The following is a 288,358-nucleotide window of genomic DNA, read 5'->3' as shown; positions in this document are numbered from 1 at the left end:
TAAGAAAAATCGCATACGTCGATCAGACCACCTTGATTTCGCTCCGAATATGAACGTTCTACTTTCCGAAGATGTTTTATGCAGTACACGGGTATTCCCAACGTAATTCCCGTCAAACATAAATATTCAATTAGTAAACTTTAAATAAAAATATGTTTTGTTTTTGACAAATGACTTTACAATATTTGGTGTCACGCGCCAACCTCTACGACCTTGGTAACAAAAGAAACATGACAGTCATAAATCCGTACAGTGAGCTGTTTTATACAAAAAGGCTAAACTTAATTTGTCCCTCATTTGTCATTCGTACACATCTCGTTGAGTTTAGTACAAATTTTGTGCCATAAAACAGAATTATTAAATTTTATAAATGTTAGATTCTAATAAATTACTTTCACTAGTTTAAATAGGTATGTGGTAACATAACATAATAGACGTAATATTCTTTTACATTTTGGTACTATAACTAAATAATAAATGTCTGTGAAAACTGTCTCGAAAATAAGCCCTTTTACGACCGTCCTTTAGATTTGGTGCTTGCATAAGTAAAGAACCGTTTTCAAAATTTGAAAGCATTTTTTCTGTTTAAATAAACATAAAAAAGGCAAGGGGATTTATTTTTGCCTTCTATTATATGATGTAAGCAATCGTTTTAACAATATATTATGTATCATCTATATTTCGGAGATATCCCAGATATGAGATTATAGATAGATTCTTACACACATACCACGATTCTAATTTTAGAAGGAAACAATGACTATCGTTCTCGTATATTTGGTCCCCGCCCTACAGTATAAGGTCACGTTAAATTCGATGAAGGAAATAAACCTTGGGCTCCCGAGTTTGTTATCAGCAAAGTGGATTGAAAACCGGGAAATGTCATCGCAAATTCTGTATCGATTGCGACTTTCCTTAATGGAGTTGGATTTTGCTGAACTTCTCTACCACCTTTGTTTGTTGTGTTTATTCCTACTTATCCGAAATTAGTACCTAAAACCGTTACGTTTCACAATTATTTGGCTGTATGCCCATATAATTATAATCCTAAGTCTAGGCGATCGAGCTTCTCTATGCATGTTCAATTGTTCATCTTGTCAAGTTGTCATCTTGATATGATGTAATAATCTTATGTTGTGACAGAAATTCCTAACATATAAGATGGCGTTCGCGTAGCAGCATTATACTATTATTTTATTCATCTTTAGCTTATAACAGCGGTGTAAGCTATAATGTTCGGGTTTAAACACTATAGCCTAAGGTAAGGTAAATACACTCGTCCAATCCTATCTATGAGATTAGAGATATCCATCAGCGGCGGTAGCCCGTGTCCACACATCATCTTCAGCATTCGAACTGATTTTGTTTAATTATTTTTTTTTATAATATAGGAGTAGCAAACGAGCATGCAGGCCGTCTGATGGTAAGTGACTACTTCCCGCAGTCAAATATTCCTATCTGAGGTCGGCCACAGATGCACCGCTACCCCTGAAAACTAAGCTGGAACGCCTCGGAAAAGTATGTCTCCCTTACCATACCCTCCAAACCAGAAAACAGCAGCGTTTAACACTGCCGTTATTACCCAGAAATAGGTGTGGCGGTGTTGCCGCCGGTGTCGAACCACAAAGGCTTCTACCACCTTGAACTTCAATACTTGTATTCCAATTGTATAATTGTAAAAAGTCGTCTGTAATTTGTGAACCTTGTTCTTATTTGGTTTTGTTGTGTTCACAATTCGTTATATCAGTGTGAGTCAATTACTCAACATGCATTCCGATATAACAGAGCATGACGTTTCTGTGTCATCAATCGCGTCTGGTATGTACGTTCAATCTTAACAGCATTATAATAAGGACTCTAGAATACATAAATGAACCGATTTCAGCGCGAGAAAAGAACTTGTGACAATGAGAACTTTTAAAAAACAAAGGCGGAGGATTGCGTCCAAGAAAAATAAACAACAATAAGATATACTAGAAAGCAGTGCAGTGTTAACGACATGCACAGGTTAAGACTAACCGTAAGTGCTTCTGGCCTCATTATAAAACAGGCCACTGGCCCGTTTCACAAAGTACCTTCCAAAGTAGGCAAAGTGTTTAAAATACGGCGACGTGCTCCAAAAAAGAGGTGACTTTAAAAAATAAAATTTAATAATTTTGCTTGACTTAAGTAGAATCCGTTAGAGCCTGTGCTAATTTTCATTAAGATTAACGATTCATTCCGTTCACAATTCGTTATATCAGTGTGTGTACCAGTCAATTACAACATGCATTCCGATATAACAGAGCATGTCGTTTCTGTGTCATCACTCGCGGCTGGTATTTACCGACGTACGCATCGCTGCACACGCTTGATACACTTGTATTAGATTAACAGAAACGTACACGTTCGCTTTTTAATCATGAATTAGCTTTGCTTTTTCTCTGTCTCTTAACACAACCGGACAAAATGTATAATTCCTTATGGGAGCAGAAGTCAGAGAAAGGGAGTAGAAGTAGGAGTTAGAAGCTAATGCTAACGTAGAGGTTAAAATATCAATATTCAATCGCACTAAGATACTGAAAAACAATTTTTACACAAATAGATTTGTTCGTAACAGCTTTACGGAAATGGCAAGTCGGTAATAACTGCTATTTTCTATATACCAGTGATTTTAAAATCGTATTCGTATTTATTTGTATCAAAAAATTGGTGCGTGGGTTTACCTAACGAATCTTGTGTTATGTTTAACGGAGTTGTTGAATGAGAATGTTAGTAAAAATAATTATCATACAAGCATTAATTAAAGCATCTATAGACATGATGATTTCCGGTTTCAAATAAATGGTAATGAGTTTTGTAATCTTACGTTGTTGTCTTATTTAGGGTCAGCGTATCAATCCAAACATGAGTGATTAGTTTAACATTGATTTTTAGTTTAGCCTTGTTCTTACTTGCTGAATTAATTTTACTAGAAATTTACCTTACATAAATGCAATTGTTTGTGTATCTGTTAATGTGCATTCAAGCACTGAACGACTTGAGCAATTAATTTACAGATTTATCGAGACGAAAGTAAAGACATGCTTGTAACCTGTAGGGTGCTGTCATCGAATTATTCCTTTGTAGTATAAACTCTGTCGTATAGGATTCGTCATGATGTTTTCCTTCACTATTTGAGCTAATTATAATAAATTTCTAATACTCGTATAATTTTGTAATATCAGAGGTGTTATTTGAACCGCGGGCCTCGATTGAGAGACAATTCAAGTCAATATGCTATGGCCGCTTATTGTGAGACTAATTAAGCATAATAACTATAATTTAATAAAATAGAAATCAAAATAAACACGGATATTAGCCAACTAAACATAACTAGACCATTCTACGCACATTGGCTTCACAGGCCGTAATAAAACCTGCATATCTCAACCTATTATTAGATCATATCGAGGTATGACGATATGAAATACGATTTTAACGCAATATTACCGCGCGTGTCCATCGCAATAGCTTCCGCCAATAACTTATGAAATCAAATAAATACACGCCTCCGGAATGTAAGTCATACCTAATTGTACCTTTGTGTAAGGCGTCAATAAAATGCAACTGATATTAATCTTTACAAAAGAGTTTACGTTCAATTGTAACACTTGCCGATGTAAAAGATATGAAATGTTAAATTATGACTTTTGGGAATTTAGGCTAATACCAGCACTGGTAACGCAATTCGGTAAGATAGGTAATTTTTATAAAATATATTTTAAGTTGTATTGAGTACAGATAGCATGACTTCAGGCTTCCTGAGATAAACATCTTAAATTAAAATAATAAGTACGTATCTTTGATTTTTCAAAATGTGGGTATTCACATTAATTATCACTTCCTTTAATAGTGAAAGAAAACGTTAGAAAATGTAAAGTTATTCATAGTGTATACACTTCTCCAATCTAATTTCCAACTCACAAACTGAATGTAGAGAACTGTGAACATCTTCGAAATCTGAGTAGAATGCTGTTGATAACTTAAAATTGCTCATTTAACCGTTAAATGTATAACTTTTCTACTGTTATATAACTGTATATTATTTATAGATATTGCTAGATCTTATCCCTTAAAGAAGGATAATGAATAATAAAAGTAAAGGGAATACAGCTCGGCAGCAACAAGGTGGGCTAATGACCTTCATCTAATACTTCTTAATTACAACAACGGAACCGTTAATCTAAACGGTATCATAAAGAAAAGCAGAGACCAACAATCTTTATATATATATTTCTTATGTGCGTGTGTACGTCACTGAACTCCTCCTAAACGACTGGACTGATTTTGATGAAATTTGTTGTGTGTGTTCAAGGGGACTTGAGAATGGATTAGATTCACAATTTAGTTCGTGGGAAAAGGTTTTTTGAATTAATTTTTAATTCGTAGTCGGAAACTATGCATTTGATCAAGTGATGATCTTTAGCAAAGTTGTTGTCCAAGAGCCCACGAGGGTTTGGGAGTTGGTAAGACCAATTTTCGACAGATGGCACCACTGTCATTCCAATGCAGGTACAAATTTTCCGTTTTATGTATGTCATATTATTTCTTTAAAATGCGGGTGAAGCCGCGGGTACCACTAGTATAAACATATTTTTGTAGTAAGTATATATATAGTTTTATTTTGTACAAAAAAATATTTTTCGTAGTCTGTCAACACCTTGGACCTTCATATAGTGGCCCCTCGTAGTGGACCTTCATATCTCGATACTGTCACTAAAACATTCACTTAAGTATTTACTTAAGCAAATTTGCTCATCAACAAAAATTAATTTACCAAGTAAAGGTCAAAGCCTCATCTTATGAGATCTTTATAGGGCGTTTAACTTTACTCAAAGGCGAAAGTTCGAAAGTTAATAGCAGGCATAAAACAAAATAATATATCGACTTTGCTCGACGTACGATATCTTAATTATTTTTTGCGCTCATAAAACAACATTGACCGCTTAATTACAAGATATAATGTCAATATGATTATGTAGTATGAAAATTATGTGTAACTTAGAAATATAGAAGCCCGTAGTATTAGAGTTGGGTAATTGAACCCGTGTTGTTTTCTAAGTGTAGACCAAACGAAATTAAATTTGACGACATTTTACATAACACCCCAATCTGTGTTGAAATAAGGTTATTTTTAATATCGACTTATTGACTGCCTAAGATCTATACAAGAGCAATTTGTGACAACCGCTTTATGCTATTATCAGTTACTATATTAACCAACAATGTTACTATATTAACCTTTTACAAAGGGTTTAATAATAATACATTTTTTACGTAAACAAAACCTAAAAATAATTTCAAGTAAACATTTCTTGAAAATACCAAGACTTGAACAGGCGTTTAATTTCGTGACCTATAGTATAAGTGGAGATAAAAACCGTTAAGATTATCGTTCAATACAATTAACAATGCTCTTGAAGAAGCAAGTACTCGATGCGATATCTTGTTACAAAATCGGACACAGCCTTCGAGGTGCGCGGTCACGAAGGGAAACTAAGAGGCTCATAATGTACAGCGGTTTTCACAACCGGACAGACCGAGCCGAGGTAGAAAATGCCACGTTTGGAATATATTTGTTCGGTAATCCGTCTTGCTTGCTATTGTTTTGAAGCACTTACTTAAGGTCCTACAACTACCATCAAGCCAATACTGTGTAATAGCTACTTATAATATGCTATAAGGCTTTGCAATTAAATAGGTTAAGGTAATAAAAGCTGCGAATAAGAACTCTTAAGACAATTAAGTTGCACGTACTTATGTACTAACTATTATCTAATTATCATGAAAATTAAGTTGGAACGTTTCGTATATGTACCTATGTCTCCTCTCCTTCAAACCGGAACACAGAGAATAGTAGAATCTATATGGAGTTTGGCACAGGTGTCTATGGACGGCAGTGACCACTCATACTTATGGACTGCAAAGCCATTCGCTACCCTAATCTTTTAAAACATATCTAGCTCATTGTAACTCCAGATAGTCGATTTTTATTTTAACCTCAAATATCTGGAACATTAAAACAAATCGACTAATCATATTTCGTTGCTTAGAAGTCTCTTTAAGTGCATTTATTAAGCCCCGTTCTTTTACAAGTATGACCCATCGTTTAAAATATCTACAAGTAATCGTGTATGAAAGAAAAGTGACGTTAGGTTTACGAGCTCTGTTTTCTATTTTCACGAAGGTTCTGTTAGATGGTACGATGTTACGGATTGGCCAATCACTTAGTATTCCATGGCACTTCGAGTTTACGCAACTTTCGTGTTGACTGATTGTGTTTCATTATTCAAACCCATGAAGGGACATGACGTTACTTGGTTACTGTGACTACATTTTCTCTCTTAACATGAGGTAGAAGAAAATTTGTGAGTACTCGTAATTACATTTCATTTTGTTGTAAGAAATTGAAGAGCATTTAAAACTAACTAAATTAAATTAGAATGCCTTCTAAATCTTGCCTTACAACTAGAAATCATTACAGAGAAGGACTTAACACTGTTATATTGCAGAAATAAACCTCTCAAACCTTTGCAGTCTTGAATAATAAGACAAGAACTTGAAAATCAAGATTATTGTGTTATCTATCCATTCAATAATTCGAACCATAAATACATTTTAATATTTAAAATCCATTCTACCTATTTCACTTTCCTACCACCGTTTGTACCATTCTGACGCTTGCAAGTACAGTTTCTTCTCATTACAATAGTACTTAGAGTCAATACTCCGTTGCTGTTAACCAAATAACATTTGTCCCTTAGGTACACCATTAATGTGACCTCATAGGCTAGTAAACAGTTGTTCAAACTCACTGTTTAACATTCCGGCTCTAACCATAGGTGCCGTACGGTTGAACCGAATGCATTTATTGACACTGACCTTATTATATTTGCATAATTACCTACTATATATAAGGTAAGTCGGTTAACACTTCATAACTGATTTGCTGTAATTGCAAATACAATCAGGTACTGCTGCTTTTTTATAAATTTTCTATATTAGTATAATCCGCGCTAGTCCGCTGAAGTTGTTGCGAACAGGTGTAATCATACAATTTGCTATGGTGACGTAACTCATTTCTATATTCAGAGCGGACTAGCAGTTTGGCGTGGACTATATTTATTTATCAAATAACGTAAACATAGTTTATATTTAAAACTTTCGAAGACTTATGTAACTTTGGTCACAATGTGATATGATGCTTTTGATGTTAAGGTGATCTGTTTCTTAACAACACCTGAACTATACAAGATACGAATATTGTTGAGTTTAGGCACGTTGAATTCTCCTCGATAAGGATAATTAATTTTAGTCCATTTAAGTAAAAGCTTCTCTAAAAACACAATTTTAACAAAACATCGCTTGACAATGTTGTCTATAATATAATATCATTTGTTTGTACTTGTATCTAAAAAATCCGTACAGCACTTACTACGATGTTGTCATCACATAGGTAGGTAACTATTACGAAAAAACTTCATTTCAGCACCAACAATATTATGCTCATCTTTATATATATATATTTCTTATGTCCGTGTGTATGTCACTGAACTCCTAAACGACTGGACTGATTTTGATGAAATTTGTTGTGTGTGAGAATGGTTTAGATTCACAATTTAGTACGTGGGAAAAGGTTTTTTTAATTAATTTTTAATTCGTAAGTATTTGGAAGTTGATTTTGGAATGTTTCATTCATTGGATTCGACAGACTTCGCAGTTTCAAATATTCTATCTATTTTTATAACCCGTAAGTGATAAGGGGTGTTCACCTTTAACATTTTTTTTATTTATATGGCAACACAACGTTTGCCGGGTCAGCTAGTCTACTGTATTTTGACGTACTAATAACCATTAGTAATTTCATGACATTACAACAAAAATAAAAAAGATATTCAACTTTTTAAGTTACCGAGTATCTTATTGTCGATGACCTTACAAAAACAATTAAAAAAAAATCTTTTTTTAATACCAGTTACCATTTGCCGGTCACAACAAAACCTTTGCGAATGATGCAACGTTGCATTCCCGCATCTGCGAGCATCGGTCGAAAGGGCCTCGACTCACCTCTCGCCTGGCCCACTGGGCAAATGTCATCGTGACCTGAGCTGGGTGTGGTTTCGCGTTTTGATATTACTACTTGCAACTTGCAATACATTGTTAAAGGTAAATTGATTATGTAACTAAAGCCTCGAATATTATATTTTTAATGGGGAACGGAAGAATGTAAGATGACCGACAAACGTCTTATCATTAGATCAGAAATATTTATTAATGTGTTTTATGTGGGACGAGCTTTTGCCCGTGGCTTCGCTCGCGTTACGAAGTAATATTTTCATCCCCTATTTTATCCCCTTAGGGGTAGAATTGATCAAAATCCTTTCTTAGCGGATGCCTACGTCGTGACATCTATCTGCATGCCGAATTTCAGCCCGATCCGTTCAGTGGTTTGGGCTGTGCGTTGATAGATCACTATTTCAGTCAGTCACCTTTGAGTTATATATATTTAGATATATTTGGCCTAGCACCTAATCCAAATAGAACAGGAATTTTACATGTATTTAGATCTATCAACAACTGAATTTAGAAATCAAAATCCCAATGGACAATTTCTATATCATTTAATATCTGTGTAGCGTTAAGTCTATTAGCATTTTCACACTACTTGAGCCAAAACTGTTTGGTACATAATTGTACTATTGTACTATTATAAGGCAAAGAATTATATTACAATAAGAATTACATTGTTGTTGTATTATAAGATTTGATGAGATGAGCGGTGGTGTATAAAATACATGGACCACGAGTAGGCGAGAAGTCGAGTAGCTTTGATATCCTTAATATGATAGAAATGGTTCATTGACAGAATTGTAAGCAAAACGTTTGCCATTTAGCAATTTTGATACGAAATAGTGAAACTTAAAACATCAGAAGTCAAAATAACTCCATACTCAGTACTTTAATGAGAGGCTTATAAAAGAAGGAGGTGGTCACAAGTAGGATTGTTACCAACCAATGAGGCATATCACCGCCGCCGTTTCCTCGCTTTGTCTCTACGTCAATCAGTTTCGACACCCGATAGTTTATAATCACATTTTTGAAAGCCGTAGGGCCGACTGCAATATAATTGGCGTATTGAGGTCTTGACAGCTTCGCAGGACAGTTTGTATGGCCTCGACTTCGACGTTTTCATAATAGGTTGAGTCTGAGGGAGTCAGTTAAAACGAATTCTTCTCTATCTTGAGTCATAAGGATTATTTTAAAGATTCCACCTGGTGGCCTAATGGAGTGGTTAAATCTGTTTTTGGAAGGCCAACAAGTCTTGGAGGTCAATTATTTTATTAAAAATATGTCTGTCTTCACAGTGAAACAGTGGTCATGCCGCACTTTTCCAAAAGTTGGCACTGTATTTTATACTACTATACTATACTATATACTACTATATACTATACTACTATACTACTGTATACTATAGGCGTAGCAGACGAGCATGCAGACCACCTGATGGTAAGTGGCTACTGCCGCCCATGGACATCTGTAATCAACCCCAGATAGGATTAGATATTCCTATCTGAGGTCGGCCACAGATGCGCCGCTACCCCTGAGCACTAAGCTGGAACGCCTCGGAAAATTATGTCTCCCTTACCACACCCTTCAAAACGGAACACAGCCGCGCTTAACGCTGCTGTTATTAGGTAGTAATAGGTGTAGTGGTGGTGCCGCCGGAGTCGAACCACAAAGGGTTCTACCACCTTCGAAATTATACAGTAATCAGTAAATTGTATGACAGTGGTACCGCCAACGTCCGAAAAGTTATCTCTTCTCAATGTTTAATTAAACCTGTGCCCAATAAAGAGAGTTGACTCAATAGATGATAACACATATCTAGCTACATAATAATATTGTTGGGGACGTGTCAACCTATCACTTTTATAAACATTTCGTGCTATCATTAAATTAATTAAAATAGTAGGTCAGTGAATGTATACGTTCGTTGTCGCCGAGCTAACCTTGTATTTATTTGAATACCTTTATCAATCTACAAGAATATCAAGAAATAATGAATTCGCGGTATACAAAATTGATATTCATTGTAGACACCCGTTTAACGCCTTTTAAGAACATTGAGATCGTAAAATGATTGTATTAATGTGTGTTGGGGAAGATTACAAGTAGTAGATATTATGCATGGTGTATTTATCTGTCTTTATATAAGAAATTATTTGAAAATGGAAGAATTAGGTGTTAAAATATTAGGCTCAATAGAGTTTTGGTTTGAAAGATGTGGCACAATTGCAAAAGGCGTTACAATTAGTTCTCAGAGGTAGCAGTCCAACTATAATAAATTCTATACTGGGTATCAACCCAATCATACAGGTGCTCTTGAGCAGCAGTGACTTACCATTACGTGGACTGTATACTTGTCGCTTCCTTCATATTATGAATCAATCAAGCCAACATCCATGTCGTATATTTAAAGGATGTAATTAAAGTTTTAATAATAAATAAAATTTATGCCTCGCGTGGCAGTACAGTCACCATACTGGTCCAAGCCGCACAGAGTTGGATCCTCGACCAAGCACACATCCAAATTTCCGATTCATATTTCTATTCTAAGTCTGACTGTGTGTGTCTGTGTGTATATGTGTATGTCGACAGTACCCACAAGAAAATCTAGTGAGACTATTAGTGTAGAAAGCATCATTTGCAACGCTTATCATGTCAAAATAGAATGCTACAACTCTGTGAGCTATGGCCGGCGCTGATACCAAAAACAGATGTTTTATTTTCGGGTGTCCCTACTATTTATACTTTACGACCGAAACTATGCTCACAGGAAGATATAATTAATGGAATAACATTAACAGATCGTTTATAATACGCATTTTCGACGGAAACATGGGGGTTAGGAATAACGTTATTAAATTTATTTATGCGTCTGTAACACATTCGAAACAGAACCAAAACAACTCGTAAAGTTAGTATGGAGCAAACATATAACAATTATACATCATCATCAACCCGTTACTGTCCCACTGCTGGGCACGGGTCTCCTCGCAGAATGAGAAGGATAAGGCCATACTCCACCGCGGTGGCCAAATGCGTATTGATACACACATACCTTTGAGATTTATTTTTTATAAATCCTCAGGTATGGAGGTTTTCTCACGATGTTTTCCTTCACCGTTTAAGCAAGTGATCATTAATTTCTAATACGCACATAAATTTGAAAATCAGAGGTGCCGTGCCTGGTGTTTGAACCTCGGACCCCTCGATCGAGAGGCAGCGTTTCTTAACCACTGGCCTTAGGCTATCACTGCTTTTTCCATTTTCAAGTATACATTAGTGGTAATACTTGAATTAAGTTAGTGCACTTTTTTAAAAAACATAGGAGTAGCAGATGAGCATACAGTTCATCTATTGGTATGGCTACTGCCACCCATGGACATTTGTAATTAATCCCAGATAAGATAAGATTCCGAAGAGATCGGTTACAGAAGCGTCGCTACCCTCGAAAACTAAGCCTAATGCATCGGGAAAGTATGTTACCTTACCACACTTATAATATATGGTGAATCATAATATAACATATGTTTTCAAATGCTATAAAGCCTCTAACAACGTTTAACCTTGTAATATCCTGGAGCCTCACTCATTATGCCCTTGGAATCGGTGGTTTCTATTCAACTCCAGTCTGAGGCTCACGTTGCTGAACTTTGTCGATAAGTCCTGATCCATCAAAGCCGCAGGGCCACGCAAGGTTCCACACAAACCGCTATGTGTGTGTGTTAAGTGCAGGGAATACTAATTAACACATTCCATTACCGAGCACACTTCTCTAATGCAGAATGGGTGATGCACACCTGTGCCTTCTAACACGTGCATCGGACTCCAATAAGGTTTAAGGAATACGACGGCTACGTATCTATATGATGAGTTATAAATATTTTCTGAATTTTCGTAGTTGTGTTTCTTTGTGTGTGTTTGTTTGAATATGTTATTGCACACACTTATCATAGGGAACCTGGCGTAAGCGTATGATTCCAGAATTTTTATAATTTTTTACGAGTGTACTACACATTATTTTACCGAATACCAAAACTTTTATGAATTACTTGGCCTTTGAGTATTCAGTAAAAAGCAATGAAATCATTTCAATGTCAAAAATACGAGTAGGTAAGGTGGTTACGTAGTAGTAGCTTTTTTTTTTTTGTCGACGAGGGGGAAACCTTCAGAAGGTACCCTATGCCGTGGGAGCGGCACGGGGTTATGTGGGATTCTTACCGCACTAAAACCCCCCAGGTGGCCGTCCTCGGCGCTGCGTAGAGGACTCCGGGATCTCCAACGGAACGCAACCGGAGTCCACTTGGCGCGTTGCCCCGTCGGGCTCCGCCCAGGTGAGCCTGAAACTCACCACACCATCTATCTGGTGTTCACGACGGTATGCGACCACACATACCGCCGTCCATCCCGGGGTTGCTGGCCGGGCGGTTCGAGCTCCCACTCTTGCCGTCCGCAACCCCGGAAGGCCCCTTTTAGTCGCCTCTTGCGACAGGCAGGGGATACCATAGCCCTATTCTGGTCCCGGAACTACAGGGACAACGTAGTAGTAGCTGTACTAGAGTTAGCTCTACCTTCAATGTTTACTATGTTTAGATTATTCATAAATTATGTATGCCTACGCTTTATTCAATTTACGCTTAATAGATAATATGTCGGTGAATAAGCAGAACTGCTTATTCAATACTACAACTATCAATTACTAGACTCATAGAAATAGCTTGTGGGTGGATTAAGGCCATTCCGACAGCTCATTTTAAACACCATATTGCAATATGTAATAACTGTGTCAATTTAATTAAGAGGTTTTAAAATCAAATCCTTTAAACACGATCGCATAACGGCAATCGTTATTTGTCGACGGTAGCGACGAGATGCGGCGATAACCAACAATCGTCGCTGACAGTCGCAGGCTGCTGCGAACTGTCTCTGGCGACTGCCGCCTGCCGCCTGCCGCCGACTGTTGTCTCCTGTCGGTAACGATTGCTAGCAACAGCTGGTAAAAATAGAACCACAGATATCTACAGATGCTCATACACGGAAGAGAAATTATCGAAGTATGAATGGTTCGGGCACCTTTTTTATTCGGGCCCTAGGAAGGGACTAGGGGATGAAATTAAAATGGAAAGCTGCCTCTGATGATTATGATGGTATTTATTTACTCCGATGATCATCACGCACAACCAAACGCAGTAACTATACTAACAGATGAGGTATGATTTGTACTATTTCTTGATGATGGTTTTAATTCTATAGAAGAATTCACACTTACAAAATGTTCAAAGACTTACAAGCAATTAAGGGGGTTACTACCATCTCTTAACATACTTTTACTTTTTTTGCAGGTAATTTAACTTTTGAAGCAAAATATGACAATTGCAGTTGGTTTTATACAATGGATAAGCGAAAAAATAATAAGGGTTTAAGTTTGTTCAACTTAGTATGATAGAATATTTTACTGTTTTAAGGAGGAAATAAAACTTTCCTGAACTATGATTTTTAAAAGATGGTGGTAGGCCCCCAGAACTTACTTAGCTTTTAACGTTCAGTACATCGAAAATCAATTTCATATCTTATCTTTACTTTTAGTAATCATAAAATACATAATTTACGCTGACTCAAGTAAACGAGAGTAAACTTTAAAACTTAAGATACCAAGGAATTCTTATAATTTTATAGTCAAGCAATGCTTGCAAAGTGGTACTGCCCTTTTAAGTGATATAATTCTATATTCACGCACGTATCCCTTCACACACGTCAAGATCACTTTGACTGGGTTATTTTAGCAACTCTATTTAGGGATGGCGATCTGAGGTCGATTAATCGAAGAATCGTTCTTATGGGCCAAAAAATCGATTATTTTAATCGATCTCCAATAGTGGATTGCTTCAGTGAATCGATCTTTCATCCTAGGCAATCGAAAATGAAGGAAAGGTATCGAAGTCCATCTTGTGGAAGTTGATTAAATGTGTAATAGAAGTTTTTTGCTGATTGTTTCGTCCTGATGACCTTATTTTATTAGTCGAAAAGATCGAAGATGGATTTTTGGAGAATCGATTCTTTGGGCCTCGATTTTTTTGTGAATCAATTTATTGTACTTCGATTAGAATCGATTCAAAAATCGATTTTTTTAGGAACATCGCCATCCCTAACTCTATTTATATTTTAACCACGACCTGTTGCAGTCTCGTCGCCCCCAGGACGTACCTAGTTATAGACTGCTAGTGGATTCCTCGCATATCTAAGGTTTCCCACTTTGATTACTGTCCTCGTTGTTTTGTTATCGACATACTTGTATTTCGGATGCTGTCAATTGCTTCTTTTACTAAATTGATATACATAATATGGTGCTTCTTCTAATTCAAATTAATTCGGGATAATTATGATAGTATTGTTTTATTATCTTGTTAGCTGTTTCGTCGTCAATTGAGAAATAAACAAACTTGATTCGATTTGCATACTCATATGTCTTAATCTATGTTTAAATTATAATGTTTAGGATGGTATTTACATCATTATTAAATTAACGTATACAATGTTCTTGTAACATGAAATGAAAGATTTTAAAACATCAAACTTATAACGGTGAAGATTCTTGAAACGGCTCTCCAATCTTTATTCTTGGACAAAGTCTGTAAGTTTTTGATTAAACTTCAACGTTCCTTTGCCTTCTTATTTGTTTCACGTTGTAATACGAGCTTCCATCTCGTCTAAATACAAGATACCCACAATGATTGGCATTTGACACAAAATCTCTGAATTTTAAGGCACAAAACAAATACAACACTTTTTCGTAGTACCTATTAGGAGCCAAGTGCCAAGTTGCCAAGAGTAACCTGCAGAAAAAGGTTCAAATTTTTTAAATGTTTTAGTATGACACAAATAATACATAAATTTCCAAATGGACAGTCTTGAAATCACAAACAGCGTTGCATTTAATCAATCTTTGTAACTGCTAATATTACGACGGCACGTCAAGTTACCACTCTTATAAGAACTTACCTCAACAACTTACTAACTCCATCAACAAATAAGTTATCTCGCGTCAAGTTGATCTATCGTTGCTCGGACGTTTTTCTTTTACAACCTCATAACGTAAGCTACAAATGGTATCTACTAATTGGCGTCTAATAAAGCATTTACTCGTCACCGTTACCCGCTACTAGATGACCTGCAAACAGCTCGAAAGAGTTGAAAAAGTTCACAGGCTGTCGTAATTGGCCGTGTTCCAAGTGTCGAGGATTGTAAAGATAATTGGATATTTATTTTTTACCGTACAACCTTTGATAAACAAAATAGAAAGATTCTTCACCGCCTTGAAATTGGGTGAAGCCATAAAAGGTTGACTTATTAGTTATTTTTTTAATTCTTGACAAATGAAAAACATTTTTAGAGACAATGTACGTATAAATAACTTATACTGCGTTATTTACATAATAAATAAATAAGTATTTTAAGCATTTTAGGGACTTTAGCACGGAGACGTGGCAAAACTTTATTTACTCAACGATTTCAATTCTCAAAACTGGTTACACTTTCTTGTTAAGAGTGAAGTATCTATGTATTTTACTCATCTAAGCATACAGCTTTAAAATGTAACGTTCCTAGATCGTGAAATGCCACCCGACTGTGGTCTCGATAAAATTTATTTTATACCCTTTACCTGTCTAATGTAGATAGCTCCCATTTTTCCTCGATCGTGTCGCTCAAGTAAAGGTTATGAATAACCAACAGATCTGCGCAGTAATTTTTAGCAAAAATAACACTCCAAGTATCTTCCCACGTACGTGTATATCCGAAAATATTTAGTGAGGAAGAATAAGTGACACAATAAAGACGTTTTGAATATATACTTTTAAAATACTGAAAGGAGATGTTATTTCTATATGAAATAGGTATTTTACTTAAGTTATGTTATACAAACTCGTTTAAGTTTTAATTTATCTTCAAGATAAACTTCCGATCTTGACTTTTCACTTTTCCAGATTCTTGCTTAAATGCAGATTCTTAATACGATATTCGGAACCGGCTCCACAACAAAGCGAGTGTATATTATGGCCTTTTTATAATATAGGACTAGCACCTGATGATAAGTGGCTATTGCCGTCTATGGACATCTATAATCAACCCTAGATAGGATTAGATATTCCTACCTGTCGTCGGCCTCAGATGCGCCGCTACCCCTGAGGACTATGCTGGAACGTCTCTGAAAAGTATGACTCCCTTACCGAACGCTTCAAACCAGAACACAGCAGCACTTACTGCTTTCGTTAGGCAGAAATCGATGTTGCGCCGGAGTAGAACCACAATGGCTTCTACCTTCTAAACCTAAAATGTTAAAAGGTGGCAATAATTCGCACGGTACACCGCACCATGACATTTCGCGGCTCTTCCTTTCCCGTAGTCATTAATAGTTTCCCATGGCGGTTACAGATAAACGCTGGTCGTTAACTAGCATTAAAATCAAAACGGTCCAGCGGTTACAATAATGCAGCTTATTGCTTCCCGTACAGATGCGTCTTGCGGTTTCGCAATAGAAATATGTTTTAACAATAAACACTAAATGCAATAGAACTACTACACTTGGTATATTAATGACTAAACATATTATTCAGTTATGGACGTTGAAAAACAATGATAGTATGATTTGAAATTCGGACCCTCAATATGGGGTACATCAATAACCCATTACTGTCCCACTGCTGGGAACTGGTCTCCTTTCATAATGAGAAGGATTAGGCCATAGTCCACCGCACTGGCCAAGTGTATATTGGGATAATATAGGGTTCCGAGGTTCGAATCCCAGGCATGCGCCTCTAATACTACAACATTATAGTATCGGTAGGTACTATAATGTAAGAGCCTAATATTTGAAATTCGACCTCTCCTACTGGGGGTCCTAAGTTCGAATCCCAGGCATGCACCTCTAATACTACTAAATTATAGTGTTTTAAATAAATAATACCATACATAGGAACATAAACCGATATGCTTAAAAATAAAAGCCTTTTCAGTAGCTTATAAGTGAGCCAGTTTATTTCAGTTCATTTATTCATAATATTTCAATGCCTATGTAATACAATAGCTTACTAGTGAATGAAAATGTATATTTACATAGTAAACTCTACCTTCAATATTCAGTACAGTCTATACTTCTGTACGGGTATTCATTTGAATAACAATAACATCTGTAGGGAGGCTCTATTACACTGACTGATGCCATAGTACCCACGCTTAGCGATAAACGATGTTCTCGCTCGCTTAGAACATCATAAAACTATAATTTCAAAAGATAACCATAATAGGTAACTATAATTTTTTTAATTCGAAAGATACTATTTAAACAGCAAACGAGCATGCAGTGTATCTTATGGTAAATGGCCAGTGCCGCCCATAAAATTTTGTAATCAACCCCAGATGACACATCCTAAGTTCTGCCAAAGGTACCCCTGAGGACTAAGTTGGATCGTCTCGCGTAAATATATCTCCTTTAACACACCCTTTAAATCTCAACAGTTATTAGGCAGAAATAGGTGTGACGGTGGTGCTTCGAGAATTAACCACAAAGGGTTCTACCTCTATCAAACTACAACTAAACTTGACATAGAGCGACTTTTAACAAATAACAAGTTAGTGTATCCCTCATAGAATATTAAATATTTTGTAACTTGTTTTTAAGAATTTGGGTTATAGATAACAAATGAAGCAACTTTAATTATTTAATTGTAGTGAAAATATTATGCTCGTATACTTTTTAATTTATCAGTGATTGACAAGTTTTTGATACTGACAATGTTTAGTACAACATATCAACAATAATTATTTGTTATGACCGCAATGTTAGATAAAAATATTGCAGTGTTGCATCGCATTATTTATTATCTCTTATTTATTTTTAATAAATCATGAAATAAATAATAATTTGGGAATATATACTGTATCCAGAACACACTTTGAAGAGTGTAATGACATGTCTATCGTCCGTTATTGATAATCAGTCTTTTCTAATTAATGCCTTTTTTAACGCGGTGAAACCCTGCATTGTCACTGAGCCGCGCGGCAGCGGAGAGGATATGCTGGTCTCCTGGCGGCTAAAATCCCACGGAGTTTGTCTGGACGCCCTTTGTTGGGACTACGGGCATGCTATTAGCTCTAGCCGACGGCTATCCAATTTGTATCCACCAAAGATCGGAATTTGAGTATTTCTAGTAGGGAAACATTTTCATGAATTTAATAAGCAATATTTGAATACATTGACTTTATTAGTTATGAGTTAGTCGTATGAACCTAAGATCGCTCAACCCTGTTATAATCGTCGTCATCGTCAACCCATTACTATCCCTCTGGTGGGCTTGGGTCTCCTCTCAGAATGAGAATTAGGCCATAATCCACCGCGCGGGCCACACGCGTAGGTACCTGTTGGTAAACTGCACATTAGAATTTTTTTAATCCCTCAGGTGTCCTTGCGAGGTTTTCCTTCACTGTCAGCAAGTGATAAGAAATTTCTAATATGGACATAAGTTTAAAAAGTCAAAGGCGCCTGGGATTTAAACCTTAGACCTCTCGATGGACTGGCCAAGTTTCAGCCACTACGCTGTTACTGCTCTTTTATAGTCACTTGTTATATATGAGACAGGTATCTTATTCCCGTCTGGGATTAGCTCTGGCATTAAGCAAACGAGGTTGTTATTGTAGGAACGTGGAGCCTGGAAATTTCACGAAAAAATCATTTAAAATTCAAATCGCACCGCCCCCGGCGTCGCTACACTGAATTCAAATCTAACCTTTTCGCCTTTTATTGAACTTTATTTGGAAACATTTTCATGATTGTTCGAAAAGTAAAGGTTTAAAGGGAATGCGTATTTCAGGGAAAATTCGATGCTGCGCTATAATAATACAATAATTCTAATTGTTTAGAGTTTGAACGGTAAATATATTTGGCTAATGTAAATATTTGTGCCCGAATATTTATCAGTTGTATATATGAGTTATTCGAAAGATTAATTCATGTTACATACAAAAAGGATCGTTGTATTTCAAAATATACTATTTACAACTTAATTGGAATATAAAGCGCTATCTACAAGCATGATGTTATATGAGGTATACTGGTAACACTGCCTATGATAAACTGCCTCAAAGATGGCAATACGGTTTGCAGCTTAACTAAGAAGGAACCACATCTACCCTTCTTTTCAGTTCCATCCTATTTGGACTTTATATTTGGTGGATGCTATTATCAATAGGCATCTGGCTTAATGGTTAAAATTCAGCCTCTCGAACGAGGGGTCCGAGATTCAAATCCTGGGCACGCACCTCTGATTTTTCAAAGTTAAGTGCCTATTAGAAATGAATTATCACTAGCTTAAAACGGTGAAGGGAAACATCGTGAGGAAACCTCCATATCTAAGAGATTTATATAAAAAAATCTCAAAGGTATGTAAAGTCTACCAATAGGCACTTGGCCAGCGCATTGGACTATGGCCTAATCCTTCTTAATCTGAGAGGAGAGCCGTGCCCAGCAGTGGGACAATAATGGTTTGACGTGGCGTGACGATCAGATGGGTAATGGACTAGTTTGCTATTTCTATCGCATAAAAATATCATCTGTGCATCTATTTGCATTCTATTTTAGTCCATCTGTGCGTGCTGTTGCAAGATTGTATACAAAACACGTGTAGCCGAGGAAATGTCCCAGATATGTGACTTCAATGTCTCATGTTACATATTCCTTATTGTGCATAAATGGTATCCCGGACAACACAAAGGAAGTTTTAACGTGGAAGTAATAAATTTCGGGAAATGACTTTGATGATGCTTTACCCATTTTTGTACTGAAAATAGAGTACGTAGGTATACGAAATTGCTATCCAGTGTACAGTACGTAAGTAAGTTTTTAACTGTGGATATGATGAGAAAATTGTATTGTATAATTGTAACCCCATTTGTTCAAAATTTTTTATTCGCTGTTAAAAACGAGCATGCAGGCCACTGTTGACTATAGAGGCTACTACCGTCAGCCTCGATAGTCAAACTATCATGGTTGAGGCACAGTATAAGGATCTATACAGTATTTTAACTCGGCCCTGTCCTTGAATTAGATACCTACGGGAGCGCTGAGGTATAGATATTTGTACCGTGGTTGAGGCCAAGTATAAACATTGAACAACCTTACTGAAGTTGTAGGTCGAATTTAAGAAAATTAACGAAATCGTAAACAGTTGTAGTACTAGTGCATAACAAAGAGGCTTAGCGTGGAAGGAAAGGAAAAGGAAAAAAAGCTGTTAAACATGCCGCTTCGGGGATAAGTACAATTTTGTTGTCCAGGAAATTGATCGATGCAAGAAAGTCTTTCAATCTTTGGAAAGTTTCAACATAAAGTTTTAACACCCGTTACAGGATACAGAGGGTCGTATTCTAAATCGGGGCGGGCTAGACCCGTTGGCCAGTGGCAGCTCACATTCAATTTACACACTTTACTAGAGTCTAGTACTAGTCTTTTCTTCTAAATATATATAACTCAAAGGTGACTGACTGACATAGTGATCTATCAACGCGTAGTCCAAACCACTGGACGGATCGGGCTGAAATTTGGCATGCAGGTAGATGTTATGACGTAGGCATCCGCTAAGAAAGGATTTTGATCAATTCTACCCCCAAGGGGATAAAATAGGGGATGAAAATATTACTTCGTAACGACAGCGAAGCCGCGGGCAAATGCTCGTTTATTAATAAACAGGATAAGTCTAATTACTAGACTGGACTAGTAACTTGACTTATCTTATTTATTAATTAAAAGATATATACCTACTCATAACCCTCATCTCTCAGGTAAATTCAATAGGCGCCTACTTCGCAGAGCAAACATGTAGTCGTAATTACTAAATTAATCAAGATACATGATTGATTAACACATATTAGATATAAGTAATGTGTTCATCAGTTTTATTACAGCAACAAAAAATCTCAAGGTGTTGTAATTAGGTCACACATGTAATTAGGTGATTAGGTCACACAATATTATTTTCTAATCAATCATTTTTATCACTTAGAACTGTACATTATACAATAATCATTATTATAGGGCAGTTATTATAATATGTACTTTGCCCTTTATAGTTTTAATTATAATTTTAAAAAGCCTTTCTTGATACTAATCTAAATTTGTTTCTTTTTTATAGTTTTAAAATAACAAACGTAGTGAACGTGATGGTAATTGGTTAGTGCTTACTGCCGCTTGTGAACGTTTTTAACCAATTCCATACAGATTAAGGATTCTACCTGAAGCCAATCACATGCGTTGCCATTCTTAAGGACAGATAGTGTATATTAGTCAGCGTCAGACATCTCCGCCGAAGCGCAAGAACTGCTTCACTCATAGAAAAGACTTGTTTTTTCTGTTCCATGGCAAAGGGTCAAACTTCAAAAGGTACCCGGTGCCATGGGAGCGACGGAGGGTTATGTGGGATTCTTACCGCACTAATACGCCTCCCCGTGGGCGTCCTCCGGGATCTCCAAAGGAACGCAACCGGAGTCCTCTTAGCGCGTTGCCCTGTCGGGCTCCGCTCAGGTGAGCTTGGCGCTCGCCTCACTGGTCATCCTGGTACCTTTATAAGATTCTCATGTGCAAATTTAATGATCTAACAGCTAATAATCTTTGTTTTACGTAGATTATATTATAATTAGAACGGTAGATAAATAATGAGCAACAATTAACACGTCACATTAAAGTTTATGTTTATGCAAATAGCTGTTGTGATCGCAACCCGACACTATTATGATATCATTGTATGAGACAATCCAATATACATATAAATGAATTTGTAGTTTCTGTCTGTCATATCTACAAAAATAATGTATATATGTGAGCATAACCTGTATGTGAGTTATGTTATATCTATAACGACTTTCCGGATGTTTTTAGTATGTCAATGTATTTAACGGCTTGTCTCTGTATGGATTACTAGCTGACCCGGCAAACTTTGTACCACCCCAAAGTCTATTTATCAAATATATTTCATATAAAATATAGCCTATGTTACTCGTGGATAATGTAGCTTTCGAATGGTGAAAGATTTTTTAAAATCGGTAAGCCTACAGAAGCCTACAGAAGCCTGATAGGACAGAAGTCTTAATAATAAGTGTAGTAATAAGTACCTACCTTACCGAAAGTTGGAGTTGCCATGCCTTTTGTACCTTACTATACTACCTCTAAACCAGCAATTTTTACTATAGGACAGAAGTACCACCGCTCTCTATTTAGTTGACACAAAAATGCACCCATGTTACTAAAACTATATTAATACTAGCTGACCCGGCAAGCGTTGTGTTGCCATATAAATAAACAAATGTTAAGGGTAAAGAACCCTTATCACTTAGGGGTGTGAAAAATAGATAGTAGCCGATTCTCATACCTACTGAATATGTATATAAAATTTGATGAAAATCGGTAAAGCCGTTTCGGAGGAGTACGGTAACTAACATTGTGACACGAGAATTTTATATATAAGATATTAAATTTACACTTACAACTTTGTGTCACAAATAAATTGCCTCAACAGAACCAGTTTATAACGAAACATCCCGCAGCTCTTCCGTTACAGTAGCACTGAATTTACTTTGCGTTATCTTTTTAATGCCTTTAAACATCGGATGAGGAAATTGTAAACCTATTTACATGGCACTAAACTAAATGTGCATTATCTCTACAGCTTCCTACTATCGGTTGACAACGGCTATCTCTCATTAGACCTTATGATAGGCTTTAGAAATAAGACAGACTTTGATAGACAAAACGTCGTAATACCGTCGAACAGATATTTTAAGCTTTTATAATAATTCAAGGATAAGTTTCTAGCGTTAAAAGATAAGATAATTTATTGGGAAAAACTGTTTAAATTTTGTTATCGTTTACTTTCTTTCTTTGTAAATTTATTTTCTATTTTTATGTTCCTTTATTTGGCACGGAGACCTACAGCAAATGCACGCTTCACTAGTTCAGGTTAATTAAATAGATAATTATTTTTAACCCATATATTAGTTGTATCTACCGTTCAACCGATTTAAATGGTAAATTACTTACCATAATTAATAATAATAATGGTAATTAATTACCTGATAATTATTCATTACAAATTTGTTTTCATATATTTCACGCTATATTTAGCTTCATTTGATGTTTTTAATCTTTAATTAACATCTGTCCGTTTTACCGCATTTTTTCATCTATGTCTGAAACTTTATTAACATTGATAATTTAACTATCGTATTCATCCTATAATGGTTTACTTAATATTTTCGTCATATCTACAGTGTGCGCCAGCTCTTACTACGAGTATAAAGGCGGATGCATAAACAGCAGGTGAGTGCTATCTCCTTTCCATTCGTATCCTCTGCCGTTCAGCTCGGGAAAGCATTCAATAAACTTTCATTATCACCGTGAGACATGTACGAGGGTTTACGAATGCTCGTACCTCGTCAGATGAATCTCCATCTGATACACTATTTCAAACAATTATCAGCGCTGAGGATGGCAGCTACAAGTGCTGTGGACGTCTGCAGTAGTAAGGTTATGCTTGTCTCGTCTTAGAAATAATTATCACTTGGTTAGTTAGACGTAGGAATTATTTTTTGTTGTGCATTGAGGATTAATGTTGAAAATGTTGGACCTCGGTTGAAATCAGGAGGTTTCTAATGTTCTCCAAATTTGATATTTTATGTTAGAAAATGACTATAATAGTAATAAAACTAAGCATTAAGAAATCACGTTTGTTATTTAATACGGGTCCCGATTGTGTCCCCAATATTGTGTTACAATAAAGTAGCATTACGCTTGTATTACTCAGTGCTTTTCTTGTAATTGTAAAAAAATACAAATGATTTTGTTATGGTTACAAAAATAATACAATTATATAAGACATGCTTAGTCCACCTTACTCGAGTTCCGATCACAACATAATATCATTGTACCTGCAGGTTATTTATACGTTCACGCAATTGTCCTTTCAACACACGACCGAAGCTAAAATGACCGAAGTACAATACACCAAGTGAGATGTTACGTCCTTTTGTGGCTGCGTCAAATCGTTCGACATTTGTCTTATAGCCGCTATATTGGCGTCTAGTTAATCAGATTAATATGAACAAGACCAGTCAGACGGGATCGTCGCAGCTTCGTGAGGTGTAATTACATCCGAGCCAAACAAATAAATAAACCGCTGGCCAACTGATGACAGGATAGCGGCCTCTGATGAGTCCAATTCGAAATAATTCGCGACTTTCAGATGATAGACGAGATAATTCGACGGTGCGTAAGAGTTTAATTACTGTACAGTCGGGATGAATAAGCAGTTTTGTTCTGGTAATGAAAGTGTGAGACACAGTAAAAAAGGTTTGACAACTATTTCATCTTCAATACTTTTCATTAACAAAAATATGTTTATTCGTTACAAATGATTATGTAGCTTTTTTGTGACAATAGATTAAGTAGTTTATGTAAACATAGAGCTCTCTTAGGTGCCTTTTTTTATGACGCGGGTTTTTTATGTTCCACATACGTGTCACTCACATTAGTCACATTCTATCATTTAATTTTCACATATACTATTCTCCTTTGTGAAATTGACTCATGTTCGAGTAAGTAAACACGTACACCGACATACCCGTGTTACAAGCAAAAATCCCTTATAATTATTATTGTAAGAATTAAACTTCTTATATTATCTTACGTTCTAAAACCCAGCCTAACATACTACTCTTGGAAATCCAATCGTGAGGTCTTTTTATAGTCTTCCAAGTCTCGTTACAAATTTAATCAAAACTTGAGCCTCTCAAATCTCCGTAACAAGAGACGTTCTGTCTACATTATGTAGAGCAAAGACGCGCTGCGGTCAAGTGTGTTTAAATAACTGAGCTAATGTTACTGTTAAAGTCTTATAATTATGATATACGCTCTACATTGACAAATTATTTAATAAGAGTCAATTGTTTTCTAAATAGATTTCGTTTTGGTGACCTTTTCAAATTGTAGGGAACATGAAAAAGGCATGTGGTATTGTTCAATGTGTTTGTTTTTGTTGTATGATAAGACTACTGTGTTAAATAATCTGTCTTAAATGTAAGTAGCGAACTAATTATCATTTTTTTTATAATATAGAAGTAGCAGACGAGCATACAGTCCACCTGATGGTAAGTGGCTACTGCCGCCCATGGACATCTGTAATCAACCCCAGATAGGATTAGATATTCCTGAGGTTGGTCACCGATGCGCCGCTACCCCTGAGGACTAAGCTGGAACGCCTCGGAAAAGTCTGTCTCCCTTACCACACCCTTCAAACCGGAACACAGCAGCGCTTAACACTGCTGTTATATTCCGCTGCTATCATGCAGTAATGTTCTTAATTGTAAGTGGCCATTGCCGTCTATAGACTGGTTATAAACCAGATTTGATTGGATTCCTACTGGAGATCATCCATAGATGTGTTGCGATCCCCAAGGACGAAGTTGACACGTCTCGTATAAGTCTATCTCCCTCACCTCCACCTCACCCTTCAAATCAGAATACAGCAGCGCTAAACACTGATCCTATTAAACAGGTAAAAGTCACCACATCTTCTAAAACAGGCCGCAGCAGCGCTTAACTCCGCTGTTAGACAGAAATACGTGTGGTGGTGGCACCTCTTTTATTTTTTTGTTGACGAGGGGGAAACCTTCAAAAGGTACCCGACGCCATGGGACGACATGGGTGACGCCGGGTTATGTGGGATTTTTACCGCACTAAAACTCCCCGGTGTCCTTCCTCAGCGTTTGGTTGAACTCCAGGATCTCCAACGGAACACAACCGGAGTCCTCCTAACGCGACGCTCTTTTATCGGGCTCTGCCCTGGGGTAAGCAATTTACGCTCCTCTCACATCCCCTGGTGATTACAGCGATATGCGACCACATAAACCGCTGTCCTTCCCGGGCTCGCTTGCTGGACGGTTTGAGCTCCCACTCTTGCCGCCCGCAACCCCGGAAGCCCCTTTTAGTCGCCTCTTACGACAGGCAAGGGATACCGTAGCCCTATTCTGGTCCCGGTACTACAGGGACAGTGGTGGTGGCACCGAACAACAAAGAGTAGTACTACTGAGTTACAATAATTAATCTTTAAAGATTTGCTCTTTAAACAAAAGGTACGGGTTGCGATGTGTATATTTGGCGGCGAGACGGGTCGATAAGGCGTTCGCTCCGTCGCAGTGTCTGTCTGCGTAATGCTGTCAGCTATACTTTACCCAGACTTCCAGATACTGAGTATTTCTGGGATTTTCCCTCTGTCTAATCATGCAAACGGCTGACTGAGTATTGTCGGGACTTCCATACAAAGCTTCATATGTTACTTTATATCCTAAAACTATTTCCAGCATAAATTTAGTAGCATGTTATTGTATCTTTATTTATGTATTTATATTTTTTGCCTCTTTCTGTTATTTCATTTGTGTTGCAATTATCCGAATGCATTCTTTATTTCTTTCACTATTACTTCATACATTATTTATTTTAAATCTTTGTACTTCATGTTTGAGGCTTATTACAGTGTTATTATAGATATTTTAAGTTTAGATTATTGGTGTGCGGTGTCAGCCTAGAATTGCTACTTTTTTTTCCAACACATGTCACTAAACGCGACTAAGAGGTTAAGCCTAAATAATAAGCTACTGCTTCCTTTTAAGTTATTCGGCGACAACTGTGGTTAACGTAGCACATACATCCGACTTTTGTTACTACCTCAGCTACACCAATCTATATATAGGTAGCCCATGTCTAGTCTAATAGTGACTAATGATTGGTAGGTTGGTAATGACTCATAATCATCATAATATCAACGACCGACCACAAATACATTGCTCCCTCATCATCATCAACCCATTCTTGTCCCACTGCTGTGCACGGGTCTCCTCTCAGAATGAGAAGGCTTAGGCCATAGTCCACCGCGCTGGCCAAGCGTATTGGTAGACTTCACATACCTTTGAGATTCTTTTTTTTTAAATCTTTCAGGTATGCAGGTTTCCTCATGATGTTTTCCTTCACCTTTTAAGCAAAAATAATTAATTTCTAATAAGCACATAATTTTGAAAAATCAGTGGTGGATTTGAACCTCGGACTCCTCGATCGAGAGGCCGAGTTGCTTAACCACTAGGCTATATCACTGCATTGCTCTCTAAATACTAATAAGCCTCTCATGTGTCTCTACCTTTTCACACCCTTTAATCCAGAACACAGGAACGCAGCACAATGTAGCTATAAGTCAAAAACAGGTGGCAATATCGACGCCGCAGTCGAACCACAAAGGGTTCTACCACCTTTCAAACGTTTAATGATTCCATAATACAAATATTTACGTTGTATAATAATATAAAGGCGGCGCGAGCGACGAGTGCACGTTCGCCGTCAGACGGGTCGATACAGCCGTTTCTACCATGGTCTGTTTGCTATAGTGTTGGCAAATATAGAACCTTTGTGGACTGTCCTGAAGTGAGATGAGAATCATTGTTCAGTTTTTAATATCGATGTTTGGAAGTTTCTGATTTGGGATTATATTATTTAAGATATTTAGGTTATAAAAATAAATTATAAGTCACTGCATGTGCATGTATCATTTTTTACGAATTATCGTTTTTCTTTTATTATTTAAGGATATAAAGTTTTACGGATATGACGCACCATCAAAATTATAAAATAAGTCACATTTCACTAAAATCACTTTATAAACAGTAAAACTGTTCACTGTAACTTTGTCAAATATGGGAAGCAGTATCAATATCAAATTATTTTTTTTCGAGTGCATAGTATTTTCACTTAACTTATTACTGTAACTTAATGATATATGCATAGAAATTACATTTAACCCAGATTCATATTTAATATTATATTAATTGTTGATCTTAATCTTCCACAAGATTAAGATCTATTTACAGATCGTAAAATAATATTTTACATACAGTTAGAGGCTAAAAAGATTTGTCAATTATTTACAAATATCTGACAGACCTTAAGATTATTTTTCTTTCCAATACTGTACATTTGTACAATCGATGTCTATCGTTTATTAGTTGCGACCCGCGTGGCGGAGCGGCCACCATACCGGTCTGACGCGCAAATGGCCCCGAGTTCGATCCCCGGCCAGACAGATGTCTAAATGATGAATTTAGATTTCTGTTTCTGGGCCTGGGTGTTTGTGTATTTACACCCACGACACAGGGAATCCTAGTGTGGGGCTGTGAGTGTAGAAAGCGTTTATTATTAGTACCACAATTGTCTATTCGATGCAAAGTAAAGTTAAATAATCGTACGTCCCAAATTTCTGTCCCGCAATGATGCTCGCTGCACATGGTAACACTAATCTTTTCTGACTCCAACCCCAGATATGAACGCGCACCAATTTATTGAGGGAACGCGGCTTGAATGCAAAGCGCCGAATATCTGTGCCAGACGGCATATTGATAACGGTTTTTGAACACCTTTTTTACATGCCGAGATAGCGTCGAATATTTACCGCTCGTCTATCCTGATGATTGTCCGGGATAAGTAATATTTGATCTTAGGAAAGTATTCAAATATTGTACGAAGATTAACTTATCTTAACTAAATAAAAGTATATTTTAATATCTTTTATATTTTTTAACAAAGATACCTACGTTAAATAAGTGCATACTATATTTTTTTTATTAAGAGACCTTATTAGTTTACTTGCTATATGCTATTATTAATTATCTATTAGAATTTGTCCACGTGGGTTTAAAGAAATAGAAACATTCATAATACAAGTATAAAGAGAAAGTGGCTTTTATTTCCTTACAGTCTTTTCACCAATTTTATGCTCGTAACTACAAAAGCTAACCTTTACTTTGCTTTAGCTCTTGGAAGTGATTTTGAAAAAGTAGATACCTATTTTATGTCCTTCTCAAGGGTTTACCTTCGTCGTTTAAAAAAAAACCCTTCCTTGGGGTTTAATGAATATTCTAATTAGATAGTATGAAAGTTGGTACAGTGAGTTTGCCATTAAGTGTAATAATCATACAAATAATTGTATAAGTAAAAAGATAATTTAATAATGTCTTCATAGCGGTCTACTTCTTTAATATAAAATTAATAAACTTTATTAAATATTTCTCGACCGAAGCTATTTATATTAACTGACTTTTTCTACAGAGGAACATAAAAACCACTAGCGAAAGAGAGCTTTAATAGAAATATTTTCCTTAAATGAATTTTTATTCAAGTATGCCACCGTGAAATGGGGTATTATGGTAAAGGCTAAATGGGTACAAGTGGCTATCTAGAACGTTAACCTTATTCGTCCTGGGTCCCGGGCTCAGTGCCAGATTGTGCTGTAACCCACTTTACTGTGACGCAACTTTTTTGGCGTGGCCATTTTCAAAACGTAAATTAATATACCATTTCTTGTTTTTGGTTCTAGGTCGCTCTGTGCTTTTAAATCATCTACCAATTAAGTTTTGTTTTGCATTTCCTTAATTATTTAATCTACTATAAGTTACTTTACTTAGTGTAATAGAAAACAAGCGTAGAATTAAACTAATGAAGTGGTCACTACCGCTCGTGGACATCTGTGATCAACTCCAAATAGCAATGAAATATACGAGTACCTACTTGAGGCCAACAATTGTCCTTACCTTACGGATCCCGTGTAAGTGTCTGCCTACCCCATCCCTCAATCCAGATGATCACTATCTTATCAGCCTCATAAATTAATATCTTAATAATGCTACTGCGCTTACCGCTATTATTATAAGATGCAGAAATAGGTAATCGTTGACGTTCTTTTAACACTTAATATGGAGTTTCTTTCGCCGTTTCTTCTCCATAGCTAAGTACCATTCGAAGCAGTGGTAGTTAGTTGACGTTCAAAACGAGTTTTATTTGAATCAATTTTGAATAATTGAGATTTGAATTTCAATTTAAATTATAATCACGAGTGTACTACCGCCCTTACGATTTCAAAACATGTTTGTGACAGTAGCTCCCTCAAAACACGTAGGATATTAAATCTTACAGTAACTGCTAAGGAGGAACGTAAGATACACCGAAATAGGGGTGTGCGTCGAAATAGGGGCTCAGGTGGGCGTTAAGTCGGCCATTGATCTTTATTTGCTCGTCCGTTGGCGGAAAATAAATAGAGAAACGTTTACCCTGCGCCAAATTATATTTGTACGATGTGCTTAAGAAAGTGCGAATGCGAACGTGGGTAAAAGATATGATGACTGAGTAAAATATATGACATGTTTTTATTCTATAAAGTAGAACTTGTGAAGATCCTAAGCTTCCATGAACCAGGGAAAATGAGAGGTTGTCGCATTTGATTGTTATCAAAAGTCCTTAGTCATTCAAGTGTTGTCTCTTTTAGGAATTTTAAGATATTTATTTGCAACGTCTCATGTACCTAAGCATACTTATTACTTATTATTATATAATAAACCAATAAGCAGTGGTAGCCTAGTGGTTAAGAAACTCGGCCTCTCACTCGAGGGGTCCGAGGTTCAAATCCCAGGTCTGATTTTTCGAGTTATGTGCGTTTATAAATTAATTATCACTTGCTTAAACGGTGAAGGAAAACATCGTGAGAAAACCTGCATACCTAAGAATCCTTAAAAAAAAGTTTCAAAGGTATGTGAAGTCTACCAATACGCACTTGGCCAGCGCGGTGGAGTATGGCCTAATCCTTCTCATTCTGAGAGGAGACCCGTGCCCAGCAGTTGGACAATAATGGGTTGTTGATGAATGATGATGATGATGATATCCCAATTAGAGTAGAGCCGCGCTGCTGACAAATGATTAATTGTAATAGCTTTGCCGTGATAAAACTACATAAAGTTCTACCTTTCTATTGGAACCATTAATATTGTAACGTGTGACGTTTAGGGTTGGTTGGCGCCTTAGAGATGTAAATAAGTACAAAATAGTATAACATCAACTCTCCTCATCATAGCGGGGCATAATAAAATACCCATAGACTCGATATTTATACCTACCATATCAGAATCTAATCTGAATGTATCATAATATTAACGTACAGATTCTATAACAAACATTAGTTGATACTACTTATGCAGTCTTGTAAAATATTAACAAATAATACCTACTTGTACGAGACTATCAAAATAAAATATCTAAAATAAATATAACGTAATTAATATTTTTTGGAAAACTATTTAAACTGCCTATTAATATTTGAGGTTGCCTATAAAAATAGGCAACCCCAAATATTGAAATAGCTGATATTTTTAGTGCACTCTATCATTAGATCATATGTAATCCTTATTACATTATATTTTGAAACATATAATCTAAATGTATAATTGTTAAAAAACGGCTTTAATATCGTTACACGTAGCTGACTTAACGCAATTCCCGTATAATGCCACGTTATCTCACCCCCGGGACAGCCGCCACTGTCTTGAGGTTATTTACACTTGATAGCAAGGACCTCTTTATTTTCATAAGGAACTATTATACCAAGAAACATTCGCTTCCTTTTAATTATGGGTTATGATTTCATAGACCTTTAACTCTATCTCTGATTAATTAAATATATTATGTACTTTACACAGCATAATAATTTTGTATAACGTAATAAGGTAATAATCTTATATATAAATTTCTCGTGTCACAATGTTAGTTACCGTCCTCCAAAACGGCTTTACCGATTTTCACCAAATTTTATATGCATATTCAGTAGGTCTGAGAATCGGCTACTATCTATTTTTCATACCCCTAAGTGATAAAGGTTGTTCACCCTTAACATTTTTTTTATTTATATGGCAACACAACGTTTGCCGGGTTAGCTAGTAATACATATATATATAATAAGGTTTTGTATGACGTAGATGATAAAAGTTTTTTTAATAATCATCACTAACAAGTCTAAATAGATCACGATTGCTTGATATTAAACAAGTTTTACCCACCACACAATAACTGAAAATGGTTGCTCAATATTATCTTACAGATCTGATCTCAATATTATGTTGTATAACTAAACTTAAATAAACTTACACGTGGTACAGCGAATCTCCCAATAAACATGCAAATGAAGGCCTACAACGTCTGTGCAACAGCGCAGCAAATTCGTGAGGACAGGTCGGTAGACTGCAAGGAAACGGAGGAAGTGACAAAAACGTGATATCCGGAACATACGGAGCTTTAGCGAACCATCGGAAGTCGGTACGACGGCTTCGCCATAAAGCAAACATAGATACGTGTAGCTAAATGTTTGATGAATATTAAATTCTCGTGTCAATAGTAAGCGCTATGATTCGGTTTTGATACTACGTAATGTTGATGTAAGGTACCTACATACGGTTGGTTTATAATTTTTTATGTTATTTAACAATTTTGTTTCGATATATTTTAAAAGTGGTAGAACCCTCTGTGGTTCGACCCCGGCAGCACCACAGCACCTATTTCTAATAGCAGCAGTGTTAAGCGATGCTGTGTTCTGGTTAAAGGATGTGGTAAGGGAAACATACTTTTCTGAGAGCAGCTACTCCTCAGGAGTAGCGGCGCAACTTAGACCTACCTCGGGTACAAAATCTTATATTAACTGGGGTTGATTACAAATGTTCATAGGCGGTAGTTGACACTAACAAGCAGATAGTCTACCTGCTCATTTTCTACTTTCATATAATAAAAGTAAACTTTATTTCAGAGTCCAAGTCAACTATTACAATTAAAACGAATGAGATAATAAATTTCTTCATTTTATAAAAAAGTTACGAACATTATATTGACCTACATATTTTAAAGAGACAGTAAGCAAACAATTTATGAAGCGGACAGCTTTAAAAAATGATTCAATTTCATTTAAACCATGCGCTTTATCTGAAATCTTATCGCTTAAATAAAACTGCATTAAAATTACTACTACTAATACTCGTAACAACAACAACGTTATATCAAGTCTTTCTGATAAATAGGTAAAAGGTATTGATAATAAATATGGAAGATCGGATCATGAAAGGCGATCCAACATTCTTGAAATGTTAACTGAAATAGATCGCTACACGTTCAAAGTTAAGAACTGCAGTCCATCTTCGAATGTTATCTGAGAAATATTGAGAAACATTAATCATGTCTGAACTAATCTAGCTAGCAGATCTGCCGCAGAACCATTAGAAATATTGTTCAATTTACTTATAAGACTATACAGTTATTGTAATGTTAAGCTTATGACAGACATAAAATCTGCAATTTCCGGTACTGAATAACTGCGAATGAATCACAGTACGTACGGATCTTGTGATATCAAGCCGATGCTTAAAAATACACAACTGTTTATAAAAAACAAAGTTTATTTTAAAGGATTGGAGTGGCAAGCGAGCTTGTTGTCCATGTGATGGTCCTCATAGAAGCTCTACTTTAAGCCGATCACAGATGCTTCTGAGGACTAAGATGATTGCTCTATATGTAAGTTTGTCCGCACTGAGACATAGAACTGCTTTACGCTAGAAAGGGGTATGGCAACATTGAATGTGTCAGGCACGGAGCGTGACAGATAAATCCTTTTTTTTTGATACAATATCTTGACAGACATAACCCGTAACTGCGCGGCTATGCTACGGCACATACAAAATACAATACTTACAGAACATACATAGCACATACAGAATACTTTTATTGCTATAGTACTCATCTGTCACTGCATGACCGTGTTATATTATGTAAGTAATACAAATCTAAACTCTGCAATTCTGTAACTGGGTTGAAAGAAAAATATGCTGGCGAAATTAAAATGCAATCAAAATCATAACTGATTAATCTACAAAAAATCTCTTTCGCTGATATAAAGCAATCTTCGTATTGAAATCATTATATCTATTAGAATTAACAAATTCAAAGCTTAATGAATAATTTATCGTAAGCCTTGGTTAACGAAAATATATGAAATTTTAATTAGATATGCACGAATACATTGACTAATAACACCGCATTTAAATTAGTAACATTCTTAAAATTATATAATCAATGTAGAGAAAGGAAAAGTGAACACCTGCCTAGTCACATTTCATTTTCATATCAGAAGCAGAACGGAAATGATAATTAACTATAAATGTGGTCCCGTTTTCTGTCCATTTCTTTATCTGACGCATAAAAGTTCGTTTACAGCAGCTAACATTTCATTTATATTATACAGACATTGAGTGTGTCAGACGCGGTTATTAGCAGACACCAACAGACACCTTTTAAATTTATATGTACAGACAATTAACCCAACTTTGTTTCTACACGTCATTGTAACGTTCATGACAAATAAACAATTAAGTGAACATACAAATTGTATAGAAGAACATGTTTTGTCTGGTACGGCTCGTACCTGACGCTTTCGATGTATTGATATAAATGCACCTTAAATCAAAATTATATCCATTCGTTTCAATATTAATATCATGGACTCTTCCGTTCTTTTTCATAATTCTTGCTATAACCTTGTTCATACTACAATGTACAAATAGTGAATCAGAAAAAATAAATGGTTAGCAATAGATCATGAGGCATCACGTTAGGTTGTAAATCTTTTTCACACCCAATTTCTACACCGTATGGAAGTCGATTGTGGAATTAAGTAACCGTAGTAGCAATCGGTAGATTTATTTAATTTATATACGCATGTACGAGTAAGAACTTCTACGTCTTTACCGCGAAGTTAGGTAAGAAGTTATTTTCTTTTTTGCTCTTACTAAACACAAAATAGATATAGGTACGAAATAATACACACACGGTAGGTACTTAACGTATTGTATCCTGTCGTATCCTATTAAATACCTAAAAATATTTTTATCTGGTAAAACTTCTAATATTTACCTACTAGTCAAATAATCACAATTTTGTAAAAGCATGCCATGTAAGTAATACAGAGATGCAAATATGATTCATGACTTCACAAACCAAATAAAACAACAAATAAGCAAACAAAAGATTCAGACAAACAGAAAATGAAGTTTACGCGTTAATGAGCTGTGTCCACTGAAATCCATACGTAAATCCGTCAGAAGTATCGGCTAATTATGGAAAAGAATATTTTGTTATGTTGAAAGTTATGTGGGTATTAGAAATTAGTTATCACTTGCTGTAACGGTGAAGGGAATTATCGGAAAGAAACCTACACGGCAAACCGAGCGCGGGAGCGAAGCGGGAACTCTGTCAATTGAGAGTTCTTAAAAAAATTGTAAGGGTGTGTGAAATGTAACAATTCGTATGTGACAAGCGCGGTGGACAATAGTTTAAGCCCTTTTTCATTTTGAAAAGAGACTAGTGGCCAGCTGTTAAACAGCAATAGGTTGATGACGACATAGAAGTTTGTCCCAACAGCGGGACAGGAAAATTAATGGGGACATAGAAAATGGCTGTAGAAGCTCATTTGTAACTGACTCCGAAATTGTGTAACCGATATTCTTACACAATTCTCCATACTCCACACTAAGTTCATTACATAAACAGAAATAATTATAATCGTAGGTGTTAAATAATCACTCGTGTAGCTCTATCTCCTACGCACCCGCTTAAATCGCTTAAATCGGTACCGATAATGTAATGTAGAGATAAGAAAATATGACGATCCCATCGATATTATAAGGTAGAATTACGCTGCAGTCGAGCTAAGTAGAATTCTACCACCTACAAAAGCTAAGGTACAGCATTTATATTAATCTGAGACGGTTCGAAGGAGTCCTACCTCATTTACGATAATAATATGTCGATGTCAGTGACAGAACAGTGAGTGATTGAGATGCGGTCGAGGTGCGAATCCCAGGAGCCTGTCATTTTTCTATTACCTGTGTATATGTTCGTATCAAAAACTAATAATCACTTGTTTTAACAGTGAATGAAAACATCGTCATGAAACCTATATGCCTGAGAGATCTCAAAAATCAAAATATATTATCAAAGGTGTCTAAAGACAGAAGTCTATCAATCCGCACTTTTCCAGCTCTATTGATTATGGCCTAAAGTCCTCTAATTCTAAGATAGTGCGCCGTACCCCGCAGCAACAGATTAAGAGGTTGATGACATACTAACAATATTTCCATTAACATGAGTAGTCATTTTATTTTGCTACAAGACCCCTAATAATGTCTTTTTTTTTTTTTTGTTGACGATGGGGAAACCTTCAAAAGGTACCCTATGCCGTGGGAGCGACACGGGGTTATGTGGGATTCTTACCGCACTAAAACCCCCCCGGTGGCCGTCCTCGGCGCTGCGTAGAGGACTCCGGGATCTCCAACGGAACGCAACCGGAGTCCACTTGGCGCGTTGCCCCGTCGGGCTCCGCCCAGGTGAGCTTGAAACTCACCACACCATCTGGTGTTCACGACGGTATGCGACCACACATACCGCCGTCCATCCCGGGGTTGCTGGCCGGGCGGTTCGAGCTCCCACTCTTGCCGTCCGCAACCCCGGAAGCCCCCTTTTAGTCGCCTCTTACGACAGGCAGGGGATACCGTAGCCCTATTCTGGTCCCGGAACTACAGGGACAGATACCCTAATAATGTCTACAATTTAAATTACATACCTTTATTACGCGTTAGACATCTCTAACATATTACTAAAACGTCAAACACAATAACATATCTACAACATTGTTACAATTCCTAGACATTTATTAATATAAACAATTTATTACATAAACAACGGGATAGCACATTAGCAACACTAGATAATAATTTCAAAATAAACCTTCATACTGATATTACTATTCCATGAGTGGAAGTTATAGGTAACGGTACATTTACGTTCTACTTACGGCTATGCGTATTACATATTACGTCGGCATAATTTACGAGTGTGTATCCACCATGGAGGATCGTTAGCACATTCTCAGAATCAATATTGGTTCAATCTTTTATAGTAATGGAAAGTGTTGCTGTCTTTAGATTTTAGTTCTATGATGAGATACTGGTCATAAGTATATGTTTGAATATACAGGGTGAATTTTTCAAACGGGCCTTCAGGGCCAAATCCGAAACTATAAGGATTAGCGAAAAATGCTGAAAGGAATTAATAGGCCGATTTTGATAAAAACTAAAACTGCATCATTACTTTTTTAAAATAACTTTTTCCCTAACCAGGAATCGAACAAGGTCATTTTGAAAAAAAAAACACCCTCTATATAATTCCACAATCTTATAGTGTTGTTTATAAGGATCAAAATCTGGGAAGTAATGATAAATGACAAACTAGTCGGTCTCTGTTGTCACTATCGTCAGCTACTCTTGTTGTCTGTGACCATCCTCGATTGTCGTCAATATAACTCCAATTATATACATACCTAATTAGTCTTTGAACAAAGTTATTTCTATTTGTAGACTACCCTAAGAACGAAGCTCAACCATTACTTAAGACTTGTTTATAAACATCGGTAATGAACAAACAGCTTCTAGTACTCGTCCTGCGCAAACAAAAACCAGTAGAAACACTGTATGATGTTTGTTTATCGATTGCCGGACGCACGTTCCGAGAAGTTTTGAAGCTCGGCTGGCCATTGCATACAAAGTGGATGGTGTCCTTCCGCCATTGTTGGTCAATTGTACTTGTTCATCTTCAACCCTTTATAGCAACTATACAACTTTACTCCGGCCTGCCTTGATACGGTTAACCATGCTTAACACAACTTTGAAGACGACCACTAACAGATATTCACAATTAGACATTAATTAGCACTTGCTTAAACGGTGAATGAAAATATCCTGAGGAAATCTGTATACCTGAGAAATCTTAAAAAAAAAAGGTTTTGAAAGGTATGTGAAGTCTAATCATTTGCACTTGGCCAGCGCGGTGGTCTATGGTCTGATCCTTCTCATTGTGAAAGAAGGTACGTCAACCGTGCCCAGTAGTGGGACATTAATCGGTTGATAATGATGATTCACATTTATTTTTATAATTTGGTTTAGTTTTATCAACCTTAAACCTAATTTTAATACTCTGGCCATCTCTCTGACAGATGGAGAAATTACATTTATTTAAACTAACAGTAACAATCTTGTTATTTTATATTGTATTCGACTGCTTATCTAACCTATAGAACATTTTCAAGGTTTGAAATAATTTAATTAAGCTAGCCTACTTTAGTGAAATCCTATTGATTTTCTTACGAAAATCATTCAAATCACATTTTCCCATGTAGTAGTAACAACATCACTACTCTACAACGTAACAACTTCCCACGTAATTTAACAAATAAATAATATACAAAAGTTATAAGTAAAATATATTCTTCTGTTTTTTTGGTCAACACTTCGAGTTAGTATTCAATTGTAATATTTTAATTTTTTTTTTATATTTATACCTAAACGATGAGGCAGACGGGCTACCTGATGGAAAACAGTCACCGTCGCCTATGGACATTTGCAACACCAGAGGAGTCGCCAATGTATCGCCGGCTTTGGAGGAGAGCTCTTTTTACACCTTTTTTGAAGAGCAATATTTCAAAAGTGACTTAATTTTTTCCATTAGATGTCCCGGTCCCGGTCAGTACCCCACTTGAGATCAAACAAAAAATAACCGCTCACGTCCCATAAACTCTATTGTGTAAACCAATCTTTTGTTGGAACGCAGAAATATCTTATTACTATACATTTACCATTGTCTGTCCATTTACAACATTTTTTATACTACAAGAATATCTAACGAGAAGTCTACTGGTTTAGTGATCTTTGTTACCTACAGACATCGGTAAGTTACTCCACATACCTCCACCACCAGAGTTCTACTATTTTAGTAGTCAGTCACTTGTTGCCACATCTTGCGACAAAGTTGGAAGCTTCAAACCACTTCTCAAAACCCAGCAATTGCACTGCTGCAAGGACAGATTTTTTTGAAAATGGTAGAATTCTATGACCTAACAGTAGAGGTACAAACGCTGCACTTATGCTATCATATACTTACTTTTGTTGTGTTCTGTTCTGGTTGGAAAATTCGGTAACACATATTCGACAGTTTCGGATTACAGGAGATTATCACCTCAAACAGGAGCAGTACACAACTAAGATCGACTTCAACTATAACTCTTGAGTTGTACCTACAGTTGGTCGCTGATGACCATGGGAAGCAGACGTGGCAGATAATATCTAACAACTTATAGGCTTTATGATAGTTTATTTGCTATTGCATAAAGAACCACAATTTGAAAGCGTTTACACGTACTATCCGTACTCTCTTAATATTTGTATAAACTGGAAAATCGAACACGAAACAGACCTAACGTTTATTTGGGTCGAATAAAAACGGTACTTTTTCCGTTTAAACAATTGCATAAACATTGGGCATGGGGTTCGGTATGAACGTAGAACTTTATAATGTAGTCACGTACTTATATCTCCAAGTTTGTTTTACAATGTTCTTCACACAGCGCATAAATTACCGCGCTTTAGGCTCGAACATGTATAAGTAATTAGTACGACAGTGATTCCAGTAAGTGTGAGGAGTAAGATCGTATAATTAAATTGTTGAAGGTGGTAGAATCCTCTGAGGTTCGACTCTGGCGATACCACCGCCACATTTCACATTAGCCTCATAACATGTGTTCTGGTTTGAAGGGTGCGGTAAGGGAGACATACTTTTCCGAGGCGTTTCAGCTTAGTCCTCAGGAGTAGCGGCGCATCCGTGACCGATCTTAGGTAGGAATATCTAATCCTATCTGGGGTTGATTACAGATGTCCATGGGCGGCAGTAGCCACTTACCATCAGGTGAACTGCATGCTCGTCTGCTACTCCTATATTTTAAAAATCCCTTTTGCTAATAACAGCGACAAAAAATACCTACTCAAGCTATTTCCTTTACAATCATAATTTACTTAAGAAAAGTAACATAAGGCTATGATTATAAAAAGAAAATAGATTTTATATGCAGCTTTACTACAATAGGACACATAAAAACAAGTACTTAAACACAAATGTACAGTTAGATGCATAAATTTATTGTTTATATAGCTTCGTAGCCGGAGATTGAGCTCGTTATCTATACTAGCTATTATCTCTATTTACTGCATAATTATAAAAAAATGTATACATCTGGAATGCACACTTACACGGTCTAATAATAAATAATAGACTGTTATATAGATCTGAATTAACAGCCGTAAGTATCCATTTTATGTATTTAGAATTTTAAAATTAAAATCAAAAAGAAAAGTAATGAAAGCATAGGTGAAATTAAAAGTTTAATAAACATTGTCACTTCGATCGACTGTAATTGCAAACGTGATATTATTAAGGTAACTTTACCTTATAGGGTCCGGCACCGTCGCCCCGGTTAGATAGAAAAATAATAGAATCAATGAACTTTTCGAAAACACGTCCCTCGTATTAGAAGGGAGGACGATGGAATTCTAACGGAATCGCCTCCCTACTAGTGGCCTATTTTTCGTAGCCCTCTTTTGGAATAAATGGTGCCCGAAAAATTTATGTTGTCGACGTTGCTCTTATTTTGCCCCAATTCTGCAGCCAGCATCCCAACTTTATATAGCGTTATCATTTGGCATTCCACACTAAACTCGAATAAAATATGATATATCAGCTGTTTTTCTTCCGTAAATAATAAGAATAATGTTCTATTAATGTTATACATTTATCATTTACCTATTTAGGTTATTAAAGCATTGGTTTGGTTGGTAATGTAAACAGAAATAAATAAAGATAATGATGTTTATTACCCAAATTGTAAAATAATTAAACAACAGGCGTACGTAGGCCAAAACAGCCGACTCAAATAAAATTATTATTTACAAACGATAAAACTTTTGTAAAAACCCGATCATAGAGAGCCGCTACAGAAACAGTTTTTGTAAACACTAGATAAGCTAGTTTTTGTGTTAGAGATCAACAACTTGTGAACAAAGCGAGTGTAAATAAAAGCATACAATTGTATTTACAAACAATATATGCCCAATTGTTCTGGAGTTCGTTTACCTCTGTGGGGGTGTCTGGTCTGGCTACCTGCCCTGCGACATCTGTTATTAATGGTCGTATGCCTTACTCATACCTCCATTATGAGGCAAAGGTTACCGTAAATCGTAAGGTTAGACATGTTAAATGTACTGTAGGTGGAAGTTTGAAGGTAACGTAGGTGTACTTTTTGGCTTTGAATTAGTCAGAACATCACAATATTGGGACAGCGAAAGTGATTAAAGAGTTACCGAAAAATATATGTCATGGACATAATATTTTAAATATGCTTGTTACGGAGGTCGAATTTAAGGCAGACGACAAGATATTTCTGATTTTAGATGACCTACGAATACTTAGGAATGGGGAAACACGTTTAAAAAAGTAGTTCAAGTATTCTTTCAAACTAACAAACTATTCAACAAACTTATATTCTATTAAAAATTATATTCTAGTCCAATCCAAATCAATAAAATTTAATGTTGATCTTTAGATCGATAGATATTTTATATGTACAATAAAAACCAGTAGTACCATTTCAATAAGGACTTTAAATGGACACATCGCTCACCGTTAAACGAGCCATATGCACAACGGGTCGGTTATTGAAACGTAACTTGAAACGACCTAAACCAGTGCGTTCTAATCTCTGATAAAAAGACGAGAGAGCAACATCTGGTACAGTTCGGTCTCAAGTATCTGCGACCAGATTAGAAAAACCCAGATGCGTCTATTCTATACTTTTAATGGGACCTTGGTGCTGTTGCGGTGTTATGATATATTTATTTTAAGTTTATTTTAATTAAACGTCCCGATTTTAGTTTCATATCTTTTATTTAAATATTTCACAGCGATTGTGTCGAATAAGTCAATGAAACAATCATCTTATAAACTAAAACCGTAAATAAAACGATACTCTAAATCGATGCCTCGTAAGAGTGTGCCCAAGACAACAGGATTACCTCGCTTAAATACCAACCTTATTTGTTGGCTGAGGTAAGCTCCAAGTCTATTTTTCTTTAAAGTTCAGTATTGCTTCGTGTCTTAATTTTCTTCGTAGGTATGTCGTTGGCTTTGGGATACTTAAGTTTACCGTTAGTGTTTATACGTAATAATCCCGATAAAATTATACGGATCCGATACGAATTGGCAACTAACTGTGTCCAATGTATTTTAAGCGCCCAAAATATGGATACCAAAACATTTGGATTTAATAATGGATTTAAAGGTGGTAGAACCCTTCGTGGTTCGACTCCGGCGGCACCACCGCCACACCTATTTCTACCTAATAACAGCAGTGTTAAGCGCTGCTGTGTTCCGGTTTGAAGGGTGTGGTAAGGGAGACAGACTTTTCCGATGCGTTCCAGCTTAGTCCTCAGGGGTAGCGGCGCATCTGTGGCCGACCTCAGGTAGGAATATCTAATCCTATCTGGGGTTGATTACAGATGTCCATGGGCGGCAGTAGCCACTTACCATCAGGTGGACTGCATGCTCGTCTGCTACTCTTATATTATAAAAAAAAAAAAAAAAAACACATTTTTAATTTAGGAAAAAGGCATTTAGTTGAATTTCCTTTATTATGAAAATGTCTACATCAATTATGTTTGTAGCTTAAACTTCGATAATAATATTCTCACCAATATAAGCAATATTATAATGCCGTCGATAGATTTTGTGATTGATTTTACGATGAGCGTGGTTTAGCAATGCGTGAGGCGTGAGACGTAATGTGAGTCATCTAGGCTGCCAGATGTCCCGGCTTACGCAGGAGGTCTTGCTCGTTAGGGCTTAGATCTTAAGACTAAGTAGGGCCACTTCAGAACTGGGTATTAATATAGGATGATTAATAGGCTCTAGGCTTTAGTTTTGTAGGCGACGCACTATTTGCTTATTTATATTATTATTTTAGCGCAGAAGGTTTTAATGTATTTTTCTTTTAATACGTTCTTATGTATATTGTTTTTTCTATGTCATTCCTTCCTTCAAACGTTGTCATTAAATTTTCATCGGTACTTCTGGCTTTTTCTATTAATGTTCCTCAAATTCCACTTTTCTACATGCCTATCACCTATAAGTTTAAAAAGGTATGAAGATAGGGAAGAGGGTATGGATTATTAATATTGAATTATTTGTGATAATAATAGACGAAACGAAGAGTAACTTTGCGTTAAGGCCTTAGGGAATTGGGGTGTTTCAGGAAACTATGATGTGGTATGACAGTTACAAGAGGCGTTCCAACTTAGTTCTCAAGGTAAGAAACCATCTGTGACCGACCTCAGACAGGGGTCTTATCCTATCTGGGATTGAATAAAGATGTCCATGGCGTGTAGTTGCCACTTATCATCACGTCGAATCCATGATCCATTGTACCATCTATTGTATCATTTCGTAACATATAAAAATATAAAACCGTCGAACGCTACATGTTTTATTGAATTCGAAAAATCTGTCATCAGTCGGCTGTCTTCGAGTCTTTATAGACTTCGCTGCCTAAGCAACTAAATAGTCGCCGAGCAAACTTTTATAGTCGCTAACCCCTACTTAATCCCTTAAGCTACCAGTTGCTCAAGCGAAAGCAGCAGAGGCGGTGAGTTCTATTGTGTGTATTATGAAAACGCTCAGAAGAGATTCCAGAAATACAATATATTCTTCCATAATCATCAACATTTACAAAAATACATCTTTAGCCACTATTTTATCACATCTCCATTATTAACGACATTGCAAAAATCAGTTGACAATTCATAACTCAAAGCAGGGATGAATATTCTAAAAATGTAAAATAGAACAATCTAAATATATATAACTCGAAGGTGACTGACATAGTGATCTATCCACGCACAGCCCAAACCACTGGACGGATCGGGCTAAAATTTGGTATGCAGGTAGATGTTATGACGTAGGCATCCGCTAAGAAAGGATTTTGATCAATTCTACCCCCAACGGGATAAAATAGGGGATGAAAATATCACTTCATAACGCGAGCGAAGCCGCGGGCAAAAGCTCGTATTTAATAAGTGACGTAAAGTATTAACAACCAGCAATATAAATGGATGTGCAACCAGTAAAATGTGCCTGTAACACTATATGATTTGATTGCATGTGACCGTTTATGATTCCGAGACAGATTCTTACCTCACTTAAAGACTTGCCCTAAATATTTCTGTATATGGCTGCACAAAAGCTGCCCACTTCTTCCTGGTACTGAAGAATTACTATCAATTAGGAAGTGCGAGGGTGACGGGGTCGTCAGCCTCATACTGGCAGCCCGCCAGCGCACCATCTTCTATTTAAACAATTTGCACTCCAATGTTACTCACACGTATCTGTAGGAAGATGGGTATTGTACAGGAATATTGTAGTGCTAACTTCTGTGATTGAGCAGTGTTTACTGTTGGTGCTTATTTAGCAACAACTCAATAACTTGATAGCATAAAGTTATCGTACGATATATTTTTGGACTTCTTAATAAAACTATATCTGAGAGTCAATCTTAAGTGTCGACTTGTCGAGGAAATATTTAATTATTTCTGCTTTATATTATGCAACAAACAAAATCCATTCATAAGTGTCTGTTTTATTTATTCACAGTAAAATGTCTCTTCACGCAACCGCTGTCATTTTCTATAAAATAAAAACCAAAAAATCTGGGCAGCTATTTTTCTTTTTTTTTTGTTGATTTATAACATTTCTTTAAAAACTCAATTTACATATTATGCTTAGTAAGTCCTTATTGCATTGTATTTCTTTAAAAATACACACTTATCTATAAGACAAATGATATCAATGTAATATGAAGCTAATGGCATATTGTTGAATGAGATATGAGAAAAACTAAATTACCATAACTATGAATGCAAACTAATGGATGATACGTCGTTATTAAATTCCTTTTTGCAAACGTATTTTCCTTTTCACAAACGAAACTTATTTATGAAAAGAGGAGTTTCATGCGCAGTCACCATTACTACCTATTTAAAGTTTATTCTGCAAAAGTAGGAAACAGTCATATAAAGAATTCAATGCGCATTGTACGTTTTGCATCAAGACTTTTGAACTTCAATAAAATTGTATATTATTTACAAATATCATATTATTAACAAATAATTTAGTTATAGTACAATTTATACGTGTTGTGAAATGTCGTTGTTAAATCAATAAATAAGCTTCCAGCCAATCTATCGACTTTCTGCAAAGTCGCAATTAAAATAGAGTTTCGTCTGAAATAAGAAATTTCTGATGAAACCTTTTGATGAAATGTTTTGGTAATACAGAAGTCCATTTAAGACAGACATGACTAAAATGTTTTGACATACAATCTCTTCACTTAGAAGGCCCGTCCAAAGAAATAAATTTACTGTTGTATAATCGGCGAATCAAACAGCTAAAAGCAGTGGAAAAGTTGTGTACTAAAGAGACCTTCAGACTACAACAGGAATAGCTAATATAATATTCGGTCTACGAATAGTTCTACCCTCTATTTCACGCTAGTTCTCAATAATAAGCACTGAAGCGTTAAACGCTTTGTGAACAGCGTATCGTAAACCCTCATACCGTAACAGCGTCGGTACGGGAAAGGGTAATCGCTGGTGGCAAAATTTTTACAGATTACAAATATTGGACAGGCATCGATATAGGATTACAAATATTGAAAGGATTAAGAAAGTGTCTCTTTAAATTGTAACGTATTTGATTCCATTAAGGATTTACGTGTGGCGCACCGACATGGAAATTTATGCACGTTTTTATTGTTACGGATATTTTTTTTAGATGAAACGTAACTAAATTATCTTCTCAAAATATACACGATGAGGTTAGAATAATTATGAAAAAGGTCATCGTCATCTTTGAATATTTTTAACACCAGAGAAGTTATCCACAGATCACCACACCGATTTTGCAAAAAAGTTCACTTTGCTACTTTTTAAATTAGAATTAATAAATTTGTTTGAAAAATAGAAATATTACTATATATTTTTAAACAAGCAATTTCTTAGAGTTTATATAACTCCAAGAAATTTCACATGCATGACTTGGCACTGGACATACCGTTCCACCATTCACCACATTGATTCTAGCACAATTTGTCTTCCACATACATTAAACATTCATGTATCGCGATTGCGTATACGATGAAAGTGTAATGTAACCGGAGCTCTGCCTCCGATTAGTGCAAATGAGCGACTCCTTACCGTAAGCCAGTGAATTATGCCCAAGTAACTAATGGTTACCATCGATTCCGTTTGGAGGTTCGTGCTAAGAAATTTAAGTCGGACTAGAGTGAGCTCGGGTCAGTCGGGTCATGTTGCAAATAAGATATAAAAGATTCGAAAGAAGGAGCTCGAACCGCCCAGCTAGCGGCCCCGAGAAGGATGGCGGTATGTGTGGTCGCATACCGTCGTAGCACCGATGATGTGACGAGCGTCAAGCTCACCTGGGCGGAGCCCGACGGGGCAACGCGCTAAGGGGACCCCGGTTGTGTTCCTTTGGACACCCCGGAGCTTTCTATGCAGCGCCGAAGACGGCCTCCGGGAAGGTTTTAGTGCGGTAAGAATCCCACATAATCCTGCGTCGCTCCCACAGCACCGGGTACCTTTTGAAGGTTTCCCCTCGTAAACAAAAAAAAAGGTCTGTGTGTTTGTGCAATTGTCTTTGTGCTCATGACACCATCACGATTAATACTAAACCATAAACAAAATCCAAGCGCTAGGGCCGAACCTAATCAAATTGTGTTTAACACAATCTGGCTATTTTAACACACGTGGCCAGCGATGACTTTCATAAGGATTGTAGTTGCCGTACGGTAAACATTTTCTGTGGGGTCGCATTATGCACACCAGTGGATCCAATAAAGCGGCAAGTCATCTGCACTAATAGGCCGAGTCCTGTTACGTCGCCCTGCATCGTGTCATTGTACCGCGGGGGTACAGTAATTACCTTAGGAAGGTAACTCACATACTTCGACTTAAGTATAGGTACCAATAATCTTCGTGCGTGTTTCTGTTCATTATAGTGTGAAACTTTAATATTAATTGTTCAATTTAAGAAAGATGAGCTTTAAATTTTCCAGATGACGACGATATAACGATGCTTATTATTATAGTCATTTTATTCTTCAGTAATAATAGTATCTATTTTTATAAATTATAATCAATTTTATTTGAAGTCCTGACAAAAATTACTTACCACTTCAACTGCATATGTGCATCCATATGTTCTGTATATCTAGAATGTTTTGAAAGGGCAATATCTAATTGAGTAGTGATTGCCACTTACATCTAAAATAAATCCAACAATTTCTGCTAAGTCACACACGCGCCGACATGCAATGCAAGCTGGATGACTTGCGATGCGACAAATGAGTTGGACTTGAAAATTAAATCTTGGTAGAATCTCGAGGCTTGATTGTAATGGGACCATATGACGAATCCGCCGACCCCCTTTAAATTGTTATATCTGAGAGAAAACACTAAATAAGACATATACAATACGGTATACTAAAATACGTTGAATAAATATCTCGTAACTTTCGATCTTAATATACTCAGTTCTTGTAAAATAACTAGTTCTTGCTAGGGATCAGTTACTAGGTACTTGAGACGTGACTAGTAACTTGACAGAGGTCCAAATATCATCAGTAAATCTTTCACACGTCTTAGCAAGTCAGAAACAAATCCACCTATATCCATCAATCAATGCTTTCACCAAAATCATTACTTACATTACATTACATAGTATTTACTAACCATGAGAAAATTTCTAATTATAATAATCCTGATCGATCAACAGATCACGAATCACATAGGTATGCATATTAATTAGCTGCACACTCCATAAGAATCCTAATCACATTACAAACGGGCCTCTGGATTGGAATCCGTAAGGAAAGAGAAAAGGTTATCATCCTATACAAAATTGGAGATTTTTTTCGGAGCATGCAGTCCACCTTATGGTAAGTGCCTACTGCCGCTCGAGGATATCTGCAATCAACCCCAGATACGATTCGATATTTCTATCTGAGGTCTGCTACAAATGTGCCGCTACCCCTGAGGACTAAGCTGGATTGCCTCGGAGAAGTATGTCTCGCTTACCAAACCCTTCAAACCAGAACACAGCAGCGCGTAACACTGCTGTTATTAGGCAAAAATGGTTCCAAAAGCGAAGAATATAGTAAAGTAGTATAAAAACTGAAGAGAAGTGAAGCGTGAAGCTAAGAGGACCATGGTAAATCTAAACGCAAATTGGATGGGGCTCATCTTGTACTTTGTCATGGATGCTTGCTCCTAGATACATGAACATAAAGTTTATAAATAATATGTAATTAGAAAAATCGCAAATAAAAGATAAGTATATAGGTACTGACTTAATTTAAAAATTTGTTTCTATCAAATCAAATCAAGACATTTGTTTATTTGCTAACATGTTATCTTACTAGGATCTTACTCGTAAATTTATTTATTTACGTCTATCCAATATTATACACATTATTTTTAAATATCAGTAGCCCTATAATAGTCTTACACTTCATTGATAAGTTTAAAGATTTTAAAGATTTAAAGATTTTTATTGAACATAAAACATTAATTCACAAATAGTAATTGTTCGTAAACGACTGCTATAGTTAAGAACTGTGACGCAGCCATTTACGCCCACCTCTGGACAATGAGGAAGTATGTTCTGCTTACTGAACTAATACAATTTTCTAAGTATTTCTAAGTAAATATTTAACTTTGATAAGGCCCCATAAGATGTTAAAAGCACAAAAATCCATCTAATCTTAATATATCACCCGTGACGTGTCATTGACCTGGAAGATACGGAACGCTGCGTTGCAAATATTTCTTTTTAACTAAATTTAATTTTCACTCTTTTTAAAAACGTTCCGCTTATAATGTGCGCGTTTTTTAAAGTTACTGAATGGTCTTGATTCACCATTAAATTTTATTTCATGTTTTATTGGTAAAAAATACTAAATGGAAATGCTGATACCTAATGTTGGGTGGTTGTTACTAGGTATCTATTTCATTCTAGTAAATTACTTAGTTCTCATTGTTAAATTAGGTTAAATATTCTACTACCTCTCGAGAATAAGGAAATTTAGGACCGAATCACCATTGTACCCCTCCTGGATATTGAACTCCGCTCAAAAGCAAAAGGGTAGATATATTTCTAATATAACTGAAAACAATTCAACTAACTCTCCTACGTAGTTTTTCGTACCATGTCAAGTAGTAATTTCTAATACATACTTAACTCCAAAACTGGTAAATAGTACTGTCAATGATTTGTGAGGATACCCTGAGAATAGCAAGTGAATATGCAATCACACAATATCAATCCACAATTCGCTTCAACAACAATAAATTGCAGTACAATTGTGGCACTCCTGTCTATTTTAGTATTTTTAAGATTAAAGTAGAAAATTAGCATGTAGTCCACCTTATTTATTTCAAAGTCCATATAAAACAGGGGTTCTATCAGAAGCCAAGACTAAGTCGAACCTTACTAGTTCTACAACTGTGACGTCATATATTTTGGTACTAAATCACGATAATAGAAATGAGTGACAATCGAAGATATACGATACCATTATTATGATTCACGCTGTAGAGTTTTAGGTCGCTGGTTTCGTCCGAAATGAAATTTGGAATACTTGTGCGCTAGTGACGATAGTGTCGGTGAATAAAATATATAAATACCGTAGAGTGGTGCGCTGCTCCCTTCTGCGACCGGTCGTCCGTGATGCACACACACTCGCGACTCCCAAATAGGTCCCAGGACCCCCGTAATATACTGTATATAATTATATACGTCCCGTGACGAAATCTGAATACCGACTGTCCGTTTTTTATTTATAATCAGTATTTCGACCAGTTCTAAATACTGAACACACGCCTTAGTGTTATTTAATCAAATGTACAGATTTTTTTAATTCTACAGCTTAAGAAATGCATCACAAATCTTAATACAGCTCAGAACATAGTGTCACAGTTAAACAGCGGTTAAGACATAAAAATTTACAACGTTATATTTCATTAACGATTAATCATATATTTTTATGCCATCGTAAACGTTCAGTTTGTATGTCTATCGGTTAATGCGATCGTAACTCAAAAAATCGCTGACCTTTAATTACAGTATAAATCACTTTTTAATTTGATTGTTTAATGCGTTTTGAAAATATTTACGATGACGTCATCAAAGCGACTGATCCACTTTTATAAAAAATAAACTGATTTGCATGAATACCTTTAAATTGGGTAGTAAAGAGCAATTCAATATCTTATAGTACGGTTATAATCAAATTAAAGCTAGTCATAGTAGAATTCTGAATTAAAATTGAACTAGGTATAGTGTGTAGGTATAGTGTTTTGAAGGTGGTAGAACCCTTTGTGGTTCGACTCCGGCGGCACCACCGCCACACCTATTTCTACCTATTAACAGCAGGGTTAGGCGCTGCTGTGTTCCGGTTTGAAGGGTGTGGTAGACTTTTCCGAGGCGTTCCAGCTTAGTCCTCAGGGGTAGCGGCGCATCTGTGGCCGACCTCAGGTAGGAATATCTAATCCTATCTGGGGTTGATTACAGATGTCCATGGGCGGCAGTAGTCACTTACCATCAGGTGGACTGCATGCTCGTCTGCTACTCTCATATTATAAAAAAAAAAAAAAAAAAAGTCCGCGCCAAACTGCTAGGCCGCACTTAAGTTGTTGCGAGCAGGTGTAGTCATACAATTTGCTACGGCGACGCGATTTATTTCTATATTCAGAGCGGACTAGCAGTTTTACGCGGAAAATGCTTAAAGTAATAACGTGTTGACAAATTATCTTTACATTATTATATCCTGACAGCGGAGGGTAATGTTTTTCTAGCGTATGTGTGTGTGTGTAATTTATTGGCACGCCCCATAGCCTAAATGAAAATGGGAGTGATATAAGTTACAATTACAAGCAATCGAATTTTAGTTTTTTTAATACTTCTGTAATTCCTCTAATTATATACAAACTGCCGATTCGTGTGCATGTGTATGTACCTATATATAAAAATCCACAACACTCATATTATAATCGCCTTTATATCATTACACTCACGTACAGTCGAAAGCATTTCCATATTCAAGAGGCAGCTATTAATTTTAAACGACGTCTTTTAAAGTCGAAAGAGCGCATTATTCTTGTAATTACATAAACAAATATATTCGTTAGCTTCAATGAGCTTGGTAATGGGTCGCTTAAGGGCCGGTTTGTTCCAGCTAAGGAACAAAAGGTCTCGCCACGCTCCTGTTAATTCCTGAAGCCTTCCCATCCCACTGTCAGCCTGTTAAAAAGGAAGTCACGGTCTGAAGTTCATTGCTCCGCCTTAAGACACTTTAACAGATTGGTTCCACGGACGAAGCTGTTGCGACAAATTTGACGTATATGTCATACAGAAAAGAATATGAATCATAAGAGGACTTTATTCGTATTACATGTCCTATTACTTATATACTTTTAAAGTAATATAGCGATGGTGCTAGCAAAGTTAAACCAGCAATAGACTACCATATACACGTACATACATATTTATAATTTGAAAATTTTATTTCTCTCTCTCTGTCTGGTCTATCTTTTAATGACGAAAACAAAACGAAACAATTCATTTTAATTTATTTTTGTATCCATTATTGATGATTTTGCCCCCGTAACAAATATTACAAGAATCGGTAATCCGCGTGGGAAGTTAACCGCACAGTAGTGTCACGCACGCTCCTTTATAAAACGAGATCACTCACAATTTGTATTGCATTCATATTAGTTGCTCTTCGATAATTCATAGCAGTGTGTGGACCAGATGCGTACGGATCCCGGCGTTGACATATTATAGAGTTTTCTGTAGACCAAATACGCGTTACGAATCTTTGATGACATTTTTATATACTGTGTTCGAACTAATAAGTATTTTTGTAGTAGATATAAATGACTATCTGGAGTCCCAGGTGGACTCTATGATCTAATATTAGAAGAAATAACAGAGTAAATTCTTTCAATAGCTGATCACAGAAGAGTATTGTCGGCAGAATGTAAACATTAATTTTTCTGCACATCCCTAAGGTTGACTGGGAGAAAATGTTATTTATCATTAAGTCCGCCTTTTGCACCACATTGTTTTTAACATGGTCAATAAAGAGTAAATAAATAAATAAATTAATTAATCAATGTAATGTTTCAAATTGAAATTGAAATTGAATGGAAACATTGATCGCACCACTTTTTCATTGTCGGGTGTCGCTGTTTATTATATTTGTGGTTAATTATTTATAATAAACATAAACGAGTTATTTTAACATAATAAATATAAAAATATAGTTTGATAGTAACAATCAAAAGTAATTTCCCAAAAGTAACTAGCGTGCAGTGGAAACAATTTCACTATCGTGAACGATTCGACTCACGTGAAAATGAGAGTAAAAACTTGAAACAGAACAGATTAACCTAAAAGAAAGTTAGTACATTTGTTATAATGTCTCGAAGACAAGTTTTATTTACCATATTTTCATGGTTATTACAAGAGTCACGCTGAGGGTAATTTGAATAAGGTACACGGTTATTTATATTTCTGTGTGTAAAGAAATTGGTGCATTGTAATGTGACAAAGCAGATCTAATACGATATACTTTCACCAACCGCAGCCCAGTAATAATGAAAGTAAAATTGTAAGTACGATTTTCTTTTTATCGTAGGTACAACTCAAGTGTGTTTTTTTAATTTATACGAATTGAACCAAAAGTTTTTATTTTCACTTAATATTTTTATTGTTCCATCGGGCCGTCGAGTTGATTAGTGGGGCGTAAAATGCTAATGGATACGGTCACTTCAGCACAAATCTTCCCGATAAGTCTACATAATCTTGCCTATGATCTTGAAATACCTTCGTATATCATGCAAGACAATGCAAGTCCATTGTAATCACTTCCATTGAATTTGAATGCAATCCATTTCAATTTTACAAAATACATACCATACTGTCTAAAAAGCAGTGATAGCCTAGTGGTTAAGAATCTTGGCCTTTTGATCGAGGGGTCTGAGGTCAAATCCCAGGCACACACCTCTGATTTTTCCAAGTTATGTGTGTATTAGAAATTAATTATCACTTGCTAAACGGCGAAGGAAAACATCGTGAGGAGACCTGCGTACCTGATAGATTTATAAAAAAATCTCAAAGTTATGTGAAGTCTACCAATACGTACTTGACCAGCACGGTGGAGTATGGCCTAATCCTTCTCATTATGAGAGGAGACCCGTGCCCAGCACAGTAATGGGTTGTTGATGATGACATAATACCATTAGTTTCAGAAACGCAGGCCTACTTACCCCTTTACACCCGAGATGATATGAGCGTGAGTTTCACTTTAAAAAAATTCCCACGTGATAGCTTCTTATTTTTCGAAACGCAACCGATGCCGATCGATCGTGAGGAGAGTATCGCACGTGTTACCGGCTAAGTGAGCGGGGTGCAGGCGGTCAGTTGTGCTAGGGACTCGTCCAAAGATGGCAGATTTTTTCGACCCGCGCACTGTCACAGGTATATAATTATTTTTGGTATTAAATGTTAAGTATCTTTTATTAATTATTGCTAATTTAAAAGATAAAAGAACACTAAATACGTGGACTTTGGTAGTTTATTCGATTAACTTGCAATTTAGATACAATTAGGTTGCAAATCTCAACTGTTACGATCGTGTGCCTACGGTTGTTGGTGCAGAATAACGTTTGATGAAAATGCGTTTATTGCTATTACCAGTATGTGTAAGTTTCGTCAATAACAATTTTGTTTGTTTCAATTTTAGGGGTACATTTAAATGACGATCAGATTTTGCAAGTGCGGGGTGAGGAGAAATATATCGGACATTGAAGATCTTCATGAAAGTGAAGAGCTTCAACCAAATAGATTAGAAGAGTTTCAATTTGAAGAATTGTGCCCTGAAACAGATCCAGAAGCACATGCAGACCCTCAAATAGAAACTAACCTAGAATTGGATCTGGAACTTGAGCCTGAACCTCAACCATCTACTTCAAAATCATCCCTAGAAATTTCTCGCCGCCGAGCATCTTCACGTCCAACACATCGAAAAATAGCTTGGAAAAGAATACGTTTTCTGTCTTGAATAGGTCTATACATCCCTACCAACATCTCCAGTAAAGTTTACAAAGAAATATTTTTATTAATATTTTAATTGTGAGGCTCTTGATATGTAACCAGATGCACAAATTTATATTATCTAAGAAGAACCGGTCGAAAACTTAATTTAATTGATATGGCTAAAGTTTTCTCTTTCTGCATTATCATTGGATGTATTCCCTAGCCAAGAATACCTACGCCTTGGAGACCTGGATTGAAGACGGAGGCAATAACGGAAGAAAGAAGAATGTTGATTTTCATAGAATTACGTAGTTTAGGTTTCATTGCCAAGACAGATTATTTATAAAGACTAATGAAAATAAAGACAGTGATGTTAAATATCTCCAAATTGTTTTAATTTTGTAATATTTTTTGATAAAAAACTATTTTTTTTTGCAATTTTCACGATCGTGAGTGTGACAGTTCCCACCGGAGACTCACGATCGTGCGGGTCGATTTCTGGATTAAGTATAAACTGTGGATTTTTTTTCCTACTTTTTGTGGATCCCTTAAGCTATATAAAAAGCCGTAATAAACGTTTTGAATCGGAAATTGCGAAAAAAAATCTTCGGGTGTAAAGGGTTACAAATTCTAACATTACAGAATTATGATTACGTCTAAATATTTATAGATTTATGAAATATTACAAGTGCGGGCAAATTATCCGCGAAACGAATCAATCAGGGGCGGAACACGTCGATTTACATATTTGCACGGCGGAATTTCAACTTCCTTCGCTACGCTGTTTAGGGCTTGAACAAGCATAAAATAAAGGAGATGTTTTATCAGTTTTTATATAAAAGACAAAGACGAAAATAACTTTTAGCGGTCTAAAGGAATTCGCCATAAAAATTCCAAAATTTATTTTAGAATTGACATGGACTTTTATTTTTACTTTTTAATTATCAAGCTTGGTTCGTTTTTATCTTTCATTAAGGTTTTTTTTAACCAATTGTTTTTCTTGTTAGTGTTCTGGTAGATTAAAAAATCTACATTATTACGTATATACTACATAGCGCAAATGTTATTTCCGGTGATAGTAATGGCACCATAGTCTGGCCTGTTTATGGAGCCCTAATCTTTCCATGAGAATTTCTTAATCACGTAACATAATTCATGTATGTATCATGACATGTTAGTTTCATGGCATTTGTATTATCAAGTACTGAGACCTTAGGTAATATTTCTAAAGCAAATTTACTTATATTAGATAGGTATTTCAGTTATTCGTATAGCAGTCCTGGAAGCATCGTAATATATTATATTAGAAGCTGCCTAACAGCTACTTACTGCTGCGTACTCCGAGGGCAGCAATGACCACCTTATAAATGAATAACATGTGCTTCTTTTACCACATATTAAATGTTATTAAGTAGTTTAATGGTCTTTGGACGGGTCAAAGTTGATCAATATTTATATTATATTCTTATCTGTGAATGTAACAAATAAAAGAGGTCGCAAAAGGACATCGAGTTTGTTGGAATCGGGGCAAACTGGTCTAAGAGTGGATTACGCAATTCCCTCATATGTAGAAACGACATTTTTTATTCGTGTTGTAACAATGAACGTAAAAACATGTGGTAATGTCAATTCTTGTTGTTTTTTATCTTTTTTGAATTCGCTTTTAGTTGTCTCGTTCCAACTTTCTCTAATCATATCTCAATGACGTATTATTTATTTAGTTTGATATCTACAAATAAGACAATGATGATTTTATTGCCATCTACAAATAAGACATAGTTTAGCTATATAAAAAATAAAATAAATTTTAACATTTTCAATTTAATACTATTACATTATTATGCGCTTAAGCGCTTACATTGGTCGTTAAAATTAAAAATGAATTTTTGATAATCATCGATATATTTTTGTGTTTCCTTATAAAAATACTTACATCTTATTATATTCATTCATAAAATACGTAAGCAGTTTATAGTAGTCCGCGCCAAACTACTAGTCCGCTCCGAAATTGTTGCGAGCAGGTGTAGTCATACAATTTGATACGCGCGACGCGATTCATTTCTATACTTAGAACGGACTATTAGTTTGGCGCGGACTGTACCTACTCAATAAGAATTGAAAAAATAGCTAGTATGTAATTCAATTTGCACTTCTTTCCACATGAACTATTAACATTTAAAAGTGGTTCTTCTGGTGTAATAAATGGTCACCACGCCCCCTGATCACGCGAATTTCACGTTTAGAACATTTGTGATGCTACATGAAATTTGTAATTAATAGTTTATACAAGAAACAATCGCGTTTTTCATGCTCAGTTTCTCATCGATCAGCTTGACTAGAAAATTACATAAGTTTATATAATGCCACTCATTTACATTCGAGTCTATAGAACGTACTGTTGACTACACTCACTTCTACTGCAAATATTGATTGTGTCCTACTTCAAGTTTTAAGTACGTGTAGATTATGACGGCGCGTTTCTTTTCATGCGTGTTTACATCTTGCCCGTGTCATGCACGCGTGTCTTATATACACATGAATTAATTCCCTGTAGTATCTTCGCGACGCGTGTGCGTATGAAACGATAGGATACAATTAGCACGCGTGCAAAGAGACGCGTGTAGGGGTATAAACATGCGTGACAGGAGAAACGCCAAACAGTCATAGCCCTGTGTGAACTTAAGCGTTAAACGCGTTTTAATTTAATCTTGTTCTAAGTTGTATTTACATCAACATACATGCATTTCAGTAGTTCTAGCGGATAAGTGAAGATGTTAATCAGTACAAGGTCACAAAGTAGCAACTAAAGTTCAATACTAGTTAGATTTCAATTGACAACGTAAAGATTACTCGAGTGATGACAATTCTTAAGATAGTCTACTAGTGTCACTACCTATTTACCACATCTAATACACATACGAGTACATATTATGCTTATCCGAGCATCCTTGGGGTCCTTGGGCTCCAATTATCCAAGGAGGATGCGCGGGCAGTAACTGATTAATTTACCTTATCCTTACGACAAACTAATCAACTTTAAACTGTATTTGTTTACTATTATGAACCCATAACACAGTTCGATTTGACCGTAGGTAGTAATTGTAGTTATTTTATTTAAATGATTATTATTTATTTTGCTTGCAAATATGAAAACCTCTTAAATCTTGTACGATGTTATTAAAGTATTATCTATGAATGTAATTTCCATTAAATAATTAAAACTGTGCCTTTCACCTGTATTCCAGATCCTTTATGTCCCTTTTTAAGGCTAGCTCGCGGGGACAACTCAGGAGCGATCAGTCCGGCTCTAAAGCTAAACCTGTACCCATTAGCGAGTGCCTAGCCGCAAAAACAACAGGGAACGAATCGGGAATGCGTCCTGGATCCAGCTCTGGATATTGTGTTGCCATAACCCGAAGACCTGCCTAAAAATGGGTAAATATATTATGTTTTTTTTATCATCCTTATGAGTCATTAAATTATTAATGCCCATTTTATCTTGACTCATTTTTTTATTTGTTTTAGTACGTAAATATTTGATAGTAACTTACTATCAATACCAGGGTCTTATTTCATTATTATTTTTGGACATACAGTCTTTGCAAAATACTTGACTTCCGGTCAAAATGTATTATAATTAATTTGTGAAACTCACACGATTTGTAAACCAAAATAATGTTTAATATTTATCTAACGTTCTAATATTAAATATTAAATGATCAATAATGTTCTACCCAAACCGAGAAATACTTTGAGGCGACTTCGACATAACTAAATTAGAACACAATATTTCTGTAATTATCAAACGTTAGATATAAGGGAGTTTAACTACGCGAGCTGGTATCACCAATAGTGATTCCATTAGGTAGCAAAATAGCACACGTCTCCGCAAGGACCTCATTTACGATGAATAGCCATCTATCGACAATCCGGTTCTACGGTTTAATTACACGATCTCCGACGCATTGTTTTGTCTCTAAAAGTACACGGAATTCCGCGGATAACCTATTCGCGGCAAATGAATGCAGCACTGCTACTATGTTTTACCCCCGCATTGACTACCATAGATATCTTTTAAGATAAGCTAAAAGTGCTCAAACTATTTACATATCGCTTGCCTAACTAATATTATAAATGAGAATGTGAGTTTGTTTGTTTGTTTATTCCTTTTTTTTGGTCTTTTACACTTTAACGCTGTAACTACAAAACCGATTGTTATGATATTTTGTACGCACGTTGTCAGGGGTCCAGAAAATGACTTAGGGCACCAGAAAAGTAGATAGGCTTGGTATCTATCCCAAAAGTGCTGCTCCCGAGGTATAGATAAAACAATTATTGTCATCGACCTCTGAGCGTGAGTAACGCCGTGGGTAAAAGCTAGCACCCTCTATATAAAGATGGGGCAGAACGGACGTGTTTTATGCCGATTCACCTTATATCATGTGACTGGGTTTTTGTCGCTAACGAGAACTAATTACCGATGTATTCGAGTTGAGTAGGTACTCCGATTCGTGTTTTTGCGAGCTTATTATAAAAACTTGGGGCTATTCTAGTGGTTTTTAATTGAATTGTTGCTAGTTACGTCGGCTTTAAAAAAGTTAAACGGGACAACATTTTTTTTTTTCTAACCTGTATATTTACTGTGTTTTACTACTTTAGCATATTTGTACATGATTATATTTCAATAGACTATCTGGTGTTAAGGGCATTGGCATCCCATGCATCAAGTACAGCTGTCACCAATCCTATATAGGATAGGAATCCGACTGAAGTCCAAAACAAATGTGTTGCAATTTTTGTAATTTTTTTATTATTTATGTACTTTATTGTCAGTCTAATATGTAAATACTGTATTTTTATGCAGTAAAATAAGTGACAATTGTTCTACTGGGACCACTGCAACTCCTAGATATATTTAGCGTGAAGCAGTTATTGTGTTTCGATGGAAAGGAGTGAATGACAACTTACTTACAAATAAGCGATCATCCGAGTCCCCAGAAGCGGTAACGCATCTGTGATCATCTTCAGGAAGGACCTGTGTTATATACCTATAGAGATGGTTACTAATATGCTGTCCATGGGCGACAGGGACCACTTACCTTCAGCTCGATTACATTTTAATTTGTTACTCCTATGTAATAAAAATAATGTTTTAAATACTTCTTTCTCTTCTTTACCTATTAAATACTTCTTTCTCTTCTTTACCACTTTAAATTAAGACATGGTGTAGTGAAGTGAAGAGTTCTACCACCTTTAAATGTGTATATAAGCAATTTGAATAATAATTCCTAATTATAACTGCAATGGTGTCAGGTATCTCCTTGTAAGTACGTAAGTAAGGATGGCAAATAAAATAATATATAATTCAGTTTTATTACTCATTGTTCTTCAATGTCATTGTACTGAGGATAACGAGTGTTTTGTATTTAAGGATTTTAATCTGCTTATGTTTGATATGTTACTTTTTATTATTTCTGTGGTATTAATATACAAAATGAATTTTGCAAATCATTTGCTAAAAATATTCTGTAAAGAGACAGAGTATTGAAGTACTGAGTAATTTAATTTAATGTTTTGGATACTTATATTGATTTTAATAAGTAGATGTATTAATAATATAGTGCATTGTGCTTATTAGATAGCTAATATTAGCTTTATTAAGACATACGGCTATATCTAGAATTTCCTGAGACTATAAACTTGAACCTACTATGATCGTCAAAGGAAATCTACACTAATATTATAAAGACGAAAGCTTTTTTTGTTTGTTTGGTTGTAATTAATAGGCTCTAAAACTACTGGACCGATTTTAAAAATTCTTTCATCATTCGTAAGCTACATTATCCACGAGTAACATAGGCTATATTCTATATGAAATATATTTGATAAATATATTTTGAGGCGGTACAAAGTTTGCCGGGTCAGCTAGTATCTAATATAACGAGTAGTGCATATAAAGTAGAAAAGTATGTAAATAATTGCATACTACTACTATATCTTACCTTCACACCATGTGTGTAACCTTAACATGCAATAATGACATGTTGCTACCAAGTTACGAGAATGATGTCATTCCTCACAGATTAGCGCTAAATATCGTTTCAACCAAACGGATTTCACACTGTCTTCATGGGATTAAATGTGGGAAAATCTTAGGAACAAACGTACTTAATGTTTTTACCAAAAAACGTCGTTGGTATGAAATCATTATAAAATACAAGTTTCTCCATGCGGTTTCGCCTGCGTACCCCTCGCGCGCATTGATTTAGATAATAATACAGAAATCATGTATAAAAGATGAAGCCTACATAATATACCTATTACTCACAGCTTAATCTTGTTTATTAAATACTTGTATTTTATTTGGATTACTGTCTATATTATATAGCTTTAAAAACTTCCCTTCCTAAAAAATGCCTATGTTAAGGAAACCATGGACATACAAACGCGAGTACACAAATACCCATGCTTGTTTGGTGACCATTGCACCACACGGGTCGTCATCAAATCAATTCAGCTATTATCCCCTCTACAATTATCCCATTTATATGTATCGTATACAAAGCATCGGTGCGCACAACGGACAGACATTTCGCAAATACAGACAAACATCAATAATTTATTTCTACATATGTATAGATAAGAGACACCGTGAATCGAGACGTTTCCCATACGTCAGATCGTGAGACCGTTCGACGTCCAGAGTGAATGACCAATTACACCAAGGGGCGGATATGAGGCGATTCTGGTCGAAAAGTAATCTCCTCCGCGATTACCGTGCGTGCCTCAACCTCATAGTTGCCTCATCAAGGTGAACGTAATTCACGTAATAAACGCAACTCTGTTGACAGATGTTCTTATATCTTTGTACATCGATGTTACGATGCCTTTACGATAAATATTTGCCGCGAAGAAATGTGACTGTAAATTATAATTGTAACTGTAATATTTTGGAATTCCATTTTCTTATTTACTTGAAATTGATATAACTAAACATTTTATCTTAGTACGTTTCTATGGGCAAATACCAAATAGACGGACCTTTAGAAGACTATCATTTGAGAAGAAACTATATCAGGTACATTTTATTACAAACATTCGAAGTTTTTTTTCTGACAAATAAAAAACCAAATGCGATTCGTAATGCAAAAGGACTTGCAACTAAAACTTGATATTGAGTTTAAATTGAAGTCTATAATATATTAACATGACAAAAAATATTCCATTTTTATTCCGTTTTCGTATATATATATATTAACTATCGATACAGACGCATGCTGCACATTTGAATATTAACCGTTGGAGGAGTCAGTGACAATATTTCCTTCTACTTTCGTGGCCGAAGAATCGCAAAATATTTATAGACAGTTTATTTTCGCCACCGGCTTCCAACGTCTCGGATATTGTCTCGTGAAGGATGTCCAAGATATTCTTAGATTTCCGGAGCTCTACAATTAGAACGCAGTCGTTAATCTCAAATTGTATGCTATTAAATAGATTGTTTACTCATTACTCGTCATCAACCTGTCAGCAAGTTCAACATTAAGTCCAGTAATAGCGTTTAAAGTAGTTAAAAGTAATTGTTAACCTTTATACGGTGAAGTCATGAAGAAGACGAGGGCTATTTATAAAAGATTCAAAATTAACTTGAGTTAACAGGCAACAACTAGCTTTTGCCAGCCACTTCGTACTCGTAAATCATAACATTTGTAAATACAACTTAAAGCCCCTATTAAGGTTGATTTTCCAAAAGCACAGAAATTCGTATTTCATTATTTCCAGCCAGTACACTAAACACACAAGCAAAACACTAACTTTCATAAAGCTCTAGGAAAGTTAGTGTTTGGCTTGAAAATTGTCAGATTTTAAAACAAACTTTCAACACCCTTAGGGGTGGAATATCAAAAAGCTGTCTACGTCCTAAAAAGTACCTATTGTATGAACTTCACGCTTCTAGTTTCAGAAGTTTAGGCTCTACTATAATAAATCAATCAGCACCCTTAGTATGAGTTTTTAGTTTTACAAAAATGACTGTTTTTGTATTCGTTTACGTATTTCCCATACATTTACAATCAGTACTGATACAGTCCGCTAGGTGCGCTGATTGGAAATTTATGGGCAAATACGTAAACAAATACAAAAACAGTCATTTTTGTAATAATGTAAAAACTCATACTAAGGGTACAGTTGGGACATGTTTTATTATAGATTGGTCTGTTATTGTAATTAACGGTGACCGCTTTGTATGTGGTTTAGGCATATGAATAATTTTTTGTTCCTTAAAACAAACCTAAAAAATTTAACCTGTTTCGGCTCTAGACTTGACGCCTCGAAAGAATCTCCTTGATCCAATTTGACGAAAGCAAATAGCGTAAAGCGTCAATGAATATATTATTAATAGTACCGTCTAACAATAACCGCCTTTTCTCAAACTGGTAGAGGTACGCAATAGATACAGTGATTGAACGCATGAATCATAAGTATTTGCATACAAAACGCATTTACGCCCCTCTAGCTTTTATTTGCATTTAATAAGCTACGTGTAATACATGTTAAGTCATATAGAAATAAAGATACCTATACCTATATACCTATGCTAAGTATTCATTCACCTTATACTTTGAATGAAACCGAAAGCATTTATTTTGAATCTACTATTGAGTTCTTATGAAGCTTAAGCATTTAAGTGACAGTGACTAGCAATTAGCTATGCTATGGATCCTTCATCTCTTTATAAGGGCCACGGATGACGGAGGTGATGAAGAGTAGAAGATGGTGGTTCTTCTATTTTGGAAGACTTTTTGCACCTATTTTTAGAAAACCATGAGAATAACTCAAAAGTTAATGTCACATTTAATACATACGATGCATTATATAAGCATATCAATTCACCTGTAGTCACTTCGCCTGTACTTATAATTTTAATATTCACATAGTATTAATACCTCTGGCATATTATAATACATATTTATAATACAACGCTGCAAGTTGCAAATTTAAACTAGTAGGGCTGTAAGTTGTTGAAATTCAAAGTGGATTTATATGTGGAACAAACTCTTGTACACTTCGATTTATTTTTACGAATAAAATATAAAGGAAAATACATATAAAATAAAAAAGCGATAAAACAAATGTTTTTTTCTTTAACAAACATTCCATGGCCGTCAACATAATTGAAATATGTATTAAAAAACGCAACGCGAGTGTTATATGTTGACATTTATTACCGCGTAGATTAGTAGGTGTCCGTTGAAACTACATCAGCTAATTTATAGCTACTGTGCACTTTCCATGAGAAATTATTTGTACTATTCGCCCGCTCAGATATCAACGCCTGCGCAGGATTCTCGGACCTCGATGAAACCCGAGCCCCGTGGTACAACGATACTGTGTTATCAACAAGGATTTGCACACGTCAATAAACATAATATTTATGATTTATCTACATGTTCGCTGAGCACGCGACTCCACTTACGATACTGAGAAATGAGTTATGAGTAATGCTAATGTTTGTCAAATGTTTAAGGTATTTCAATAAGACTATGTAGATAAATATAAGTTTAATGTTACTAATTAGCATCGTAATTATAAAATACTTTATTAAAATTATATTGTATACGTAGATAAGTATCTTAAAATAATATCTTTGTAATAAAGAGGAGGATTATCTATGGGAGAGGAATTAAACGTCACTTTAACTTTTAATGAATATTACATTAGAGTAAATTCAAATATCTACATCATTACTTATAGAAAGCAAGTGGCATTTACAAACTTCGATTTTTTTAGAGAAAATCAATTTTTAATACGAAAACCATCTGACATAATATGAATACCTACCCTAAATGCTATAATATTCTTACAGTAAGTAGGATAATGCACACAAATACAAACGTAAACACGCACACACCCCGCGTTATACGTATCGAGGTTTTGTTCTATTAAAATGATATTAAAATAGCTATCATATTTCTAATAAACTTGAAGCAAGAACACTGATTGATTCAGTAACCTGTTCCGTGTAACATTGAATAAATTCCTCGATCAGTTTCCAGACACCTGTACATAAGTGATTAAGGAGATAAGGATAATCACCAGTAGGGTTGCCACCGGTTACTATTATTTTCTTATTTTATTTTTATTGTAAAAGTGGTGAACTAGATTTTATTTGCCAGTAAGCATTACAGAATTTATACAATGTAATTATAACTCAACATAGTAGAACTCTTCTTGATGCGACTAGTTCGGCACCACTGTCACACCGAAAAAAAATTGACTAATAACAACAGTATCAATGGCTGTTTTTGTTTCAAGGATGTGGTAACACCACTCTCACACAGAAATAGTTGTAGCTAATAACAGCTAATAACAGTGTCAAGGATAGCTAATTTAATGTAGCTAATGTTTAATTGTTAAGGGTGACAAGAAAGACAGACATAAGAACTCCAATTTACTTTTAAATTAAAATAATGCAGATAAATAATGATTCGCGTAGCAGCATATCCATTATCGTGTAGTGCCGTGCAACTACGATATATTAATTATTTATTTTTGCCTATAAGAATTTTAAAATGTCGCTTAACAGTTCTCTCAAGTACAAACAAATTATTTGTATACCTACTCATCCACTTCATTGTCAAATTAACGACAAAAAATAGAACTGCTCCGAAATCCTTTGACTATTCCGGACTATTTTGAATTAACACAAATTACCACTAGTTGTGAGTACCTTTTTTTTTTGTTGACGAGGGGGAAACCTTCAAAAGGTACCTTATGCCGTGGGAGCGGCACAGGGTTGTGAGTACCTACTGAGTAGTCAAGTAATACATAGTACATTGACACGCAATAAGCAATTCAACATAGGACTGGTCCGAAATCCTAATATCCTTTGACTATTCAGGACTATCCCAAGGTAACACAAACTGATATAAACACTACTCGTGAGTAGTCAAGTAATAGTACAGTGACTCCGATTGACCGTGTACTATCTTTGTTACTGTCACTTAAAAGAAGCTGCCCCTTATATATGAAAGTTCAATGGAGCCGTTAGATAAGCTTAGCGCAACGTACAAGGAAGGAAAGTCATAATTATTTATTTATAGATATCCTTATCTCTATCCTTATGTTGATGGATGCCGACTTTCGGTTTTTGTCGGGAAGTAACATAGACCACGCATTTATTGTAAATAGATTATGTTATAAATATTACGGAGTAAAAGTATTAATTAATGTTTACATAAATATTTCCGAGTATTAATTATTTTTTACCCGACGGCAGAGGGTAATGTTTTTCGAGCGTGTGTATGTTTGTCTCATTCTTTGGCATGCCCTGTTCAAATGGCTTGACGGATTTTAATAAATGAGGTGCCGTTGGATTCATCTAAATTACTACATTTATTTTTGACGACATTTTTACATTTACATTTTTACACGTCTAATTTTCTAGGATGAATTACATTTATTTCTGACGGTGTACGATTACTTCTCACGCATCATTACTGATCAAATATTAATAGTGCAACTTGGAATTGTATTAAATCTTATTGTTGATTATTATTATTTATAAAACTTTGAAGGTGGTAGAACCCTTTGTGGTTCGACTCCGGCGGCACCACCGCCTCACCTATTTCTACCTAATAACAGCAGTGTTAGGCGCTGCTGTGTTCTGGTTTGAAGGGTGTGGTAAGGGAGACAGACTTTTCCGAGGCGTTCCAGCTTAGTCCTCAGGGGTAGCGGCGCACCTGTACGCACACGACCTCAGACAGGAATATCTAATCCTATCTGGGTTGATTACAGATGTCCATGGGCGGCAGTAGCCACTTACCATCAGGTGGACTGCATGCTCGTCTGCTACTCTTATATTATAAAAAAAAAAAAAAAAAAAAAAAACTTTTATCCTGAAGTAAGAAAAGATCCAAAGAAACAAAGTGTGGTAAATTATAGTTTTTACGATTCAATATAAATAAGCTTTGATTACAAATAAATCGCCTAATGTTTGAGCATGCTGTATAAATTAGGCATCCTAAAGTCTGATAGCTAAGTCAAGATTACAATGGAGTCAGAACAGGAACTAATGTTACGACAAAAACACATTGTAACACATGACTCATGCACTATGGTACGTGCGCATAAGTTCTTCGGCCAACTTATAGTTCAGCTTATTGGATGTAAGCTTGGTGTTGGTTTACCATTGTTTTATAGCCTTTTCGTCACTTAAAGTAGTTTTACTGAAGATAAGGGTAAAAGCTATTATCATAAGCGGTAGCGGGATATAAAATTTCAATTTAATTCCATAGTCATGAAAGACGTCAATAAGAGGCATAAAATAGTGTCAATAGACTAGGCCATAAATGTTAATAAGTATCAAAATAAATATCAAAACCACATATTATAACTCACATTTTTCTCTGTTATCCGCTCCGTATTTCTCTCCATTATCCGCTATCAATCCTCTCCGCTATACACTAAAATTTCTTTCCGCTATCATCTAACGTTTATCTCCGCTATCCGTTAAATCAGTACCAACTAGGTATCTACTATGACCAAGACGAGAACGATATCCGCATACCGCGCTTGACCGCTATCCGCTAACTCTGCACTGTGACCGACGTCTTAGTTAGTACGCGCGTGCGGTTGTTACCCCGTGGAACTAGAACGACCTCGAAGGACAGCGCGTATTGTGCCTGCTTGCGCGATATCCGCTAACTCTGCACTGTGACCGAGGCCTAAGTTAGTACGCGCGTGCGGTTGTTACCCCGTGGAACTAGAACGACCTCGAAGGACGGCGCGCATTGTGCCTGCTTGCGCGATATCCGCATACCGCGCTTGACCGACCACGCTCCTAATTAATGAATTATGTTACACCTACACCTACCTACTACCTATACTGATGATACATAATGCGTAATTATGGTTTACACGATACGAATTATTTGTCGATTTTTATATACCTAATTTACTTACGGTTTATATTATGTAAAAAAATGTGTAAAATTTTGATTATATTTTTTCATTTGTTATGAGATGTTTGTTGTTACTGGCAATCTAAACATTTATAATCTCTCTTACACCTTTTTTTCGAGGGGGAAACCTTCTAAACCCGATGACGTAGGAGTGGCCGTCCTCAACGCTTGTTGGAGAACTCCGGGATCTCCGACGGAACACAACCGGAGTCCTCCAAGCGCGATGCCCCGATCGGACTCTGCCATGGGGGAGCAGTTTTTGCTCCTCCCACACCATGAAGTGTTTACGACCGTATGCGGCCACACATACCGCCGTCCTTCCCAGGGTCGCTTACTGGACGGTTCAAGTTCCCAATCTTGCTGCCCGCAACCCCGGAAGCCCCCTTTTAGTCGCCTCTTACGACAGGCAGGGGATACCGTAGCCCTATTCTAGTCCCGGAACTACAGGGACAAATATCTCTTACACCTACTAGTATCATATCATGTACCTATTACCTATAACAAATTATAATTTCTCTTTACACTGACGCATCGCTCCTTGCATATGCAATCCGCATTGACTAATGCACGCCGACGATAGAAATAGAAATCAATTTCATTTCGTACTCTTATTAATTTACTTCAGGCATAGAAATAATTTATTACTGAATACACTATAAATACATTTTTACTAATTTAAGTACCCTTCTCAAAAGCGTTTTGAAAACACAAAGTGATCAAGCTCAAATAAGTTCAAAAAGCCTCCCATTAATAGAAATATTTGAATTGGATTGAATGCGTGCGCAAACTAAAAATTCATTTTTTTAAAAGCTAGTTCTTTGTACCTTGTTTATATGAAAATTTGCCGGTTACAGTCATTAATATTAATTAACGAGCATCCGCGCGCGGTTCCGCCCGCGTTCGTGCACGGTTTTTCAATTCTTACAGTAATTCCGAAATATCTCTCGGTTTTTTAGGGTTTCGTACCCAAAAGGTAAAAAGGGAAACCTATTAATACTAGGACTTCGCTATCTGTCCGTCTGTCTGTCTGTCATAGGGCTCTATTTCGAAATTTGCAGAATATGCATAACGGTAGCCGCTATAACTGCTATAACAAATACTAAAAATAAAATAAATTTCAATATTAAAGGGGGTCTCCATGCAACAAACCAGGATTTTCTGGCATTTTTCGATCTAACTGTTAAACCGTACTAGGAAGACAGTTAATTTATTTACAATCGGTTTACTACTATAAGTGCTTATAATAAATACAAATAAGAACAATAAAACATATTTTAATATGGTTATTTTATAAAAAATAAGTAAATTGTAATGAACATCTGGTGGTACGGAAGCCTCCATGTGCGACTATCGACGAGTACTTGGTGAATTATTTCTATCAAAATAATTAAAAATAAACATAAAACCGAAGATTTCACTGAAAGACAGTAAGGTTGACCTTTTGGCGTAAAATCTTCATGTCTTTATATTTTTCGTGAATTTCACATTCAGAAAATCGGAGTATATGTAATCATTCAAATTATTCACTAATATATCTAAGTCAGACATTTCAATTAATTACTAACATAGATCCTAGTTTCCAGGCTTGATTTTCATTGCAGTGCCAAATGTGTGTGTGTTACTGATCATTGACCTCAGGAAATTGTAGCATACCAACGTACCCTCCGGACATGCTAAACAAACCAACGGAACACTCGATAACGAAATACTATCGCTTATCGGAAATAGCTACTCGGATGACGTTGGTAACTACTTTATAATTATTTAATGAACGAGCAGATTTTGAAATTGAGCTATTATGTAACACGATTAGAGCGTAGCGTGTTACTGATAGGTTGGTTAGGTTGCTTATAAGTACTGGCTAGGCTACAGTGGGTTATGTTTTAGTAAAAAATAAGAACAATCTTAACTTTTATCATATAAAATTATTATAATATGTATAAATATATACCAATGCATGTAATTGTCGTGTGGAATCTGCCTAGAATAATATTCATTGGCTCCATTTATTTAATTTAGTCAGTTGCGTATAAGGCAAATACGTGGTAAGAATGAGGTGTTCAAAATTAGTCCTTAAGAGAAGCGATACAGACGTTATTAACATTGTCTCTTTAAGTTTTGATCCCAGAAAGCAAAAGAACATTCTTCATCTATAACAACCACCAATACAGCCAAGCACGGTAATTATGATCGTTTTGAGGCACATGTCCGACAGGACTTCTGGCCTAAGAAATAAATGGTAACACTTACCACAAAATATTTATAACAGTAAACGAGGCATTATTCCGCTTAGTCTAATAATGACCAGCTACTATTATAGAAATAGAGGTCCGCACCACAAATAAATCTAACCAATGAAGATCCGAAAAATGTGCGATTTGTATGCGGCAGGGTCAAATGATTTGACAAGAAATAGGCAGGAGTAGCGAACAAAGGGAAAAGGTTTCGATGATGAAGGGTGTGGGTCGGGTCCACGCAATGTACGTGTAATACTACCGCTGAACATGATACGTCGCTATATTTTCGCCAAATAATGAGATGTCGGATTCCATATTGGATACTTCTGTATTATGTTTTAATAAAATCGACTATTTACGTCCTTTCAACTCTGTTACTAGATACGCAGGTAGAATGAGTTGAGCATAACTGTATTGTATTGTAAAAATTTAAATAGGAATGGGAAAGTTGTCATATGCACAGAAGATATTTACATCAATATTTAGTGAAATTTTGAGATACAACAGGAAAAAAACCACCGCAATATTGAAGTGATTCTGTCTTGTAGAAGCAGTGTGTAGTGTTTATGTGATCTCCTTTGCAGTTGACATATCTACTGAGGTCTAATATATAATCTTGAAATCCGTAGTTTTGTCCATAGTTTCGAGAATTTCCTTCTCCGTTTTACTCAAAGACGTGTATTTTACTTAGATAAACGAAATTAACGATACATCATCTTAACTCAGCTTTATGTTATAAGCCCGTCCGAAAAAAATGTAGTTTCATCGGATAGTTATGTAAAATTTACCTTCGGACGGATGCGAAGATTCGTTAACGGATATACACATTAGACCATTTGGCGTCACTTCTTGGAAAAGATGCTATGGTGCCGCCACAATCAATACACAGGTAAACTAAAATTATGTAACCCGTGAGCTGTGACCCGCGGTTTAATACGCATTTAAAAGTGTAAATATTCAGAAGATTACATGGGTTTAATTTTTTTGCGCGGAACCCTAATTTTTTTTAAATAGCCTATGTTACTTCTTCTCGCAGTTAACTCTTATTGAAAGTCCCGTTAAAATTGGTTCAGCCGTGTCGGAGATTAGCCGAAAGAAACAGTCATACAAGCAGACAGGCAAAAATGTTGATATTTTTTTTATAAATATACTTTCATACGCATTAAGAAAAGAGCTAATATTTTGTCATTACAAACAGACACTCAAATATTATTGATTTTTAAAGTTTATATTGGGTGTAACCATCACCTTGAACAAATATGATAAACATATTTGCAATTGCAAAAAGTAGCGTCCTTGAAACGTGTAAGTGAAGCGAAATACTTTCAATTTATCTGACGATCGCTCGGTGGCCACTCGGATGGGAATGTCACGTAACGAGTCGTAAAAAGTTGAACCAAATATAATGACGGCAGATAATTCGCCGTTTAACCATAAAGCGAAATTGATAGCAATGTTTTGTACGCTCTCTTTGTGCTGAGAGTTATTCGTTTTTGAGTTATTCGAGTGAATATAATACTGAAATTACGAATAAAATTTTAAAGACGCGTCTTAAACTACAGTAATTTTAAGAATAATCCATCAATCCATCGGCCTTTAAGAGTCCACTGCTGGACTCCCCTAATCGCGTCACTCCGACGGGCCTTGAGCCGTCTGGTGAAGCCAAAGTTAAAAAGAATATTATTGTAGTAAAATAAAAACGCAATCGTGTATTGAACTATATACCTATTTAAATTACATATATACTCAAAGGAATTCCCAATATATTACTCCACGTCCAAAACTAAATCTATTTTATAAGGAATGTATAACAAAATAAATAGTACGCGTAGTATCTTATTGTAGAGCCATTTTAAGTACACATATACTCAATGTAGACTTCACTGATGTTATATTTCTCCGTTGAATTTGTATATAACGACATCTTCCTCTGCATATATTTACTCTGTTCATTAAGTTTCTGTACACTACAATAAACATATTCGAACGTGAACGTAACGCACATAATTATCGTTATTTCGGCTCTATATATTTCGCGATACAGGTGTTTTCGGAATTTCAGCTCTAATTTTGGATTAATTCGAGTTCTAGTTTTATACACTAGCCTTGTTTTATTTATGGCCCGACAACATGAATCCTAAAGTCATTCGTATTACAGCCAATTGAAAGATTCGAGAGCCATTTAGATGAGTTCAACTATCAATTTGTCGGGTAATATATCTCTTAAGATTAAACAATCACAATATTAATATATCTCTTATGATTAACCAATCACTTACGAGAAATAAACTAAATATTCATACAAATTATAAAGTAACATTTACTTATAACAATTATTTATCAAACTAACTCGCGATCTGTATAGATCTATAGAAATAATAGTAATTGCCTCTTGAAACATATCTATCGACGTGGTCACGAAGGCGAGTGCCTTATACTCAGAATAGACGTATAGGAATCATGAACTAATATAAAATAATTGTTCATTTCACCATGTGCTCGGCCTTGCCATTGCTACCGGCATCGTGAGCATACAAATGAGTGAAAGCGATGATTTTCAATATAACTAAATGCAATGTACGTAACTTGAATACATCTGATGGTTGATTGTATCGAAGAAAACCAATATCGATTTCAAGGAAGCTGCCATTTATATTCACTTGCAGTAGTCATGAATGAAGATAATAATGCTTAATCTATGATCTATGCATACCGAAGATGCTCAATGAAATTAATAGGTGCGCGCCGGCGTAATGGTAATGACGATGCTCTTTGTATGAGGTTCCGGATTTGAATATAATAACTTTATTATTAGAGAGATGATATGGCGTTGGAATTTTTCATTATGCTGATGGACGTTCATACTGTATCAAGCGGAAATAATCTGGTTTTAATTAACTAGCGAGATATAGTAAGTTAAAAACCAAATAATTTCTAATCTTAGGTACTTAAAAACAGAATATCCACATTTTATTTTCAAACAATGAAAGAATCCATACCTATTGATTAAAAAATATATATTAAATGTTTTCGTACTTTCATGCACTTTATTTATATTTACTTTTATGTTCGACTCTCAAAATTTTTCATTTTCATAACTGGCGAGATATAGTAAGTTGAAAACCAAATAATTTCTAATCATAGGTACTTAAAAACAGAATATCCACATTTTATTTTCAAACAATGAAAGAATCCATACCTATTGATTAAAAATTATATATTAAATGTTTTCGTACTTTCATGCACTTTATTTATATTTACTTTTATGTTCGACTCTTTTCATAAGCTGAACAACTTCGTGGAATTGTTTATGAATTTTAATAAGATGGTCGTTGTTAAAAATACATTAAGCATTTAATAAAAAAAATATATGAAATATTGTGAAATCCTATAAAAAGGTCCTAAAATTTAATCACAGCGATTAATTTGAGAACCTAAACCCAACTTTCTTCCGTTTCGTTCGATACCAATAAATTGGTGTACAATCTCGGAACTCATAAACAAGACTATTAAAATTCGCTCGACTCGTATCAAGAGTAAAGTGTGTCGCGTGCGCAGTCTCAGCCGCCAATCATTCCGTTAATTGGAGAGAATCATCGTAGAAAGTCATGGCTAACGAGTGTCAACACACCGGGCCGCAGTGCAACAACACTACTACAATACATTTGAACTCGGCTTTACCTAGGGCTGTACTTTGCCAGACAACTACGTATTTTTCTAAGTCATACTTTAACCATAGATTAGTAAATTACTCACTCCTAACAAGAAAATGTAACCAGTTTTGACAATTGATATTGTTACTGTCATCTATTTACGTGTTTAAAAAATATTAAAAAAATGTAGTTTTTGATCATTTACGAATGAAACGATATTTCTCCGCACTTTTTCTTCGATTTCATGTTTTTGCACCACTTAACTGCATTTCGACATTGTTCCGCGTAAATTTAATGGCTTCCTTCAATTACAAGGCAGTGAGATATTTACACTTATCTATGGCTTAAACGTTAAAGGAAGATATGTTTAGGAAACCTGGAAACCTTGCTTGTCATGCGTGCGTAGATAAAATGTTCGGTGAAAATAAATAGTTCTCAAATACGTCTACCACTCCACGCAAAGCCAACGTGGAGGGTTGTGTTGGGCCTGCGCTAATTGTAGGAGAGTGTAGTATCCAGCAGTGGAATAAAAAATATTACCATTACAATGGACTAAAACATTGTGTGAAAACGCACCTGTATTCCACATATTGTCAAAGTTGTTTGACGTCTACCAATCCGCGCTTGATAAGTTAGCTGGGACATACGTATGCTAAAACCTCTCATTGTAAGATTCTCATCAGGTAGAGGATTCAAATCTTGCAATAAAATGGTAATTGATTGATCATAATAGTCATTTATGCATAATATGCCGTTGAACAATTTGTAGTCTCTTTTTAAAGTACCTCAAAAACTACTTTCATTTATTTAAAAATTGTCACCATTTGCTTGTGAATCGAATATTAACGTAATATGTAATAACCATTTTATGTAATATGTTATGAGTGTCATTAGTAAGCTGTTTTATGTTCATTTGCATTTTGACATATCCGTGTAATTGAATATTAATTAATATTGGTAATTTGAAGGAGGTGATTTAAATTATTAAATAACGCAATTATAAGATCGTGGGAAACGGAATGTTTTGGTACATCTTTATATATAAAAAATGTGCTTCCGTATGTTCGTATTCTTTAATATAGAAGTAGCAGACAAGCATGCATTTCACCTGATGGCACTGCCGCGTATTAGTGATATGTTATCAGAACCAGATAAGTATAGATTTCTAACTGAAGTTGGTCGGATAAGACAGATGTATTCCTACCACTGAAGACTAAGTTCGAACGCCTTAAATAAGTAGGTATTTCTTACCACACATCTTTTATGCTAAAATCTCGAAAATTACCTGAAATTGACGTGAATTTTCACAAAACGTTAAATTTTTATTTATATAAGTCTGTTTTTGCGTTTGATATAATTTATTTAAATATATATCTGAATATTTGATCAGATCAGTAATCAACCCTAACAGCGTCGGTCGTAAACGTGAACATCAACTTAATACACAATTCACGTCTATGGGTCCCTAGAGAATGCCGAATTTTGACAGCCAGCTTACTGCTGCCCAGACGCCACAACATAATTATTATATACGTTTATTTATTTACTAAATCCATTGCGCATTTATAAAAATAGTTTGTATTGAAATAAATAAAACCAAAAAAAATGCATTGATCTGATATGTTTTGGTCTATAACTGAAACTACTAAATATGGTAATTTATAATATTTTTGTTGTATATTCCTGAAGAGCAAATACGTGATTAAAAAAAAAGTTATAAAAACAATAAGTTACTTACAAGTTAATACTTATGTATAATATAACAAAAATCTTATATATTGAGCAAGTAACGGTACTCTATATAGCTAGAATAAATGTTTCCGATATACGAGATTACATATTCAATTGAAATAATAAAAAATAAGTCAAATAAGAAGTAGACTGTAATAAGCATAAATTATAATACTAATACCTATTAATGTCGGCATCTTTATAACTGCGATATACGCTAATTTTGTTTAATTAATATAATCAAGACCGTTTGGATATCTAAAAGACATTAGAAGCCTCGTATTGTCACTTTTTATACAGCCTTCAATTTAGCCTACCAATTATTTCATTAGAAATTAAAAGTCGAACTGAGTCCGTTGGTGCTATGATCTTAACGGTAAATGTACAGTCAGCTTCAAAAGTAGATGAACTTATAGAGGTTCCAAAAATACCTATACATCCAAGCGTTCATAAGTATCTGAACACAACTAGCACGATAATTAGATGAAAGTCTTAAAGATAAAGTTAGTAGATGAACACTACGGTATCAAAAGTAGCTGCACAGTGACATATCATATTAGCGACGTTAGCTATTTTGTGCAGTTCAGCTATTTGACGCGTTAGTGTTCAATTGACAATTGACATTTGACAATTTATGATGTTCAGCTAATTATTAACACTTGGGTCTATAGGTATTTTTAAATCTTCACCTGCTCATCTACTTCTGAAGCTGACTGTACAATTAATATGACTTTAGTTGCCTTGTTTTTTTCTTTACCTTATCGGATTTGAGAAAAATAATCTACTACTCTGCTTTATTTTTAGTTAAATTTGAATGTAATTAGAATATTAGAAAGTTGGCCAAGAGGTGCAAAAAACTGGTAAAATATTTTTTTGAGAATTTCTTTAAGTCCAGTGTAGTTGAAACTACTAATAATAAAAATAGACATACTGAACGTATAAGGAATGAGGTTAAATATTATTTATTCGGTTTTTAGGTACAATATTGCAATACATGGTAGTATAGTATACGTAAGTAGTATAAATGTTAGATGTTATCTTTAATTCTACTTCTAACAAATATTTTACTATTAAAAAAATAAAAAAGTTTGATATTCTCTCACCTCACATTTAACAAATATAATCTTCTAGATTGGCACCTCGATTTTTTCCGTAATAATTACAGAAAAATAAACAACAGTTCTAGAACAAAAAGCAGAAGCCTTTACAATTTGAATAATGATCAGCATTACGCAGCCACACCTGCCTTCGTATCGCAGTCTCTGCCAAATAAGGCCCGCTATGGCTACCTAAGGCGCATTGCGTCATATTCTATTCATAATCAGGTGGTGATTGCTATGGTAGCTCTTGGCGGTCAGTCCTTCCTGTAGCCTGTTTTGGCATAGTACGTGTAACGAAGACTATATCAACTGCAAGTCGCCGTGTTGTCTAACAAAAGGAATAGTGATTAGTTTACTGGCACTTGCTTGCACACAGTTCAATGTTCGACATATTTTTATGTGCTGAATACTTTTATTATAGGTGTCATGCATAGATAAGTATAGATATCTCACCGCTTTGTAATTGAAGGTTCATTAAAAGGCTTCAACGGCTGACAGTTCTGTCAGCCGTTTAATTGCTGTCATGGTGTAATTTACGCGGAACAATGCCAACACGCGCAGTTATGTAGTGCAAAAACACAAAATCGAAGAAAACGTGCGGAGAAATATAGTTTCATTCGTAAATTATCTAAAAACTACATTTTTTAAATATTTTTCAAATACGAAAATAGATAACAGTGACAATTTCAATAGTCAAAACTGGTTACATTATTTTGTTAGGAGTGGGAAATCTTTACTAATCTATGGTGTCATAATAGAACCTTTATAAAGCACATGGAATATTTCAATTATCACATTTCAGAGGCAGAAACACCGATTAGCCTCTGATAGGACTACATTTTATTTGGAATTGATTATATACATAGATTTTCATGAAACATTGCATAAGAGCATTGCATGGTACTTGAATAAGGTGAACAGCGTGTAAAGTTGTTGCATGTACCGACTTTAATTTCATGACAATATTTCTTTCAAATAATTGTTGCGACATTGATTTGAAATGTACATTATCAAATTTTGCCTAACATAAAAAAACAATATTGACAAATGGAATTAACTTAACATATTGGGCTTAACCATTTTATAATTAATTTAAGATCTCACGATAAACCAGAATATAACCAACATTGTACTCAGTTAGCATCCATACAGAATACATACCTCATTTTTTATTATTAAGTCATTTCGTAGTCTAGAAGATGCGGTTGGAATTTGTAAATTAAATAAAAACAGAGCAACATTCTGCTAGAAATAGCCGTTTTCGCTTGACAGACAAGTTTTTAATCTTACTTTATCGACAACTACTCCCGTAATTAAACTGTATGAACGCGATGCATAAATATGTATAGATTACGCATCGAGTATTGCTTGAAGATATCGAGTTTTGTTTTTGTTCGCATCGTGTTATGTGAGTACAAATAAAACGCATGCGTTTTGTTTTGGTTGTAATTATTTGTATGTCAACAGATATTACTTGGCGTTGAATTTATTATCAAAACACTGCTAAATCTAATTAATAAATGAAATATCTGGCAGATCCCTTGCTAGTATTTAGAATAGCGGATTTTTCGTTTCGGTGCGATTTTCCATGATTATTGGTAGGTCAACTTCAAGTATTATTGTTATCATAAGGCCATATATTTTATATCTATAGACATAGACACAGGTCTTGTCTTAAACCTACGATGTCTGTAGATGTAAATGCACTATAACTCCTAACTACATTATTCTCTTAACTATAAATAAATAATAAATAAATAAACGCTTTCTACACTCACAGCCCCACACTAGGATTCCCTGTGTCGTCGGTGCCATGGACACACACATAGACAAATACACAAACACCCAGACCCAGAAACAGAAATCTAAATTCATCATTTAGATATCTGTCTGGCCGGGGATCGAACCCGGGACCCTTTGCGCGTCAGAGCGGTATGGTAGCCGCTCCGCCACGCTGGTCCTCAACTCGTAACTAGTCATAAGAATGTTATTTGAACATTGACATTTTCGTTACACTAATCGAATCTCTTGAAGTAGTCCCATGAGTTGCTCATATATTGTCGTCAAATTAAAAGTCAAGATATAAACGAGTACTTACATTCTTATGTACAAAATCAATCAATGGATATATTGGAATATGAAATGAAATGTTCATTCATGTTTATTAGTTATCATCTCACAACTCAATGGATCGACGCTACTCAGATAATATTATCGCATAAAAAATACGTGCTTCATATAAAATTAGTGTTGTTTTGGATGCAACAAATACCTGTAAGGAGTAGTGATGTAAGCATTGTAACGTTCGAATCCAGGCACCTCTGATTTTTCAAATTTATATAGGTACGTATCTACTCTTGGCCAGCTTGGTGGATTATGAGTTAAACTCTCCTCATTGAGACGACACTATGCCCAGCAGTGGGACAGTGATTGATTATCAGATAGATAAATATATAAAAATAGGTAGGTATATAAATAGGTAGACAAAAATATGAATGGATAAACACGAAAAATATGAATGGATCCAATCATTACGAAAAATAGAACTAGCTACATTTCGCAGAATTTTTGATTCATTCAAAATTGTTATTGCAGCTCAAGCTGGCAGAATAACACGCATGCTTTGAGAATGACTATGTGCGTTGGGCGATGTATCATTTTGAAATGTTAATCGCTGTTCACAATTGTTCTATGAAATACCTCGTTAGTGCGATAAAGATTCATTGAGAGGCAGAGGTGACAGAACTTATAGAATGAAATATTCTATATTTAAGCTTAAAATCTGTAATAAACTTACGAATAAATACCAATGAAACATATAGAAATCAAATGTACATTATTAAAATTAAAATTGTAGGTACATTATTAAAACAGAGGTGTTAATACCTACTTGTAGATTGAAATACTTTTTACTTATGCTTAAAATCTGTATGTACACATTTTTACATACAAATACCAATGAAATATTACAGAAAAAACAAGAACATTATTTTTTGACATTGAAATCGATTTGCTTGCATGTACACGAAGAAAATATTATACAGTTGAATAAATTGTAACTTGAAACATATTTCACGCTGGCTGCTTATACAATCCTTTAACATGATAGTTCCGGATATCCGATAAAATAGAACATACACATACATCGAAAAGACTTATCTATAAAATTTTCGCGTCACAATGTTAGTTACCGTGCTCCTCCGAAACGGCTTTACCGATTTTCACCAAATTTTATACGCATATTCAGTAGGTCTGAGAATCGACTACTATCTATTTTTCATACCCCTAAGTGATAATGGTTGTTCACCCTTAACATTTTTTATTTAGATGGCAACACAACGTTTGCCGGGTCAGCTAGTAATATATAATTATTAATATGCATCTGAATAAACTTGCCTACTTAATATACAAGACGACTTGAAATATAATAGTCATATTAGTCATATTTTTTACCTAGGGTAGAGTTCATCGCGCTAGTCTTAACACTATGTAAAATAATGGATCAAAGATATAGCAGCAAATAAAATAGACATCATCAGTTCAGATTTCACGCTAAAATTTAATCATTATGACGGAGTATAACATTGGTAGCTTACATTTTAGAAAAGATTTCTCAGTAAAATTAAAAATCACGAAAATATAGGTATTTGGAAATAATAATACAATTACAGATCACGCAGCAAGTCTAAGTGGTTAGAGTAGTATTGAAATATATTTTTAAGTAAGTGAAATCGTGGCTAAAGGCTAAATTGTAAGCATGATAGAATACCTACCATTTCGTCTTTCTAAAGGATGTCACAGCGTCCAGCATCGATTTATCAACGTCTTGGCCATTGCTTCCGCTGTCAGCTGAATAATAACTGAAAGCCAGGCCGCAATAGCCCTTTCGTACCTTCCAGCCCTTTCACATCAAACTTATCTTTGGATGAAATATTGCTCGAATTGTTCAAGTCGTTTTGCAGGTCCAGATTTTTTCTCAGTCATTTGATGCAGGTGTCTAGATCGGTCTTATTTTCCGAGGATGCTGAGTGACATTTTTCAGCCGGTTAATTATGGGACGTCATTCCCGCATGTAAACTCTAGTTTTTTGATGTACCACTTATGGAATCCCGCTGACATTCGAGCACCTGTCATAATGTTCTAGTCAGTGCGTATATTTAATGATTGCAGGCCTAGTCCATATACGAGCGATCCATATACATCTCTAATAGGTAAGAATAAAAAAGTAATAATAGCCTGTTTTTCCACGCCATCTTTGTTCCACGGGACTGGAATCCCGGGTGGGTTGATATGCCTGGCTTCTCGAAAGTAAAGTACTTATGAGAGATTGTCACATAATCTATTGCTTTCATTGCGAAAATAAATTAGATACTTACATGCCTCAGACTTCGTAAAATTTTCAAAACTTTCGCCAACATAGCAAATTATAGCCTAAATTTGATTAATTGCAGTAAATAATCTATTTATAAAATTATTTTGTACGTATTTGTTCGTACAAATTATCGATTCTACACATGAGGCTTATAATAATAAATTATTAAATAATTTCCTGATGATTTCTACTTAGCTTATTTCTATTTGAACCATATACAATAAATAGTTCGACTTTATTACTATCAGTCAAGTTATTAATACTAATACATATGAAGAATTTAGAGTAGTTATCATGCATTAAGCATTACACCTATATGAATAACGAGTATCACTTAGCGCGAACGGAAATATAACTCACACCGGTATAACACACTAATGTGTTGCACTCTCGGACTATTTCATCTCACATTCCGACGCATTCATTCACCATTTACACACGCATGCCATAATAATATGATAATAAATATACAATGATGTTAAATGAGATGGACAGCGATTACTTCAATTGTTTCTGCTTACTGACAACTTTGTATTGTAAAGAATCGTGATTACTATAAATCTTGGAACGTAAAAAGCGTGTGTACTTATACAATGTACGGAATTATCGTTGACGTAATTTATAAAACATTATGTTTATATTTAAACGAATTTTAACTAAATAAACGACCGATCATCCAAAATGAATACTACGAATAAATTATGTGTTACGCCCGCCTAAATACGTGCCAATTCAAAATTATGTGTTACATCGGCACGTGCAGCTTTAATTACAACTGAGGATCTAACGGAAACCCATCACAAATGCTGCTTCACGATTAATTTACAAATTTCAATCTTATTATAGTCTTCATTTTCCAATTTTCTTATTTAACTACGAAGATTTCCACTTAAGTATTGAGTACTTTTTTCCATTATTATTTACATCTGTTTAAAACAATTCCTTTGTTACGCATCGCCGACATTTTGTACTTTTTTTTAACTTTGACTATTTTACATCTATCTGCCTTATTTAATTTATTTTGACTTTAGAAATGTTCTTAAATTTAATACAATAATCAAGATAATAATCTAGAATTAACACAAGTAATTAGTTTATCTGATCGTACATTTTTTATGTTGGACCAGCAAACCAAATTAAATGTATGATTACAAACAGTAAATAAATCATTCTATTTCATCGTCTTAAGATAGTTAATTAATGAATTTGATACATTTGATCTGAATTACCGAATACAATCAAAGTGAAATAACTGAAAGGCATTTATAATCTACGAACCTCTAATTAAGATGTATCACGAAGTGTCGTTTCACATTATTCGGTAGTTTATTACTTACTATATTAGCGGCGCAGGGAAGCAAAATGATGTACGTAAAAAATATAAAAAAATTGGGACACGTTTTGTTTAACCTACACGATTTTTGATGTAGATTTATAAGCCCCATTTATAATTACAAACAAACAAAATCATATTTTTTCTTCATAATATCTTGACAGGCACGGCCCGTGTCTGATACGTACGATCTGTATATATAAATGCACCATAAACGGTAAGATCAAGATCGCAATAAAATGTACAATAGTAGTGTGAATTTATATTTTGGGAATTTTGAGTAATTTTACTTTACTGACATTTAGTGTGGATTACCTTCTATCTTCTGTAAATCGTTCAGTATTGGGATAGTAATGGGGGAAAGATGAAATAGCTCAAATGAAATTAAAGAAAATGTCGAATAAATTGAAGAAAACGTCGGTAAATAAATAAGAAATAAAAATGTCGGTGCACTCGTTTAGTGCAATTTAAAAATCTTTTTAATAAAAATATGCCAACGTTCTCATTTAACATTTGAATTGAGACTCATTTAAAAGATCTTATGACCTACATAATTATAACATTTTAATGAAACACGAACCCGTATTTTACTGACGCCGTGACGTCCTATTTACGACTATTATAGTCACGGAAATAATTAAATCAAAAGGCCCACGAGGAAGTAATCGAGTTATAAAATTAAAACCCACGGGCAAGCATAATATATTAAAAAGATGCAACATTTTACAACATTTTTCAATTTATTTACAAAAACAACACGTTAATATTTTTATAGCAACGATAGTTTTGATATTAATCAAATTTTAATAAATGTCACTTACAACATTTTGCTTTATACAAAAACCAAGTCACATCACTCGTAAATAGATTCTAAGTTAATTTATACTTGCGTGATTCTGCATTGTTACTGCTTGTTGAACATTAAGAAACATAATTTGCCGTTACTCAAATTAATCTTAGCAGATTTTTACGTCATGTTACAATCATAATTATATCAAATTACGTAACTAAGAGTAGGTTGCGTATTTAAATAAAACTAAAACAAAATAGCTTCCTACTAGTGCAATTTTCACCTATATTTTGGGTATATTATGTAAACAAGTTACTTACTTCATTCTAATTTTCAATATTTGGTAACTATATTACATCTAATTAAATTGAGAAGTTGAACAACAATATAATAATTTTAAGGCAAGGAACTTATATAAAACATAAATATAATAACAAGTTCTACGTTAAAAAAATAGTCATGACAGTTTCTACATAAATAAAAAAAATGATTGGAATATAAAATACCGAACATGTACAGCACTTCACTTGTATGTAGTTTATCTTATATATAAAATTCTCGTGTCACAATGTTAGTTACCGTACTCCTCCGAAACGGCTTTACCGATTTTCACCAAATTTTATATACATATTCAGTAGCTCCAAGAATCGGCTACTATCTATTTTTCATACCCCTAAGTGATAAGGGTTGTTCACGCTTAACATTTTTTTATGTATATGGCAACACAACGTTTGCCGGGTCAGCTAGTGAGTTTATATCATAATTATTCTACATAATGTATTGAAAATGACGACAAAAGTAAAAGTATTTGGACACGCTTCGCTGAATCTAATAACCAAAATGACTTTTGTAATAACAAAAATAAAATTCATCGCAGTTGCTATAATAATGAAAAAGTTAAATACATTTAGGCCTTTTCAAAGCTATTTCAGTTCCTGCCTAATAATACGTAAGTAATTAAAAAAATAGTACATGAAGGTGGTAACCGGGCACAAAAGGTTGTTATAAATATTCTAATATTATATTATAAAAAATTAATACCGAATGAAATTGGAAACACTTAACGCATAATCAGAGTCAGTCAACCAAAATGTGATTATTAGTCAAGTGCAAATATGTTTTTTCTTCGCTACTCTACTCAGGCGGAAAGTTATTTAGTCTCTCGTAAGTTAAACGCAGTTCAACTGAATATGGATCACCTCTATTTATTCATATTTTCAATCGGTTCATACAGCAATACAGTAATGATGGCAAAAATGTTGACACGTCAGTTTAAAATTCCACTGAAAACAAGTTTTAAAAAAGAGCAGAAAATAACGTTCGAGGACATTTTCATTGATAAAAGAGATAGCTAGAGATAGTGGATGCCAGCTGTAAGAATTTATGGTCTTCAATATGATTCACCATTATTTTAATAATATTCGTTAAAAATCAATCTTTCAAAACTATTAAAAGATAGCCATTTACGAGTACGTACTTACCCTTGAAAAAATCTTTGCCGCTGTTATTTTCTTTCCCAAGGCTATATACGACAAATTAGCAATACACTTCAAAAATATAATTCTGCCAATCATTATTAAAATATACACAGCTAAAGAAACATGCTTGTTTATCCATATTGCTAGTTGCTACACTTGGATGTGTGCCGACACCTATGTTTGGCAACATTTGATAATAATTTATATTACGATGATATCGCGTTAATTACGCATGTATCGGCCATTTTCGTAATACTCTGTAATTAGATATTATAGCGCGTACTCACCGAGCCTACGATTTTGGTAATGCTAGCCTATTTTCTTAATACAGCATTTATTTATTAGATTTTTTTTTAATTCTAGTCCGCAGGTTACAAATCTCTCAATAATATCTCGGCTTGGTAATTTCTCTACATCGTTATTTATTACCATATCATAAATTGTAATACCGCTTATTAAATATTGTATACCTACTTACTTTACTTCGTTTACTAAGTTCGTACATAAAACATAGATAAGTTCTATTTAATGTATAACCTAATGTTAAACTTAAAATTCATGAATTCGTTTTTTTGAGTTATTTAGTTTTTCATTACATCGTAGACGGGAAACGGCAAACATTACTTTTCTTAATTTATCATAATGAAAACATTTACAGAAGCATTTGTTTGAAAAATTGTCTAATAAAACAGTTTATATTACATTGAAATCCTGCACAATTATTTTTCTACAATAAAATTACAATGACAAATATTTATTAACAATTCATTGACACATAATGAGTGTAGTGTAGTGTATACGCGCGACTATAGTCACTTACAGCGAATATTCACGCCACAATCACATTCATATTATCGCGGTTTAGTGGCATTGTGGTAATGGTAGTGGAGGAAACATTATTCTCGGGTATTAAATTATTATAAACGAATACCAACGCGCGACTTCGCCCGTAGGCGATCAGGATAGCTAATTCTATTTATTAAAAAAATAGCTCCCTTCCCTTTCGTTCCATCCTCTGTTTTTACGTAAAAGCGATACCCCAATCTATTCAATCATTTTCAGACTGAAATAGACAGAATATAGCTCTGTATAGACTGAAAAAAAAACCAATCGACGATAGCATATACATATTTTAGTCAATACCTACCGTAGACAATCTAAGTTTAGAAATAATTATTTTTAACTACAGACAGACATATCAGCTTTATTTATATATAAATACCTACCTAGTCAATGTACACCAGCTGAATGAACGATCTAGTTTTTGCTATCCTACGCGGCATTGACAATCAGGAGAAAAACCACTTATGTTTTAATGTGTGTGAATTTGTAAGCATTGTACTTGTTGATATCATTATCACAGTTATTTATCATTTCCCCTTTTGCCGGAAACCGGTATTGATTTTAGAGCGTGTTTGCGAAATCTGATGAGTTTTGTTTGGCTACAACTTCTTAGAGGTACAAAGAACTTTTTGTATAATAGTTTCGCTGCTGCAGCATAACTGCTTGTCCTTTTGTAGCTTTATAACAGTATTGTTCGGTATGAGGTTTCAAATATTGGCTATTTAGTTAACAAAGTGTGAAACTTTAAAACCGCGTTTTCAGACGTAATATGCCATCTATGTACTATATCAGTTAGATTAAATCATTTCTATTGTTTTCAAATTGAATAACAACTGTTTCATTTAATTTATAATTGTTTACTGATGTGTGTACATTTGTACAACAATAATAACTTTACAATTAAGTAAATTGTACATCCATGTTGTGTATAGAAATATATCTGGCGTAGTAAATTAAGTACTCAACTTATTTCCTCCTCTTTTTTATCTAGTTCTTTATTTGAAGAACCACTCCATTAATTCAGTAGATACACATGAGATGGCACATTATAATACATTTGTACAAAAACTCCAAGTCATACCATAACAAATTAAGAACAAATACGAGTATAATATGTACATTTAAATTGCTTTGACGTATTTAAATTAGCGGTAAAATACGTAAATACATTACATTATATTAACAGCATGAAATCGTATAGCGTTCTTACATGAGCGATTCAATTAATTCCATCCAACGGATACCTCGCTGTGCTTGTAATATATCGGTGGTCGTCAAAACCGATTTACAGAACGCAATCAATACACGAACGTAATGTACTTGAAAGGAATTTCACAGCCCAAAAACAAATAGAAGCGCGAAACTGGCTTATTTTTAGGACGATGGAGCAACGCAACGTCTGGTACACGTTGACCGCGCAAGGTAAATAAAACTATGCCTGGGTTTTCAAGTTTTCTATTTTATCCATGTTGATAAAATAGAAAACTTGAAAAAATCTTTGGTTATTTGAAGGTGGTAGAACCCTTTGTGGTTCGACTTCGACGGCACCACCGCTACACCTATTACTACCTAATAACAGCAGCGTTAGCGCGGCTGTGTTCCGTTTTGAAGGGTGTGGTAAGGGAGACATAATTTTCCGAGGCGTTCCAGCTTAGTGCTCAGGGGTAGCGGCGCATCTGCGGCTGACCTCAGGTAGGAATATCTAATCCTATCTGGGGTTGATTACAGGTGTCCATGGGCGGCAGTAGCCACTTACCATCAGGTGGACTGCATGCTCGTCTGCTACTCCTATATTATAAAAAAAAAATGTTTTGTCTTTCGATATTTTTCTTGGAACTATTTCTTGGGAAATATGATTTAAACTGATATTATACATTTTGTTACGTAAAGGGTACTCGCAATAAATCGTTTTGATTTTTTGTCAGTATATCGCAGTTGCATGGATCGTGGTCGCGGCGAAACGTCAAGTGGCCATAGTCCATGCAAGTAGATCTAAATATCGGCAATAAAATAATCAAAACAACTTTGAATTTCTTATACAAAACACTATTACACATCAGAGGTATCATAAAGGTAAAACTAATTTATTTATCTTTGGAAAAATAATTTCATATGCCTAATTGCCTACACTAAAATTTAATACTGCACTGTACATATCGCAAAAATGTAAACAAATTAATATTGCAACAGCGTCAAGGTCGCAAATTATGTATGACTGTAATGTAAATTAACATAGATTATGCAAAAAAAAAATTCGTTTCATAGCTCTCGTCTGTTCTTTTTGTAATTAATATTTTCTGTACTTACAATTTATGATACTCAATGTTTATTGGTCGTAAAATGTGACTAATTAGTTAGTAGGTGCTAATAGTCCGGTATACATTACTTACACGAAATCAATTAAGCTACCTGTAATAAATCTAAGATATTGTCAACACTTTCACCTACACGTGTTAAGATCTACGAACTAATGTTGAAAACGGAAACCAATTCCGGACCCAATTCAGAAAACTCCCATGAAAATATAATACTTAAAGAAACCGAAACAGATTACTTTTCCCTTAAAATATGTACGAGTTTCTACGTAAAGTTTAATAATTGGCCAAATGCAAGTTGGATTCACACCCGGAGGGTTCCGTGCCATCAAAAAATTTTTTTTTAATTTTTAGTATTTTTTTATATAGCAGCCATTGAAGAAAATACATTGTGAAAATTTGAGCTGCTATCTCTGCTGTATGGGGACCTTTTTTTATAATCAACTTTTTTATTTTTAGTATTTGTTATATGGCCACCGTTATAAATTCCTTGTAAAAAATTCAAGTGTCAATCAATACATTATGGTTCCAGAGATAAAGCCCTGTGACAGACGGACAGACAGCGAAGTCTTAGTAATAGGGTTCCGTTTTTACCCTTTAAGTCCGGAACCCTAAAAACGACGCATGGAATGCTACGCAGGCGGAACCGTTTCAACTATCAAAGATGTTCAATACTTTAAAACATTGAAACAACCGCAGGACAAGTGATTCCGACCGCAGCCCATACGAACGTATCGTTGGAAGCTACCGACATACCAGAGCGAGGCTACGCGTTGCAGCAATCATGACTGTTGCTCTTTTCACTTTAAATTGAATATAATTTTGTTACTTAAAGGACGTGTGTTAGTGATTTCATATTCGGCGTCTAACGTTTGTAGTCCGGGGATCGAATCTCTCACAAATCAATCGCTTCGGTTTCAACATAATAAAAATAAAAATCGCTTCAAGACTGAAGGAAGATATCATGAAAAGCCGAAAATCTCGAAGCTCGTTTTTTTTAAATTGTAAGGTGTGTGACGTTACTAATTCACATTATATTATAGGCTAGCTATGGCTTTCCAAAATGTACTTAGCTTGGTTAGCTAGTGGACTATTGCTTAAAACAATTTTACTCACAAAAAATACTCATACCCAAACATAGGACGGAAAGAAATTCATAATGATCACTTATATACGATAATGTTTAAACTGAAACGTTCTTTGAAACATATTTAAATAAAAAATATCAATAAATAACACAAATATCAATAAATTAGTTTCGTTACAGCTGTAATTTGTTAACGCAAAAATATCTGTGATTTATTTTACAGAAACAAAATAATCCATAGATTAATTGTGCAACGTACTGTAACTCATAAAACACAGTATAACACCACTTTAACTGTAACTGCGAGATATGTTAACGGTACCATTTTAATTCGTAATGATACATTAACTCATTCGCCACAGTCTCTAGATTCAAAGTATAATACTAGAGAGGTAAGATAAAACACCACTTTTAGAGATTACATGTTTTTTCATGGTTTTAGCTAAGCATTAGATAAGCGTGCAGTCCATCAGATATTAAAAGGTCAGTGCCATCTATTTTTTTCATATTGTTTAACCTTTTTTTTTTTCTTCCTTCCTTCAAAAGGTATTCGGTGCCGTGGGAGCGACACGGGGTTATGTGGGACTTTTACCGCACTAAAACCCCCCCGGTGGCTGTCCTCGGCGCTGCGTAGAGGACTCCGGGATCTCCAAAGGAACGCGACCGGAGTCCTCTCAGCGCACTGCCCCGTCGGGCTCCGCCCAAGTGACTTTGTGTCACCACACCGTCTGGTGTATACGACGGAATGCGACCACACATACCGTCGTCCTTCCCGGGGTCGCTAGCCGGGCGGTTCGAGCTCCCACTCTTGCCGCCCGTAACCCCGAAAGCCCCTTTTAGTCGCCTCTTACGACAGGCAGGGAATACCGTAGCCCTATTCTGGTCCCGGAACTACAGGGACAGCTCACACTCACTCGCGGACGAATGTAGCCGTCGTCGCTCGGACGAGAACACGACACATATCGACGCGGTCGCGGGCGCGTCCGCGTCGAATGATTCATATTGTTTAATCTAACAATTAGGCAGACGTGCTACCTGATGGAAAGTAGTCAACACCGCCTATGGACATTTGCAACACCAGAGGAGTCGCCAATGCATCACCGGCTTTGTATGAAAGCTCTTTTTGCACCTTTTTTGAAGAGCTCCATGTCATAGCGCTCCGGGAATACCTTAGGGGGGAACTCATTCCACATCTTAGACGTCCGCGGCATGTATAAACATCTGTAACCAAATCACAATTGGATTTGAGTCCTACTTGAAGTAAACGACATATGTACTCCTGGAAACTGTTGGAACGTCACTTTGTAGTGAGAGAATTGTGTTCTTCACACTCGATCAAAATGGACTTCAACTTTCTTCAAATCAGGAATAAATACTAGTTACATGTAAATTAAAATTGAGTACTCCTATACCAGTGATGACAGGGTTATGAGACAAACTTACTTATTAAAATATGTGGGTATGATTTTACCTAACTTCCTTTTATGCTCGTTAGATTACTCAGTTAGTTAGTAAGTTAAATTAACTCGGTTATAATTTGCTACATATTAAACATCAAATAACATACAAAGAGATATTGTGATTCACTTTTCTTTATTTTCAACTAAATTCTCTCGGGGATGCGATGCATTTGTCTACAAATCTGTGATATTTTTGCTATATTCATAAAAAACTTACACAAGTATGTAAGTAACTATAGGTAACAAATATATCGTGAGATTTCACGTATCTTAGATAAAGAAACGTGCCTACGAAAGGTGAAAAATCGCCAACGGACCTTATCAGCACGTTTCAGATTACTTTGCTGATCAAATACACATTCTTCGAATATCACAAATACTTAGGTGTCACTTTATCTACTCGCACTACTGATTATTTAAACAAGTAGTAAGCTAATAAAAGTAACTATACCTAAATAATATAAAATATGACTCTTCGTAATACAACTAATGTTTTTTTTTTTTTTATATTATAGGAGTAGCAGACGAGCATGCAGTCCACCTGATGGTAAGTTACTACTGCCGCCCATGGACATCTGTAATCAACTCCAGATAGGATTAGATATTCCTACCAGAGGTCAGCCACAGATGCGCTGCTACCCCTGAGGACTAAGCTGGAAAGCCTCGGAAAAGTCTGTCTCCCTTACCACACCCTTCAAACCGGAACACAGCAGCGCCTAACACTGCTGTTATTAAGTAGAAATAGATGTGGCGGTGGTGCCGCCGGAGTCGAACCACAATGGGTTCTACCACCTTCAAACAGAACTACAGTGAACTACAGTGGACACACTTGCAGGGAAGTAAAAATTTAAATCAAACCAAATCAAATCATTTTTTTTTATTCAAAATAGGTTCTTTACAGAGCACTTTTTGAATGTCAATACAACTACCAGTACTTTACAAGATATTTCATTATGAAAAAGAAGCGGCAAAAGAAACTCCATAACACACATATTTAAAAAACAATGTTTTTACAATGTTAAACTTAACCTAATGGTACATGAGGAGCTGGAACTGCTTCAGACCACACCGTTTTGTCTGTCAAATGATCACTTAGTTTATAGTACGCTTTTTTACATAGCGTTTGTTTAACGACATGTTTGAACTAATAATTATAATTATTATAAGCAGTGACAACCTAATGGTTAAGACCCGGTGATAACGATATGTTCGAGGTTCGAATCCTAGGCACTTGATGTTTTAACTTACACTTACTGACTTTAAATTTTTCAAAGGTTTGTGTTTATTACAAATTAATTATAAACGTTGCGTTGTAAAATTATAACTTTTGAAATGTAAAGGAGTCTAAACGAAAGTACATCATATATTATGTATTCTCCTAGATGCCAGAATCGATATCATTAAATGGATTAATGATGCAAATCAATATAAGCGCGAGATGACTCGAGATACGAACTAACACGCTGTTAATTAAATATCAAATTATTATTTAAAGATGAACTTGTATGATAGCGAACGTGGAATCTTTTCTATAATATCCATTTTAAATTCTTATTTAGTGCTTAAAACATATTAACATTTAGGAAATCATAAACTTATACGTTAAATGATTAAAATTATAAGTAATGATAATTTTGTGATTTTTATCACTGCAATAAAATTTCTAGGTGTTTTATCTTAAGCTAATTTAATTATACTTATTTGCAAATACGAAAATTCAAAACCAGTTTTTATTTTACGTCCATCTGCTCGTTGGACTAAATTTACAAATGACTACTGATTTTGACAGATTTTCACATGAAAATAGAGATAGAGGTCTTTGTGCAAGGTGACAGGTAAAACGGGAAACAATCGAAAATCGTATGTATATTTATTGAAATCTCTACATACTTAACCTCAATACCGAAACGTTCGTATTAATTATTTAACATACATATGTAGTGTGCAAACGTATATCTAAATGTGTTATTGCCCTCATACGCAATTTGTAGCTTCCGATAGTTAAACATTGATTTACATTGCTAATGCAAAAAAAGCAATTGACTTTAATTTTAATTGGTTCGTGATTCGTGTTATTATGTTGCTAAAGATAGGAATCTATGAAACCAGTTTTGCAAATTAACGCGAATTGATTTAGCACTTGATCGGTGTTAAATATATAATAACGAAATTAATGTTAATAGGGGTGAAACCCATGGTCCGTAATGAGTATTATTAATAAGCGACAAATATCATTTTATATCAGAGATAGCGTAGTGATGAAAAACATGGGCTTTAAATTGGCGGGTCCGAGGCTCGAATTTCGGTTCTTCAAAGTGAAAAAGATTTTTAAGAAGCACGAAATATACCAATTCACACAAGCCAGCGCAGTGGACTTTGGCCAAACCCTTCTCACTCTGAGAGGCGACCCATGCCCAGTAGTGGGACAATAATGCTTTGGCGATCCCTTTGAATCTGCAACAACCGCCCAGCTTAGTTTAATATTAAAAGGGGACTTATGCCAACAATTTGAAAATAATTTTAATATAAATAGGTAACTTAAATATACGGAAGAGAGGAGTAGAAGACGTAAGAATCTACCAACGTCAAATACAAACTAAAGAATATCAATGAATTTAATATTTTAATATCAGTGACAAATATTATTTCCACTCCTACAGCTGTATAATAAGGTACACCCACACTTTACGTAATTTTACTTCCCAACTCTTTTGGTATAAGGTATGAGTAGCTCCTACACTATCTGTCTCACAAAAAAAAATGGTGTGTTGACCTACTTTTTATCAAGAATTGTTATCAATTCAATAACAGCGATCCAGATATTTTTTCTATGAAGTACATACCTTTAAAAACCAAGCATTAATGAAACTAAATTTCATTAATTTCATATTTAATTTAACAATTTTATGCATTGTTGTGACGCTTTCAAATGTTTATTTCGCCTGACCTCCCAGCATATAGGTAAATAGGTTAATTAAAAACATTGAATTAAGATTTCTATGAACAACTGAATGTTCTTTAATTATTATTATTAGCATAAACGTACCGAAAATAATTACAATATTTATTAAAATTAGTATCTTTAACTCTACATTTGGATTTTTTTCTAATTATTAATAAATATTTACAAATAATTCTTAGAACGTTAAGAAATTTATACGGATAAAAGTTATGAATGGCCATTATGACGTGTCATTTTATTTCTAAAAAGAATAATAGTTTCTTAAATAATTATAAAATAAAAAAGCAAAAATTTCATCATATACAAGTACGTTAATAGTTTATTATTTTGTTATTTATAATTGTTTAAAGTTCATATTATATTTTAAAATTATATTTATGCATATATTTATAAGTCTTTTAGAATATATTAATTATCATTGCAACAGGATCATATATCATATTTAAAAGAAAAATTTATAGATTACTACATCTTATTCTAAAAACACAATCAACATGATATACGCAACGATTATACTGTTTCGTTATTTAAAATGTGAATATTATGTAAACCTTTACAGCTGGTGCTCTACAGGTCTTTTGGAGATACAGAGCTACGTTTAAATCTATGTATGAATAGATGCAGATGCATTTGTCTCGTATGCAGTATTATGCGCAATGGGTTGCTTTAGTTCGCAACAGTTTCTAAAAATACAACCACTAACAATTTATTCCCGCCAGTAGTCAAACAGACATACAAATTATGTAATAACAGGTAGTGATGAATTAATAATATTCGCTAAACAAAATTAGATATTTATATTTTTTCTGCTTGTGAAATATAACCCTCCTTACGAATTTTAGAGTATGAATAACAAACAACATGTGAAAACGGTAATATAAGTGTGCTAAAGTTTTAATTGAATTGGTACTACATACATCAATATTTCTTATTACGAATTTCAGTATTTATATAGAGCTGATAATACATACTCGAAATTAAAATTAATGACTTCTTGTTTTTTATTTGTAATAATTACAATACGAATACGTGCAATATCTGTCTGAATGGCCGCACTTGTCGTGTATGCGGTTATCGCGATCGTGGTGATGCAGTACCATCGAAACTCGGGAGTCGGGACGCACTATGCGCAATGGGTCGGTCCCATTCGCTACAAACAACATTGAACCGATTACAAATTTCAGAAATTATAAATTTAAATTTGCTACTTTTTGAATATTTTATTGAGAATTCGTGGTATTCAATGTAAGTTCGTAATTATATATGTCATTAAAATATTTTTCCTGTGCGATGATCGCATTTAATAATAACTTTATTTCTGTATGAAACATTCAATTGAGAATTATTAAATGAAGGTAATTTTGATGACTATAAATATAAATTGGATCTATAAAATATTCCCTTTTCAAATTATTTTTATAAAATTTAAGTGACACGCCAGCTTGCTATCCGTGGTAAATGATTCATGGGTATCCATATATAATAAGTTCTGTGAAGCTGATCGCAGGTACATTAAAACTCCTAAGGACTAAGATGGTCATATTATATGCATATCAGCAGGTATCCATGCCCTTCCATCGAAACGCAGCACTGCTTCACGCTAAAATGGTGGCGGAAACGTATTAGATTGCAACCATTTTAGCGGTATCCTCACTTGTATCATTTTTTTATACCACAATCACATTATTATTTATTATTATATTATAAAATAATATTTGTTCGAATCTTTAAATCGTTACAATAGATTAAAAAATATATATTATAGAGTAGGTACCTGCTTTGTGGTGTTTATTCGTAAAAATCAGTATGGATTGTTCCATTTTTTTAAGCCAACATTAGTTTCATTATTACTTTCTATTGAAGTCTCTGAATTGGTTGGTGCTACTAACTCGAATGGATATTTTTTGCCACTGACCAGATGAGAGACCAGAACAAACCGTATTTTTTTTTCTTACAGAGGGTCTTTGTTGTCGTCACACCGGATTTTGGAACTGACATCGTTTACAAACCATAATACATTTTGTGTAAAATATTTATTAAATTAAACCGTTACTTTTAAAAGATTTTTTCGCTCTGAAGGCACATTATACGAATACATTACACTTTTATACCTACATTAGGATTGTGAAGGTGGTGGAACCCTTTGTGGTTTGGGTCCGGCGGCACCACCGCCACACCTATTTCTGCCTCATAAAAGCAGTATAAAGCGCTGCTGTGTTCTTGTTTGAAGGGTGTGGAGAGACATAGTTTTCCAAGGCGTTCCAGCTTACTCCTCAGGGGTAGCGGCACATCTGTGGCTCACCTCACGTAGGAAAATATAATCCTATCCAGATGTCCATGTGCGGCAGTAGCCACTTACCATCAGGTGGATGGTGCTCGACTGCTACTCCTATATTATAAAAAAAATCTCTAAAATATATTTCGACACCTTGAACACATAAAAAAAGTTTATACATACGAGTAGGTGTTCTATTAATTATAAAAACTGTGTAATTGTAAGCCGTATCATATTTTTTTCTTTTTGGTATTTATTTAGTCCATAAATGTTTAGCTATTACGGTTTATGATAAGCCGGTGACAACCATTATAGGCTTAGTAAGTAAATCTCATTTTTAACAAATAGATACAAAAACCTAAAACAAAATTTTGCCTACGAGAAAAAGTCTATTAAATCGAATACGTTCGTCTCTACGTAGAGAACGGGCCTCGGCCGCCGCAGCCTCGCGCCTCGCGGCGTGCGCTCGTCCCGGCTGGCAGTCGCGCCGCGCGCACCGTCCGTACCTCGCGTCTGGCTATCACGCACGGATCGATGCTCTACACTCTCCACGTTATTCCAGTGATAACGCGACCTCGCGACCGCTGAAACCACGCTCAGTGACGTCGCCTCCAGTGCCCCGATCCAAGTGTTGTGCTGACTTATGGCTTGTGATTTTCAGTTATCGGATATTTTTGTTTGTGTCTAACTTTTAGTTGGCAGTAAGTATTTCAGCTTTGTTTGTAAATATACGTTAGTTTGTGTTAAAAATAGTTTTCGGTTTTTGTTTATTTTGGTCACGTAATTTAGATATTATTTGAACCGTGTCGTTAAAATCGTATTACAATTTATTATCTGTAACACAAATAAAATTTGACCTTTAAAAATAATTTAAATATCTAATTCAGAAGGCACAATGTGCTTATTATATAGAAAGTTCACCTTCAAAAGAATGGCGTAGAACCAAATAAAAAGTGGCCTCCACTTGTAAGTTGGGCAAGATTTCAAAAAGCAAAAGACATGTCCGCTTTGGTCGCTAGAGCGTCAAAAACACGTATATTTTTACACTTAAAGTCGGACATTAAAGAGTTACTGAAAAGGAATGAATAGCAGCTGTTGATGAAGCGAGCGAGGTTTATTTCAATAGGCATCGTCTGCTTGTGTGCTAAGCTTTCTGTAAGCGTGTTATATTTTTTCTTCGTCCGAAAAAAATATTCATATCCACATCGACATTTATTCAAATTAAAAAAAACATTATTATTATTCGTATAATGAAAACACTAATATTTCAAAAATAAGAAAGAATATCCTAAAAGACTTCATTATTTTACGCGTTACGCAGTATTCTTTTCAGGCCTCCGTCTTTCTCTACATCCTGAGGGCGTGTTATTGAACTGGCTAATCAAAAAATTATTAATCGAAGCTAATTTCAAACTTTGATAATGACATAAAGCAAATAATTTCCTAAAAAAATATAGCCGCTACTGGATTACACGTTTAAACGTATAATAAACATATTAGTGACATAAAGCAAATAATTCCCTAAAATATAGCCAATAAACGATTAGGTACACGTTTAAAGTAATAATTGTAGAGTGTGTGAGTCAGTATTAAAATATTTCACGGGTAGTTGCTGTAATTGATTATCTCATCGCGTCTGAAATTAAATCCCAACATAATCCCACTGATTTTCAAATGACGAAGGCTTTGTTTATGTCGGAATTTCTCACGCGCCTCAATTAACGCATGGTACTTAGTTTTTTACATTAGAGCTGAACAAAAACGTTTGATATGTACGTTTATAGCGATTATATCATAAACCTAGCTGTCTGATAGATGTTTTACTCTGGAGATACAATCTTCATAGTCAGTAATAATCACAATTTTAGATTCAATTCGAGCTCTATAAAGTATTCTAATTTAAATAGTACATAACGTAAACCTTTAGTGGTAATGACCATCAATGACTAGTATTTTACATTAAAGGTCCTAATGACTGCCTACTATGAGCTTTTATAATAAACACAGGTCCCGTGATTACGGTGGCAAGAGCTCCCGCCGACCTCTCAGCAAGAGAAGCTTTTTATTTAAGCTCAGCTGCTGCCTACATGAACTTAATGATGCTTGCGATCCCGTTATATGACTACTCAACGCAATTACACTAATAAGCTCATGTTTATTTTTACTATTTTCCGTAGACGCTTAATGGATTCCATTTCGGCCGTAATCTACCTAAATGTAGCGAATTATGGAACTAATAATAGCAAAACGATTTCAAACACCAGAAACGGAAGGAAAAAATAAAGCACGTTTTCTTTTTAATCTTACTGTTTATCTGTATCGCTTCAACACGAACATGTGTTTGGAAATGTACAAAAAAGTATATCGAAGAACAGAGCTCATTGAGTGTGGCCGCGATAGCCAGTACTGCGCGCGCGCATCTGCGACCTGGATGCCTCCCGACCGTCTCATGAATTAATCTGGTCAATTCATCAATGTAGGCTTCCATAATTAAACGCTTACAGGCACGGACTCAGACATTGTATTCCCTTGCAATTTTTTTGCCAATCAGACAATGTACATAATTTTCAAGATGCCTTTGTTCATTTTTTACAAACTGTGTTCTATTTTTTGTCAATATAGTCAGCAGTTTTCAGAGAAGAGATTATTTTTAGAATTTGCCGGACCTTTCTTTCCGACAATCCGTGCCTGTCCCCGTATTCAGTCCCCACGTGTTATTCGCATTCAATCTCCAATATCATGCCACTTACGGTAATTACAAAATACGCAAGTGACAGCTAAAAATCGATTTGAAAAACCCGTTGTACAGGAATAAAATCCAGCTCCATCTCCTATCGTTCGCCACTCGTCCTCTCATCGATAATCGGTATTCGATTAAGAACCCGATAGTAAATTTAATCGCTCTAACATGTTAATTCTAGCTCTACCACATACACTCTGTTATATTTGCATTCGAAAACAATTATCCTTGTCTTAACATTCTGTGTTGAGGTATGGAATTATATTATTACTTGACTTAGAAAGTAAATATGCAAAATGGTGTGTTTGAAGGATATAATAACGTACTCATGTTCGTGTTAAATGTGAGAACATACGTCTTATATGAAATCATAAAATACTCAATGTTATACATATTTTACAAGCTTATAATGCCTATTGTCTTTGTTTAAGGAAACCGTAAGATAATTAGGCCCTATTGGACTCGTTATATAAATCTATATTAAATTTGTTATTTAAATTGTTGTTATAAAAGCATGCTGCTGATCATAAGTGGTTACTGATGTATTGGTACCCCTGATAGCTAACTGGATTGTTTCATATTAGTATCTCTATGCCTAACAGTTTTCAAATCAGAACTGTGAAGATTTATACCGTTTTTCCTTACAAGAAAACATCGGCCTTCTTCTTTCATACTATATCCTTTAAATATGCCTCCCTTGCAACTACTCCAATCCATATATCCAGTTGGGCAGTCGATCCACCTAATTGAGGGCAAACTCTGCTCTTATTACCTAGATTTGGCCACTCGAGAACACTTCGTACTGTTTACTTATTGATAATGATAACCGCACGATTGCATTCGCAACAGATATCAATACTGGAATGTTATAAACAAAGTAAAACCAATGTGTGTTACCATTATTATATAAATAAAATCGAGCGTGCTCATGGAATAGAACTGTTTATCATTACATTAATTCAGTCAACCGGTAGAATACTATGTTGCGAGCTACAAGTGATACAACTTGTTTTTTTGTCATATACGTTACGTTTATCGTACGCTTAATTAAACATTCCGATTAATTATTAACAACATACGCGGGACAACGCACTACAGATGAGCAATAAAACTAATTAATAGTTGCTTTTTTTCGTCACATCAAGTTCACTTTTTTATAAGTAGTAAACACAGATTAGTAACAGGTATTTTTGGTGCCTGTATTTTTTTTATAATATAGTAGTATCAGACGAGCATGCAGTCCACCTGATGGTAAGTGGCTACTGCCGCCCATGGACATCCGTAATCAACCCCAGATAGAGACATTCCTATCTGAGGTCGGCCACAGATGCGCCGCTACCCCTGAGGACTAAGCTGGAATGCCTCGGAAAAGCCTGTCTCCCTTACCACACCCTTCAAAACGGAACACATCAGCGCCTATCACTGCTGTTATTAGGCAGAAATAGGTGTGGCGGTGGTGCCGCTGGAGTCGAACCACAAAAGGTTCTACCACCTTCGAAAATATAAAGATACGTTACATTAATAAGTAGAACTATCATAGAACTTCAATAATACTAATCCTCAAATTATCACAATCATCAACCCATTACTGTCCTTCTATTGAAATCAAGTATTCAGTCACAATGGAATTATTTTCGTCTGAAATTCGAATTAAGAATCCATCACCTCAATAAGCATGCAACCCCACTGCTGCATGTAAACTTGATAAAGGAGATTAGCCGTACTCAATGACTTTGCAAGACGACACTATTGCCGGATTAGTAGAGGAAGGTTACAGATTAGTGCACAATGGGTCAAATGATTTTAAACAGCCAATGAGGCCTGAGCCACTTACCAAATACTATCTAATGGAAATTAAATCATCGGGACTGGCTGAGAAGCTTGTCTTAAGAAGCAAAGAAGCGTACATTGACTAAAATCAATAGCAGCCAAACCAACTCCTGTAGCTTAACTTCAGATCAGTCATGATTTATACAAACCACAAGGAATGAGCACTTGAAACCTCTTGAAGTTATCGAAAGACATTTCGTGATATGCAAATCCAAATGCTATTTGATAACCTCAGGTCTCAAACCATTAATATGTGGACGAAATGTTCAAACATTAAAATGCTTTTTAAAGAACAAATTGGACTTCGGACAGGTTTGGCGTAATTCCGGAAGCGAACAGGTTTCATCTCAGATACATAAGTATTAATTGGAATTTTAATTTCTACTAATGAAAGATGCTCTTGATATCGCTGTCGTCGGGCGGGAGTCGCTTTTTCTGTACCATTGAGCTCTTTAATAGGGACGACACGACACCGGCCACGGCATCAGTGGACGCTTAATTTGATGATATTCTATTGCATGCTGTCTCACTATGACGACATATCAGCGTCGGCGAAGACATTTCGGTGACGTGCCGACATCTTTATATATGTGTTCTGTACACACGTAAGCTTCCATATTTGAGGATATTAGTTATATATATCGGAGAAGGGCGGAACCTCGACTCCGCTAGAAACCTCTTAAATGTCTCTTCTCTGATTCGACATCTAATACGATAAATAAATTAATTAAATAATGTATAATTAATAATAATCTTATAAATAAATTCAATAATGATATATCAAAACCGTGTCGTATCGTGCCGGTGTTCGTTTAATAATTAAAGAATAGCTGTCGTGTTTTTAGCGCCAGTGCCGTGACGGTGCCGCGTCGTGTCGTGTCGTCATGAAGAAGAGCCCTATTACGTCGATTGAGTAACACTGCTTTCACTGGATACTCGTTACTACAATAGAACACGCAATTCTTTTTAGGTAACTAACTAAGTACCTGCGGCTTGTCGATAATTTCTGACCACGTTACGAATGTAACGATCACTTAGTTTAAATCGATCTTGCATCATCATGTACATCCAGTTGATGAATGCCATAATTGGCGGTGGTACTGTTATGTGGAAAGTAATTAAAATTACGATTCCAAAGACGAAAGACGTTACGTGCGTGCTAGGTTTTTTGTAAATACTTAACACTATCGTGAGAAATGTTCTTGTACGACAATAGATTCGAAAAATTTGTATATATATTGTACTGAATTTGAACTTCTTATGTTAGAGTCAATTCTTAAAGCCATTTTGCTTATCGTTACGACGCCTTAGTATAAACCTTTTTTTACTCTTGTCTGTTCATCTGTACGGATGACCTTTGGTAACAGATAGTGAGACTTTTTTAGGAGTAGGTAATTAGCTAAATATAAAAAAAGTTAAAATATGAAAGGTGGCGAATAAATAACTATAGGTACAATTTCTAAATTTGGATCGTAAACTTTGGGGATCAAAATTAACTCGTTTTTCGAGCGCTTAATAAACACACGCTCTGTTAAACCAGAGATAATGAATCAGAATTTATTAATAGATAATCTTTGCCACATGTGTCGAAGTAAAGCACCAGATAATTATAGATGTTTGGTACGTACTTACATCCAATTTCTTTTATGTCCGCTGTTCACGGTCGTTAGTTTTTTTATGTGCGAGATGCCTAGAAAGGAAAGAAATTTAAAAACGTATGAGTAATTATACTTTTTACTACTGTGCGTAATATATCCGTATTATGGAATGACTGTCAAAGACTAGTTTTGCTCAATGAAGTCCCACTTGTATAAATTTAAATAAATAAATATTCTGTTTTATTACATTTTACTTTCTTGGTCAGGAATAATTACCTAACACTTATTATTTATACAATTATAATATGATAATATATGAACAAAATACCCGGAAGAATTAGCTTTATGGGTAAACCAACATAATAACTGTTTTTTTGGGACTCAATTAAAATAACATAAAAGTTGAATGTATTTTATGAAACTGTTATAAATTAAGGAAGGCTCGACTTGGCGGAGGCACTGCCGTGCCTCCTGATATCTTTATCTATTTCTTTTGGTATAGATTCTGAACGAATAATCGATGTTGACGGTATTTTAATTCGAATAGAACACGGTCTTAAGAACAAGGTTGAACACCCCGAAAACATCATTTTTTCCTGCCTGCCTAAAAAAATTGGAAGTCATTCACAGGGGCTCAAACGCGGTCGAACCACACGCTGATAAACCCAAACCATAAAAAAAGACAGTCTCGCGCAATATTTTATTAAGGCAAAAGTCACACTTGTGTGAATTATATAGAGCGAAGATATGGAAGATTTCCTGAATGTTTGCTGATGCAAACCTTTTATTTGGTATCACATACCTAATAACATTTTTTCAAAAGCTGTCAGCGAAATTGGGACGTATGTTATATGACATACTTACGAGTAAAAATTTGGTGAGTTACATTCGTTTCGTCGGGTACCATTTTTTGTAGTATCAAAAGAATCCATCAATTAGCTTAACGAACGTAAAAATCATTTTCTACATAAACGCGTTTGAACGAAAAAGCTCGATGGTTCCGTGACCGCGAAGCATAACAAACTGCTAAAGATAATTGCTTTAATTGGTGAATTCACATCATACATGGAACAAATCACAACCGTGAGTTCCGGATATATCTAATGCACCGCGATTCGATCTACTTGCTCCGTAAAAGTAAAACGAATTAAAAAATGTATCACCCACAGCGTGGTATCCGTCGATCTGGTAAAAGTATAGTTGAAATGTTAAAAAGAAAGAGTGCGCGATTGCAGTTTAATATCATCATAACTTAAAATAAGTCGTGTTAATTTTTGTTAAGCATTGGAAAGTCATTTTACGCTGACTGATTTCTCAGTTATGTTATAAATTTTGAAAATATTTTATTTCAATTGTTTGTACAATAATACTACTAGTGTTTAGTTACGCCAATTTACTAAGTCCCTTGCTTAAAAAATGAAAAATGCAACTCATAAGTTTTAATTCAAAATACCCCATGTAAAGCGATCGATGCAACTGAAAAGAGTCGTCTTTCCAGAGTATATAATTCTATGTTACCTAAGCAGGTATATACCTTAATTGCTTGCTTTTCATAACTACCCGTTAAATATCAATGCAAATAATGTTATATTGTTTCAGTCACATCGTCAAAGCTATGTAAAATATTTTTATCGGCGACATTCAAACCATTTTAACTTTTTATTATTACGACATGATATTCCCTCTCAAAAGCGAATAAAAGTCATGTCGTTGACGACAAAATAATTTCACAATAAGCGATTTAAAGCATAAGTGATCAGCACACAGGACATGACAGAGTTGCGTCAATTGCGTTTATTTATTTGATGAGTCCCGGCGATTCGTATGGACTGCTGATCAGGAGTGGCTTTATCAAACGATGCGTCACTCGTTTCCGGTTATTGTTTCTTTTTTGATAAATAAATATCAGAAGCCAAGTTGGTTTGTTTGTTAGGCGACAGTATTCGTAAGACAGAAACTGTTTTCAAGGAATTAGGAGGATACGTGTCTAATCATGCTCAATGCGTCTCTTTGTTAATTCATAAGGAGAATTGATAGCATAAAGGAAAAAATATTTACATGCACATGATAAAGACTAGCTCCTAAAGCAGTTGGGGCAAATATCGGAAAAATGCACCGAAAAAAGAAACTACCAAATTACAGTAAAAAAATCAGTGGCTAACACAAAAAACACTTAGCTACTTCCGATAAAATCATTCACTCATGTCTGACAGCGAATATTCTAAAAAAATAGTATTACTAAAATACTTTGACTATTATATACAATTTCTTGTACACACACATTTACTGAATGTAGATATCGTTTTCTGAATGGGATTATGTATTCGATTATCTTTATAAACGTTGTAAATATCTTGGGCATACCTGTTTGAAATCCAATTTTGTGACGGGAAATAGTTGAAGATATCGGCGTACTAAGTCCGATATGTTTTATTGCCTACAATTAATGTCTTCCCGCTTGATGTATTTGATTTACTTACGCGTGATTCGCGCTAAGCGGAGACGCTTCCGACACCGTTGGATAGTCTTATCGCAAGCGTTAAGTTAAGAGCGATTATTAGTGTCCCTATACGCCTAAACGAAAGATGAAAAAAGAGAAAAAAAGTATCGTCAACACCATAAAGGATTAGCATATTAAAATAAAAGTAAAATCTTAAAATTAACAATCCCGTCCCAACAAAAGGACGGCCATTTACAAATAGTGTTACATTGTTTTCTTTGTTTACCCAAGCGAAGCTATTGTCAGGTGTAGAACTTTTATTAAAGCACGTTTTGTAGCAGATCGTAAAAGCTATCGGCGTGTAGGTAGAGGCGCTGCAAGGGCATTTCTCGTCAATGGCGTTGTCCGCCCACGGTGCGCGTGCGCCTTCCGCCCGCCCACACGCTTGTAAATTCTCTGCTTAACTGTACACGCGACAAATTGCCCATGAAGCCCGTGTGATAATCCTTTCATTGTGATTATATGACGCTTTCCTTTTCGCGATTATAGCGTTGTAACCGCCCACTCAGATGCCGGTAATTCGAATGAATAATTTCCAGCTGTTTACCAACACGTCAATGGTGCATGTTACATAATTGTCTTGTTATCGTACATAGGTGACAATGACCAAGTGTGTATTTAGTAATCATTGAAGTGTATAAATATTGTACAAAATGTTAGGAATACTTTTTAATCCACCTTTTTTTATAATATAGGAGTAGCAGACGAGCATACAGTCCACCACCTAATGGTAAGTGGCAACTGCCGCCCATGGATATCTGTAATCAACCCCAGATAGGATTAGATATTCCTACCTGAGGTTGGCCACAAATGCGCCGCTAGCCCTGAGGACTAAGCTGGAACGCCTCGGAAAAGTCTGTCTCCCTTACCACACCGTTCAAACCGGAACACAGGAGCGCCTAACACTGCTGTTATTAGGTAGAAATAGGTGTGGCGGTGGTACCGCCGGAATCGAACCACAAAGGGTTCTACCACCTTCATATAATCCACCTATGTTTTACATTGTACAACTACTTGTAAAGTATGTAGGTTGATTCATTCAGTACATACTATTTCTATTTTCGTACGTTGTCTTCCGTTTATTTAAAACCAACTAACAGGATAGAAACTCGTCTATTAGGTAAGTACTTATGATATCTGTTAAGAGTAATCTTATCATCCAATTACTTAATCGTTATCATGGCCTGATATATAATGTACCCTAGTTTTCATGACATTCAGTAATTGAATAAAATTCTACAAAGGTTAAATATATTTAATTTCAATAACTGTATGTTTAATAAACATATTTATTTATTAACAAACAATATTTTACGCTAGTTAAAACCAAGATAATTCCAAAATGTATACTAGAAACACTTAAAGCGCTTTTAAGACTTTTATGGTGTCAATAGTATTTTAAGAATGTAGTAAACAAGGACATAAAAGCAAAGATTATGTTTCTTATGGATAATATAGATACTGGTGGGTAGTTGGACTCAGGTGAAATTCATAATATGCCTAATGAATTTAAGCTACAACTAATGCCTAAACCCTAATGAAACTTGACGCTTATGGATAAACAATGTGTATGATTTTTTTTAGCAGTGAGTAGCAGACGAGCATGCAGTCCACCTGATGGTAAGTGGCTACTGCCGCCCATGGACATCTGTAATCAATCCCAGATAGGATTAAATATTCCTACCTGAGGTCGGCCACAGATGCGCCGCTACCCCTGAGAACTAAGCTGGAACACCTCGGAAAAGTCTATCTCCCTTACCACACCCTTCAAACCGGAACACAGCAGCGCCTAACACTGCTGTTATTAGGTAGAAATAGGTGTGGCGGTGGTGCCGCCGGAGTCCAACCACAAAGGGTTCTACCACCTTCAGTCATAATATGCCTAATGAATTTAAGCTACAACTAATGCCTAAACCCTAATGACACTTGACGCTTATGGGTAAACAATGTGTATGATTTTTTTTAGTAGTGAGTAGCAGACGAGCATGCAGTCCACCTGATGGTAAGTGGCCACTGCCGCCCATCGACATCTGTAATCAACCCCAGATAGGATTAGATATTCTTACTTGCGCACAGACAGATGCGCCGCTACTCCTGAAGACTAAGCTGGAACACCTCGGAAAAGTATGTCTCCCATACCACACCCGTCAAACCAGAGCTCAGCAGCGTTTAACATTGCTGTTATGAGGCAGAAATAGCCGCCGGAGTCACACAGAGGGTGTGTGACTCCGGCCTTCAAAACACACTATGAACGAATTTATAACCACCATGTCCACTACTGACTGAGTATTTAACTGCAAGTGGACAGCATGCCCATTTACTCTTTTAATCATATAAAATAACACCAATAGTAATTCAGGTAACGTGAAAAGTATAACGTTTAAAATTCCGTGAAATAGTAAATTCATGAATGTTGCGAAGGTGAACCTTTTATGTGATATCCAATTACACGCACCACTTAATGATACACGATGGCAATTTATTTTTTCCGAGCGTTTAATATCATACAAAGTAACTCACGCAAGAGTTCTCTTTGTTATGAACACAGTCGGAATGATTTGGCATGCTTCAATATTTTCTTTGAGACACTTTGTCTACATTAGTTTGATTGAGCTGGTTACATATTTTTACCACGCTTTTATTAGCTTCACCTGTATGTATGTATGTATGTAATGGAATCTTTAAACTCGATTTTTACCCAATTTCAGCGGTCCGATTAGTTTAAAATTATGAACAATTATCAAGAACCGATGACAATACAAAATTTTAATAATTTTATCCCATTCTCCTCATCAAAACCGTCAGGAATCAGGATTAACGATCCTTGTGCGATTTTAGCGTGGTTTTTAGTTTTTAAACTATAATTATTAAAATATAGAAGTAGCAAACGAGCAGTCATACTGATGGTAAGTAGCTACTGCCGCCCATAGTCATCTGCCAACAGCTCCAGATGAGATAAAAGTCCTACCGAAGATCGACTACAGATGTGATGCTACATGTGCTATCATACTCTAACCCTTCGAACCATAACACAGCAGCGCTCAACACTGCTTTTATGAGGCAGAAAAAGTTGTGGTGGTGCCACCGGCGTTGAACCACTAAGGATTCTACCACATTTAACCAAGAATAATATATTCAACTCATAATAGTAACATATAAATAACTTATAAAAAGTTTTCCTCACTATTTTCCTGTTCTCACAAGTGCACGGTGAAACATTTCTGTGCACGTTGTTTGAATAGGCAGGTGTTCAAATATCATCTAGTAATATAATTTAAAAATGCATCGCACGTGAATTTCAATTCAACTCATAACCATGAACGCTACTTTCTAGGAAAACTGTACACAGTTATAAAGTCCTTGATGCATGCCACATCGTAGGAATTTTGTTACATGTTTATGATTTGTTGTTGTACAGTGCAGCTATTCCGATTAGACTTGTATAAAACTTATTTGAAAGATCGTATTACAAAGACAAAGGAAAAGTTATAAATTGTTTACGAAACCTTTTATAAAACACTTCGATCACGTTCGTTCAGCCAATTGATCTATTTATCAGGAATTGTTAGTATAATTTACATTTAATCTTGCTTTTACATCTTTGTAAATAGCGCTACGTAGTGTCGAACAGACGCTATGATTTTATCTCAAGTCGTTCGTAACCTATTCAGAAAATATAATGATGGGTGACCGCGGCTTCATGAGCGCTTTCGCAGTTCAGAGGACACCTTAAGCCGTTATCCTTATCAACCATCTTATGCGTAGTAATATGGCTTAGTGCCATCTAACTCCGAGACGGAGGACCGTATCCAGAAGTAAAAGGTTAACGAGTGTCCAATAGTGTGGTGGAGACATACTTATCAAAGGCATTCCAGCTTACTCCTCAGGGGTAACGGCTCATTCTAGGCGATCTCAGGTAGGAATCTAATCTTATGTGAAGTTGATTGCTGATGTCCATGGGCGGCAGTAGCTACTTACCATCAGGTGGACTGCGTGCTTGTCTGCCACTCTCATATTATATAAAATATGACGTAATAAGACTTTTAGTAAAATTTCTAGTTTTAAATTTTTATATCAAAAAATAAAATATGTATGTAGGTACCTATGCAATGGCGTCAATGACTACTTGACATCGGGTCGGCTACATTCTTTTTTGCTGCTTCTACTTAGAAAAGATACAATGGTGTGCAATTTCTTTTTACTTCTTGTTGCGTTTGTTGGTTTCAACTATTCATCATTTCTCGTTTGCTGCTATACTTAAGTTAAATTGCTCCACTCATTTCATTTATTGGTAGCAATTGATCTGTTTCAGACAAGTGTAAAAAATCACTTCTATTATAACAAATTGCTACGTTAATCATACTCAATTGGCCATCGTTTGCAACTGAACAATCTAATAAACGAGAATACCTGATGTGCAACCATCATTTATCATATTGACTTGGCCGATTATTTACACTTTTGATGAGGAAAATAATCTAGCTTTTACTACTTTAATAATTTGCAAACAATATTGTTTGACGAATAACTTACAATCAATACAATAGTTTAAGGGTATATAGTTAATCTAAGTATAACAGTACGGGTAGTTACAGTTAAGTAACTAACTTTATCTTCGTTACTCTTATTAACTTAATCTCGAAATTCCGATATTTGATACATAAATATTGTTTATAGGTGGTTATAGTAAGTTATATAAAATATTATATTATAAGTAGGTACCATTTATATTATTACAAAAAAATTATTTGTACCTTTTTTTTATAATATAAGCGTAGCAGACGAGCATGCAGTCCACCTGATGGTAAGTGGCTACTGCCGCCCATGGACATCTGTAATTAACCCCAGATATGATTAGATATTCCTACCTGAGGTCGGCCACAGATGCGCCGCTACCCCTGAGGGCTAAGCTGAAACGCCTCAGAAAAGTCTGTCTCCCTTACCACACCCTTAAAACCGGAACACAGCAGCGCCAAACACTGCTGTTATTAGGTAGAAATAGGTGTGGCGGTGGTGCCGCCGGAGTCGCACCACAAAGGGTTCTACCACCTAAAAACTTCACTTCACTTCACTTATCATAACAACCTTTCTAATAACAACAGGCTAAATGTGAAACGGTTCTGTATGACCCTTCAATATAATGTATTTGTATTTTTTTTCGCCCAGCGTTAGTAATTCTAATAAAAACTGATTTGTCGGCTATGCAACACAGATTAAACTCTGCTCTATATTCGTATGAGATTTATGTTTATACTTTGCTTTGTGTGTTATTGGCACGCACTGTGCACGATTATGCTTTTTGTAGAGTTTCTACCGGAACTAGTGATGTCCGGCGGCTTTGTACACACAAGCTAATATTATGCCTACATATTGAAAACTTATTTGAAGATTGAGGTTTATTTTATCAGAAAATCTCCAATTCGCAGCACATTAAATACTTTTATTCCATTTTTAACACTTTTATCAGCCAACTAGCATAGTTTCCACTAAACAACTTATCACCTTGATGGTTAACGTACGACTCCCAAACTGACTACCCGAGCCGACGTTATCACAGACTTTTATAGGGATTTTAGGTGCATACTACCCACAAGATGAGTTTATTTTAATATCAAACTACCTATTTTAATATTAATTTTTCAATCATTGCTGTTAAGACGACAACAAAATAATTATTAAATTCGGAAATCATGACATTCGGCCATCCGACAGTGTGTCGCCTCCTGGCACACATAACAATCCCCATTAGTATTATATAAAGGAGATGTTTCAAAATGTATGGGCTCCCGGCCACCTTTTGTACACTATACTAAAAACTAAGAAAACTTGCAAAGAACAATTCGAAGGGGTTCATTTTCTTCAAATCATGTTCGTTTAATTGTTAAAAAACAATAATTTACACTTAAACTTGCAACACAACAATGGAAAACCATCATGGCGGTAGTGATTACAGTAATAATGTCATCTGTCATTCTATTTTAACTTACTATATACATTATATACTTTTTAATATATTTTTTTATGCGAATGGGCGTAGATATATAAATATTGTTTTGTATGTATTGATAAACAATGCCTATATTTGATAAACATTAATTATAATTATATTTACTTTCATAAATCTTGACTTAAAACAAACATACCAAAATATGTACTTCTATACCAATTTATTTTAGTTAAAACATTTAAGTTTGTAAATAAAACAACTTTAAGTACACATTTGATAATATTTTACTCATTCTTCACTTAGATACATTATTTATTCATTTTCAATATCTTCCCTTATCAATATTTTCATCCAATCATGTAGCAGGTTCTGTAATATCCTGTGACGAGCTCAGCCCAAACATCAAACAATGGTCATAATGTGAGCGCAACTACCTACGAGTACGGTTTGTTTCCCAGCGATGCAGTTGCAATAATAACTGATTATTTTGTCATCCCAAGAATGTTCTTGTCTTGCTAATGTAATTATCTAAAAAAAGAGAAATGTAAAAAGATTAGCTTCTCTAGTTTAAAATTATTAACGATTATTTCACGATTAATACAACTAACTGATGTATATTTTACCTGATGATATTGAATCCTTGTCAACACAATCCACAGCGATCGCACGAAAATCACAAGAGTCCATAAGCTGGGTAAACAAGTAAGGTAGAATCAGTCCAAAATCGTAAGCAGCACAGAGTAGAAACATATTCAGGATTAAAATGGAATCTTCTCATCAGTACATATTTATTCAACGCTTACTTTTACACATATCAAATTGACAACTTCTTCTTTTTTAATTTGACATGTCACTTACATCTATTAAACCAGATACTATTTAAAAGGTGGTTTTGTTATAATTATTATAAATAATTAATTAAATTCAGAAATAATGACGGGATACCCAAAACAAAAGCCAGGTTGTAAAGTACTAAGGTAATAATAACTTTACGACAAAAACAGCGAAATACAGAATTACCGACATCCAAAGAGTATAGTAACCTATGTGTGGGGTACACATAGGTTCCCTGACCGACATCGACAGGTTTGAAAACTTGACATTGACAGTATTCCGCCATATTTAATATTTCAATGAGGAATGCTTATTTTAAATATTTTTAAACAGGAATACTTTACGTTATCAAAATATATGTGTATTTTTCTTCAATTATACAAATTATTCGTGTTTTTTAGATATAGTGTACATGAGATGGCCGAAATTGAAACATCTCCTTTACATCACACAATAAAACTTTCAAACACATTATAATTACAAATAAATGACAACTTCGTCACAACACAGTATTTCATCCCCTACAAATCATGACAATTTGTTACTTTTAAACTAACATTCACTTATAGTTTGATTAATATGCACAATAACGTTAACGTATACAATAATACGAGTATGGAATGCGTGTAACACAAAATATTAAAACGGCAATTTAGGTATTCCCGAAAAGTAGCAAAACGAATGAATAATACCTTGTTTTAAAAAACAGTAAATACTCGTTGTTTTTATAATTAAAGAAAACCGCTACAAAAATAGTCCTAGCGTGACTAGAACTTGCTTGTACCGCTATGATGTGTGCGAATTGCTTATAATGTAACTATTATTTGGTAACTTTAAACTTGTTATCGATAATTTTGTAATACATTCGTTCGTTGAATAGTAGAAGTGTATCTAGATATTTATTAGTATCGCCAATACCACGTTATTGATATGAGCGATTATTTGCTTTAAGACTGTTTTCTTACAACTGTACGATTATCTGGGAGACATCACTTTTTATTACAAAGTTAGTACGTTATTTATCGATTTACGTACATTACAAAATGTATTGTTACAGTGTTTTATATTCTAAAAAGTCTTTTCAAGCTTACATGTCGAGTAAACCTACAACGTAGTCCAGAATGTCTACACTCGAATTAGCATAGCATAAACGCGGTATCGCCCTTCGCATGTCATGGCGAGCGAGCTCCGATCCTCATAGGTTTCCATTAGCCACTCTTACAAAGCCGCCCCATTGTCCTATTGATGGCGATAAAACATTCTTTACGTGATGGAATGTTTATGTTTCCGATTCCTTCACGCCGCTAGCATGATGATCCTCACTTTTTTATTAGAAGTCATGAGGTATTGCCGGTTATTATAAGGCAATTATTTACTTAATTGTAGGTATGCGGAGTTGTAAGTTACCTAGTTCTCTAGTAATTAATTTATGATCGGTTTTAGCAATTCGGAATAACAAAAGATAGACCAAGCCGCGTTATTGCCAATTTGGATTTTCCTTTTATAGCGTACATTGTAAAGCGAGAATTTAATTGAGATTTGGCTTAAGATTTAAGGCATTAAGCATGATGTGGATGTGCCTATATTACTTAGGCATTGATATAGTATGTTGATGTGCCCAAATATTTTATTGTAAAGATTTTTGCACGTTTTATCATATTTATATGGATTATATCGGCTACTTGACATCCTATGAACTGATGATGATTGAATTTTTGTTACGATAATTTAATCGCTACAAAAAACCGTCGCCTAGCAAGATGCCGTCAGAATTTAAATTGAATAATATAAAAGACTTTTATTAAACGTATCTTTTTACCTTAAATAAAAATCGCGAAGAGCAATTAACATTGAACCGAATTAGCAAACATTTCAACGCTTCAAAGTGTATAAGTAATTAAGGTGATGGTTGCGTCACGCATCAGTTTAATCTGAGTAAATATATTAATATTTCATGATCATCAACATAATTATGTTAATCTGAGGAACACGCATACGATTTAGTATAAATCGTTTTAATAAAATTGTATGTAATACCTAAACATCTACTCTGATGTTAAATAATTAACAATTTCGAACTTAACGACGTATGTTTGAATTCCGATGACTTAAATATTGGCTTGTACGAGAATAAAATTAATGTTCAATTGAAATTTGAATTAGTGCGCATACGTGTAGAAAATACCATAGAATAGGCCGCCTTTCCATCCAATAAATAAATGACGTGTTAATTTTATGACGGAACATAACTAACATTACTTTTTATTTGATTTTCAGTCAAGCGTCGCCTGCGCGGCCGCAGAGCGTCTGCTCCATGAGAATTCCTGGCATGAGGTGAGTCATCCGCCGTATTTATAAACCTTATGTACTAGCAACTTTACAACCGCATTGAGATTTCTGGTAAATTCAAAGGGCTTAACGCATAAACAGTGTAACATCTGGGGCGTTAGTGTAACGTGCCAGCGCTCGAGTGTTTCGTACTGCGATCTACAGTTTATTCGCGTCTATCGGCAGAGATACGATTTTTGTGTTGGATTAGTTACGGTTGGAGTTTGTTGCTAGTTCTCAATATGTTCAGGCTTACACCAGGAAATACACTCGCACTTCTCACAAAGGAATTATAAGTAAAATACCTAGACTTAAAACAAATATGTAAATTCTAAATTCATCATGAGCCTGACGAAAACAATTTGCATATCGAAACAGTATAGTGACTCTACGTATCGTTAAGTCATTTGGATAGTTAACTATTTAGTTTCGTGAGTCCGCTATTAGCGAGTAGCGCCGCGCGTATTAGTTAGCGCCCACCTGCCTCGATGTCAATGGCCGTCAAGCACGGTACACATCGGCACTCCATGTCTGTCATAAACAAAGCATTGAGTGTAAACACAACGATTACAACACTGCATTATGAGTCCACAACATTAGGTAAAGATAAATACGACGACTTGAATGAAAGTGAAAATTAACTAATACTAAGATGAAATGATTCTTAATATACGATATATACGCCAAGGATAAATAGGTTTTTGGTTACGGTAAAATATGAAATATCGTTTTTTTTTTATTTCATATTATTTCAAAGAATATAAAGCAAACTAAGTATATCTAAATAGAGACAATATTATTTATAATAAAAACACTACAAATAACTTGTACTTGTATTGCATGATCGTAATATTTCTAACTTTCCTTTCAATGTCTCTAACTTTCCTTTCAATTTCTCTGCATAAAGAAACAAAATACTCTCTGATTAGGTACACTCTTAATTCCTCACTATTCATATTCTTTAACAAATCCGTGCAAAAAGTAGTTTTACGTGAAATTTAAAATTCTGTGAATACCTCAAAAATGAAACGCTTTGAAGCTCTTGAATCATCTCCGACGGTTGCGTATTTGAGCCGGCTGTATTTTCCGGTAGCAAAATACTTAAGTACCTTCTTAGAGGTAATGCGGGTCTTCGCTGGCGCCATTAAGAAGAACGTAATTACTAAGCACATAAACAAATCGGGCTCAGGAATGGAGGCTTGCACGGCATCCCTACACTCACCCGCTAGGAATCTTAAGTGTGGGGTAATCTAGAAATCTTGTGCCAGCAAGATTCGTGGAGGCTGTCACGACGACGCGTTTTTGCTGAATGCCTTGGAATTATAGCATTACTGAGCTATTTGCTGTTTATCCTGGGTGCATCTAGGAAAATAAACGCAGTCCTTGATTTCAAATATAGCTAAGTTATTTAGGTAAACTTACTTCGTTATTTTTTTTTGTAACGGGTACTAACGATACGCTGTTTTAATTCCTTTCGTTCGTTTTTTCTAAAAATACAATCTTGAAACATTTAACGCCCATATTTGATAAAGCCTTTAAGAAAATATATTTTTTAAAGCCCGATAAATGTTGGTTTTGAAAATTTTACTAAACTTAGTAGGTCGTAAGCAAATCTTGTTTTTAAAGTTTTTGTTTTATAATCCACTTTATTACCTCTTTGATCACCCTCTAACACAAAAGGAATGCTGCCCGGTCACATATTATAAAATGAACAAGAGGTTACTGCAACATATCTAGGTATGTAGGTACTTAATTATAACGCACGTTACCACAACTTGCCACCGCACATACATAGGTACGAGTAAGTCTCTTGCAAAACGGTTAAATTTGTTTTACACAACACAATTGATTTAAAACGATAACGTCATATTAGTGTCGTGTTACTTTTTTATTCGTTTTTTTATTTTTCGATTTTTAAAGATAGCTTCGTTTACACACGCATGTGCTTGTACATTCGTATATGATTTTTCTCTTTGGACAATCAAAGTTTAATAAATCCAAAAGCGTAAGATATTTAGTCTTCGGGGGTAGCAAAGCATCTGAGACCAACCTCACGTAGCACTCTTATCTTATCTGGGATGGATAACAAATGTCCGTGGGAGGTAGCGACCATTACCATCATGGTGGACTGCATCCTCTTTTGATACTTGTGTATAAAATTATATTAAATGTTCCGGTTAATGATCTGGCCACTTATTTAAAAAAAACGTTTGCTACGTAAATGACAACAACACCCAAAAAATAGAATTAAATTAATATGTTTTCAATCAACGTAACCGAAGTCGAGTGCTCCGGGCATTGATTTTGAAACTACTTTGTAAGCTGACCGCACGACACCATTTCCGTGGCAACAGAGACAACAGCCACACGATAATAAATTTTTATTTCCGATGAGATAATTAAAAGTGGTCGTACCGTGCTTTAAATATCCCATAAACGTTGCCGTTAGATCGTAGTTTAAAGAGGTAAACTTTTATTACTTGATGTTATTTAATTTTATTACGTTTTTGTATTCCTACTTTGTATTTGGGTTTAGATAAATTGTAAATCGGTCAGTCACTTGTTTTGAAACAATCGATTAATCGTTCGTAATTGATTTTTTTAATCTTAGGAACGCCGTTGTCGACTCATTACTTTCCCACTACTGGGCACGAGTATTATTATAGAGTAAGAGATACTTAAACATAGACCACTACCGCGCTAGACATCTTTATGCCAATTTCTTTTTAAAGAATTTTCAGACGCGCAGGTATCCTCGCGGTGTTTTTTCTTCAGTGTTAAAACAAATGATAATTAATTTTATATGCTTACATAGCGTCGAAAAGTAAGAAATGCGTAGGATTTAACCTTCGTAGCTCCAGACTGAGAAGCCGAATTTATAACCACTAGTTCCTAGCGAGGAACATGACTCAATGTAGTAGCTACCTATCATTGAAATAATATCTGGTCTACATAAGTGGTATAATTTTATTATAGTGAATGATAAATCCTTACCGACTGCACTACCGTGTGAGATATAATGACGGCGATCATTACATTAATTAGGGAATGCGAAACGCATTATGCATAATTATGTATAGTTATGCGGACACTTTTCCGCTTCATATAGGTATAACTTACACAATATTTTCTTAAATTTTTATATTTTCTATATACATACCTAAAATGTCCGATTTAGAAAAGTCCTTTCAACCTCATAAAAATACACTTAAAAAATAAAACTTTGAGAACGATAGGTAAATCGAAAGGCTTAAAGTGGCTATATTTAATTATTTATCATGCCGTTTATAATATTATGTACAGAGAATAACAATGAATATAACTTACCATACCGAGAACAGGATGCTATAGTAATTACAATATGACTGTCCATAATAGATTTCTTGAATGGAAAAATAGGGCGTTAGAGAAGCAAGCCGTATGACTAGTTTGTAATAGGGATGACGATTCTTCCCGAAAAACTCCACAAAAATATAATAAATGTAAAATGTCCACAAAAATATCAAGGACTAGAGGATCGATTGCAAAAAAATCGACCTTCAATTCGTCTCCACACATGCAGGAATATATCGGCAAAAAAAATCACCCGACTAGCGCGCTATCCAGGCAGTTGGTTAACGTAAATATAAAACAAAACCAAAAAACTTTTTATAAATCACATACAATACAACTGAAATGCCTTTTCTGGTTTCTGAAATCGCTTTCAGATATTGTGATAATGCTTGTTCGATTCATTACTTATTATATACTAAAAAATCGTTATTCTCATTTAAAAAATAAATACGAGTAATCGATCAAAGACATCCCTAGTACACAGCTAGTTATTAGAGGACTAGTATCTCGGAACCACATGGATTTCCGGCGATCCCGTCCGACCACTACTATTGACACTCATTACGATGACTCACACGCCCCCACAGTATGATAAATTAGCATAAACGTATAGTAAGAAAACTAAATTATATCTCCTTATTTAAGTGAGTGTCAATCAAAGAGGTACCTGCCTAATGATAGTTCGGTTCGATCAACATCCTTACATATCACCGTTATTTGTCCTGTTTCCATCGACAGACTTGATTGCTTGTATTTATTATTTTAATAGCATATAGCGAGTATACGCAGCCGTTTAAATTGTAACCTTTTGTAGTGGTAAATAATGTTGTTATAGAAAGGTTATCTTAAGATCCGTTTATATAGGGTACGAATAATACAATTATTCGACGAAGAAAATTAATATTTTTTTACAGATTTTAATCCAAATGTTATAAAATACTATTTATCTTAGCTATAATTAGTAATAGTAGATACCTAATATTATATTTATTATTACTATATTAGCTAACAGACATTAATAACAATATACAATAGATAAAAGGCCAAATACATTTCTCAATGATTTTGATATAAAACCAGCACATTACGTTTATTATTATTGTGTCATTTTCGTTTATATTATGAATATACTTTTATAATACAATTAACCAAAGATTTGTTAACGTTATAAATATTATTAATAAAGTAGTCAATTTTGTAATACTTATACACTGTAATGTTTAATTTAACACTCATTGTTACTTAAACCGTAATTTAGTAGAAATCGGTTAATGCTTAATTTTTTATAACATACGCGAACTTTACACAAGCCTTTACACAAGTTAGTATAAGTACATCTATTGAGGGAAATCGATTAAAATGTAATTGAGAAGCAATTATAGGTAAACGATGTACGGTATTGATTACGTTTTTATGCGTTCATAGTTCGCTAAATGAGGCACCAACAATATATTCTATATTACACTATTCACCAAGATTAAATGGATTTAGGTAACATAGGCATTATTACCGTCATTAATAAGATAGCAGTACACACAAGAGATCTTACGGTATAACGACTCGTGTTATGAACAAAGACTGTCTCGATTTACGTAGTTTCGTAAAGTCGGAAAATTCTTCCTTGAGGAGCAAGTAAGTTGACGGCTGAAGTGCCATCCGCTACGCTTTGAGCTTTACTCTTTAGTAGGGTCTCTGTAGTCTGGTGTACTCGTATGGTGCAGAATGTCTTATTTAAGGCTCATTATATGTAGAGTGTTTATTTTGTTATTGCCTTTATTTTCTATTTAACCTGTATTAGTGTTATGCTCTCATCAAGTTAACTTTTATATTTAATTTTTTACAGAGAAATCTGGACAGATATAATCTTTAGACTGTGGAAACACACCCAACAAGTTTGTGCGTAAATACACTACTTATAAGACTACATTAAACCAAAATAAAAATAAGTATTTTGAATTCCCCAGAGCAATCTGCGCGTGCGGTGTGGCGCGATGGTTGCGTGATCGGTCATCATGCGCCTCTTCCGCGGGCCGAAGCGCAGGGAAGTGACCGGGCCGCCGGCCGTCGCGACGCCGTCTCCGCGCCGAGACGCCGCCGCCGGGCCTCGAGCCCCACACGACTACACGCTCGTCACCGCACTCCCCGCCATGGTCATGGAGGACGATGTTAAGGAGATGAAGAAAGGTAAACAGAAGTATAAATGTAGACAGTAATACAACCATTCCTAAATAAATAAACGAAATATACTCTGAAAGGAAGATCATAATTAAACTTAAAGCGATATTATATTTTGATTATAACCACAATCAATTCCATTGCGGTGAACTTCACTGGTAAACATATTATTTTTATTTTATTACAGTGTTTGCTACGTGGGGTCGCCGAATGGGGAAGAAATTAGATATGTTGAAGAAAACGGATGTCAAAGAAACGCTTGAACAGTCACCAACCCCATCAAATGAATCCTCAGCGGAAGATTCTTTATCAAACGTATCGGGACAATACAAGAAGAAGCCAAATTGGAGAATGGGTCGAAGCAGTTCTGATTCAGCGTCTTTAAAGAAAGAAAACGACACTGACTCTATACGGAGCGGTTCGAGGGATAGATCTCCAAGCCCTTTCAAGTCTTTCTTTCATCGGATGGGTTCGACCGGAATGTTAAATTCCTCTAAATCCCAATCCCTCAATAACCAGAAAGGTCATGAAAATTATCCAATGGCAAATGGTCCAACTCTCTATCGAAGTTGTTCAACTTCACATCTATCTACCTACGTGAAGGCTGATGATCCGTCAGATGATATAGATTTACAAAATACTAATAATGAAAATAAGACTTCTCCTTCTAAACAAAAGCATCAGATATTATTGTCTGACGATACTTTAGTGGGTTCTTCTACTAAAGCTATTAGTTGTGATAATATACCAAAACTAGATGGACAATCAGGCAATGGTACATGTAAGAAGCCGAATTTTCCATATGCATTTTTGAGATCCAAATTATCGGTGTTACCAGAAGAAAACAGTATAGCGTCTCAACATAGATCAATTTCAGTGAGACAAAGCTTTTCAGAAAGGATAGACCGAAAGTCACCGAAATGTCGAAGAGATAGAATGTTTATGACAGCATGTCGATCAGAAGAGAGATACCAAAGCAGTGATAATATATCCGTCCCCGAAGATAACATGCTTGTTAATTCTTTGACGCACAATGCTGATTACTCTAGAAACTCGATGAGAAGCATTAACGAAATTGACGGTGCCATCTACCCTTGTCGACGTAATGATGAAGTTCCTCGTAGATCATCTATGATTTCACATAGAGCGCCTATTGATTATGATCCGATGCTAATACCTAGAAATAGGAACAGTTTGCCGGTTTATGAATACTGTTCATTTGTGGGTTCAGCGCAAGACCTAAAAGCTGAGTTAACATCTTCTTCTCAAAGTATACATCAAGAAGTACTTCAAGCTCACAGATTAAGTAACTACGTAAGTTCAAATGAGTCTGGATACGACAGTGACGGTCGGCCAACTGATGAACACAGCAATCATTCACCTCCTGGTTACTCAAGTCATTTTTCGTGTGGAACTCTTCGTACAGAATCAAATATGAATATGAGTAGTAAAGATGAAATTACTCATGGAACTTTTTCTAGACAGTTAAGCTTAAATCACAAAATAAACGTGAGCAGAGTTCATGTTCCGGCTAGGCGAAGTTCTACTCCATGTGCTTTATTTCCTTTGGAGAAAAGTACTCGCACCGAATACGACCATGATGATGAAGAGAATATTAAAATTTCCAATATTAACCACCATAAATCCATCGATTACAACGATGCTAAGCCTCCACCTTTACCAAAGAAAACATTAAATAAAAAGCCGCCGTACATTTATAAGACTATTACACTAGATGAACGCGTGCAAACAAGAAAAATTAAATTCTTACACTCACAACTATTACCAATAGAACATTCTTCTACGCCAAATCTTAACGAAAATGCTTCATCAGCAGAAAAAGTATCTCAGGTGCACTCAATTCCAGAAACAGACATACTCGGAAGGGGGCCTTGTACAAAGCGATTTAGAAAAATACGATTACTCAAATCAAGATTAGATGAAAGTTTAGGAGTCTACCTAGCTCAACATCGAGTTGACTTTGACAGTGGAGGTTCAAACTACGAAATTCGGTACATCGTTGTAAAACTTGACTTTGATGGTATAGCGCATAGGGATGGTAGACTTCGAATAGGTGATGAAATAGTAAATGTTAATGGTAAAGTTCTTAGAGGATTATCATCTTTAAAAGAGGTTCAACATATTGTCAATTCCTGTTCATCGGAAGCCACATTTGAAGAAGGAGCTCTTTTTCAACGATATCAAGTGGATCTAGTTATGGCACATGATGAAATTACACCTATTACGTTGAGTCGAATAATAAACAGCCAACCCGTAGAACAACATCTTACACATACAATATCAAGTGTGCCGCCTGATATTATTTCACAAACAGTGCATAAACCAGTATCATTAAATCAAATAACTATTGAAACACATTTTCCCAGTGAAAATCAATATTATAAACAGAATGTTAGAAATACTAATGGACGATCCCATGAACGATCTGAGAATAACCAAAAATGTGAATTTGGTGTTCAAGGCAGCAATAATCCAATGTTATCAAACCAAAAAAGTGATGATGAGAAATTATTAGAACGCCATGGGTACTCACAATCACAAGCGTCATTACAAAATATAACTAATATAGAAGTTTCGATGAGGTCCTCACCGACCCTGAGAAATATAAATAGCAACAACTATAGACCTATATCCATCCATACCTCACGACCACCAGCGGTAGTAAATCAATATACAAGTTGCGATAATGCTTCGAATGAAATTAAAGAAAACTCTTCGCATTATATTAAACATGTACCAAGGCTATACCAAAACAGATCATTTGAAAGCATTCCAGAACAGTTACGAAACAGTAGTCGAAATCGATTTTTCAGCAGAGTCGGATCACAAAGATGTTCTCCTAACTATGGCGCTCACGTATCAAGACAACAAGAATATAATGCTGCCATTCAACATGATACCCAACACTATGCCACTTCACATAGCACGATACACAAAATCGAATTTTGGAAAGGTCAGGGTCATAAGAGCCTCGGGTTTAGTATTGTTGGAGGAACAGATTCGCCAAAAGGACAAATGGGAATATTCGTAAAAACAGTCTTTCCCAACGGACAAGCGGCTGACAAGGGAACTGTCTTCGAAGGTACCCCTAACTTTTATATACTTTGTTAATATGTTATATTATGTTGATTTACTTATTTAAAATTACAAATGCATTTTCTCAGGTGACGAGATCTTGTCAGTAAACAATGTGCCGACACGTGGACTGAGCCATGCTGGGGCCATATCGCTTTTCAAACAAGTAAAGGAAGGAAAAATAGAACTGACGCTTTCAAGAAGAAGGTATGGTATATAGTATACAACTATACTTTTATCAGTATTTAATTAGGTTGCTACTTAAACAAATGTAAACAATAATAATTGGATCTCTTGTATTTTCAGAGCACCTAGGTCAAGATCCGTGGAACCTCTTGGCAAATTTCGAAGTGACAGTAAAAGAGACTAAAATGAGAAGAACCCAAGAAATCCAAAGAAAGCAAGATTACATATTTTATCATGTGCAATAATATTCTTTTATTATATCGAACTGCCAAAGGCGAATGTTAATACATTAGAATTCCTTTCACGAATATTATAGATCCATACTTACAGTACGTAGTACTCTATTTGCATCTATGTATGTCGTTGCGACAACGAATAATTTAGTTAATATTTATTTGATAAGTTATGTAATAATATAATCTATACAATAGAAAATTATGTAATGGGTTGTTGTATTATAGAATAATATCATAAGACTTAATTCGACGAAGCCGACCGTCGTCTCCGTACGACTAACATTTATTGTTATTAGTTTAAGCTAAAAACCTAGGTGTTTATTGCTAAAGTATATTTGTTAGCTCTGTAAAAACTAAGATAAGACTGTATCTATAACTCAGCTTATATTATTGTTGTAGTATTAATAGTTACTCGTTGTAATACCGTTAGTAATGCTAGATCTCGTTATTTGCTGTAATTCATATGTATATACTCGAGTAGGTGCTAAAATATCATCGACATTCGCCTCTAACTATCATTTAACAAAACAGACTTGTCTGACTAACACGACAATTTATAGACTGATATTTGATTTCATTAATTTGTGTACCTATACAACTGCCAAAGTTTTAGACTTAATAATTAAAATCTCTTAGATTTCAATGTAGGCTTTATTATTCTTGGGAATAAAATCATTAAGTAGAGTAACTCCAATTGCAAAGCGGACTTATTCAAAATGATAATCCTTCGTGGTTTTATTCGAAAGACAAATAGAAGAAAATAAGTGATTGAACCTACGATTAATCGAATTTATATGAAAACGAATGCGATATCGAAATTCATTCATTAATCTGAAGTCAATAATATCAGCGAATCCTCCGTCCAGTATTGTTAAACGGTCAATTAATGTTTTGTTACCCGTTGCGGAGATTCCATTGTTTAGAATTTCTTACAAAGGTTGACATTATGGAACCGCCGATCGAAACCATCTTCAACCGGCCGATATAAAATTTTGTACAGTTTTCAAAGTCAGTATTGTTTAGTATGCTAAGATAAAGTATGTGTTGTATATAAAATATCGCAATACCTCTCGATGCTTCCATGTCTTTACTCAAAAATAAAAAACTTATTTAAAATAGTCAAAGCATTTTATTAATAAAACACCTATAAAAATAAGTATGATAAAACAACAAACAAAAATACTGTACTGATTCACTTCAAATAAATATTGACTTGAAAAAGAAAGTCACACGATTTGAACAATCTCAACAAAATTCATATAAATATAAAGGTGGTATACTTCTGTCCGTTTACTTTATATCGCACAAAATCGCCACACCTCGTAGAATCCAGTGATCAGGGTTTTTGATGGTTGGTAGCCACAGTGGTGTGATAAAAGTTAGTCCAGTACGACAGGGCTTCTTGTAGACAGGACACTGGAAATCAAACAAAATCTTATTTCCTCGAAAAGAGACGCTTAAACAGTAGTTAACGACATACAGCTACTGAGATTCCCTGCATCGTGGGTGGCATAGACATACAAAAACGAATACACAAACACCCAAATCTTATAGATATCCAAATTAATCATTCAGATGTCTGTCCTGTCAGAAATTGAACTCTGAACTTTTGAGTCTGAGACCGCTACACTGCTGTTATTATGGAGAAAAAGATACGGCGGTGGTGCCGCCGGAGTTGAACCACAGAGTGTTCTACCACCATAATAATATACATAAGGTACCTGATAGAGCTTAGGGTCCTTAGGTGCTGTGGAATTGATAGCGTAGACGTGCACAACAGGTAATGCAGTATACAACACTTTCAACGTAGATTCACAAAGTCGCAAGTTACGTCGATCCCAGCCCGCACCGTCCAGGAAGAGTCCATGAATAAATACCCCTTCCTAAAAAGTACAAAATAAGTCTATTAACTTCGCTCCTTGGTTTTCGCCTGAAATTTTGTTCGCGTGGAGTTAGAAAACGTTATAAATTTATAGTAGTAGCATAATAAGATCAATATAATAGCATAAAAACCTTTTTCATGAGAAAAGAAATAAAATATGTATGAAAATTTCAATGCGACCAATGAAACGGTGTTGGAATTTAATGCTATACATCAGTATAATATACCATCATTTATTTTTTTATATGTAATTAATACAATTTAAAAAAAAGTACGAATTGTATCTAGCACAATTTAGTAAAAAAGAAAAGATTTTTTAAATGTGGGTACTATAGTGTGTAAGTAATTCGCTAATAATTATGTAGGTTAGATGTCAGTTGGTCTGGCACGTCACTCTCAGTGTAGACACCGTGCGGGTAGGGCGCGTTGTAGACGGATTGTATTTGGAGTAACCGAAACAGTTACGTTACAAACTAACACTTTGGAGTTTGTGTCGCTATGAAGAAGAAAAGCTGCAAGTAACTATAAACGTAAGTATAATAATTGCTTAATATTTTAAACAATAACTAAATACATTTTTTTAATTTATAATTGTAAAAATATACAATTACTAACGATTCTTTTAAGGCTAGAATTTATTTAAACTGGAACTTATTAAACTTACTGGTGGCGGAGCTTTGATTTCTTCATAAGTGTATTTCGTGACATCATTGTGTAAGGCGACCATGTCGAGAGCCCAACCTTTATGGGCTCTTGTTACTTCCTGTCTCATGGCCGTTAGGAAACCTAGGAATTAAATTAATATTTACCTTCGATATTACGTTACCAAAATTCCAATTCGTTCCTTTTTATATATCTCACTATGCCTTACATACAATACTATACTACTACTAATATTATTACAATGACTATACAATACATTTAAATACCACAATATAAATTACCGCGTGTTTGCATCTGCAAGGCTTAAAAGTAATCAATTAATGAATTGGCTTGAGTTTTTACACAATATTGCATTTCTAGATAAGACCTTTTTAATCCCAAAGTTTCCACGAAAATAGATATTATTATTTACGCCCCGGATACTAAAATGTATACCTACCTGATTGAGCTAAAACGAAGTGTGACTGAAATGTAACTATGTACAAATAAATTAGGAAGAAATACCCTGAGGGTTAAAGAACCCAGTCATCCAAAACGAGTAAGGTCTCATCTGGAAGCACCACGACGAAAACTGAATGTTTCTCTCCAAAAACTCTGTGAACCAGAAGCCGAGCGTGGATGACGACCATGAACTTCTGAGCCAAATGTTCGGTACCTTCGCGTCATAAATATTATCCAGGGAATCTCGTAGCGCCTGGTAGAAGAATGTGGGTTATATTTGAATCATACATTATTTCTACCTAATAACAGCAGTGTTAGGCGCTGCTGTGTTCCGGTTTGAAAGGTGTGGTAAGGGGGACAGACTTTTCCGAGGCGTTCCAGCTTAGTCCTCAGGGGTAGCGGCGCATCTGTGGCCGACCTCAGGTAGGAATATCTAATCCTATCTGGGGTTGATTACAGATATCCATGGGCGGCAGTAGCCACTTACCATCAGGTGGACTGCATGCTCGTCTGCTACTCTTACATTATAAAAAAAAGAAAAAAAAACAAATGCATCATCATTAACTCATTAACAATCTTTTATTGTCGCACTACAATTGGACGAAACCTATTTTTGACACAATTAATTAACAGCATACAGTAAGTAAATTGTACCATTTCTTCCTAAAATTATACGTTTTATCGAATAATTACCTCATTCATAATAATCGTTCCGTCAATGGCCAGCAGCAAATCTTTCAACGTGGTCCTCACCAGCGATATCACCTTTTGCATACGATCGATCTCTTGTCTCAAAAATATTACCATTGAATTAAGGATACCATAATATCTCAACCTAAAAATAAATATCATATAAGTATACTTTCTTTTTATAAATATCGAAAATACTTATAATACAAGTATTCCGAAAATAATTTACCTTTCTTTAACTTCATGAGGATCGAAGTTTGGCGGAACTTTCTCAAGCATTTCTTTACTCTGTCTGTATACAGATGCTTCGCGAGTTTCGCCGCCTCCAGAGCTAGATTCCTTTGGCTGAATGGAAAGAATTGTATCCAACAATTCTTGGGTCATATTACGTTGGTACCTATGAGGTTAAATCGATGCTTAAATACATGAATTTCTTGCAAATCTATTAATAGCCTGTTAACTACTTTGGTGACTGTACTGAATATTCATACCGTTTTGTAATCAAGTATTACATACGATATTTAGATCTTGGTACCAAAACTTACTTACTCTAACATTGTTTAAAACACTGCACTGGTGTAATGCACTCAATTAACAAACAAATAAGAAACGTATCCTTAAAATAAAATTAGATCCCTACAACCAGAGATGATAGAAAAATAAATGTTGATCTTACGTAATATCAGCGTTCGTGTGAAGACCATAAGCTTGTGGTGGGTCAACAGTCTTCATCTTTTCAATCTCTTCAAGATATTCGGGTATATTCTTAAACTTCATTATTCCATAGTTCTTGTAGAATTGGAACTCGTCCGAGAACAACTGATCAGTGAACCATACTCTACAGAATGTACCGAGAAGGCGATTGTCGTAGTCGTCAGTGACTCTTCCACCGTACTGCACTGCAGACACCATGTACCTAAAGCATCAAAATCAAACTTCTTTAATATTATTTAACGGATACTGCCAAAAATATAGAAAACAATGGCCTCAAACAAAAACAAATATGTCCGTCCAGAAAATGTGTCCGGAAATTTCACTAACCAAAAGGTAACAAAAATTATTTAACACCACTTACCAGCCCATAATGGTTTTATATACGACAATCGTAGTTTAAATCCATTTTTATTTAAGGAGAGATAGTCATAATTAAGCTACGAAAAATATACCATTTAAAAAAAAAGCAAATTGTAATACTTCTTACCTTACTGTAGTCCAGCTTATAAATTGTCCAGGCTCCAAAGCATCAAGGTGGTTTTGCACAAACATGCAAGAAGCCAGCCAGTCCGCAGAGTTGAACTCGTACGGGATATTCCATCCAAGCGGACCGAATTTTCGTCTCTCTTGTACAACGGTGTGTAGGAAAGATATAGTGTATATGAGGGGTAAATAGAAGGGACTGTCACTGTAGTCTAGGAAGTCCTGGCTCATTGAATCATAGGTTCTCATTAGACCAGCTTTGATGCCTATAATTATAGGAAAATATAAACAATCACTTAAGAAGACTTAGTTCGAATTCATGTTTAGTATTTTCTTCTATTAAAACAAACTTACCTGAAGGAGGCTCGCAAGTATATTTTATCGACATTTGCAACATAGTAATTGGAAATTTGGGATGGACTTCAGTTGTAATCCAGAGCCTAAAATCACGTGTTTTAAAGTAGTATATCAACACATACCTATTAACGCTTATTACTTAACAAAAATACAAACAATTTAAAAATCGCTACAAGACATTTAGTTAATCTTAATCTTAAGTTCAATTTTATTAAGTTCTTAAAATGTTGACAGACCCTGAGTCTCATACACCGTATCCAATACTAATATGAACAGCAAAACTGCTAATACCATTACGTATTTCAAAATTTTGAACCGGCTGTGGTCCTGATCACTCACAATACCTTTAAATTTAAATGATTTCAATTGTATAGTACTGAACCACAACTGGAACTTATCGTCTCTGGGAATTTGTAATATATAGAAAAAGTAATATATAGCAATCTCACCGAAAAGTTTCATGCACTTTTTCCGGTTCTTTTTCTAATTCCCCAAATTGTTCCATAATCTCTACCATGTATTCCAATCCCAAGTGACAGTTTTGTAGCAATACCCATAAGCCCTATAATAGAGATACACGACAACTAACCAATAACATTTCGTAATTATTGCTTAAGTACTATTTTAATTATACTACTATTAAGTAGTATTTAGTCAAAAATAGAATAATCTTAAGGTAATGTATCAAAATAAATTTAATCCAATTTCTAGTAGGCAGAAAATGTGAAATTTCAATCATTGGCAAAACTTTGGATAGATTGAATATTAAAATCGCATGTAGTCCTTAGAAGGTTTGAGAAATCAAAACCCTAATTCTTTATGAAGTTGGTTACAAACATGCATGGGTGGCAATGACACTGCTGACACAGGTGGACTGCATATCTCATTGGCTTCATTCTTATCATATTAACCTACCTCTTTCAAAGCTCGATCAATAAGCTTCCTGGCATGAACCTCTTGTCCTTGGCCCATAGAAATAGACGAACACAAACACTCTAGGCGCTTAGCTGTAGTTTCTATAGATGGCGTAGGATCTGATCCCATCGCCAAGAACCCTATCAGCGGTACTAAGGGCCGAGACTCCAAAACCATTTGCTAAAACAATATTTAAAAAACGTGAATTAATATTAATTTACAGATGAAAATATTATATCTAAAAATGCTAACCGATTTTATTTGTAAATGAAATATTTAGGACTCAAAATTTACCTCATAGTTGACGATGACCGCTTCAGAGAATCTAGCACCCATTGAGTATACTACGTATTTCCTGCAAACATAAATCATCAGGTATTACTGACATTTTAAATTATCCATTATTATTACGGAGGTATATTATTTATTGAACACAAGTGCATCGAGCAGGAATATAAAGATTTTGTTCTCCATGAATATTCCATGATATCAGACTTGGCAATAAATTTGAGTCTTAGTAACACACACAGCACAGCACACTCATCAACCCAATGTTGAAGTCAACATTACCCCCACAGCGAAACAATAATAATATATTGTGATTCAATTCGTTTGATACGATTACTAAGTAACGCTCCAAGTTGGCAAATAATCTCTATTTTTACTTACAAGCTTTGAGCCAAGGTTCTGTCTGGACACCATGACCGAACAATTAATAGCTTCCTAAACACATCCATGCTATTGTATCCGTCAGGTAAGGGCTCATCTTCGGGCGCTTCTTTGTCGAACCTAAACTCGAACAAGCGTAACAATTTTTAATAAATCTAGCTTTCGTGCGATGTTCGAAATTCAACTACAAGTATTAAAATATTAAGGTGCTTTTTATTCATAATTGTCCAATAATTTCAAAAAACGTTTTTGGGGCTTTATTGACGACTTTGTTACAGACTCGTTCTTAACATACAGTGGTTACAAAAATTTGGACCCTAGCTGAAGTTTTCTTCTGAGCTCGACTTCTTTCACATATCTATAACTATACTGTTACCATGAGCACGTCAATATCATATGACAAAACGCTTAAGGCGCCTAAAAACTTTTTTCTACAATAACTTACCATTGCTTCCATCCTTTTTCATTATTCGTGACTTGGTTGAGTATATTACTGAATTGTCTAAGCCCGGACAGTTGGACCAAGTTCAACCACGACATGTCCGTTACCCATTTAAACGGTTTCGGAGGACAAGCATTCAAATCTAAAGCTGCTCCACCTATACAAATAACGGTGATCTAATAACACATTATAATTCTTTAACTAAAAAAGAAGACTCTTTAAAGAGAGAAATCTTCATAGTTTAGAAATTGGTCAACCGAATCGAAACATATTTTTAATTTTTAACAGTTATTTACTAGTTAAGGATTATTTACTACAACTTTAATTAGAACATCTGCTTTTGGACATAGGTACAAATGTTTTTGGAACTTATATTACAATATAAAAAATATATCTTTAATATCTATATCATTATTAAAAGTTTTAACTTTAGATAATAACTTTAGATCAAACACAGAATCACTAATTCTTACCTTTTATAAATGTTTGGAATTCGTCGTATGAAACGAATTCCTTTTGCAAATCTATCTTCAAAGTCAGCAATAGTGTAAATAAATACTTATGTTTCTCGTAAAAACCTCTGCTTATATACTTAAATACGTCGAATGTCTGAAATATGTACAAAGGATAAGTAAAAAATAATAAAAATGCTAGTTATGTGTAATTCGAATTTAGGATAATGATCATGATGTATATTTCAATTTTTTACAATATTAGGCATATCGAGGCTTGATTAAGAACTGAGATCTAAATTAGACATCCACCACACACAAAACTCCCGAGACTCTCACCCTCACATACTTATTCACTACGTCTTTAGATAAAGTCTATGAAATACTACCCTTTCGTTCTGTTCCTGATACATATAGTAAACATTTCATGGAGAAGCAATTAAAAAGAAAGCAAATATCAAGAACAATAAGAAATTCACCAAGTAATCAATGATGAATCCAATTCGCCTACTAGTGATGGGACTTTGAGGCGACCTCTCCATGGATATGTCGAACCTCTCCAAGAACTGCGCTAGTGAGGTCTGATACATGTTACACACGAGAGACATGTTGCAAATCAAGAAGTACAACACCGACCCCCGGGTGGCCACCGGTCTGAATTCTTCTCGAGCTGCGTTGATCTTTATCTCCGTTTCCTTAGCCACGTCTAGTTTCTCCCTTACCTATGTATTTTGAATAGTTATTTTAGCTTTTGTTTAAATTAATTAATGAAATATATTAATAAGTATGTATTTTAAAATTATTAAACATTGTCAAAGACTATGTACTCCTTAATAAGTGGTCGTCCAAGTGCAAGAAAATATAGAAGCTTGTAGTACCTCTGTAGCCGTAGCTTTAGTGACATTGAGCACTTGTATCAGCGACACGTCCTCAACCAGAGACCCCTGTATAGTGGTGAGCTTGTGCAGCAAATTGGCTTCCAGCTCTTGCATCTTGCGCCTGTTCGCCGTCACATCCATGATCAGCTGTGTTCGTTCTGCTTCCATCTCCGCCTTCTCCGTTAGTATCACACGTCCTAGCAACTGGTCTTCCAGACCTTGTGATTTAAAAATATACGACAATATTAAAATTTGAATTTTAATAATTTCTATAGTATTTATACAAAAAGAGAGCAAAATTTTAAAGACTATTAATTAATGAAAATAGTGAGTATTGATTTTAAATACTGAAACTTGCCAGAAAGCTGAAAGGATGAAACTAATGTATTTTAAAGTGAGAAATCCGATAAAAATGTAAAGATATTAGATAGATAGACAGAAAATTACGGGCAACAGTCTAACGGATCCAACCATAGCCAAGACATCGGTGAAGCCCTATCACACACACAAAAAATATTTTCGTTCATTAATTGTTCTTAATATTCCTTGAAGTAAATAAGAAAGGCAAAATATTAGCAACATTACCCTGCATCGTAACAGTGAAGTCTATAATGGAAGTACGCGCAGAAATTTCTGGAGTATAGGCAGGATTCGGTAACTTTGTTGTGATGTATATTTTATGTCCGGCCGTCACATCGATTTCCTTGTCACCCAATCTTACCTAAATAAAAAATATAAAGCTTATCCATTAAAGAAATTCAAATCAAATTCCGATTATTGGTGGCAAAAACATTAATATATTTGTAATGGGAGTAATAATCAGTATTATTTTTATTAATACTCGTATCCTCAAAATATTTCAAACTACGTACTTTAAAAGTAGACCCTATTTTTATATAATTTCTTTCCAATATATTATCTAAAGCAGGATCTAATTCTTCAGCGACATCCTCTATTAACAATGGTCGGCCTAATGATACACAATCCTCTATATGATTTCTAGAACAAAATAATAAATTAATTCTTCATCTATTCATGTATAAATCCAACTTCTTTGACACTTACTTATAAATCAATTTTTCAATCTTACCTGAAGTATTTATGGTTAAGAGTAGTAACAATAAGATCATTGTATCTCTCCATGTTTTTGATCCAAATCTTTCCCTGGGTCTGTGGATCTATGAGCAACGGGAAACGTGAAGCTTTTGTGACGATAATACCATTCTGAATGGACAACTCGTCCGTTGGCAAACCGCACAGATTCCAGTCACCAATCTGTAATGTAAAAAAAAAATAACTATACCTTGTACTTGTACCTACTTTCCTTGTACCTGTGTTCAGTCACAACTAGAAATGTTGTTTTATTTAAATGGAATTATTTTTACTACTTTGATGTAAAATAAAAATACCGTAGCAGTGTCCGTTAATTGTTCAGTGATATTCAAATTCATTGATACTGGTATTTTTCTTCGTAAAAGCTCATTTAGCCAATTGACATTTAGAAGCGACCGAAACTCTTGATTAAATGGTCCTGCATAGGACAAAAATCTGGAAATATCAGAAACGTATATTTAAACTTGGCTTGGTTAATATTTCTCCTTCTATACTAACATTGTTTCAATAGTAACAACGTTCAATTTACTATACTTACTATAGCTATAGGTAACTTTATTTTATGTACATTACTCTTCATTTACATCAACTTACCCTGTAAGCAACAATATATCTCCCACTAGTCGTTCTATCTCAGATTTAAAGAGTGCGGATTGTTCTGTCCAGCGCACCCTCTCTCCGCTGAGTCCATTAATAAGGGCAGTCGCTGCGTCCATTTTCTGTTGACACTTCGCGGCATCATCTAACACCGCTTGTTTTAACGACATGGCATTTTCGAATTTCTTCTGCACTTCGGCCAGCTCACGCTTTGATCGAAATGATTTAAGATCACAATTTTTAATACATTAATCCGTTACAAAAATCTGATATACAAATATCTTTAAATTAAGGTATATTTCAATATTTAAAAACAGCTACAGTTTTCTCAACTCAACTGCATATTTTGTATTATTATCTAATCTGCAGTCTGTCAGGCTAATTTTGGAAGCTACAACTGTATACATAATACATAAAGTATACTGATTGGGACTTTCACAATATATAACTACTTCAAAGAAAGTAACATAAATTTCTAGCGACAAATAATGTGAAGCTTGTAGCAGAAAGTGGTCTTTGTATATTTTTACTGCTATATATTTTATAAATATGATATAATTATACCTCTTTAGCTTCCAATTGAGCTTCAGCAGACTCCAGTTCTCTCTTGGCTGCCTGGTACTTCCCTTGCATAACAGCAAGGTTGGCCTTCAGCGGCAACACATCTTTGTTCACCGCATAGAATTGTGCCATAGCGATTGTCCATGAAATTAGACCGGCTACATTGCCGCAAGCAATTTTGGCTGCTTCAAATGTGTATTGGCTACAAAATGTATTACATGTTATATATTTTTGTACTTTTAATATCATTGAATAAACCTAAAATGAAAAGAAAAGGGCAATTTTACCTGAAGTTAAAATACGGTTGAAGCAAATCAACCATCTCAGCATTAATTTCATCTTTTGGATAAAACTTTAAGTTATTCAGAAATCTTGAATCTGCCATAACCTACAATTTTAAAAATGAAGTTAAAGTATTATTAAGTAATTCATGATGATATTCAATTTCATCTTCTTTAATAACCTTTAAAGATTCAGCCCATGACGCCATGAGAAATTGCTTTTCAGGGTCCGGTTTGATTGGGTCAATTCGTTTCCTGAACAGGATTATTACGGCATCCATAATAAGGGTAATGAGATATGGAGGCTTGCCCAGTTTTCGTACAGTTGCTATGTCAGCTGCATTGATTGTCTGAAATGTGCCCAAATATATTTGTGGTAGCCATAGGAAGGAAAAAAAACTATATGTGGTGCCTACTGCCACAGCGAAAGACGGCAACTGGTAATTAACTTAAATTTTCGGATTTAGTTGACACTGCTAGGCGCGAAAGCATAAAAAAACGTTTCGTCACTTCGACTTTATACGAGTAAACCTCTGAATGTCCTTAAAAACTGATAATACGATATTAAATATTTTGGACGTGTTTTAGGCTACATTTTAGCTGTACAATTATTTTCTCAAAGTACACAAACTCGACTGGAGAGTGTAAGAACACATTATTATAAATAAATAAAATACCAATAAAGCAGCTTCAGCGGCATCCAGCGCTGGTTTAGCGGCTGCAAGTTTCTCTTCAGCAACGGCAGTCTCTGCGGCAATGACGCTCACGAGCTTCACTGCACGGTCTTTCACAGCCAATACTTCGGCTTTCACCACTTCGGCGGCCGCTGCAGATTCTGCTACGGCTGCTAACACCTTACATAGGGAAACAAAAATTTATTGTACCTTGTTTTTTTATAATATAGGAGTAGCAGACGAGCATGCAGTCCACCTGATGTTAAGTGGCTACTGCCGCCCATGGACATCTGTAACCAACCTCAGATAGGATTAGATATTCCTACCTGAGATCGGTCACAGATGCGCCGCTACTCCTGAGGACTAAGCTGGAACGCCTCGGAAAAGTATGAAACCAGAACACAGCAGCGCTATACACTACTGTTATAAGGCAGAAATAGGTGTGACGGTGGTGAGACCGGAGTCAAACCACAAAGGGTTCTACCACCTTCAATGTGTTGGTAATAAAAATCAAATAAAGAATGTTTATTGTTCTTAGTTACCGTACCTCTTCCGCTTTAGCAGTAGCTTCCTTAATCTCAATTTCTTTCAGCTCTAGCTCCTTTTTCAAAACATCTACACTGGCCGCTGCTTCTACAAGCTTGTCTAAGCCAGTGGTCATTCTGTAAAAAATATATTATATGTATAATATTTTTTACTTAATATATACTGAATTTGAATTATTTCAATTTATTTATATGACAGTTTTTTGTTTCATTTCCATCACCATCATCTGAAAATTATGTAATTTTCTTCTAAAACCCGTTTACACTTCGTAGATTGAGATACATTAACTCACCTCCTCGCCATCTCTGCAATGTTCATGTGCTTCTCTTTGTACAGTACTTTATAGCCTTCTAAGAAGGACAGATACGATTTCGGTGTTACATGAGTCTGTCGTCTAAATCGGTCATAGTAGGTGCTACACGTTTCCGCAACATTATCTTGAACCATGCCCATTATTTCTATCAGTTGTTGTTTAGTTTCGGCGGAACACACCACCTATATTTAGGTACATAATTCAAAATTAATAACTAAGTAATAGGAAATAGGCTTTTTAATTTATAGTTGAACCGTATAATAATTGAAGTATTTCTATTAATATCATGGGCACGATTTTAATTATTTCTTTGTTACATCCACAGTTTGAAATGAAGGCATACTAAAAGGAATAAGATGTTTAGTTTACTTGAAATCCTGATAGGAAGTGATGCGCCACTTCAATCAACGCCACTCTCGGCCACTTCTGGAACCAGTCCATTGTAGATCCAGATATAAGTCCCGGAAATTTCAGCGCTCTGCTTCTGAATTTCTCACCGACCTTTTATAACATACTAGTATTTTAGTAAAGTGTTTATATTTATGACAAGGCAAGAGTAATGAAAAACATATTACCGGAGAAAAACATAGCACGACGTGCAAATTGGATCGAGAACGCATGATAAAATATTCATACAAAACGTCAGGAACAGGAATCCTTTTCGGTGCATACTTCTTCATAATCGGAGTGAGTTCGTTTAAAATTTCATCTTGAATACAAAATAGAAAATTTAAGGGAATATTATAGTACTTAAAGTATAGATTAAAAGAGTAGGTAAACATTAAATTTTGCATTAGTCTATTACCCATCTCGTCCTTTGCGAATAGATTTGCGATTTCTCCCGAACTTAAAATATTATTTAAAAATTCCAGAAACTGTTCATCCTTTATATCGTTGTCAGTGAATATAAAGGTAATCCCCTGCCCTTGCAGACCAGCTATGCGATATAATATTTTTATGTCGTCCATAAAATTATTAACATTATAAGTTCTGAAATGTAATTTTATTCAATGTACTCTACATATACAAATAAATATTTTTATTAATAAAAAATATGATTTCCGATATGACCCACCTGGTTAATGTGATTTGATAAAATGAGAAATTTGCAATGTATGACGCCAATTTTGTTAAACTTTGTTTGCCTGATCCACCGACACCCACAAGTAGTGCATTCCCTCTGAATAAATATGAAGTGAACAATCATTTATTTTATATTTATTTTCACGATTAATGAAATTTCTATGTAAACATTTAACTATATTTCTCATTTACCTCGGAGTATTGATAATTCGGGAAATAATAAAAAGGTGGACCATAGCGTCATGGAAGAACACAAGATCTAAATGTGCACCTCTGATTTGATCATTAAATTGCTCTTGGAATTGTCCAAGCTTCATCAACACAAATTCCCACCTAAAAAATAAAATTGATTATCGACACAAAATTTGTGTTATTTTATATCTGCATTTGGTATCACTCTAGCAGGCCTAATAAACAAATTAACGGCGATAAGGACGCCAATTAACCTTTGAACATCTTAGAAACACAAGCACTTATTTACGAAAGCAGAAATAATTATTGATTAAAACATACGATGGCAGTTCCTCATAAATTTTAGGTGCGTCAGTACTAAAATCTTCGTCTTCATCCCCAGTAGGTTCGACTGGTTCCCGCAAGAAGTTTACGAAAAACGTTTCGGCTTCTGGAAAATCGTTTATCACATCGGGCAATTCCTGTGCCGCTGTTTTCCAAAAATTTGCAACAAACCAATCCTTATCATCGAAAGTTGTGAATCTATAACACAAAGGATATTTCAACACCTATTACATATTCAATAATTATATTGCAGAATGCATGTCGCTTAGTTATTAAAAAATCTCAAATAGGAAAGTGCTTAAATATAGATACAACCTGTCCGAAATAACTCGCAAACATTCATGGAACCACAATTTGAGGGCTGTTTTAATATTTTGCAATTCCTCTCTCTTTATAAATAGGATCCCTTCCCATATACGCGACAGGTCTCGAAGATTGAACACGTAATGGAACTTGGCGGGAGTAGGTAACATTTTCGCCTAAAATTTTAATGTTATTTAGTATAATAATAATACACAATTGTATACTAAGTAATTACAAATAGTAATAACTTAACTCACCTTTGTCTGCTGCCATATAACACGAGTGACCGGTACTAGTCGAGGCATAAAATCTACAATTTTCTTATCAAATCGTGACTTACAGAAATATCCAGCGCTTATGGTCTCTAAGAACAGAAAAGGTAACGTTTATGACGACACTTTTGTAAAAAATAAAATAAAAGATGTGAGTAATAACAGATTGTAAAGTAATTTTACCAAATATCTTATCCATAGAAACATTGCTTGGTAAGGTACAATTGAAGATATTAAATTGTCTTTTCAATCTAGGAGGGATATCATTTCGTCCGCCACCTGAAGATGTTAAAAATATGTAAATAAGGCATATGTCGATAAAAAGTAGAAGGAAGGAAGACAAAAAAATATAATTTAAATGTTATGAGGAATCCATCTTTAATGAAAAATGAAAATTTCTCTGTCAATGGTTCTTAGAATATGTCCAAAACATTGAAACCATTTTTACTAACCTGGATGTATCATGGCTCCAAACATCTGTATGTCAGCGATTATAATAAAATCGCCTGGTTTGTCTAAAGAGTAGAAACCGCCACCTTCCATCATTTGCCGAACTATTTCGTTGGTAACCTATCGTAACAAAATAATAAATATTTTACTGAAAGAAAATAGTTGATAAACATTGGTGTAAGCATTTTTTTTTATAATATAAGAGTAGCAGACGAGCATGCAGTCCACCTGATGGTAAGTGGCTACTGCCGCCCATGGACATGTGTAATCAACCCCAGATAGGATTAGAAATTCCTACCTGAGGTCGGTCTTAACACTGCTGTTATTAGGTAGAAATAGGTGTGGCGGTGGTGCCGCCGGAGTCGAACCACAAAGGGTTCTACCACCTTTAATTTACATCGTTAGCATTAGCGTTAGCGTTAGCATTTGGTTACATCGGTAGAAAAACCGATAGTAACAGACTTACGTAGTACGGCACGATTTGATCAACAGTTTAGAATTGCTTATAATAAGAAATAATATAATGTAAAGTACCTGATCACCCCATTCATTCACTACGGGCATGTTGATGTCGTCAACAAAAACTGTCATTCCTCTTCCACCAGGCGGCCCATACGTCATTCCTACTCGCTTCTCCACGTAAGATTCAATAATCCTCTGAAAAACATATTCAACCATCAAAAAGTAAAGGGGGAAAGAAAAGAACCTATATATTTTTTATTTAGTACACTTATTTGTACCTGAAACATATTTGGAGTAGTGGCAGAAGAAAAGTTTATCATTTTAAAAAGTTTAACTTCGTTATCATACTTCTGCATATAGCTTTTCAACATAACAGTCTTCGCTGTGCCCTGTTCTCCAATGAGCAACACAGCCTTGTTCTGCTTAGCTATCGTTTCAATGAGAAATGATATGCACACGTTATCGATGTTAGGAACTAATATAGATGCATACTCCGGAATACTGTCTGGTGGATAAATGTAATCCTCCACAATTTCGGCCCTGTTAAGAAAATTTTAATAATAGAATTCAAAAGTCACTAAATATTTCTCTACACATATACGTGGAACTATCATAAACAAATTAAACAACATGGATGTTTTTTATACTAAAATATTTTACAAAACCTTTTATGTACGAGACTCGTAGACTTAATGAGGAACCCGAGAACTACTGCAAATAGAAAATACGATTTAACTTACCAATGTTGCCACACACCAGTTTCATTTACCATATACTCAAAAGGCATAACCCATTCCTTGGACTTGGCCCCTGGCCAGTCCATTTTTACTGGTAATTTAGTCATAAATTCCGCCATCCGAGTCCTAGCGTCGAGTTCCAATACAGCACCCAAGGACCACATCATTGCAAATATGAAGAGACGCTCCAAGTGGCGATCGGTATGTAACTCTAATGGAGGTAAATATGACAATAAATTTCATTCTTAACTAGCCATTAGTCTCGTGATTTCAAATGGATCAAGAAAAATTACATTTGATTGCATTTGATTTGATTTTCAGGGGTTTTTTCAATCTGATCCCAGCATTCTACTATTATAATCTCGTTACTATCTACATTACTAACTACAGAGATTAGGTGAGAACATAATTATTTGTTTTATTATGAATGTCTACTTACTTCCACCAGGTATTTCTATTTGCAACAAGCCTATCAAAACATCAATACATTGTCTGTGAAGGAAATAAAATCTTCATTAGCGTTTGTCGATTTTTTTTCTAGGCTTGAATCGACAGGTCAAGTATCAGTTACCTCACGTATATAGCTTCCAACAGTTTCATTTTAGCAGGCAACTTCTGTTGCACATAGAGATGGACTTCATCATACACTTTATTGAATGCATTACGTAAGCTGTCCGCCTCTTTCTGTGATCTTTTTTTCAACCAACCCTATAAAATATTAATGGATTTAAAAATCCTTATAATAAATGTCGAAATGTGTGTTGGACTAGACAAAATGTTTTAAACATTCAACTGTTCAAATAAATTACCTCCAGTATGGGTTGCCATTTCAAAACGGATGATGACAGAAACACCATGCCCATTCGGCTTACAGTAGCTGGCGAAGCATTGTCTACATTATCAGGCTCGAATACTAGTTTACTATTCTGAGCCATAGAAATACGATCGCCGTTAGCTAATGTTAAAGTCTTATTGTCATCTAGCACTGAATTCAGATTTTCGATCCATACTGCATCCACAGGACCATCTGAAATTTGCGTCACCAAAGTTCATTCCTCCTTACTAAAAGTATTATTATTAGAAATACGCAAAAAAATATGTTACCTAATACAATCCAGGTTGTATCCGATTTCTTGACTTTTAAAGCGCGTCGCCACAATGTAGAGAAAATACCATCCGTCCAGTCATTAGTCGCGACATCCAAACGTCCAAACATTTGTGGTGCAGTTATAGCCTACATTACAATGTTTACAAATATTAATAATTCTCCTATTAAATGCACACCACATTCTCTTCGAGAAGTATTTGTAACTTACCTTAGGATTCATTCTCATTTCTTTATGTGGTCTACCAACTTCAGTGAGTGCGGCCATCAATGTATGAATACACGTTGTCTTACCAGATCCCGTCGGTCCCATGGTCATCAAACCATGACGCACTAACGATGTTTCGTAAAGCTGAATTATCTTTAGATTCCAGTCAGGATGGTTCACTAAACCTGTCCTTTCTGTAACTAGTGTGATTGCTCGTTGCATTTCCCTGTAAAAGTAAAAGTATTAATAAGTGGACCATAAAAAATCATGATATCATAAATAAACAATCTAAATAAAGATTTACTAACTTATGAACGGTTTGACTCAGTTTAATGCCAGGGAAATTAATAAGTGGACCATAAAAAATCATGATATCATAAATAAACAATCTAAATAAAGATTTACTAACTTATGAACGGTTTGACTCAGTTTAATGCCAGGGAACAAATCTTCAATTAGAGAAACAAACAGTGGTTCATCTTCATCTACTAGCTTGGACACGTTCATTTCCCTAAGAAAGAATAATTACATCATTAATAATGACAGTGAAAGACAAGTTCTTTTGTTTAAAGGTATTTAGTTAATATTTTTTTACGAGTGTATTTCCAGCCCTTGATAAAACTTAAATATATTAATGAAATGATAATTTTATATTCATCATTTTCGTCGTTATTTAACTAAATATTTTTCTTAAAGTAAAGAAATTCTAACTTTAAAACTCTCATCATAATATTTTCTTCAGTGCTCTCTGGATTGGCTCGCTTTTGCGATCCCATAGTTCTTAATACTGATAAAATATTTCGTAACCCAAAATCATAGTGAACTTGTTTTGATAGCTGTTCCTCGCAAAGCTTATATAGCGTGAAGAATTTTCGAGCTGTAAAAATCAATAGGGCTTATTGCAATAAAAAAATCTATAGATGTAAAATTTAAATTACCTTACAAACATTTTTATTACGATAAATTTAGTTTACCCAACAATATGTTTTCCTTGAAGCCGCAACTGGCCAACTTGACTCGAATAATAATTTGTCGATCAGGCACCATCATGGCTACGGAACGGAATTGAATCTTCAAATTTTCTGGTAATTCTTGTCGACCGGCATAACCCGGGTTCATGGTGATAATAAACGCAAACTCCGGATTTAAACTTACAGTGTCACCATCACTAAAATGAATATTATCAAAATTCAAAGTCAGCGTCATAATATCCCCAATACATGAATCTTTTGATAGCGATCATATTAATACGTATTGCACATGTATACCTAAATAAGAAGAACTCCTTCTTTTCTCGTCGGGCAGTGAGACAAATATAAATTTGCTGCGCTGCTACGGATAAAACAGGCAACTCAATTCGATTGAACTCATCAAAACAACCCCATGTTCCCGATTGAGCCAACCCCTTGTAAATGCGTCCCAAACCTTCAACACAAAACAAAGTTATTTGTTATGCATGTAAAAGAAAAACTGCTACCCATATTATTCAATTTACTCCAATGTATGTAAATGTAGTTTGCATATTGTATTGTACGTAACTTAATAAATATATAACCATAAATAAATATCAAATAAAATACAATATTATGTAATACTTATGCATAATTTCAATGTATTAATGCTGTAAAACATAATGAGACGTAACTCAAATATAATGGTGAAATGTTGCTAACGGTAAAAGGCCCTTTCATAACTACCTCTGAAATCCATTTGGTCCGAGCAATTGAAGACTATAACGAGTTTGCCGAGGGTGCGACCCATATCCTTCGTGGTCTCAGTCTTACCGGTCCCGGCCGGTCCGGCGGGTGCACCACCCATACTCATACCGATCGCTTGAGATAACGTGATGTAACATCTGTCCGTTAGCGGTGTGATTACCAATCTCTCTGTGATGCCAAGGTACTCATTCTGAAAAAACGAGAAATTTTAATTTGTCTAGAAATCCTTCGAAGCAGCAAATCTTCTAAAAATACAAATCGATTAACTTAAAACTTATCTAATAAAACAAAAATATAACGGGACGTAATTTAAATTTTATTTTATTTTACTTAAGCTTATGTAAATCACCTGATACAAGAAATCTACATCCGTGATCGACACAATGCAGTCATCAGTGTCTTCAAAGTAGTAGAATCGTGCTTGTTTTTGCCATTCAAAATCTACCGGAGTTTTTATTCTCATTCGTACCAAGTCATCGAAAATATCTCTGAAATTTAAAATTATTGAGAATTAAGAAGACCAACACTCATTGTTTAAGTAATTATGAATATTCCATACCTTTGATGTACATGAATAGTGATCATAGTTTCGACTCTGGTCCTATCTAATGGAACCAGGTCTGTAACAGTTTGATCTATAAGACCGTTTAATAAATCAAGATTCTTCTGATTCGTCAATCTCATAATAAAACGATCAACTCGTGCTTTTTTCAAAGCATACTCTGCATCACTGGTCCATAATATTTGCATTCCCAATAGTCCAGCCTATATATATGAAAAGTAGTCAATAATTTTTTATAACACCATATAAAATATCTTAACAAAAAAAAAATCTTAACCTGTCCTGGAAAGTGCCAAAATCCAGTCAGAAACTCGAATTCAGGATCGCCAGCCATTGTTTGAGATATACTGGCAATTATGTTGCGTACGGTGTCTTTCATTGCATCCAGTAGAGAGTTTAACCAGATCTGGAAAACGTTTTTTAATGCATTTATTCAGAAGCTATGGATAAGTATCTTATTTATTTGTAAGCACAAACCTCGACACCACCAATACAAGTCACAGGTCTTTCCAAAGGAATAGTCTCTCCATTATCAGAATTCATATTAACAATTCTTTCTTTATCGTCAAAGTCAACTGTGTACATAGCATCGAAAATACTAGGCAGATGAGGCTGTATAAAGATAATGATTATTTTACCACTCTTTTCAAAACTATAACTACATAAACCGTTCAATTTTTGTGTCGGATCAAAAAAGGTATTTAAATTAAGTAATAAGTATACATTTATTATTTATTAAACACATAGATTCATTTACACAATAATTTTTACAATCATATTACTAACCTGTATAGAATGAGGGTCTGAAGCTTGACCAAGAATCTCTAGTAACACTGGATCGGACACGAAGAAGAATCTTGGGAAGATAAGTCGTTTTGTCTCCAGATATCCAGTCAAAGATTTCTGACAAGCTTCCAGTTGTTCAAACAAATGTGGCAACAATTGTTTCAGAGTATCATCTGATACGCAGGTTTCCACGCAGTTTACTATGTCACGGGCACGATACATTATTTTAACATATGTTTTATCGATTGTCTAAAACAATATTCAATTCAATAAATTAAACTCTTTACCGCATGTAATTTTACCGCATGTAGCATACAAAATATGTACAAAAAATAATACGTGGATCCTTTAAACCTACCCCAAATCGCTTAGCTTCAGCAGGCAACTGTTTAGCGATATCACCGCCCACAAATACAGCCTCCAAGTACATCCACAAATTTTGTACTTGTAACCACTTTTCTAGAATTTCACTCGTGCCTACCAGCTTGTTAATCCAAAGGAGAATATCCCTCTTGAATGGCGCATTGTATCTAGTATAAACATTAATATTAAATTATTAAGTATTAAAATTATCACAAGATTTGCCATCACCATTAATTCAATTTATTTCTAACACACATCATTTGCGATTGGTAATTGTTTCAAAAGTTTACCTGTTAGAAGCTAGCGAGTTCAAAACCATCAAAGAATCTTCCAGCATAGTTATTATATCTAGAGTCTCTTGTGGTTTAATTAACAATTCTCCTCTGTTCTTAAACGGTGCGAACGTTAGATCCACCACAGCCCAATCAGCTATTACTTGTTTGAGTTTCGCTTCAATATCCTTTTCTTTTACAGCGCTAATGCAAATATCCTGAATATTGTAAAAACAATATAATTACCGTTTGCACAAAAAGTTATATATATTTCTAGTGTAAGGTACAATTTATTTGCAAGTAAATTTACATATAATGCAAAAATACATATGACGCACTTCGACATCTTCCTTGTATTTCAGTAGTGGTGCTTCCATTACATTTGCTAGAGTGAAGGATTCAGACTCCACATCCAATACACAATCTGAAATAAACATTTTGGTGACAGATGTACAACGTGAATGCTATTAATGTTCGTTGAAGGATACTTATAAAAGTAAACTTTTAGATAATAAGCCATTAATAGTAAGAGTGTATCTCCATTACCACACCCTTAAGAACACAGCACAAAAAAAGATAAAGTATTAGTGTTGCTGCGCAATTTTAATATCATTGCCTAGCATACTTCGCATATATTCAGCAAATTTACTTACTCATCAATTTTTCTAAGCGCCGCCAGTGTCGATCTTTCATGGATTTATCAGCCATCAGTTCCAGTAACGGACACGTTTGATTGAAATCGTCAATTTTGTTTTTCAACTCTATGAAAGCAGGCCAATCTTTCATACCCCTCGGCAACTTACGGCATCTAAGAATAATTTCGTTGGTAGGATTGCACACGTTTATGGGATTACACATGTATTTATTTATCATTTTAAACTAAATGAAATTCACATTAATATTAAATTACCTCAAATCAAATTCTGCTAATTGTGCCACAATTTGTTCAATATCTATCCCAACCCATGGTGTTTCGAAGTAACCATCGATGGAATTCATTACAGCTAAATATAAACTGTACCTGTAATACATAATAGATACGGCATGAAAGAATGAATTTCCCTCAATTCAAGGGATGGAAAACAATCTTTAAAATAAGTGAGACATAAGCAGTGTTTAAATAAAAACTTACAGTTTACTTAATAAATTAAATTCTTTCTTCTTTTGATGTAATATCGGGTAATCTTTTACTTCCATTCCAAATAGTTTTTCGCCATTAGAGTACATTTCAAAACGTCGCCATAATTCGTCAAATCTTGATTGGAACAGGATCACTCTGAAAACCATTAATGTGGATTGAGAGTAAAGTTTATAAAAATGTAAAAGCGAAGAAATTATATAATTTAACCTAATATATGCCATAAATTACAGAGCTTAAGCAATATTTTGTATGTAACCTGTCACTGGCCTCTCTTGCAGATAATCCGGGTGTCATAGGACCAAATGCATCATAATCAGCATCAAACTTAAGTACATCTGCATTGAAGGACGCCACACCTTCAGTTAATTCTTTTTGCAATGGTCCTTGCATATCTACTATTCTCTGTTGCACTTGTTGTGACTGAAATATCATCAAAATTATTAAAATTATGTATTGTATTTTTTGTGTGCATAGATAAATTAATAAAATTTTACGCAACATTTAAATATAATATATTATTTATCTATATATATTATTTTCTAAAGTAGCTTACTAGTAAGCTTTTGCTTACTAACCGTCAAAAGCATATTCTGAAAAGCGTATCTAAGTCCATAAACCATATCTGCATCTTCTTTTGGAATGTCAATGTTAAACTGGCTGAAAGTTGCATAGCTCTCTTCTATTAAATCCAATTCCATGTCCATTCTAAGAAAATATAAGAAGATTGTAATATAATATTATAATGCATATAATATTGGCATATTAAAAACAACTCAAACTTCATTGAATTATAACATAAAAATACCCTATGAATTCTTCCCGTATAAGTTCCAGACACATCATCGCAAATTTCACATCATCTAAGTCCTTAATTTTCTTACTCATAGTCTTCATCCGGTCGTTTATAAATTGCATCAACTTCAATACGCGCTCTTTGTATGAATGACTTAACAATTTGCCTAGGATTCTCTTCCATTCAATTGACTCTAGGTGCAATGCTAACTTAACACGATCTGTAAAAATTAAAATGTTCAGAGTGTATGTATTAGAACTTTTCAAAGTTTCAAGATTTCAGTACAACTCATGCTTATTTCTCTAACAAAATCGTGATGGATTCTAATTTAGATGTCTCTGTGAACTATCACATATAACGCATCTATCGTTAACGTCGCATATTTTGTCCTACATGAATTTGATGACAAGTATTCAAGGGAGTAAGAGTTGCCTCAAAAATTCTCATTATAAAATGTATAATGAGAATTTTTATGTATTGTATATTTCTTAATAACAAACCCATAGTTATTTGTATAGATCCAATAATGTGCCTTTCAGGCAAATGAAGAACTTCATCAGTTTGACTTTCGTATTTCTTAAGCATATCCCTGATGATAACATTAAGCGGATTTGAATCTACGAAGGCTTGCACTTGCTGAACTCTATCTTCTGCCCATAAAGGTGCAAATCTACTGTAACCCTGAAATGCATTGACATCATCGGTATTAAACTTAAATGATGGATTTAAAATATTTACTTCATTACTTTATGTCATGATGAAGTAGTCCGAGTGACATCAACTTGTTTTAGAAAAACTTACTTTAAGCAGTTTTTCAATATCTGGCTTAAACATGTACATCATTCCTTGCAACGCCATAACGGCTCTGACAATATCTTTGTGTTCAGAGACCATACGAAAGTAGTTTCTAATTCCAATTATATTGGAACCCGATCTAGATCCAGCTATTGAAATAAAATATAATTAAAAAACGCGTAGTTATATTCATCAAGAAATTCATAAAACTTATTAACGCTTATATAAATAAGAATACTATTCAGCGGTGCATTAATTAAAAGAAATAATATTATTTTGCACCATTTTGTAAATATATCCTAATTAATGTCATATACTGTGTACAATCTTACCGCTCACGCTTCTAGCTTGTGTCAACGAAACTCCTCTCATCTGCTCCCTTTTAATGATTTCCTGTTGTCCCCACATGAACACGTTACGGTGAATGTCCATTATACAATTTAATACCACCTAAAATGCAATCATGTTACATATTAAATCGAGTATTTTTATTGGGTATTTATAGAAATTATATAATCTGCTTTAAGCATATAAAGTTGTAACCTGTGAAAATGCAGACTGTATTTCTTCCAAAGTGGGTTTTATCAAGACTCGTGGTATTTGTAGATACATCATTGTAGACATGAGAGGTTTCAATTTCTTTTGTTCTTCCGGATCGGTAGTCATTGTCAGAAAACTGAGAAAATTTAAAGTGATTGTAATATATACATTTATTTATTTTTAGTAAATATCCATGGCATACTTTAATAATTATTCATCATTTACCTGGATACAGAAGCACGTTTCCGAAGTAAATCCAAACTTTGTCTGGTACATTTGATGAGAGACTCCAAACATTTGGTTGCAAAATAAGCGAAGAGTTCATTGCATTCATTAATTGCATGTTGTGGCTCAAAACGATCTGGATTCTCTATTTCCAAAAAAGCTGTGAAAAACATTAATTATTATCCATAAGTTCGTTTTGCTTTAAAATCAATTTATTTTAATAACTAAATTAATCACCAGCATCCTCTGGAAAAACTCTGGTGGCTGAAGTTACTTGCTTTAACGCCTTGTCTATATCCAACCTAAAAATAAAATCAAAAGCAATTAATAAAATAAAACTAAAAATATACCCGAATATACTAATATGTTGTAGATATCATAAGAAATACCAATTGTTTTTAAGATCTTGAATTGGTTTAGACGGCACGCTATCAAGAAATTTATTTATTAACTCTATTACTGCAATTTCAGCATTACACGACTTCTGCTGTAATTCAATCGCTGAAAAAAATGTTATAAAATTTAGAAAAAACATATTTGAGTTATGTAATACTTATGGTTCATGGACAATTTACCAATTTCGTCGCGCCTAACCAAGTTATCTTCATAGAAAACATTTGGATCCACTGCTTTTTCTGGCAAGTATACCAGTAACGTCTTAGTTATAGACTGCAATATGGCGTCAATGCGGGCTTCCTTCATATCAACCACCTGAAAGACATCGTCGACACATTCAGAAAACAGGAAAGTTTCGTAGGTACTATTTCATCACATTATATTTTTAACTGCATTCACTAAAACGCTGAAAATTGTCAGTAATTCTAAAAATAATAGCATATTTACCTCTTTAACAAACAAATCGACTTCTCCTAATATCCTTTCAATATTATCACAATAAGCTGGGATCTCAAGCGAAGACCAGGTAATCGTAGACAGGCCAGGCTGGAATGCCTTTTCCAATTTTACTAGTTGCGCACGTAGCAACGGTAAATACAACTTTGGCATACTCCTAATGAAGTTATAAACCAAAAATTTAAATGAAATAAATATTACAATTTATAAATAATATTTATAAATAACGAAAGAGAACCTTCTGATCTGATCATTCCTTTCTACTAAGAATTTAATTCGCTCGTAACTTCCGAGAATCTTATCTTTACAATACGCTACAATTTGTGCTGAATCAGGCACACCTGTAAGAAATGAAAAAATATGGATCCAATTATAAAATATTCAAATAAAGATAAAGAACCAAAGAATGGGAAAAATGTCACTCACAAGATCTGTAAAGTATATGACATGGTATAAATAATACTGGCGAAATAATAACATACTTAGTCCCAACTGCCACAAATATTCCACTTCTCGAATGCACTCTGGTATATAAACACTGAAGTTGATTATATACAAATTGGTCACTGGATGCCGAATCAACAGTGGGGCTATCAAGCCCAATCTCACCTGTGTCACAGAAACAAAGCTAGTATGAGCGAAAATTCGTACAAATTATATAAAACAGAACAATAAAATACATCATCAACAAGAATCCTTGGTACAGTAATTTTTGATACTGTTTCATTATAACCTAAACCTTTCCAATTATACACATTAAAATGACAAGTTAGATTAAGTAGCTAATAGAACAAGTTAGTTTATTTTAAGAAGAAATGATAAATAAATATAAGTACCTGTCCAACATTTTCCATCCAAGCTCTATGATAGATCAATTCAAATTCCGTAAACACAATGTACATAACGTTATATAATTTGATACAGCGTTGAGTATTCTGAAAATCAAATCAAACCAAATCATTTATCTGCAAGAACATAGTATTTTACAAGGATCTTAAATTTATAACAAGTATCTTATGTTCTTATGTGTTGTGTATGTTGTGTTGGGCGTGCAAAATGTATGTATCTTGTTCATTATTACATGGCAAAGTCAAATATATGTCATATAGGAATATTTTTTTAAATAGTTAAAAATCTTAGAGCTGGTTACTCTATACGTAAACGATCAGACCACTGTAGACTTTAACTCATACTAAGATACCATTCAAAAAATATTCGGAATATTGATTTAAAACTCATAACAATGATGAAAGCTTGGTTTATTAAACTTATTTATTTCCATAAATCGCTTCATTGCAAGAAGAATGACAAAACTCAAAATTCATTTTTCTGTTAAAAATACAATTTAATCCGAAATATTTCCTATTTTAATGTGTCACAGTACTGTGGTTATATACATAAATACTTACTTGTATTTATCATTATTTTAATTCTAATTTAAATAAAAAAATTTGAAACAAAAACATTTTATAATTTTAAACTGACTCTCCTGGGAAATTACTTTTTTACTTGTGCCATTATTCTTGCAAAGAAGCGAAATGTTGAAACACGTACCATATGATTAATAACTTCTTTGTGTTTTCTAAACTCCTCCATTGGACCTTTAATATTCTTGTCATAAAATCGTATCCACATCACTCTCCCTGATACGGGCGGCATGTTCCTAGGCAGCTCCGGATTTTCTCTTTCTTCATTATACCTTTGAAATAACTATTTTTAGCCTAATTATTCTAAGTTTAATGCAAAGCTATTTATAGTCTCCTTGAAATATTTATATATAATTATAATAATATATATATAATTACATATGAATTAAAAATGCTAAGTTATAATATTATAACTTAATACTTTGTAATTATAATCAGATAAATATTTCAAGGAAGCTACGTTAAGGTCGAATAATGCAAATAGCAGGTTCTCAATATTTAGTTCATCGTTGAAAAAAAAATATGGTCTTATGTTATGAAATCTTCTTCAATATTATTTACCTTCTATAGTTACTTAACTTACTACTTACTTAATTTTGATATGACAAATTACCTGTCGCGTATTGATTCAATCTCTCCAGTATATTTACTGATCAGATCGTAGTACTGGTCTTCGAGGTACAAACAATTCAGCTTTAGCTTTTCAAATCGTAGAAGCAAATGTAGAGCTATTTCGGTAGTCGGACATTTATTCACACTCTGAATAAAATATGTTATTTTTAATTAAGACAGTTATGTGCATATTTCTCTAGTAATAAGTAGTTCGAAATAACAATTCATTACCGTGATCATGAAGTTCTCTAATAATAACTCTTGAGTAGCAACGTTGTCTTTATACGTCTTATAATCTTTGTCAAAATCTGGTCGTCTGAAAATATATTCCTATACATGTAAAGCATGAAACGATAGCTTAGAAGTCGAATTTACGACAAGCATGTTTTTACTTAATATATATATATATATATATATATATATATATATATATATATATATATATATATCACTTGCTATAGCTATGGAAGTATACACAGTAAAGAAATCTATACACCTGAGTTCTTTAAAAAAATACCAAAAATAGGTGAAGTCTACCAATTCACACTTGGCCAGCGCAGTGGACTATGGCCTAAATCCTTCCTACTTTGCAAGGAGACCATTTCCAGCAGAGAATATAAAGGGAAGAGAACAGATAAAATAACTAAAACCATAAAATAAGATAATAATTAGTAAAAAATAAAAAGTCTTATCGAATACTCATGTCATGAAACTAACCTATGATCCAGAGCATCATAAGTTTTAGATGAAATGGTCTTAAATAGCTTATTGAAGTTTGCTGCATACTCTTCAATGCCTTCAAGAGTCGTTTTATTTAGGACATAGTAGGTTATGTATGTTACGAAGAGATCTACTATCTGAAAATAAGTCAATATTTATTTCATTTTGAATGGGAACAATAGTGGCGCCTCGAATGAATACACTTATTTTGAACCTGATAGGTGGTCCAAATGGATAGGTGGTTGTTGTTTTTTACTCAAAGATTTTTCCTTCGTCATAATTTTCCATTTCTTTGACGCAGATAACTAAGAATACTACTAGTTTGCCTATCGATATATTTGCCTTAATACCTACTTTCAATAAACACAATACTTGATAATACTCAAAGCACAATTTTATAAATTAATGAAATCCAAACATTGAAATTCAGCCTAAAGTTATCACAGTTACCTTTTGTAGTCGTTTTCGGAACGTCTCGAATTTGCCAAATATATACATTTCTGAACAATCAAAGGGTCGCTCGTCAGCAGCTTCCATCATCTCCTCCTGTGTCTCATTATAACACTCGCGATAAAAGCTATACAAATCTAAACATAGCTGAAATCATAATCATAGATAACCTTTTGCGATATAAATAGGACGTTTTGGCTATCTGGCTTAAGGGACCAAAACTTATGAATATATAACAATACATTTATGAATTCAAAAATTTACTTCAAATATTGTAGTCGTGTTTACCGAATTAAGGTTGTTTATTTATTTATCCGAATATGAAATTAGAATCTAGATATTTAACTCCAGATTTTTTCGTTAGAAGAACAGCTAAGCTCGCCTATCTGGATATCTATATGTCTAAGTAGAAATTACACAATAAATTTAAAGAACCCCGTAAATTAAACTTGTATGAAGTCAGTATTATAATTAAAAGTGCTTGAGTTGTCTAAAAATATTCCCATACCTTAGCTTTTTTATTAAAATTAAGCTTGTCTTGATTCCAAATGGTCTTTTTCCCTCCGTTAGTTAGATAATCCATACACATATTGAGTATTTGATTGGTCACTTTGACCAGCAGAGTGGATATCTGTTTGGTGGTATTGTAGTAGCGAGATGTGGCAAATATCATTCTTATCGTGTATAAGAGACCTGGTATGAACTGCTGCATTGTGAGAGGGTCGCATCTAAAGAATAATATACAAGTAAAATATGGTTATATTTGCGACAACACATGCGTGAACCAATCTTTTAAAATACGCAAAATCTTTATATTGTTCAGGTAAAAAAGTTTCGTGGCTTCTTGAAATACTTTATATTCCCTTAAGATTTTTCTTAGGTTTTAAAAATTACTACGGACTGTATTCCTTAGCACATTTATACTACAGTTCGAAACATTTTTAAAACAAATCAACAAGATATTTTCCGTGATATATCGTAACAAATTCTGAAAATCTGGTTTTGAGCAACAACAAATATCATGATTTATAGCAAATAATTAGGAAAACTTACCTATACAAAGGCTCGCAATACTTCTCCAGTGCATATAAATATTTAACATTGTCGTAAGCTTCATTATAATAATCAGTTACTTGGTTGTCCAACAATCTCCATTTCTACAGAAATCGATTTATAATATAGAGAGAGAGAGAGAAATCAAACCTATTTATTACGAAAGGTCTATACAATTTTAAGATTGTCGATGTCGAAATAAGTGTAATGCGTTTCTTTAAAGAAGGAAAGAATGTTTAAAAACTAACTTATAATTTTTTTGACTTACTATTTATTTATTATTATTATGTTTAAAGTATTAATTATTAAATTAATATTAGTATAACATGTTATTATGAATTGGGTTTCAAATTTTCAGAATTTAGCGAATAGGTATTCCAAAGACTTTAACGAAATCTAAAACGTAAGAATCCAAGTGTACCTTAATAAGTTTAGACTTTGCTCGAATGAGAGTATGTATGTACATTTGGCAAGGATCGCTCTTTATGTGTTCTATGATAGAGGTGAAGGTGGTCAGCTGACGACGCCAGTGGTCCAATTCCGCTAAAGGGCCAATGTTGGAGGGCTCTCGTCTCAGTTGCTGACTTTGAACCAGTACCTGAAAAATGGATTGATTTTGGCAAAAAACTAAAATTTGCAAAGATCTTTATCATCATCATCATCTTCATCAACCCATTACTGTCCCACTGCTGGGCACGGGTCTCCTCTCAGAATGAGAAGGATTAGGCCATAGTCCACCGCGCTGGCCAAGTGCGTATTGGTAGACTTCACATACCTTTAAGATTTTTTTTTATAAATCTCTCAGGTATGCAGGTTTCCTCACGATGTTTTCCTTCACCGTTTAAGAAAGTGATCATTAATTTCTAAAACGCACATAAATTTGAAAATCAGAGGTGCGTGCCTGGGATTTGATCCTCGGACACCTCAATCGAGAGGCCGCGTTTCTTAACCACTAGGCTATCACTGCTTTTTGACCTTTATACTATTATCCAATTCGGTTAAATTTTTGCTTCACAGGAGAAGACACAGAAAGAAAAAAGGACATTGAGATTTTTGAGCTATTTGATACGGAAATTGCAAATTGGCAAGAAGTCTACCTGAATAAACACCAAGATGTCCAAAGTCAACATCAAATGAACTATTAACAATTAGTAGTAAGTATTTTTACCATAAGAGCGGTGATAGCCTAGTGGTTAAGAAACGCGGCCTCTCGATCGAGGGGTCCGAGGTTCAAATCCCAGGCACGCACCTCTGATTTTCAAATTTATGTGCGTATTAGAAATTAATTATCACTTGCTTAAGCGGTGAAGGAAAACATCGTGAGGAAACCTGCATACCTGAGAGATTCATAAAAAAATCTTAAAGGTATGTGAAGTCTACCAATAGGAACTTGTCCAGCGTGGTGGACTATGGCCTAATCCTTCTCATTCTGAGAGGAGACCCGTGCCCAGCAGTGGGACAGTAATGGGTTGATGATGATGATGATGATGATTTTTACCATTGTAATTTGTCTCATCCATTGCTTCACATAAGTGCATATTTCTTCCAATACATGCGTCTTAGTGATGGCCGCTTTCATTTTCTCCTGATCAGACAACTCCTCTTCATACAGCATTAGGTTTATTTTGAACTTTGTGCAACAGTCCAGGTCTATTTTCGTTTCTGTAATAAAATGTATATTTGCAAGAAGTTCGTGTGGAAAATCACTTGTTATAATAATTTATGGAAATCACAGGTCATTATTACCTTGATAGTGTTACATTTTATAAAATAGAAGTGGCAAAACAACATGATATTATCTTATGGTAGGTGGCACCTGCCCTTGGACACCAATAATGATCAACGTCAGGTAAGATTGAAATCCTACTTGAGGTCAGTCACAGATGCGTTGCTATTCCTATGGAGTAAGCTGGAATTCCTCGTGTTAATATTTACAATTTTATTGTAAACTGGCAAACTTACTAGCAAGATAATCGATAAAGATCATAATCTTGGAAATGTAAGTTTTAATAGTATCTGCGCTCCTTGGATTCGGCGGGTTGAGGTCTCCCCAAGCCTTGCAAGCCTGCAGAGCGGGGATGTACACGCGTTGCAACGTTTTGAAGATACCAGACACCACGTTCTCTGTCTCTTGATTCATGTCGAATAACACTAGAAAGTAATCCTGGAAAGTATAAACGGGTTTGTACCTATAAAGAAAAAAATATTGACACAGAGCTTTTGATAAAGGTCAGGACAATCCAGGCGGGGCCCCCTCCTATATACAGGGCCAAAGAAAATAATCTAAAATCCCGTCGTAAATAATATTTCTTATCGTCCGTGACCTTCAAGAAGCGGGAATTTTTCCGAAAAGATATTGTCCCCAAAAATTTAAATCGATATACATTTAAGGCCAACCGTGATCTTTTAGGGGATGTAAAATTTCAAGAGTAGGAGGAACTTTTTTACGAGAAATGTCTACTTTCAGCTGAGTCAAACGCTATTCATGTATTTAGTGTGTCAAATTACTCTATTTTTGTAGAAGAGTATAATTTTACGATGTCTAACTAAAGTTAAGCTACAAAAATAACACTTATTACTATTTCCCCCTGAAACAGGTACATAAAGATTTACGCTTACATCAGCCACATTCTTCGTATCAATCGCTTTATTTTTGATTCTATACAATGCTACGCACTGACCCTCCGTACCTATAGTAGAGGCATCTGATATGTATGTGCGTTCCATCCTACCTTTCTGGTTTGGAATGTATCTACCAGATTCTGAAATTGGACAGGACAAAATCTATAAGGTGTACATATTTTATTAACGGACACATTTTAAAAAAGTTTATGGACTTAGATTAGTTAAATCAGGTATTGCAAATAGTCCGCAACAAACTAACGTAATATCAGTCGATACAAAGCGACAACGGGAATACTGCCTTCAAGGTATCCAAAAGGAAGTAACTTAATTCAAATTTAAGAAGAAACTGATGTTTGGTTGTCATCAATGTAGTACATATAAAAGCTATTAATTACGACTATTATTATTCCGTTTATAGAATTTTACCCATTTTCAAGGGAGGCAAAAGGGCATCACAAAGGACAATACAGTTTCTTCCCCCTTCAGCCACCGCGCTATCTAAGAGGTCTATGTGAATGTCAGCATCATAAACGCCCTCCTGTGAATTAAATTTTTTATGTCGATTCGTACAATTGCAGCTAGACTACGTAATTTTTAAGATTATTTTAAGATATATTTGGTATTCGTTTATTTAACGTGAGTCAAGCAAGTTTATAACCTATTATTTATTTTGGACTAGAAAATGAGCTTGCTATCCACCCGATGGTAAGTGGCCCCTGCCGCCTATGAACATCAATAATTTAGTCCATATAGATAATGTTCTATCCGTTCTATCATCTATAATATAAGATGAAATCGAAGTTGCCATGCTATTGTCATACCGTTCTAGTTATATTTCTATACATACGTTACGAAAACACGTTCAAACAAATTTATAATCGCATCATCTAATATTTGAGCTTGACCATCATGTCCAAAGTAATTTATCTTCTACAGATCATAGCCACATCTGCTGGATTCAGACGGCTTAAGACCGGTCGAAGTGGCGCGGATTATGGGGAGGCCTATGTCCAGCAATGGACTCGTAAAGGCTGATGGATGGATGGATGGATAGATCATAGTAGAATAAATCGCATTTAAAATTAGAATAGACTAGAATATAGTAGTAGTAATAAATGATACTTGAACATTGAAGATACTTGAGCTATTTTTCCTTACCAGAACATATTCTGGAGTTTTATTTAAAATTGCTGCTGCATTCTCTAATAAAAATCTATGCTGGGTTTTCAAGCCGCCCATACGATTACTTCGAGCTTCCTTGGCTTTAGCCTGAAAATTTATATTACTTTTATTCGTAATAGAACTTCTCTTTGCTAATACGGTAATCTGAAATTAGGCCTGCGATATTCCTTAATTGAAAATAAGGCTACAAATACTCTTAAATAAAATACCAAGTCGAATTACATACTTTACTACAAGTAAACAAAGTAATGACAAAATTCAAAGTACTTGTTTATCTTTATACGACTCTTGGGCAAAGGCTAGTGTGCTCATCGACACTTTGCTTTTCTTTTGAATGTCTTGAATACGGGAGCTGACGTCCAGAATAGCTTCCAACGCAGTCCGGTCGATGTCTAATGGATCGTCGCCCTCTTCCGCTGTCGGGTACACCGACTGCCTCCTCGACATCTTTCTGGCGACCTCGTCGAGTTTCACAGCGGTTTGGCTAACATCAGCGGCATGCTGCTCCGCTGCACCTTGCTCGTGGCCCTCCCCTCCACCCACTTCAGCTACTTCAGCTGGTGGCGCGTCCGATGGACCATCGCCACCTTCACCTGACATTATTTATTATTATTATTATTCGCAAATAAAACTCTTCAACATCAACAGGGTGACACCTCACCCGTGATATTTCAAATTTATTATGAAAATATTTCAAATCAATCAAACTTATTTTTTAAGTACAGAACAATAGAATTCTATTTACAATTTTACTGAACAGCCAGTAATTTCATATTTTCGAGAAAGAGTTTCATTGCAAAAAACTCAAATAACTTCAAATTAGACATTTATTTTTAAATTTTGCGCGCTATCATCGTTCAGCAATGCATGACAATAAATAATGTTACCAGCTACATCACATAATACTTTTTGTTAAGGATAACGTGAACGTATTATTCTATTGATAAAAAGCAAACAGTTCAGATTAAAGCTCATAAACTTTTAAAATTACGTATAATAGATTATTTCACATATACATATTGTATAAGATATTAATTTTATGTCACTATCCAGATTGGCCGACTCGTTCAGCTGCTCAACTTTCAGCGACAGCTGTCACTTTTGACAATCTTTGGCGGGAATACCGAAAATTTTCGTAGATTTTTATTTGTATTTATTTATTAATTATTTAGTTATTTCTTTTTCACGCTCTAATTCATTGGTACATTTGTTTTTTATATTGAACTAGCACATTGGATGACAAAATGCGCCGTAACTGGAGAGGTCGATGTAGGAATAATTGGAATCGCAACAAGAATACAAAAGCTACTGGTGATAGTCGCAGCCTGAACAATACATCATCAGTAGGACCCAGCACGTCAGCATCCGTATCTTCAAGAGCACCAGCAAACCAGCTACCAATAGTATTCGCCGTTGGGTCAGAGGATAATGTATGGAAGCTATATTTTCCCTCTGAAGGTGAATTGTAATAATTAATTACTTCTAAAATATAATTGTATTTACAATAGGTACTGGAAATATTTGTAAGATTTGGTAGGTCCGATAATGTTTCCATACTTTATAACATTTGTCCCAACTTATCTCACAAATAATTTCAGACAAAAATTCAATAGCACCTGAAACATCAGAACAAATGAAATGTTTCCAAACATTTGTGGAGAAGCACAGAAGCCTGTTTGACTTGGAGAAGATCGACCAGACCCACAGTATTCCACTGGATGTTCAAAGCTTGACAAGTGATACAGATTTTGCAAATGGTTGGCCCTCATTTCAAACAGATTTGTTCGAAAGACCTGAAAATATATTGCACTTGTTGGAGTTTTGTTTACATGAGGTAAGTTGTAATATTAAACAATTGATTTTTGTTCTTGAGTGACAATCATTTATTTACAAGTAATTTATCACCATCAACAGGCCAGCAATTATAATAGTTTATTCAATGTGAATTTTACATTTGTAGTTTCATTAACATTATTTTAATATAATAAAAATATTTTTAGGCATTGAAATGTGAATCCAGAATCAAAGTAAGGATACTTAATCATCAGCCAACAATACCTATAGCAAATCTGAAAGTTAATTATTTTGGTAATACCTGTAATTATTTTATAATTTGCTTGTATTAAGACTAAAAGGTGAATTTTCATATGATCTTAATTAAGAAAGATAATAACATTAATATTTACTTATACTTTGAGAACTTTGTTGAAGGTGGTAGAACCCTTTGTGGTTCGACTCCGGCGGCACCACCGCCACACCTATTTCTACCTAATAACAGCAGTGCTAGGCGCTGCTGTGTTCCGGTTTGAAGGGTGTGGTAAGGGAGACAGACTTTCCGAGGCGTTCCAGCTTAGTCCTCAGGGATAACGGCGCATCTGTGGCCGACCTTAGGTAGGAATACCTAATCCTATCTGGGGTGGATTACAGATGTCCATGGGCGGCAGTAGCCACTTACCATCAGGTGGACTGCATGCTCGTCTGCTACTTTTATAGTATAAAAAAAAACTAATAAATACAATTTCATTCCTTATTCCTTCCTAACAATGGTACTTTGTGTAAACAAGTAATGTGATATTGTAGGCAAGCTGGTGACCATCAAAGGGACAGTGATCAGAGTAGGCAGTGTGGGCCTCATGTGCACATCAATGGCATTTGAGTGTTCCAGTTGCCATAGCATACAAGCAGTGATGCAACCACAGGGAGTTTTTACTGGTACAATTTTTAATATTTGGGGTATTTCACGCCAAGCACCACTCACCATTCTTTAAAAGCTCATAACTTGACTAATAATCACTACATAAATATAATATTGTATGTCCTATCCACTAAAAGTATAATTGACCCCAATATGAACAAAATTCAGAACCTCACTTTTTTTTCCTGTCCGCTTGGCGTGAAATGCCCCATTAATAACTTAACAAGTGGGCATATTTGCCAATAGACTAGGACACAGATTTTATGGGTGGCCAATTTATTCATGTACAAACTTTTTCAGCAACTGATTTCTTTGTGCTAAGTTATTCCTACAGAGTGATGAATAAAAAATGTATACATTTATTGAAACACCTTATTTATTTCGTAGCACCAAATGTCTGTCAAAGCTGTAGAAGTGGTGTGAAGTTTGAGCCGCTACAATCTTCTCCTTTCACTCATACGACTGATTGGCAAGTGGCTAAAATACAGGAAATACAATCACAGGTCATGATTTTATATTTTTAGCCATTTCAATAGTGAATAAATAATTAGCAAAAAGATTTTTTTTTAATTTGGAAAGTGATAGAACCGTTTGTGATGGGAATATCTGGGGGCACCATCGCCGCACCTATGTCTGCCTAATAACAGCAACTGCTTTGTTCCAGTTTGAAGGGTGTGTTAAGAGACATGCTTATCAAAGGTGTTTCAATGACCTTCCCTCATAACAATGCTTCCATGACTGACCTCAGGTAGAACTTTAATCTTATCGAGAGTTGATGACAGATGTCCATAGGTGGTAGCAGTTGCTATTTACCATCATGTGTACTGCATGCTAGTTTGCTACTTCTTTTTTATAAAAAAAGAGATTCGATATTAAAACTTTGCTGTTTATTTTCAGAGTATATCAGGAACAATTCCAAGAAGTGTTGAAATTGAGCTGCAGGGAGATCTAGTCGGCACTGCGTGTCCAGGAGATGTGCTTTCAGTCACAGGAATTGTACAGGTAATTTAAAAAAACACCTTTCTTATTCATTTCTGAAAACTCCAGTATAAAAGGTTGGTTTTTATGGAATTAAAATAAAATAAAAAAGTATAGAAGGTGCTACCAAAGTTATTCTAACAGGACTTGACCATGATAGATTAAAGATCACTCCAACTACAGATTTATACCACCAGTAGACTATAAAGAAGTTATGATCTACACATTTATTTAGTACAATAAAGTATGACCACTTTTACAGGTTCGAGGCGAAAGCAAAGGTGGTGAAGATGGCAGGAGAGCAGCCAGACTATTGCAGCTGTATGTTGAAGCTGTATCCATTCATAGTCAAAGAAATCTCAGTAATCCAACACTGTCGTTTACTATAAAAGATTATTACGCGATACAAGTAAGTGATGAGTATACCTACATAAAAATGTAACCAAAATGTTTACCTATGATTTATCTTGTTGCAAATATTGAGGTGAAGTTCCCATCATTAATAAAACTTTCAGCTACATTAAGATAATCCTTTTTGAAATCGGCTGAAAAAATATTTGTAACATGATACAAACATTCATCAACATAAAGTTTATATTTATACACAACATGCATTAAAATTTATACATCGTTTTCAGGAGATACATGCATCTGAAGATGTTTTTAGATTGCTGGTTCATTCCTTATGCCCCACAATATTTGGCCACGAAGCAGTGAAAGCTGGACTCATACTAGGATTGATAGGCGGCACTGAAAATGATCATGGTGCAAGATCCAACCCCCATGTTTTAATAGTGGGTGACCCAGGACTGGGGAAGTCACGATTGTTGCAAGCAGCAGCTCATGCTGCTCCTAGAGGTAAACTTAATTAAATGGGAAGTAAGATTCTCTATAAATCTTGTGACAATAAAGTATATAACCTTATCTTAAGTAAAGAATATAACCATAATAAAATAGCAGTTTTGATTCTGGAGACGCCACTACACTACCAGTTTCAGTTTAATAATAGCATTGTCGAGCACTGCTGTGTTTTGATTTGGATGTGGTTAAAGCAGATAAACACATTCTGCTTCATAGGTAGCAACACCTCTCAAGGCAGTTATTACTATTATTCGATGGCCAGCATACTCGTTGGCTAAATGTTATACATGACTGTCGAAACTATACATTTGATCGCAGGCGTGTACGTGTGCGGTGCGTCAGCGTCGGCGGGCGGGCTGACGGTGGCGCTGGGCCGCGAGGCGGGCGGGGACTTCGCGCTCGAGGCCGGCGCACTCGTGCTGGCCGACCGCGGCGTCTGCTGTGTAGACGAGCTCGATAAGGTATGCGACTTTATCTATAAAGTTTTACCTTGCGATTATACCTTGCCCCTGTAGTCCCGGGAATAGAACAGGTACGGTATCCCTGCCTGCCGTAAGAGGCGACTAAAAGGGAGCTTCCGGGGTTCCGGGCGTAAGAGTGGGAGCTCGAGCCGTCCAGCAAGCAACCCCGGGAAGGACTGCGGTACGTGTGATCGGATCCCGTCGTGAACACCTGATGATGTGACAGGAACCAAAAGTGCTCCCCCAGGGCCGATTGGGGCATCGCGCTTGGAGGACTTCGTTTGTGTTCCTTCGGAGATTCCGGAGTTCTCCAACAAGCGTTGAGGACGGCCACCAGGGGGGTTTAAGTGCGATAAAAATCCCACAGAACCCGGCGTCCCACGTCGTCGGGTACCTTTTGAAAGATTCCCTCTCGTAACCAAAAAAATAAATAAATAAAAGGCGACTAACCCTCCTTTATGATAGCGTTATTAGTACTACTATTAATATGTGGCGCCGGAAAGTGAGGGCGATAAAAGGCCTAGATATAGGGGTTTTTGAAGCAGTTTATCGGTCGAAAAGTGTCACTTAAAAATCTTGGAGGTGCTGGATAATAAATCAATGTTCAAAGACCATTTCAATAAGTTTATCCTCATATTTTTATTTCAAAAATCAAAAACCAAAATTACACCCATCGTTTCGTATTTTAGATGACAGCCCACCACAGCAGTCTCCTAGAGGCGATGGAACAGCGACGTGTGAGCGTGGCAAAAGGCGGGGTAGTTTGCAGTTTAGCTGCCAGAGCGACTGTTTTAGCAGCCGCTAATCCGGCCGGCGGGAGTTACAACAGGTACCTACTTGTTATTTAGTTTATATAGATTTATTTTAACGAATTAATTATTATTAAGAGTAAGTAAAAGTCATACTATTATTAACGTTTGTATATTTGAGTAGCAGTAGTGTACAGTAGTTAAATATTTATGCAACAACATTATTTTTTAAATCATTATTTAACATAAGAAACTGCATTACTTATGATTATTGGAACTGCCAAATATACCGAGTAACGTATTTTACATTATTAATTTGATATTTACGTAACACAGTAATCTATAATAAGAGGCCTCGTCTTTTACAGGGCAAAAACAGTAGCAGAAAACCTTAAATTGAATTCAGCTTTACTATCCAGATTCGACTTGGTTTTTATCTTACTTGATCAGCCAGATGAGGTATGAACAAATTTAATATTATTTTAATTTAGGGAATGTTCTCTAAAGGAATGGTTTACTGTAATTAAATATTAATTACAAATACTCTGCTATATATAAAGACTTACAGAGTGTAATATTAAAAAATAGTGCACATTCTGCTTATGCGAAATACGTTTTTACTTAGCTTACAATTTTATGATGAAATGATAAAAGTAATTTTAAAGGTGTACTCACGCGACTCAAGTGACATAGATTTATATTATTTTACGCAATAATTATTTTTTTAGAAAACAGATGCAATGTTATCAGAACATGTGCTAGCTCTACACTCAGGTTCAAAAAATAAACCAAGAACATCTGTTGGATCAAGTAAATTAAATGTCAACATTAATACAAGCCAAAGTGCCAGCGAAATTTCTCTAAGGTAAGCTTTTTAATAATCAATAACAGTTAAGGAAATTTAGTCCAAATCTTAAGCATCTCCTTAGCAGAGAGCATCTCTGATTTTTCCAAATTATAGTGCATGTTATGAATTAAGTCTTACTTGCTTACTCTCTTAGTAAATATGTCGAGGTGGAAACATGGTTGGTGATGTTTTGTCATAATGTTCTGAAAAGTATGTGAACAGTTTTTTTTTTTTGTTTCAATATGTATTTTTAATAAATCATAAAGTAGTCTGTAGGTACATTATCCCTAATAATCAATTAACAAAACCATAATTCTTAAACAGATAAAATTAATAACTTTAAAATTATGAAAGTAATCGATTTTTACTCATTCTGCATGCGTTTTGTATATTTTACTAATTTCTAATCGCCTCAAGATCATATTTTTTACAGTAAACGCCTTCGGCTGCGACCCGGAGAAGTTATAGATACATTGCCCTTAGTTTTACTACGAAAGTACATAGCGTACGCAAGGAGATATGTACATCCGAAACTTAGTAATGACGCTGCTAGTACGTTGCAAGACTTCTACCTAGAATTACGTCATAACCATCAAGGGATAGCAAATGATGGTACTCCTATCACGACAAGACAGCTTGAAGCTTGTATTAGGCTTACACAGGTAATCATATTAAGCACAATAAATATCATTTACGTATACAGGTAGCTGAAAGATAATTGTTTCTACTCGAATGTAATAACAAAACCAAAGATCTCTACTGTGGAAGTTTAATTATGATGTGTATTATAATAATTTATAAAAACCCTGTACAGAGGAGGTACAAATGGGTTACAATCAAATTTGGAGGTTCTCACAATATATTTCTTAAGTCAAAAAATTCGAAATTATTTATCACCCCTACTTATATGGCAAAAAAGCCATGATTATATTACTTTACTCAGAATACGTTATCAGACTAGGTCGAAGCCAGAAGCCAGGCACAGACCTTGGGTACAAAACAAATACAGGTCCTGGGAGCCTTTATGGGGGTAGTTTCGGTTTCACTACTCAAATAATGTTTACTTTTACATTTTTAAAAGCTTTTAACTTGCGAAATAATATTTTTTTTTATAATATAGGAGTAGCAGACGAGCATGCAGTCCACCTGATGGTAAGTGGCTACTGCCGCCCATAGACTTCTGTAATCAACCCCAGATAGGATTAAATATTCCTACCTGAGGTCGGCCACAGATGCGCCGCTACCCCTGAGGACTAAGCTGGAACGCCTCGGAAAAGTCTGTCTTCCTTACCACACTCTTCAAACCGGAACACAGCAGCGCCTAACACTGCTGTTATTAGGTAGAAATAGGTGTGGTGGTGGTGCCGCCGGAGTCGAACCACAAAGGGTTCTACCACCTTCATTTTAGGACAAATAAAAGCTTTCTTACTTTTTTTAAATATAAATTCTCTTCTGTAGGCTAGAGCTCGCGTCGATTTACGAGAAGAGGCAACTGTTCAAGACGCGAATGACGTCATAAGTTTAGTTAAACATAGCTTGATGGATACATTCTGTGATGAATTTGGTAACATAGAATTATCAAGGTCTATTAACGGTTCGGGCATCAGTTCTAGGAATAAAGTGAGTAATTATTTTAATCATCTACTTGTTAGCCGTTTCATTTTCCTTATTATCGTAAACATGTTGTTTTCATTAACCCATTGCTAGTTAGTTAGCTTAGTTAATTTTTTGCATGAAGTCATACATAATCAATTATTGATTATTATTAATGCAAATGACTTCATACACAAACTATTTTAAGCGTCAAATTATGTTTTTTCCCAAACATGCTAGTGATAACTTCAAGCCTTTATTGTTTTCTTTTCAGTTAAAAAAGTTTTTGGATTTGCTCACTCGTCGTTCTCGTCAGTTAAATAAGGACACTTTTACAAGAAAAGAAATGATTCAGATACATAAATCTGCTGGTATTGCTGGCGATGCAAATGACCTTATTGAAGCAATGCATATTCACTCATATCTGCTTCTCAAAGGATCTAACACATACCAACTAATAGCAATATAAGTGTAAATAAAATTTCATGTTTTATTCATTCTTTTTTCATATTCCTAAGTAGAAAATAAATCTTATGTCAAACCCCTTTTTAAATAAAAAAAAGATTAAAACACAACATATAACATAGAAATTTATTTTGAATGATTTATCCTTAACCAACAAGATTCTAAAACATAATAAATCAGTCTTTGATAGAGAAGCTTCAATAGTGTGAACTTCATTGAATTGTCCTAGTTTTCTAACATTTTTTAACAACACTTCTAGAAGGAACATTTTGTAAAGCCATAGACACTTGGCAACAACAGTACAGAGTTGTGCCTAATAAAATTAAATTCAACATAGACGGCTGAGAAAAGCACTCAAAAAATAAATTACCTATCTCACTACCAGCAAACAAATAAAAATTTGATATAGCCGACAATGCTAACAAAGGTGTACATAATAATCCAATAAATCTAGCCTCCATTTTGTCTGTTTTTAAAATACTAGTCTTAAACCACTGATATTTTTCATGTGTTGACACTACCTTACCTAAATGTTCTAATGTAATACCTACATAATTGAGAAATGACCAAACAAGAATATGCCACACAGTCCCATGCCACATAAATATGAATGTAAAGGTGGCTAAAGAAGCAAGTAATTTGTGTGCAGTCTTGGGTATACTGGAATATTTAGATATTGTGTTATATCCTGGTTTATAGATGTATCTGTAAAAATAGAATATTTTAAATTAATATACATTATGCCGGTAATAAATTGAACATAATATAATAGAAATTCTGCATAACTTGGTGAACTTAATACTCACTTAACTAAAAACTTGTACAATCCAACATCAAAATGTCTCCACATTTCAGAGTACACATGTACCCTAGCTATACATCTTGGTGTTGGTGGTGGTTCTATATTATCGAGCCTTGCGAATGATGATGTTGTACCATAAGAAATCACATATTTCATGTGAAATTGCAGTCCCATCCAGAGTCCTCCACCACAAAGAGCTATTGATGGCAACTTCCTTATTAACTAAAACAAATAATCACACAGTTATTACAAAATAGTAGTAATAATAAATATTCCACATAAAAAATGTAAATAAATGAAAATCAAGTACCTCCATATTATTCTGCATTGCAAAAAAATAAATATAATGAAATGCAACATCCAAACAGATAGTATATGTTAAATAAAACATCATGTCCCAAATAAATTTCCTCAATTTGGTTCTAAACCCTCCAATAACATTAAAACTCTTTTCAAACTCTTCATAAAGGATAATTGGTCCTGTATAAAGCAGTGGTAAGTATAGAACATAACTAAACATATTGATAACATCTTGAAAAGTCAAATTGCTGTATTTCTTCCAACTGCTCTGTTTGTCTATAAAGTCAATACAATAACTGATACATCGGAGCTCAATCCAAGCAACACTAAATAATATTAAATACACTTCTTCATCTTGCATATCATCATGATCCAAAAAATTCCAAAAGAAATATTTGTACTTAAGTGAATTGTAACTTAAAAGTAGCAGGATACTTGTTAGCCATATTGTAAATTTATTGCCACCGAAATTGATTATAAATGCATAGATCACTGGCTGCACAGAAATAATTATCATTTGTCTTAACCCCATTCCCATGGTTATAAAAATTACAGTTGACATAATATACCAATATTTCAACCATGATGCAAACAGTTTTCGAATAATCTCGGATATCATAAACTGTATTATTAAGTAATACCAAGATGTTTGAAAGAAGTATTTCCAACTACTCCATTCAATATCTGAAACATCTTTGTATCTCGAAATAAACGTCCACCCTGGTTGTAAATCTCTAAGAGATGACAAATCTTCTCGTTGTAGAACATCTGGAAGGTCACAAATAATCTGTTACAATGAGTTAAGTAATTGACTTCATTTAAAAAAATCCGAATAGTATGGCTTTTACCTGTTTGAGCTTTTATCAGTTTGTACAATGAGTATATATTAGAAAACGTCCATACACAGAAGCACAGATATAATTCGAAGGAATTTAAACTAGTTTTCATTTTTTTAACTAAAATTTACAAACATCGTATTTAAATTTTTACCGGCAAGCACAACAAACAACAACAGTCAAATACATAGTAAATTATAGTACATGTGCACTTATCCACAGTATCGACATACTTATTGATTTGATTACTCGATCGAGTTTGTAACTTTTGATTTGACACGGATTATTCGAATCATGACATTGACAAGTGACAACTTGTCAATTAGACATACAGGAACAGGGTTGCCAGGTACAGATTTAAAAGTCCCCTTTGTATATTTGATTATGTTCAAAACCTTCACTCTATCTGAGTAATTTGTTTATCTTAATAACGTTAACATATTGGGCGCTCCTTCTTTGGAACGGTCATGTACATAATAATACTCTATGAGGAACGGTAACGGCATAGGTTACTATACTTTTTGGACAACGGCATCGCACCACATCGGTAGTATAGATAAAATATCTGACTAGACGACATTCGGTTATCAAAAGGGTTATCAAAGTTGAATAGATAACAAATTTTACTGTTTGTTATTGCCGTTTTTAAATGTGTCTATCCAAATAGCACCAGGGGCCTCCAGATCGATTAATTTCTTTGTAGTGATAAAAGTCTTCGATTTATTAATCGATTCTTTATTATATTTTTGATCTTGAAATCGTTTTTTGATTATTTATCTCAAATAGTTTCCCTTGTGAGATCACAATAGGTAAAACAACTGGAACGCTTCATTTCTTACAGATGGTGGAATAAACGTTATCTGTTTATATTTTATATTCTAAACGCCTGTATGAATTTATACTCAATGATTTATCTTGTCTGAAAGGCTTGAAAATACTTTCACGTAAATACAAACCTCACGTAGATACGAACCTCACGTAGATACAAATGATAAATAAATAACGATTTTTCCTGTGTTGTAAATGCCATGAACAAAAATACTAACAAAGACGAATACACAAGTCGAATTCGAAACCCACAGCGTGTATGGTGATCGCTTTACCCTTGTCGTGTCGTTAAATTCGAAGAGATACATATAAATCTATATTAGTTGTATTAATTTAATACCCAGAAATCCAATGATGAGAGTTTGGCTCACGTGCCATGTCTATTCATAATTGTAGGTACACCTGACGCTGCCTAACATTAACGTGTAAATTGGAATTCATTATTCTGGCCATAATAAGGTGTGCCAGCAATGAACCTGAAATGATTTAAAGAGATTGCAATTTTTTTAATGTATTCTTTATGTAAATTATGATTACGCCTTATTGAAAGACCAACATCAATAAAACTGAGTCCTCTATTTATTATTCGTTACATTAAAAATAAAAGAACAACAAAATTTCAACAAGAAACATTGCATGTAAATTTAAAATATGAATCTATAAAATAGTACATTACAATACGAGGACGAAAAATTTTTTTCTGACAAGTGTGAGTTTGCAGGCCGAGCCGCAGGCGAGGACTGCAATCACACGAGTCAGAAAAACATTTTTCGTCCGCGTGTTGTATAAAATTTTATATTACGGGGTCGGAAATGGGGGTTTTGCGCACGCGAAGCGTAAATAAAATTAAATTTATAAGCGTAAATTGACGTTTTACGCACGCTTCGCGTGCGCAAAACCCCCATTTCCGACCCCGTAATATAAAATTTTATACAACACGCGGACGAAAAATGTTTTTCTGACTCGTGTGATTGCAGTCCTCGCCTGCGGCTCGGCCTGCGAAATCACACTTGTCAGAAAAAAATTTTTCGTCCTCGTATTGTAATGTACTATTTTGTTAACAACATTTTAAATCTGAGGATAAGCACTACCGATATAGTTTTTACTGCGGTATCGGAAGTTGTGAGTTACGATATCAACATCTTTGTTCCCTAATTTTAGTTTGCACTCTTCACCAGCCCGCGTGACAAAACACAGAGTGTACACAGCCATTTCAAGTTCCGGGGATGTCCCAATGAACATACTGTCCACAGGTTTGTCAACACCTTGCTGACTGAAGTGTAACTTCATCACGACTCCTTTCTGTAAATAATATTTCTTTATTAGTTAAGCCGCTAAAAACATTATGCAGATGAACTTATACTTAATTACACGCCTGTAGTATAACTTGCTTATTATTCAAATTATTTAATCTGCAAAAATTATATTTATGAACATTAAAATCAACTTACATCATTCATTTCAACATATTTCAAATATCCTAAGTAATTTGCGCGATTGGCGGCTTCTTCTTTCGAGAAATAAATCCAGTTGTGTAAACCTAAAATAAAATTATTAACTTGTAATTACATAACACTTAGCAGTTTTAAGATATAAGTATCACCATATTTTTTAAAGTCACACTTTAATCTTAATTTAAGGACAATGTTACAATGAATAAAGTATGTCGATGATTAACAGTCGAATAACTAATTTTAAACAATTTATCTACGTTGAGAAAATACTAAAGCAATATTTAAATTTTAAACTTGGCAAGGAGAAGCCTCAAAGTTTATAATATAGTAAATAAGAACATAAATTAAAATATTATTAGATATAAGTTAAGTATATTAAGTTATACTATATTTTGAAGTCCAATAAATATATTCAAGTAATGTTTCACACAATACTACCATGTATGACGCTATTGATATGATTAATTTTATGTATTACCTGATACTTCTCCATTTTTAAGTTCCGAAACAAATATGTGCTCGAACCCTGAGCTACTTATTTTGCCTTTGCCTCTAGAATAAAGGCCGAACCACATCTGTTTCACAAAATCTCTTTGTTGTTTTGGATCTTGCGTGACGTATCCTGTAAAGCAACATTAATATGTAATAAATTAAGCGTATCATATAGGTACAACGCACATATAGTTTTGACGTTTTACATAGATCACAGCCAATATGTAATTAGAAATAAACATTTGTAAATTCCAGGAATTAAACCCCGAATTCGTGTTTAGAGTTATGAACGTTTCAACTGGTTTCATCATGAAAATTCTTATTTATTCGTCAACTTACCTTTATCTTTCAAAAAGTTCATCAAATGGCGCATAACTGTTGTAGCCATAATAGCGTCCATAAATGCATTCTCCTCATTTCTTTCCTAAAACAATTCAGGTTATAAGCGAAAGATATCGATTCTAATAAAATATTAAATAATTATTATATTTACTTACTTGTGGTGTAACATATTCATTAACTAACGTGTCTCTTTCGTAATTATCTAACAAAGGTAGGAATTTTTGAATCGTAGGAATATTCCAAGCGTCAGGAGCTATAGTCAGCAATCTGTAAGCAATTATGACGGCAAAATAAACAAGATTTCGTTCTTAAGCTAAAACAAAAGATACGCGAATTACATAATCTTAGGATAATTTTATTATTATGAACAACTCGAATTTAACAATTACACATATAATATTATGGCCTTTGTTAATACGATTAATTTCATTTCATAATGTTCATAGATTTATAGACGAATCTCAAACATGTAAATGTTAGCTCAAAACTTCCATAACCGCAAGATAATACAAACAAACTTACGGTTGCGGAGCCTTGTCTTCTTTTGTAAACGACGTGGTTTTTTCCTGGTAGTTAACAGTCACATATTTCGCTGCATTGTTAACATCTTTCCTCAATAATTCTTCACTTAGAGTTTGCAATTCAATATCACTGGGCCCGTTTTTATTATTATTCGTATTTGTGTTTGCTAGGGAACTTGGTAAAACTGGAGTATTCGGTTTCGGCGTCGGGACATTTACAGTATTTGTAGCTGGTGGTTTAACTCCACTGGAATTTGGTAATCCTAGTTTTTGTCCAGGAGATGGAGGAGGCTGATTTTTATTAGATCCCGACAAAATGTCACTGTAGCTCATTGGCTTTGGCGTCATTTTGGGGCCCGTCTGACCTGGTTTAGCCGTAAACTGTGTACTAGGAGTTGATAAAGTTGATCCTTGTGTCGCTTTGGGGTCATGTAGTATGGAACTATAACTAGGTTTTGTAGGTACAGTTATTCCTTGGTTCTTATCTTTACTGTCGTAAAAATTTACTAGATCTTTGACTTTTCCACCACCTGGTTGATTATTTTGGACTATTGGCTTCGTTGTTGTGAATTGTGGGGCAACATAGTCTCTTTTTGGCGCTGATGGGCTTTTGGGCGTAGTTCCAACTTGAGTATTAGGGTTTGGATTAATATTTGGTTTAGGAGGAGTTGTCGGGGGTTTTAATGGTGGAAAGTTTGGTGCTACGTAGTCTCTTTTAGGGGACGACGGTTTGCTGGTTGTTCCGATACTCGTAGTTGCAGTAGTATAAGAATTAGCATTTTGTTGATTAAGTGGTTTGGACGGAGGATTCAAGGATGGAAATTGAGATTCGTAATTCCGTTTACTATCAGGGACTCCACCAGCTTCGTGCAGTAAGAAGTCTGTGTTTGTTTTATATCTTTCTCTACAATAACCTATAATACAAAATAAATAATCACTTGAGGTCACAATGAATTCGTTCGCAAATATTAACAAACTTTTAATTAGATTCAATTCATGATGGTCGTACTGAAATTTATATTTTAAAGGCAAAAAGGTATTTTTTTTTACATGCACGAAAACAGGGAAAGTTTGACATACATAAAAATATTATCATTTAAATACATAAGTACATAGAAAATAACACAAAATGCAAAACAAATTTTAAGTTGTAGCACGTCGATATTGTTTGATAAAGTTAGCTATTAAACCTTGACTTGTAAGTATTGATAAAAAACTATAGATACTCACATAAATTAAGATGCAAAGTTAACAGTGTTATTAGTAATAGCACATTTCCTTTGCACGCTATCATGTCTAAAAGTAAACTTCAAAAGTTATAGGTTTATGCTTAAACTCTCTTTGGTTATGTTGATGACTATTTATAAAAACTAAAATGTTGACCTTTATAGAAACGTCACTGGCTGTTTACAATTTACAATCACATAACACACACTATTCTGTGCTACACCTATTGACTAACTGAGCTGAGTTCAGCTAAGCTTACTCGAGTCTCGACCCGATCTGAATACTATTCTCGGCATTATAGTCATAACGGGATTGGCGATGAATGAATTGCAGCTATATAAAAAGTTGTCCCACTTTTAGAACAATGAAAGTTTTTGTATTCCTAATTTCTTATTAGGCTTGCATCTAACATAATTTACGAAGCTTATATTTAAAATAAGTATATAAGAACAATAACGTCAATAACTTTAGAATGTTATGGATATGTTCTATTTATTTTGTCGCTTAAAAACCTGCTAGTGCCAAATCCAGTTTTGTCTTGTAGATAGGTACAGGTTTTAATTTCATTCAAAAAAGATAAGAAAGACTATCACACAGAAATCTAAGTATTGTTTATTTATCTTCAACACGTAGATTAAAAGGATGCTCGTTTTTCATCATCATTTATAAATTATTATATTTAGCGTATACAATCGCATTTACGGTTTAGAAGTCGAATTGTTTACATGTTATATTTTCTATTTAACCAGATAATGGATTCATAGGTCGGTCACATTTTAGTATTAAATGTATTTTTATAAACCTCTGCATAAAATAACATCATTAAGGTTTTTATTTAATCTCAGTTGACTTTTTTATTTGTATTTGTATCGTGGAGTATTTATATGTGTGAAAATTTAGATGAATATTATATTTCTTTTATACATTATTATGTAACTAATTTTGAAAGTTTTAAAAGGATGGTATGATAATGGAATCATTTTCTGATGATAATGACGATGATTATACATGGATTAGTTACTTTGCAGTATTAAGTAAAAATTAATTAAAAAAAAATAAAAGTTGGTCGCTACGGGATACTCCTTTGTTATCAAAATTAACAAAAAAGACAAAAATCAAGCAAATATTTTGGCACATTAAAATATAATTATGTAATAAGCTACAATGATAATATCAAAATTACCAGAAATGTCTATTTTAATTTCAATTAATTCTTTATATCAATTCAGTGTTTTCAGATCGTGTAGTGACGACTGACGTAGATAAATCGTTGTGCCACGCGTTGCCACATCAACAGTCGATGACTGTATTAGATGTTTCACGTCAAATATTAAATTAAAAAATACAAAAAAAAAGATACGTATATGTATACGGCACATTCACATTTTATTATTAACTAGTCCCCTCGGCTTCGCCAGAGTTAAAAAAAAATAACATGTCATACATCTTATATATAAAATTCTCGTGTCACAATGTTAGTTACCGTACTCCACCGAAACGGCTTTACCGATTTTCACCAAATTTTATATGTGTATTCAGTAGGTCTGGGAATCGGCTACTATATATTTTTCATATCCCTAAGTAATAAGGGCAGTTCACCTTTAACATATTTATATGGCAACACAAAGTTTGCCGGGTCAGCTAGTATAACTAAAAATTTATACCTAACTGCATAACAACTTTGCTAAAGATCATCACATGGTCAGTACTAATCCATCATCTGTGCACATTATCGAATGCATAGTTTACGATTCTATAAAGGACATACAGATATCTTTTAAATGCTTCTTATATTTTCTTCATTACTTTAGCTAATGTGATCTGCACTTTTTTGCAAATGATATTCTATAATCTATGTCTATAACCTACTTAAATGCGGTAATCACGAAGGATTTTAGTTGGCAACAATAAATATCTCAAGTTCAAATCATTCGATGATAATATTATATTGTTTAATCATAACCCAGGTTATTCAAGCGACTGAGAATGGTTAAATGGTCCATCATTTATTATAAAGTTGTTTTGCAATGGATGTATAATAAACAATTTATAAAAACCGTTTGTAGTTGTGAAAATAAGCTATTGGTGGCACATTTTGAGATATTGCCTTATAACTAAACACATTGTGCACGTTTATAATAGTTTGTCATACAATATTCATAGCGCAACCTGAAACCAGGACCTAAGGGCATTGCACATTGATTTGGAGGACAATCCTTGCACAGATGATACAGACATTTATTACATGAATGTCACTTGTATTCATTCATTGGTTGTCTGTGACCACGGGGTGTCATTGTCACTTTATGTCATAGATCTGACTTCTGTAGGTTTACCTTACTATTTTTCATAGTAGAACCGAGTAGAATAGTATTTGCACGTGCTTGGTTTCGTATCGATAATAAACAGCTGTGTGACTGCGCGATGTATGTCGTATCGGTTTCCGACGAATTATGCAACGGCTTTTGAATACAATTTATAATGAAATTTAACTCGAACATAGTGTAAATAATTTGTGTATTTTCCAAAATCATCTTCGTGTTCTGTTCTGATATGCTCTTAGGAGTAAAGTTGTAATAAGAGTATTATTTTATATTAAGTATTCAAATATGTCTTTGTGCAGCACTATTGTGGGTGCTTTTGTAAAGGTGAACAGTAATTTATCGCAAAATAAATCGAAAAAATGTGTATTGGTATTTAGCAAGTATTTTTCAACACGAGAACTTTTAAAAGAAGCGTATTGTCGAACGAAATTGAAATACCGGTGTAAGTGGCGTTTGTTGTAATTATTTTTATGTCTTATTTATATAATAAATTAAGTAATACCTACCATGCTACATAATAAATTAAATAAAATTAACCTGTGCACCTAAAAATAACCGATCATTGTAACTTATGGATATTTGTAACTAACTCCATATGGAACAGCAGTCTTCATTAAATTCGATCACATATGCATTGTCTGAAAACTACTCTACAATGCCTGGTGTAAGTTAGTCTGCAACCTACAACCCTTAAAGTAAATTGTACCATAACACCACAATACTTCCATTTGGCGAAATCTTTTATTTATTTTTTTTACAGCCAAAAAATTGCCTCAAGATGTGAATCCACAAGGGGTCTTTGCATGCAATGAGCTGGACTTGTCTGAAGTAAAAGTATATGGCTTTGATTACGATTACACCTTGGCTCATTATAAACCAACTTTGGAGCACTTGCTCTATAACTTGGGAAGAGATATGCTCTTGGATAAATACAAGGTAAAGAGATTTCAAATGTCTATTGACAAAAGTATTAAAAACCAATTTATATGAATAGATTTTAAATATACTATTTTACCATTTCACTTATTTCAATTTGCATAAAATTTATGAAATTAATATTAATTTCAATACATTTTAATTTTAATTGAATATTACAATTATAATTATCATAATTGCATTTATTTAAATACATCATAATTTTATCTATTGTTATAATTTACAGTACCCTCCAGAAATATCGAAATTGGAATACAAACCACATTTTGCTGTTCGGGGATTGCATTATGACATTGAAAAGGGACTGTTGCTGAAATTAGACTCGTTCCTTCAAATACAATTTGGTGCAGTATACAGAGGACTTACACCAGTGTCCACTGAAGAGGTTCTCAAACTTTACAAGAACAGGATTATTCCCATTGCTTATGTTGAGGGTGATACAAGGGCTCATAGGGTAAGAATAATTTTCTATTTTTCATAATCTTAAATGTTGTAATAATGTAATATAATGTGTTGTATATAATAAGATATGAAGATTCCAGAGATTAAGTGAGCATATAGTAGATGTATTGATGAAGTATATTTAACAATTACATTATTCTTTTCATATTTACATTTCTGATACATAACAGGTTATAATCAAAAGTGTAGATGCTTATTTGGCAAAGAGAGATCTCCTACCGGGCTGGGTGATCATGCCCAGGGAACGGCCGTGTTCGTACAGTCTTAATTCGGAGCTTATATATAAAACTTTGAAAGTGTGATTCAGAATACTCATGGCGCATATCTTGTCGAGTAGCTGGAAGTCGCTACACTTATATACAAATATATAATTTATACTTGTTTTTGTTATATTCCCATTGATAGGGCTTAGGTTGGTAAATGTTGTTATGTGATGAAAATTCAGAAGAAAATTTAAACAAATGTCATTGGGTTTGAACCATTTAAGTTTTCTATTTCACGTCTAGCCATTCCTAAGAAAATAATGTATGTCCTTTTTTGTGGGCATAGCAATCAACCCCATACATGCCTGCATTTTTTTCGTTCTTAGGTTTCCTGTGATCACCATGTGTAAGTAACCTATTTGAGTAAAAATTACCATCATTCATTTTGTCCAACAAAGAACCCATAGTACAAGTAAAAAAAGTTAAAATCTTCTTTTCCTCAATACCTTAGTATCACAAAGAGTAAATATAACAAATAATATAATATAAATTTACAACTCAGAGACAGAGTTGTATTTTTATTTTATTTATTATTGTAGACCTGCGATTGACATGTCTGAAGTTAGTTCACATAATGCATGTACCTATGCACTATGAAATACGTGCACGCAGCCACGAAGCCGCGCGCTTACATGCAAGCATGAACGCTTCAACGCTTCTATGGAATTTTTATGACAATGAGCAAAGCCATACAATATTTCTAGATTTATTATAATTGATTTTTTTATATTAACAAATCCTTCAAAAAATTTACTTTGAGCGGTAAAGTGGAGTGTAATGCAGGTGTCACCCAGTCGTAGGGAGTTGTAGCCATACTCAAAATTAACATAACAATTTCTATGCACTTCTCTATTTTGGGTGCTAAGTACGTACACAAAAACAGATTTATAAACACCCATATCTATGATAAAATCCTTCATTTATAATTAAATTAAATGTCTGACCAAGGATCGAATCCGAATCCTTTGTGCCTTAGAAATGGCGTCGTGACCATATTGTTATACGTCGTCTGCTATAATAGAAAACGCTCGTTAGTTACTCAGAGTCGCCTTTGTATATGAGATACGTTGCTCACAACGTGGAAGCAATCAGAAGCACTTGTAAGCAATCATTCATTTGCGCACTCCCCCAGCTAGGTTTGTAGGTACCTAGTAGATTAATAGGGACACACGATATTCATACGTAGTATATACGCTGTAGAAATACCTTAATTGCAGGCATTGCAGGTATTGCAGCCGGTAGACATATCTATTAAATTGCGAACGTCAAACAATACTCATGATAAGGACTTTCACCTAACTGTTGGTAGACTTATCATGTATCTTTAAGAATGTACGGGTAGCGTCAGTGAAATAGTTGTAACAAGGGAAGATTAATTTTTAATACAAAAAAAAATTGCAATAAGTATTTGCTACATACTGAGGTCTGATTCTCTACGTATTTTGCTTAAATTAGTCTCACCCTTCTGTCGCAGGTCTTTTTGGAGATAGACACATTACCTGCCTTAAGAACTAAGTGCGAACGTTACACTTTCTTTGTATTATACAATTCAGTAGGAATGTGTGTCAGCTATAGGAGGCATTCGGCAGAAATAGAATATCGTCGTTGCTTCCGTTATCGAACCGCAAAGAGTTCTACTACCTTTAATTTAAGCTTGATCCTAGGTACAACGCTCAAAAGTCAAATTGTACACACTATTAATTATCAAATTATGAGAATTTTGAATCATTGAAGGAGAATTATTATTGTGTATCGTAAAAATGAAACATAATCGTCTTAATCACTCAATTCAGCTATCAGCAAAAATCCGATTTGTTTCAGTTTAAGTATGTTTCATCCGTAGCAATGTTTTAATTTACATAAAAATAAATGTGATAAGGTTTAAAATTATACCTAATATCTAAGTAGGTAAATATTTTTTTATTCGTGATTATTTATTAAAATTTCGTAATCTGGACTTTTTATTTTTCAAGATATACACAAACGTGGAATGGAATAAACCAAAGAGTAAAAAACATGTATGTATGCAACAATGTGGTTACAATACTCGTATAACGTCGCAGAGTAGTGATAGATCTAGATATATCTAGATAGAACGTGTATGTCGTATTAGTTTTATTGGCCGTAGTTTAACGTTATTGTGTAGATTGTGTACGTAGTGTTGTACTGTAATTGAGTATGTTAGATTACGCTTCTGTCCTTTATATTGCAAGTAGTCACAATTGATATTTCTTTTTGTAGTTGTTAGGTAGTAGCGTTCTTGTCGGTTTGATTCCGGAGGCACCACAACAACACTTTTTATGTCCTGATGGATGAGTGTGGTAAGAGAGATGCTTAAACGAGGCATTCCAACTTGGCCCTGGAGAAGCGACGTATTTGTGCCTGACCCATTCCTGCAAATCTATTTGGGGTCAATTACAGATGTCCACTTAGTCATTAGGCAAGTACAAAAACTTATTTTAATAAGGTAATAAGTAGCAATCGACCATGCAGTCCATCTGATCGTAACTGGCCACTGCCGCCCATATACATTGGTATTTGTAGCCATGGGTTCTACCTTAGGTCGATCACAAATACGGTGCTGTTCTTGAATGCTAAGATGGTAAATCCTTATATGTAAATCAGTCAGGATCCACACACTTCCACCGAAATGTTAAGCTTCACACTAGAAATAGATATGACGTTGGCACTCGAAGTGGCATGAATTTTAGTTGTTCGTGGGTATCAGGAGGCCTTCATACTCTATTAAAAGTTAATCCCAAAATGTTCGGAGTCTTCTTAAGATCGATCATTGTCATTGAGATCAAAGCGCGACAGTACAATCATTGCAACATTGCATTAGTATACTTAGCAGAAATATTCTTCATTAAGTACCTAAGTATTTCCAGTCTAATTGAAAGCTCGGAGATATGCGGTTGCGCTCCTATAATTGGTTAGGTCATTGGGCTTGGTGTGTACACGCAAAATATCGTACCTGCGAATTCTTAAAATAAAAATCTGTGACGACTTTGTAACGTCGCAAATGCTGCACGCTAAAATAGAATTGTGTTTTCTATTTTCGAACATATGTCAATACCTCAATTTATTGGACACTAGCTCGCGATCGCGACTTCCCACACGTGAATTACAGTAATGTATGATAAATCGACGTCTACGTTGATAAAATTAGTTGTTACATGTTGTGACATGATATACAATAGGTACATAATTTCATACATAATATACTATCTATCTCTCGTTCTCATTCTAAGAGAAGACCCGTGCACAGCGGTGGGACAGTGATGGGTTGGAGATGATACAATTTAAAACTAATGCTGATAATTCCATCGAAATGTTTTATAAAATTTGACAGACAAAGAAGGACTTTTTAAATACTCTAAACGGAAAATCTTTACAAATGTGTTTAAAAATTCTCGACATAGAATTACCTACTATTAAAAAATCACACGAATCTATCTGGGCGAAAATCGACCTAAGGCCTTTCGCACGACAATCCAGCATATTGACATGAGTGAAAAAATAATTAAGCACACATTTTTTTTAATCAGTATGCTTGGTATTTAAGTCAGTTTTTAAGTTTTTTTAAGTTTCAAGGTCTTCCTTTCAGGCAAATCGTGCGAAGATGGTGCATTTGGCGGATCTATTCTCAGTGCCAGAAATGGGACTACTTTGTAACGTAGCGGAATATTTTATCAAAAACCACATAGATTATCACCCGGAAATTCTCTTCTTAGACGTCAAGGTAATTTGGTTCTTCCGTTTATAATGATTGATTGCCTCGGTTATTAGATGTCTGCACGTGATTTAATGTGAAACAGAAGCCCATCAAAATTGTTTACAACAGAAGACATGAGATAAGATTTTTTTATTTGTATTTTTGTACTTATGAAAAGTTACTGAATAGACAGTTACTAAGTTCATAAACATAGGGTTATGAAAAATAGATAGTAGCCGATTCTCAGACCTACTGTATATGCATATAAAATTTGGTGAAAATCGGTGAAGCCGTTTCGGAGGAGTACGGAAACTAACATTGTGACACGAGAATTTTATATATATAAGATTATTTATCTGTATTGTGACATTTATTTTTTTATGATTTATTTACAGAATTCTGTACAAAACTGCCACCCGATTATGCATAAAATAGTTGCTCAAAATGTAGAAGAATACATACGGCCGAATGCAGATTTGAAGAAGTACTTCCAAATGTTGCAACAGGGCGATAAGAAGTTGTTCCTCGTCACAAACAGTCCTTATCATTTCGTGTAAGTTTATTTTTGGATTTCACTTTTATTGCTTTTGTCTTGTCTGAGACTGATCTATGTTTTATGTATTTGATATATCCAAGGGCGCGTAGATATAACTTTGTTAAAAGGGGATCCCGAAAATTTGCCCGCAAAAAACAAGGTCCTATTTTGACTTGCCTTTGTGGTCTGGACCCTGCATGATTAGTTTTTTAAAATAACTTTTTCCCTAGCCGGGAATCGAACGAGTTCATTTTGAAAAAAAAAATACACCCTCTATATTATTCCACTATCTGATAGCTTATAAGGATCAAAATCTGGGAAGTAATGATAAATGACAAACTAAAGGAAAAGCCTCAACTTTAAGAAAATACATATTTTTTCATATTAATTTGGCAGTTAAGTTCCCGCCATTCATCAATTTAAACATTTCGCGTATTAACAATTTTTTTGGCTCAATGCTTTAAATCATTCGAAATGGACGTTTTGTTCTTCAAGAATTCATATTTTTATGTCCGACTTAGTTAAGGTTACTTTTAGGACCATTATAATAGATTTAACTTGCTATGGGCGGAGTTTCGTTTATTACAGATGTAAAATTGTCAATTTGCGAGAATGTCTTTTTCGAGTCAAATCCGAGTGATAACTGAACAAAGAGATATAGAAATTCATATTTACTGTTTAAACAATAAAAAAATATTATTTAATCACTTATCTATTTTTATTAAAAATTAAATCCTAAAAACGGCGGTAATTTATTTGCCAAACTATTACTTTCTCATACTAAGCCGTATGTCACGGTTATACCATCGAATAATTAGTTGATTAACCGACAAATTCTTCAATGGTATGACTTATGTATGTTTCTAAAGAATTATACATAAATCATTTGTTATGTATAATCCTTAAGGATTAGTATGGCAATGTATGGAATAATATGTATTTTCTGCAAAATTTTCCTTTTCCTTTAATTTGTTACATAACATTACTTCCCAGAATTTGATCCTTATAAGCGACACTATCAGATGGCGGAATAATATAGAGGGTGTAATTTTTTTCAAAATGAACTCGTTCGATTCCCGGCTAAGGAAGAAGATATTTTAAAAAACTAATCATGCAGTTTTAGTGTTTAACAAAATCGGCCTCGTAACTCCTCTCAGCATTTTTCGCTAATCCTTATAGTTTCGGATTTGGCCCTAAAGGTCCGTTTGAAAAATTCACCCTGTATATAGACTTAACAGTGTTTGTTCAACAAAATAGATATTTTTTTAAAAGTAGGTAATCATCGCCTAAATATTATATTAGTATGTATCACCTCACGGTATCACCCATTTACTTCATTTGTACTTCAGTTGTTTTACTTCTTCATTCTCTTTACCTACTTCATAAATTGGCAAACACGTTGATTGACCTTGTTGTATTTTTAAACAACTGGATCTTTCGAAACGTGTTCTAGAGGTCAAAAGCACATGCAAGCAAGTCTGATAATTAAAAACTAAAAACTTCCCTAAAGTGTCACATAACACTCAAAAGTTTTGTAGACTAGAAAAATACCATTAGCACCCGTAGTACAATAGTACTATAAAAGTATAGTATAGTATTTCAAGACGTATTTTAACCTTTATTTATCACTATCTTTATTGCTTTAGAGCGACAAAAATTTTGGCTAGTGAATTCGTGTTTCGAAGTCACTGCCGATGTCCGAGATATTTAGGACATTGATCTTTACAGAATGCCGGAATACTTACATAATATAAGTTTCATAGTTTGAAATCCTCACTGAAAAGTATGACGCCTTAGATACACTCGACTTTTAAAGATTTTGGTAAGGGAGACAGACTTTTTCGAGGCGTTCCAGCTAAATCATCAGGGGTAGCGACGCATCTGTGGCCGACCTCAGGTAGACCTATCTGGGGTTGATTATAGATGTCCATGGGCGGCAGTAGCCACTTACCATCAGGTGGACTGCATGCTCGTCTGCTACTCCTATATTATAAAAAAAAGTCTTAACACATGCTTATGAATGAGTAATATAATTAATTCTTAATATTCCAGTAACGCGGGCATGGAAATGCTGGTCGGGCACGACTGGCGGGAATACTTCGACGTGGTGATCGTGAACGCGAACAAGCCGACGTTCTTTACCGAAGTGTCGCGGCCCATACGGGTGTTCGATAAGAATGCCAATACTCATATCTGGGAGAAGGTCACGTCTCTCGAGAAAGGGATTATCTATTATGAGGTAAATATATATATAAAAAAAATAGGATAGGAAAGTGTATGAAATAAAATTCAAATTAAAATAGGACTTAAGGTAAACTCACCCTAAGGTCAAATGTAGGATAATTTGTGTGTTTGAGTTTGTATTAGGAAGACCTGTAAGTTAGATCTCCAGGCTCTGTATATTGCTTTTAAAGAAATATATGGTAAGGGATACACTGCATCATTCAAAAAATAAAAAAAAATAAAAAAAATATTAAGATAAAATTAAATATTAAGATTTTATACATGTACACTGAGTATCCAAACCTATAACAAAGAGCACAGAACGTATTAAAATTAAAAAAAAAATGCATTTCGGAAATCAAGGTTTTTCCCTTCGTGACTTTTTATATATCCTCGTGTGAGACTAGTTTTACTGGTGTAGCTAAACGTGCATCACACGTCGATTCTAAAATGATTCTTATGAAAACAATTATTAAAATATTTTTATTATCATTCCAGGGCACAGTGAAGCAGCTGCAAGACCTGACGGGCTGGAGCGGGCACCAGGTGCTGTACTTCGGGGACCACCCCTACAGCGACCTCGCTGACGTCACGCTCGAGCACGGCTGGCGGACCGGCGCCATTATCAATGAATTAACCGTAAGTCATAGATTAGTAAAGATTACTCATTCCTAACAAGACAATGTAAACAATTTTGACAATTGAAATTGCCAATTTTCTATTTTCGTGTTTGAAAAATATTAAAAAAATGTAGTTTTTAGATCATTTACGGATGAAACGATATTTCTCCGCACTTTTTTTTCGAATTTGTGTTTTTGCACCACTTAAATATACATGTCGGCATTGTTCCGCGTAAATTACACCATGACAGCCATTAAATTGCTGACAGAATTGTCAGCCGTTTAAGCCATTTAATGGCTTCCTTCAATTACAAGGCGGTGAGACATCTATACTTATCTATGCTGTAAGTTGAAAAACTTCAAGAGATGCATTAAAACTGAAAAGCCGGTTGCGTATATTGGGTTCGAGTCGCACCTCTGATTTTTGGAAGATAATGAAAACGCAATAAAGCCATGATAGGAAATACCTTTGGTAAACCTGACGCTTAAGAGTTCTGTAAAAAAAGTTTTCGACTTTCTGTCTGATGTCAGGCTGTATTTTTTATTCCGGTTGTTATTATTACCTAGTAGGCATTAAATCTTACCAAATATCTTTCGAGGGGTTTGACAACAACTGACATGAGTGCCACTCGCTTGAACTCTTCTCAATTAATTTGCACTGGAGTAGCATAGTACAATTCACTCCAGGTGTCCCCTAGTTTTAAAATCCTTGTTTTGTAGTGCGACATACAACATAAACGATAGCAATCAATATTAAACTCATCACAAATATTTTTTGATGAATATCTTTGATTTACAAAATTTATTTAAATTTCTTCTAGCACGAGATAAATACGCTAAACACGCAGAAGTTCAAGGAGAACGCCAACTGGCTGCAGATGCTCACCCAGATTATCGAGGATTATCAGGACTATGATGATCCAGAGGCAATGGAGATACTGCAAGACTGGATGAATGAGCGGGATAGGCTCAGGTGAGAGTTTTATGGTTGTTATTATTATCATTTATTTTATAATAAGCACAAATATGCTTTGTATTGAAATGCTAAGTTTTATATCAATAGCATAGCTGACTTTGAGTGACCCCCGTATTTACATAGTAGCCGTAGGACCGAAAGAGATCGATATTATGTTGCCTACCGTCGCAGCAAGAACTGCAGACAATTGCGACGTCCAGGGACGTTGTCATTTACCTACATTTGAAGACGGTAGAACCCTCTGTGAACTCCGGCGGCACCACCGCACACCTATTTCGACATAATAAAATGTAATGTTTAACGCTACTGTCGTCTGATTCGATGGGTGTGGCAAGGGTGACATCTGAGGCATTCCAGCTTAGTCCTTAGGGGTAGCGGCGCATCTGGCCGACCTTATGTAGGAATCTATTTTTTTCTGACAGATGTCATCTGTTCCTCTAATATAATAAAAAAACCTACAATTTCATGTTTCTACGCGTGTGTGTGTGCGTGCGTTTGTTGTGTGAGTTCTAAGCCTAAGAATTATAAAGGCTATCATTATTTTGTGTTTTTTTGCATTTCAGGAATGACACAAAGTCAGTATTTAACCGTCAGTTCGGCAGTGTGTTTCGGACGTACCACAACCCCACCTACTTCTCGCGGCGCCTGTTCAGATTTGCGGACATCTACACGTCGAACATAAGGAATCTGTTGAACTACTCCTTAACCCACACCTTCTACCCTCGCCGAGGTGTTATGCCGCACGAATATGGCTCTTACTTCGTCTAATTAAGTGCGGTATTCGTCAAGTATTTGTTTGAGTTCGGAGTAACACAGAAGTAAGAAATCTTTAGATATATATCTTAACACCTGTTCCCGTAAGGTTTTATGCCACGAATATGGTTCTTATTTCGTCTAGTTAGTGCGACATTCGTCAGGTATTCTCTCGGCGATATCTACACATCGAAAGTAAGGAATTTGTTTAACTATTTTCTAAATAATATCTTCTACCGCCATGGATGTATTGTACCACGAATATGGCTCTTATTTCGTCTAATTACATGCAATTTTTGCCAGATTATGTAGTTTTGTAGTCAATTTTTATTGTATTTTGTAAGTAGGTGAAAAAATAAGTAAAAAGCGTAGTTGCTCGCTGTAGGTAAAATTATTATTTATTTTAATTCTGGAAGTATTTACATCAGCATTATTTATAAGGAATTTATATGAGACTATTTCTGAAGTTGTATTTTGATTGTCGAAGATTTTGCCAAACGTGTAGAATAAGGATTTACTATAAAACAACGATAAACTTTATTGCTTTCTCTTATAAGTATTGATGTATAAGTAATTTGAAAGTATTTATAATTTTAATACTCCTTACTTTGCGAATAGCAAAACCTCTCAACTATAGTTTCAGTTCTCCTACGGATACAAGTCATTAGTTAAGTTTATTTATTAAAAATAATCTGATTTTCTGCTCAGTAGTGATACGACTAGATACAATGTTATTACAGGAACTTTAATGAATATTTATATAAATGTTTACTGATTTATATTATTTTTACATTTGATTGCGGTGTTTCAATACAATTGCAAGTTACGATTCGATAATTTAAACCGAATAAACTTTTAATCCCTTATTAAAGTCCTGGTATGTACACACATTTAACTTGAATATATCGAATAATGCACATTGCATTAATTTATTGGACCGATTTGAGTCTCAGGACTATCTCCTTTATGCTGCAAATAAACGCGATCGAAAATGTTAAATACTGTTAACAATTTGCAATAGAGGGAAAAGTTTTATTACACTAATGGTGACTAAATTTAAGCATACTTGTGTTAAAGTTACATACTATTTTTAGGATATCCTATCAAGTAGACTGGAACTAAATCTCCACCTAATGACCTCTCTAGTGTCTCTGTTACAATGTAGCTATTTCTGTTATGAGCATTTCTATCTGCCATATATTTTCTAGTGAAATTTATACAATTCTGTAATTGTTAATAAGTATGTACTAAGATATATTTCATGTCGTCGTCATGTTGTGATTTCAGTTATATTATGATATGCCGACGCATTTCATGTTAATTGACAATCAAAGTAGCCAAATCATTTAAACATATCAATGATGCAACCAAATATATCGTGTATCATAATATGACGGATTTTACAATAGAACTTTGACATAACATCTGTAATATAGTCTTTAAAATGATATTAAATATACAATCGATGTTTAAAATAAGCGATATACTTACCACATATTAAGTTGTAAAGATATCTTATAACACCTACTTTGTATTATGTAATTTTAGCAATTATCGATGTATTAGTATTTTATTGTAATTATTTTATTTTTTAAAGACGATTATGTAGAATAAAGGAAAGTGTAGAACCAGCCAACGATTTTCTAGTCAGACGTATTTAGTTGAAAAAAAATGTTGCTTTTACGAAATTTAGTAATACACCAAACTTTTCACACATATCAAATTATTTACATTTAGATATTGGTAAAAATTAGATTGTTATTCGTATAGATACTCGTAGAAGCATAAAGTAGGCATGTTTGTGTTTGTGACGGCTACACAAATATGAGATTAGGTATTAAAAAGAAACCAAGGCACTGTAAATTCAATGAATGATACATCGATTATTTTCTTTCGATACTTTCAATTAATTTTCGAAGCATTTGTTGTTTGTTTACTGAAAAGACACGATTTTGATAAATGACAATATTAGGTAAGTATCTACCAATATTTAAACGCTATTTTGTACGATTTTAAATAACCGTATTCTTAACCACGTTATTTTATGTGGACTTAAAATCATTGAAACATCCATATAAAACCTTTATTTTTGTTTATTAGTATTATTAATTATTTTTCCTACAAACATATTGTTATTTTAATACCCATATATTAGTTCCTACACATAAACACTACATATCTCGAAACAAGGAATATCGATTATATAATCTTTCATGTGTTTACCCAGTATTTGTTTTTAATAATATTAGCTACGATTCTCAAGTTATTTTACAATTTAAATGTAGTGTAGAGATTGCGATGTGTGACTTTAGATAACCTTATTGTGCCATCGCGTTGGACAATAAATTATGATACAGAAATGGATTTATTATTTATTGCTGACCTGTCGACACTTGTAATTTAACAAATTTAGTTATTTGGGACATTATTTATTGTATACTTGACCCACTGTCTAGTTATTATTATTTAAACGCACTAAAGATGCGTCCACTATGCTTCTGATTATGACGCCCGCGCATATTAATTGTATAAAATTATTTTTTCATATTTTAGCGATTTATTATTTACATAATTGAGGTTGGTGACATTCTACAATGCTGCAATCATAAGTTACTTATATCCTGTGCGTTTTAGCATCGGGATACTTTGTGTGAAAAAGCAACTGTTTTTATGCAGTATTGCTGTCGTGCCTTAACAGTCCAACTGTAAACTTTGACAAACAAAATGGGCAGATTTATATATAGAGCTTTGGTTTTCAGTCTCCATTATTATACAGCTAACGTGAAAAAAGGCAAAATGGGTTGAATCATGTTGTATGCTGTTCATTTTTGACAAAATCATATTTATATGGAAAGAGAAAAGTAAAACAATCCATTATTTTATAAATATCTTTATATAAAAGCTATCTGTCAATCTAACTATAAAATTCACTTCATAAATAATTTGTAAGTAGAATCAACGAAAACAAATGGTTACAAAAACAAAATAAAATTATAAAAATATTTCACGGTTTGGGAGAGTAGTTTGACTTTTTGTACTAATCGATAACAACAGGAACAAAGTAAGCCTAGATGTTCCTCTTTGCGTATTCTTTTAACGTCCTAATGGTGAGTTAAATTAAAAGACCGGAGCTGCGGTGTCGATGAGAGGCACATTATCGACTTTATGTGTTTTGGTTTGGATGGTGAAGGGTACATTGTTGTACCGCAGATGGCAGGGTCGGTCGGGGCGCGCCATGAAGCACAGCGTGTACAGAGCTGTCTCCAGCTCGGGGGAGGTGCCCACGAACATCGTGATCTCAGGGGCGTCCTTGGTCTCGCTCAGGATCGAATGCTGCTTCAGGATCAGCCCTTTCTGCGAATTGAGGCAGGCATTTAGATGTCGTCATCGACCCATTACTGTCTCACTGTTGGACACGGATGTCTACTCAGAATGAAAGGATTAGGCCATAGTCCACCGCTCTTGCCAGGTAGGGTTTGGTAGGCTTTACATACCTCTGAGAACTTTTTTTTAGATCTCAAATATGCAGGTATCCTCGTTAAGAAACTTGCTTAAACGGTGAAAAAAACATCGTGATGTTTTCCTCATCAAGAGGTTTTCCTTCACCGTTAAAGCAGGTTATAATTAATTTGTAATCTTAGAAGAAAAATTGCATCTTAAAGATCCTACATCTTATAGTTAAATAATGGCATATTCAGAAAGCTCACAAAAGCTATGAATTACCCATAGTGAACAATGTTATCTTAAACAAGATCCACAATAAATATTATTTTTGAGATTTACTGAAATCTGTTGTGATTATGCTTTACTATTTTAATCGGATTACTAAAATAAATTAAAAAAATAAATTAAATAATTAAGTAGAAGAAATTACCCCAGAAAGATCGAGTTTGTCGATGTAACCCAGGTAGTTTGCTTTTTTGTCCATTTCACGTTTCGCGAAGAATAGCCAGCTGTGAAGACCTGTATAGAAACATATAATTTTATTATGAGATGTTTATTTTAGCGAGTAAAATATAATCATAATATATATATTTCTTATGTGCGTGTGTATGTCACTGAACTCGTCCTAAACGACTGGACTGATTTTAATGAAATTTGTTGTGTGTGTTCAAGGGGACTTGAGAATGGTTTAGATTCACAATTTAGTCCGTGGGAAAAGGTTTTTTTCATTAATTTTCAATTCTTAAGTAGTTATAGAATCGGAAACTATGCATTTGATCAAGTGATCTTTACCAAAGTTGTTGACCAAGAGCCCACAAGGGTTTGGGAGTTTGTAAGACCAATTTTCGACAGATGGCACCACTGTCATTCCAATGCAGGTACAAATTTTCCGTTTTATGTATGTCATATTATTTCTTTGAAATGCGGGCGAAGCCGCGGGCACCACTAGTATACGTACCTATAGATTGTCACAAAATATAAAAAATCGGTAAATATTTGAATTATTCGGTCCTAAATGATTTGGCTTTCGTCAGTCATCCGTCGTCAAATCGTGGGTTAGGTACAACAAGATGGAATAATCTGTTGCCTTTTTATTTTGGTCTAGAGTTTTTAAGGTCTATAAATATCGATCTTTACGCTTACTTAAGTTATCTTAGATCGATTTTGTGATGATAATATTGGCGTCATCTGTGCCTCAGTCAGAATCTCGTGGTTATTAAAGACAAACTTTTATTTTACGCCTAATAATATGGTCGTGATTTTGGTGACACCAAATTTAAATTTTATTAAAAAACTCACCCAGAACTGTATCAGATTTAAGTTCAGCCATGAAGATGTTCTCAAAGGCACAGCTGCACTTGCACAGACCAGTCCAGTGACGCGCGTATTTCGTGAACCAGATCTTCTTTAGCAGTTCCACTTGCTCATTGTACTCGTTAAGCTGCGCCAAGCCTGAAAGATTATAAGTATGTATACCTTAAGGCCTTACAGACAGAATGACACATAAAAATAGGTACGAACTCATAACACTGCAATAAATTTATTGTGCAGTATCACCAACCAATTATGGTCCCACTGCTGGGTATGGGTCTCTTTCCAAAATAAAATGGGAATAACGCAAAGTTCACCGTTGTGACAAGTGCGAATTGATACACTTCATAAACCTTTGTTACCTATTTTTAAGAATTCAGAAAGGTAGGTTTTTAATTAAATTCTTATATACGAATTTCTTCGAAAAGAGGAGATATGTGTCTGCAATTTGACCTCTGACTGAGAGGCTAAATTTCACTAGGCTATCATTGCTTTTCTTGTCCGTGGATGTTTTGTAAGCAATATGCAGATATACATGAATACTAAAAAATATTCTCACCTTTGCTTACTAGGAAGTTCATGAGACTCCTGACCGGGCCAGTAGCCAAAATGGTGTTGATAAACGTAACCTGCTCTGATTCTTCCTGCAAAAAGTTTATGAGCATCATAACATCATAGTCTTGCTAGCGGATGGTTTTAATTAGATTTTACTCTTATTTTTCTAATACATATAGCGATAAGGTATTGGATCACTGGCGGACTAAGAAGAACGGCAGGGGCGGTCTCTGGTGCTGGGGAGCCTCCAAATGTTCAAAGTTCCCTTGTAGACATTTGTAAAAGCTTGTAAAATTATATAAACTTCTTAGACGGGGGGCCTCTTTCTACTTTTCGCCCCGGGCATCTGAGGACCATAGCCCGCCACTGTATTGGATAGAAAGAATAAAAAAAACGGGATGCACTCCGGGAGTGCCGGCAGAAGAGAAAAATTTCGAAATGTAACCTAAGCAATAAAATATAAAATATAAATAAAAAATGTAACTGACACCCATTGACATATTTTTTTAATGCTGACATGCTTACACTGGATGACATCTTGACTTTTGCAGTTGCTTTGCCATCTTACGAATTTTCGATCGGGTCACGTGTCCTGTCCGAGTTTAACATTTTCTACCCTTCACAAAATATGCACAACGCCGCTAAAGAAGTTTTCGCTTCAAAAATCCTCCTAATACCTACCTATTGCGTTGAAGTGAAACGATGCGAAATTTTAAACAACAATGTTTAAACAAATATTTGTAAAGATTAACTTACTGTTGGTGTCACGAACTCTGGCCTAATGACGTTCTTGTGATAATTGTCGAAGAGGGCCACAAATGGTCTTATCGTCGGACCATTCCACACATTCTCGGGGACGTTCAATAGACTGAAATTAATAGACAAAGTGTATTAAAAAGTCTCCAATATGTAGGATATTTACATTTTTCCCTCAAAGTCTACATATTTTCGATAAAATCTAGCGATCACTATAAGCGAGATTCCAGAATAGTATCTACTTTGTAATCGCACCCGTTGATACTGATTTTTATCTTGTGATATTCGAATACCTCATTTAACTAGTAGGAAATTCTTTTGAAATTCTATAGAATGTATATTTAGGTATATTCATCATAAATAAATGTCTTGCATATAAATATGTACCTATTTATGAAGTACCTATTTATTTCCATAAATTATCCAATTCTAGATGTGTTCAGATTTATAAGAGGTAATGAGCACGTGCCATGATGATGCTAGTGTTATTTGAGACCCGCCAATTTGCAGACCCGATTAAGCTTCTAGCTCAGTAGATACTTTGTATTTAGATAATTTTTAACGTACTTGAATGCAATCAGACATAACAATTTAACTAAACAATGAAATACTTAGGTATGATAAATAATAAAGGAATACCTATTAATAACTATCTAGTAGTAAGTTTTATAATGACTCAAAATTTTGATGAGTTGGTCTCGGAAGGTATACCTACCCACATTATATTTTATAGTAACTATAATGTTTCTTTGACTCATCTTCACAAAAGTTACTTAATAAACCGTATTTATAATAATTACACTTAGAATACTTTCATAGTTTTTACTAAGGAGTAGTTTAAAGAATAAAACTCTGATAGATACGTACGAGTAAACAATGATAAGGTTTTCCTATTTGAAATCTATTTGGTACATAAAAGGAGTATTGTTTGATTTATAATGTACATTTTCATGTGGCCTAGTCATTTGAAATGTTATCAAGCTACTTTATTACTTCGATAATAAATAGCAATGATACCTATGCGAAGATTTAACCTTCAAAATTTTTAGTACCTACCTATCGATTGTTTAATAGTAATAATTATGAAAATGTATCACTTAGGATGACCTAAGTAAGGAAGGAAGTATGAACTTCTATAACATGACTTACTAATGACTATTACGAGATAGGATTAGTCATTTTTAATATTTCTTTATCCATTTAAGTTACGCCGTGTGATTCCACGTTCGACCGCCGGCTCGCATCACGCCAGTAACTAACATTGTCCATTTGGATTGGACATCTTGTAATGTGACTTGCAATTAGTGTTCAAGTCTGCAAGACGTGTCTTTGTCTTGCATTAGGGTTGCTAGACCATATATTGTAAAGACGCTCTCTTTATCATATTTGTAGAGTTATGTAAATACCTATTTTTAATTGCTTATTATTATTAATGTTCAATTAATGATACCAATAGTATGCGTAAAGGATGATGGTAATAAAGCTTACTTGTGAGAAATTATAAATACCAAATATCAATACTGTACGCATGTTTATTTGTTTTGAGGAGACGGTCACCCTGACTTTAATTTTTACATTCTAGCGAAGCCTTAAAAGACTAATCGCTTATTTGGCCTGGAAAATTTGCCTCGTTTATTGATTGGGTTCAACATTGTCACTGGCAAATTATGCTTTTAAGGTGAAAGTTTAGAAGTGGATCGACTGTTATAGTCTCATTAATCTAAAATACCAGTGCAGCCTTGATATATCTTTAAAATATTCAAAGATACTTACTTAGATTGCGCCTCGTCGTTCTTAGACATGGGGCTGGTTTTGCCTTGTAAATTGATTTGAATGTAGTTAAACGCATTGTTAACATCCGCGTTGAACATTTCCTCGCTGAGACGCAGGATATCATCGTCGGTGGTGGAGTCTTGTACTTGCTTCAAGAGGTCTTCGTAGCTTTTCTTTTTGGCGTAATCGACGACCCCGCCGACAACCGTACCGATAGTCTGCAGAGTATTCGTTGCGCTGTTCCCTTGCTGACCGGTCACCGAGTTCCCTATGAGATTAGGCAGGATACTGTTGAATATCTGCCCTGCTGCATGTGCTATATCGTCAGCACGGCAGGCGGCTAGGCAAAATAGAAATACTATTGTCAGCTTCATATTGGTTAAAGGACGTTGAGTGTAGCGCGATTACGGCGCACTAGTGATCTCTGGGCCAGCGGCGAGTAGGCGATACTACTCGACCTCTGGGTGACGTAAGCTCCCAGTATGTATGGAGATACGGTATGTTATTGAGATTCAACATGCGGATTTCCAGTTTTAGTAATGGCAGTTACCCCGAATGCAAACTGCTCAATTGTAACGTGGTAAACAAAATTGACCTTCATCTTTTGTTATGACTGTCAACTAATACCCATATTTGGTTTATTGTGAATACCTACTTCCTCCGAATTAAACATAGATAAATTAGGTATATTTAAATGTAAACGGATAATTAGGGAAATAATAACCAAAATAGGTACATAACTATTACTAGTAGTGTTTTTAAATATATTCTAAACAATTTTTTGCGAGTTCGAATATTATTTATAATTTCATCCATTATTAAATAAATTTATAAACACAATTTTATTAACAGTTTTAATAAATAATTTTGATGAACCTATATAAATTAAAACACCTTCATATTAACTATGCTATCCACGACCAATACCTAATTATAAGAATGAGTCGTGGGTGCGTCAATCTTCATGTTGTGCTCATTCAAATATACACATTGTTATGCACATGGGCGACAAATGTTTTGCAACGTTTGACTAACATTGATTGATTTCATCGACATCAATATTGCTATTAGATGTGCTTGCTGAGACAATAGGTGGAAAGCTTCTACCGTCGCAAAACAAGTTCTCATTAGATTCGCATTTCGCGAAATGTTGCAAAGTCCTAAAAGAAAGTCGTCGAAAGGGGACATCATCAGAAACATACGGTCGCAGGCGAGCGCACACCTGCAATGCAACTCTTGCGTGCAGTGCTCTGCGGGAAAATCGTATCTTTATGTATTATGCATCGAGCCGGACCATCGCTGGGATGCAGTTAAAGAACTGTACACGGTAACCGTTTAGAATCTGTTATTAGCATGCTGATTGATAGAATGCTATTCATAGTTGCAAATATTTGACGATTCTACTCAGATATGAAATTAGGTAGGTTGAATCTTCGAATCATCTTCGTACAAATTGGTAACGTATGGAAATTATTTTGATAACCATGATGATCAATGTGTGAGGAGCACAATGATAGTGAAACTATAACATTATGATACTAATTTCAACATTGAATTTAAATTATTTGATTTAAGTAATAAAATATAAAATCATTGTATTTCTTGTGGTAATAAAGAACTGTTATTTTTAGTAAGAAACTATAGAAAGACGAATGTTTTAAATTTCTATATGAAGCAGGTACCTAATACTAAAGTTATATTTAATATATGTTGTTTGTTTGCATGTCCGGATGCAACCTTTTACGTACTACTCACATTGAACAAGAAATAAATCAACGTTGAGATCACATATGAATTGGACGAGGTTTTTTCTGCATAAACACTCATTATAACTAATTGAGTACCTCAGCGATTAAATTGATAGTGATTCAGATTAACCAGACGAACTTAATTTAAATAAAAATACTTTATTGTATAGTTTTCACTTTATAGGTATTAAAGTGTTTTAAGAGTTTTTTTTACCTATTGAACGTGTTGTATGATTATTGTTAGTTATAGGATCCTATTCCTTTATTCCGTTTCTTTAAGAATTAATACAATCATAAAATATCCATTAATATTTAAGATCCGTTACAGTTACTGTAGGTTATTATTTATTAGTTCATAAACATTATCTCGTTGTATACGGAGAAACACGTTATCGTAAAGGTCACGATTGGCAAAGGTCGCCTCTGCCTTGCCAGTACGCGGACAGCTTAGCGCTTCGAGAACGCTGATTTGACCCCGTCGAGCGATCACGCATCAAACTTGCCAAAATACAGTACAAACACTTAAGTCTCTTCAGTTAACATAAGGCGACGATAGGTGGCGTGTGTGCTCAGTGAGAACGAATATTTCACCGCCAACACAATGAAGGCCTGCGCATTTGTTTTCTTGTTCGTCTTTTGTTACGCTGAATGTAAGTATTCGAGATCCAACTTTCATACGTATTCGCAGTCGCATACCAGATAACATCTTGTGCGCAAATTAAGAGCAGGCTTTATTTTCTCATGATATCTCGTACGCTTCATTACTTACTTTGTATTTAAATTTTCTATTTGTAATCCATCTTTATCATTTAAAACTTATGGTAAGTATATCGTTTAAATGTGTTATTAATATATATTAATATTATATTTCGACTAATAAAGTTTTTAAAATTAATGTTCCTTATTTATCTTAATAAATTGGTGACACATACCTAACCTCACAACGGTCACGCATTATAATTTCTATTGTTATGTACCTTTGTTAATCGATTAGCAATTGACGTTAAACGGTGACATTCAATTATTTTCAGGTCGTAAGGCGTACGTGCCGTTGGACAAAAATGCAAACCTTGCGTTCATTAACATGGAGAGCGGAGGAATGCGGCCCGGGGCCCCTCCTGCAAATCAACCAGCAGCACCGATACCAACACCAACTAAACCAGCTAACTCCCCACCAGCATCGCCTACTAAGCCAGGGCCCCCTTCTCCAGTCCCCACACAAAAGCCGGTAGTCCCGGTAGTACCAGTAACTTCGGCGCCTGCACCCAAACCTGTTCCAACGACACAGCCACCTCAAATCCAGCCGAAGCCAGTGAACCCTGCTCCCGCGGCCAGTCCTATCACTACCCCTGGACCTGGCAGTGTGAAGCAGCTCATCAACTTTTACGACAGTCAGGGCAAAGCAAGCCCCATCCGTCCCTACAGCTACAGTCAAGCAGTGAAACAAGGATAATCTGTAAATAAATAATAGATAGCTAGAAAGGAGGAAGTAGACAGTAAGCGAAACTATCTTTGTAGTTGTTGTCAGAGCAAACAAAATTACCTGTCATTTCAATACAAATGTCACTAAGTATCTACTCTATTTACCACTTCACTAACTAAGTACCGGCTGCAAAAAAGGAGAATTTACGTAGGTATTCTTTATATTTTACACTACTGCTATGTCTCCATATTTATAGAAAGTAATTTCTGATTCTTATTAACGGCTTAAATAATCTATCTTCCTATCCATCTATGTATATTATATTCGCTGTTCACTTTTGTATTTTTTATATCAATAAATTATTTTTATAACATTGTGTTGAATTTAAACCAGTGTATACGGATTCCTTACAGTTGGAAAAGTCCTAAAGGTATTGACAACTGCTGAATTATAACAACACAGCATTGACGGCATACCCTTTAAAACATTGAGATGAGCCTGAAGCGGGACGCCATCAAGCCCTGACCGCATCCTATGTTTCATAACATTACTCTACATTTTAGTACATACATATATTTCTGTAGTATCTACTCAAAAGAAAAAACTTGCTGTTCTAACTAATATGCATAATTCATAAGCAAATAATTTCTCCTAATAACCTTTTTAATGAGTTAAAATTATAAAACAAGGTAAGAGTTACAATTATAATTATAGTAAGTCAACGACCGCCACATCAGCCGGATACATCTTGTGACATAAAAGGCACATTAAGACGTAAACAATTGCAACAAAGCCTGCCTACTTCAGTAGTGAAAGTGTAAGCAACAGCGTCAAAGTTGCAAAGCCGTATGTGTGTTAGGCTCTGTTCAGATGTGAGTTATGAGACATCTAACGTAGATGTATGTTTTTAATGGATTTGTTTTTCTAAAAAAGTGTAAGTTTGTATTTTAGCGTCCCAAAATCTATGTAAACTATTGTTACCAATTCCAAATAGGAAATATATGATTGTGATGTGTTTTAGATGTATCTGAACTTGACGTTGCTGTCATTTGTTAGTCAGTTGATTCGCGTGTAAATATCAACATGTTAGCTACTGGAGTAGCACAAACAAACGCTACCTGCCATCTCGAGATGTCTTCCATTTTGCAGGGCCCAATTCATTGTAGTTTCGACGTGTAACGGTCGGGCGTGTAAAGCTTCAGTGTAACTTTTGGGTGTATGAAGCTTGGGCGTGCGGAGCATGGGCGTTAGACACTTGAGCATGTAATATTTCGGCGTTTGAAGTTTGAGCGCGTGACGCTTGAGCGTGTGACGCTCGGGCGTGTGACGCTTTGGCTCATTTCTCATCTCATTGGAAGAAGTAAGAGACGCGTGCGACTGAGATATTACCAGCTACAGTCATTGTTGCTTTGCATGGGAATCTATTACTCATCGTGCTTTCTCTTAAACCCAAGTTACCAACAACATTTAATAAAATGTTACGTAAACTAGCTAGAAAAGGTTCTGTGTTATTATATTCTGTAACCCACAGACGGCTCAATCAGGTTTTAACGTTATCTTGTTTGTCTGAATCGAGCCTTATAGATATAAGATAGTGGGCGAGACTCCCTGTTCTATATTATGTGAGAGTCTCGGATTCCAATGAGATTTTCTCGGCGAAAGTTACAAATAAGATTGGAAATGATTTTGGTTCAATTATTTGTATAGTAATGTTGCTGCCTATCTGAAGGTGTTGTTACTTTTTATATTACAACATTTTATTATGTTACAACCTTTATTTTTATTATATTTTGTAGTTAAAACTCTAATGTGAAGATTATGCAACTTAAGAGCTTGTAATAAAAATGCAATTATGGTATGAAATTATGGTGGACGTTTGGTATAATAATTTGGTCATTTACAGCAATAAATGAGACATAAAAGCTGTCTCTATCTGTCGCGGATCTATAGAGCAGTTTCCCGGCCTGATGCTCTACATAGAACCTCAATTTTAGGATCAGATAACTTGCAAGGCTGGCTTTATTTATCTGCCTATTAACGGGTTATCAACTGGTTGGATGTAGATGTTCACGGGTGACATTGATCACTTTATCTAGCAAAATGCAAAATATGCAACGCATAAAATATATTGCGTCAATAAAAATGTGAGTTTATAAACGTACAAACTTTAAAAGTTATACAAGTTTTAATAAGTATGCTACATATCGAAACAAATAATAAGAAAAAGTTTCACAAGTTGTCACTAGATGGCATTGTGGTCGAAATCTGTCTATATCGACAGACATGCAGTCATTAGCGCAATGACTATTTTTTTAAATATAATTGTTATTTCTGTTACTTACAGTAATATCATTTAGCTCAAAAAATTATATAAGGTTAAAAAATGCACATATTTGTCTTTTTTTAAAACAGAACACAATTTCAACTTGCCGATTATTTTGATCGGAAATAAGAAATATATACAGAGTGTCCCGTAAATCATGGATAAGAGTAATATCGTGTAGATCACAATAAAGTCCTATGAGAATATCGACATTTGTTTTAGTAAAAACATAAAATTATAACATTATCCGCAATTTACGAGAAATTCTGTATATTGGCACCGGTTATTTGTTTTATGCAAACTCTATCAACCCAGCCTTAGAAATTATCAGCACATTAAGCGCTAAAGCTCACCTACTAGTTCAGTTACAGATAGGGGGCATGTGACACTTTCACTTCCAGTGAGTCACGACGCAGGACCTCACCACCTCATGGCGTAATGCGTTGTGCAACGTTATGTCCGTAAAATGTAACGATAATAAACAATGAATGAATCAGACGGGTTATTGAATGTTGCAATACTAAAAACCCAAAGCAAAGTCCGTTAAGTGGCATTTAAATACCTACTTCTAAAATTTGTTGGCGATGTTTCCGTAAGTAATCTTTATAGATAATTAATTTTTAATTTAAGCATTTTATTGTTTTTTAAATAACGTGTTTTTAAAATTTTCATCCCTGATATAACCCTTATAGGGGTTAGTTTTCTATTTAAATCCTTTCTTACTGCTTACCTTTTATTTACTAATAACTGCTTTTTATGTGTATTTTTGCCGATTAAGCTGATCTAATGTTTTTAGATCATCTGTTTTGTAATGTGCTATTTTCGGCTGTACACTTATGCTTCTTAATAAAAGAGTAGATAATAATTATCTATTATGTATGCCTTTTTAAGTATTTCTTATAATACTCAAAAAGGCATACATTTAAATTCTCATTAATGCATCATATTCGTAACGATACTTGTTGCCATTAGTTCACTGCGACGCTACTTGTAAATCAGCCCCATTAGCTGTTAACAATAGTTAGAACAATCCCACCTCCCATCGGGGATAGCTACAGACAATGGGCTTACCCTATCGTACAACGCAGTGTCAACTTATCTGCACACAATAACGACAGATCATTTGGCTACATGGATATCTTAGACGAACGAAGAAATAGACTCACGGAATATCTTCACACGATATCCGATTAGGAATAGTCGGTGCGGACTGCATGATCATTGGTTTGGATAAGAGCAATAACATACTGGAATGTTTTTATAAAATATGACCTTGCAGATAACATAGATGATTTCTAATTCCTAACATAATACAAGATTTAGTTATAGATATATTTTGTATAGTAAGGCTTATAGTTATCTTTGAATCGCAGGGATTTGTTCCCGACGACATCACTAAAACATAACAAACATCAAAATTAAAATCTATACCTTTGGGTATAACTTACGATCGTTTAGACAGATATAAAATAATTTTCAGACCCAAAAAATGCATCAAAACGTTATCATATAGGTAAATATAGGACACAAACAAAGATTTCAGGCTGATTTTACATTCAACTCATAATCCACTGTCTACATACTAGCAGTTCACTGTTCGCACAGACACGCAGGATATATATCATCTATACTACATACTATAAAGTACACTACATATTATAAAGAGGAAAACTTTGTTTGTTTCTTTGGTTGTAATAAATAGGTTCAAAAACTGCTGGACCGATTTTAAAAATTCTTTCACCATTCGAAAGCTATATTATTCACGAGTAACATAGGCTATATTTTATAATAATATGAAATAGATTTTTAGGGGGTACAAAATTTGCCGGGTCAGCTAATGCAATATACAATTATAGATAGAGTCTATTTGGTTCCTCCATCTACGTTAGCAAACGCATTCTGCCGGCGAAAGTAGATAACATTTGTATGTACGTGAAAATGCAGTCTCATGGACTTGAATGACTGATTCGTAATTGTCGAAAAAACTATTTTTGAAATTGTATCCGGAATGATTAAAAAAAGAAATTACGATTTCCTTATAGCGTGAAAAGCTTTTACTTTATCTTTATATATATATTTCTTATGTGCGTGTGTATGTCACTGAACTCCTCCAGTCGTTTGACTGGACTGATTTTGATGAAATTTGTTGTGTGTGTTCAAGGGGACTTGAGAATGGTTTAGATTCACAATTTAGTCCGTGGGAAAAGGTTTTTTTAATTAATTTTTAATTCGTAAGTAGTTGTTGATTTTGGAATGTTTCACATTGAATTTGACAGACTTCGCTACCATCGCAGTTTCAAATATTTAATAATAATCTTTTTTAATGATAGTTTTTCCCAACAGTTGGCGCTGTGATCGAATTGAAAAAAATATTTTTTTTATCATTGAGTTATTTTCGAACACGTGCTGAATTATTAAATCAAGAGGTTTTGAGTGTTAAAAGAGTTTTGAAGTGTGCATAAAAAACCTATTATTTTTCATACCCCTAAGTAATAAAGGTTGTTCACACTTAACATTTTTTTATTTCCATGGCAACACAACGTTTGCTGGGTCAGCTAGTTTTTTATAATAATTGTGGGTGTTATTATAGTCAAATAAGGTAAATGACATACTGTCCACCTGTTAGTAGGTAAGAAGATACTGAAGCCCATGAGCATTTTAAGCAACAGATAACATTAGATTTCTAGAATAAGATTAGACCTGAGGTCAGTAACAGATCCTTTGCCACCTGAGGGCTAATTTGGAACGCCTCGGCAAAGTATATCTCCCTTACCGCACTCTTCCAACATAGAGCACATTAGCCTTTACCAGTGCCGTTATTAAACCAAAATTGGTATGGCGATGGTACCTCCGGGGTCGAACCACAAAGGGTACCTACTTCAAATCATTCATCGCCTTTAAAATAACCATCTATTTATAAAGAATCCCGTTGTAGAGAGTTTAATGTCATGATAAACTAGAGAGCTCTACAACTCTATTACACTTTACAATACTCTCGCGTCACCGCCCGCGCCTTGTGATATTCACGCGGGCCCCTAGACATTCTTATGGCAAAAAGTAGTCTCTACGACTCTCTAAAGCTCTCCAAAGTCCATCCATTTTCTAAATATCCGTCAAGATAGATTCAGTCGTTTCCATGGTAAATTCACGGGGACGGATTAAAAACAATATAAAATTACATGATGAATGCCGTTTTATACAAGTTAACAGACGCCTTCAACACTCGTCGCCCGATACTAGTATTCCCAGTGTCGTGGAAGCCATGGACACATACAAAGACGAATACATAAATATCCAGATAAAACCAGAATAGAAATCTAAATTCATCATTCAGATATCTGACTGGGGTTCGAACCTGAAACCCTCTGCGCAACAGATCCACACCATAGGGAATGTAGGGATTTTACCTGAAAGTGATTTATTGACGCATTGCCATTGCAGAGGTCTTCCGACTTAGATGATCACCTGAGACCTAAATAAGATTTTTTTTAAAGCCTGAGTCTACTTAAGTCCTACTTAAGTCAGAGTTTTATCATCAACATAATTTATTTGTGAACATGAAACAATAACCGAGAGTTAAGGTCGGCTGAGACAATTTCCATTTTCTATTAAGGTATATCCGTTTGGGCGCGCGCTCTCACTTTCCTCGCGGTTCTATCTCCGGTCGTGTTATGAAATACCGAGATCCGTCCCCATTCAAACGTCCGTGACAATTACATTCTAAACGCGAATATTTTCAATATTGTATATAAGTTATTGTTTCATAATTATTTGTTACATTTTAATTAAAATTTAACATATATAAATAAAGCGGCTTAGTGGTTGAAGTAGCTTCTCAATCGAGAGGTCTGAGTTTCGAATTCCTATCTTACCTATCTCTGATACCTATCTCTGATTTTTCAGTTATTTGCCTATTATAAGTAATCATCACTTACTTTAACGAGGAAAGAAAACGTCGCGAGGGTGCGGTTACCTGCGAGATATTTAAAAAAAATCTCAAAGATATCTGGAGTCTACTAAGGACTATGCTTTAATCCATCACATTCTAAGCGGAGATCTGCGTCCAGTAGTGGGGACAGGAAAAGTTTGACAATCATATAAATGAAGTAGGTAGGTAACCACATCTCATTAGAGAGACGATAAATAATTTCTACTACTTATTTACTTTTAAGTACAATATTTCCTAATTATTATGCACTTCGTACATTTTATATTTAGGATCTTACTGGACAAAATACTATATTAAGTGTACACTGTCCAGTGGCGCGATGACGCTATTCTTCCGACTCCATACTAAATGACCGGCGCCGCGCTGACACGATAATAAGATCCGCGTGGCGTAATATGTCATGACCATGTGATGCGCAGAACTTGGGTTTTTATTTTATCCGCTTTTTTCAAATCGGTGGATTTTCTTATTATGGAATTTAGTTAGTCAATGAACGCGTAGCTGATGGTATCTGCCGCCCATGTACATCTGTAATCTTATCTTGTAATTTGATTGATCGTAGAATCCTTTATGGTTCGTTTCCGAATGTCCGAAGGCACTACACCACTCCTATTTTTATCAAAAAAACACCGTGTTAAGCTGCTGTATTCTGGCATGAAGATGGTGGTAAGGGGAAGGTACTACAAGACGTTCTAATTTAGTCCTCAGTAGAATCAACACATCTACCTTAGGTAGGACTCTAATCTGGTTGCTTTCAGATGTCCATGGGTGGACGTCACCACTTACCATCAGATTACCATGGTCGTTTACTATTGTTTAAAAACTCTTTTCATATAAGCCATTATCAGCACACTAATAAGACTAAGTGGGCCAAATTGAACTAAATATAGTCTAAGTGTTAAATAATGTTAATCGCCAGGTCCATTCCAATTAATATTTTTGTATGCATCTCACTATTGTTATTACACAATACATAATAACTATTAGGGGTCAATGGCATGGCATAGTACGCTGGCTAGTTAATATTTAGGGCGCATAGCCTTCAATGAAAGTTGTTGTTCAAGTGTTGTTCAATGAAAGTGTCAAAAGCGATGTTACTTGCCAATTTTTCTCCATTGATAGTAAAATTTGGCACGCCATCATGTTTTCCAAATTTCCGTTTACCCAAATGAGGTATCATTGTGCAAACCTAGGTAGGTAACGATTCTCCGGTTGTGTTCCGTCGGAGATCCCGGAGTTCTCCAACAAGCGTTGAGGGCGGCCACCGGGTGGTTTTAGTACGGTAAAAATCCCACATAACCCGGCGTCGCTCCCACGTCGTCGGATACCTTTTGAAGGTTTCCCCCTCCAGAAAAATAAAAAGGTAGGTAACGATTAAAAAATTAACGAGATCTATCTGATAAATAAGATTCTTTTAGTAGCCTATTAGTTTACCTAAGTTCTTAATGTACCTAATAAAAATAGCAAACTTGATATTTATTGGTCTCTGCCGCTCATGAACATCTGTAATTCATTTAAAAACTAACCTTATATAATTAAGTATATTTGCCCTGACACACTCTTACGACCCGCGTGGCGGAGCGGTCACCATACCGGTCTGACGCGCAGAGGGTCCCGGGTTCGATCCCCGGCCAGACAGATATCTGAATGATGAATTTAGATTTCTGTTTCTGGGTCTGGGTGTTTGTGTATTTGTCTATGTGTGTGTCCATGGCACCCACGACACAGGGAATCCTAGTGTGGGGCTGTGAGTGTAGAAAGTGTTTTGTTTATTCAAGATTAAAGAGCTGCTATATGCTGTTAAAAATAATAACTAAACACTCTTCTCTCAGAATGAAACTTTTCAAACCATATTACGGTAGCCAAGCGCGGATTAGTTGCTTTCACATTCATCCGAGAACACTAGAAAACTAAATTATGTAGGTTTCCTCGCTATATCAATGTATTTTCCTTCATGGTTAAATCAAGTGCCACATCTATTTTTGCCTAACAACAGCAGTGTTAAACGCTGCTGTGTTCTGGTTTGAAGGGTAAGGGAGATATACTTCCCTGAGGCGTTCCAGGGGTAGCGGCGCATCTGTCTCCGATCTCAGGTAGGAATATCCTATCCTACCTGGGGTTCATTACAGATGTCCATGGGCGGCAGTAGCCACTTATGATCAGGTGGATTGCATGCTCTTCTGCTACCTATGTTATAAAAAATGTGGATAAGTGAAAAGAAATACTGAACACACATATGGCTTCTAGAGCTCAGACGTGCTTGGGATTCTACATCCTCTTTGATCGAAATGCATAACTAGGCTCGTTTAGTGTGTAATAACGATACCCACGTCATAAGTATCTTATGTAATTGGCACATTTGGTCTAGAACGGGTGACTAATTTGACCCGATTTCCGGGCGTATTCCGTTCGAGACGGCCGAGTTGTGACATAGTATTGTTATGCAAAGCGGATCTATTTGGGTATACACGGAACTTAAAGACGTCTTTAGGTAGATATAATGCTTCAAGTGAAAACTAAGTTCTTTTGTTTTTTTAATTTGAAAATTTGGGACGTGGGTCTGACTACTCCATATTTTAACTAAATAAAAGGAATAAGGATTTGGATTTGTCACATATTACATTTTATATGTTAATTTGGCTGTAACCCTTTTATGTTTCACTGCTGGGCAACCGTCTTACTCCATAACTGAGTTGACTTTCTTTTCTATCATATGAACATGCAGTCCACCTGATTTTAAGTTTCTATTGCCGCCTATAAAAATCTGTAATCAGCCCCAGATAAGATAACATTCTTAGGGGGCATCCATTAATTATGTGAGTCATTTTTAACGATTTCCCCCTCTTCACCCTTTCTTAGATGTCTTAGAACCTAATCTACTATATATTTTTCAAGATGCGTATTTCTAGAGTAAATACGTTGGATTGATTCTAAAAAGAAAAAATATCTTAATATTTTTATTTAATAACGGTTGAGACTAGATTTGGTCACATTTTAATGAAGTAAAATGTACAGTAACAGCTGTATTTAATTTACATTACTTTCTTGCAGTAATACTTTGTTACTTGTGGAAAGAAATACGTGATTTTTGCCGAGACCCAATAGATTTTTGTCATTTACATGTATATGTATGAGTATGTATATTTTACATAAAATACTTGCTTTATAAATATTCTCTATATGCAGTAAATTTAAAAAGCATTACGACGTCACATACGAAGTCGTATACTTCAAAAGTATATCACACTGTAGGCTTGCTCTGCGGACGCGGCGCCCGCAGAAATATGAAACTGGCGGAAAGAGTGAAATCGAATAAATTGCCCATTGTAAGGTGCACGAATTTGGCAAGTATTACTTTCTGTTGTAAGCACGTGTTGTACTGGCAACTACTAAAGAGTAATGAGAGTAAAATCGAGCAAGTCAGAATAAGTATAGAAATTTTAAATTTTGCGTGTCGTTTTGTCAATGACTAGCTGACCCGGCAAACTTTGTACCACCTCAAAATCAATTTATCAAATCAAATATATCAAATATATTTCATATAAAAAATAGCCTATGTTACTCGTGGATAATGTAGCTTTTGAATGGTGAAAGAATTTTTAAAATCGGTCCAGTAGGTTTTGAGCCTATTCATTACAATCAAACAAACAAAGTTTTCCTCTTTATAATTTTCGTATAGAAGACCATTTTATCCTTCCATCACTGCTTGGAAGTCCCTTGGACATAAGTCTTTCAGCACCAGTCATATTCATTCATTGTACTCTGAATCCAATTTAAGAGACACAAAATAACAAAATATGTAGAAATTGTAGGAAAAGAAAATAGTGTGAAACTATTCCTTAGATCAGAAAATACAAGTAATATGTTAAAGAAAAACTCAGTAAATACAATCTTTCAGTTCTTTTACGACCCGGTTATTAATTATTTTATAATAGGACTGATGCCGCGTTAACACATTTTTTAAATCGGAACACATTAGTAAAACACTGTCATTTCTTGCCTGGAAAAAATACTAATTTTATATTTATGAATTTTACATTACTCAAAATTAGAAATGTATCATAGTAACAATACAATACGGTGAGTATTGTTTCTATGATACATTTTTAATTTAGAGTAGCTCTGAATTCGTCAAGACTCGTTGCTCGCCTACATTAACTCTCTAGTAATTAGACAAGGGCCTTTCTTTCTGTTTTAATCTCGACATGCTCTCTGCGCGGTTCGGGTGAATGATCCAAGATAATATGGACCACATTTGTATGATTAGTGCCGGCTCCGCTTTTTATTTCCACTTACGAGCCTATAACTCTTACGTAAGCGATTATTAGAAATAACTATATTATTAGATTAGATGTTGATGGTAGCCAATTATAGAAAAAGTTGTCGAAGTAATATAGATTATTGATTTCATACTTATAATAATTGGCGCGTTTGGTTTCACTATTTAAAAGCTTAAGCTAAGGTGGTAGAAGTTTTCGTGATTCGACTCTGATGACACGATCACCACTGGCTTCTTTTGTGCAACAGAAGTATTGGACAGGTGGACAGATAACAGAAGTATTAAGGAAGAGGTCACATACCTGTATTAGGTGTGGAAGAGGCACTTTGGGAAGCATTCAAAGTTCGTCTTTGACGGTAGCAAAGTGTTTGTAGGCGATCATCTAGAACCTCAATCTGGGATTGATTATAAATGGATCACAGGTATCAGGTTAAGAGCAACAAAATTTATTACTTCTTTAAAAAAAAACTTTTGCATTTTTTAAAATAATGAAGAATTTGTAGTGAAACAATACATCGCTTTCTAATTATACGTGTTACAGTATTATAATTCTCAATTCATATTTTCCTCAAATAACACATTTTTTTTCACTTTCACATTTTTTTTCTATTTAGTCTAAAATATTATTTTGTTGCATTACTAAAAGTTGAAATGTAATTAAAATTAGACTTGTTCTTTGTAGAGTCAATTTCCAAACGTATGGTAGAGTTGAGCGTGCGTTGAGATCTTTTGTATACGGCAGTATTGTCATATGAATTTACATAATACGTAATAAACTCGAGTACTTGGCTGTGCTTTCAAAATTGGCATTTTACGCGTATGATATGATATCAATATAATAAAATTGGTTTTAAAACTGTAGTCAGAATGTCTGAATTTGACTGGACTTTCACGATGATACGAAATATTTTGTAAAGAAAAACACAATCATCATCGATTTCAATTATTACACTCACTAGCTCCATTGAAATAGTGCATTACTGCAGTGAAATTAGTAACCTTTTCTACAATTTTGGTAAGTCGTCACTACCGTCCATAGACATTTCCGTTTACAGAGGCTCTACTTCTAGAGGAACGCTTATATCTAGAAGAAGTTAATAGATTCTTTGCCACTCCCGAAGACTAAGATGGCCGCCTCAAATTATATTATTTGAAATTGAAATTCCTTACTGATTTAAAACATAAATATATAGATGCCACAATATTCTTTAACAATCACTTATATCATTTATATGTTTTCCTTTAGAGTTAAAATAATGATAACTTTGTAAATAATATTCTTATTTTATTTGGTAATTCGACAATTCACTAAAGTGAATTCGCAATTTACATTCATTAAACAAATAAATAAACCGACCTTTTTGATACAGAAAAAGCTACATAACCAGTTACATAATTTATTGAAATTGATTTTAATGCTAATTAAAATTCAGTAATCATGCGATAACTTTCTTCAAAGTCGCTCCGCTTTTTTGTATTTGCTTGTATGTATCGACGTATGTGGTATTATGTGTGTTATACAAGACATTTCTTTGGAACCTATGAATCAATGAACGGTGTTAGAACTTCGATGTGGTCGAAAAATTTATGGTTCGACTTTAACGACTTTATGGCTTCCCAAGCTTTTGTTATCAATGTTGAGCACTACTGTTATTTGAAGTTGGTTTGAAGGCTGTGGTAAAGGCGACATATTTGTCCCAAGCAGACGAACTTAATCTTATCTATATTCACATCGAGGGTGGATTATCTATATCTCTCCACACCTATTTTGAGTGTGAGGCGGTTCTTTCGTTTCCATAGAAGACTGTGGATTACTGTGGACGCCGATTAAGCTGCACACGAGGCAAGCGTCTTAGTTTACAGGAGTGGTAAACATATGTGGTCAGTTTCAGGTTAAATCTCTGTTCAATATGGAGTTTACATTTGCCTATGGGTAACAGAGAACAACTGCTCCCTTGGTATTTCAATGTTATAAAAGAACCTTAAAATAAGAACACAGCTCCGAAAAAAAATAAGGTGTCCAAATAGGTATGTCGGTCGGTGTTACAACTGCACTTGAACCACGAACAATGTGTAACCACGTTATTTTTGCTCTCCGTATTTTGGAATAATTTCGTAAAGATATACTGCGCATTCCCGTCCCACCGAATATTCACAGTCCCGTAACTTACTAAGATACGGAATTGCGGATTTGAAACCAATAATGAAAAATTTGTAGATGATTTATCAAACCTGAATATTTTTTTGAAATATACGAAAAAATATTATTTAAAGGAAACTTAATACATACGTAGTAATACAGGTACTTGTATTTTAAAATGGTAATTAAAAAAAAAATATTTTATGATTGGCTTATATTTTTTTCATCCGCGTACGCCTACGCTTCCTATCCCATTCACGAAGCCGGCCTACTTGAGCAACGCAATCCCTTACTCACCGTCCATGTCGTCATCCAATTTCAAAATCCAAATCCACTAAACGGCCCGATCCGGGATAGAGTTAGTGGAAGTGCAGGTGCGGACGAAACTTTCACGCGTATAAAACGGCTCGAGTGCCGGCGGCCGCGACCAGTGCGCCGACAACGGAGATATCGCGCGTGCGTCCGCGCACCTCCCGCCCGCGAAAACGAAAGTGACATGATATCGCACTGACTGTGACATAGGATCAGTGATTGTGTGAACACTGGAACAGTGATCGGTAGCTCGCTGTGTTATCCTGAAACTGTTTCTTCGAACTCTATCCGCAACGAAAACTCACCTGAAAAGGTACATGCTTGGATTTTGTGTAATAGCGAATAGTGATCGTGTGTGAAAGCTTCATGGATTATCGATAGGATATAAGTGTGGGAAATATTTGATATAAATAAAAAAATGTAGCCTTTACTTCTATATTTTCATCTCTCATTAAAATCAATAAGTGCGAAGTGTTGCGCTGTAAACATCAATTGCGATCGCTAAGAATTTTCATTGATAAACGCAAGCGACGTTTTTACGCTCCGGCGTAAGATAAATAAGTAACCGGATGTAATTAACTTAATCCGGACTGACATTTTTCATTTTTTTTTGTTAACTTCATATTTGATTATCTTGAATTTTAATGCCTTTCATTTTTATGTCTGACAAATGTACTTGCCAATTAAAAACTCAAATTAAAAAAGGAAGTGTTTACGTTTGTACATTTACAAATTTTGTCCAACATTTCGGTTGTAGAAAGTTGCATAATTTTACTTTCACTTACGCGAGCCAAAATTATCTTTCGCATCGTGGACGTTTGAAAACGTATTTGCATGTTTTAACACTTTTTGCCACGAACAGTCGGAATTTTTACATTTCGAGAAAATGTAGAGTTTACGCGATTTTGTTACTTATGTTTATGGTAGTAAGTGCAATGTAGAAATGGTGTAGCGACATGTGGTGAAGCCGGCATGTGGAAAGTGGGGCAGGCGTCACACACCTTATTTTATAGGCGTTCGTGGAGCTTCTTGTTTATGTTAACATGTGAAATAGTATTAAATAGGCGTCTGATATAGCGATAAAATAATAATTTTAATAATATAGGCATACTTACAGTATTTTATATTTAAATGAATAATATTTGCAAAGTATCTATCATTGATTTATTCGATATTTTCGAGACGGTGATTTTTTTCTATTTAATGCGTGATATGTTATTATGAAAAATATAAAGGATTCTAGAAATTCATGTATTAGAAATATCAACTTAATTATTAACTTTTAAATTAATTGAAAGCTGTACGAAATAAATCTGAAAAAAAATTGACACGGTATTGAGCAATACAACATGCGATTTAGATTTTTTAGATATTTAATAATTTGATATTATTAGTTCTAAAAATGTGTGAACTAATTATAAATATTTGTTACATCAATAAATTTTTAAATGCAGGAAATTTTAATCAAAAAGTTACCAAAGATTTAACTGTAACTTATAAGTTTAATCAACTGTTCTAACACTGTATGAAAAATAAAACAAGGATATTGTAATACGCATTGGCTCAGTTATTGTGCGGAAACCCATTAGCGGTCGAAGAAATTACTCGCACGTAAACCGTATGCGTTTATCTCGTAGCGGATGTCTGCAAACATTACAGAAGCGCAAAGTGGTACATGCTCATGTTGCGAAATACAACATTTGGACTTCCCATTCTATTGTTCAGATGCAAGATTTTGTAACACAGTTTTTGCGTCACGGTTCTGCTGTCCTCAAGGATGCTTAAGTAACAGTTTAAGTGGTTTAGAAGGTGGTAGAACCCTTTGGTGGTGCCGCCTTAGTCGAACCTCCGGTAGCACCACCGCCCCACCTATTTCTGCCTCATAACAGCAGTTCAGCGCTGCTGTTTTCTGGTTTGAATCTTATGTGGTAAGGGAAACATACTTTTCCGAAGTGTTCCAACTGAGTCCTCAGGGGTAGCGGCGCTTCTGCGCGCCGACCTCTGGTAGAAATATCTAATCCTACCTGGGGTTACTACAGATGTCCATGGGCGGCAGTAACCACTTACCATCAGGTGAACTGCATGCTCGACTGCTACCTCTGTATTATAAAAACATGGAAGACAGTCACAAAAAACAATGATTCAGAACGATTCGATTGAAATCTAGGTGACCAAAATTTGCATGACGGCCGTGTATCTGTTTTTTATGATATTGATGCACTAATGATAGCTTATTGTTAGTGATGGCACTTAAAACATAGGTTATTTATTTATAACTATAGCAGTCGTATAAATAAAGATAGAAAAAATATGAACTTATTTCGAAAATGAGCTGGTATCTTTCTATTCTACAAGAAAGTATTTTCGTATATTAAAATTAATTTACCTTATAGATTAAGATAACAGGCTCGTCGTCAAAGCTTATAAAAGACGTTTTATATACCTTTAACTTCATTTATTTGCAATTGAAATATAAACATTAATTGTCACTCACTTTCTCCTTCGTTTTATAGATTTTATGTGTGCGATATAATTCTCGAATAAACGGAAACTCCACAGAGAAAGCGTCAATAAACAACAATATACATATACTCGTATGTACAGGGATTGTTAAATTGGGCAAAACAATTTACATATTTGTTTGTTAAAGGAGTTCCGTTCCGTTGAACCTTCGGTCCCGGTTGTTACCATCTGATGTCTGTGCAACCCTTTTTTTATGTCCCACTGCTTGGTACGGGCACTCTCTGTATAACCCAGTTATAAGCTTGCAATACTGCGTACTTCACCACTAGAGGTGAGACATACTAATAAAATGCATACTGAGCAAAAACCTATTCCAGTATTCACCGTACTCTTCTAATATATTATATACTAGCTGACCCGGCAAACTTTGTACCGCCTCAGAATCTATTTATCAAATATATTTCATATTTACTCACCTTTTAAACCTTCCCTGGAATCCACAAATTATTCTAAGCTAAAATTAGACCAATCGATCAGCCGAACTCGAGTTTTAGCGAAAGTAACGGACATCAATTGATTTTTATATATATGGATATATTGGCAGAGAGGGTGCAGGACAGTAACGCTGTTGGTCTCAAACTGCCCATAAATCCAGAACCGACAACTTAATGTGCCCTCCGCACATAAGCTCCGTAACATTTTTTTATCAATAGATAACAGTCGATAAGTATTATCGAATGACTTGTGAACAGTTTGAAAACGTTCACATTAATTACCCACTAACTCTGCAACAATGTGAAAAGAGTTGCAGCTTACAGAAATTTTCAATGAACACATAAATAATTCAGTAAGTTTTCTCACTTTTTACACTTTGCCTTGTACGCAAATCATAATCATAAAATTAGGGGTGTCGGGGAGATCCGCCGCAGCCTAACAAAAAACGTACCATAACAAATAACAAAATTTATTATAAGTTACATAATCCTTACAAATTGAAATATAAATTTATTTACTAACTTGTAAAAGTACCGATAAAAATATCGATTGATATTTGGTTAGAGCCATCATGATTGATCCATTAAATCCTATTCTAATCTGATCTGATCATATCTTAGTGGGATATTAGATTGCCGTCATGTTAGCCTTAATGAAACATTTTTCTAATATTTGATAACGTTTATTAATAACAGCCGCCTGTGTGTATTTATCTATGTATCTTACTTACTCTCCGCGTTCATATCTTTATATATATATTTCTTATGTGCGTGTGTATGTCACTGAACTCCTCCTAAACGACTGGACTGATTTTGATGAAATTTGTTGTGTGTGTTCAAGGAGACTTGAGAATGGTTTAGATTCACAATTTAGTCCGTTGGAAAAGGTTCTTATATATAAAATTCTCGTGCCATAACATTAGTAACTGCATTCTTCCGAAACGGCCTTACCGATTTTCAGGAAATTTTATATGTATATCCGGTAGGTTTGAGAATCGGCTACTATTTATTTTTCATACCCCTAAGTGATAAGGGTTCTTCACCCTTAACATCTTTTATTTATATGGCAACACAACGTTTGCCGGGTCAGCTAGTTTCTAATAAATATTTAACTAAACAGATGTTAAACAATAGTTACAAACGCCTTCACCTATTTGAATTAAAGGGAATTCAAATCCAAAATTTTCAAAAGATCGTTTAAATATGATAATCGAGTAGCAAGAAGTGCTAGGTGAAGAATTAACATGCGCTTTGAAATAGCACTTTTTAAAAGATTTTGTTAATGTACACATAAACTTGTAAGGTTTGTAAGTTCCAAATATATCTAAAGCGTAGAGCAAAGAGTATTTTCTTATTAAAACCGCTCTATTGTTTCGATTAACCATTCTGAATAGGCATCAATTGAGAATAGATACACGCACGTTTATGAATAAGATGGTATGTAGTAGTCACGCTGTTCTGATGCGTCGGGCGTCGCGGCGCAATGGCGACGCTGTGGAAAGCGAGTCAGTGTGTCAGCTGCAAGGCGCTCCTCGGCACTCCTATCTCGCCATCTCAATAACACCTGATTCGTTAAACATGATGAAATTGAAGCACTTGTTCTGTGAACTAATTGTGTATTCGAAGCTTTTGTTGCATGTAATTTTAAAGGCATTTTGAATGATGGTTTGTGGTCGTTGCTGGATTAGATGCTGATTTATGGTTTGTGGTTGCTGCACTGCATACTCAACAAGCAGCATTAGGCGTTCTAACTTATGGAAGGTGTCAGAATCAGTAGGGTTCGACGATGGTACTAACGCCACACCTATTTGTAGCGTGAGTCAGTTCTTGGGTTTTGACGGTAGAGTATAGACGCCGGATAACTTACATGTGAGGCTACCACCTTGGTCCTTAAAAGTGGCAAAGCATGCCCAACTTGATATGGGCACCCTATTCTATGTGGAATTGTTTACAGATTCGCAGATTCAGATTACTTAGCGTCAGGTGATTTGCATAGTCATTTACTACTTCACATGTTATAAAAAATTGACAGCCACGCGCCTATGTCAACTTCTCTCAGAAATTATTTGCTATTCATATTTAGTGTCTATACACTGGCCACTTAGCAACCTGTTTGCTACCTCAGTTAGGATAAAAAATTGACTACCTACATCGATTCGTACATACCAAATCGTAGTCAAACGTACTTCCGCATGATCCAAATAAGTCAGATGCGTGCATGTCAAAACCACAGTAGTTTTGATTGCTTGTTCTCATGACCGATATTGCATTACGATTTCTGTTCATCAATACAAATAAATCATAATGTGTTTTTGATATCGTTGTCTTATCATTCTAAGTAATCTAAACAGGTAAAAATACAGTTGAATGTCCATCTGTAATATTAAAATAGGTGCCATGTTTTTCTATGCGAATTTGCACGAAAGATAAATAAAATAAAACAAATGTTTATGGTTAAATAACCTGAAAATCAAATTAAACTGTTTTTGTCATGTTTATCTACAAAAATAGGTTTTACTCTGTAAAATAGTCTACTCAACCACTAAGCTGTGTAATAGTATAAAAACCGCATACAAGCGTGAAGACGAGAAAAACCACACGGGGTTGATCGTAGTTAATTAAACATATCTAACTTTAAAGACCATACGTATCGTTTATCAATAATTAATCTTCATCTCATGATCCACGGAATGCTATCAGCACTAGAAAATAACGTGTTGGTAGGAACCAGATTGACGTTTATGGTAAATTCTTTAGTAGCAACCACGACTCGATCGCCCACATCAATTAACCTGATAAATGTAGATCAGGGGAGCTGTAGGGGTGGGATTATATAGGTTTGCAGAAGCAGGTTACCGCGGGCCGGTTTGGAACCGCTGTCAGCCATAAACAGCGGGTAATTGCGAGCGCATGCATTGGGCACGGTGAAAAATACACTGAACCAGATTTTTATCCCGTCGCGACATGTTTATGGTGTTTACGTGGAAATTATTTTAATTTTATCGCAAATTTCCCTTATCTTACCTTGTCAATGCAACAAAGTTTTGCGGAGCTTCGTCGAAAAGTAACGAAATAATTAACAAACATATTTACATATATGCTTGTAACACTAGTGCTACAGTCGCTTATTACGACTACAGAACAAATATTTCAAATTTTCAAATAATAACTCAAATTGTTCCACCGTGAATCGAATTCAAGACCCTTTAAATAAACCACGTCACGCGGATAGACAAAGTTTGAACAAAACAAACCATGGAGCGTCTTCAATCTTAAATCTGAAAGCGAAGGCAGAGTTAAAAAGAAATCGTTTGGCGACTTTATCTTAATTACATCGACATTAAAAAGTGTGACTGGAAGTAAGTTATCTTGCAGAAAACCTTTAATTGTTCCGCGTGGAGTCGCGGGAGCGGTATTGTGTATGGTTTGGAAGTGGGGCTCTTTTCTTTTGCTTGGGAAATAAGTCACGAGCCGTTGTTGTTCCTATAAACACGGTCAACATTATTCATTATCATTTATCGTGTTATGTGCGTCAAGACAATCTGATACTTTCCTACGCTATCCTAGTTTGAGAGAATTCGTTGTAAAAAACATTATGAGGGTCATTCTCGTACATTATTAGGATAAAATAAATCATGTTTTTTTATTTCATCTGGAATAGTTTTAAAAATTAATTTGAAATAGGTATATTTATCGAGATATAAATAATTGTGCAGTATACATAAGGGCTTACATTGTTGAAACCCTGTTTAATAAATATTCTTGTGTTCTAAAGCGTAAAGTACGAAGTGTATACAGTACCCTTAGTATAAGTTTATACGTTTTTGCAAAAATGACTGTTTTTTTATTTGTTTACGTATTTCCCATACATTTCCAATCAGTTCTGATACAATACTCTAGGCGCGCTGATTGGAAATATATGGGAAAATACGTAAACAAATACAAAAACAGTCATTCTGGCAAACCGTAATAACTCATGCACCCTTGTGTTCATACATTTAAAAACATAGTACAGATGCCTATGTTTTTAAATGTATGAACTGTTAAAAAAACAATATTCAGAATAGTTACTTAAATGTCAATGAATTACAAAAACACATATCTAACCATTTTATTACTTAAAAAGTGTATTACCGTAGGTAAATTAGATATCACCAGTAGCTGGTACTTATATGTACATTTCGTAATTGTGAAAAGTGCTTTCAAATGTCAACTGCAGGTTGCCCGTGTAATATTCGTAATAAACGAGCTAACGAGCCCGTATGACGTATTGCCATAACAAGGTGATAGATCCCCTATGTTCATACGATTTTACTTACATTTTTTATGCTAGACTATTTTCACTTTTATTTTTGTTTTATCGGAAAGTGTTAACGTTTTTACTTTTTCCATCAATATATTATGCTAATTCGTAACTTGTGTATCATCTGTGTGTCTTCATTTTATATTAATAGTTACGATATACGTATATTTGTTATATATTTGTTTCTTTTTTCAACCTGTTTTATACATTATTGAGTTCAGATCCCCCCATATAAGCACGCAAGCTTTTAACTTCTTGAAAGTCAGACTTTTTTCATCCACACTGATTTAATATACTAACTTGCTTTCTTCAAATTGAAAATTGTGGTTGTATCATAAGACACCACTCGATCTTATAGTTTTTAGAGCTCCAAATGTAATTAATGCGTGGATTAATTTATATTACTTCCTAACCGATATTTGTATATAGTACTTAAAATACATACTGCACTAAACTTATAAAATGAAGTACGTACAACTGCATAATTAGATTATATGAGTTATGTCGTCCACATTTATGATTTAACCAATGAAAGCAGTAAGTGATTGCAAGCGGATTAGAAATCTGGCCTCAACATCCACGACCATGCTTATGGATCGGCACGCATTTGATTTAACAGCCTCGTCTGCAATAAATCAGACAGATCTGGATGCTAGCACACCTTATTACCATTTATTAAAAAACAATTATTCACTTTCATCTTTGCGAAATAAAATTACAACGTGCGAATTCCGGGCAGTCATTTAAAACAGTTTAGTCGTTATATTAACCCAGTGTGCTAATAAGGTAAGCAGTGCCACTAGGCGGATTTGTAGCAAGCCCAGGGCGGTATAATTTCAGGAGCAAATTTAAAGACGATTAAGAATTGAAATCAAACGAATTTTAAACTTCAACTATTTATTATTACAACTATATTATATTATTATTAGCATATTCAAAGTTTCTTTACTTTCTTGATTTACAGGTGTTCTAAGAATGTACTTCATTCAATTAAAATGGTTTCAAATTTCGTTGATTTTGGGAAATGGAAAAGAAAAGAGTGAGGATAATAAAAGTCCGATTTATTTTTGTTTTACGCTCTAAGTTACAAATATAATTAGAAAAATGTGCGGCATTAAATGGTTTAGGACCAAAACTAAATAGGTACGAGTACAAATTTAACAATGAGTTTTATGTAAGTAAGAAAGTAGTCTAGACCAAATGACGTGTAGTTTAAACAAGAGTCAATATTGTCAAATATCAAGACACGCCTCTAAGTACTAGTCGAATAGTTTAAGCGAAGGGCTGTCTCGAACTAGTGCATTATTTATTATGGCGGCGATTTCTCGACCTGCTAAAGATTTCACTACTTTCATCTCGGATACGGGTATACGTTTACACGTCTGTCTCAAGTGCGTATTTATAGTAAATCATTTCTTTGATTGGACGTTGTGGTTATAGACGGGTCTATTTTTCAATACTCTGTTTCTTCGATTTGTAGAGCATTGCGATTGCGAATTTCCTCGTAATTTACGTTTAAAATAGTCATTAATATATTTTTAATTATTATTATTATTAATTTGTGAGCATTATTATCAATTCTGATTATTTTAGTTTAGTCATGAGTATATTTCACATAATTAATTATCATAATCATAAATAAACGAATATAGGTACTACTCGTAGGTATTTATTAATTTGTTGTTTATTTTTATTTATTTAGATTCGTTTTACGTTTGATTGTATTAATTTCCCACCACAGTTAGATGTACCTATTTTTGTATATTTTTTATTAAATCTCACTCTTACGAAAAATATTATTTTCGAATTTACATTACCCGTGACATTTATGTTGTACCTGCTTCTTTAAATAATCATGACTATTCGTTACACATTGAAATAAATTGAACTTAATTAAGCAATAGACGACATCAAATACCTACTACGAATAAAAAAATCTGTACCATTGGCCACATTGCTGTTACACGAGTTCAATAGCCGCTTATCTAACATCTAAATTCAACGCTTTAACAACACTACTGTAACATTGTTTACTTACGCTTAAGGTAAAGATAGTAATGTTAAAATACTTTCACTTTCACGTTTCCGCAACGGTTGCAACACGGGAAGCGGGCTTATCGCGAAAATACTCATTGTGTCCCATTGTTTGCAAGGACGATTTCACTCTTCACAATGAGTACGTCGTAAGTCATACAAGTATAGGTCACAGCTTTTGTAGCTTAGAACTGTTATGTTCTGCTTTTTACTATTGTGTTTTGGCTACACTTTTGAGGTTGGCATGAGTTGTTTCGTCTTGCTTACTCTACAAGTCATGAAGTTGTCATATACAACGCATATATGTACATATATTTTTTGCGGTTCTATAGGTATTATGATTTAAGAGAGATCGTGTGCCCTGCCTATTAATAATTTACGAATTTCATCTTTACTTAGCACCCCAAGTATAGAAATTATTTTTTAGTAAGTAACACTAATATTTAATATTCCTCCTACATCAATCTATAAGCCACGTTGTATGACAGTTAGTCAGGACTTAATAAAACTCACTTTATATTTTTGGATATGATATTAAATAAACCATCGTAAAATAAGAGCGTCTTCAAAAATATCTTTAATTTGTACTAAACATTTTTTTTTTATTGTTCTAGGTTTTCTGCGCTCTCATCACACGACAATTTATGCCACCGAAAACAGTCTTTGTAAGTATTTCAAATGATTTTATTTAATTTCATCTCGGACAAATTCCTTGCTTAATCTGTAAGTATTATAATGTACTACTACATAGTATATTTGTTTGATTACTGTCAGCCACATAGTTCACTTTAAGTTACCACCCATGCTACAATACAATCCATTAACTTTTCAAACTTTTCCTGTAAAATTTTCCAAAACACCTAAAACTATGTTAAAAAGCTTGTATACTTTTCGTAATTTTATTTCGTGTTTACCCAATTTTCTCGTAGTTTGAATATTTAAGGTTTGTTTTCAAAAGATTGTAAAAAGTAGTATTTATAAGTAAAAGTAAGATTAAAATAGTATTATATTAAGTGCTTAAAACTATACATATTCCGTTAATAGGTATCAATTGTATTACTTACATAAAATATGCACAGTACGTATGCCTAATGTAGAAGTACACGTCTATTTGCTTACATAAAACTCCACTTAAAAATATGAATGCGAAACGAAAGCCATTTCCGTTAGTCACTCAAAAACCACCGAAAGTAAAAGCTAGTTAATAATGACACTGACATTGGTAATACCATTATTCAAACTAGACATACTATGTAGAGATGTGAATGACATTACGCAACCAGAATAGGGAATATGCACATTTTTATTTTATTATTTTAAACCACTTATCACATCGTTTTAACATAGTAAAAAATATAAACAATTTTATTAGTGATTGAAATATTTTTTTAAAAATTATTTAAAGTATCAATAAAATTTGACACATTTGAACGCCGCCATTTTACGCGCTCTTTGAATGACGTCACGTAGCGTGATTTGTATTAATATTGATGATAACTGTATGAACATAAAGGTATTATTAAACGTTTTCAGGTTTCATCTCTATTTACTTCATGGGAAAGGCTAAATAACCACTTTTTAAATATTTCCAAGAGTTATTGTGCAAAACCACTACTATAAATACATTATATAGTGTTTTTTCTTTTGCAAAAGATGCGAAAATATGAAAAATATGGTGCAAGATTATAGGAAACAGATATAGTATCTCCAAAATCGCATTAACATTTGTATTTACTGTAACAAACAATAATTTTAGGTAAATGATTTTAAAATATTGCATTGATCATCTACTTCGTTAGGTACTTATCGACTTCTACAACAAATACTATCATTTGAAACACACAAAATGCATTATAATCTATTATAATATTATAAAGATAAGTGAAGATAGGTGATTGGTTGAAGGTGGTAGAACCCTTTGTGGTTCGACTCCGGAGGCACTACCGCTACACCTATTTCTACCTAATAACAGCAGTGTTAGGTGATGCTGTGTTCCGGTTTGAAGGGTGTGGTAGGAGACAGACTTTTCCGAGGCGTTCCAGCTTAGTTCTCAGGGGTAGCGGCGCATCTGGGGCCGACCTTAGGTGGGAATATCTAATCCTATCTGGGGTTGATTACATATGTCCATGGGCGGACTGTATGCTCGTCTGCTACTCCTATATTATAAAAAAAAAGAATATTAACATAATAAGTTATGATCAGTTTAATATTTTTGAATTGACCTATGCATAAAAACCAGTTTATTCAATTTGCATATTTTAGGTAAATAGTCCGATTGTGCTTTGACAAAACTACTTTCAATCATTGTTCTTGATTATTCCTAATAATATTATGTAGAAAAATCGCACTAGGTAATAAATAACACTGTGGGAATATAGACAAAAACAATTTTTCTCTCAAACAGTTTGAATATCGACGCCGATAAACATCGTAACACGCTATGTGACGTCATTTTTCGATTCGACCAATGGGAATGCGTTTTGCAAATTTGAATTTCGCGCGCATAATTTACGATTTTTGATTAAAGTTTTAAACAATTTAACACGAAATAAAGAAAAAATAATGGTTTAGATGTAATTTCAGGACCGTAATGTACCGAGGAAAAAAATAACAAGCAAATCTAAATCACATGCATATTCCCTATTCGGTTGCGCAACCGCCCGTTAAGAGACGGAAACGGTGGCTATATATCATTTTTATTCGATCATTTCTTCGCCAAAATACAAGACTTTCTCTCTGTATAATTACTTAGTGTAAGATTGTGTTATGCAATACATCTGTAAGTCCATTTGGTGTACGCCAGTGAAAGTGGGCGATGAAGGATCATGGCTGCCGGCCGGTTATACAGCGCTTATTGTTTGTAAACACTGTATAATGTGTTAAATTATAATTTACATAAAATCGAGTTGCGATAGCGTCTTATAATTGCGTGTTATGCAAATTATTTAAGTTAGCGATAGTTAACGTCCGGTGCCTTCTATTTTATTTCAAATGGATTAATTACAACGATATCATTATGTCTATGTTGACAGTTAGTTTCCGTAAAAGGTAAATAACCATTTCTACGTATGATTTGTACTTCCAATCTTGTCGTACATAATTTTTATTTATAATTAGATTGCAATAAGAATTACGAACTTGATTGTTAAGTAAAGTAAAAAGCTTTAGCTGCATTCAAGCTTTGAGCTGTACTGAGTTTTTTAAGACTGAATGCAATTCTAGAATTATTTCATTTGTGAGCTACAGGTGAATCGAACCTAACTAAATTACTTAAAATATTTAGTAGGTCATGACGGAGAATGGTCTACTTAGCGCTGATTACCATGCGAGCTAGGTTTACGCAATCGAAAGAATCTGAGTGAAAGCATTGCGTCTAAGGTATTCGATGATGGGTCAGAAAGCGGATCGAGGTCTTTGTCCTTAAATCGGCATCCGCATTGTGATTTCAACACAATGGCGGCGCGGCGCTGGTCCGGCGTAGGGATGGGACTTTTCTCTAAAAAGATCGATTTTGAAATTGATTTGGATTGCAGACTAAAGATTTTATGCACAAAATATCGAAGATTAGAAAACCGATTTAACGAAAATATGTTTTTGGTTTGAGTAACATCGGCAAGAAAGGCCACCCACAAATTAGGTCGATGAAAAAAAAACGATGAAAAGCAATCTTTTATATTTTTGTCACATTAAAATTGCAATTGTAACAGAAAAAATCAAATGTCGACTTTTTTGATATCCGAAATCAATCAACGTTTTATATCGAACCAATTTGTTTTCCAAAAATCGATATTACGTTTATCGATATCATAGTCCATCCCTAGTCCAGCGTCAATTATCTCACGGGGTTACGCAATATCGGGAGCGTCGCCCTCGTCCTTGAGAACTTTCTCTTCTCTCATCCTACATTACTGAGGATGTGAAAATTGTATCAGCTGCTGTCGTGCATGACGCAACGACTTAAGATCGGATTACATGTTTTGTGAGTCGCTAACCGTGTAATTAGTGGAACCATTATTTACGGCTACTGAAAAAAATACCTATTATTATATTATTAGTGCCCATGGTACTACAGTCTTCTATAAGACGACTTGTTATTAGTTATATATATATATTTTTTATAATATAAAGTAGCAGACGAGCATGCAGTCCACCTGATGGTAAGTGACTACTGCCGCCCATGGACATCTGTAATCAACCCCAGATAGGATTAGATATTCCTACCTGAGGTCGGCCACAGATGCGCCACTACCCCTGAGGACTAAGCTGTAACGCCTCGGAAAAGTCTATCTCCCTTACCACACCCTTCAAACCGGAACACAGCAGCGCCATAATACTATAGTATAAGAATTGCTTATTATATGGACTAGTGTTTGCCCAGTGGTCGCGTTCACCCAAAATTATATTTTCTGATGATAACACTCAAACTCTTAAGCTATATTAACTACTTATCAGTTAGAAAATCAGCTGATACCTATATGTATCAACCATAAATATGTACTGTTTTTATTTACTGTAGCTTTTATATAAGCTTGTTATTATATTAGTACATTTAATAGATACCAAAGTAAGCATTTATACAATAAAGGTTAATTAGAGATTTATTATATTACCTTTAAACATATCATAGTAGAGTGTGTTCTGAAAAAGGAGGTATTATTTTCACAAATTGTGAAATATAAGTTGTGACATCACCAAAGCTGGGTTAAACCCCAGCACCATGTTTTTAATTAAAGTCAAAACACAGGTTAAAAAGAAGTTTCTAATTTTCTCGGTATGACATTTCGGGGAATTACGTTCTACGTGTTTCACGTAACGCAATGAGAACTTTGCGTCCTTGAACTCACTTTCTCTCATCCTCATCGTTTTGATAAGATCTTGTCTATAGCCTATTTATAACAAGGTTAAGATATATAGCCCTGATAAATTGTTACTAAAATAAGATAAGTTCGTACAAAAATGAGTGAGATATAAAATGAATGAGTTCTCAAAATTGGTCTCATTTTCTCGTAGATCATGTTATGTATAAAGTTAAATATTTGTAAATTTGAATCTTACTTAAAGTATACATACAATTTATATGCTTGTACATCTGATGGTTCATAGGTACGAATTGATGTAGGAAACCCATTAACATTTATAACTATAAACATAAAGCGAATAATTTCTTTATTTACGCCTATCATTACCTTTCTTATGTAGTTTCAAGTTATTTGCGTTCAACAAACATTTAGATCTACTGTAGAAAAAGTAATCGTTTCTACGCACCTAATAGCGAGAGACATCAAGTATTGGTTACACGATAGCCGGGTATCGGTTGTCGCGAATTCAAGTGTACAGTGGTGTCGGATCGACGCGTTTCTCCTATCGGGAGTTCCGGCTCCACGAGAATGGAAATATTAGGTAGGGATGTGAGAACGAGTGAATAAAATCGATTCTTCTCCATTAAAAAGAAATGCATTTTTATAATTACATTATGAACATACAAGAAATATTCGATGTTTGAAACTCATTTAAAATTGTGGACGAATAGTCCGTAGCCTAGTGTTTATTTAAAATAAAATCGATTAAATAATCGACTTGTAAAAATAACCGGTTTATTATGAATCGAGTGTTATCCAAAAATAATCGATTATTATAAAAATGATTATTTTTACACATCTCTAATATTTCGTGGTATCGCACACTATTCTGAAACCGGACCGTTTCTTATTTCTCTCAAACGAATGCAAGCTGCAATTCAGGATTTTCAATTGCCATTATAGAGCTTGAAAGAAAGTACTAGTTTCTCTTGATGAATGTGTATCAAGTTAGAACCATAACTGTCCAGATAATTTTATTTATAGACTAGAAATTTGCTTTTTATTGATATAAAAGTAGTAATTATACTAGTAGTAGACAACGCGAAAACATTTTATCACAAAAAGTACAACTTGATTAAATTAAAATATTCGCTATATTTCTATTTCACTATTATTATTTCACTAAACTAAAGTATTAGCATTGGAAGATTTCGAACTTTTTCTGAAGATTTTAAACGAAACTCGTTAAAAACGCCGCTTTGAATTTTTATGCATTGGCCAAACTTAAACTGGGGTTAAAATTAAGTAGCACATGTTACTTCCCATAAAATTATTTATCTTTGCGTCATACTTCCGTTTGAAACCGTTAAGGGGTTTCCAAAATTAGTCTGTAGGTACACAGGAACAAAAATACGATATTGTGTTCTGGTACGTAATATTTAGAAACTTAAAACTTTTTCAGTAGCAATTATTTAAAGTTCATGTATAAGCCATACATATATCGAATTTTACTATAAAATAATTTGTCCTAAGTAATGAAACGATAATCCCGCTATCTTCTAATTATTATTAAATTTTGGTCAATAATTGTTTTAAAAAAATAAACCAACGATTATAGTACCTTCTATTAATTAATTAAAAATTGTAAATTCTATTTATGTGAATGTATTTCCTCGCAAATATTTTCCGACGTTTGCGCATATCTAACTCAGGCATAGCCTTACTAGATCCGCATAATTTAATAGGAAGTGTAGACAAGTTTGTTTATTTCTCGGACTTTAGTCCCCTTTACATACATTTACATCTAGGTTACATACAAATTAGGTTAGATAAATAATTACTGGTTAAATGTAGATAATATTGCGCTAACTTTATACGGAGGCTTGGTTTAGAATCTGTTTGTAAATATATTGTATATAGATTCCTTGTAAAAGTTTGTCGTGTCTTCTGATCGTATATTTCCGTTAAAGTAATAATCATGTTACATAACATGCGTAGGTACATATTAGTTTTATTTTAACAAATAAGAGCTACCCATAAATAGTTACCCAAGAATGCAGTTTAAAGATGGAGCTTTCATGACTCCAATTTGTTACCTCATAATAGCAGCAAATTCTTCTATTTCGAAGGGTGTGATTATATATTACACGTGGAGTACCTAAAGTTTTAGGGCTACTAACGAAACTCTAGACTTCAGGATGATGGCTAAAATCCTATTTAGTGGTATTGCAGATACCTATAAATGGCAAAACCATTGTGTGCAATGATCATTTACCATTGGGTGCATTATGTATCCCTTACGTGTATACTTCATACTTAAAAAATATTTTCAAATTATTTGTGACATAAAATTCCAAAGTACGTAGAGGATTTACGTAACTTCTGTATATTTGAGATAAACTCGTAACAACGACTCGCCTCTATTATCCCATTATTATGCAATCAATAAGGTTAATTCAGTTTGGATTATTGCGTGATTGGCTCAACGCGGCTCTCGGAATCCACACAATCGTACTAACGAAAGTTACCGGACTCAGTGCACCTCCAATGCCAAGTGCGGCGAAGAAAGCGAGCCCAGCTTCCACCTCGAAGGCTTTTAAATGCCGTCATCTCGCTCTGACCGCTCGAGAGCTTGCTCGTAAGAAAGAGATCGCGCGTGCTTAAAAGAGAAAGTGGGCCACGTTACGTTTCTCAGTGCCATTAACACGGGCATTGAACGTTAACGTCAACGAGCGTTACCTCGACGTGTGAATTCATCTCTATTACGAAAGCATAGGGTTGAAACTCGTTGCACGGTTCCCATGGTGTTGGGGCCGGGTTGCCTGCCATTGATACTGAGGTGCAAAATTTGAAGAGCAACGAACTGCTGGCGGAGAAAGTGTTGCGTGGCGTAACCTTGAGCTCTTCACTCTTTATCGGTTCACCTAATAGATACGTCATATCCGAATGTGACATGCAGGTGAATAGTAATGTGGGAGTCTTTTGCGAAGACGACTTAGATGCCTACATGATAAAATGTTAGACACTCAGCAATGATGGACGTGGTTTAATTCTAATACATTTAAATATTTATGTGGTCTACTAAACTGACCTTAGTTAAAGCTAATAGGTACCTACCTATATTTGCTTTTATCGCTAACAAAATCTGTTTTTTTTTAATCAAGTAATAGAGTCTTTATTACCTGTAGTAGGTATAGAATTTAGGTTTTAATTGACGGAAGTTCAAGTTATATTTTTAGTTTTGCATATTTTTATTTATGTTATGTCATTTATTTTGCTTGCGCATGTATATAATGTATATATGCGCTATATAAGAATATAAGAGGGATGTAGAGATAACAGCATTGTTTAAAATATTCCTTATCATACTGGTTGGTGAGAATTGATGTGAATTGTTGTCTGTTAATCCTTACTTTATGTGCATAATATTTATCTCCATTATCTATCTATACTTTTAGCAGCAGATCAATAAATAGAATACAATAGAAAATAGTGTATTGGTGATGTTTTTTCGTACTATCGTATTCTACCACAACCATATTTATACAAAATTGAAAAAAAAAACTAAATCCATCATTGAAAATTACTGAAGATTTTTATTTACATAACTACTTAAAAATATTTTATGTAATAAACTTAGTACTAGAAGGCCGTCTCCATTTCCTTGTAAAATCTTTAGAGTTAGCTGTTTAGTCTGGCTTGTACACAGTTCTGGGTTCAATACCCGGCCGACATTCAAATGATGAGATTTAATGTCTATTCTGGTTCTGGGTGTCCTCCATGTTTCCATGACATGTAATTTTTAACATACATAGACGATATAAAACAAATAGACTCCTGAACTAAGAATAAATCGTTTTTTTTAATTATGTATCCTAGTATGAGTTCTTACGTTTTGTCAATAATTAGTGTTTTTGTTTTGTTTACGTATTTCCTATATATTTCCAGGTCTGATCCGCTAGAGGCGCTGATAGTATCAGAACTGATTGGAAATATATGGGAAATACGTAAATAAAAACAAAAACAGTCATTTTTCACAAAACGTAAAACCTCATACTACCCTTAGAGCGTTTTCACATTATCCGATCCGATATCGGTATCGGACGCCGATACGATATCGGGGTAAGTAAAATGTATGAAACATGTACCTGCCTTTCACATTGTCCGTTCCGATATCGGATATCGGAGCCGACAGCGATATGCTGGCGACACCATCGGACGCCCGTGAGCCGTCGGGCGATAATGTTTGTATGTGTGCTCTACGTGTATCTAAATTGTCTCTGTGTGCGTAGAGCCCGATGCGCGGCGGCCATTCGAAAATGTGTGTCTTGTTTCTTGATACTGTTTGTGAGATGAATTAGCAAATAATTGAATGTGGATTCACTCATACGAAAGTAATTAAAAAAACTTTCTAGGTGCGTGTTGTAGCTTGCTAAAAAGAGTGTAAAATGCTCCCTCTGAATATCTAGCTTCCACAATAGGATGTATCCAATACTGTCTGTGAACAGATCTTTTTTTGCGTCTCAAATATAAGAGATACAGCAAATAAAGTTTTCTATTATAGTCTGCCATGATGACCTGTCCGCACTAAGCTATCGAGCAAATGGCCGTATCGGAACGATTTTGTCGGAAATATGTGAAAATAGCACATGGTGTCGGTTATCGGATGTCGGCTATCGTCGTCCGACACCGATATCGGATCGGATAATCTGAAAACGCTCTTAGTATGAGTTTTTACGTTTTGACAAACTGTATAAAACTGTCAAGATGACATTACGCAACGTCTATTTTGACAAAGCACGTACGACGCTAGCGCCTCTACCAGTCAATGTAGTCATAATTAACATATTATATGTCAACTTTACAACCGTTTAAGTTCTATATTATAAAGTTAATCATGCATAGCAAATTGCGAATTAGTAAAAGTATTATACTTAATTTAATCAGCAAAAAATGTAAGTCGAACGAGAACACGAGACAGTTCTGACAGGTAAGCCTCCGGACTTATTAAATCTCATTTAATTCTGTAAGTTACGATTATGAGTTAGACGACGGAATGCCGCGTTCGAATATAAGTTAAAAGTATTATAAAAAATAAAAGTTAAAAGTATTTACGTTACATTTTAAAGCGAATGTAAATTTATACGACATAGAGATCTACCTAGTTTTTATTTGAAAAATCTACATTGAATTTTACATTTTAAGTATTTTATTTTACTAAATTCAATGAAGAAATTATGTTTATGAATCATATAATATACCATCGGCGTTTTTCCATTAGAGTCCCACTGTTGGACACGGATCACCGCTCAGAGTGTTCAGTGGTTTAGTTTAGACTATAGTCCACCGCACGAAAAATCGATGGTGATTGATTCGAACCTCGGTTCCTCTGATCGAAAGGCTGAAAGGTGTTGTTGTACCTACTGTACTTTGATTTAACTCAATTGCATGTTGTAGGTACTAGGTACTATAATAAAAACGGATGTTTACTTATCTAATTATTTGATACGGTAATGAATATATTGTAAAAATACTACTATTGGTAGCGCAGGTAGTAAAGTATTGATTGGTGTGTTAACATTAGCACTTATATAAGCAAAAGCTTAACTAATATCATATGAAATATAATTTCGCTCTCATTTTCGATAACCATATACGAGTGAAAATAAATTTACAGCAATTGTTGGTAGCAAGAAAATTAATGGTAATAAAAGTGACAATTGACTTTTTTCCTACGAAATGAAAGCTGGCTAATACAATGGCTCGCAATGCTATGTCTCATCAATTTTTTACATCAATTCCACTCCATCCGAAGCGATGCACGTTACTGTATATTGTTCTAAGTAACGCTTCAATAGTCTTCGATTATTTCTTTGTACAACGAAGATTATCCAACGATGATTTTAGAGAAACCTGTCACTAAGTAATTTTAATTAACAATCTTAATTAGTGCATACTATGGATCAATCCCACTGATAAGTAGGTAGGTGGGAACTACATGAAAGTTTGTTTTTTTACGGATTCACGGTTCAAGTCAACCGAATAACATTCGTAAGATGTGAACAAACTTATATGTAAATGTAGAGGCATCTAGAAACTTGAGTTTGTGTTTTTTCAGATGCTTCAAAAATATTGATAATTTTGTGGATTAAAATATTTTTTTACAAATTGTTATCTAATAATTAAAATAATTTACCTATAGGTAGTTAAAATTACATGTCATGAAACAAGAAACATTCCTTTTAAATGTGTTAAATAGGTTATCTACTGAAAATGGATAATTGCTAACAGCTACTTTTAGCATCGGCGATTGGTGTTTTGGCGATTGCATCAATGCAGCGTCACATTTTGGCGATTGCGTTCAGTCGCGGCATAAAAAACGCGTTTTAGTGACTTCATAATGCTGCGTCGTTCAAATTAGGTGCAGCGTCTGACTACTGCATCTAAAAAATCAGCTAAACTCTCGCCATCGGTAAAAGTACGTCTCGTGGAGCCCTAAATACCGAAGCTCAATAGACAAGGCCATGGATGCTAAATTAATCTTATATATAAAATTCTCGTGTCACAATATTAGTTACCGTACTTCTCCGAAACGGCTTTACCGATTTTCACCAAATTTTATATGCATATTTAGTAGGTGAGAATCGGCTTCTTTCTTTTTTTCATACCCCTAAGTGATAATGGTTGTTCACCCTTAACATTTTTTATTTATATGGCATCACAACGTTTGCCGGGTCAGCTATAAATGTATACAAACGTTCAGCACTTAAATCCACGTGCATATTCACTTTCTAACGAGACGCATCAAAGTATAATAGAAGAGAAGAGGCTTTTCGGTCCATTCCCATTCATTAATTAAGTAAAACTTTCAGCTCGTTACCAACCAATTAAAAGTCGCAGCACTCACGCCAGTTAATCAGAGCCGAAAGTGACTCGGCAAATATAAAGCTAGAAAATTAATACGTCTGTCCGTACAGGTATGTGTTAATTTAGTCATGTAATGCAATTTTCCTTTTTACTTTCTTAAACACTTGATTTTTAATCTAGGATTAATGTTTCTACTACCAAATGTAACAAGAATGCGTGCGATCTTGAAGAAAGTACATAATTAAGTAATGTTTTCATCATTTTTTATGTTAATCTGTTTTGAACACGACTGTACAGTGTGCATGTTTAATATTTTTGTAGGGTAATGAAATTTGAAGTGGTTATACATCTCTGGTAGAATTTCGATGTTTTTCAGGCTTAAATGTAGCAGTCTACGGCCTACAGTGATCACCTAATATATAATTTTGTAATATTAATCATAAAAATAGTCATCACTTATAACAGGTAATTGATTAAACAAAAACAATGTGAGCCGTCACGGGACGCCTGGCAGATGTGAAACATCGACATTATTTTGTAAAAGTAATATGCAGAAAAGAACATATTGTGATAGGAACTAAATATGTCATAATGATAAAATAAAATATTACGATTTTTGCGCACACCGTACACACTACTGCATATAGACTGTATATATATATATATATATATATATATATATATATATACCGTCGTATAGCGTGGCGACGCGTCGCCACGGCATGCGTCGCCACGCCAGAAATCGGTTTTACGTGCGGCTATAGATGTTTCACATCAAAAATTCAGTTGAACTTAGCTGAATTTCGTGTAATGATTTTTCGACAAAATTCAAAAATTTCGTACTAAGTACACACAACAAATTAATTATGGAAACAGGCTTAGGTAAAAAGTTCCTTAATTTGAGTTATGTAAATTGGTAATTTATTTATTATATTAATAGATAAATGATATGCATGAATTTTTATTTATTTACTGCTCGCTTCGCAAAGGCCTATGTCGAGCAAAGAACCTTCAAAGGCTGATGGATGATCAATCGCATTTCGCTGCAGTAGCTCTAATATTTTATGCCCACACTCACTTCTTGGAATAGAATATTATAAATTAAACTTTAAATAAGATTTAAATTTGCGGTGACAACTCTTATCACTTCACTGATAGATCGATCGCTCGAAAACTACCTTTATCATGATTAATAATCATGAAATTACGATTGATATAAGAAAGTTTAGGCGCGTTTCGTTGCTTAATGTAATTTTCATGTGCGAATGTATTTTACGTGACTATGCAAGTAAGTGTGATGGATAATGTTTCTTTCACAAAAATTATGCGTAAATCGTCTCTCTAATCCAGCGGTTCTTAAACTTGTCGTTATACGCCCATTATTAATATCTAATCTATCAGATGATTTGCTTATTAAAGTATTAAGAAACTGCTAAATTTGGATCTTTAGGCAAGCCTAATTAGTTACGTTGATTTTTAATAATGAGCGATAGTAGACCGTTTACTAATTTATTGTCATGGTAAAATAAAAATGAGTTAAACTGCCTACTTATTATGACGACCAGCAAGAAATGGAGGAAAAAAGGACCTTTTATTTTACAAAAAATATCGACCTAAAAATAAAAGGTTCATTCCGTAAAAATGTGTCTCTTAAAAAGGCGATACTAGGTCCTCCTACTCTTATATATTTTTTTCTAGTACCAACCATTTCTTTCTAGACCAGGTGGTCTGCGGACCAACCACCACTTTAGTCCGCAGACCATTGGTGCAGAAACGCTGCTCTAATCAAAAACATGAATCGACTATAAAACGTGCGGTTAATGTCAGTTTGAACCAAAGTGTAACCAATTAAGATATTATCTACACCAAATTCTCATACAATTCGCAATTGATTGTTGCAAAAACCCAATCTTTTAAATATTGTCTGCTCAGCCTCGCCGATTAGCCATACATAGAAAATGAAAGTTCTTTGTAAAGATACGAATCATGTTATTTTTTGTTGATCATCCCGTGTGAAATTTAGACATGAGTTTTTTATGAACTCTTAGAATGAACATGACTGGCTGGGTGGGCTCTACGTATTATGTTTAAGTTACACTCTTAAATTACGAGATTTTGCATGTAATATTTGTAAGGTACATTGTTTAACAACTTTTAGTTTTCGTACTTCAAATATGTTAGCAATTTAGTGTATGTCGACATACGTATGTAAGTGGAAGTAAATGTAATTTGTCTTATCAACAATCCTCGGGCATCCTCTCAGAATGAGAAGTACTAGACCATATCCACTGCGCTGGCAAAGTGTGAATTGGTAGACTTCACACACCTTTGAAAACTTTTTTTAAGAGTTCTCAGGTAGGCAGATTCCCTCTCGATTTTTTGTCCTATTAACAACTGATAATTAATTTCTAATACGCATATAACTTTGAAAAATAAGAGGTGCGCGCCTGGAATTTGAGTCTCAGATCCCCTCCATCAAGAGGCCGAGTTTCTTCCTGTTACAATTTGTCTCATAAATCATAATTATATAGATTTTAGACATACCATCATACCATAGCTTTACTATGATCATACATTATTAACATTATTTAATTAAACAACTGGTTCTGTCATTGATCTATGCATTAATGTCAAAAACCTAAACTAGCTTAAAAGATTTTATCTCTGATTATAATTGATAGTGTTGAAAATATCTAAAAATTGTCAACTATTTTAAAAGCAAATGTTGCTAGAGGCCACTTAGAATCTCTACTACATAACTTGATCCAAAATAATAAATTAAGCGAATTCTTATTAACTGTCAAAAGATACGAATTAATAATTTAAAAGATTTTGTGATAATGTTGGCGTTGTTATTGATTTAATCTGGTCTCAGATACCAATAGGGATGTACAATATTTAGCTCGATAACATCGATATAATTTATCGACTCGTAAATATCGACATCTTTATCAATTTTGAATCAATCCCGATACGATAATATCATATCGAATAAAATTGAAGTATCGGCATCGATAATTTTAAATATATTTCGATATGGATATATCGGTGAAAAAAGTTGGTCAAAATTGATAATCTCTAATGTGACGAAAAGAAAGATCTTTGTGTGTGATTATCTCTCATTTTTTGAATTATCGATATATGGATAATATCTTATTGAATAATTTAATATTATCAGTTGTCGTTATGTGTAGGCCTTTGAAATAAATATCGATAATTTCACTACATCCCATCCCTAGCTATCGACAACATCAACTCTTGGACGTACGAGTAGTAGGTGTGTCGTAGCGGCGAAGTGACGAGTGATCTTTAATAACCGAATCAATTGAGGTAGTACTTTGAAAATTTGGAGCAGCTTTCACTGGATGCTGGACGTTGATCAATGAGCGGCAGATGGATAACATCATCCGTCCATCTTGGCTATGACTAATACGTGTTTTGACAGACCAATCATGGATAGTTAAAGTACATAAATGTTCACGCGAACTTAACACAGCGAACGCCGCCGGCAAGAATTCCGAGAGATTCAACAGTGCCAATACATCTAATTGGTCTGTAGCACTACAATCGTATGAGTAATTCTGCTATTAATCATTATTTCAAACGTCTGTCCGCAGGAAAGTACAAATTAATGATGTTAAGACATTAAAGATAGTATATGCATGTCCGTGTTCACGAAAAGTTTTGTAAAGTACATTTTAGTGCCGAGAACTTTCTTAAGGAATTGCGGGGCCTCTCAAATCAAATCAAATGAAATCAAATAGTTTATTTATATCTCGGGGCTTCATAGAAAAGTAGTAATTATTTCCAGTATAGAAATTTTGACTAAAATTCTTAGAAAATATGCGTCGTATAATCTAATATCAGCTTTTCAGGGCCCTCCTGAAGTTGGGTGCCCTGGGCGTGTACCATCTGGCGGGCAATCGGGCGGTTTCATAGAGTATAAGGGAATAGTTAGCGTTAGGCGTTTTATCAATGAACTTGAATGAACCTCTACTAGGTACCTACACTACGACTGTTTCTGATAACATCAGGTAGAGTGGAGGGGGATACGAAATCATCGTGTTCTCTTTTCGATCATATTGCAAAAGTTTAGTCTCATATTTTTTTTGTTTTAAATTATTGTTTGAAGACATACGCTAAGTGCTCACCGCACAAATAATATGAAACATTCACGCCATATGTATATCATTAACGCCCTATTTCTGTTTAACTGTAGTCTAATGCGCTGTTGTGTTGATTTGAAATATTGGTACCGCTGATGTATATTTTTATTTATATGTATAATCAATACTATGAATAAAAGAATGCCCTGAGAAAAGAGACGTTTGAGTAGTCTATTTGCGGTAATTAAGGCGCGATACGAAAGCATATACAGGTAGGGCGGGTCTGACCGGACATGAAACCGCGGCAGGGCGCTGCGGTTTCCGCACTACGAGCAGCTATTTATGGCTACCATCGAGTGAGAACTCAAATAGACTGCTGATTTTATTCGTTTTGCGGATACATCGGTCTGATTGCCAGTTTGAAATCGTGTGTTACAATTTTCCATAAGCAACTTTATCAAACTCATCGTAATGACCAGTATATTGCAACCGACTTCATATACCAGGGGTTCCGACTTCGATTCCCGGCTAGGCAAACATCTTATTGAACATTTTGGATTTCGCCAATATTCTGGATTTTATACCTTTCGGACCCACAAAAATAACAGGTATAACAAACTGATCTCATTAAACAATGATTCAGTAGGAGTCTATTTATTTACATCATCTGTAATGACAACGATTCGATTTTGATTGCGCTACTCTCGGCCCACATTGTGTATTTCTTGATCGTGGCTAATTGAGCGCGGCGGGCACCTAAACTATTATTATAATATTCCGGCTGATTATATGAAAATAGAAAATGCCCAAAGGCCCACTTTCTTGGAAAGAAACTAGCTGCGTTTTCACGGGTTTAAGAAAAGAATAAGAGTAATATTTAAATTTCTTTATGTTAATTAATAAAAATAAAACAGAAGTATTTAATTATGTTTTATGTTGAATACAAATAAATTAAATTTTAGCATATGTGTACGTGCATATATGATTTTAAAGTATCGGTCATTTTCAACTGATTTTTTGAGTTATACTTTTAGCACGTAGACGATGTTTTTGTTTGGCGTATTTTTTATTATTTTGGGTTTTTAAAACAAGAAACATAATAATAATGGGTATTAGGTTATACCTATCTTTATTTGGTGCGCAAAATTATAATCTGAATTTTGTCTAGGTAGAACATCATGCGAGTTTCAACAAAATTCCAGGCTGAACCTGCTTTCAAAACGATTACAAAGTTACAACGCATTACTAATTGCACTATCTAAGTACATTACGATGTACTAATGTCACTAATTAGGAAACCGTTGTAACGTTTTATGTTTAATACATCGTTACAATGAATTCACCTGTCTTGTGGCTAGTGGCATCTTGAATCGAGAGATGAGACTTTCTAACCAGCGAACGATATAGCGTCTGGGGTGAAATCGCGAGCGCCGGCACTGCTGTTAAGGCGAGGCCACATGGTGCTTTTTGTAATGCGATTTGACGTTTCTTACTTATAAACGTAGCTTTAACTGTTAATATTAAAGAGTAACTAAAATGTGTAAGAACTACAGTTTTAATTTTACAAGAACAAATATGTGCAAATTGTATAGCGTGTAAAAACTGTGTGGTTTTCAAAGGGTGAAAACAGGAGCTTATTATTAAGTTTTCGCTGTTTGTCTGTCCGACACAGAGCTCCATCACTTAAACCGTAAAAGATAGACACTTAAATACTTTTTAGAGTGTGTATTACTAGATCTGGTCGTTATAACAACAAATACATACAGATATTAATATAAGGAGGGTCTCCATAATTCTTGTTACCTATGTTTAATAACTGATGTAATCTATGTGTCTTTTTACAAAAAGTTAATGAAAAAGTATAGCGTGCTATCGCCTTAATATGCCCGCTTGGCTGGTCTCACGGCTGAAGTGCCTCTGCGATGTGTTTCATTGTAGAGCAGTCGTGCTGCGTCTGACGTTTCCTATCGTTTATTTTTAATTCGCTACAAGTTTAAATACGATACGCTAATAAATTCGCTAAGATAAAAGGAAATATTAGACACAGAACATGGTGTTATTATTAGAGTAAGAACGCGCTATAGTAAGTAATGAAAGTAAGTTTACTAGGTTTAAAATAATGAGAGTACAATGAGACTTCCTATCATGCATTAGGCGATTTTATACAAGGTCATATGTTTATAAGCTCAGAACGTCATATAAGACAATCTGCTTATAAACTTAGGTATAATAAATAAAATGCTTTAGCACAGTTGGAATTCGTCAACAAACCGTCAACATAGATAAGATAAGGCGACCTTGGCCGAAGGTGAAGGCCGCCGCAGCTTCCTCTCGTCCGAACGGGAGCGCGCGCAGTGAAAGATGCAGCCGGTGCAGTTCCGGCGCAGTTGCACTCGGTCAGTGGGTCAGCTGGGAGGGGGAACGCCGAGCGCAGTAAACAGTCGAGACCATGCTCGCTGCGCCCGCGCCGCTAGCGCCCACCGTAGCGCCCGCGCACGCGCGCGCGGCTCGCCTACCACAGTAGCTGCTTTCAGGGAGACTGTTGTTTGCAGCTTTTGGATAGCCGTGTCGTGCTTGACAACCCTTACCTAAGTGTAATTCACCCTTAAGATTATAATTTAGTGCTACATTTTTTACCAAAACTGTTAAACGCAAATGGCAATTGTATTTGTAAGGTGCTAATTATATTATTCTTTGCTCACTTGAGTGTGTTTTGGTTGCAGGCCGACTGACGCAGGGCTGAAACATGAGGACCAGGCTCCTGCTGGCGATCGCGACGCTCCTATTACGGGTGAGTTTTTTGATTTTATTTTAATAAATAGTTTGCATGTGCAGTATTAACGTTCAAAGAATCTTAACTTACTAAATATTTTGGAACATACACAGTGTTGGTAATATTTTTGGTACAGGTTAATTTAATGGTAACAATCATTTAATGTTATAAATGTACAACATAAAAATAGTATAAAATTGCGAATTTACTAAATAAGATAGTATTTTCAGCAGCTTTGCGTGGTTACAACCTGGTGCATTGTTTTAGAATCTGTAACCATGAATGTTAAATATTTTAAAATAAAAATATCCTAAGGTGCCCTGGGTAAAGTTGAGAATATTAGCCCGATTAAAATAGATTCGTCATTTTGCACAATTCATCCCTTAACAAACAGAAAAACAAAACATACAGACAAACAACAACTAGTAGATTTATTTATATTTAATTCAAATTTAACTTACACTTATTTTTAATTCTTCGACATGCGACACTTATTGCTGTGTTATTTTCTCAAATCCACATATCGTCTTTCCAAAAAATTGTATTTACAACAGAAAGAAATATCGTAGGTACCTAACATTTTCCGGATAACAGACCAGATCAATCATAGAAGCATCTATAATAACGATACCGTTGAGTAGCGTACAGCAAGCTAACAGTCAAGCGGCGTACAGTATTACGATCATTATCGGACAATACGTGTAGAGTACAATAACAGTAATGTAGACCACATTATATTGGCGAAGCCTAAGGCACCACCATTGCCTGCGGTTGACTTTTTACTTTGCCAAAAAAGTAAAAAAAGCTTTTTAAAAAGTAGCCAATGTCTTTTTCTATAAAATTATCTATTTTAGCGTCAAATTCCGGACAGATAAATAAAAATGCTTTTGTATCATTCATAGTGAAATATCGTAAGAAGAACCTTGCTTTACTACCACAGATGTGTGAGGCAGCTATGCTATATATGTGTGAAATTTAATTTCATCTCTTGAATTTTCAAAACAATGTTTGATCGTGGTACTATTTCTTAAGCATTAAATTGACATAGAATTGTCCATACTACTAAAGCAGCCTAGAATACCTATAATAACGATTTTCCGTTATAGTTTTCCAAAATGCATTTTGTCACTGGCGTAGCTTGGGGGACTACCTATACCTTCTCATTCTATGACAGTAAGACGTTGAAGACGTTGTTATTTCACTAGCAGGAAAGTGTGATACGACTATCTAGATGATCTACATTGTTTATTGTACGCCGGTTATGTCATCCGCGATATCGATTGAACAATATGATTGATTGTAGAGTCACCACCACGGGTCACCACACAATTGAATTCGGTATTAGGCAACACACGTAACTGATTCAGTTGTAGAATAACGAGAAAGTTTCAGAGTTCGTTCACCTCTTAATGTCAACGATTGTAGTTTTCTACTTATCATTTTATTATAGGAATTTCCTATTTTTGGGGAATTAGTTCATTTTTTGTTAAGTGAATGAATAAAAGTACCTATACTGTTATTTTATTTTTAATTACCTCGTGTCATTAAAACCCTTTACTTACTGGAAATGCATAATCCACTTCTGACTACCTCAGCTGGTTTGCCCGGGGATGACGGCTGGCGATGCAATCGATACACACGTTACCTTTATTAATTAATTCATTTAGTTACTTAGGAGTAATCAAAATACAATACCTATCTCTAATATGCCTAATCGCAAAACTACCGAAGTACTTCTAGTTACCCTTTCGCTGCTTCAACTAAAAGAATAGATGCTAGTTCTTGCACCAATTTATTACTTTTATTATTCCCGCGCAAAATTCAACTCAAACGTCAAGAAACGTTCTTTTTCTTTTTTATGCTAACTCATACAATCCTTCCAGCCAGTGACTATATAAACGAGAATTATTATTATAAAAATAACACAAAATAATAAATTAAAACTAATACTATTATTTTAATAGTATAATAAAATAATTTGAATATATTTGTAACACAATCTGCATGTTTCTAAAGGAACCTAAACATGTTTCAAAACCTTAAGATTGATTAAAAGTCCACCTTTAGGCACACACAGTAGTAATAAACTCAGTTTGCGTTAAACTCCTACATTATTCAGCTTTTCTGCTCGCGTTCTCCACAAGTAGGCTAATGATTCCGTTAGCACATCCACAAAACACCGGACTATCCGATCTAACTGCATTCGCTGATCTGCCTATTGAATAGAGAAATCAATGTATAAAACATGTCAGTTGCAAATTGATTGCATTAACGTCTGGCCCCTATTTACATTTACGTAAATGGCACGGTAATGTTATGGATTTGGAAAATAATTGTGCTCAAGACTTGTGTATAATATTTTATGTGTGTGCATTGTTGTGTATTGGTAATCCAGTTGTAACCTCCTGTCACCACGATATCAAAACCGTACACTTGCAGCGTATATTCTAGTGATTGTAGTTATAAAAACAAAACGCTAAATTTCATATGAAATTTATAATATGTCATATACTTCTATCTTAGATGAAATTTAGCGTTTCGATTATGACTAATAAATGAAACTTAGCGAAAAAAATAATAGTTCCAAATTAAAACAGGCGCAAATCCATATGGATCTCTATTAAAAAGAAAAAGCGAAGGTGAATTTGAATCATGGCGCTTAAATTGCCTTCAAGACCACTTTCACTATAGATAAAATGTCACAGTCGTCAATGAATTATGCAATCATTTCGTGAACGAGGTCCCGTTTTTAGTCATGCGTGATACTATTATGGCATTATAGAGACAGTTTAACAATTGTTAAGTTTAGTATGGAACAGTTACGTAAATAAGTTTGCAAGTTACGCAAGTACGTTGATTTAATTTCATTGATTCAATTTTTACCCGAGCAGAGTAAAGTAGCATTACCATGAGTTGGCATAGAAACGCCACTATAGAAATGGCCAATAGAAAACTATTGTCATTTTGCTAGTGAATAACATAACTACTATCGTTACGGTATTTCTTGACAACGTCTGTCAAATTAATGACTCATGGGACCGAATTTGTATGGCAATAGATCATAATGACATTCGCTAGCGATTTGATTTCGATAGGTTTTTTACGTATCGAGTTACGTCACTACGGATTTTAGTTCTACGAGTAACCACCAGAGGCGCTGTACAATTTTTCATACATTTATTTTACGCAGTCGCTAGCGAGTAATACTTTTGTAAACTCATGGTAGTCCTACTGTCCTCCGAAAGTATTCTTTTCAATTTCTATTGCTATTAAATGCGCACCATACATTCTTCTGATATTTATCAGTGCTCTACACACATACCTGCTAAATACAATTGATATGAAGCATCCAATGAGTTTATTTTTTGACCGTGCAATATTTCATTCGCAAATCGATATTTCATTCGGTTAACAATATTTCATATGTCAATCTATAGCTAATCAGGTTTCGCTGAAACACTTGCGGTGATATATTGTAATTGTAACCACACTGCCATCATCATTCATCGTCAAAAGCGGTTCTTAGAATGACTGATTAATATTCACGATGTGGTAGCAAATACGGCATCCTTTCCGTGTTAACATTGTATCTGATTATTAGATATTATATTCTGAGTATATGTAGGTACCCATTCTAAAACGTTTTAATCGACTTTTTTCGATGATTTTTTTGTTACATATTCGTACCAATATTTTCGTCAAGTAGGTACCTAAACTCTTTTTTATATTAATCATAATGTGGACTAAATCCTTGATAAGTGCATTCTTAATAATTCAATGAATAATAAATGTATCATTATTTTAACGTCAAAATGCTAACTATAAAAGAGTGTAATTTGAAATGTAAAGTAGAACATTTGTACCTACTGTTATATTTCATTATTTGTTGAAATGGTAACTTAATTAGCGAAGTCGTAACGAGAAGCGCTAAAATTGTTTTATTCAACGATATTTTCATAATTTCACATGTTCGTGTTGGGAAGAAAGTGTTATAGAAAGTACATCAACAATCACTTTCGTTTAGGTATTTAAACTGAGTAGTGTCGTAATAATTTTCGTGTTGCTAACTAATGTTGACTTTACTCTCTGATTATGATCATTATATATGAAGTAATTATTTAAATTAAGATTAAAAATCCCTTGCATCATCATGCATCCTTGCAACATGGTCATCACAGATGAAAAACTTATTATTTGTTATTGAGTTTGCTACGTCATTTTTATCAAACATTATATTTTTTAAAAGTAATAAAATTGAGATTCATTAATTAAATTGACTTGTAAAAGAACAATATTAAAACAAAGCTACAAGTTTCTTTTAAGACCACTGTTTGCTTATAGGAAAAATAAAGCCCAAGTGTACACCAAAGTGTAAACGCAAACAGAAATCCGGTTGTAGTTAATGTTCTCAGCAACTTTCATCTCTTGTGCGCATTTTTGGAAGTAAAGATGCTAATCTACGACCTTTACCAATTAAATGTTTATTACTGATTGGCTCTTCAATTTGTGTAGTACCGATATTATGTCGATAAAATGTTAAAATGTTAGATATTCTGTTTAAGACTTGAACCTACGGCTGTTTAATCTTTATATCGTATTCGTAATGTTATAAATAGAGAAAGAAATACTTATATAACTATTTTAAGATTTATATCATCAACTTATCTATTATCTTCCCACTGCTGTGCTCGGATTTCTTTTCATATTGATATAATTTACTATATCATGATTTACATTATATATGTTTATTTTGAAATTCAATTCCACTATTTAATATCACAAGTAACCACTAATTCATGTGATCCATTTACCTGTACTTTTTCTTATGATATGGGACTATTTACTAATTATTGTGGATTGTTGATTGGTTTTTAAATATCACGACTGCTCTTAAGCCTTAAGCTCTTAATTCTATGTAACTTATATTTACACATAACAATCTATTTTTGCATGAAAAATAAAAATATTAGTAAGGGAAATATATCATTTATGTTATGGAGTAGAGTTTTTTGCTTAATAAAGTTTCCAGATATGTGCCGGTGACGTCAAACAAAAGCAAAAGTACACAAAAGCCCACTAACATAAAGCTAAGGGTCAGTTTTTGGGGGAAACGGATGCGGTAAAGCAACGCGGCACTTTCACCTGCGCTTGCGCACCTGTCGTGTCTTGGTTTGGCGCTCACTCGTAACATCCATTGTTATTGTGTAACCCGAATTACATTATCTCGTTGTGCCCCATATCAACTTTTTTGCAAAAAAAAAGGAGCACCTGTATTCATTACGTATGTATGTTTGTATGGCCTCGATTTTATCAAAAGCTACTGATTTGGATAGAATTTTTCTTATTTTGACTTATTTTTTTTTGGAAACTCTCAAAACTGTAATTTTAAATACAGAAATTTAGACCAAATACAATAATGAGCCCTTTAAAATTCATCTTTTAAATTTTATTTTTTTTTGTACATATATCTTAATCATTTATCGGTTCGTATACTTTATAGTTCAATTATAATTGTATGCTTCATTTATATTTTTTGCATTACCTTTATAAATATACGTGTCTGTAAAAAGGAAACTAAATTACTGATGGAATTTGGTATGCCATGGCTAATCGACTTGGGTGGTCGCCGAAAATTTCCGACAGGTGTTAAATGAAACAAAAAATTAACAATATGTTAAGTGAAATGTTCCACACAATATGTTAAAATAATATGTAACAACAGTTCTATGCTTACGTTCGTTCCGTCTTAAGCTAATGTATTGTAGAGTAGGGCAGTTGGATTATAATAGGGCTTTAATTAAAACATAAACTTTCAATAAAATTGCAAGCGCTTAGCCGGGTATTTGCTAAATTGCCAAGTATTACAGTATGCTTACACATGTACTTTTTATAGAAAGTTCTGACCATAGAGCCGTTTATGGGTCCTATGTTGTCTTCCGCAACTGACAATCTCGAGCAATGGGTAATTTCTAACCGGTTTAGAAAACGCGATAGTACGCAACGCCCGTGCGTAGTCCAATGGGCAGTGCCACCGCTTTTGCTGCACCTTACATACCATGACAAGGTCCAGCCTAGAAGCTACTCTCGCTCCATATTCTTCGAATCTAAAGCTACAAGTGAATCCAGTTTACGAACTAGCACTTAAAGGAGTAGCGCAAAAAGCACTAGAAATCGATGGCACACCTAGGCCGCTACGGCTAGATTAGTTCTCCTATAGAACTATACAAAACTGAACGGCCCAGTTCTCTTGAATTTAAACACTGCATTTAAATGTATATACATAGTAACAATGTTTCAAGATTAAATACATTTATATATCTTGATACAATTGATTGAATTATACTCCCATAGATTATAATAATTAAGAGTGTGCACTTATGAATTTCACAAATGTAGTTATTTTTTATATATTTTTTTTTATAAATATTCATATTAAAAATAATGTAGCAAGATGAAAGTAAATGTTGTAATTATTAAATATCTTTTGAATCTCAGTTTATTTTACTTATCAAAATAAAATTACCAAAAAACGGTGCATAAACATAATGATATTATTTCATAATTATATTTCTGTCAATTAAAAACTCATACTCCAATAGCAGTCTATTTAGCAGTACTCGTAGTTGAATCATAAATTGAACCATTTACGTAACTCACCTGAGCTGGGGAGAAAAATACAGAAGCGGCGAAACGGCGTGAAAGCAGCGTTGGAACATCTTAGGCGGTATGATTCTGCTGATTAATATTATAATTGGTCGCGCGCGCTATCCATCAGTGTAGAAAGTCGGAAACTCGCTCGGGATGCCGGCGCGCCGCACGCGCTCGCGTGGCGACAAGTAGAGTGAGACGCGCCGAGGAATGTGCTGCTCTGCGACCAACCATGCATTTACGACCATAGTATTGCAGGCAAAGCAGCAGTCGCTTATTAATTAAATTAATTAAAGGCATAATAAACGGTTCGCGTAGGTAACCTCGCAACCCATCCACAGAGTACTGTAATAAACTCCGAATAAAAATTAATACGATTTTGACAGAGTACGTGATTATACTGAAAATGTATATAATTTTAACAAAATTAGTTATAGTAGTCGCTTATTTTACCCATTTTTTTATAATATAGAAGTAGCAGACGAGCATACAGTCCACCTGATGGTAAGTGGCTACTGCCGCCAATGCACATCTGTAATCAACCCCAGATAGGATTAGATATTCCTACCTGAGGTCGGCCACAGATGCGCCTGTACCCCTGAGGACTAAGCTGGAACGCCTCGGAAAAGTCTGTCTCCCTTACCACACCCTTCAAAAGAAATGACTTAGACTTCATTTAAATTGTCTGAAAATTGTATCGATATTGAAATTTTAAGTGTAATTAGCATCCAAACAGATCTGACACATGTATTGCAAATAACAAATTGTTGTTTCTCTGTTTCCAGGAAGCAACATGCGAGCCACCTGTAGATTCTGCATCACTGCCGCTGGAGCACCGAGCAGGGGCTGGCTACGGGCCGCCCCTACCCGCCGCACACACAGATGACCCCTGGCCTTTAGCAACACCAGATAGCCCTAAAATAAAACATCTTCAAGTACAGTGCGAAAAAACGCACATGCGAGTCAACATTGAGTTTGATCGACCGTTTTACGGCATGATATTCTCCAAAGGATTCTACAGTGACCCTCACTGTATGCATTTGAAGCCCGGCACTGGTCATCTTAGCGCTACTTTCGAAATATTCTTAAACAGCTGTGGAATGTCCAGTTCTGCTAATCATAATGTTGCCACTTACGGAAGTCCCACCCCTAGTGGTTCATACGTCGAGAATACGATTATTGTCCAATATGATCCGTATGTGCAAGAAGTATGGGATCAAGCAAGAAAACTTAGATGTACCTGGTACGACTTTTACGAAAAAGCAGTAACCTTTAGACCATTCCAAGTAGACATGTTGCATGCGGTCACGGCTAACTTTCTCGGCGACAACCTGCAGTGCTGGATGCAAATTCAAGTCGGAAAAGGTCCTTGGGCATCAGAAGTCTCTGGAATAGTAAAGATTGGCCAGACGATGACGATGGTACTAGCTATTAAAGATGATGAAAACAAATTCGATATGCTTGTTAGAAACTGTGTAGCCCATGACGGGAAACGAGCACCGATACAACTTGTCGATCAGTACGGTTGCGTTGTGAGGCCTAAGATTATGAGCAAATTCCAAAAGATAAAGAATTTCGGTCCATCAGCTTCCGTAGTATCTTTTGCTTATTTCCAGGCGTTCAAGTTCCCCGATTCGATGAACGTACATTTCCAGTGCGTAATTCAAGTTTGCAGATACAACTGCCCTGAACCAAAATGTGGTGGTCTTACCGCTGATTATGGAGTTCCTTTATTGGGCGGTAACTCGTTAAGCGCAGGAGAATATGGTTTACCTAACTCTCCTCATGGTGAATATGGTCCACCGCCACCGGGTCCACACTCTGAATATGGAGTCCCGCCCGCGTTCCCGGACCCTCGTCACCCAGCTGATTCTGCAGGAGCATTTTCAGAGAAGCGTGACGATGCAGTACCTCCTCCCACACAAGTATCTTCGACATCACACGCCCCGAGCCCCACATCGCCAGCACCGTCCAGAGATGATGATGAAGTCAATTTACCTCCACCACCACCCCCTGGTCGCCGAGGCGTCTACAACACTGTAAAGAGGAAAGACGAAGGTCACGGTAACTTAGCGACGTTAGGTGGACGGCCCAGATCCGTAGAAGACTTACCAGAACGATTAGTCGGAATAAGACGAAGACGTGAAACATCTACACCTACACGAATTTACAAACGCGATGCGCAAGAAATGACAGACGTGAATACGAGTCGAATTATACAGGTTGTTGCGCCGGGAGATGTCAACTTTGCTCTAAACAACGCTGCTTCCAACGAAACCGTCGTAATTCAGTCACCAGCGACCGATCCAGAAACGATATGCATGTCGGTGCCGTCGTTCGTCGCGGGATTGGTGATGTTGTTGCTAGTGTTGGTAGTCGCTTCTCTAGTGGCCGCGTTTCTTTTCGTGCGTGTCCGAGCGCTTGATAGGAAGGGTGCTCACAGCGCCACCGCCTATTTCGAAACGGATTACGTGAAGCATACGAACTAACGGCAAATACAAAGCGGTGCGAATGTGACGCGTGGACGTTCCATAAACTCTTCTCGGATCCAAAGAGCGTGCGCGCTTCGGCCCCGGCCGGGCGGCGGCTGCTGCCGCGGTCGCGATCGAAGCCCGGTCAAGTGTGTTATTTATTAAGTTATTTAATTGAGTGTGATGTATATGTTCGACTGCTTTTTTGTAAATTATTTTATTCGTGTGAACCACTCCCAGTACTGCCCTATTTAGTCGATATGTCTGTTGTAATTTTGTAAAGAGTCGTAAGTAAGGAAGTAGTCCTTAAGTTGTATACCAATAAAATGTGTCGTGTGAGAATTAAATGAGGTTATTTAAATTCTTTCCTTTTATTACCCACAGCTACATGATTGACCAACGGCTTTTAAAAATTTGACGAAGAAAACTGTTTTCTTTTGTATGTTGTAAGTCACTTGGAAATCATTATATAGCTAACATAATAGCTAGCTATTCTGAACCTGTGTATATAAATAAGATAGACGTAATTGCCAGCGGTATTATATATATATAATCCTGTAAGGAATGGCATGCGTTCTCCATGTTGCCGTCTAGGAGCGACTTTGTTGTCTATGGCGGGTTTTCTCAACTCCCCCCCGAGGCAAAGGGAAAAATATGAGATGCCATAGATTCAAGATGGCGGCCGATTTAAAATTTTTAACTTTTTTATTTATTGACTTTATGCTGATGTTTGTTTCTTTTTCGAATAATATTCAGGTGGGTGTTACGATGAAATTGGAAAAAAATGAAAAACCAAGATGGCCGCCGAGATATTTGAGTTTGAAATTTTTCAATTTTAGAGGTGTTTTTGGGAGGTCGTATCTCTTGGGATTTTTAATATTTTGTTGCCATTTTTTTTTAATTTTCTCGGATATATCCTCAATTTTGCCAAATCGGATTTATTTTTTTTTTTCAACAAGATGGCGGGTCGTCTGTTAGGCGATTTGTAAAATGTATGAAAAAAACAGATTTTTTGAAGTAAAATATTCGGAGGTTGGCAACGTTTGAGCGATTTGCTTTGTTCGGGGCGGTCATGGGGCTCGGTCCGAGGTGTTGCCAGGTTTGAGTTTTTTTCTCCCCACTCTTACAATTTTTCAAACTTTTCATTCAAAAATATGAAAAGTAGAAGGAGAAATATTTTTGATGAAAATTTTTCACTGGAGTATTTTTTTTGGCTGTCGTAATGACATTTGACCATTTTCGTCGATGTCGACTGGCAACACTGGCCGCAGGATTTTTTTTTCAGTTTTACGAAAAATCGACTTCCTCGACCTGAAGGAGTGGTGGGGGGTGGGTTTGATGTATGAGTGGAATTTTTTATTTGCCTCCGTGTCTATGGGAAAAATCTGAAACTTTCAAAATTCAAGATGGCGGCCGAGCTGGATTGGGCAACTTTTTTTTTTATTTTGCACCTATCCAAGATCGGTATCGTTTCCGGCTAACTTGAGGGCGACTGATACGATGAAATTAGAAAAAGTTGAAAAAACAAGATGGCCGCCGAGATACTTGAGTTTGAAATTTTTCATTTTTCGAGGTGTGTTTGCGGGGTGGCACTGATGTGTTTTTTTTAAGATTTTTTTTATTTTTTTCGTTTTTTTTCTCGGATATATGCTCAATTTTACCAAATCGGATTTATTTATTTTTTTAACCAGATGGCGGATCGTTGGTCAGGCAATTTGTAAAATGTATGAAAAAACGCATTTTTTGAATTGAAATATTTTGAGGTTGGCAACATTTCAGCGAATCGCCTTGTATGGAGCGGTTGTGGAGCGTGACTTGAAGTGTTGCCAGGTTTAGGATTTTTTTTCTTCGTTCATACTTTTTTTGGAACTTTCCATTCAAAAATGTAAAAAGTAGAAGGAGAAACTTTTTTAATGAAAATATTTTACATGGGTATTTGTCGGGGGGGTCGTAATGACATTTGACTATTTTCATCCAAATTAACTGGCAACACTGGGAGCTAGAATTTTTTTTTCACTTTTTTGACATTTCGAGTAGCCCAGCCTAAACTATTGGTGGGGGATAGTAATAATGTATGAGATATTTTTTCGGTATATTATGTTGGTTATGGGAAAAATGGGAAACATACAAAATTCAGGATGGCGGCCCTCCTGCGATTTTCAACTTTTTTTTTATTCTGCGCGCCTACCTGAGATTGGTATCATTTTCGGCTAATTGTGGGACGACTGTTACGATAAAATTAGAAAAAATTGGAAAAACAAGATGGCCGCCGAGATATTTGAGTTTGAAATCTTTCATTTTTCGAGGTGTGTTTGTGGGGCCGTAGCGCGATGGTTTTATTAATATTTTTTCGACATTTTTATTTTATTGGCCGGAGTGTATCCTCAATTTTGTCATATGGCAGTGTCATATTTTTTTAACCAGATGGCGGACCTTGTATCAGCCATTTTGTAAAATGTACGAAAAAATGAATTTTTCGAAGTGAAATATTTTGAGGTTGGCAACATTTGAGCGAGTCGCTTTGTATTGGGCGGTCATGGAGCTCGGCTCGAAGTGTTGCCAGGTAAAGATTTTTTTTTCATGCTTCATACATTTTTTGAAACTTTTCATTCAAAAATGTGAAAAGTAGAAGGAGAAATATTTTTAATTAAATTTTTTCACAGAACTATTTTTTATGGGTGCCGTAATGACATTTGACCATTTTCATCTTAATCAACTGGCAACACTGGGATACAGATTTTTTTTTCACGATTTTCACTTTTTGAGTACGTGGGCGGAAATCGTAGACAGAGCATATAAGTAATGTATGGGCGATATTTTTTATCTGAAATGGACCCTATGTAAAAAATCGAAAATCCAATGTTGCCATATACAAAAAAAATGTTTTCATACAAATGCATTTTCTACAGGATTATCGAAGATTTCAAGCTGTTGCCACCATTTGACGTCATTTTTTTGTATGAGGCGCTTAATGGCACTTATAGACTGTACCAATGTGTAAAAAAATATTTCAGTGTTGCCATACAAAAAATAATAATTTTCATACATGTGCATTTTTGTATGTCACATTTCAAGCTGTTGTAAATTTTTGACAACGTTATAATGTATTACGCGTTTGTATGTACTAATAGACTGCACATTTTGGTAAAAAAATATTTTAGTGTTGCCATACAAAAAATATTAATTTTCATACATATGTATTTTTGTATGTAATATTTCAAGCTGTTATCTTGTATTGGTAACATTAGAATGTATGAGGCGTTTGTACGTACTAATATTGTGCACATTTTGATTAAAAAATATTTTAGTGTTGCCATACAAAAAATAATAATTTTCATACATTTGTATTTTTGTATGTGGTGTTTCGGGCTGTTGTCTCCCTTTAAAGACCACCACCACCATGCCCAACATCACTAAACGTCAGTTTTCTGTATGAGGCGTTTAATGGTACTTATAGACTGTGTAAATTGGTGGAAAAATATTTCAGTGTTGCCATATAAAAAATAATAATTTTCATACAAATGCATTTTTGTATGTCATATTTCAAGCGGTTGTTTCCTTTTGATGTCATTTTAATATATGAGGCGTTTGTAGATACTAATATTGTGCACATTTTGATTAAAAAATATCTTAGTGTTGCCATACAAAAAATAATAATGTTTATACATATGTATTTTTGTATGTGGTGTTTCGTGCTGTTGTCTCCCTTTAAAGACCACCACCACCATGCCCATCATCACTAAATGTCAGTTTTCTGTATGAGGGGTTTAATGGTACTTATAGACTGTATAAATTGGTGAGAAAATATTTCAGTGTTGCCATATCAAACACAATAATTTTCATACAAGTGCATTTTTGTAAGCCATATTTCAAGCTGTTGTTTCCTTCTGAGGTCATTCCAATGTATGAAGCGTTTGTTGATATTAACAGTTAAGACATTTGGGTAAAAAATATTTCAGTGTTCTCATACAAAAAATAATAATTTTCATACATATGCATTTTTGTATGTAATATTTCAAGCTTTTGTGTACTTTTGGCAACCTTATAATGTATGACGCGATTGTAGGTACTAATAGACTTCACATTTAGGTAACAAGATATTTAAGTGTTGCCATACAAAAAATAATAATCTTCATACATATGTACTTTTGTATGTAATATTTGAAGCGGTTGTTTCCTTCTGGTGTCATTCCAATGTATGAGGCGTTTGTAGATACTAACAGTTTTAATATTTGGGTAAAAGAACATTTCAGTGTTCCCATACAAAAAATAACAATTTTCATACATATGCATTTTTGTATGTAATATTTCAAGCTGTTGTATATTTTTGACTGCCTTATAATGTATGACGCGATTGTAGGTACTAATAGACTTCACATTTTCTTGAAAAAATATTTTAGTGTTGCCATACAAAAAGTAATAATGTTCATACATATGCATTTTTGTATGTAATATTTCAAGCTGTTGTATATTTTTGACTGCCTTATAATGTATGACGCAATTGTAGGCACTAATAGACTTCACATTTTCTTGAAAAAATATTTTAGTGTTGCCATACAAAAAATAATAATTTTCATACATTTGTATTTTTGGATGTAAACTTTGAGGCTGTTGTTTCCCTTTAATGACCGGCACCATTTGATGTTTTTTTTCTGTATGAGGCGTTTAATGGTACATATATACTGTACAAATTTGTGGAAAAATATTTCAGTGTTGCCATACAAAAAATAAAAAAAAATACACATGCATTTTTGTATGTAATATTTCAAGCTGCTGTCTCCTTCTGACGTCATTCCAATTAATGAGGTGTTTGTCGATTTTAACAGTTTGAATATTATGGTGAAAAATTATATCAGTGTTGTCATACAAAAGTTCATATGCATGTATTTTTGTATGTAATATTTCAAACTTGTATTCTTTTGATATCATTACAAAGTATGAGATGTTTGTAGGTATTAATAGTCTTAACATTTTGTTGAAAAAATATATCAATATTGTCAAACAAAAAAATATTTTTTCATAAATATGCATTTTTGTATGCAATGTTTCAGGCTCTTCTCTCACTTTAATGACCGCCACCACGATGGCCGGCACCATTTTATATTTTTTCTTAGTATTTATTGTAAGGTCACATTTATTATTACCTTACTGCGTTAGTTCGACATTATAAAAATAAATTAAATTAAAATTAGTTTAAAACCTTTCACTCGAAAAATAATGCTGGCCACATATTTAATTGGCTGTAACGCTGTACTCGTGATTTAAAAAAAAACAAAAGGGTATTATGGCGGGAAACGGCAGATGTCAAGGACGATGTTTGTAGAGGTCTTGGAATTAAATAAAAAAAACTTAAAAAAAAAGCTTGATTCAAGCCTTTCATTGGAGACACCCCCAACAATTTAGCCAGTGGGATCGCCTGCGTAAAACTGCGTAAGTTAATTTATCGAATATATTTAAATACAACAAATTAAGAATCGATACAAATGTTGGTTGGTACAGATTGTCTTAAGACGTATTTAGGGATCTGGTCTAAAACTAAAACACTTTAAAATCTTACTTTATTTTTTATTGCAGGTAATGAAAATGTAATTCTTTAACGTTTTAAATATAATTGAAATGACTTAAGAAAAAAATCGTACATTATAACGGGATCTTAAAAAACTGAGATCGTAATTTTAAAGAATTTTCACTTAAACGTTATAATTAAACTTTTCTGGTTTTTTCAACGCCTCAACTCAGCTCACAAAACCTTTCATCTCATTATTGATTAATTTGTCTGTTTCGTTATCACTCTTCTTTTACATCAACATCTTCCTCGTCCGTTACTTCTAAACAATATTTTTAATTTAGTACAAGGCTTTATCAGTCCTTCTGATGGTAAGTGGCTACTGTCTGGACTGCATGTTCGTCTGCTACTCCTATATTACATAAAAAGGTACCTGTTATACTTCCCTCAAGATACACCTTTTTTTGTTCACAAGATGAGAAACCTTCAAAAGGTACCCTATGCCGTGGGAAGGACACGGGGTTATGTGGGATTCTTACCGCACTAAAACCCCTCCCGGTAGTTGTCCTCGGCGCTGCGTAGAGGACTTCGGGATTTCCAAAGGAACACAACCGTCCTCTTAGCGCATTGCCCCGTCGGGCTCCGCCGAAGTGAGTATGACGCTCACCAGTCTATCTGGTGCATCTACCATCTGCACGATGGTATGCGACCACACATACCTGTCGTTACCCGGGCGGTTCGAGCTCTCACTTTTCCCACCCGCAACCCGAAAGCCCCTTTTAGTCGCCTCTTAAGTCAGGCAGAGGATACCGTAACCCTATTCTGGTCCCGGAACTACAGGGACAGATGGGCGTTATGTACACCCGCGGCGAATCCTCCTCCGAGCTGAACGCTCCCTAGCTCGCTCGGCCTCTTCATCATGCTATATCTTGGAGCGATCCAACAATGGCGCTGGAGACAGGTCCGGTCCCACTTTTAACACGGGGATCCGCCGCTGAGACTCCCACAGTGGGCAGTACTGCAGCGTGTGCTATGCGGAATCCTCGTAGTGCCCGCAATGATGGCACTGGGCCGTCATCTCCCTCTATCCTGTTTAGATACTCACCGAAACGGCCACATCCGGTGAGTATCCGGGTCAACCGGTATGTTGCATGACCTTTCGCGAAGAGCCAAGCCCGAAAGTTCAGTACGATAGCATTGACCAACCGTTGGCGTATGTTACGTAGTCCCAATAGCCGATCTTGCTAGCAATCTCCAGATACACCTATACAGGATGAATTTTTCAAATAGGCCTTCAGGGCCAAATCCGAAACTATAAGGAATAGCGAAAAATGTTGAAAGGAGTTACGAGGCCGATTTTGATAAAAACTAAAACTGCATCATTAGTTTCTTAAAATATTTTCTTCCTATTATATTATTCCTTTATATTATTTCACTATCTGATAGTGTCTCTTATAAGGATCAAATTCTGAGAAGTAATAAGTCATAACATTGAAGAATTTGTTGGTTAATCAACTAATTCTTCGATGTTATGACCGTAACATACGGCTTAGTATAACTAATAGGTTGGCAACTAAGTTCCCGCCGTTTTTAGGATTTATATTTTCAATAAAAATAGATAATTTATTAATTAGTATTTTTTTCTTTTTCATTGTTTACTACTTCGGTTTAACGTTACATATGATTTTCTATATCTCTTTGTTAAGTAATCACTAGGATTTTACTTGAAAAAGTCATACTCCCAAATTGTCACTTTTACATTTGCATTAAGCGAAACTCCGCGCTGAGCAAGTTGAAAATCTATTATAATGGTCCTAAAGATAACTGTAACTAAGTCAAACATAAAAATATAAATTCTAGAAGAACAAAACGTCCGCTTCTGAATGATTTGAAATATTAGACCAAAAACATTGTTAATACGCGAGATGTTTAAATTAATGAATGGCGGGAACTTAACTACCAAATTAATTAGAAAAACTATGTATATTCTTAAAATTTACGCTTTTCCTTTATCATTTATCATTTCTTCCCAGAATTTGGTATTCCAGAATTCTCAGAATTGAATTTGACGTGAAGGTCAAAAACCAGTCTAGATTTTTACAGGTTATAAATATTCGAAGGTCCGATATAATAACGAAAGTCGAATAGGTAAAGTAAATCCTTTAGGTATAAGAAAAACAGTGGTTGTGGATATCCAATAACATTAAAACTTTTAATTTTTAAAACAATAATTTTTGAGGTTTTCACCAGACTTATATATTAGCATCTGGAACCAGCAGCTGAACGTAAATTCAAAATAACGAAAACGTTTGAGGAGACAAATAACATTACGTAGCAGTCACCCATCCATGTACTGACCACAAATTTAACCTACTCACCCCTGTTAATATACAATTATTTTCAACTTAATAAAAGTTATTTGTGCTTGTGATATTCAATATCAAATTCCTTAATCCTGATGATACAGGGATACGACCTGTCTATTCGGCCATTTAGTGCTCACTTTTTTACACTTCACAATATGGAAGTAACGGACGAGCATGCAGTCCACATGATGGTAAGTGGCTACTGCCGCCTATGGACGTCTGTAATCAACCTCAGATAGGATTATATATTCCTACCTGGAGTCGGCCACACGTGCGCCGCTACCCCTGAGGACTAAGCTGGAACGTCTCGGAAACGTATGTCTCCCTTGCCTACACCCCTCAAACCAGAACACAGCAGCGCTTAACACTGCTGTTATGAGGCAGAAATAGGTGTGGCGGTGGTGCCGCCGGAGTCTTACCACAAAATGTTCTGTCACTATATTTGAATCATGATAAAAAAATAATCTTTTACTTTTGTAACATTAGTACAGAAAAAGATAGTAGGTATGTAGAATTTGTTAGGTTAGGTTAGGTTAGAACATAAAAAAAATATAAAACAAGTAATTTAATTAAAAAATCAAAAACCCGACTGCACTAAAAAGGCTATTTTATCCTCGTAGTGCTCATTTATGCTATAGGTATAAAGAACCTTTGAGTAAAATTCCAGCACTCTAAAGTTCAGCGGTTTCCTTTGCGTAGAACTCTGGCACAGCAACACTACTCATTTAGTCAGATTGTACTGTCATAATGTACGTATTATTGATTTCCTTTATTACCTTTTGATTTCCTTTATTTTGATACACTACTCGATAGGTTTGGTTAACTTTTTTTAACACGTGTTACTATTTCGCGAAAAATTCACCATTTATAAAATATATAACTTCAGTAATTCAAAGTTCCAGACATTATTTTACCTCTTTATGGGTAGAATTTCATTATTTTTATCCAGCAAGCCAGATACAAAATTTGATAGTGTTCGCTTCAAAATTGACGGTTGTTCAAATGAACTTTCAACCCCTATTTTACCCTCTACGGGGTTGATTTTTAGGGAGGGGATAAATGGGTATGTCCTTGTTCCTATCCAGGAAGTCAAATCCTAAATTTTATAGTAGTTGCTTCAAAATTAAAGGATTTCAAAAAAACTGACATCGCCTATTTTACCCTCTTAGGGGTAGAATTTTCAAAAGGCCTTTCTTAGTACTTATTTACGCTACGTAGAGAACCTATGTAGGTGGCGATACCTAAGTAGGTGAGGACATGTTGGCGGTATCACTTGATATGGCCAACATGTTCCCCTCAGAGAAGATTGTCGGGGACTACTTATTTAGGTGTATGGTCGAATACCCTGGCCAAGACCGATGGTGTCGGCGGGAAATATCTTGCGGAGTTCCACAGAGTTTGATGCTGGGTCCTCTCTTGTGGAATATCGGCTAAAATTGAGTGCTACAAAGAGCTCCCCTTCCCTAATGATTGCCTGTAGCGGAAATCTTGGGGATGCTTTCCTGCGCGTCACCGCCAGCATGGTAGTCATAGTGGGCCGCATACGGCAGTTGTGTTTAAATCTTGAAAAATCTGAGGCTATGCTTCATGCTGATCATGGCGATGCTTCATGGCCCTCGAAAGGCGCCGCTCCAGGATGCTCATATCGTCGTCTCCGGAGTTCGTATCGACGTGAGGCCATTGCGGACGTATCTGAGATTCATTCTGAATAGCCGGTAAAATGTTGGACCCCGCTTTGGATGGATCCCTCAGCGCCTAAGATCGGCGGCGACCTTGGGTAGATTTTCATGTGAGGCAGCCTACGTGATGGCGGGAAGTTTGCCCTGGGATTTGGGAGCGAAGACTTTTGCGTCGCTACGTTAGCGGCGCGAGGAAGCACACCGATACTGCCCGCCCGCCCATGCGACAGGTATTGGAGAGACACAGAGCTTAGCTGCGCCAATGGGTTACCGAGACGTGGAACTCAAGGTTGGTGCGTCCTAGCGCCGTCCTGAGGACTATTGACGCAATTCGTCAAATTGACGCAAAATTGACGCAATTCGCAATTAGGTCATTCAACACAAAAAAAATCTGATTCCAAATATGTATATAACGTATTTCCAGATTTTTTGGCGTAACAGCAATAACGCATTCCTGGGTCGATATGCACTATTTTATGTAATATTTCAAGTTGCTGTATATTTTTGAACGCCTTATAATGTATGACGCGTATTTACTAATAGACTACACATTTTGGTAAAAAAATATTTTAGTATTGCCATGCAAAAAATAACAAGTTTTATAAATAGGTATTTATGTATGTAATATTTCAAGCTATTGTCTCCTTATTATGATTTAAAATGTATGGCTTATAGACAAAAAAATCACAAAATTAACAAATTTTCAATAAATATATAGAAATAAAAATTGTAAAAAATCTTGCACGCAAAACTAAACAAGACATTTCCCCGCGAGCTGCTTGCAGCTCGCGCACCCACGCGATACCTAGTTATTATTATATAATCCTGAACTTACCACTGACTGACTGACATGCCGTTCTCCATGTTGCCGTCTAGGAGCGACTTTGTTGTCTATGGCGGGTTTTCTCCTCTCCCCCCCGAGGCAAAGGGAAAAATATGAGATGCCATAGATTCAAGATGGCGGCCGATTTAAAATTTTTAACTTTTTTATTTATTGACTTTACGCAGATGTTTGTTTCTTTTTCGAATAATATTCGGGTGGGCGTTACGATGAAATTGGAAAAAAATGAAAAACCAAGATGGCCGCCGAGATATTTGAGTTTGAAATTTTTCAATTTTCGAGGTGTTTTTGGGAGGTCGTATCTCTTGGGATTTTTAATATTTTGTTGCCATTTTTTTAAATTTTCTCGGATATATCCTCAATTTTGCCAAATCGGATTTATTTTTTTTTTCAACAAGATGGCGGGTCGTCTGTTAGGCGATTTGTAAAATGTACGAAAAAACGGATTTTTTGAAGTGAAATATTCGGAGGTTGGCAACGTTTGAGCTATTTGGTTTGTTCGGGGCGGTCGTGGGGCTCGGTCCGAAGTGTTGCCAGGTTTGAGTTTTTTTCTCCCCACTCTTACAATTTTTCAAACTTTTCATTCAAAAATATGAAAAGTAGAAGGAGAAATATTTTTGATGAACATTTTTCACAGGAATATTTTTTTTGGCTGTCGTAATGACATTTGACCATTTTCGTCGATGTCGACTGGCAACACTGGCCGCAGGAATTTTTTTTCAGTTTTACGAAAAATCGACTTCATCGACCTGTAGGAGTGGTGGGGGGTGGGTTTGATGTATGAGTGGAATTTTTTGTTTGCCTCCGTGTCTATGGGAAAAATCTGAAACTTTCAAAATTCAAGATGGCGGCCGAGCTGGATTGGGCAACTTTTTTTTTTATTTTGCACCTATCCAAGATCGGTATCGTTTCCGGCTAATTTGAGGGCGACTGATACGATGAAATTAGAAAAAGTTGAAAAAACAAGATGGCCGCCGAGATACTTGAGTTTGAAATTTTTCATTTTTCGAGGTGTGTTCGCGGGGTGTCACTGATGTGTTTTTTTAAATATTTTTTTGATTTTTTTAGTTTTTTTTCTCGGATATATGCTCAATTTTACCAAATCGGATTTATTTATTTTTTTAACCAGATGGCGGATCGTTCGTCAGGCAATTTGTAAAATGTATGAAAAATCGCATTTTTTGAAGTGAAATATTTTGAGGTTGGCAACATTTCAGCGAATCGCCTTGTATGGGGCGGTTGTGGAGTGTGTCTTGAAGTGTTGCCAGGTTTAGGATTTTTTTTCTTCGTTCATACTTTTTTTGGAACTTTCCATTCAAAAATGTAAAAAGTAGAAGGAGAAACATTTTTAATGAAAATATTTTACATGGGTATTTGTCAGGGGGGTCGTAATGACATTTGACCATTTTCATCCAAATTAACTGGCAACACTGGGAGCTAGATTTTTTTTTTCACTTTTTTGACATTTCGAGTAGCCCAGCCTAAACTATTGGTGGGGGGTAGTAATAATGTATGAAGTATTTTTTCGGTATATTATGGTGGTTATAGGAAAAATGGGAAACATACAAAATTCAAAATGGCGGCCCTCCTGCGATTTTCAACTTTTTTTTTATTCTGCGCGCCTACCTGAGATTGGTGTCATTTTCGGCTAATTGTGGGACGACTGTTACGATAAAATTAGAAAAAATTGGAAAAACAAGATGGCCGCCGAGATATTTGAGTTTGAAATCTTTCATTTTTCGAGGTGTGATTGTGGGGTCGTAGCGCGGTGGTTTTATTAATATTTTTTCGATATTTTTGATTTATTGGCCGGATTGTATCCTCAATTTTATCATATGGCAATATTTTTTTTTTAAATCAGATGGCGCACCTTGTGTCAGCCATTTTGTAAAATGTACGAAAAAATGCATTTTTCGAAGTGAAATATTTTGAGGTTGGCAACATTTGAGCGAGTCGCTTTGTATCGGGCGGACATGGAGCTCGGCTCGAAGTGTCGCCAGGTAAAGTTTTTTTTTTCATCGTTCATACATTTTTTGGAACTTTTCATTCAAAAATGTAAAAAGTAGAAGGAGAAATATTTTTAATGAAATTTCTTCACAGGACAATTTTTTTTGGGCGCCGTAATGACATTTGACCATTTTCATCTTAATTAACTGGCAACACTGGGATACAGAATTTTTTTTCGCGATTTTCACTTTTTGAGTACTTGGGCGGAAACCGTAGACAGAGCATATAAGTAATGTATGGGAGATATTTTTTATTTCAAATGGACCCTATGTAAAAAATCGAAAATCCAATGTTGCCATATACAAAAAAAATGTTTTCATACAAATGCATTTTCTACAGGATTATCGAAGATTTCAAGCTGTTGCCGCCATTTGACGTCATTTTTTTGTATGAGGCGCTTAATGGCACCTATAGACTGTACCAATGTGTAAAAAAATATTTCAGTATTGCCATACAAAAAATAATAATTTTCATACATATGTATTTTCTATTAAATATTTCAAGCTGTTGTATATTTTGACAACATTAAAATGTACGATGCGTTTGTAGGTATCAATAGATTTCACATTGTGGTAAAAAAAGAATCAGTGGTGCCGTACACAAAATAATATTTTTTATACGCATGCATCTTTGTATGTAATATTTAAAACTGTTGTCTCCTTTTGAAGTTATTACCTAATACGTGGCGTTGTTAGCTACTAACAGTTTGAACCCTACGTCAGTAGGATAATATATCTATGGTTTGAACATTTAGGTGAAAATATATTTCAGTGCTGCCATACAAAAAATCGGTTACAGGGTTTATAAGTATATATTTCGGAATTAATTTATGAGTCGTTTAAAAATGTATATGATTTAATCTTAATGAGCTAACTTATTGGTATGTTGAGAAAGCAATAACTGGTTTGAAATTTTTTTATGACTTGAGTTTTGGAGTATTCTATTTATTTGAGTTTAATTGGTTGTATGTGTTAAATTGTTTGTGGCTTAAGTTACCTATATGAATTTTACCCGTGATTATTCTTTTTGGAGTGTAGCCCTACCATGTACATAGCAGGAAGGGGCGTAAGATGTTAGATTCTCTTCTTACGTATTTATTAACAGTATTTATTACGTTACGTATTTATTAACAGACACAGACACAGATTTTGTGGATGTAGTATGTAGTCAAGTAAAGGATACAAAATGTATTAATCTTCAACATTTTTGTGACTTTAAAAGAGGGGTAAAATATAAGATTTACTAAAGAAGGGCCATAATCTATTAGGTATATTTGGATATTTTCAAAGGAAGGACAGGATAAATATGATATACGATTTACAAAAGAAGGATATAATGTAAGAGGTATATTTTCTGCACTGCTCTGCTCCTTTTGATTGTAGCGTGATGAAAAGTATACTATAACCAGCTCAGGAGTATGAAAAATAATTGTATCAAGTTTCGTTAAAATCCGTCCAGTAGTTTTTTTTTCTATAACGGTTATATAGACAGACAGACAAAAAATTTAATGATTGCATTCTTGACATCAGTATCGATCCCTAAATACCCCCTGATAGGTATTTTGGAAATATATTTCTTGTACAGAATTGACCTCTCTACAGATTTATTATAAGTATAGAATTAATATAGATAATATAATATATAGAAATAATGTATGACGCGTTTGTATGTACTAATAGACTACACATTTTGGTAAAAAAATATTTTAGTGTTGTCATACAAGAAATAACAATTTTTATAAATAGTTGTTTTTGTATGTAATATTTCAAGCTTTTGTCTCCTTATTATGTCTTTAAAATGTATGGCTTATAGACAAAAAAATCACGATCATTCTTGGTATTTTGCAAATATTAACTCATATCTTTTCCAAACAGCCCCAAACAGAATGAATAAAACTTCAATATAGGGGAAAGAATGTAAAAAAATTTTGCACGCAAAACTAAAGAAGACAACCGTTTCGCGAGCTGCTTTAGCAGCGAGCGCACACAAGCGATATCTAGTATATACATATAAAGATGAAAACATATTATCCAAACCAGAGTTTTGAGCAGATGTAGTGCCCATGTAGTGATCTTATTATACACATATTCAGAAAATTCTCACCTACGTTAGAAGTGAATGTGAAAAGCATTAGCATCGCATAATTAATACACCGAAGAACGCACGCAAGTAAAAAAGTCATAATATCTCTCACGGATCTGTTCAAATGGTTCACTTATCTAGTTAATCGTAATACTTTAGTCAGTAGAATCTTCTATTATTGCCTGCCTATATGCCTATATGATTATTTAGTAATTGGTCTCTAAAATAATTATGATAGTTATTTAAAAAACTTGAATACGATATTGACTGAAAGTGGCTATTGTTGATCAGTTTCCCAAAAACTACCATCTTATAAATCATACACAGGTATGTATTATCGACTATGTAATCATACATATACATGTATTGTATAATGTATATCGTATGTATGTAGTTAGGTGGCTCTTGTAGCAGACACGAAAGTTTCATTTTAATAAAGTATACAATGTACGACGCGTTATGCTTGACGTGATGTAGCAGCTTGTAGCGTATCGCTACGAAAACTGTAGCTTGGTAACTTTAAAGATCTTTTATATCATTTATGACATACATTTTTTATTTCTATCTTTTAATGCATCTCCCATAAACGATACGTAATTTTTAATAGTAATTACTTACATAATTTTAATCAAATAACCATGGTTACATATTTAGACATATTTTTATTATAATATTACGTGGGCCATGCAATCCCGTCTTTAATATTCACATAAAGTAATCTGATTTAAATAAAAGGCTTAGTTTATTTAAAATCTTTTTATTCAAAATAATAGCCTAAAACTTAAAACAAATATAGGTAATTGTAATACTTCTATCAGAAACAAGATGTAATTCGTGGTGTTAATATAAAATATGAACACCGAAAGTAAAGTAAGCGTTCCTTCAAAAATAAAATAATTCGAATTCATCTCCATGGTTTCTTCTGTGGAACTGTGGTCCGTACATCGTTTGGAGATGGCAATAGATTCATAACTGAAGAGTATGGGCTGAGCGCTGGGCTCCTGAATAAAACTTGTAATCTTTTGTCATTTTTCTCGGCTATGATATCGATGAGATCCTGTACATATATGAAAAGTTATAAAAATATGTTTTCTAGATTACACGAACCTAGATAGACTAGGCTAGACTAGCATCTTGATTATAAGATGGCTCTTACTTTAATAAGTTCAGAGGAGTCCAATTAAAAAGAGCTTTTTTTGTTTATAATCTAGGAAAGCTGAAGAGAACGAAAATTCTATAATACAATAGCCGTTGCTCTAGAGTAATTTAACAAAAAATACTATTCGCACTCTAATAAAGTCAGATAATAAAGGCAGTGTTTTTATTTTCCAAATAAGTACCTAACCAAATAAGTAACACCTAATTCTGCCTAATAACAGCAGTGTTAGGCGCTGCGGTGTTCTGGTTTGAAGGGTGTGGTAAGGGAGACATACTTTTCCGAGGCGTTCCAGCTTAGTCCTCAGGTAGCGGTGCATCTGTAGCCGACCTCTCGTAGGAATATCTAATCCTATCTGGGGTTGATTACAGGTGTCCATGGGCGGCAGTAGCCACGTACCATCAGGTGCACTGCATGCTCGTCTGCTACTCCTATATTATATATAAAAATTTACCTATTACCCTAGTACCTACATAAAGTAACTATGAAAGAAAAAACATAATTATGGTTTTTCATTACGAACTTACATTTGGAAACAGCGGTGGCATTTTATTTTGCGCATTCTGTTTTTCCTCTTTTTGTATTGGAAATAGTGTTGTAGTGCCATCACGACGGTTGAATCCTTTTAAACATGATTTAGGTGTCCGGTTCATTTTTGGTTCAGCTGTCGGCAGCTGCTCTGTTTGGGTGAATTTATTTTTCATCTTGGGCTTTGGCACGGATTGAATAAACTATAAAAATTATAAGATATAATTTACAGTAGAAATATACAAACAAGAGAAAGAATAAATAAAAATAAATAAGAATAAATAAACGTAGGTATATATGCTTATATATATAATAATATGATGGATCAATTGAGCGTAATTCTGACCTGAAAAGGATCTTTACATAAGTAAATATCTCAAAGGTGTGTTCTATATAAACGAAGCAAAAATATAGTCTTATATATAAAATTCGCGTGTCACAGTGTTAGTTACCGAACTCCTCCAAAACGGCTTTTCCGATTTTCACCAAACTTTATATCCATATTCAGTAGGTCTGAGAACCGGCTACTATCTGTTTTTCATACCCCGAAGTGATAAGGGTTGTTCACCCTTATTTTTTTTATAAGGCATATAATAAAAAAATAAGGGATATAATATATGGCAACACAACGTTTGCCGGGTCAGCTAGTTATACATATAAATATACATACACAGTTTTTATCCAAAATACGTGTTTTATTTCTTGTTTCTTGAACTTTTGTTGAAGGGTTTTTCGGTGGTAAGTTAAATATGGGCGGCGCGGTACGTTGAGCTTCGCTGGCGTGCTTACGAGTATTATGTCTCCGGCGCCTACGCGATTTCGGCTCTGGATTTTCTTTACAATTATACCATCGACTCTGCAATTTAATATTTATTTCTCTAAAAAATACTAGTCATAGAATTTGCGTTACTTGTAGTATTCATATAAAACGCAAATGTAGGCGAGTATTTTTTAAAGATAAAAGTAACAAACGAACACACAGCCTTCCTGATGGCTAGTGGCCGCTGCTGCCCAGAGTCATCTGTCCCCAGCCGTAGATAAGATTAGATTCCTACGTGAGATCGACCTCAGATACGTTGCTAACATTGAGGACTAAATTGGAATAACTGATGTAGAATGTGTCCTAAGGGAGACATACTTATTTGAGGTAATTGAGGTTGTTATTGTTGTAAGCCACATCTTTCAAGCCGGAACACAGCAACAATGGATGTTATAAGGAAGACATAAACGTGACTGTGGTGTCTTCGAAGTCGAACGACAAAGGGTGCTACGACCCTCCAAATTTAACCTGCGTTAAAGGAGCCGTTCCCAGCGGCGGCGGGGGCGCTCGCGGCCTGCGACACGGCGCTTTCGATGCTGTTGGCTGCGTTGAACAGCAACCGACAGAGGTCGCACTCCGACGCAGATGACGCTGTCAAGTTTGGTAGCTTTAATATGCTATCACAATTCATTGATATACTACGATAAGTATTTTATGTTTAAAATTTCTAATCTCATTAAAGTACTTAACTCATTTCGGTTTTTATATCTAGGTACTGTACCCCCATAAACATATTCTATTACCTACTTCCCATTATTGTACTTGCTTCTAATTATTATATTTAAACTTTATAATATGGGATATTTTCTTTACACTTTGTAGCAACAAAGTCTTGTAGACGTCTACTGTAAAATTTTTGTTAAAATAAATTCAGCCTTCACAAATTAACACACAAAAAGAGTTAAATAAGAAAAACAAATTATCGAGTTTAAGAAAACCTTAACAACTAAGAATAGTTTCTTAATAACTACCTAAGAATAGTTTCTTAGTTCTTCGCTATTCGTTTGGAAAGCATGTAAACGAAAGAAATTCATAAAAAATATGCATAATAAGACGTCAGAGCTAAAGCTCGTACATCGGGAGCAGCACCTGGGTCGAGGTGTGAGCAGTGCGACGCGGCGGGCGCGCTGCCGCGGCCGCCCGCCGCGCCCGCGCCCGCGCCGTGCACGTGCACCTTTATGTTGTTGCGCACCAGGTACGGCTTGATCTCCTCGAACCACACGTCACATAACTGAAATAAAAATGTATGTGCCTACTATAGGTGCCTACTTATAAACGCACATAAAGGGTTATACTTCTGTGTAGTAATTGATGGGTATTTTTGATGAATTAAAACAATTTTTTACTAAACGAAAGGCCAACAGACTACGCTGGCATCCATTAAATAATGTTATATAACGGCTTGCATTTCCGTATGTAGCTATGTTAAACGCGTCTAAACTAGGAAGAAATAGAAAATAGTTTGAATTGAGTGTAGAAATAAAAATGTGACGCAGTGAAATGCAACAGGACAAAATCGTCAACATTTTTTGGAATTAATTAATGAAAGACGACTACACGAATTAATCACTAACTTAGCAATAACACTAGTAGCGTTTTTTAAATGTAGCTGCTACGCGCGCTACTCGTAAGAGGTATCAGGAGAAGTAGCAATTATTGTGCTTATAGTGAGTGACTACTGACTTACAGAGTACTTTATGTAGTGCCTTATATAGAATATATTGGTAAGGTTGGTTACGTAGTGACTCGAGCAGTAGTTCACAACATCATTTAGGTACATAGAAAATAGTGATTGAAAACTTACATGTGTGTAATAGACCGGTTACTAAGACCTAAAGGACACATACGTAGGTATAATATACGACCTTATCAGGAGTATAACGGGCACAAATATTGTATTTGTATTGCCGTAGCACTCAAACTAAAACACAAAAGCGCAATCATTACTACTAAATAGTGTTGGTACAAATGCAGTCAAACTACCCTGAAGTTAGTTAGTTCCTGTTAAAATACAGCATCACCTACGCCAAGAGTCAAATAGGCCAAGAGGCGTTACATAAATAAGTAGGACATACCCGATAAAACTTAACATTTATGTAGGCAAGTTACTTATACTTACACTAACTAGAGCATTTTCCAAATCATATCGCATACTTTTAGGTACTTTATTATTTTTACTTTTACTTCGATTCCTACGTTTCTCGTTAGAATCCCCTGAAGCCTTGGTATGCGTCACGGGGGGTCGTACATTAGCTTCTCTAGCGAGTGACGGGTATATTTTACGTGTGTTTTGTTGCTGAGTCATTCTAATTCCTTAGTCAACAAATCATAAATATCATTAAACAATAAAAAACTGAAACACGATATAATAACAATTATAAAAACCGTAAAAGTAAAAAATTAAACAGTGAAATTAAATGTCAATATTTTGAAGTATAATAAGTACTATACCTATACTAATCTATGTATACATATCACAGAGTACCAATTATTAACCTCATGAACGTACTAAATACATACTGATTAAATTCTCTTTGGTGGATAGTGTATAACTCCGCCTATCATTTTTAAAGAAACGACATTTGTAAGTAAACGCGCGTTTATAAGTTTACATCGGGTAATACTGGCTAATACGGTACAGTGTTACCGCACTCTTACGTTTCTGTGGCCTTTTTTGACCACAGATAACACTAATAATAAAAATCAGTATTATTTAGCCATTAGAAATCTCTTCCAGTAAATTCATTTAAAAACCAATTAAGTATTAATAAGTACGTAAATGTGACTATAACAATGAAAATTTTAAGTATAATACACAGAACTCTTTGATTTCAGGCCACAGACAATGTGGGTACTGTGTTTCAGACAATCATTTCGACCATAGACAGTATAACAGTGTTTGTAGTAGCGATGCCAAACGATCGATAGTTACACTATCGATAGTTGACTTCGAAAATAGTATTGTACTCATGAAGTTATAGGTAAATATGGAGAACACACTTCGAATACCTACTTGAAGCAAAACCTATGTATCACCATCTCGCTCTCTGTGGGCAGACCCTCTCTGTCTAAGTAGGGTAACCTTTATTTATTTTGGCACATAGGGCCAATGTTGCCACATTACCGAATCCTTAAGAAATGGGATTATAATTCGTTGAATTGCCAACCCAGATATGCATACGTGACCTACGATTATGGGATTTTCAATTGAACTAATCATAGTTCAAGTATTTATTTAAAGGTAAATTATTTGACAGTGTTTAACTTCTGGTTAGGCTAGTGTGGTTACTAATTCTAAGAATTTTCTAGGAGATTTAAAGAAGAAGATAGCAATACTATAGTCCACACTAGAAAGAGAGGTCGGCCCACAGAAAGCGGGATGGAGATACGTAGGTATTTGCCTCAAGATTTTGTTCTAAGTCTGGCCTCCATATTTACCTATAACTTCATGATTGTACTCGATAGTGCAATACTGTCGATGGTATTGACAGCACAGCGACTATGAAACTTCAATACTGTATTGACATATTTTTACTATCAATAGTCTTGGTTGCATCGATACTGTCGATATTCTCACTATTGCCACACTATGGATAGTAGCATATCGAGCGGCATCACTAGTTTGTAGGTTTTCAACAACTACCCGCATTGAAAAACGGAGTCAAATACATCGCTGTTACGTTAGAAATATAAATAATATACTCTTCTTAAAATATTTAGTCAACATACATTTAGTACATCATGAATGTATTTAGTTGGAAATCTACTCTGTCTTCAGGAGGATCACACATAGCTGGATTGCCGGGAAAAATTAGGAACATGTTTTGTGGTACACAGCTTGATAGTACTTTGAATAAAGTTTTATTTTACGGTGCTGAAGACGAAGAACAAAGAAAACGAGTGGGCTTAGATAATCTTCTGTGCATATACTATGTTATAATACACGCTAGTAATTCCGTAGATATATGTGCACCGAGTTTATCTAGCGATACCATTGTCAAATCTCTTATCAACGTGAAACAGAGAAGACAGGCGAAAGTTAGAATAGCGATATATAACAGTGTTGATTACAGCCACCTGAGAACCTTCTCTAAATACGGGATCGAGGTGAAAAAGATTAGTTCGGACATTCAGTTGGAACATGAATTTGTGTTGATCAACGCTTCAATTTGTGCCGACGCTGTAGCCATTATAGGCTCCTTGGATTACGAAGTTACTCGTGTCAACTGCAAGAGAGACACCACTTTAATTACTTCAGAACTCGCCGTAGTCTCCACACTGAAGTGCGAATTTGATAGGCTTTGGAATTCAGTTCCTGAAATTATGAAAAATTTGTATGACGATAACAAATCAAAAAGTTCATAAACACCTGAAAAAGTTCAAGTTGTATTGTTAATGTATTATCGGTTAATTTCCTTGGCACAGTTTAAAATAAAAGTCGTTGAGTAACAAAAAATATCTTGATTTATTTATTCACCTAAATAAGACAATGACGGTAAAGCAAAGAATCCTTCTATTATTATTTTTCACAATACGAGGTAAGTATCCTATATAACTTTATTTGTACTCAAGTGCGATTTGTTAGCCTACGCAAAACATTTCACTTCAAACATTGGAAACAAACTATACACTTCAAATCATCAGTGATGCTATTATCACAGATACACTTGTAATAAACAAATTATTTTAGACAGTCATAAAAAGTGTCTCAAAAAAAATCATAGCCGAATAAGTATTAACTTAAGTAATTCAACAAGTAACATTCAGAATTCTTACGACATCCGAGATATCAATAAATCAGTCCCAAACGAAAGTTATCATGATTATAAATTACATTTCATTTTTCTATTCAATTATATAAAAATGGAAAGGTACCTATTAAGTTATAATAAGCTAATTTATTGGTAAATCTAGCAATTCTCTTAAACCATTTATAAGTACAGTTCATAAGTTAATTTCCGTAAATTTTTAGCTTATTTTTCGAAATGACTTTTGTCGGGCAAAAGTATGATACTGAGCACCATTACTTATTTTCTAAATGTTTCGTAGTAAATTGTAACAATTTATTAAAACGTGTGATGTCGAGACCGATATCTTTTACATAGTAAACACACAACATTGGCAAGATTTATTTTAAAAGATGAAGATAATATACTTATAATACAGTATAAACTCCATATAACAAAACCGATAGAACGAGTCAAACTAATAATATATATACAAAAGAATAAAAATATTTGAAGCATTTCTCCATTTTAAAATAACCGCCGAATATTGAAAGCAGTTTTATTATACCTCTATGATGAAAACTATATTGAAGGTTTTCTTAAACCGTAAGGGAAGACAATTAGATATAAGATAACCAAAGAAAGTACGCATAGTTTTTACACTTTACAACGCCAAAAAATGACATGACACATAATGGAATTTATATTAATCTGATATTTATCATTATTCAATAGCAAGATTCAAGGAATAATTTATGTAGATTGTAGTAAAGATTCAAGGAATAATGCTAAATATAAGATTAATATAAATTCCATTGTGTCGTGTCATTTTTTAATCTACATAGATTGTATATAGTAAATAGAAGTATTCCTTACTAGAATATAAATTCTGTTCTATATCATTTCCTGATTGGGCTTTTGTGGGAATAGCTTGATAATACTTAGTCTATTTATCATTCTTCTTCTCGCTCGCCTAACATTTTGGCTTAAGGAGTTTCTATAGTTACAAAATATTCGTTATAGAGAGTTTACACTATAAAATAGTGGCATTAAAACACGTTATTCAACAGTACATACAATGTCACAGTATTTGATCTTATTGGTACATGTTTTACTCAATGCAATAAGACAATTATTATTCATTTTATGCCATTGATTGGATATCACCATCGGTATAATAACAAAGATATATAGATAATGACTCAATAATCATACAATATGCCAACATTTCATTATTATTCGTTTCAATGATTGTAAGTAAAGTTCATTTGATAATAAATTATTTAAACTTCAAATTACACATTTTATATACAGATTCCTTATGCTCAAATCCTCATTAGGCGAATTATGTTGGTCCTGTAACCGTGTCAAGGTATTTTAAAACGATATTTTTAATACCTTACTATATAGATATTTTGCCTATCGTAAAAATAAATGGAAAATATTATTTTTTACTAGTGATTTTACTTATATAAACTATACCATTGACATTTAACTGAATTATTTATTATATTACAAAATATTAAATTATATCTACAAATTATTACTACATTTAAAAAGGTAAAATACTATATTCGATCTATAAAGTAAAACCAATAGTAAAACGATCAGTTAACAAGACAGTAAAACAAAGATACATAATATGCATTTACAGTTTCATTGAAAAACTTGGTGTCTGCTGTTAATTGCTATAATATACTATAAAAACTATATTTGGATGTCCGACAAATTTGATGCATACGACATATTTGATGTATATGCGCATATATCCATCAATACCACCATATTGTCTGGTCACTAACTAATAATAACTAACACTAACGGAAGTTGACAGCTTAATCACATAACATTATTTACAAAATAATCGAGGAATATACACCACTCAGTCATGTATTTACACCACATACGCAGGGTATTGAAATATTAAACAATTGCACATACAGGCTTAACCGCGAAAATAAATAACAATATTATATTTTAAATGAATTATTTTTGAATCTTACAATCTACAATAGTCCAAAATCTGTAACTCAAAAGTAAAGATGAGACATCTTGCAAACATGAACTACAAAGTTAAAATATTAAAATAATAATCGCATTCCGGTTCTTATATATAATCATTTACATACTGTGGTACGTACATTTATTGTTGTTGCTTTACCAAGGTCTTAATAATTGTAAGAAACTGAATCCATAATAATATTATCATTGTTTGCACATTACTACTAATAAAAATAATAGATAGCGTCAGTTGAAAGGAAAACGTTAATCATCTTATTTCTGCTATTGTGTAGAATATCATTTACTTTAATAAAATTAAATTTAACTGCATCATAAGTTAATAAACTTATACTGGAAAATGTTGCTATTAATTTCATTCATTATTCTTACTCACTTTGAAGATATGCAGATTTGTAATTAAGTTACGAAATATATTCAATAAAAACATTGATAATGATATAAATAATATGTGCTTTTCAAATCATAGAAAACCAATTCACACGTGACTAGCGACACCACTTTTCTAATGGAGAATTAAAATGAAACGTAAGGGTGCACTGCTGACTATGTGTGTACACTGGTCCAATCAATAACCCATTACTGTCCCACTACTGGGCACGGGTCTCCTCTCATAATGAAAAGGATTAGGCCATAGTCCACCGCGCTGGCCAAGTGCATATTGGTAGACTTCACATACCTTTGATATATTTTTTTATAAATCTCTCAGGTATGCAGGTTTCCTCACGATGTTTTCCTTCACTGTTTAGCAAGTGATAATTAATTTCTAATACGCACATAACTTTAAAAAATCAGAGGTGCCTGGGATTTGAGCCTCGGACCCCTCGATCGAAAGGCAGAGTTTCTTAACCTATCACTGCTTCTAGTACACTGGTCCAGTGTCTATAAATTAGGTTTCAACGATAATCACCAGATGTCATACATCAACTTCAACGTCGCTCGAGGCATCAGCAGTACTTTCTGAGTGGATGGAGTCCACGTCATGTTCAGGGGTACCTTTGGGGGAACACGTAGACTGGTCGCGCGGTGAACTGAACGAGGGTGAAGCACCGGCAGATGTAGGCGTATCTTCATCCATCAATATAGTGGCTGGCAATGCGGACGATACGTCTTTTAATTGGCTCGTAAACACTATAATGTTAGAAACATTGCATGTTACTATGGTGTTCATAAAAAAATACCAGTTATTGATTACCTTAATTAGAGAATAGATAGTATTTTCTAATATCACAAAAAAAGAGTTTGTCTAAGTCACCTGATAAGTGGTCTGTTGCTAAGGGAGTCATCATTTATGAACATTTTTAACTCAGGGAGAGCAACCTAAGAGATTCCTTAGGTAGGACTCCACATGGTTTCATTACAAATGTTCATAAGCAACTGACCATAAGCAACATGACGACTTACCATCAGGTGGATCATGTATTCTGTTGCTATTCCTACAGTATAAAAAATTGATTTTAAAAAGTCACAAAGATACAAAGGCAAAAATAGTGTTTCATCATGAATATATACTTGTATTAAATTTAACAGTACCTTGGATATTAGCAGTTTTGAGATCAGCCGAGTAGAGAGTAAGGGATTCCTTTATGACTAATTTCTCAGGATCTATACCCTCTATACAGCTGGAACATGAAGATGAACTCTCTGGGCTAGAGCTTATTGAGCGTATATTTTCTAGTTGTGGTACTGTGACAGGTGATCGGATCTGGAATATATGCATTTAGGATACAATTAGTTTAAATGATAATTTAATGACATGTAGCTTGTGTTACAAAAAAAGATAATTGATAATTCATGAGAAATTGAGATGAGTGATTTTTGCGTCCTGTGTGACTGTCCCAGTACTGGGTACAGTCTCCTCTCAGAACGATATTAATTTGATCATAGTTCACTGCGCTGACCAAGTGGGTTTTTTAGCTATGTTGCTCCAATATATACTCCAATATATAGTGTGTGAATATACTCTGTAAAGCTTACTAATTATACAATACAATGGTAACAACTGGGACTAATGTCTGATATGACTTAAAACGTTCAATTTGTTCTATTTGTCATTAAAGATTTCAATTCAACCATAAATAAAGCTACTGGAAGTTACATGTTCCATTACCAGAAATGTCAAATTTATGTCATAACTATTGTGCAATTATGACATGTTTAATGTTGTCGGAGAATATAGTGCAAAAACCGAGTATTACATAATTTTATGTGGTATGGAAGATAATTTGCACTTAACTAGATTAGTAGACTATGGTCTTATACTTCACACATGAGACAAATACCTAACTGTATATAGATGCAGAAAAATGGTAGAACTGGTGTGATTCAATTGGGGAGGGCAAACTATTACATTTATTTCTTGCTCTAAGTAGTTCTGTTTCCAAAATAATTATAGTTTAAAAACTATAAACCACGCTAAAAGCTCAAGGATAATCGTTAATCCTGATTCCTGAAGATCCTGATGAGGAGAATGGGGTAAAATTATTAAAATTGTGTACTGTCATCAGTTCTTGATAATTGTTCAAAATTTTAAATTAATCGAACCATTCAAAGTGGGTAACAATCGAGTTCAAAGATTCCGTTACATACATACATACAACCCAAGCTAATAAAAGGGTGGTAAAAAGGTTTAATTGGACCTGACTTATTCAAGAGTGGAGATGCATTGACTTGAATAGATGTCTATAGGCAGCAGTAGTCACTTAGGCGCAGTAGTGTATATCACATCAACTTTTACAAAAATTAGCAATAATCAACTCACAAAAGGTACTTTAACTCCATCTGGCCTGTGTGGATTCCTGCACCCTTTGCATTTGCACTCCGTACAAGGTTTACTTTCAACGTAGCAAGGACACCGCTGGCCACAACACGTCAGTTTACCAGGTGTGGCTGTTGCATTGCCACATCTACATCCTTTTCTCTTGCCACTAGCGGTGTAACGCGAACGTGTGCAAGTCGGCTTCTTGAATGGTACTTGACCCTGAAAAGAATATTAGGATATTAACTTCGTAAATTAAACAATTTAAATTATACTAAATTACTAGCTGACCCGGCAAACATGTTGCCATATATATAAAAAAGTTAAGGGTGAACAACCTTTATCACTTAGGGGTATGAAAAATAGCTTCGGTAAAGCCATTTCAGAGGAGTATAGTACCTAACATTGCGACATGAGAATTTTGTATATAAGATATGGAAAATATTATGGTACAGAATATATTGCGGTGTAATGCTGTTTGTACCGATTTGTACCAACCACGATACCGAGCCGATACCGATAATTAATGACGGCGCCGAAGTAGCGTACATACATTTGCTATGGCAGCTTGTCCACCGAACATCCGTCACCCAAGCACCGTCATCCCATAGTAAATGTATGTGTACGCTACATCGGCGCCGTGATTAATTATCGGTATCGGCTCGGTGACGGTGCAGTGGACAAACAGCGTAAGAGTCAAATGAACGTATCTACATTTTGTCAATTTAACAGGAGAGCAAAAATAGTCTGACAATTCACCACTTCTAACTTTGCCAACAACTTTTGCAACATTGCATTAAAATGGTTCATAATTGAGATTGATTAAGTGATGATATTGTGAACAAACAATATTCTATGAATAAAAACATACTTTTTGGAAATACATTATTTTAGGTCTAACAGTTAACATGATAAAACTAATTTAACGGTACTCATAATAAATTATTCTGGTTCAACCGAAAGTGGTTCTTCTGTTATTTCTTTTTTTGGAACTTGTGAAATTTTGAATATAGCGTTACATCATTTTGCCATTTCATAAAGGACTACATTATGAACCGTTTTGTGAAAAAAAAGATTTTTGTTTTTTTGTAGATACATTCATCTGACTCTAACACCGCTATATTAAAGTTGTATGGAAAATATATTTACACTATTGGCCGAACAGGGTTCCTTTAAGGGATCGGTGTCATCCACTGCTTTCCTTTTGATCGTAATTTTATTACTAGACCCTGCATGCATCACTGAATATAAAGGCGATCCATTTGAAACACTCCTATTCGAGGTTGATGAGTCCCGGGATGACCAACTGTCAGAACTGGACGAGCCACCTTGCGTCTGTGTGGACGCTGAGTTTGTGTACACACATGGCAATATACTATACGCAGACTTCGACAGCCCTGCGGTACTTTTGAAATTATCAGAGAAGCCAGCCCCTTCTTGTATTAATTCTATTAAACCAGAACTAGCGACGGTGCCGCCGTTTGCACCCGCCGCGACCTCGTTTTGTTCCAATATCGTCTTATACACGTCTGTCCCCATGAAGTAGTCACAAAGTTTCATGTAACACTGGAGGAGGATGCGTAACTGTAAGTTTTCCGAGTAACTCTCGTAATCATTGCACCAGCCGCAGGAGGGCTTTAATTTCTTTCTGCCGCCTTTACACTTCTTACACACGTGATGTTGGCACCCCGAATTCGTTGGCGTGTAAGGTTCCTTCAATAAGTTTCCGCACACTGTACAAGACAAAGATTGTCGTAAATATGGTACTAATCGAAATAAATCTATCCACGAACTTTTGTCAGCAGCCTCTGCCAAAATTATTAACCGACATGTAGATACATATAAACTAGTCGCATTCATCTTCATTTATAAAACCAGCGATACAGACATAGGGAAGTAAATTTATATATTGTTTACACCAAAATATTATTACTCAGGCAAAAAAGCCGCAAACGCTTCGTCAAAACTGTCAGGCAAACTGTCACTTGTCGTTGTCATAAAAGTTAGCTAAGTAATCGTTTAGAAACTTTAGCATATTCTTAAACACCATAGAACTCAATGTCAATTTATAATCTCAATAGCTACAAGAAGTTTTATTTATTCCTATTTAAATTGAAATTAATTGCATTAAGCAATTTTTTACTGCTTATTCATATAAATCAATCATGTAATGCTTCTCATTAGTAGGTAGATGCTCTAAGATGTACGGTGCCTGTGGATAGTATTAATAATCTGTGACATAAAAGAGCGGCAACTTCGGAATCTTTGAATTCATTCAATTCAAACTGTTTCGTAAACTTTATGATAATAATAATTGAGTTATTACGAATTATTGTTATTAAAAACAATTTACAAATAATTTATTTAAACAATTAATTAGGTATTGATAAGAATAAATAATATTCTTAGTTATTATGAGTGTGAAATCTGTGAAAGTAATTGAGTCAATGGTGTAGCTATTACTAGTCCACCACTTTATAACATAATTCAAAACGGAATGATGATTAGCTAAAAAAGCCTAAAACATTTAATTGAAACACACTAATGGATTCATCGTTAGTCCCAGGTAGTTTCATTACTCATTAACGGTCAATCAATTAGGCTGCTATTCAAAAGTAATTAGATACTTATTTATAATTAGTTAATTACCATTATCTATTTAGAATTTAAACTTCATGGCAGACGTGGGTACCTACCTACTCTACAAAAAGGTATTTTTATGGAGAGTGGGTTCCTGTTGCAATTTTGCAAGCACTACATTTCCCTATTAGATATAAGTTTGATAACCAGGATGATGTTTAAGTACCTATCTGCCTAATGCATTTTTAAAATATTTGTTCATTAGCAAGATGCCCTACTAAACTACTATGCCAATAACTACTAGCAGAAGCAATAATATTTTATATAATACGAAGGTGGTTATATTATATAATACCTATAAGTTGTATAACTGGGAATCAAACCCTCTCACTCGGGTCATCGAGTTTACTAATGCACATTGAAAATGTCAAATAATTCCACTAGAGCTCTGTTTCGCGAAGTATGCTCCACACATTATTCAATTGAAGACAATCAAGCTCAATGTTTACCACGGCGTCTTTCATTTAGGTATCCATTCGGAATGTTGCAAGTTCATTTATGGTACCCTATTACTTAATGTAGTCCTTATGTACCAAGATATTAATTTAGTACGTTAAAATTGCCCTATATCACGACGAATAATTAGAAACAAATAACATTTATCAACCAAGTATAACACTTAAGTAGGCAAACAATATATCCAATAAGAATATTTAGATAACGCAAGCATTATCAAATAATAGATATTCGGTCGTAGCGATTGTTTCTCGTCTTTGTCTCAAATTGAGCGATTACGTTTACACGAGGTACATGTCCCGTAGGGACAAGCGCTGATAAAAGATTACCGGGCACCAGTGTCACTGAATCCTCCGATGAGTGAAGAACTCTGGCTAAGAGGAACCGACTAATTGAATCAATTCAACTAATGCTTTCCGTCACTGATTGCGGCACTGGTAAACTACGTGCGGTTGGCTTGTGTTGGTTTTTGATACACTCTAAGTGTTTCTGTTCATGAATTAGTGTTGGTGATGTGGAAATTAGTGCGTAAATTTTCTTAACGATGACTGTGTTTTGATAGTGCTGAAAACAATATAATGTTCAGGTAAATTACCCTTTGAAATATTTACGATATCTACGACGTTAGAAGTATACGTAAGTACCTACTGCAAATTTTCCACAGAAGGATTTCATATCACAATCCACCTTAATACATAAATACTAACTCTAAGTCTCCCTATGATAAGTAGTGATTATTGTGGCATAAGTGCGCGTTAAATAGGAATTTTATTAATTTCTTTTTTATGAGTATCAACATGTACGGAAAAAATTGTTTTTCTATAAACGGACATGCAGAATATCTGACGAGTACCTAAATATGATTGTCTGCAACTCTACCAACCACCAAGTAATTTACTAATTTGAAGATAGAATAGAATTACCATCGAATGAATGCATTCAGATTAAGTACCTACCTAGTTTTTTACAATAATGCAAACGCAAACTAGCGTGCAGTCCACCTGATGGTAAGTAGTTGCTACCGCCCATGGACATCTGTAACAAACTCCATATAGAAGAGGTTCTACCTGAAGACTAAGATGGTCGCTTGACCATGTTAGTCTTCAGGGAATACCTATGTTGAGCAACATAGGTATCCCCTTTCGCCGCGGCCCTCGTCACCCTTCCACTAAAATGCAAGAACTGCTTAACGCTAGAAATAGGTGTGACGGTGTATCCCCCGGTTGCAGCATAGGTATTTATTCAACGTAGGTACCACTTTTCATCATTTCTATTCTGATTATAAACTACATATTATTCCTCTTTACCTTATATAAACACCAATTTAAATTATTTTTAATTGTTTGAATATTAAGTATTACGATATACCTACAATTTGTGCATTATGATAAGGAAAAACAAAATTTTTAAATAGAAAATGTAATGCGTCACGAGAATCCGCCTGATTCATGCAAAGAAAATAATACGAATCAACCTTATCATTTTCGGCAGATATAGCTACGCTTAGTTGATTGATGACGTTCTATTTCACCTGAAATAATAGGCGTATGTTCGTTATCTTGAAGTAATGAGGATGTTAAATAATGTCACCTGCACGCTGCAGTTTGTTGACTTGATCCGATATACTTATGTTTTCAACATCAATCTTGCTTACCACATCTCTATTGATTGATTGAAATAAATAGTAGGTACTTGTATTGATCTTCCAATTTAAATAGTGTCTTAACACAGACATAAGTAGGTATAACAAAATCATCTTCAGATATCTTAATAGGAGTTCCTGTTTAATTTGGCGTAAGTACCTAATTCTTGTTGTTATTGATAAATAACTGTAAACTTATTTTATTTACGTAGAGTATAAAATTAATGATAATAGAAATTATTTTTATCTGGAATCAAATATAAACAGCAAAGAGTTATGAGCAAAATTCATTCCCGACATATATCAACGAACTCTTGATTCAATTTTTCTTTCGATGAACGATCCCAGGGGCGTGGGCACATCATAAAGATCAATCAGACAATTGGGGCCGCCGCCCGCCACGCACTGTGCGCAGAGGCAGGAGTGCCCTGCACAATATGATCAGCTTCCGTCCAATGGACCGTTGCAAAGCTAACTCTAATCGCTATCCTAGGAATTTCAAAAGTTTTGAAAGAGTACAATGGTACCGTTTTAACTTAATAATACCGTCAACCCTGCCACTACTTTGGATATAGAGTGCTAAGGTTATGGTGGCGAAAATAGGCGGCAAAGCATACCTGCCGACATAAAGTAGTATTGCATCTCAAAAAATATGATTGAAGTCATATTTTCATGGGCGTAGCTTACATTTCAAATGTTTTTCACTGCATGCGAAGAAGGAATAAATGCCTCTGAAAGTGTTCCTTATTTATGTATTTTAATTAATTTAAAGTTGATGTGTGATCATGTGTTTGTTGTTGCCAAAAGTTACCATAAATTATTTTTCTTCCGTTTCAAATATTCCTGTCGCAAGTCACAATGTATGAATCATATTCTAAGTTCCAGTAAACAACTCAATGATGCCAGCGGGTCCTTAAGTCGCCAATTAAAGAAATTAATATGACCTCTAATAATTAAGAGGCTGGAACACCCTATTATTGCAAGTTCATATTCGCCATTCCTATTCAAGTGATGTCGACATGTAAATGTTTTGAAATATGAACTAGTTGATAACGTATCTATCTTGTTCTATTCGTCTATCACTTTATCTATAGTGTCTGGATCTATAGTAAGTTGATACTGCATGATTAACGTTAAATAAAAAATACGCGTGGCACTCGGAGACTGCCGCGGTAAAGCTATTACATAGCATTTTTTATGCTATGAAAACGCTCAGAAGGAATTCCAGAAATACAATACATTCTTCCATAATCATCAACATTTACATTAATACATCTTTATCCACTATTTTATCATATTTCCATTATATAAGACATTGCAAATATCAGCTATAAAATATACTTCACGTAATTTTAAGATTTCCGCACGGATTATAAAAAAATGTGTATTACTGCCATCTGTGTTCAAGTTGACGAAGCAAGGTTATCAAATAAAATAATAAGGAATGTAAAATAATACTTTATTCAATTATATACATATTTTTCTATTGACAGTCAACAACTCGGTTGCCTGGACACTTGATATCCAACAGTCCTCCACCGCTATTTTTACTTACACCACCAGGGGCGCCGGCAGCATTTGGTCAAGGTGACGGCGCACCTGTATGCCATTTTCAGTTCTGACTTCATAATGGAGTCTACCTAATCTTCGGATGACGACTCCGAACTCCCATTTAACTCCTGGGTTGGTGTAACTGCGGACTTGTACCTTATCACCTTGTCCGAACTCCTTCGTTGGCGGTGCATTGTAATGTAATCTGGATAGTGGGGCGGATTTCTTAAATAAGGCATGCATATAGGTTCTTACCTCTCTGCCGAACATTAACTGATAAGGTGATAACCCTTTTGTATTAGGTGTACGTATCAAGCGTGCCTTGACAGTTAACAGTTTATCAAATAAACTTCCGCTCTTGCCGATATAAAAGAACATTCAGGTATTAGCCGATTATTTTCTTTTTGTACATTCAAAAATTTAAATTTTAGCTTTGTATATATTTCTTCAAATTCGTACCTGTATTTTATTTCCTCTTCTAAATTTTCTTCTTCTGTAAGCCATTCAATTTTTTCTTGAATCGCGTAGAATTTGTTCAAATTTTCTTGTAAAGAATTCAGTCGTATATTTATTTCTTCATTGTCAATTTTTTCTATTCCCGAAATGTAATTTTCGGTTCGTTTCATTAACCCACGTAATGTGGCTCGTATTTTCTTATTGTTTTTTAGTTCATTCGACATCTCGTCGCCAATATCAAATAAAATAATAATATTCAATTATATCCATATTTTTCTATTGACAGTCAACAACTCGGTTGCCTGGAGACTTGATATCCAACAAAGGTGTTACTTATTTTCGTTACGGAATTTCTCGATTCGGTCGCCGCGCTCAAAGCCCGCGATAAAAGCTATGCAATAGCTTAAAACTGAAATAGTTAATTTACAATTTCTACCTTACTTAATGAATTTTACAATGGGACGTGGCTTTCATGTGTGGGCGTTGAATATGGTTCTATGGTGATATTTAAAATTGCTAATTTATTTAGATAAGATATAAGATTTATTTTCTAGAACTACAAAATATATTGTATCTTCGTACTGTTTTAATTACATAATTTATGTAATTTTACTATAAATAAGGGAACGTACCCATACTACGTGACCCATTTAGGGAGATCTTTAAAATGTCACGCTAAGTCACAGGAGCGGGCTTACATTTTTGTCACGTAGTAAAATTCATCGAGAGAAATCTCGCAAGCAAGCAAGTCGACGAGAATCCGTGCTACAGGCGTATACAATAACGTCGTTGTACGATCGGCTGCTTTTGCTCGTCGCGCCGGCTCAGGACACAGTTCCCGTTCCCAAATTTACCTAGTACAACCCATCTCTAATACTACGTAACTATTTAAGGAGGGGGGGGGGGATCTTAGCATATAGTACGGGTGGTCACGGGAGGGGTCGAAAAATATTAAAAAATTGGTCACGTAGTATGGGTACGTTCCCTAATTGCTTAAAAATTAAAATGCTCTGAGAGATTATCTCTACTCTGAAATGTTAAAGGATAACATTTTACTTATTTCTAATATTTACAACAGTTAAGTGTCTTAACCTTGAACATTTTATCTTTATTCGCGTTGATTGCTCATAAGATAGACGCAGTATCTGCCATCAACCATTATATTTAGGGCATGGTCAATTACTGTTAGATTATGGTGCAACGTTATCAATCTCTGCTCTCTATGCACGATACTTACATACATACTTCATAAAAGTAAAGAGTGTAATTTTTATAAGTTATCAGACATGTTGTCATCAAGACATCAACCCATTATTGTCCTATTGCTATGTACTCTCATCTCTGAATGAGAAGAGAGAAGGACTAAGTTCATCGCGCTGGTAAATGCATATTGGTAGACTTAAGACGCCCTTGGGAACCCATTTTTATTGGGAAGTCTCAGTACGTTTACGACTATGTATGAAAAAGAAAATTAGACCCATCACTAAAATTTAAACGAAGCACTTGTACGTGATGGTCAGTGGCAACTGCCACACAGATAAGATTGAACTCCTACCTAGGTTGGCCACAGGTGCATTGTTATCAGTTGTTGTTGTTAACAGTTACCATTGAAGACTAAGTTGGAACGCGTAGTTCTTTTCTTCCCGTGTCTCACCCTTCATACCAGAACACAGCAGCGCTTAACACTGCGGCAGATTGCCCTTATTGTTGAACCTTTGTGGAGTTCTATCACCTTCATTTTTTTTATTAATATTTATGTTTTGGTATTCTCATCCGAATCTGAGATATAAGTATTTAGGTTTAAAAGTTCGTATGAAATACTGTAAAATTATTCGCAAATTCTACCTGAATAGACAAGACCTAAAGCTGGTTAATGAAAACATGAAAAATAGGCCATATTTTACTCTACAATCGTAATCATCTCCATTTGACAGCATTACAATAGCTGCGAGCTGCCTCTATGATTTGTTGACGGTGACGCTGGCAATGTGCAGATGTCCGTCACATCTCACAGTCTCGTCACGAGGACGACTCATTATCCACACTGTGCTGTTATTGCATTACTTTAAACCTACTAATTTACTATTAATTTAACTTCCATTATTTTCATTATCTATGGTGACATAAGAATAAAGTTGTTTTACAATGTCACCATGTGATGAAGTAAATTATAGGTGCGGTGCGGTGGCTGACTTAACTGCCGCCTGTTTTCAGGAAATGTTTTCATCCGCTGAGTAACAAACAATACAGTAATAGAGTAAATAAACTATATTAAACAAAGTAACAACATTTTAACATAGATTCCAAACAGAGATTTACGGAAATAGACAGACATGGGTAGGTATATAGAAAACTGAATGTAAACTCTATTTTAGAATAGATTTTAGGTTAGATAGGAATAGAACTTACCTCATTTTTCAATACCTACTTCTTTATCTTTTAGTTATCTGAAACTAAAACATGTGCCTACTTATAAAGTCGTAACATGCAAGTAGTTATATGTGTATCACTAAATAAACGTTGGTTAAAATACAGCTAGCTACAAATTACATAGAAAACTCATTGCTAACAAGTTCCTATCATTCAAATGAAACAAAAAAATATCAAGATCAACCGTAGCTTCTTCATTCTTATCTTATCTTACGAATAATAAGAGAAGTATTCGTATCTTGAATATTTATTTTCGTATGTAACCCAATAAAAATGGCACAGTTTTACAGCTAGCCCCAAACGAATCATTTCATTTTCGTTACTACCCTTGAGGGTAGAATTGACTTCTGTTTTTTTAAGATTGAAATGGCAAGCCAGCTTGCAGTCCTGCTGATAGTAAGTGGTCACTGCTGCCCATGGGCGTCTGTAACTCCATACTACATTCATAAATAACTAAAAATAAATTAAGAAGTTTTGTAAAGTTTACTGTTTATATCTTTAGTTACAGAATCCAAAAACGCAATAATGTACTCATAATTACGATTACTCTTGGATGTCAATAAAGACATCTAAAACGGCATAGTTTTAGCTGTAAGGAAAACACTGATAAATTTATTTAATACTGTAAATAATTATTGTTCAAATATTTCCTTTGGACATTATTTACTTGTCACTGGATAAGTCCAATTACTTACCTAATGAGTTATAACATCCTTTTCTACAAAAGTAACAACGTAGTTATCTTTTGTAGATTTTGTAGATAGTCAATGCTTATTCGTAAAATAATTAATGTTAGAATAGTTACTAAAACTCCTTTGACAATAATACAACAATAAACCTGGATATGCTATACCAATAGATAATAATAGATTATGTAAACGTAATTGAACAGATATAAATAAAGTTTAATGCAGAAATTAGGTACTTAAATAGGTACCTACTTTTTAGGCTAGATATCATATTTCAGATTATAAAGAGGTTGAATAGGTTAATTAAGGTTCGAAGGTAGTAGAACCCTTTGTGGTTCGACTCCGGCGGCACCACCGCTACACCTATTTCTACCTAATATCAGCAGTGTTAGGCGCTGCTTACGTCTCTGTTGAGCGCAAGTTTCTTTTAAAAAAAAATTAAAAATAAAATGTTCTTATATAATCCTCAACCAACTATGATCCTAGCCATTGATTTGTTCAGAATATAGCGAGGTGAAATTAATTGGTTTCTTTCGCCACTGTATCGAAATTGTTAAGAGAAAATATATTTTTATTGGGTCGCACCCCTTGTCACATGGTGCCTAGAACGACCGCTCCTCCCGCTCAACATTAGGGTCGATCCTATACTCTTTTGAGAACCTAATCGAAAAATGTCAAGTATCAATTCCTCATGATGATTTTCTTCTGAAATAAGACGAATGAAAATTAATTGGTCCATTTAGGACCCTATAAATATATAACCAAGAAGCGATAAGATACAATAATATTGATTATTTAAATTGAAAAAGAAAATAACTAATAGCGCAAAGGTCAAAATTGATAACCTAGTCATGGAAGTAGTCAACAGCGCCTCTGTGGGCCTGACCCTGCGACCTAATGTTCGCTGATAAATTGGCTGACTGCTCGTATCATAATGACTTTCTGTTTACATTACATATTATATATTCAAAGAACTCTGTTATTTTCACGATATTTATTCCAGACATTCAATTTACATATTTACCTAAGTAAATAAAATAAATAAGATGCAGTATTTAACCATCTGTATCTGTACCATTGTATGTGAGGTCAGACAGATGTTCTGCCTACTCAGAAATTAATTGGAATGATTGGCCTTTAAAGTTATGAGTATATATTTTGGCAATATTACACCCTTCAAACGAAAATACATCAACGAGAATACAGCATACATTTTTACGGAAGATAAAAGCAGATATAGGCATGGTAATGGTGCCGTCGATGACGACGCATTTTAGTAGAGTGCCCTTATCACAAGCATTATTTTACTGTTATACTTTATGGTGGTATGGATGGGACTGTGATTCGACTAAGGCGACACCACCGCCACACCTTTATTTTTAAGAACAGCAGTACTCAGTATTACAACGTATTACTTAGAGCTAGCGGCACATATCTGTGGCAGCCTCAGATAGGCAAATAATCTTATTTGGGGCTGATTGCACAAGTAGGCGACAGTAGGCATTTACTATTAGGTGGACTGCATGCTCTGCTACTCCAATATTATAAAAAAATACATAATATCTTTTCATCCCGGACTCTTCTGCACAAGCAAATCCTGTATTATAACAATCACAACTTTCCTTCCAGAATACAAGAAGATTTGTTACTCGCGACAACATTACTCTGTTTCGTCTGTGCCAAGGAGGTGACGGATCTCGACGTGTTGTCGTCAAAACCATCACGATGCACCTACGAGTATGCATACGACATGTACGGGGCACACTGTGGCGGTCTGCGGCTCACGAAAATCCCTAGTCTCAGGAGTGGTATTGAGGTCAGTAGATGAACCCTAGTTTTTATGTTTCATGAAATGTACCGACTTATTATAATAATAAATTGCCAAGTGAAAAGGACACGTTTGATTCGTAAGTCATTTGATAGAAGGCATTATTAGGAATTTTTTATCATATTATAGAACAAAGTAGCCAATGTCTTTGTACATTTCTAATAGACTCAAAATGTATATAATATAGATAGGTAAACTCAAACTGTATCTAATGGGTATAACTAAATAGATTAAAGTGAAGATTATTTGTAATTTCAAAATTACTGTCGTTCTCTGTATATTTGCTCATAAACAAATTATGATTAAAAGTATCTTAGCGTACAACGTACGTGGTGCAACCCAAAGAATATATAAGAAGTGCAACCCGCCCTTATAGAAACGTTTTCTCTTCCTACCTATAAGTGGCTACTATACATTTTTCGGAACAGTTTCTACCCGGCCTAAATAATTTTGCACAGGCACATGACACTTTATATACCACATTCCGTTCGGATACATATATCGTAAGTACATAATCTGCGATCAATTGCAGACCCATATCAGGGATTTATTAATCCACTTCACTAACACTTTGACAAATCGCATATCTTACACAAGGATAAGTGTTTCTGCCATAGCTTCTTTGTTTTTATTTGAACAAAACAATTGGGTATTATTTTTGTTTAACGAAGCAGGACAAAAAGTGGTAGTCACTGCTGACATGGACATCTGTTACTTACTTTAAAATTGTAACTAATTTATCAAATAAGTTGCGACTTTTTCGGATGGTAGGTAATTATGAGTGGTAATGGTAGATGCTTATGATAGGCGGGCAAAAATAGGCCTCACTGGTAGCAATTCGTCTATGGGCAACCTGAAGTACAACTTTAATCCTATCTGAGGTTGATTATAGACGTCATGTGTACCACTTACATCATATAAGAAAACAAACGGCAGTACTATGTGATGACTATTAGTGGATAGTCCAAGCTTATCGTCGAAGTAATTTGTTGGCTACTAATCTATCTTCATCCAATCTTCACCAGAGCTCTGAATTATGTTCCAAGTCTCCACAAGTTGTGGGAATGAACCGTGCCCATCGCTGTCAGTTGAGAGTATTATCACAACCATCATTATTTCAGTTACAGTTTCATGTATTGTACAAACCATATCTAGCGATTATCTTATCACTCATTATCTTTTCATACATACCTTTAATTACAGTTCTATGTAAAGTTTCCTACGATGACTCAAATTGTATAAAATGTAATATTACCTACTAACATACCAATGCACAACCCTGTAACGTCGTAAGACAAACACAACATTTTTTTTTTGTAGTATAAGAGTAGCTGACGAGCATGCAGTCCACCTGATGGTAAGTGGCTACTGCCGCCCATATACATCTGTAATCAACCCCAGATAGGATTAGATATTCCTACCTGAGGTCGGCCACAGAAGCGCCGCTACCCCTGAGGACTAAGCTGGAACGCCTCGGAAAAGTCTGTCTCCCTTACCACACCCTTCAAACCGGAACGCAGCAGCGCCTAACACTGCTGTTATTGTTATTAGGTAGAAATAGGTGTGGCGGTGGTGCCGCCGGAGTCGAACCACAAAGGGTTGTACCACCTTCATTGTATTGTATTGTTATTACAATACTATATTTTATATATTCTTTTCTATTTCAGATCCTTGACTTCAGTGATAACAAGCTACAAGAACTCCATGCAGACACGTTTTACGGCTACTCCAGTATAAAATACCTCTATTTAGCAGAGAATCAGATTTATTTAATAGAAGAAAACGCGCTCTCATATTTAACTAGTCTCCAGACGTTAGATCTCTCAAACAATGTGATACTGGAGCTCCCGGATTCATTGTTCCAGCTTCCGTCATTACGAAAGCTGTATCTCAATGGAAATCCCTTGCTGCATCTTAGTTTAAGCAATCTTCAAATCACGAAACCCATCAAAGCACCATTGGAGCTTCTGGATATATCTGAGAACAAACTTAAGGTGTTGCCTGATTGGGGCATTTTACCTCAATTGTTACTTTATAATATCTCCCACAATCCACTTACAAGTCTGGAAGCTCAACATTTCGTTTCGATGTGCAGGCTGCAAAAAGTGGATTTAACAGAATCCATTAACAAAGTAACCCTATGCAACATCAAGCTAACTGTGACGTGGTTTCAAGAGAAACACATTTATTTCCAGTTGGGTGACTACAGCCGACTGAATTCTAGAGGTGAGATATTTTATACTTGCACGCAGTTAATTTTCATTCCAATTATAATTATAATGTAGATACCTGGTACAATATTTTATTTTACTAGAGTTATGTGTTCCGAGGATTTTTTTGAGAGTAACATATATGTACTTAGGTATATATGCCTACAGCTCAAACGGCTCAAAATGAGGTGATGGTAGAACCATCTTGGTACTATATATAAAAAAATAACTAATATATAAAGCATAGGTAGTTAGCATCTGCAATTTCCATTTTTGGCGCGACATGAGGCTTACCGTTCATGAGCAATCGATTTTTTCGTCTTAAAAACATGTGATTCTTATTTTGACTTCTTTAACTAGCTACTCGTTTAATGTATTGAATGTATTGTGTTCTCTTTTCAGAGTTCGATAACTGTCCGCGCCTCGAAATATCGGCTGATCTAAATTCAACTTATCAAAGATGTGACTCAGTGTATACTAAGGTATTTATCAAGAGATTCCTAATTACATTAATTTGTCTACATACATTACTTATCAAATTTAAAATTTGATAATGTAGATGTTTTATATTCTATTGAGGAGACCACACCCATTTCTGTCTTGTTTGTTTCTTGAAGCTTTTCTTTCATAGCTTCAAGGCTTCTGTTGATTTCAACCGACTCATGAAAAAGATAGGTTACCGTTAGTGGTAAAAATTCAGTCCCGATTATTATCGCTGGATAGCAGTCGTTAAATCTTATCAGGGTCCTGCAGGCGATTTAAATAAATTCTACGAAAGTCACATATTATGTAAGTCAACCGGCATCCACAACCTTTTCCCTGAAAAGCAAGAAATGATTCGCTCTAGAATTTCGTGTGGAGGTGGTACCTCCTCGATCGAACTGTACCGGCCTTACCACCTCCCAACAAAGTAAAAACAATTAAATGCTATTTTCTTGTTCTTGTTCATGTAAAGACATGACATAGGAGTAGATATAAATACATTGTATTGTTTTGTTTCAGTTAAAAAACGTGAGAGGATCTCGTAGTACGTGGCTGACCATCGGAGGAGGCCTAGCTGGTTTCTTAGTGGGATTCGTGTTGCTCCTCTATATTATGCATCGACATAACGTAGCACAAACCAAGAGAGCAGCTAATAAAGCGCTGAAGAAGACTCTCCCGACGACAGTAGGAGACATACCTCCTACTGTAGGCTTGCTAAATAACGTTTCGTAATCGTTAGACATGTCAGTTATTAAATGTTGTTGTAATTACGTGATCGTAACGGAACGACAACGTTATTTTAAATAGGTTGTAAAAGGAGTTAAATGCATAATTATAAATTACTTTATATTCTTTAAATTGAAATGCAAGTGTTTTTATATGGATAATTATATAACTAATGTTAAAAACATTATGTGACTCACCGTCCTATAATATTGTTGTTGTTAAATATCAAAAATATTTTGTAACAAAATTTTTAAATACCTAAGAAGGGTTTAATGTTATTTTTAAATTTTGCGTAAATTTCGATGATGAGATATTATGAAATCTTGTTATTTCTTACACGAAAATGAAGCATTTCTGTACAGAAAATTCTACTGTAATTTTACACTATAACTAGATATTATAAAATCGAGATCTTCCTATAGATTTAAAATAATTTAATATTAAGGTGCGTTATGTATTTTGATTATATAAGTACTTGACATAATCACAGGTTATGCGTTTTCATAACATATAATGAGAAAATCGCATTGTAATAAACTTTAGAGGCTCTATCTAAAGGCTGATTTTATTAATGTTATATTAGTAATGAAACTTGATACAAAAGGTGCATTTTATACATCTTCTTTACCTTGTAATAATAATAAATTATTTAATTTTAATGATAGGGAAAGAAAATTGAAATTGTTTACCTATTAAGTACGAATGTTAGTCGATAAAAAAATTCGTATTAATGAAGCGATTAATAGATTAAGATACATAGGTACACCTATGGTTATAATCATGTTTATCTTCTAATCTAAATATTTTATTTCGTGACACGTAGTGCCATTCACGTTTGATGTAAGATAGGTACGCATTTAAAAATGTAGGTTATGTTTAAGTTTATACTTTATACGTAATACCTATAACGGCAAATTTAATGTATGGCACTTACAAAAGGGAAGTTTGGTTAGCATGGTGCTTGCGTATGAAATGAATGTGCGGTATAAAACTGAATGCTTGCTGTGTGAAGAGTGCAGTAGTAAGGCAGATATAAAGATTATAAAGCGTTCCGACTTAGTCCTAAGGGGATTCAATATGATTGACCTCAGATAATGGGTTTGATTACTTTATGTAAAGTGGTCATTTCCCGACCATTTCTTGGTTTGAAGTGACCATTTTATATACCTACTGCTTTGATTTGAAACACTATGCGTACTGGCGTACGAATGAAATTAAATATGCGAGATCAATTGTATATGGTAAAAGAGTACGTAGGTATTTGTACTACGTTCTAGAGTGAGTTAAAATAAGAAGTTGGTGTCATTTTTATTTTTCATGTTCAAGACCTAAACGGGCAAGTATTTGGTAAAATTTTTGAAAACGAAGCCGTCTCTGTTGGACAAACTCTTTATTGCCATGTTATGTGCCATAATGCCAACAATATTAAACGGCACGCCCTGTACCTACTGAAAGATAATCAGTCAATCTTAGCAATATATTGGTAACAATTCTAGCCAGTTATAATTTTAAAAGAAAATTTCCTTTATTCTTTAATTTTATTTCTATGTTCCGAGGTGGGCGTAAATAGTGGCGACACAGTTTATACTATTGCCGCTGTTTACGACAATATCATTTGTAAAACTGTTTTTGCTTGAAATAAATCTTAAAAAAAAAATAATCTAGTGTTCTTGCCCGTTTATGAGCATCATATATTATTATATCGACATTAATCATACTGATATTTAGCTTTAAGTATAGTGATTAAGATTATATGTGCCTACTTTAAGAATTAGTGAATAAAACACTATGTGCGTTAACATTGTATATTAGTATTTCGTGTGCGTAACTTGAAAGGTGGGTGTTTTGTAATTGCCAAAGATACTAATAATATCACCTTATGGTTCTGTTCTAACTTCACAAAGTTTATTTTTTACATGTAGCTTATTCACTGTGATAGAAATATAATAACTTCTATGAAACATACCTTGTTTTTTTTAATCTACTCCAAAATCAATTTGGGTTCGAACTTAATTACGAGTATCATTTATAATCGTATTTTATCGGCAACACTTTCTGCCTCTGTTGAGCACGTG

General features: G+C 34.8%; 13 protein-coding genes across 15 annotated transcripts; 7 read left to right on the top strand and 6 right to left on the bottom strand.

Annotated features, from left to right (window-relative positions):
- The first annotated feature begins 95,211 nt into the window (after positions 1–95,211).
- LOC140752264 (uncharacterized) lies at positions 95,212–122,649 on the top strand. The gene is made up of 6 exons (XM_073086490.1): positions 95,212–95,429; positions 112,455–112,511; positions 117,803–118,022; positions 118,201–121,116; positions 121,199–121,316; positions 121,416–122,649. Exons 3-6 carry the CDS (start codon positions 117,851–117,853, stop codon positions 121,477–121,479), a joined length of 3,270 nt encoding a protein of 1,089 aa, XP_072942591.1. The 5' UTR covers positions 95,212–95,429; positions 112,455–112,511; positions 117,803–117,850; the 3' UTR covers positions 121,480–122,649.
- A 17-nt stretch (positions 122,650–122,666) lies between these two features.
- On the bottom strand, positions 122,667–156,054 carry kl-3 (dynein heavy chain 8, axonemal kl-3). Its single transcript, XM_073080932.1, has 91 exons — positions 155,722–156,054; positions 155,431–155,541; positions 154,699–154,810; positions 154,267–154,409; positions 153,610–153,811; positions 153,146–153,309; positions 152,069–152,245; positions 151,648–151,751; positions 151,103–151,322; positions 150,595–150,741; positions 150,142–150,281; positions 149,656–149,740; positions 149,426–149,571; positions 148,940–149,084; positions 148,222–148,320; positions 147,868–147,994; positions 147,624–147,726; positions 147,377–147,542; positions 147,109–147,244; positions 146,923–147,034; positions 146,771–146,835; positions 146,534–146,693; positions 146,312–146,444; positions 146,101–146,218; positions 145,775–145,917; positions 145,474–145,654; positions 144,986–145,193; positions 144,756–144,885; positions 144,437–144,600; positions 144,172–144,315; positions 143,950–144,060; positions 143,693–143,847; positions 143,378–143,463; positions 143,058–143,257; positions 142,763–142,934; positions 142,405–142,653; positions 142,096–142,230; positions 141,896–142,024; positions 141,616–141,821; positions 141,406–141,544; positions 141,036–141,246; positions 140,607–140,763; positions 140,313–140,506; positions 140,050–140,215; positions 139,748–139,849; positions 139,342–139,564; positions 139,130–139,259; positions 138,835–139,052; positions 138,597–138,733; positions 138,465–138,517; positions 138,029–138,236; positions 137,567–137,828; positions 137,361–137,483; positions 136,829–136,946; positions 136,560–136,655; positions 136,362–136,468; positions 136,117–136,280; positions 135,799–135,999; positions 135,478–135,618; positions 135,278–135,382; positions 135,008–135,192; positions 134,778–134,911; positions 134,572–134,703; positions 134,182–134,384; positions 133,891–134,005; positions 133,347–133,523; positions 132,852–133,019; positions 132,676–132,776; positions 132,392–132,590; positions 131,825–132,036; positions 131,527–131,665; positions 131,208–131,392; positions 130,990–131,116; positions 130,703–130,838; positions 130,118–130,335; positions 129,719–129,961; positions 129,261–129,396; positions 128,791–128,944; positions 128,346–128,465; positions 127,971–128,031; positions 127,677–127,856; positions 127,211–127,323; positions 126,759–126,844; positions 126,409–126,670; positions 125,884–126,123; positions 125,437–125,604; positions 125,211–125,352; positions 124,581–124,770; positions 124,078–124,199; positions 123,253–123,414; positions 122,667–122,947 (listed from the first exon to the last, which is right to left on the bottom strand). Exons 1-91 carry the CDS (start codon positions 156,052–156,054, stop codon positions 122,822–122,824), a joined length of 14,052 nt encoding a protein of 4,683 aa, XP_072937033.1. The 3' UTR covers positions 122,667–122,821.
- Positions 152,588–273,133, bottom strand: msl-2 (male-specific lethal 2). Its single transcript, XM_073086538.1, has 5 exons — positions 272,322–273,133; positions 271,176–271,394; positions 269,948–270,119; positions 269,265–269,545; positions 152,588–152,604 (listed from the first exon to the last, which is right to left on the bottom strand). Exons 1-4 carry the CDS (start codon positions 273,036–273,038, stop codon positions 269,331–269,333), a joined length of 1,323 nt encoding a protein of 440 aa, XP_072942639.1. The 5' UTR covers positions 273,039–273,133; the 3' UTR covers positions 152,588–152,604; positions 269,265–269,330.
- On the top strand, positions 156,546–164,135 carry LOC140752272 (DNA helicase MCM8). Its single transcript, XM_073086501.1, has 15 exons — positions 156,546–156,912; positions 157,053–157,288; positions 157,455–157,542; positions 158,035–158,166; positions 158,537–158,652; positions 159,047–159,151; positions 159,390–159,536; positions 159,766–159,985; positions 160,307–160,449; positions 161,139–161,278; positions 161,567–161,657; positions 161,927–162,063; positions 162,479–162,707; positions 163,504–163,665; positions 163,913–164,135. Exons 1-15 carry the CDS (start codon positions 156,699–156,701, stop codon positions 164,105–164,107), a joined length of 2,355 nt encoding a protein of 784 aa, XP_072942602.1. The 5' UTR covers positions 156,546–156,698; the 3' UTR covers positions 164,108–164,135.
- On the bottom strand, positions 164,216–166,801 carry rasp (protein-cysteine N-palmitoyltransferase Rasp). Its single transcript, XM_073086527.1, has 4 exons — positions 166,054–166,801; positions 165,216–165,973; positions 164,910–165,127; positions 164,216–164,808 (listed from the first exon to the last, which is right to left on the bottom strand). Exons 1-4 carry the CDS (start codon positions 166,151–166,153, stop codon positions 164,337–164,339), a joined length of 1,548 nt encoding a protein of 515 aa, XP_072942628.1. The 5' UTR covers positions 166,154–166,801; the 3' UTR covers positions 164,216–164,336.
- On the bottom strand, positions 167,919–171,165 carry LOC140752280 (uncharacterized). The gene is made up of 7 exons (XM_073086515.1): positions 170,909–171,165; positions 169,680–170,592; positions 169,313–169,424; positions 169,155–169,239; positions 168,802–168,945; positions 168,321–168,409; positions 167,919–168,171 (listed from the first exon to the last, which is right to left on the bottom strand). Exons 1-7 carry the CDS (start codon positions 170,970–170,972, stop codon positions 167,938–167,940), a joined length of 1,641 nt encoding a protein of 546 aa, XP_072942616.1. The 5' UTR covers positions 170,973–171,165; the 3' UTR covers positions 167,919–167,937.
- Nt5c (5' nucleotidase C) lies at positions 173,201–186,072 on the top strand. 2 transcript variants are annotated; one of them, XM_073086461.1, is made up of 10 exons: positions 173,201–173,671; positions 173,990–174,165; positions 174,392–174,619; positions 176,864–176,908; positions 178,498–178,632; positions 179,001–179,158; positions 181,193–181,379; positions 181,862–182,002; positions 182,805–182,956; positions 183,523–186,072. In XM_073086461.1, exons 1-10 carry the CDS (start codon positions 173,515–173,517, stop codon positions 183,725–183,727), a joined length of 1,584 nt encoding a protein of 527 aa, XP_072942562.1. In that variant the 5' UTR covers positions 173,201–173,514; the 3' UTR covers positions 183,728–186,072. The 2 variants fall into 2 exon arrangements, with proteins under 2 accessions (XP_072942562.1, XP_072942570.1); XM_073086469.1 differs by lacking the exon at positions 176,864–176,908 and having other exon boundaries at positions 173,203–173,671.
- Positions 186,587–191,988, bottom strand: LOC140752253 (endoribonuclease Arlr). Its single transcript, XM_073086479.1, has 6 exons — positions 191,552–191,988; positions 189,779–189,890; positions 189,027–189,111; positions 188,456–188,608; positions 187,587–187,675; positions 186,587–187,066 (listed from the first exon to the last, which is right to left on the bottom strand). Exons 1-6 carry the CDS (start codon positions 191,923–191,925, stop codon positions 186,830–186,832), a joined length of 1,050 nt encoding a protein of 349 aa, XP_072942580.1. The 5' UTR covers positions 191,926–191,988; the 3' UTR covers positions 186,587–186,829.
- LOC140752230 (uncharacterized) lies at positions 193,726–194,872 on the top strand. The gene is made up of 2 exons (XM_073086450.1): positions 193,726–193,949; positions 194,331–194,872. Exons 1-2 carry the CDS (start codon positions 193,901–193,903, stop codon positions 194,750–194,752), a joined length of 471 nt encoding a protein of 156 aa, XP_072942551.1. The 5' UTR covers positions 193,726–193,900; the 3' UTR covers positions 194,753–194,872.
- dyl (transmembrane protein dusky-like) lies at positions 207,828–245,044 on the top strand. Its single transcript, XM_073086438.1, has 4 exons — positions 207,828–208,038; positions 217,634–217,684; positions 235,515–235,582; positions 242,998–245,044. Exons 3-4 carry the CDS (start codon positions 235,538–235,540, stop codon positions 244,699–244,701), a joined length of 1,749 nt encoding a protein of 582 aa, XP_072942539.1. The 5' UTR covers positions 207,828–208,038; positions 217,634–217,684; positions 235,515–235,537; the 3' UTR covers positions 244,702–245,044.
- LOC140748885 (uncharacterized) lies at positions 259,896–264,122 on the bottom strand. Of its 2 annotated transcripts, XM_073081778.1 has the most exons (7): positions 263,788–264,122; positions 262,832–262,899; positions 262,744–262,789; positions 262,137–262,259; positions 261,519–261,704; positions 260,848–261,051; positions 259,896–260,221 (listed from the first exon to the last, which is right to left on the bottom strand). In XM_073081778.1, exons 1-7 carry the CDS (start codon positions 263,971–263,973, stop codon positions 260,069–260,071), a joined length of 966 nt encoding a protein of 321 aa, XP_072937879.1. In that variant the 5' UTR covers positions 263,974–264,122; the 3' UTR covers positions 259,896–260,068. The 2 variants fall into 2 exon arrangements, with proteins under 2 accessions (XP_072937879.1, XP_072937868.1); XM_073081767.1 differs by having other exon boundaries at positions 262,744–262,899.
- LOC140752306 (mitochondrial cardiolipin hydrolase-like) lies at positions 265,280–266,124 on the top strand. Its single transcript, XM_073086553.1, has one exon. It carries the CDS (start codon positions 265,410–265,412, stop codon positions 266,031–266,033), a length of 624 nt encoding a protein of 207 aa, XP_072942654.1. The 5' UTR covers positions 265,280–265,409; the 3' UTR covers positions 266,034–266,124.
- Positions 273,134–274,356: 1,223 nt separating the features above from the next.
- Positions 274,357–287,777, top strand: LOC140752208 (uncharacterized). The gene is made up of 5 exons (XM_073086429.1): positions 274,357–274,854; positions 282,666–282,852; positions 284,532–285,090; positions 285,477–285,556; positions 286,077–287,777. Exons 1-5 carry the CDS (start codon positions 274,847–274,849, stop codon positions 286,287–286,289), a joined length of 1,047 nt encoding a protein of 348 aa, XP_072942530.1. The 5' UTR covers positions 274,357–274,846; the 3' UTR covers positions 286,290–287,777.
- The last annotated feature ends 581 nt before the right edge of the window (positions 287,778–288,358 follow it).

Source organism: Epargyreus clarus, unplaced genomic scaffold (genome assembly GCF_041222505.1).
Source record: "Epargyreus clarus isolate Ecla_fem2 unplaced genomic scaffold, WU_Ecla_fem_2.2 ptg000003l, whole genome shotgun sequence".
Lineage (NCBI taxonomy): Eukaryota > Metazoa > Arthropoda > Insecta > Lepidoptera > Hesperiidae > Epargyreus > Epargyreus clarus.
Note: the sequence above shows the minus strand (reverse complement) of the source record. Positions and strands in the feature narration are given on the sequence as shown.

Coding starts and splice junctions, on each gene's coding strand:
- LOC140752264 (XM_073086490.1), top strand. CDS start 117,851: ATGCGCCTCTTCCGCGGGCCGAAGCGCAGGGAAGTGACCGGGCCGCCG. Junction 118,023..118,200: donor TGTTAAGGAGATGAAGAAAG/GTAAACAGAAGT, acceptor ATTTTATTACAG/TGTTTGCTACGTGGGGTCGC. Junction 121,317..121,415: donor CTGACGCTTTCAAGAAGAAG/GTATGGTATATA, acceptor TTGTATTTTCAG/AGCACCTAGGTCAAGATCCG.
- kl-3 (XM_073080932.1), bottom strand. CDS start 156,054: ATGTCAGGTGAAGGTGGCGATGGTCCATCGGACGCGCCACCAGCTGAA. Junction 142,654..142,762: donor CTGAAGCTAAGCGATTTGGG/GTAGGTTTAAAG, acceptor ATATTGTTTTAG/ACAATCGATAAAACATATGT. Junction 133,020..133,346: donor CCGCTGAAGCTGCTTTATTG/GTATTTTATTTA, acceptor GGCACATTTCAG/ACAATCAATGCAGCTGACAT.
- LOC140752272 (XM_073086501.1), top strand. CDS start 156,699: ATGCGCCGTAACTGGAGAGGTCGATGTAGGAATAATTGGAATCGCAAC. Junction 157,543..158,034: donor TCTGAAAGTTAATTATTTTG/GTAATACCTGTA, acceptor GTGATATTGTAG/GCAAGCTGGTGACCATCAAA. Junction 162,708..163,503: donor CTTGTATTAGGCTTACACAG/GTAATCATATTA, acceptor TCTCTTCTGTAG/GCTAGAGCTCGCGTCGATTT.
- rasp (XM_073086527.1), bottom strand. CDS start 166,153: ATGAAAACTAGTTTAAATTCCTTCGAATTATATCTGTGCTTCTGTGTA. Junction 165,974..166,053: donor ACTGATAAAAGCTCAAACAG/GTAAAAGCCATA, acceptor GTGACCTTCCAG/ATGTTCTACAACGAGAAGAT. Junction 165,128..165,215: donor CAATGCAGAATAATATGGAG/GTACTTGATTTT, acceptor TATTTGTTTTAG/TTAATAAGGAAGTTGCCATC.
- LOC140752280 (XM_073086515.1), bottom strand. CDS start 170,972: ATGATAGCGTGCAAAGGAAATGTGCTATTACTAATAACACTGTTAACT. Junction 170,593..170,908: donor AACTTTGCATCTTAATTTAT/GTGAGTATCTAT, acceptor TTTGTATTATAG/GTTATTGTAGAGAAAGATAT. Junction 169,425..169,679: donor GAAGACAAGGCTCCGCAACC/GTAAGTTTGTTT, acceptor AATTGCTTACAG/ATTGCTGACTATAGCTCCTG.
- Nt5c (XM_073086461.1), top strand. CDS start 173,515: ATGTCTTTGTGCAGCACTATTGTGGGTGCTTTTGTAAAGGTGAACAGT. Junction 181,380..181,861: donor AAGGGATTATCTATTATGAG/GTAAATATATAT, acceptor TTATCATTCCAG/GGCACAGTGAAGCAGCTGCA. Junction 182,003..182,804: donor CCATTATCAATGAATTAACC/GTAAGTCATAGA, acceptor AATTTCTTCTAG/CACGAGATAAATACGCTAAA.
- LOC140752253 (XM_073086479.1), bottom strand. CDS start 191,925: ATGAAGCTGACAATAGTATTTCTATTTTGCCTAGCCGCCTGCCGTGCT. Junction 189,112..189,778: donor CAGAGTTCGTGACACCAACA/GTAAGTTAATCT, acceptor AACTTTTTGCAG/GAAGAATCAGAGCAGGTTAC. Junction 187,676..188,455: donor TAAATCTGATACAGTTCTGG/GTGAGTTTTTTA, acceptor GTTTCTATACAG/GTCTTCACAGCTGGCTATTC.
- LOC140752230 (XM_073086450.1), top strand. CDS start 193,901: ATGAAGGCCTGCGCATTTGTTTTCTTGTTCGTCTTTTGTTACGCTGAA. Junction 193,950..194,330: donor CGTCTTTTGTTACGCTGAAT/GTAAGTATTCGA, acceptor AATTATTTTCAG/GTCGTAAGGCGTACGTGCCG.
- dyl (XM_073086438.1), top strand. CDS start 235,538: ATGAGGACCAGGCTCCTGCTGGCGATCGCGACGCTCCTATTACGG. Junction 235,583..242,997: donor TCGCGACGCTCCTATTACGG/GTGAGTTTTTTG, acceptor CTCTGTTTCCAG/GAAGCAACATGCGAGCCACC.
- LOC140748885 (XM_073081767.1), bottom strand. CDS start 263,973: ATGACTCAGCAACAAAACACACGTAAAATATACCCGTCACTCGCTAGA. Junction 262,900..263,787: donor TGGAAAATGCTCTAGTTAGT/GTAAGTATAAGT, acceptor TTTTTATTTCAG/TTATGTGACGTGTGGTTCGA. Junction 261,052..261,518: donor GTATTTTGGATAAAAACTGT/GTATGTATATTT, acceptor TAATTTTTATAG/TTTATTCAATCCGTGCCAAA.
- LOC140752306 (XM_073086553.1), top strand. CDS start 265,410: ATGAATGTATTTAGTTGGAAATCTACTCTGTCTTCAGGAGGATCACAC.
- msl-2 (XM_073086538.1), bottom strand. CDS start 273,038: ATGAAGATGAATGCGACTAGTTTATATGTATCTACATGTCGGTTAATA. Junction 271,395..272,321: donor AACCCTGTTCGGCCAATAGT/GTAAATATATTT, acceptor TATTCTTTTCAG/GGTCAAGTACCATTCAAGAA. Junction 269,546..269,947: donor CAAAACTGCTAATATCCAAG/GTACTGTTAAAT, acceptor CTAACATTATAG/TGTTTACGAGCCAATTAAAA.
- LOC140752208 (XM_073086429.1), top strand. Junction 285,091..285,476: donor CAGCCGACTGAATTCTAGAG/GTGAGATATTTT, acceptor TTCTCTTTTCAG/AGTTCGATAACTGTCCGCGC. Junction 285,557..286,076: donor GTGACTCAGTGTATACTAAG/GTATTTATCAAG, acceptor GTTTTGTTTCAG/TTAAAAAACGTGAGAGGATC.